The sequence below is a fragment of the Chionomys nivalis genome, chromosome 1 (genome assembly GCF_950005125.1).
Source record: "Chionomys nivalis chromosome 1, mChiNiv1.1, whole genome shotgun sequence".
Lineage (NCBI taxonomy): Eukaryota > Metazoa > Chordata > Mammalia > Rodentia > Cricetidae > Chionomys > Chionomys nivalis.
In genome coordinates this window covers 626101-914458 of record NC_080086.1, presented here as the reverse complement: position 1 = coordinate 914458, position 288358 = coordinate 626101, and the positions used below count along the sequence as shown (strand labels likewise).

The 288358-nt window shown below is 38.5% G+C and overlaps 1 protein-coding gene across 5 annotated transcripts; it reads left to right on the top strand.

The window, feature by feature from the left end:
- The first annotated feature begins 54449 nt into the window (after nt 1–54449).
- Nucleotides 54450–223193, top strand: Bicd1 (BICD cargo adaptor 1). Of its 5 annotated transcripts, XM_057764168.1 has the most exons (10): nt 54450–55040; nt 130889–131101; nt 143744–143896; nt 147595–148020; nt 161476–162570; nt 167206–167357; nt 169476–169793; nt 170721–170914; nt 209487–209562; nt 215885–223193. In XM_057764168.1, the coding sequence occupies exons 1-10, from the start codon at nt 54828–54830 to the stop codon at nt 215970–215972; spliced, it is 2928 nt and encodes a 975-aa protein (XP_057620151.1). In that variant the 5' UTR covers nt 54450–54827; the 3' UTR covers nt 215973–223193. The 5 variants fall into 5 exon arrangements, with proteins under 5 accessions (XP_057620151.1, XP_057620112.1, XP_057620121.1 ...); XM_057764129.1 differs by lacking the exon at nt 170721–170914 and having other exon boundaries at nt 215885–216043; XM_057764138.1 differs by lacking the exon at nt 170721–170914 and having other exon boundaries at nt 169476–169683; nt 215885–216021.
- Nucleotides 223194–288358: the final 65165 nt, after the last annotated feature.

The window sequence follows — 288358 nt, the reverse complement described above, 5'->3', positions numbered from 1 at the left end:
AGACAAAGATCTGGTTCTTCGAGGGAGTCACAAAATAGGCGAACTTTTATCCAAACTAACCAAAAGGCAGAGAGAATATCCAAATTAACAAAATCAGAAATGAAAAGAGGGACATAACAACAGACATGGAGGAAATACAGAGAATCATCAGGTCATATTTCGAAAACCTGTACTCCACAAAATTGGAAAACTTAAAGGAAATGGACAACTTTCTGAATAAATATCACATACCAAAATTAAATCAAGGCCAGATAAGCAAATTAAACAGACCTATATCTGCTGAAGGAATAGAAACAGTCATCATAAGTCTCCCCTCCAAAACAAAACAAAACAAAAACAACAACAACAACAAACAGGACCAGATGGTTTTAGCTCAGAATTCTACAAGATTTTCAAAAAAGAATTAATACCAATACTCCTCAAATTATTTCACACAATAGAAACAGAAGGAACATTGCCATTCTTTGTATGAGGCTACAATTACCCTGATACCCAAACCACAGAAAGACCTTATTAAGAGAGAGAATTACAGACCAATCTCACTCATGAACATTGATGCTTTTTACACCAAATAAAATGCTGGCAAATTGAATCCAAGAACACATCAGAACCATCATTCACCATGATCAAGTCAGCTTCATCCCAGACATGCAAGGATGGCTCAACGTATGAAAATCTCTGTCAATGTAACCCACCATATAAACAAACTCTAAAATAAACACCATGTGATCATCTCATTGGATGCCAAAAAAGCTTTTGACAAAATACAATATTTCTTCATGATAAAGTCTTGAAGGGGTACAAAGAACATAATAATGGCAATATACAGCAAGCCAACAGCCAACATCAAACTAATTGGAGAGAAACTCCTAGCGATTTTACTAAAATCAGGAACAAGACAAGGTTGTCCACTCTCTCCATATCTATTCAATATACTTCTTGTTGTCCTAGCTAGAGCAACAACACACCAAAAGGAGATAAAGGGGACACAAATTGGAAAAGAAGTCAAACTCTCATTGTTTGCTGATGATATGCTAGTTTTCATAAGCAATCCCAAAAATTCTACCAAGGAACTTCTATAACTCATAAACACTTTCAGTAATGTAGCAGGATACAAGATTAATTAAAAAAATCAATAGCCCTTTTGTACACAGATGATAAAAGGGCTGGGGAAGAAATCAGAGAAACAACACCCTTTACAATAGCCACAAATATCATAAAATACCTAGGAGTAACTCTAACCAAACAAAAGGAAGACTTATATGACAAGAACTTTAAATCTTTGAAGAAAGAAATTGAAGAAGACACTAGAAAGTGAAAAGATCTCCCATGCTCTTGGGTAGGCAGAATTAACATAGTTAAAATGGCAATCTTACCAAAAGCAATCTATACATTCAATGCAATACCTAGCAAAATCCCAGCAAAATTCTTCAGAGACCTCAAAAGAATGGTACTCAACTTCATATGGAAAAACAAAAAACCCAGGATAGCCCAAACAATCCTGTACAATAAAAGAACTTCTGGAGGCATCACAATCCCTGACCTTAAACTCTACTACAGAGCTACAGTACTGAAAGCAGCCTGATATTGGCATAAAAACACACAGGAGGACCAATGACACTGAATAGAAGACCTGGATATCAATCCACACACCTTCAAACACCTGATTTTTGACAAAGAAGCAAAAAATATCAAGTGGAAAAAAAGAAAACATATTTAACAAATGGTGCTTGCATAACTGGATATCAACATGTAGAAGAATGAAAATAGACCCATATTTATCACTATGCACAAAACTCAAGTCCAAATGGACCTCAACATAATCCAGCCACACTGAACCTTATAGAAGAGAAAGTGGCACAGGGAACCATTTCCTAAATATAACCCCAGACACTGAGAGAAACAATTAATAAATGGGACCTCCTGAAACTGAAAAGCTGTAAAGCAAAGGACATAGTCAACTAGACAAAACGACAGCCTACAGAATGGGAAAAGATCTTCACTAACCCCACATCAAACAGAGGTCTGATCTCCAAAATATACAAAGAACTCAAGAAATTGGTCATCAAAAGAACACATAATCTAATAAAAAAAAAATGGAGTACAAACCTAACAGAGAACTCTCAACAGAGGAGTCTAAAATGGCTGAAGGACACTTAAGGAAATGTTCAACATCCTTAGTCATCAGAGAAATGCAAATCAAAACAACTCAGATTCTACCTTACATCTGTAAAAATGGCCAAGATCAAAAACACTTATGACAACTCATGCTGGAGAGGTTGTGGAAAAAAGGGAACACTTCTCCATTGCTGGTGGGAATGCAAGTTGGTACAGCCCCTTTGGATGTCAGTGTGGTGATTTCTCAGGAAATTAGGAAACAACCTTCCTCAAGACCCAATAATACCACTTTTGGGTATATATCCAAAGGATGCTCAATCATGCCACAAGGACATGTGCTCAGCTATGTTCATAGCAGCTTTGTTTGTTATAGCTAGAACCTAGAAACAACCTAAATGCCCTTCAACCGAAGATTGGATAAAGGAGATGCAGTACCTTTACACAATGGAGTACTACAGAGCAGAAAAAATAGCAACTTGAATTTTGCAGGAAATTGGATAGAGCTAGAAAACATTATTTTGACTGAGGTAACCCAGACACAGAAAGACAATTATCACATGTACTCACTCATAGGTGTTTTTTAAACATAAAGCAAAGAAAGACCAGCCTATGAACCACAATCCCAGAGAACTTAGACAACAATGTGGACACTAAGTGAGACTTACATAGATCTAAAATGTAAAATGTAAAAAAATCTACATGGGAAGTAGAAAAGACAAGATCTCCTGAGTAAATTGGGAGCATGAGGACCTTGGGGGAGGATTGAAGGGGGAGGGAAGAGTCAGAGAGGGAAGCAGAGAAAAATCTAGAGCTCAATAAAAATCAATTAAAAGAAATTTATGGTTGGTTTGGCATGGTGGTGTATACCTTTAATCCTTGCACTTGGGAGGCAGAAGCTTATATTAAGAGACCCTGTCTCACAAAAGAAAAAAAGAATAAAAGTTAAAAAAAATGGTATCAGCAAGACCATGTTCATAAAATATAGGAACTTAGGGTAAAGGAAGACTTTCAACTTCATGATTCTTATAAATATTTTATTATTACCACCTATCTCCCCTGTATTGGCTATAATAGAAAATGAACCTCAAGAAGGAAGGGCATTTAGAAAAAATAAGACATACCCAAATACAAGTATAGGTGTCTCACTATTTTCTTTGCTAGGGCTGTACATATGTGGTCATATATATATATATATATATATATATATATATATATATATATATATGATTCTATGGCTTTGTACGTTAGTTTACTTAATGTAGTTTACAAGTTTGAATGTTAAGCCTGAGAATTGTGAAGAGAAAAGACTCAATTCATAATTGTCCAATAAAAGCAAGTTGTGTTTTGGGGTGTACGCAGGTTGTCTCTCCCTAAATCAGGATTTTAGAGATCAGCCCCTGATGGCCTCTTGAAGTCCCTTTTATAGGAGAGAAAGGTGTTCACAGGGGTGATATCGTTGGCTATTATACATTGTTACAAAAATACAATGAAAGGGTAAGGATATCATGTGAATGGGGTTGCAACAAGTTTATATCGGGTAAAAGAAGCAGGAAATTATTCATAATTACAAATAGAAATCTTAACTTGCAAGGACTTAACAGCCAATAAACAGGAACCTATTTAAACTACAAATAGAAATCTTAATGTGCACAGGACAAATGGGAACTTCTTACAAATATACAAATAGAAACTTTAACTTTCAAGGACGTAATATAGGACAAACAGGAACTTATACTTAATAGTCTTAACTGCAAACAGAACCCTTTAACTTGCAAGGTATATTTTTCCTGTTGTGGTCACCCATTACCTTGCAAGGTTAATTGTACCTGTTTTGGTCTTACATTAAGGAGTAAATCATTTCCTTTTTGGAATGAAGTTGTAAAGTTTACTTATGGGGAGGGTGGCAGTTTAAATGTAATTGGCATCCATAAACTCATAGGAAGTGACACTATGTTGGAGAAGGTAAGTGTGTCACTGCGGGATAGGCTTTGAGGCCAGCAGGATGTGGTCTGTGACACCAGGTGGTATCTTGAACACACAGGAGACCTTAAAGGCCACCCCCACTGTGGTGTACTTCTGACAGTGCCACACCTACCTCAACAAAGCCACATCTTCTAATAGTGCCACTCCTTATGAGATTATTATGGCCAATTACGTTCAAACTACCACAGTGGGCGAGGACAGATGGACTAAATTCAGGGCCTTGTTCATGACAGGCACGTGCTGTTCTACTATTGAGCTACATTTCCAGGCCACTCTTAACTTTTTCTTTTAAAATTCTCTTTATAGATTTATTTATTTTACAGGGTATGGTGGTGCTTTTGTATCCCCATGTTTATATCGAAGAAATATTAGAGGCAGCAGTGTTGCAAATTAAAATCTTTATCATGGTGCTGGGCCTATTCACTCCACACTGAAAACTGAAATAGGAGAACAGTCATGATATTGGACACACAGACAATGTATAGGGATGTGGAGATGTTGGATTCAACCATAGGTCAACCAATCAGAACAGACAAAATATCCACAAAAATCACAAAAGCAGGACTGCATGTTTACAAAAGAATTTAACCAAGGGTCAGTTAACTGGAACAGGCAACTCTTTTACAATCTTAAGATTAGGACACATTTGGTGTCCTTTGTTAATGATGATTGTGATAGGTTTTTCAACCTCATTCTTTACCAGTTCTAAGGTTACACTGTAACAGGCTTTACAATCCCTAAGGCAAAAGTTTTATCTCAACTACTACTCTAGCACCATATCTGCCTGTATGCCATCATACTCCTCATCATGATGATAATAGACTGAATATCTGAAACAATAACCAAGCCACTACAATTAAATGTTTTTCTTTATAAATGTTGTATGGTCATGGTGTCTCTTCACAACAATAAAAACCCTAAGACAGAAGTTGGTTCTGGGAACTAGGGTATTGCTGTGATAGGCATGGCCATGCTTTTGTTTGAAGGAATATGGTCCAGAGCCATGGGATACCTGATGAGGGAAGCTGTTAACAGGGAGTAGAGCAAGCCCACAAGAAAGAAGTGTATTGGAGTCAGTAAAGCTGAAAGGAGTTGGAGATCTGGAGTGTTTTGACACCAGACACCGAGATTCAGAGTTTGGAGTTTCTCCAGCTGGTTTTCAGTCTCGATTTGGTCCAACATTTCTTCCCTATGCTCTCTTCCCTGCATTTTGGAATAGTAATGTATATCCTGTGCTATCAAATGTTGGAAGTATGTGATCTGATTTTTTATTTTGATTTTTACAGGTGACTACAGTTAAAGAGATTACATGAGTCTCAGAAGAGACTTTCAACTTTGAACTTTAAAATATTTTTGAGACTGCGATAGACTATGGGGACTTTTGAGGTTAGACTAAATGCATTGCTTTATGATGCTGTTACAAGTTTATGGGGGCCAGAGAGTGAATGTGGTAGTTTGACCTTGTAATCTCATACAAGTAGCACTTTTAGGAGGTGTGGTTTGTTGGAGTGGGTATGGCTGTGTTGGAGGAAGTGTGTCATTGTGAGGGCAGGCTTTGAGGTTTCCTATTCTCAGGACACTGCCAAATGTCTCAGTCAATTTCCTGTTGTCCATTTTCTTTCAAACTACCCCAGATATTTAAAGCATGATATTATCCTGTTGTGTGATATTTGATTTCACTATGAACCCTGAGATTATGTTATTTAAATAAAATCAACCATAGGTCAAGAGGTGGAACAAACAACCAGTTGACTGGAAGCAACCATAGAGATTGGTCATCAGGAGGTTGGAGAGAGAGAGGTACAGAGAGAAGAAGGGAGGGAGATCTGGACCTGTGTCTGATGATTTGTTAGAGCATATTCTGCAGGACACAGAAGAAAGCAACTGATGGACTTTGCCATTACAAGGCAGAACAGATCTTCAAATTTCCTGCTTTATGGAAAAGTCTGCTGGATACTATGGGCCTGTAGACTTAAGATGGATGCCTCAACAGTGCAGAAGAACTTTGAGTGACTGTTTGCTGCGCCAGCATGGGCTGGAACCAAGAATCTCGGCAGAGGGTGTCCAGGTTGAATGAATGCACAGAGCACGAAGTTGAGGTGGAACAGCTTTTTTTATTGTCTTGCTGGTGCTGGCTTTATACCATAGCACCAAATGAGGAGGGGGCTGCCAAGGGACTGTAACCTGACCCTGGCAGGGATCAAGGAACGGTCACCATGCACTCAAAATTCCTTCCTTCCCTGCTCCAGGAGCAGAGGGAATTTATTATGTTTTCCTTGCAGATAAGCACCTCAAATGGGGACAGGGATATCAACTCGGGGCTGCAGTTCCCACAACTGTTCAGGCAGTGAGGTATCTCTGTCAATTCTAGAGTTTTGGAAGTTGCTTACAATGCACTTCCTATTTACTTAGGTAATATTACATCCTTCTGTAATCTTTGATGGAGTCGAAGAATTGATAGTTATAGTTTTCCTTAGTTATGATAAAAAATAAAGTAGATATAACTATTATAAATATAATTCTAGCTTTGTATCTGTTTTGTTATATGTAATTTTACTATGATAAAGTTAAAACCTTCCCTTTTATTTAAACAGAAAAGGAGAGGTGATATGGGATTCCCCTCTGTATACTGTGATTACCATTAATGAATAAAGAAAACTGACTTGGCCTGATTTGGTAGAACAGAGCTAGGTGGGGAAAACTAAACTGAATTCTGGGAGAAAAAGGTGGAGTCAGAGAGAATTCATGGAGCTGCTGCCAGAGATATTTACATGGAAACCTTGCCAGTAGGTCACAAGCCTCATGATAAAATATAAAATAATGGAGATGGGTTAATTCTAGATGTACTAGCTAGCAATATGCTTAAGTAATTGGCCGAGCAGTGATTTAATTAATACAGTTTCCGTGTGCTTATTTCGGGAGTCAGGCAGCTGGGAATAAAACAATCAGCCTCTCTACTACCTTACTATTCTTCCAGAGGATAGTTCAGACCCCAGTTTCCAAGTCATATGACTTACAACTGCCTACAATTTCTGCTTAAGTATCCAATGCCCTCTTCTGGCTTTAATGGACACCCACATGTGTATGAGTGCACAGTCATATACATGTATACACATACACACATACACACACAAATGTAAAAAACAAAACAAAAAGAACGAAGTTGGGATTTTCATAATACTTTATTTTGAGAGTCATAGTAACCAAAACAGTATTTGCTGTAGGGGACCTACCAGAGAAGGCTACTTGGACATGGGTTTAAGCCAATAGAAAGTCTTTATTATCCAGCTGGTGACTACACTGGGTGTTCAGGATCCAGATGTAGCACTGAGTCTTTCTCAGGATGCCATGTTTCAATTAACAAAAACAGTTAGCCACAAATAGAACTACAGAAGTCAAAATGCAAGGTTAGCATTCAGAATGAGAGAAAATGTTTACAAACTATTAATCTAAGAGAGAATAATATTTAGAATATGTCAGGGACTCAAAAAATCAACAACAACAAGATAAATAATCCAATTTAAAATGGACAAATGATCGAGATAGATACCTCTTAAAAACAGAAATACAGATATGAGAAAATATTCAACACAATTAGACATCAAAGAAATACAGCTAAAACCACAATGGGTACAGTAACAGAACACATGCTTAGCAAGTGTAGGGATATAGGTTAGTTCCTAACACTAAACCAAACCATAGTGAGATACCATCTCACCCAGTATAATGGCTGTTACTAGAACAAAAACAAAAGCTTGTTGGTGAGAATGTTGATAAAATGAAATTCTCATACCTTGTTGATGTAAGTAGAAATAATCATAGCCACTGCAGAGAACAGTATGGAGATTACTCAAACTAAAAATAAGTGGTATGACTCAGTTGTCTCACCTCACCATACCTTTACTCCTCCCCATACCTACTTTTGTCTCTATGATACCTTTTGTTAAATATATTTCTATGTCAATAATGTTTAAGCTTTCCACAATAAGCAATACATTTTCCTACAGTAATCTTTGAATTTTCCAAGAAGAAGATGCAGCCCCACAACAATGATTCCACCTGGTTGATATGGTGTAATTATACTGAAAACACCACTTTAAGATTGGATTTCAAGCTGTTCAAGATGATTCCAACTTGGTTCACTGAGATGGTGGACCTTCTTCCAATGTTCTGGCCAGAACTTCAACTAAGAACTTCAGAAAAACCCAGCTGACTACTCAGAGACTATCTGCAATTATACCAGACAGTAATCTTGAAGTTTAAATGTTGCAGGGAGTTGCTTGTTTGGTCCCAGCTAGCTAGACTCAAAATAACCACACAGAAACTGTATTAATTAAATCACTGCTTGGCCACTAGCTCTAGCTTCTTATTGGTTAACTCTTATGTTAATTTAACCCATTTTTATTAATCTGTGTATTGCCATGTGGCAGTGGCTTACCACATAAAATTCCCAGTGTCTGTCTCTGGTGACTCCATGGCGTTCCTCTCTCCGCCTTCTTTCTCCTAGCATTCAGCCTAGCTTTCCCCGCCTACCTAAGTTCTGCCCTATCAACAGGCCAAAGCAGTTTCTTTATTAATTAACCAAGAAAAGCAACATGCAGAGGGGATTCCCACATCATTTAACCATAATTCTAGGTTTTACAGGATCCCATAGAAATAATATCTCCCCCATAACAACTGGAAGTAATTCTAAAAGGTGACATTCCCTTTCCCAACAAGTTTGTCCTCAGGGTTAAAGCCATCTATTAGGGGTTGGTTATAAGTGGTATAGAGTAGAGGGTAAAAATTAAGTAGGCTCAAGATCTCTTTTAAAAAGGGGGGGAATTGGATGGAATAATAGGTAATTAGTGTGAGCTTACTCACACTAATAATAGTGAGTAATAGTGAAAATACTTGAGAGCTATTATTTATAGACAATTTACATTGGCATAGATTCTTTTATATTGGTACAAATTCAAAATCTATTTGTCATATTAAATGTGTTTTTATTTCTGTTTACAACATTTATGCACCTATGCAAAGTTATTTTGACATATTGTATGCATGCATGTTTCTACCTCTGCTTTAGATATTTTGTATATTGATGCAATTTTAGGATATAATTATAATTTTGCTCTATACATTTCTACCTCTGATCAAGATACTTATATATTGTTTATATTTTGAGGCCATTGTCCTCATTTACTGCACATTTGTTTAAAGATTACTTAATCTTCTAATATGAAACCTTAGTCTTTAAGCTATATAGGTCAACAATCATTCATGTTTGTCATACTTATAGTTAGACTAATCAGGTTCTTTAGATGCATAGAGATTGTATTCCACATAGACAGGTAATCTTCAACCACTTCAAAGAACTGTAGAATATAGCATTTAAATAACTTGGGATTCTGTTGACATGAGACACAATTGCTCCTGACAACACCAATCTATTCCCAAGAAAATGTTGGGCACCAGAGACACTTCACTTGGAGCTTGTTTTCTTTTTGGCAAAACTGGCCTTTGGACAAAGAACTGCCCCTGCCTGAACCACTGACAAAATGCATGGTGTCCAGAACGGACAGGTAAACTACACACACACACACACACACACACACACACAAACACACACAAAGGACTGCCAAACCTTGGCAAGACAGGGTAAGATTATTTTTAAAAATTCCCTGCCTCTTAAAAAATAGCCTGTCAGTTACTCTAGGCCTTAACTAAAGTTGGTTGCCCCAATATTGCAAATGAGACTTTGGTGATTGCCCAGGTATCAGGTTGTCTCTGTCATTTTTTCTGCACCTTTTGGAAGTTGCTTGATTGAACTTCCTAATTACTCAAGTAATATTATTTCCCTTCTTAGGTCTTTCTGGGGTTAAAGAGTAGATAGTCATAGTTACTTTCCTCTCATGACTTAGCCAAGACATTTCTAATATAAGACTTAGACTCCTTCAAATAAAATAACTATTAAAAAACATTTATCACATGTTTCTTGCTTAATGTCATTCATGCAGGTTGTAATTCTAATTTTTATACTTGATATTTGCTCTTATTGTATATAGGTTTTTTTTTTTTTTTTTTTTTTCGAGACAGGGTTTCTCTGTAGCTTTGGGCCTGTCCTGGAACTAGCTCTTGTAGACCAGGCTGGCCTTGAACTCATAGAGATCTGCCTGCCTCTGCCTCCCGAGTGCTGGGATTAAAGGCATGTGCCACCACTGCCTGGCTGTACATAGCTTTGTATTACCCTTAAAACTTTCTTATTTAGAAAAAAGAGGGAGGTGCTGTGGAAACTTCTTCAGTCAACAGCCTTTAAGACTTCGAGCATGGTCTCACCATGTACGGTAATTACAAACATAAGAGTGTGTGTGGGCCCCTTGACTGCTGGATTTGATTCCAGTTCCCCTGAGTATGCAGAGGACTGTGAATCATTACTCTTTCTGTGAATTTACTCCTTAATAAACAAACCTTTTTAAATACTCTATTCTGTACTGCAGCATTGTATATCATATATTTGCAGTTTTTGACTTTAAAAGCTTGAGCAAATTTGAGGTTGTGCTGCTCCCCACTACTCTGTATGGGACAGCCCTGCTAGTGGAGAACAAAGGCTCCTCTCACGTGGTTTCTTTTTGGGTATCCCATAACAGTGAAAGAAGTCAGAAGACCCCCAAAGAAAAATGTTTTATGTTTGTTTGTTTTATGGATATAAGCTTTTCAAAAGTGAATTTGGATGTGGAATAGTGATTTCTTAATTTGGGAAAGATGAAAAGGGGCTTAGAGGAAGGGGCTGACAATTGTCTACTCAACAGAGATGAAAGTTAGAAGTTCTAATATTCTATAGCACAGTGAGTGATGTGATTTCTGTTACTAGATTGATATTTGGCTTCTTACTCCCATAGGAGGCCAATTATGTCAAAAGACAGAATGTTGAGGCAAGGAAAGTGATTTTATTCAGAAAAGAGTGGATCAGTAAGATGGTTCAGTGCATAAATGTGGTTCCTGCCAAAACAAACCCAATGACCTAAGTATAATCCCATAAACCCACATAGTAGAAGGAGAGATAACTTCCTGGAATGCTGGGGGCTGTGGTTCTCAGTAATTAACAAGCCATGTGTTTTTGCTTTCCTAAACAAGCTTGCACCGGAAGTTCTTATTGGACGTAGGCAGGAGTTGCTTAGGCAGGAAATAGTCCAGGATGTATGTTTGCCCCTGATTTAACCTGATGGGAAATGCAATGTTCTGTAAAACATGACTAGTGGCCATTTCCTGGGAATGGCCAGAGTCCATCATCCTGGCCAGTATTTAATTAAAACTTGCTTCAAATTGGCCTCAAAATTGTGGATTTGGTCTTCCTTAATTTTCAGGATTAACAGGCCAATTCCTGCAAGTTGTCTTCTGGCATTCACACAATTTTTTTCTTTTAAAATTTTATTATTTTATGTGTATGGGTGTTTACTTGTATGCATGTCTGCGTACCATGTTTGAGTCTGGTGCCCACAGAGGCCAGAAAAGGACATCAGAGCCCCTGTAAGTAAGTCAAGTTACAGATAGTTGTGAGTTACAATACAGTACTGTGAATCAAACCTGAGTCCTCTGGAAGGGTAGCCAGTGCTCCCCACCACTATCCCTTTAGTCCCTGACATCCACACTGTTGCCCACCTGCAAGCCCTAAAGTGTTGGGCATGTGCCACCATGAACTTCTTACAAAGCCTGTCTTGTAGGAAGGCTGATTAGAGGGTGGTTTACATAGATAGTTTATGGGTGTTTCCAGACTGGTATAGTCTCTTTAAAATGAGGGTCATCAGATCACACAAATGATACCCAGTCTCAAAACATTGCAATGTAAATCTCAAGAAATGTAATTTTGGGGGGCTATTCTTACAACTAGTTACAAGTTACAGTAGACTTAAGTTGCATGAGACTCTGCTGAGTTCCAGACTCCCAGTACAAAATGAACACAAATTCCTCACAAGAACTTTCACAAGGCTTGATTTCAATATTTCTCAATAACTTATTATATGTTTTAGGATAAACTAGAAGAGAAAATCTTGAAGACTGTAGGCAGATTTTTTCTGTTCTGCCAGACAACTTCCAAATAACCACAGAGACTTTTTATTAATTATAAAAGCTCAGCCAATAACTGAGGCTTGTTTCTAGCTAGCTCTTATAACTTAAATTAACACATTTCTATTTATCTAATGTTACCACATGACTCATGACTTTTACCTCTTTTCTTGAACATCTGTTCTTTCTTGTCTGCTGGCAACTCTACATTCTCTCTGCTCCAAAAATCCTGCCTAGCTATCGATTCTTTAGCTTTTTTTAAAAAAAAAGATTTTATTAACATTATATATACAGTGTTCTGCCTGCATGTATGCCTGAAGGCCAGAAGAGGGTACCAGATCTCATTATGGATGGTTGTGAGCCACCATCTGGTTGTTGGGAATAGAAATCAGTACCTCTAGAAGAGCAAGCAGTGCTCTTAACCGCTGAGCCATCTCTCCAGTTTCCATTTAGTTTTTTATCAAATCAGTCTGAGTGACACTTCTTCACAGTGTACACAAAGATTATTTCATAACAGAAGGATTTAAACATAAAGAAGTAATAAGTTGTTGGGCCTCATGAGGTCTGGGCTTGAGGCCCAGTGTGACTTCCTGAGCCTAATTGAGTTTGTGTGAGGCCTAGTGTAACTTCCTGAGCCTAGCTCAAGTTTGGAGGCCTTTCTCTGGCTATAACTTCTACACAGGAAGTGACTCAGCACAACCTGGCCTGGGCCTGCCTCTGCCCAGCCACCACTAACGTGGCAGAATATTATTGGCCCTTGTTCCTTGCTCTGCCTTGGCCCATCCCAGGCTTCCCACCCCATCTCAGCCTATATAAGTTCCTGCCTAAAACAATTAAAGAGATCCTGCTTCCACAGACTCCTGACTCATTGTGTGTGCTTCTCCCCAGTTCTGAGTCATCAACATGCACTATCCTGCTCAGCCCCAGAGAAAGTCTGGCAGGTCTAGCTCTGCCTCCACCCTCTCTGCCAGAGGATCTGGCAATAAGCCAGTAAAAATATTAATTACTTTGATGGATCTGTACAGAATGTGAGCCTATAGAGAGATACCATGATGTACTTTGTAAGTATGTATAATTATTAAAAATAGAGGATTTAAGACTAGAAAGATTTGTGCTGACAGAGATCTTTTTTTGCTGTTGCTTTCCATGAAGACAGGGCTCAATAAAGGTCAATATGACTCAGTGGTCAGGAGGTGTTAGGATCTGCATGTCTTTTTGTGCATACTGTCATAGTTAAAGGAATTCTTTTTCCAAGAGGATCTCTCAGTTGTGGGACACTACTGCCATCAGGTGGTACTCAATGACTTTTGATCCACAAAAACAAACCCTTTGTCAGACCCTAGAGACTAAATGCCATTGAGAGGTGTGCACAAAAAGCCACAGAGGTCAGGTGTAGTGTCTAATGCCTTTAATTCCAGCACTTGGGAGATAGACACAGCTGGATTTCTGAGGCCAGCCTTGTCTACATAGAGAGTTCCAGAACAGTCACAGCTACATAGTGAGACTCTGTCACAAATAAACAAAGCAAAACCCAACCAACCAACCAACCAACCAACCAACCAACCAACCAACCAACCAACCAATCAGCCAGCAAAAAACATGGAGATGCAGAAGAAAACACCAGAATTCATACTTCCTTTCATTTTTATAAAAAAATCAAGAATTTAAACTGTGTTGATATTGAATTTATCTGTTGTATTCAGAGTTCCTCATCCTGAATGTATTAGTTAATGAATAAAGATATTTTGGCCAGTGGCTTAGCAGAATAGAACAAGGCAGGAATTCCAAGCAGATAGAGGAGAAAAGAAGGCGGAGTCAGAGAGATGCCTTGTAGCTGCAGCCAAAGGAGACAGATGCCCGGCAACTTTACCGCTAAACCACGAGTCACGTGATGACGCACAGATTAACAGAATTGGGTTAATTTCAGATATAAGTACTAGCTAGAAAGACACCTAAGCTATTGACCAAGCAGTGATTTAATTAATACACTTTCTGTGTAATTATTTGTGGCCTGGGCAGCTGGGAACGAACTAGTAGCCTCCATATACAACCTTTTTCTTTTCATTTAGATAAAAAGGAGGAAAATTTGTTGGATAATCTTTTTGTACACTGTGAAGACATGTTTCTGCCAAGGCACCTTCTGTTTAGTTTAATAAAGAGCTTAATGACCAATAGTTAGAGAGGAAAGGATAGGCAGAGCTTCTGTGTAGAGAGAGGAACTGGGAAAAGAATCAGAGAGGCAGAGATTCACCAGTCAGACATGGAGGAAGTGGGACACAAGGTACTGAGCTAGGTAATGAGTCACGTGACAGAATGTAGAGTAATATAAATGGGTTGATTTAAGTTTTAAGAGCTAGTTGGTAACAAGTCTAAGCTAAGTTCAAGCTTTCATAATTAATAAAAAGTTTCTGTGTCATCATTTGGTAGCTGGTGATCTAAAGAAAGACCATTTTACACACAGAGACATAGACACACAGACACACACACATACACACAGAGAATTTACTAAAATAACTTAATAGGCTGCAGTCAAACTAATTCAGCAATTACTAGCTGTGAATGGAAAGTCCAAGAATCTAGTAGTTGCTCAGACCCACAAGGCTGTGTTTCTCAGATGGTTGTCTGTGTATACTACAATCCTGAAGAAAAGGGCTCTCATAGATGTTCTAGCAAGGTGAAGGCAAACAGGCAAAAAAGAATGAACCCTTTCTTCTTCAATTGTCCTTATATAAGCTTCCAGCAGAAGTTGTAGCCCAGAGTAAAGGAACATCTTCTGGCCTCAAGATTCTGATCAAAAGCCTGTCTTCTAGCCTCAAGATCCAGATCACAGGTATGCCCTACATTTTTGGACTGTAGTTCATTCCAGATATAGTCAAGCTGATAACCAACAATATCTGTCAGAAGTCCATCCCTTGCCAGCTTGATACACAATAGTATCTCCGTATGTCATGATTAATTTCCAAATGAAAACAATAACAAGGTCATAGTAATGCCTAAACACAATATAGCTATCCCACCTACAATAGCAAATGTATTGTATAGTTAAACAGGGCATAGTTATACTTAACATGATGTAACTATCCCTAGCACAATCACAAACACATTATAAATTTAGAATAGGTGGCAATGTCCATTGGGGGACATCCTATTAATAGTCTCTAATTCCTCTACTACCCATTCTGTATTTCCTCCATCATATGTAAGCACCTTAGCAACTCTTGGCCCTTTTCCTGGAGGAGTGACCCATGTCATCATTCCTGATGGGTCTGTGCCTTTTATCATCCTGCCTGGTTTAGATTGTTATAGTTTCCAATTGACTTTAATAACAGAACATGGTAGCACCAAGAGATGCCCAAAAGGATCTTCTGTGCTCCAGACATACTATTACCTCCATTGTGGAGAAGTAATGTGGGATTCCCCTCTGTATGCTTTGAATATGTTTTATTACCATTGGTTATTAAAGAAGCTGTTTAGGCCTATGGTTTAGTAGAGTAAAGCCAGGCAGAAAAAATTGAACAGAGATACAGAGAGAAAGTAGGTGGAGTCAAGGAGACATCATGTAGCTGCCAAAGGAGAAAGATGTAAGCCAACAGCCAGAAACTTAACAGTAGGCCACAACCTCATGGTGATTCACAGATTAATAGAAATATGTTAACTTAAGATGTAAGAGTTAGTTAATAAGAAGCATGAACCATTGGCCAAACAGTGCTGTAATTAATATATTTTCTATGTGATCATTCATGTCTGGGCGGCTGGGAAATGAATGAGTAGTTTCTACCCACAGAGAAGCAATCCTCTTTCCCCGTGGTAATCTGGAACAACTACCCCTCCTAATACTGTTGTTCTTAACCTGTTGGTTTAATGACATTAGAAGTCCAAAGTGACCAGGGACGTGACTGAGCTTTCAGTTCAATGGAATGTTTATTGTGGCTCCTGGCAGGAAGACTCCCTGTTTGAGAACAAAACTTCTAGGCCAACAGAACTTGGGGTTGCAGGAATGGGAAGCAAAAATTTCCCTACTGGGTTACTAGGGATGATGTTGTGAGTGCAACTATTCTCTTTTCCACCCCTTGATTCCTGGACCCTGAATCCTGGCTATTGGATGCTGATTCAAAGCATACATATACTGCTTTCTGGAGAACCCTGCCCTAGTCCTCCAGGCTGTTGCCACCTAATTGGTGTTATAATAGTGTCTTCAAGAGGCCATTCCATTTTTCTATCAGGCCAGCTGCTTCAGGACAGTGGGAAATATTCTAAGACCAGTGAAGTCCATGACAGTGGGATCACTGTCACATTTTTTTTTCACTGTTAAAAGAGTATCTTGGTCAGAAGCTGCTGGGAGCCAGCCCTGGCAATAGACAGTTCCCCAGAGGATGTAAGGAGTAGGCAAGGGATGGAGTGAGCCAGGTATGATGGTCAAGAGAAATTTGTAGCCTGACTGACTAGTAGTCAGAGTGCTTCTTTATTTATACAGAATTCAGTAAGCAGAGGTACATTCATGTTGTTCCAAAAACATAGATCGTATCATTTTTGTTTTTGGACATGTGTTTATCATTTTCTCTTACACATCTGGGGTCACAAGCTTAGTCACCAATGATAAATCATGACAGAACAGAGTTATTTTTTACAATCATTTTCCCTCAAGTTTAGTCATCATTGATAAACAGTTATCTTTCATAAGCAATTTTACTCATCAATGTCATAACTCAATATTTAAGATCTACAGCCATATGATAGCCTGTAGTAGCCTGGTAACTTTCGTAGTTACAAGGACACTAGAAAAAAACAAAATCTCCAAGCCAGCCCAAGCAGATTGGCATGTCACAAGCAGTATATTATTAACTCTAATGGTCAGAGTACCCAAGAAAAACTCCTCAGGTCAAAGCTGCTGCAGTTATTATTCAAATTATGGTGTAATACAATGTTCATATTTTATATATTTATAAAAATTTTTTATTTGTCTAATCCTGCCGTTCTTTTGTTCCTTGGTCAAATGACGCCATAGTGGCTCTGTATGTGTTAACTTTTCTAAGAAAAGGAGGCCCTGACATCTCATTTTTAATCATCTTTCTATATCATTCTAACCAATAATATGAATCTCTGTGTAGGGCAGAGGTATCTTCAAATAATCTAACTTTGTTGTTGTATATGTCACCTAGTCACCTGAGTGTATAGTGGGAAGAGGCTTGTGGTCTGATCTATGGCTAACTCCTCTAACCCACTGAATCTTGTTGACATTTTTAAGTTTATTTTCTTTTTCAATTATCTTGTTCCTGAGTAAGGACAGGGACAGATGTTTCAAGAATATCTTATAGCTGCATAAAGAGATCTCTGGCTTCTTATATGTCACAGCCTCTAAGGCATAAGGAAGACCTTGAAGTAGATAAGAATATCTCTCTAAAAGAAGGAGAGGTAATATGTTTAGGATTTTCTTGGGGAAGCTTAGAAGCAATATTCCTGTGAGAAGGCATAAATTATTCATAAGAAATTTTCCCTGAGTTACAGAGCTGGCCCAATGGGTAAAAGCACTTGATACTCTTACAGAAGTGTTGCATGGGGGCTGCTTGGTTGTTCCCAGCTGCCCGGACTCAAAATAATAACATAGAAACTGTATTAAACAAATCACTGCTTGGCCCATTACCTCTAGCTTCTTATTGGCTAACTCTTATATTAATTTAACCCATTTCTATTCATCTGTGTATCACTATGTGACAGTGGCTTACTGGATAAAATTCCTAGTATCTGTCTTCGGCAGACCCATGGCATCTCTCTAACTCTGCCTCCTTTCTCCCAGCATGCCATTTAGTTTTTTTCCATCTACCTACATTCTGCCCTATCAGCAGGCCAAGGCAGTTTCTTTATTCATTAACCAGTGAAAGCAGCACATAGACAGAAGGAGCCCCCATACTACAGAGGATGTGGGTTCAGTTCTCAGCACCCACATTAACACCCTGAAACTCCAAGTCCATGGGACTTGATCCCCTTTTCTATATTCTGTAAGCACCAGGCACATGTATGATATGCATAACGCATGTTGGTATTCACATAAAACAAAAAAACTTAAAAAAAAGAAAAATAAGAAAATTTTCATCAATCCAATATCCCCAAACTGTGCAAGTATTAAAAGTTCCCCAAGTATGCAACAGGTGTAGATGAAAACCAAAGGGTCTTTGTCCAGCTACTGTGCTGATTTTATGACTTTTGCTGTTACCATCAGATATGGCTGTCCCAAGAAGCAACATGACTGTGCATAAGGCATTCTGTAAGCCCAAAGATGGTGGTTTTGGCAGAAGCATTACATGCAGGAAAGGCAAATCTATAGCCAAAATAAATACCTACTCTAGTAAGGACAAAGTGTCCTTTTGTTGGAGGAAGTGGTCCAATGTAGTCGACCTGCCACCAGGTTGTGACTGGTCCCCCCAGGGAATGGTGCCATACCTGGGATTCAGTGTTAGTCTCTGCTGTTGTAAGATCTGGCATTCAGCAACAGCTGTAGCCAGTGTTGGAACCTGCTCTGATAGAAATCAGCAGGGGAATACCTGGGAGGGGGTGCAAGGTTGGAGAAATGACAGCTTTAGAGAAACAGAGACAGAAAGACAGGATAGATCTGGGAGGACTGAAGGGGAATATCAAACATCCCCGAGTTTTAGAACTTGCTTTTATACAGATTAAAGGCAGAAGTCAAAACAGAGCAGCACAGTGCCTTTGAGGAAGTACAAGCAGGTGCATTATCTCTCACAACAATTCAACTAGCAGCAAGCAGTGTTTATCTCCAACTGGATGTGCCTCTCACTAGCATACACCAGCCCAAATCTGAACAGATATTGTGCTCTTTCTCATGAGCAAAAATGCTCTTTCCCATGGGTTTACTCAGACATTTCTCACAGCCCTCAAGTTTACTGGAAAAAGCAGAGCAAGCAAGCTTAAATTCAAATGACTTATAAGGCAAAACTGACTCCAGATGGAAATTGAGTCATATGTGGGCTCCCATAAGTCAGGTCAGCCTGGGTGAATAGAATTTGATGTTGTTGAGCCCATCCATAACCTCCATCTCTGCTATCCTGGCCATTTTGTTCACGAGTCCATTGGGCAATGACAGGAATGACTGGAGAAAGAAGCTTACTGTCCACAAAACAGGTCCAATCAATCTCCTTGATTATTAAACTCCTCTTCAGCTGAAGTTACCTTTTGATGAGCATTTAAATGGGACACAAGTATTTTCACATCCTTTGCCCATTTGGAGAGATCTATCCACATACTTCTTTCACAGATATCTTCCTCACTAATTTTCCAATCATTCTCTTTCCAAGTTCCTGATCATCTAGTCAATCCACCGGCTACAACTCATGAATCAGTGAACAATCACACATCTGACCATTTCTTCTTCCAAACAAACTGTAATACCATGTGTATCACCTAAAGTTCTGCCCACTGTAAAGATTTCCCTTTGTCAGTATCTTACAGGTTTGCCCTGGAAAGAGGTTGTAATGTTGCATCTGTCCACTTCTGGGTGGTGCCTGTATAATGTGCAGAATCACAAATAAACCAGGCCCTAGCTAGTTTCCCTTCCTCAGTCAACTATCGTAGGGAACATCCATGAAGCTATGTGTGAACACTTGACAACAGATAGCATTGTATCAGGAGTAGAAACAACAGACATTTGGGCAGTTTCTTCACGTAACTCTCTTGTGCCTTCTGGACTTGCTTGGGCCCAATCACATATATACCACTTCCATTTGATAATAGATCCAATCACATATATATCACTTCCACTTGATAATAGATCACTGCTGTGCAGTCCTACTTTTTGACCTGTTGGGTCCAATAACACCCAACTCATTATGGGCAGCTCAGGTCATGTTGTAACTTGGTGGCCCATTGTTAAACATCCAGTTTCTACCAAGGCCCAATAGCATGTCAAGAACTGTCTTTCAAAGTTCTTTCAAAGGGAGGATAGTTGTCTGAAGATGATGTTAGAGCCTTGCTCCAAAATCCCAAAGGTCTTTCCTGTGATTCAGGGGTCTACCAAAGACTCCAAATATCATTCCTATCTGTTCCTGACTTCTCAAGTACCATTAAGTCTGCTGGATCATATGGTCTAAGGTAGAGCATCCGGGTCAGCACCTGGAACCTGTTGAAGAACCTTCTCCTATTCCAGGCCAAACACAAAGCTAGCAGCTTTTTGAGTCACTTGGTAAATTACCAGAGTAACACATCCAAGTGGGGAATGTGCTGTCTCTAAAACCCAAATAATACCACTAAATATTATGCTTCTTTCTTAGTGGGAGGAGGGACCATAACTTATGCATTCCCCTTAGAAGAAATATCTCTTCATGACTCACACCACTGAACTCCTAAGAATTTCATAGAGGTGGAAGGTCCTTGAACTGTGGTTGTTTTTTTTCCCCATCCTCTGATACGCATATGTGTTACCAATGAGTTCAAAGTGGTTGGTACATCCTTCTCATTTGGTCCAATTATCATAATGTGATCAATAAGGTGCACCAGTGTGATATTTTGTGGAAGAGGCAGGAGAATTAATATATCCCCGAGACAAAACTGTAAAGATATACTGCTGGCCTTGCCAACTGAAAGCAAATTGATCTGGTGCTCCTTACGGACAAATACTGGGAAAAAGGCATTTACTACATCAGTATCTGCAAGCTGTGTGCCCAGATGTGTGTTAATTTGCTCAAGTAAGGACACTACATCTGGTATAGCAGCTGCAATCAGAGTTACTACCTGTTGAGTTTTCAATAGTTAACTGCTATTCTCCATGATCCATCTGTCTTCTACATTGAAAGATAGGGGAGTTAAAGGGAGATGTGGTGGGAACCACCACTTCTGCATCTTTCACGTCCTTGATGGTAACACTAATTTCTGCAATTCTTCCAGGGATGCGGTACTGTTTTTGGTTCACTATTTTCTTTGGCAGAGACAACTCTGAAGGCTTCCATATAGTCATTCTAACCACAATAGCCCTTATTCCACAGTCAGGGAAATCAATATGAGAATTTTGCCAACTTCTATCTATTCCAATTATACATTTTGGAACTGGAGAAATAACCTTGTGATGAGTTTGGGAACCTACTGGACCTACTGTGAGTTGGACATCAGCCAAACTCCATTAATCACCTGGCATCCATAACCCTCTACTTTAACTGGAGGACCACAATGTTTCTTGCAATCTACTGGAATCAGCATCAATTCAGAACCAGTAGCCAACAGACTCCAAAAATCTTATTGTTTCTTTCCCTTCAGGGTTCAGCTACACTTTTAAAAGGCATAAGGTCCCTCTGGGGAAGAACTGGAGAAAGGTTAGCAGTAAAATTTTTAGGTGTCTTATTAAGGTCCTTCCTCAGGATGACCTGGCCACCCCTTCATTCAAGGGGTTCTGGGTCTGCAAACTGGCTCAAGGTTGGAAATTGATTTACTGGCCAAGATTGCCTTTTGCCATGATCCAATGTAACCTTTTTTTTTAAAAATTTGTTTGATAAATTTTCCATTTATATAGGTCAAACAAAAATATAATGATTGATTAGTCAGTACCAAAGGTCCATATGAGTTATACCACTTTAAAATTCACCTTGTATATATTGGTCATTATGGTCAGGCCATTATGAACATTGCTTTTTCTATGCTGCCCATTTTGATAACTATGATCACTTTGCCTCTGGCAATTCAATGCTGCCACTTGGCCTCTGCTACCTTGGGGCCCAATTATACTCATTGCATTTAATTTTTCCAGTTGAACAACTTCATCTCCAATCCTAATGCCTGTTACAAGCAAACAGGCTACAACAAAACTCTTCAAATGTGCTGGTGCCCCTCTTATCATTTTGTGTCTTGTAGGACTCATGAAGGGCATGCTTTCTGGGCCTTCCTATTGTGGAGGGTTAAGTTTTACACAGCACATCCACTCTAGAATTGCAACTTCTCTGAGTCTTAAAATCCCTTCATCAAAACTAAGCCAAGGGGTATCAGGCATTTCCATCTCTTTTTCAGTAGGCTGTCTCTTGATAAGCGCTTCCACCAATGATTCAAACAAACTTTTCACACCTTTTAAAACTGTATAAAGTTCCATATTAAACCTAGAATCTCGGCCGGGCGGTGGTGGCGCACGCCTTTAATCCCAGCACTCGGGAGGCAAAGGCAGGCGGATCTCTGGGAGTTCGAGGCCAGCCTGGTCTACAAGAGCTAGTTCCGGGACGGGCACCAAAGCTACAGAGAAACCCTGTCTCGAAAAACCAAAAAAAAAAAAAAAAAAAAAAAAAAAAAACCAAACAAACAAAAAAACAAACAAAAAAAAAAACCCCCTAGAATCTCTACTCGGAGGGCCTATATGAATAAACTCAGTCTGATCTAGTTTTATGTTCTTTTCATTATTATCCTACACCCTTAAAATCCAGTCCCACATTCCCTAGACTTCTGCTTGAATGAATTAGCAAAATCATTAAGTTCTTTAGCAGTGTGGCAATGTTTTAATATCTACACTTTCTCCCTCCCCTCTAGGAGCCTGCTTTGCCTTGAGTCTGGTTAGGTCTAGAGGCAACTATTGGTGGGTCTTGAGGGACATCATGTTGTCTAGCTTTTCCTTCAGAGAAAGTTACTCCTGATTTAGCAGGCACTGGAGGATTAATTTCCTCAGCGAAAGGTGAAAAGGGCAATGTTCCAAGGGGTGGGACTGAGGGTACTACTTCCTCAAACTGTCAAAAGTTTCATATACAGGGTCACCAAATCCTTTGCCATTCACAATTGATAAATCAAAATAATCAAAGGCATTTGTCTCTTTAAGTTTGTAAAGTTTGTAAGTTTTACACCATAGGCTTTCAGTACTCTCTGAGCTCCCTAGAGGGGGAGTGACTGGAGAAACTTCAGTAGTTGAAAGTACTGGTGAATTTGAAAGTGGTAGTGAATTGAAAACCTATTACAGATTAAAATATTTATCTGTATACTTCTGTTTCTATAGAACCACTCTGATACCAAAATCTGTATTAGTCAGGGTTCTCTTGAGTCACAGAACTTATGTAATATATATATATATATATATATATGCATGTATATATGTTGCATTATATATATGAATATTTATCTACTATCTATATATCTATCTGTCTATCATCTATCTATCTATCTATCTATCTATCTATCTATCTATCTATCTATCTTCTATCTATTATCTATCTATCTATCTATCTATCTATCTATCTATCTATCTATCTATCATCTATCTATCTATCATCTATCTAATGATGGAGAAAGGTCATTGGTTAAAAAATAAAGAAACTGCTTGGCCCTCATAGGTTAAAACATAGGTGGGTGGAGTAAACAGAACAAAATGCTGGGAGGAAGAGGAAGTGAGCTCAGATGCCATGCTCCCCTCTCCCGGGCAGATGCAGGGCAGCTCCTCTCAGAGCCAGACACCATGAAGCAAGCTGCCGGGTCAGACATGCTAAATCTTTCCCGGTAAGACTGGTGCTACACAGATTATTAGAGATGGGTTGATGGGGATATGAGAAGTAGCCAGTAAGGGCTAGAGCTAATGGGCCAAGCAGTGTTTAAAAGAATACAGTTTGTGTGTTGTTATTTTGGGGCATAAGCTAGCCAGGCGACCAGGAGCTGGGGCGGCAGGAACACAGCCCGCAGCTCCCAACAATCTATCTATCTACCTATCTATCTCTGTATCTGTATCTGTGTGTGTGTGTGTGTGTGTGTGTGTGTGTGTATAAAGGGAATTTACTGAAATGACTTACAGGTTGCAGTCCAACTAATCCAACAGTTACCAGCTATAAATGAAAAGTCCAAGAATCCAATAGTTGCTCAGTCCCCCAAGGCTGGGTTTCTCAGCTGGTCTTCTGTATATGCTCCAATCCTAAAGAAGTAGGTTCTGGTGGACATTCTAGCAATGTGAGAGCAGGCAGGCCAAGAAGAACAAATGCCTTCTTCTAAGATGTGTTCCAGATTAAAGGTATATTTTCCCTACCCAAGATATGGATTAAAGGCATGTTGTCTTTCTGCCTTAAGATCCCAATCATTCCAGATATAGTCAAGTTGATAATCAACAATAACCATCATTCAGAGGAACCATGTTTAGTTCCCAGCACCATGTTGGGCAGTTAATAACTGCCTGTTACTCCAGCTCTAGGGGGTCTGATGCCCTCTTCTGCACACATACGGCACCAGGTCAATGCACAGTAAAGATTCTTAAGCTTGGTCAAAACATGCTTTCCTGGGAAGATATGCCCATGGTGCACTGCTTACGCAAGCTGGCACATGCCCTGCCCAAGCTGTCTTGAAAGCCAGTTGTTTCTTTGAAGGAAACAACCTACTACACTTGGTGAGTTCCAGGCCAATAAGGGATCCTGCTTTAAAAAAGAAAATAGGGTGTATGGCACTTGAAGAATGGTATCTGAGATTGTCTTCTGCTCTCCACAAATGTGTACACACATGTACACATATACATGTACATACATGTGCCCCTTCATAGGAACATGCACACACAATTCTTAATGATTGTATTAATTATTTTTGAGGCTGTTGTAGGGTTCAAGTAGATCAGAAAAAAATCCAGGCACATGAGGAAGACTGACAGATGAGGGATCACAATATAGATATGGGAGCTTACTGTATCCCCAAACACTTATTCTGAGGGCATTTAAGTAAGAAAACCACAAACATCTGTGCTGACTGATAGATGATACAAGTCCTACAATTCAACCAATCAAACACATTTGTTCTTTGTGGTTAGGAACAGTAAGTATGTCTTGAGGAACTAAAGATGAATAATAGACTACTTTTAGTGCCAAGAAGGAAGTTTGTCCACGCTAGTGGAAAGTCCCAGTTCTTCTAGGATCTGGGAACTTGAAGGTTGCTTTACCTCAGTGCGTAAGAAGCTGCTTGTTTGTTCCCAGCTGCTCAGCCCTGAAATAACCACACAGAAACTGTATTAATTAAATTACTGCTTGGCCCACTAGCTCTATCTTCTTATTGGCTAACACTTATATATTAACTTAATCCATTTCTATTAATCTGTGAATTGCCACAAGACTGTGGCTTACCAGGTAAAATTCTGGCGTCTGTCTTGGGCAGGGCTAAATGGCTTCTCTCTGACTCCGCCTCCTTTCTCCCAGCATTCAGTTTAGTTTTTCCTGCCTAGCTTTACTCTGCTCTATCAATAGGCTAAAACAGTTTCTTTATTCACCAATGGTGTTCGCAGCATACAGAGGGAAATTCTACATCACTTCCCCTTTTCTGTTTAAATAAAAAGGAAGGTTTTAATTTTAACATAGTAAAATTACATATACAAAACTGGTACCAAGCAAGAATTACAGTTGCAATATTTATATCTACTTTATTTTTTTTTATCATAACTAAGCAAAACTATAACTATAAATTTTTTAACTCCATTAAAGACTTCAGAAGGATATATTACTTAGGTAAACAGGAAGTGCATTGTAAACTACTTTTAGAACTCTAGAATTGACAGGGACATCTCACTGCCTGGACAGTCACCCAAAGTTCTTCTGTACCATTGGGGCATCCATCTTCAGCCTACTGGCCAACAGTATCCAGCAGACTTTTCCATGAAGCAGAAAATTTCAAAGATAGTTCTAACTATATTGGCAGTTTGTCAGTCGCTTTCTTCTGTGTGCGGGCAGAATGTCTGACATTCTCTTTCACAAAGCAGGAACCCTGAAGGACCATCTCACTTTTAGGCAAGTTTAATAGTCATTTCTCTGTGGATCCTGTATGTCCAGTTCAGACAGGATAACATCAAGCAGTCCAGGCAAGAGCAGTTTCTTGCTCAAATGGCTAACCAATGCTATAAAGGAGTCTCTTTGGTGCCCATTATCCTCTTGAAGTAGATTGGTGCTGCCAGTAGCAGATGTGTCTCATTGTCATGAAAAGTCCTAACTTCTTAAAACATTTAAAATGCCATACTCTGAAGGTCTCTGAAAGAATTGGAGAATACCTATCTAACTGAAATATATCTCTATATATCTAGAAAAACCTAACTAAAATGACTACAAGTTTGACTATTATGGATGATTATCTATTAACCTATATTTCTTAATTATACATTACATTTCAAATGAGCTATACAAACACAATACCTTAATCAAGAGCAGAAATACACATATAACAAAATTGGCCTTAAATTTGTATCAATAAACCAAGATCCATACCAATGCAAATCTCTATAGCATATCCGCCTTTAAATATAAACAAACATTAGATATGAATAATTTACATTGGTGTGAATTTGAAGGTCAATTTTTTTATATGTATATACATATTTCTAATCTTGATTAAGGTATTGTGATTGTATAGTTCATTTAAAAATGTAATGTATATAGGTTGTTAATGGATAATCATCAATAATTGTCAAGCTTTTAGTCATGTTAGTTAGATTTTCTAGATGTGCATAGATATATTTCAGCTAGATAGGCATTCTTCATATCTTTCAAAGACTATAGAATATGGCATTTAATGTTTTAATAACTTAGGGCTTTTCATGATAATGAGACATGTCTGCTCCTGACAGCACCAATCTACTTCAAGAGGAAGATGGACACCAAAGAGGCTCCTTAAGGAGTTTGATAGCCACTTGGGCAAGAAACTGTTCTTGCCTGGACTATTACATAAACTGGACACAGAGAACCCGCAGAAAGAGGACTGCTGAACTTGCCTAAAGGTGAGATGGTTTTTCGGGGTTCCTGACTCATAAAAGAGTCTGCAAGACATTCTACAGGACACAGCAAAAAGTGACTAAACTGTCTTTGAAATTTCCTGCTTGATAAAAATGTCTGCTGGATACTATGGGCCTGAAGGCTAAAGATGGATGCCCCAACGGTACAGAGAAACTTTGGGTGACTGTCCAGGCAGCAAGATGTCTCTGTCATTTCTAGAGTTTTCTTATTTCTTGTTTACTTAGATAATATTATATCCTTCTGGAGTCTTTGATGGAGTTAAAAAATGGTTAGTTATAGTTATAGTTTTCCTTAGTTATGATAAAAGATAAAATAGATGTAAATATTGTAACTGTAATTCTTGCTTGATAACCATTTTGTTATATGTAATTTTACTATGTTAAAGTTAAAGCCTTTCTTTTTTGTTTAAACAAAAAAGGGGAAATGATGGAGGAGTTACTTTCATTTAATAAAGAAACTGCCTTGGCCCATTTATAGGCCAGCCCTTAGGTGGGTGGAGTAAACAGACAAAATGCTGGGAGAAAGAAGCCGAGTGAGGAGTCGCCATGATTCTCCCACTCCAGACAGACACAGGTTAAGATCTTTCCTGGTAAGCCAGCTCATGGTGCTACACAGAATATTAGAAATGGGTTAGATCAATATGTAAGAGCTAGCCAATAAGAGGCTGGAACTAATGGGCTAGGCAGTGTTCAAAAAAATACAGTTTTCGTGTAATTATTTTGGTTCATAAGCTAGCCATGCGGGCGGCTGGGTGCCAGAGACGCAGCCCCGCTGCTCTTATTACAAGAAACATTTATAAACAATCAGTTAGGAAATTTGGACATAGATTTTTTTTTCAAATGTTGGGTGCCAATTTGTTGTAAGAGGCTGCTTGTTTGTTCTTGGCTGCTCCCCCCTGAAATAACTACACAGAAATTGTATTAATTAAACCACTGCTCGGTCCATTAGCTCTAGCTTCTTATTGGCTAACTCTTACATATTAATTCAACCCATTTCTATTAATCTGTGTATCACCATGAAGCTGTTGCTCAGTGGGTAAAGTTCTGACATCTGTTTCAGGTGGGGCTACATGGCTTCTCTCTGACTCAGCCTCTTTTCTCTCAGCATTCAGTTTAGTTTTCCCTGCCTAGCTCTACTCTACCCTATCAATAGGCCGAGGCAGTTTCTTTATCACCAGTTGTATTCACAGCATACAGAGGGCAATCCCACATCATCTAAAATTTAAAATGGAGTCTAGAAACAAGATGACAGTACTTAGGACAAGTTCCTTTTGCTTATTCCCAACATGGCAGGGACTTGATAATACTTGAACTAAATATCCTCCTGATTCTACTTCCTGAGTTCTGGGGTCACAAATGTATACCACCATACCAAGTATTGATCTAAGGATATATTCATGACTGCTCAGGCTAGTTAAGAATCATCTCCTAGGGGCTGGAGAGATGGTTCAGTGGTTAAGAGCATTGCCTGCTCTTCCAAAGGTCCTGAGTTCAATTCCCAGCAACCACATGGTGGCTCACAACCATCTGTAAAGAGGTCTGGCGCCCTCTTCTGGCCTTCAGGCATACACACAGACAGAATATTGTATACATAATAAATAAATAAATAAATAAATAAATATTAAAAAAAGAATCATCTCCTAGTCTATAATTCTCCAATTATCTATTTACTTGGTGAATAAAGTCTGTTTTAAGAAAGTGTGCAATGTTCACTTTTCTTCTTTTTCAAATGGAGGATTACCCACTATTAAAGGTTGATTGAGTATAAACTGATTATATGTGAAATCTCTTAAGCCTACACCTGGCATGTGTGTTGTTTATTCCCTTACTTTCTTCTTAAGATTTTCTACTGTTTAGTCAAAAGATGGCAGCAGTGGCTACAGTATTCAGTAGACTTTTTTTTGCTAGTAACCCCCCTCTCATAGACTACTGCTTCTTGCTATTTTAGAGGAGCAGAGTTGATTCCCAGAACCACGTGAGACAACTCACAATTGCCTGCAGCTTCAGGTACAGAGGATCTGGATCCTGAGGCCACAGCACAGACATGGCATATGTTGACGTAAATGTACACAAATTTTTTATTGCCTCTAAATAACACTATGTTGAGGACAAAGATGTACCTTTGGGAGACATGTAAGTTCTAAACTATAGAATCTTATGAAACCATATGAGGATTCCATACATATCAATCATTTAAAAAAGAGAATGTATTTTAACCACACTTTTAAACTAAGATAGTTGTAATAAGAGCGGCGGGGCTGCATCCCCGGCACCTGGCTGCCCGCATGGCTTTACCTAAAATAATTATATGGAAACTGTATTCTTTTAATCACTGCCTGGCCCATTAGTTCCAGCCTTTTATTGGCTAGCTCTTACATATTGATCTAACCCATTTCTAATATTTTATGTAGCACCACGAGCTGGCTTATCAGAAAAGATCTTAACCTGCGTCTGTTTGGAGTGGGAGAATTATGGCGACTCACTGACTCGGCTTCTTTCTCCCAGCATTTTGTTCTGTTTACTCCACCCACCTAAGGGTTGGCCTATCAAATGGGCCTAGGCAGTTTCTTTATTAATTAACCAATGAAAGCAACAGATTAATACAAGACCCACCTCCATCAGATAGTAATAAAATAAAAATAAGTTGAAAAATTGTTTAATAATTTGACAATGTAATCACGTTTTTTTGTAGTCCCAGCATTCAGAAGGTCAAGGCAAGCTTTCTGAGAGTTTGAGATCAGCTTTTGCCACACATCAAGATTCTGCCTTAAAAAATCCCAATAATAAAATAGCAACTATAGTAATAAATTTACAATCACTTTATCAACTTATGCTACTGAATAATTCACATTTACATTCTCTGATGGGATTTGGTATAATTAATTTAATTCAGAGAAGCTAGACACGGTAAGTGCCTGCCTGTAGTTTTAGTATACAGGAGGCTGAGGCATGAGGATTATAAATTTGAGGCCAGCCTGAACTATATAGTAAGACACTATCAACACACACACACATACATACACACGCACACACGCGCGCGCACACACACAGAGACAGACGGGACACATAGACAGAGACACACACAGAGAAAAACTTTTATCTACTAGGGATCTTTGATTTTCAAAAAATATTCCACAGTTCTCTTTTGAGACAGGAGCTCATATATCCTGGGCTGGATGGAACTTGCCATGTAGCCGACAATTTGAGGATGTCTTTATTTTTTTTCTAAGTAGGTGTATATACCTTCTTTTTATTTTTAAAATTTGCCATTTACAGGCGGATCTCTGTGAGTTCGAGACCAGCCTGGTCTACAGAGCTAGTTCCAGGACAGGCTCCACAGCCACAGAGAAACCCTGTCTCGAAAAACCAAAAAAAAAAAAAAATAAAAAAAAAAAAATAAAATAAAATTTGCCATTTAAAAATCTGGTGGTGTCATTCTACAATAGCCCAACCCTGTAGATTGTAAGGGATTTCAGTACAGTGATTTTTTTATTTTATTTTATTTTTATTGAACTATACGTTTTCCCCACTCCCCTTCCTTTCCTTTCTCCTTCTACCCTCCTCCCTATCCCCCACACTCCCGATTTATTCAGGAGATCTTGCTTTTTCTCCTTCCTAGGCAGGTCTATGTATATGTCTCTTAGGGCCTTCTTTGTTGTCTAGGTTTCCTGGGATTGTGGACTGTAGGCTGGTTATCCTTTGCATCTAATATCCATGTATGAGAGAGAATATATTATATCTGTCCTTCTGGGTCTGGGTTATCTCATTCAGTATGTGTTTTTTTCCTAGTTCCATCCATTTGCCTGCAAATTTCAAGTTGTCATTTTTTTTTTTAACCACAGAGTAGTACTCCATTGTGTAATATACCACATTTTCCTCTTCCATTCTTCGATTTAGGGGCATCTAGGGTGTTTTCAGGTTATGGCTATTACAAATAATGCTGCTATAAACATAGTTAAGAAAATGTCTTTGTGGTATGATTGGGCATTATTTGGGTACATGCCCCAAAGTGGTATTGCTGGGTCTTGAGGTAGATTGATTTTTAACTTTCTGGGACCACCATACTGATTTCCAAAGTGGCTGTACAAGTTTGCACTCCCATTCCCCTTACTCCACATCCTCTCCAGCATAAGCTGTCATCAGTGTTTTTGATTTTGGCCATTCCAACAGGTGTAAGATGGTATCTCAGAGTTATTTTGATTTTCATTTCTCTGATGACTAAAAATGTTGAGTAGTTCCTTAAGAGTCTTTTGGACATTTGAAATCTCTCTGTTGAGAGTTCTCTGTTTAGGTCGGTACTCCATCTTTTTATTGGATTATTTGTTCTTTTGATGTCTAGTTTCTTGATATATATATATATATATATATATATATATATATGATCCACCACTATTGATTATGTAGTAGTATTGGAGATTAAACCCAGGATTTCATGTATACTAGGCAAGCACTAAGTCATATCTCTAGCCTCTCATTTCTTTCTTTTAAGTGATCAGTTCTCATACCAAACCATGGTATTTTGAAACCTTTACATTTTCCTTTCCATTCTAAAACAACAAATAAACGAACAAACAAAAACCTCAAACAACAACAACAAAAGCGTCTGTGGTGATATTTTGTTTTTGTATTAGCAGTAAAGCTTGCCTGAAGAGCAGAGTGCAGAGGTAAGCCACCAAAGGCCTGAACACAGCAACAAATGTCTCCTAATGACATTCTCACTGTCTAGATCAGTCATCATCAGAAAAGCTTCCTTTCCACAGTGGACAGGAACGAATACAGAGACTCACAATGGGACAATGTGCAGAAAGTGAGTGAGAAACTTTTGAACATTTAGTCCTAAATATGATGTCTTCTTCAAACCCTTCCCCTCAAGGATCAGGGAGTTACGTGGAAGAGGAAACCAAGTGCTTTACTTGCTGAGTCATCTCAGTAGCCCAATTTTTATTTTGGGGTACATGGTTTTGATACAGGATTATTGAGGTATCTTTGAGCTCAATGGAACCTTTATCATCTTTTTAGTTTATGGGACCCTACCTTCTCAATAATAAGAAGAAATGGATTACATCTAATTGCGTTAATGACAAAAGAAGGAGGTAGGGTCCCATAAACTAAAAAACTACCAAAACCAATCCAGGCCAGATGCTTCCAGGCTCTCACCTTGCAAATATGAAGAGTGAAATTCATGGACCACAGAAGGCAAATTTTAGAAAAAGAGGTTTTATTATAGGAAGTCTAGGGGAGAGAAAGAAAAAAGAAGTCCTATACAATAGGAGGGATCCCCAGAAGTGGGGCAGTGTTGAGTCTCACTGCCTCAGAGTTAATAAAGCTTTAGTGGATAGAGGAATAGGAAAGATGATGAGTAGGTCAGTCCAATTTTTATTCCAGGTACTGAGATCCTGACAATTGTACTCACAACCTCAGTATGGATATTCCTTTAGGGAAAAGATACAAGAGAAAACCAGATTCCCTTCTTGGCATCTCCAGCTTCTGGCCGTGCAAAACCAAAGATACTTTTGGCTTAAGTGCTTCTGACTTCTCTGGCCTCTGGCAAGTGCAAGGTTGTGGACATTTCCAACTTTTAACTGAGAAAGAAACTGGTCACTTTTCTTTAGGGTCTGTTGATCCTAAACAACACAGCAAATATTTACCTCCTATTCTCATAGCCAGGCTATGTAGTCAAAGATTACCTTGAGCGCCTGCTCTTCTGTCTCTACTCCCCAGGTGCGGGGATTACAAGCTTGAGCCATCATACCATGATACCTTTTATTTTTGAGAGAGAGAAAGGAGAGAGAGAGAGAGAGAGAGAGAGGCAGACACACACACACACACACACACACACACACAGAGAGACAGAGAGAGAGAGAGAGGAAATCCTTTTAACTAGCTCAGACTGGTCCCCTATTTGAGATCCTCCTGTTTCAGCCTCTTGATAGTTGGACTCATTGGAATTACAGGTATTTACTACCACACCTTACACTTCTAACAACTGTATAAGCCTGGGATTGCACTTTTTTTCACTTGCAAATGCATACATTACTATCTTGTAATTTTCTCTTTTTAGCATGCCAGCCTGGTCTTATTTCTAGCTATCATAGCATCAGGTATTTATTGTGACCTCACAATCATGTATTCCTGGTCCAAGCTTCTCTTGGACTTTTATTTCCCTATGTCTCAGATTTAAGTACAATAACCTGATATAGTCTAAGTATTAGCCTCCTCTCCCTCTGATGTGGGAGTCTTCTGTTTTGTGTTGATTTCATTGGTTAAATAAAGAAACTGCCTTGGCCCTTTAATAGGACAGAAAATTAGGTAGGCGGAGTAAACAGAACAGAATGCTGGGAGAAAGAAGCCGAGTCAAGCAGTCGCCATGATTCTCCCACTCCAGACAGACGCAGGTTAAGATCTTTCCTGGTAAGCCACCTTGTTGTGTTACACAGATTATTAGAAATGGGTTAGATCAATATGTAAGAGCTAGTCAATAAGAGGTTATAACTAATGAGCCAGGCAGTGTTTAAAAGAATACAGTTTCCATGTAATTATTTCGGGTAAAGCTAGCCGTGCGGAGCTGGGCGGGAACATAGCCCACTGCAACTCCCACTACATCCCTCCACCCTCTTTTATATGAAAGAAACTTAAGTACAGAATTTTGGGGTCTTTGGACAAGGCATTTAAGCTAACAATTGGTGGAGCCAATATTCACTTGCAGGTTTATTGATCTCCAAAATGCTTTTGCAATTTGAGAGTCAGATATATTAATTTGTCAAGATGCTCAATTGCAAATAATTTATAGATTCTAGATAATTTAGACAGAAAATGATTTATTTCAGATTTTTAGGAAAGTTTATAGAATATCTTAGAGTTCTGGGACCAGATTTGAATGTTGCACAGATTGGATAAAAATCCAGTTACAGCAGACTGTCAACACAGAAACTTCACTGCTGCATGTATACCTATAAAGACTGGACACCTAAGTCACCTGGGCTTGGATGGGAGAAGTCCCATGGTAACAGCTCTGGAGAATCAAATGCCTCTGCCACTAGAGCCCTCAACTTTTGTGTGGCTGCCTCCCACTCTGGGGTTTTCAATGGATTTTCTGGGTCTCCCAGTTGTGTTAGTAAGACTTAGGTTATATATACGTAACCATGCCTGCAAGAAGTCTACTACAAAAATATTTCCTAGGATCTAAGGATGGCAAACTGGAGTATAGGATGTAGGTGACAGCAGGTAGATTTGTATCTGATAAACCAATAGAAAGGTGGAACACAGATTTTCTTAAAATTTTAAAGTACTTTTTTTTTTTTGAGACAGGGTCTCATGTAGTCCAGGTTATCTCAAACTTACTGTGTGGTTAATCATGACTTTGAACTTGTGATCTCTCCTGTTTCAACTTCCCAAGTGGTTAGGTTATTTGTGTGTATCACCAAGCCTGTATCACAGTGTTGCTATGATCTTATTGATGTTGAATAAAGGATTTCTACCTTATTATGGGAAGTCTTGTTAGACTCAGGGTTAAGAAATGCCTCCTGCTCCCACATAGAAGACTGTAGAAATGGACAGATTTTATTATCTGTAAAAAAGTTTTTTTCATTGATTATTCTATGCTGAATTGTTAAACATTTTCCCCCTTTGATAACAAGGGTCATTAATTTGACACCACTAGTGAGCTGACAGGTTGTCCTGTGGACTGTCAAGGGCACTGACAAGTGACAAGGATATTGTTTCTCCTGAAAGATACTTGGGAGCTTTTTACCCCCACTTGCAAGGTATGGATAGTAAGAATGTCAGCTCACTGTCAGGGAGTTTCAAATAGCAGACTGAAAACTTCCTGCATTCTTTTCATTTAGCATTCTTCCTATTCAAGCATTTTCCTAGCCTGGTTTTTCTTTGACAGTTACTTCTTGCAGAGGACTGTGAAAAGACTACAGATGAATTGTTTCATTTGCAGCTGCAGTACAATGTGCTTGCTGAATTAAATCCTCAAACAGCAACTTTCTAGTCCAGTTTTTTGATGTGTTTATCATGGAGCTACATTAAGAGTTATTAAGTTGAATTTTCATGGTTGATGTATCCTCAAAGCATACATCTTTGCAATGTGTAGCTTTCCTAAAATTGATTATAAAGTTACTTTAAACTGAATATAATGTACATTATATCAGTAAATTGTCATGTGCTGTTTGTTTAAAGTGGATTATGGGTCTCCTGTCCAAGACTTCAACAAGTTCATATGTTCTCCAAAACACATTTTTCCTGGAATACTAGATCTGTAGCTGGGAATGGAAAAACCAGCAAGCATCTAAGAGTATTGAAAACAGTGTGTTCTTCTAAGCCTCAGGAATCATTGTGGAAGAAGGGTGGAAAGACTGTAAGAGCCAAGGGTGGTGGGTGACTGCAAGGAAATGTTGGTCTCCAGAGATGGCAGGGTAGTTGCACAAATGAACTTGCAGCAGTTGTGACAGCCAGCACGAAACCTGTGTAAACTCAAGACAAACAAAATCCCAGCATGGAGTGGGTGAAGTCCTATCCCTAGATGAGAAACTTATTGGTAACTTATAGCTTCTGAGAGAAGGATAGTAAGTTTTCTTTAAGGGTGTGGCTCCTAACAGGTCCACAGTGCTCCCGTGAAATGCCACATATTCAAGAGTAAACGAGCATCACTAATCTTATTGGGGTCGAATATATATATATATATATATATATATATATATATATATATACACACACTCTATGTGAGTATTTTGATTGTATATATGTATATGCATTATGTGCATGCCTGGTGCTTGAGGAAGTCAGGAGAGGGTATCTAAGGGTATATGATTTCCTGGAATTGGACAGACTATTGTGAGCCAGCATGTGGGTTCTAAGAACTGAACCTGGTTCTCTTTAAGAACAAAATGTACTCTTAACCACAAAGCCATTTTTAAGCCCAGACTTGATGGGATGTGGGTAGGGGTAGAGAAGAGGACACAAAGTTGAATTGGTAGAGAGAGGGGACTGGAGTTAAAAGAAGGCTGCTAGTGAATATGATTAAAATAAATTATTCATTGGTGTTGAAGAGTTGGCTTAGCAGTTAAGAATTTGGCTGCTCTTTCAGAGGAGTAAGCTTTGGTTCTTATCACCCACATGGTGGTTCACAACCCCCTGTAACTCCATTCCCAAAGGATTCCCTTAGTTAATCTCCATGAACACCGGGGATGCATGTGTTACATAGACATGCTGGAAAAACCTATATACAAAAATAAGTAAAAAGTATGTTACATCAAATTCTCAAGCAAAAAAAAAAAACAAAAAAAAAAAAAACAAACCAAAAAAACAACAAAAACAAAAAACAAAAAACAAACCCAACAAAACTCATAGTATTCTTGAGAATAGCTAGAAGAGAAACTATTTCCAACCGAGTGTACTTTATTATATTCCAAATATAAAGTGTTGAATGCTGACAGTGGGAACAAGAAGCTGGGAGTTCAGACATGGGGGACAGAGGGAGGGTGGGTGGGAACCTAACTGAAAACTCCAGCTGACTGCCTCAACTTCCCTAGTCTATATCTACTAGGTGTTTGTAATTTCAAAATTTTATTATATTATCTTTTTTTGATTTCTCCCTGATGACTTTGATGGATATTGCATACTCTTGACTTAACTATGTTTTGTTACCCATTGCTGATTCTATCTATTCTATGTATTTATATTGTTATTTGTTCTTTTATTTTGATTGCTATGTGCTTATTATATACCCATTTATTTGAAATGTAAAGCATAACTATTACAGATCATTTAATAATCTGGACTCTACAGAATACTGAAACATACTTTTTATTGGAGGACAGGAAGGAGAGAAAGATGTATATGTTCCTAGTATTTTCACAAGTGTATTCAAGTGTTTACACAGAGGCCAGAGGACAATGCTGGGTGTCTTGCTCAGGTGTCCTGCGCCATCACTCGCCATCTTGTTCTTTTGATACATGGTCTCTCACTGAATCTGGAACTAGGCTGATAGTCAGGGAGCCTCTGCAATCTCCTGTCTCTACCTGTCACAGAGTTGAGGTTACAATGGCACACTGTGATAACCAGTGTCTTGGGAGGATGCTAAGGATTTTAACACAGGTTCTTTTGCTTACACAGTAAGGGATCTTGCTCACTGAACGATCTTTCCAGTCCCATGCTTTTCTTTCTTTTTCAAAAATTTTGTTTTATTTTATGTGTACGGACATTTTTCCTGGATGTATAGTATGCACGACTCGTGTGTGACTATGGTGACAGAAGAAAGTGTTGGATCCCCTAGGGCTGGAGTTACAGATCCTTGTGAGCTCCCATGGTGCCCTGGAAACAACCCAGGTCCTCTGGTAGAGAAGTCAGTGCAGTAAATTGATGAGCCATCTCTCTAGCCCTCCCCCATGCTTTTCTTATCAATATTATCTTATAAAACAAGAATTTTATCCTTTCAAATTAATATGCAATTAAGCATTCACCAGAATGTGACAAATTAAGGGAAAAAAATTAAAGGAAGAAGGAATATCAGAAATAATTTTAGCACATTTCAACACAGATATTATCAGTCTTAAAGTTTGCTTGCAATAACAACAAAAAAATTATATTATCTAAAGAATATAAGGTTAGTCACTATATAACTCTTTTCAAATTACATGTTGGGAGCTGTAGGGATGGCTCAGCCTTTAAGAGCACTCTCTGTTCTTTCAGAGAGGGGAGGAGTTGAGCTTCCAGGACTCATGGTCTGGTAGCTTACAGCCAACTGTAACTTCAGTGCCAAAGAAAGCCAGTGCCCTCTTCTGGACTGTGTGGGTACTGCACTTTTACATACCTAATAATTCAAAACACATATAGTTAAAATAATAACAATAAATAAAAATAAAATTATAACTCCATTACTTTTAGGCTTTTGTTACTTTGACCAATTCATTTCATTTTTTAAAATAGATTTTTGTTTATATTTCAGACCTCTCTCTTACTTTCAGAATATGGTAGGTAAGTGTTTTATAAGGACTTTATGCCATTATTAAGACAAGATCTTTCTTGTTGGTTTTGCATTGTCAGAGATCAAAACCAAGGCTTTTGAGCACGCTAGGCATGTGCTCTACCACTTAGCAACATTCCTAACTTCTTATTTGTTTCATTAAGACATGGTCTTGTTATCTGGCTCAGGCTTACATGGAACTTGTGATCTGACTGCTTCAACCTCCTGATTGCCGGAATTACAGGTGTGTGCTACCATGCCCAGCAGTGACTAAATTTTTACCTATAGAACTATTTGTTTATCTCCTATTGCCAGAATAAATGATTTAACCTCTAATCCCCATGTGCTGTGAAATAGTCACCAACCTATCTTTTTTCTACTCTTGTAAGCTTGCATAGCAGCACATGTTATATTTATGATTCTTGAGTGGCACTGGGGAATGCCAGGCAAGTGCTGCACCACTAAACCAGATCCCCAGCCACAGGAGGTTGTATTTAATTGTGGCTAATATGTAGTAATTAACATTAAAAATGACATAACGAGGTGGAGTGTGGTAGTGTGCACTTACATAATCCCAACCCCTTGGAGGGAGGGGCAGGACACTTACAAGTTCAAAACTACAGAGTAAGAGCCTATCTTAAAAAGCAAAGCAAAGCAAAACAAACAAACAAACAAACCAAAGATGGAAAAACAATGAGGTAAAAGAAGATGGCAGGTCACTGAGAAGAAATTAAGTCATAGAAGACTGAATAATGCGAATGTGTTCTCCTCGCCGGGCGGTGGTCGCACACGCTTTTAATCCCAGCACTCAGGAGCAGAGGCAGGTGGATCTCTGTGAGTTCTAGGCCAGCTGGGTCTGCAGAGTGAGTTCCAGGACAGGCTCCAAAGCTACAGAGAAACCCTGTCTCAAAAACCAAACCCCAAACCAAAATCCAAACCAAAAGGAATGCTTTCTCAAATGATAGCTATAGTTAGAGTTAATTTAGAACGAGGGCCAACAGTTGACCAAATTTTGCCTCATGCCTCTTTCAATATAAGAAACAAATCAAAAGTCTTTAAACTTTTAAAGTTTTCCCATTTTTAAATGTTTGAAGTAAAGAGCAGAAGAGTTATATTTACCTGGCATGGTCCACACAGCTTACTTAGTTCAAGGCCACCCTAGTCTACAAATGAGTTCCAGGACAGCTGGGAATACAGAAAAGCTTTAGTTTGGAAAAACTTTAAAAACAAAACAAATATTTTATATCAAGTGAAATTGTAAGATTCAAATTTCAGTGTCCATACATAAAGTTTTATGGGAAATAGCAGCTCCATTTGTTTCAGGAGTGTCCAGACTGCAATCACTGAATCAAATATTTGTGAAATAATGTGGTTTTCAAAATCTTTATTAGCTGATCATTTTACAGTAAGAAGCTCTGAGTTTAAATTTTGATATCTTTCTCTTCCTTTCTTCTTTCCCATAACAACTATGTAACTTTAGATTTACTTATTTTTGTGTGTATGGGTATTTTGCCTGCACACATGTGTGTGCTCCGTGTACATGCAGTACCCTCTGAGGTCAGAAGTCATCTCCTAGAACTGGAGTTACAAATGGTCATGAATTGCTATGTGGGTGCTAGAAATGGAACCAAGGTCTTTTGCAATAACAGCATATGTTCTTGACTGCTGAACCACCTCTCCAGCCCCTGAAATAGGAACTTAGTGTGTATGTGGGGTTAGAAACCTTAAGAAGTATGGTCTAGAGGGAAGTATTGGCTCTTTGGTGGTGTGTCTATGAAGGAGACAATGGGGTTCTTGTCCTTTCTTTCTCTTTCTTCTGTTTGTTGGTCATGAGGTAGGTGTTTCAGCTCCACCATATACTGCTACCATGATATGATGCCACAAAGTATAGTATGAACTCAATTTTACAAAGTGACAGCTATGGATATTGTTCGGTAGATCAATAACAGTTCTTACTCAATATCCTTTGTCATAGGCTATGCTTATATATGGAAAGGTTGCTAATAAACCATTTTCTTTCCCTTTTCTAGGGAAAAGTCCAAAGTAAGTGCAGCTTGATAGAGCGATATAAGACCCAAAAGTTAACCTGTAAGCCCCACCTGTCCACTGGTAACTTCTGATGACTATATGGGTTTGTCCTTAAAGGCCTCTGCAACACCTGTCTTGGAACTACTCAGCTGGGAATTCCAGGAAGTCATCCTGATCTAAGTCCATCCTGGTTAGTATTTAATTAAAACTTGCTTCGAATTTGGTTCAAAATTGTAGAACTGGTTTTTCTCTGGTGAATCTCAGGATTAACAATGACCTCCTTTGGACTCAAATTTCTTCCACCCACTTCCTTTGTTCTCATGAGGAATTCTTAGTACATACTCTTGACCTTGCACAAGGAAGGGGCTCTGAGTTTTCTATTACCCCTGTCCCCAGCCATACTTGAAGGGTGTAACAAATAGTTCCTGCTAAGGAGAGTGCTTTTCATGACGTCAGATGCAGAAACCAGCCTTACCTCAGCCACATTTAGAGCCAGTCTGACTAACATATTCCCTCAGAATACTATCTGTTACATCCCTGCAAAGAATCAAAGGAGGCTGGGGTTCCTTTATTGTTTTACTTAGTAATGAGTAAAAGAATTTCTAGTCCTGAAATGGAAAAGTGGTTTTAAAAATTAGTTGGGGCTGTGGAGATGGCTCAGTCAGTAAATTGCCTGTAGTGAAAACACAAGGGCATATATGAATTTGGATTTCTAGAACCCATGTAAAAAGCTAGAGGCAGCAGTGTGTTTCTGTAACTGTTGGGCTGGGGTAAGGCAGATCCCTGAAGCTCACTGGCCAGCCAGTTTAGACGAATTAGAGACATTCAGTGAGATGAAAAATAAAGGTGGAAAGCTATTCAGAAAAGACTCTTGATGCCAGACTTGTGTCTCCACATCCACACTAATCTATGCTAACACACACACACACACACACACACACACCAATCCAACCAACCAATCAATTAACCCTTCCCTCCCATTATTTGTAAACATTGTGATATGATTTATGTCTTTATTTGGACCGTATCCTCACCTTAGCAATTATTGTCTTCAGAGTCCTGAATGCTCAGCCTCATTTATCCTTTCAGGGTTGCTGAGCTCACCCCTCATGCCCTCACCAGCTCTTGTTTTCTGTAGCAATTGCTTCACTTCCATTCCAGTTTTCAGTAGAAGTATTTGTTTCAAGAGTACTATTTGGAAGCATAAAATATATATATTAGTGGAACTGGGGAGATGGTTCAGTGTAATAGTACTTGCTACTCTTACAGAGGACTGGGATTCAGCTCCAAGCATCAACATTTAATGAATCACAGCCATCTGAAACTCCAGTTCTAAGGGTTCCAGTTCTCTATTATGGTCTCTCTTGGCACCAGGTTTATACACAAAGGCACAAACCCAAAACAAAACAAAAATAAATCTTAAAAAACCCTCTTCCAAAATCATCAGCAATAGTGTTTCTCTAACTTGGTTCATTTTCATTGCTTATGCCTAAAAATTTATTCATTCCTTAACCTTGGAGTTGTATATGCCTTTGCCATTGGGACTACCTTCCCTTGCCACCAAAGACAGTCTGGTTGTGAGCCTATGCTGTGGACTACACACCAACCATGCGGCCTAAACACCCTCCCTCCAAGATCAAGTGAAGGATCTCCACTCTGCCTTCTCAGAGCCCCTGCCGTGCTGTGGTCTATCTATAAGCTCATGGTGTTACTAATTTTTCTAATAAATCTCTTGCCCCAAAAGACAGTCCGCATCAATGCCCCCTTTGAATCCAGTCTGAAACCTTTCATTCATTTAGTTTGTTGTTATGTAATTAGGGGCCCTTTTGGGAGGCAGTAATTGTTTCTAGCCTCTTTATTGAGGTCTGTTTTTTTGTTGTTGTTCTGCAGCCTGAACAAATCAGAATGATTTTTAATGACATTTTTAAAAAAGCTTTTTATGTTTCCCAATTTAATTTACATGGTGCTTATGTCCCAGGTTATACCTTCTCAAAGTATGCCTCTGATCCAAGGAAATTGTTCCCACTCTGTCTTTATTGACCTTCTCTGGGCATGACTTGGGCTCCTGTATGCCACATCAGGAATGTGGATTCTGAGCAGTTTGTTCATCTACCCATGTACACTTCCTTCTTTGGGCTGTGATTGGTGGGCAGCTGCATTGTGACTAGCATTTCAGGGCAAAAGTCTAGGCTCTGGCAGTCCCAGCATGCTACTTCTGGTCAGGCATCCAATTTACCAATTAAAGAGAGATAATGATGAGGGGAGAGAGGTGATCTGATACATATACTCATTGGAAAGAGGGAGATCAAAACGGACCTAATTACTCAATGTTCATCGTCAGGGTGCTGGCATAAGCTTAGGTTTAAAAAGGAAAGAATAATTGGAGTAAGGAGTAAGAGGTATGCATAACTATGCAGTCCTGGATTTGGTTAGTCATTTTCTAAATTCTGGTTCTTCAAGATGGTTCAAGGAAGCTATTGTTTGAGAGGTCAAGGTGGTTCTGAGATGCCTACTTCTGCTCCAGATTATAGCCCCTGCCGTGGTGGATTAATGCCTATTATCTGTGTGTGTGTGTGTGTGTGTGTGTGGCCTGTCTTACAAGGCTCTGCCATTCTTTGAACTCAAGGTGATTGAAGAACTTTAGGTACTTTTGGATACTTAGAGCAAGACTTTTTTTTATTATTGCTTTATAAATACTACCATTCAAAATTTCCACTTCCTCCCCTCCTCCCACTTCCCCACAGCCTCTCATCTTGCTACTAGTAATATTAGGACCCTAGTGAGCAGTCAGCGCTTTTCAGCTAAAGTAGTTTCTGTGCCCATTACAGCACAACTAACCTATTCTTGACTCATTCTAATAAACCTTCCATTGCAGGAAGGGAAGACCCACTTAAATGAATTCATGTTTATTATTAACATTAAATGAGATAATGAATAGACCACTCTTAGCACAGAGTCCGGAACATTTTTCACTAAGTTGTTACTAAATGTAATCTGTGATTATGTTACAACGCATCCCTCCTTCACGCTTGGCTTAACCTGCCTTCTTTTGGGAAAGTTTTTGAGGAGTTGCTAGTAAAAAAGCTTTCCCTACAAAGACCTTGCATCTCCACTTTCTTTCTTGATTTTTATGACTGGATTGTATACTTATATAGGTTATTACCATTATTCTTATCAGACATAAGGCAAAACTAAAAACCAGTTAAGTGATTTTTTACCAAACCATATGAGGTACTGTTTTGTCCACAGCAACATTGGAGAAGAGAATGTGACTTGTAATTTGTAGATAATCTTTGGGAATAGAAGAGAAAGTAGAAGAAGTTGAGGCAATAGAGGAGTATTTGGTATAGGAAAGATTAGATTAACAAGTATTTAAACAAAAGAGGGAGGTGCTGTAGAAAATTCTTCAGCCAGTAGCCTTTAAGTTACCCGCCCACTTGGCCATGGCCTTATACTATAAATGTTGATGTAAAGCATGCACTCGTGCTCTCTTCCGGCTGCTGGATTTATTTGTTGTTTTCCTGTTCCAGCAGAGGACTGTAATCTGTGAGTCTACCCCTAAATAAATAACCCTTTATTGTACTCAATTCTGAACTAGCGTGGGATTTCTCTATAGCGTCCCTCTTCAGGAGACAGTCCTCAAAGGTGCTCTTGCCAGCCCATACTCACATGCTACACACAGAATTACACAAACTTTATATCAGCTTATTTAGTGTGCAGCTAGAGTTTGGATAGCTGAAGAGAACCTAGCTACAAACTCCTGTTATTTTATTTAATTAGCAGATTTAAAAGTTTGGCTCACTATACTTGTCTTCAACTTTCTTTCTTTCTTTCTTTCTTTCTTTCTTTCTTTCTTTCTTTCTTTCTTTCTTTCTTTCTTTCCTTCCTTCCTTCCTTCTTTTGTTTTTAAATGTTTTTATACAGAATTTTGCTGTATAACCCATGCTGCTCTTGAACTTGAAATCCTCTACCAAGACATGGCCCAACTATTTTTGTTGTTGCTTTAGATAGCATAAGACTTGAATAAAACTCTGTTTTAGACCCTGTCCTAAACTTTTAAAATATACTAATTAATTAACCCTTACAGCATCCCCAGAAGATCAAGAATGATGATGATGATGATAATAATAATGTTTCATTCTACAGATAAGAAAATGAAAGCAAAAAGAGGTTATATACTTGCCCAATGCTTCACAACTGAGCAGCTGAAATAATGCTTACACTTGTTAATGCAAAAAACTGAATCTCAGTATCTAATAAATGGATGTATCACAATAACCATATAAGTCTTGCAGAATAGAATCCATAGTATCAGCAAAATGGTTATTAAAATTTTGCATGTTAATGTCGTCTGCAATTATATAACTTTCAAGTTTATTGATTTATTAGTTAATCAAATAGTTACCTGTGTTATGAGATCCAGCAAATTGTTTGAGGTGTAATAATATTTATCATCCAGCAGGTGTCACGGTTGCAGAGTCACCACCGGCGGTGCAACTAACTGGTAGCGGCGCGATGATCGGTCCTGCACAGCTTCAGCCTCCTGCCTTGGTGCTGGTCAAATAAGACAAATATGCTTTGCTTGACAAACCAAAAGCAATCAAATCCACTCCATACACGGAGCAAGGAGCCCAGAACTCACGAGCAGGGAGCACAAACCAGAAGCTGCACAAGTCACCATGCTGCAGTGGTGGGGGAAAGGTGCACGAGCTTGGGAAATTTCCAAGATGCCAAGCACTTAGCTTCACTGTGGTGGGGTTTTTACAAAAAAACACTTAGTAGGTGAAATCAAGCCAGGCGGGTAGGGGTGGGAGACCTTCTTGGCTGTTGACCTTTGGGCCTTTTGGACCGGTCCATCCGGTAGGTATGGAGTTGGGATCCACGTGGGGCACCAGATGAAGATGGACGCTAAAAAAAAAAAAAAAAAAAAAAAAAAATTCAACACTAGCTCAGAATTGAGTACAATAAAGGGTTATTTATTTAGGGGTAGACTCACAGATCGCAGTCCTATGCCTGAACAGGAAAACAGCAACCGAATCTCGCAGTCAGAAGAGAGCACAGACACATGCCTTACACCAGCATTTATAGTATAAGCGGCAACCCAAGTGGGCAGGTAACTCAAAGGCTACTGGCTGAAGGATTTCCTACAGCAAAATAAGTTTCTGTACCCAGGGTATTATGAGAAGAAATTAGAAGGAAAATTTAAGATAGTTTTCTGGCATGTGCTTTATAATCGCTAAAATTATAAATAGAACAAAAGAAGCTAAAAAATAACAAAAGCTAGTAATTGAGCTAGCCATATAAGTGCCAAAGCCTTTGACTTTCCCACCATCAGTAGTTAAAGAAAGTATTTAAAAAATGACCTTAAGATAAACTGATTATTTTGACCTGGCTTACTATAAATAATCACTGTAAACTGGCCATGCAGTCATGGCGTCTGTTTGGTTTTCATGGCTAAAAACATAATTACCTTTTATATGAAAGTTTTTACAATAGAAAAAGTGTTTATATTCTTAAAAGTACTTTGTAATATAAGGAATTTTATTTTAATCAAGGATTAATGTAAGGAGAAAAGGAGAGAATCAGATTACGGTGATGTTCTATATTCAGTGCATTTTACATTTAGAAAATACATCCATTCCCACATGATTAGGTGGTTACTCACTCTGCGGGACCCACCACTGACCTGGCCATGTCTTTGTGTTACTGATGCCCTTCCTGCCCTGCTCTCAATGACAGTTACCCCTGCCACACTCCTGTACCTTCTCTCCTCTCAGTAGATGACTGGTGACAGGAAAAATAAGAGCACATTATCTTATTTAAATACGTTTAAGGAAGACACAAAGACCTCCATGATAAATTTATAAATGGAGATAATAATAATAAATACATGTTAATGGTTTTGGTTAAGAGGCCCAGTCTCCTGAGTTGTTACAGAGTGCACATAAAATGACAATGGGGCAATACTTCCTTACATTTCAGATTAGCATGGAGTTTTAAAAGTAAGAGCTGTTGACCCTGATAAAAGGTCTGGTTAAACCAGAGCTCATTTCCACTCAAATGATATGGAAATGAGTGCACAGCCTTCAACACATCCATGCTCTTTGACCTGGCAATTCTACTTGGAGTTAGCTTTATACAAGGGCAGACTCCAGCAATAGGAGAGTGATTGCAACGACATATTCATTTTAAGTATATAACGGCAAGTAAGGGAAGTAAGGGACAGATCTGAGGTCGTACATGTATTTTGTCTTTTAATCCTTATTAGCTCCACAAGAAAGATATTGCTATTTCTTTTCTTTGGGTGTTACTGCTGCTATTGTTTTTTGAGAGAAGGTCTCATTTTATAGTCTAGCTATGTAGCTTAGCCTAGCCTAGCCTTCAACTTGTGATCCTCCTGTCTCAGCTTCTTGTTTGTTTTTTTTTGTTTTTCGAGACAGGGTTTCTCTGTAGCTTTGGTCCACATCCCGGAACTAGCTCTTGTAGACCAGGCTGGCCTCGAACTCCCAGAGATCCGCCTGCCTCTGCCTCCTGAGTGCTGGGATTAAAGGTGTGCGCCACCACCGCCCAGCTTTTAAGGTGTAGTCCAGACTGGCCTTGAACTCCAGATCCACCTGCCTCTGCCTCCTTCAGCAAGTCCTACCGGTCTGCGCCACCAGAACCGGCCTGTCTCAGCTTCTTGAGTGCTGAGATTACAGGTATATAACACTATGCTTAGCATTGAAATGGTCAATTATTCAACTGTTACATGTAATACTTAAGAAGTACTTGATGTTGATGATAAAAAATGTTATTTTAAAAATTTTTATTTGCTCCTATCTTTCTTCCCCCTTCCCTTCTTTCTTTTCTTTCTGAGACAAGGTCTCACTATATAACCCTATCTAGTCTGGAACTCTTTATGTAGACCGGATGGCTTCAAACTCACAGAGATCCAGTTGCCTCTACCTCCAGCATGCTGGGATTAAAGGGGTATGTTCTGAATGGATTGGAATATCTTAAAAATAAGTATCAATATTCAGTTTTTAATTACTTGGGTTCTAGGCATGTATGACTGGTTTTCAAGAGCAAAGAAGAAATTTTATTTATTTATTTATTATGTATACAATATTCTGTCTATGTGTATGTCTGCAGGCCAGAAGAGGGCACCAGACCTCATTACAGATGGTTGTGAGCCACCAAGTGGTTGCTGGGAATTGAACTCAGAACCTTTGGAAGAGCAGGCAATGCTCTTAACCTCTGAGCCATCTCTCCAGCCCCCCTTTTTTTTAATTTGATTTGCTTGTAGGGCAAGACTGTGTGGAATCACAGAGATCTCCTTTGAGGGAGGAATGGATTGGGAAGAAAGCAATCTGTAGAATTTACTGAGAGGACTTCAGACATTTGAAAGATTATCCCTGATGTTATCTGTGAAGAAAGAGGGTCCAGAACAAAGAGTTTCATTTCCCAACAGATAGGCCCAGTATTTCAGGTCAGCACCATCTCTCCTCCCCACAGAGGTATAGAAAAAAATGACTTCACTTTTTCCTACACATGGGATGAAGTGCTACTTGTTCCCAACTGTAAGACTGTACTAGATCACATTTCCCAACTTCAAAATTGTTGCAAGGGAAGAAGCTACTTGTGAGTCCCGGATGCCCCGCTAGCTTACACCTGAAATAACCACACAGAAACTGTATTAGTTAAAACATTGATTGGCCCATTTGGTCTAACTTCTTATTGGCTAACTCTTGCATCTCAGTTTAACCATTCCTATCAATCTGTGTATCACCACATGGCAGTGGCTTACCTGGTAAAATTCCCAGTGTCAGTCTCCAGTGGGTCCATGGCGTCTCTCTCCTCCTCTGCCTTTCTTCCTCCCAGCATTCAGTTCTGTCTTCCCCGCCTATCTAAGTTCTGACCTATCAACTAGGCCAAGGTAGTTTCTCTATTAAATAATGAAAGCAACACAAAAACAGAAGGACCTCCTACACCACAAAATTACTGAAAAACAACTAATATTAAAATACTTTGGAACAAACATGAAGATTGCGTTATGGTTTGAATATTTGTGTCTACCTCCAAAATTCATTTGGACTTTAACCTTCAATGCAATAGTATAAGGAGGTGAATCTTTGGGGAAGTGATTAGGGCATGAAGATCCTGACTTTGTGGACAGCTTATCAAATAGTTGGAGAGAACTAGCTAGTTCCCCATCCTTTTCACCATATGAGGATATAATAAGGAAGTGCCACCTGGGAAGTGGACATGAAACTTCCTATTACCTTGATCAGGTATTTTGATATAGCAGTCCAAACTAAAATACACACACACACACACACACACACACCAGTAAAACAAATTCAGTAGATAAATTCATGTATATGGTTATCTAACCTCGGGGATTGAACTTAAGCCATCAGCATTTTAGGTAAGTTCTCTACCACTGAGCTACCTCCTCAGCCCTTTAAAAAGTTTAACTTGACACAAGATTTTGCTAAGTTGCTGTTGTATAACAGATTTTTTCTGGTGACACAAAACACATAAAAAGGGGCTCAGTGGTTAAGAGCACTGGCTACTCTTCCAGAGGTCTTGAGTTCAGTTCCCAGCAAACACATGGTGGCTCATAACCATCTATAATGAGATCTGGTGCCCTCCTCTGGCACGAGGGCATACATGGAGGCAAAATGTTGTATACATAATAAATAAATAAATCTTAAAAAAAAGAAAAAAGATTTCATCATCTTTCAGACCTTTAAAAACACATAAAAATATAAAAGCAGTTTCTAATTAATTTCATGTACTAAATCAAATTCTAGTATATTCAAAATGTGTGCCAATAACAACCACTTTATTTAGTCTAAAGCAGTGGTTCTCAACCTTCCTAATGCTACAACACTTTAAATACAGCTCCTCATGTTATAGTGATCCCTAAACATAAAATTATTTCATTGCTACTTCATAAGTATAATTTTGATATTGTCATGAATTATGATGTAAATATCTGGCATGCAGGTTAGCTGAAATGTGACCCCCAAAGCAGTAGTGGTCCACAGGTCAAGAACCTCTGGTGTAATGCCCATATGAACCAGATCTTTGGTTTAAAAAGATAATAATTGTAATTAGCAAAAATGTCAGTAATTATATTTCAAGAGACAGTCAAATTATTTTATATTCACTAACTTAGCATGTCTGTCTCTCTTTCTGTCTGTATATATACATATAGGCACATATTCACATGGATAAAATTTGACTTACACTAATCCAGGGACAATAAATATCAGCACTGTTTATACTTTACATTTGTGTGTTTTGGTGCTGTGGGACAATGGTCTTTTATCCTGTCACTAGCATTATTTTTAATAAAAACGCTGATTGGCCAGTTAGTCAAGCAGGAAGTATAGGCGGGGTGACCAAGCAGGAAGTAGATGTTGGACCATGAGAACGGGAGAATTCTGGGAAGAGGAAAGACACAGTCTGTAGTTGTCACCCAGACACAGAGGAAGCAAGATGAAAATGTCTCACTGATGAAGGTACCAAGCCACATGGCTAACATAGACAAGAATAATGGGCTAATTTAAGAAGTAAGAATTAATTGATAAGAAGCCTGAGTTACTAGGGCAACCAGTTTATAATTAATGAAGACCTCTGTGTATTTCTTTGGGACTGAATGGCTGCAGGACCAGGCGGGACAGAAACCTCTGCCAACATTTTGGGACAAATACATATGTGTATTTTGGGACAGTTTATGTCATCCATGGCCTCTCCACACTGAATACTAACAGTCTCCCAGCTGTGGCAATCAAACTTACACTTAGAAATGGTCAGGTATTGCCTTCAGGAATAGGGAGGTAAGGGTAAATTACCCCTATTAAAAAAACAAAAACAAAAATAAAAGTAAAACTGACAAATGCTAATTTTTGGTGACACACTTCCTCCAACAATACCACAACTACTCTAACAAGGCCACACCTCCCAATGTTGGTAGTCCCTATGGGACCATTTTCATTCAAACTACCATATCCCACTCCCTGGTCCTCATAGGCTCATAGCTATATCATAATGCAAAATGCATTTAGTTCAACTTCAAAAGTCTCATAGTCTCTAACAGTCTCAAAGTTGTTTAAAAGTCTGAAGTTCAAAGTCTCTTCTGAGACTCATGGCAATCTCTTAACTGTGCCCTATAAAAGCAAAAGCAAAAGCAAATCACAAACTTCCAACATACAATGGCACAGGATATACATTACCATTCCAAAAGTGAGGACAGGAACTTAATAAGGAAATAGTGGACCAAAGCAAGACCTAAAAACCAGCTGGGCAAACTCTAAACTCTGTTCAGCTTTGTTGACTGCAATATACTTCTTTCTCTCGAGCTGGTTCCCAGTTAGCAGCTTTCCTTGGTAGTTTTCCCACAACTCTGGTATCTCTAACATTTTGGATTCTCCAAGGCAATCCAGCCGTCACAGATCATCTACCTTCACAGCTTCATGCAATGACCTCTTTACTAGGCCTCCATTCAAGGACATCCCTGACATATGCCTGGCCCCAATGGCATTCCTTACACGTGGAGGCAATTTCCACAACTTGTTTCTTCTCTCCTTAACTCTAAAGCCAGAATCACATGGCCAAAGATGCTAAGTTTTTCTGCTTGTTGGAGTTGGAACATGGCCAATGGAATTAATTCAAAATTCTTCATTTTAGCTACAGACAAACTTTTCGGACTAGGGGAAAAAAAGCAGCCACTTCCTTCAGCAAAATATCATAAGAATGAGCTCTAGGCCACTTAAAAAAATACATCTCCTCTGAAACCTCTGTGGTGGCACCCTAAGTTCATCAAATCACACTCGGCACCACTGTCTTCCATGCTCTTACCAGTATGACCCATTAAGCAGCACTTAAAGCAGTCAACTACTTTTCTAATCCATAGTCCTATGTTCCATATCCCTTCAAACAAAAGCAAGATCAGGCCTATCACAATACCCCACTCCTGGTGCCAACTTCCGTCTTAGAGTTTCTATTATTGTGAAGAAACACCATGACTATGGCAGCTCTTACGAAGAATGACATTTAATTACGTGGCTTACAGTTCAGAGTTTCAGTTCATGATCATCATGGTGGGACATGGCAGGGTGTAGCCAGACATGGTGCTGGAGAGGTAACTGAGAGTTCTATATTTTATGCAGGCAACAGAAAGTGGTCTCACTGGATGTGGCATGAGCATATATGAGACTTCAAAGCCTACCTCTACAGTGACACACTTCCTCCAACAAGACCACACCCATTCCAACAAAGCCATCCTCCTAATAGTGCCAGTACCTTTGGGACTGTAGTCTCTCAAACCACTATAGGTTTACTATAGAAGAAAAAAAAAATCAATGAGATAGAAGATTGTCTGCTGAGAAAATAAATGAGCATAAGAATTTTAAATTGTCAATAGTGGTAGTACATGCCTGTAATCACTGCCTCAGCTTGGGCTACACAGTCTTTTCCAGGCCAACTTGGGCAAAATTCTGCTTCAAAACACACACAAAAAAGGTGGGGGCTAGAGAGATGGTTCAGCAATTAAGAGTATTTTATGTTTTTGAGAGGATCTGGGTTTGGTTACTAGTACCCACATGCTGGCTTACCATCATCCTGAACTCTAGTTTTAGGGTATTCAGCACCTTCTTATGACTTCTGCTGGCATATACATACATGCAGTCAGAAAACCCATACATAAAAATTTTTAAATATAAATCAATGTAACACATGGCTTTAGCATGGCATAGAAATCCAATTCTGACAAAAGTTTCTTCACCGTAAACTGCTGAGAAAGGCTTGCCACTGAAACTGAACCTGATAGAAGAATTTTATACGTGTAGACACATACAAGACCCTCTTTATCTTCTCTGTGGCCAACATAAGGAACAGCAAACTGAAGGACATCTGAAAGGCTTAGAATCACAACCATATTTTCTTTGGCAAAATCATGGCGATGATTTGGGTTTATGTTGAAGTAAGTGCTATCACGTCAGCAAGAAGTTGAGGGGTGGAACTGGTCTCATCACCGACTCCATGAAGGAGGAGATGGATGAGTGGTTCAAAAAGTATATGGAAATAGAGTTTGCCTGAGATGGGAACAAAGTAACTTTTACTGTGGGCCTGGATCCAGTGTGGCTAGAGCAGCGTTCCCTCCCCTCCACAAAGTCGTAGCTGAGGCAGCTGGGCCCGTCCATTGCCCTTAAGAGGGAAGTGTCAACCCTGCATCTAACTAAAAGGTATGCAAGTAGGGTGATAAAGACTCCAGGACAGTCTCCTGTCCTAATGTTTACTGGGTATGAGATGTCTTAATTCAAAGTGGCCATCAAATATAGGATGTACAGTCAGAAAGGTTCCAGCAGATAAACCATTACCTGCCACAGAGTTCACCTGAGTCTAAAGAAGATCCCAAAGAGAATGATCATAGTTGACTTGGGGACTCAGGACTGAAGTCTTCTCATTTATTCTTTGTTTTCAGTGAACCATTCAGGGCTGCTGCCACCCCTATGTAGGGAGTAGTTATTTACTTCACTGCATAGGAAGAGAAGAGAGGGTGATGGGAAATGACTGTGCTTCTATAAAAATAAAATTTTGTTTGTAGGGTGTCTCTATACAGCAAGAGGAAAAATAAAGAGAGAATTTTTGATGATATGTAGAAGACAAAATAAACAAAATGAAGAAATGCAATTCTGCATGTATAAATTTATCACACTGTACTCCATAAATACATACAAGTATTACATGTTAACAAAAAAGAAGAAATAAAAAGAAAAAACAAACAAAAAAACCCAATCCTAACTTAAACTGAGTCCTTGGATAATATAGTACCTTCCTCGTAAAGTGGTGGTAAGGATGTGTCTATGGCTAGGAAATAGCCCAGCAATCACAGAGAATGTGTGGGCCACTGATTTTGGAGACACAACTATCTTTCAGCACCAATAAGCTGGAGATAGTGTTTTCTACATCAGAGTTATTAGGATGTATGTAAAACACTTTGAAGCGTGCATGACTCACAATTTCAAAAACTTTTTTCTTATTCACATGGTGTATTTTTGCTTAGTAGAATATCCTAAATACCCACTAAAAAATTAAAGATTTGTTCCTTTTACTGAAGAATCCACATAGTGAAGCCTTTCTAGAATTATCTGGAAGAGATACAGTACCCAGAAAATTGGTCCTCAACTTTCTTAATGTCGCGATCCTTTAATTCAGTTCCTCATGTTGTGGTGACCCCACGTCATAAAATTATTTTCGCTGCTACCTCATAACTGTAATTTTTCTACTGTTATGAATAGTAATTTAAATATTTGATAGCAGGATATCTGAAAAGTGACCCTGTGAAAGGGTCGGTGACTCACAGGTTGAGAACCGCTAGCCTAGAGGCTTGCTGAACCCGTGCAGCCATCCCCTCCCAGATAAAACAGTTCTTCTTAACAGAAGCTCAAGACACAGGGAAAGAGAAGTAAAACACTGCATCCTTGGAAGCTCTTAAACTCAGGAAGTAAACAACTCAAAGGCTTTTGGAAATTCCTGAAACTGACCAGATTCACTCTCTCCCCAAGCATATATAGTCAGTAAAGCTGACTGAGAGACGGTTCAGACAGACTTAGTTGTCCAGAAGAGATACAGAGCACCTCTCAAAGAGACAATGTTCACCCAGTTGAGCTTTTTGCAAGCTGTGCAGTGTTGTCCAGGTTTTCTTCTATGAGCTGTCAACACTGCTGGGGTGGGCTTTGGTGATGTCTCTATTTTCCAGTCTTTTCTGCTCCTGTAAATAACCCAAATTTCTGTAAATATAACTCCAGTAAAATCCGTTGGTTCACCAAGTTGGATTTTGGGGGTAGCCTTACATTGGCTTCTGGGGGTGAGTAGATATTTGTTTACATCCCCACCCCCACCAGAAATAGTGTTACATCACAGCAGGCTACGGTGGTAGACAAAGCTTCTGGGATGAACTAAGTGCACAGAAGCTTGGGCTGGGTTAAGCAGTCCTTAGTGATGTTTGTACTGAGGTGAGAGGACAGTAAAGTTCTTTGGTAGAGTGTTGGGTTGATTAGACCAAATTAGAAAGAGACAAAGGAGGAAAGGCTCCTAAAATAAATCTATCAAGCTTCGGAAAAGCACGTCCCTTTAGGTATTGAGAGCTGAGAGCCCATGGCACAAGCTCTGTTTGTTTCTTTGAGTTCACTGCACTCCGGGGAACTCCGAATTCCTACCCCAGCAAAGTCAGCCTGATGCAGGCTTTCTCAGTGCTCTGCTCTCTCAGGCTCCACCCTTCCCAACTGGTCCCTCTTCATCTGCCCTGCCTTCCTCAGCCTAGCACCTTTCCTCAGCTGTGCCCCCACTCCCTACGTGCACCTCCTTCACCTCCTCAGCCTCTACTTCTCCTCAAGCCACCCCTTTCTCCTCAGCCGGTTTCCCTCTCCTCTGCCCTCATCCGTCCTTAGTCTCCCATCCTTCCTCAGCTAGTTCTGGGTTCCTCTTCCCTCACATCTCCTCAGCGGTCCTCTCTGCCAGACGCACAGGGGCTTTGGATTTGCTCCTCCCCTTCCCTACCTCCCCGCCTCCTGCGTGGCCGGGGAGGGAGCCGGCCAGCTAGAGTCCGCATCCGTGTGCACTGGTTGCGGCAGGGCCCAGCGAGCAGGTGGAGCTCAGCCTCCCGCGGAGCATTGGGCGGTGGACCGCAGTGACGAGGCCCGAGACATGGCGGCCACGCGCCTCTGAGGCCGCAGAGCCAGAGCCTGACGATGCAGCTTGGCTGCTGACTGCCCGGGCGCGTGGCCCCGAGGATCCTCGCTGCGGTCATCACTCTGCAGTCTTCATGGTGAATTCCTCCTCAGTGCTTCCGGCCGTGTAGCAGCCGCTGCCGGCCGGGCCTCGGGGCACTCTGCCTATTCATCAGGCACTTTACATCTTCACCTCCATTCCCATTTGCTTTCCTTCCCCCTTCTGCTTCACATCTGTCTCCGCCACCCCGCTATGGCCGCAGAAGAGGTGCTGCAAACGGTAGACCACTATAAGACTGAAATAGAGAGGCTGACCAAGGAGCTCTCAGAGACCACCCACGAGAAGATCCAGGCTGCTGAGTACGGACTGGTGGTGCTGGAGGAGAAACTGACTCTCAAGCAACAGTATGACGAGCTGGAGGCCGAGTATGACGGCCTCAAACAAGAGCTGGAGCAGCTCAAAGAGGTGAGCTGTCTATCTCCTATCCCCCTCTCCCGGTTTGACATTTCTCAGCGCCAAGCATTATTGTAGAGGAGTCAGAAGGGATATGGCCAGAAGGACTTCATCTTAGAGCCCTTTGTGGATAAAAGAATATTGAAAGAGTTCATTGTTTTCATCAATAGAAAAATTGCCCAAGAAATGAATGCATAAGCTGGAATGGGAAAATCCTTAGCTTGTGGGGGCTGGGGGTAGGGAGAGTCGCAAGAGTCTTCAAGTATCAGCGCTGGCAGTTAACACTGAACTGGGTTGAAATGTGTAAATCAAACTTCTAAAACTGCTGTTATTTCAAACCCAGTTATCAATGACCGTTGCATAATCCATCCAACTGACGAGGAGTTTTGTGTCTGAGAACCTACAATTTCAGGACTGTAGAATTTGGTACCTCAGCTGTCTGCTGAGTAACTGCTTCTTGGTGAAATAAGGACTAGTTATTAGGACTCACCACCCCAGTATGATGCTGGCTTTAGTTCTTATTTATCATGGGCCTGTAGGAGCAAAACAACTTTGCGAGGTGGTTTTGCTGCCCTTAATTTCACCTCTGAGCCAGGCTGAGCTATGCTTACGTTTTACGAAAGGTATATCGAGACTGAGAAAAATTAAACTCACCTCCAAATGGTGTGAAAGAAGGGTATATGTAAAATGTATGGATATCCGTGCCTTGTCTGTCAAAGATGGCCTTTCAAGCTGAAATGACTGAATTTATAAAATTCAGAATATCACCAATGTTCTTTGAATAACATTTTTCTGTTTTTCTTCTTTTAAATACTAATGTACCGAAAGAAAATAGTGAATATGTATTTATGTCCAGCCAAGCACTCATAAGGATTATCCGTATTTTAAGGCACTGGGAGTAGCAAGTAATCAAATATAAATGTTAATGCACATATACACTGCTTACCCGTGTGACAAGTCTTTAATTTTAGGTGCATACTAACGTTTTTAATGTTGGGTATATCGTAATACAGACGCAGAAATACTTTTCATATAATTTGTTTATTTTAAGGGAGAGTGGTCCTGTTTTGTGTTGTTACAATTAAAATACATGAGTTGACATTCTAATCAATTTGTCTTCTAATTCATAAATGATACAGATTTATACCTTCAATTATGCTATTTTATTCAGCTGCTTAGATACCAAAAAAGATGTAAATAGATATGGTTGAAAAATCATAGATGAAAAGATAATTTTTGTATATCAGGCTATAAATTCTAGTTCATGCTTTTCTTGCCATATTTATATTTGGTTTAAATGGTATCTGTATTTACTTATATTTTCTAAATTAAATTATGTCTTAGACTTACATGTTTAAATGTAGTGGTACTAAACCTTGGGAAGTCAGGAAACAGATGATTATTGTAATTCTCAGAGATGTTTCCATAATGTCTTATTTATCAACTGCACTTTGCCAAGGTGGAGAAATGTAAACAAATGTTAAGTCATCACTTTCTTGGTAGAAGAGGTGGACGTATGTGATAACTTAAAATATGGTCGTTAATAGACCTTTCTTCTTTAGTTAAAAAACACTTTTAAGGCTATTTCTGTGTTGTATGTACTCAACATAGTATACCTTAATATGGTTGTCTTTTGTCTATAGTAGACAAAGAATTCTTAAGGGAATAAATTTGTTTATTCATTTGAAGACGATAGATAAAATTGCATGTATTTATCACATATAATGTGTTTTGCAGTATACATGTTATGACTTAATCGAGCTAATATATTACTTCGTATAATTATTGCTTTTTGTGATAACCCAACACCCATTCTATATTTTTAAAAAGTGAATATATTGGCATTATAGTCATCATGCTGCACAATGAATTTCTTAAGCTCATTCTTCCTGTCTAACTGTAAAAATGCATCTTTTCATCAACATCTCTATTTTTAAGCAATCAACACCTCTGATAACTACCATTTACTTCTCTGATTCCTTATATGAATGAGATAATGAAATATTTGTTCTTCTGTGCCTTGCTTATTTAATTTATATAATTAAGTCTTTAAAATAGAACTTAGCACATAGGTATAGGAATAAATATTTTATAAAAATCAATTTGTATTAGAAGTCACACGTTTTCCAAGTGTTTGGAAGTCAGTATTGCTTAGTGTCAGATAAAGACTGAGAAAATTGAAGAGTGTAAGAAGTGACCACCTATATTAGTCTCATTGACAGTAAAGAGAAAAAAGGAAAATGTTTTATAAGATTAAAGAAGTTTCTTAACATACAATAATACAAATACCAACTAAATTTATTAAAATAAAATTTTAAGGAATAAAATTATAAATTTATCAAGCAACACTCATTTTCATTGTATTTTGATTAATATTTGGTATAAAGAAAACAATGAAGATTCTTAGTAAGCAGGATTATAGCTATGCAAAACTATATTTGAGATAGTAAAATAATTGTTATTATTTGATAATAAGACTTGTTTTTATCTTTTAAATATATTTTATTTTAGTTGAGAGCATTACTTAAATGAACTGAGTCAGTCTTAAATACAAATACAAAAACAAACAAAAATAATTGTGCAAACCAAGATATTCTGATGATGATGTCATCATATAGGAGCCTTTTAGTGGGTGTGTGTGTGTAGGTCAGAGGACATCCAAATATTACTCCTTAGACAACTTGTTTTTTGAGACAGTATCTCTCATTGGCCTGAAACTCACCAAGTATGCTAGGTTGGCTGGTCAGTGAACCTTACAGAACCTCTTATATTTGCCTCCCCACTGCTGAGGTTACAAGTGTTAGGTGTTCCTCTTTTAATTAATTAATCAGTTATTATTATTTTTTATTTTTTTCTTATTTTTCTTACCAATCTCTGTTTTTACTCCCTCTATTCCTCCCGCTCCCTCTACCCCCCCACTCAACTTCCCCCATCCGCTCCTCAGAGAGGGTAAGGATTCCCATGGCGAGTCTACAAAGTCTAGCACATTGCTTTGAGGCAGGACCAAGGCCCTCCCCTCCTATAACTAGGAGAATGGGTTCCAAAAAGCAAGTACAAGCAGTAGGGATAAATCCTGTCTCTGTCAGTGGCCTCACAGTCTGCCCCAGCCATACAACAGTCACCACATTCAGAGGGCCTAATTTGGTCCTATACTGGTTCTTGCCCTTCCCCTTCTCCCTCTCCTTTTCCCCACTGTTAGGCTAGAGTAGGTGAGCTCCCATTAGCTCAGGTAAGCTGTTTCAGTGGGTATCTCCATTGTGGTCTTGTTTCTTTCCAAGCTAGGTTTTTGTTTTTTGTTTTTCCTGAGACAGGCTTTCCCTGTAGCTTTGGAGTCAGTCCTGGAACTATCTCTTGTAGACTGGGGGCCTTGAACTCACTGAGCTCTGCCTACCTCTACCTCCCTCCCACTGGGATTAAAGGCACCACCATGGCCTGGCCCATGCTAGGGTTTTTAAAACATCAGATTCAGTTCCCAATGCTTATACAGTAGGTGTTTTACCAACTAAGCTGTTTCTCAATCCTGGAAACGATTGTTTTAAAACATTCTCTCTGGGGAAGGAGCAAGATGGCTCAGAAGGGAAGGGCTTTTGTTTGAATATGAGTTTGATTACTCATCCTTCACTCTGCTTCTACATGGTGGAGGAAGAGAGCCCACTCTTGCAAGCTGTCTTCTTATCTCCACATGAATGCTAAACACACACACACACACACACACACTCACACACACACACACACGATGTAATATATTTTTTTGAGTGCACTGATTATTCAAAAGGAATTTTTGTTCATTATCAGTAAAATATAGCAAACAGTACTGCTGCACTGCTAAAATGGCTTAGTGGATAAAGGCATGTTCACCAACCCTGAGGACCCATATGGTGGAAGCAGACAATCATTTCCTGCAAGTTGTCCTCTGATCTCTACACACATGTTGTAATATGTACATACACATAATGAATAAATAAATAAATAAATGAAATAAAATAATATTAATGCATTGTGACTTTGGAAAGCCAAGCATTAAAAACATCTTTGACTTATTTCTGGAATCTTGAAACAAATATGGTTGGTTCATTGAAAAGTACCTGGGGTGGGAATGTCAACAGAAAAGTACAGTATTAAGTCCAAGTGGGGCAGTAGTAAATTTTGGTTGAGCAAAGGGGCTCAGTTTCTGCAGACTATCTTCCTTTCCAGGCTAGGTGCTGGTGTGATGATAATGCAAGGAAGCAACACACACATGCACACACAGAAAAGAAAAAAAAAACTACTAATATAAATGTACATTCTCGAAATTACTTACAAGTAGCCTAAAAAACAATCACTTTCAATTACATCTCTGTTTTGACACAGTTGCTCAAATATGCAGCAACTATTTTTATTTCAACTCAAGATTTCATCTCTGGAAAAGCTAATTTCTCAATTTCATTTAGACAAGATTTTATATTTTATTATCATGTTTTATAAACATGTATACAATCATAGTTTTGAAGACTTTCACCTCCAAATTTCTTGATTATGTTTTTTACCCTAATATACCTTAAATACATGCTGTTATTATGTTAGAATATAGTAATTGCTTGAGTGTTGAAATATGTGATAAAAGTCTTTCTCACACATTAAGTTGTGATTTTGAAGGAGATGGAATGTTAAAGGATAGAGAGCCTTACTATTAGAGCAGTTTATGATTTGGCCGGTGTTTTGGAGGCAGAGACAGGTGGATCCCTGTGAGTTTGAGGTCAGTCTGGCCTACATAGCAAGTTCCAGAACAGTCAGGGCTACATAGAGAGACCATGACTCAAAAACATAACAAAACAAATCAACCCCCCAAACAAAACAGTACTACAACAAAACCAGTTGATTATGTTAAAGGAGAAGATATGTGAAGTCATGTTCAGAAGATACAACAGGGAAAAGTAAGTAGGCACAACATGTCATAGGGATGGGGAGCTATGAAAAGTAAAAATAGTATTTAAGTATGTATGCTGTCTTACATCTTATCTCATTTAATCTCCACAGTAATTTAGAAGCTTCTTGCTGATTTTTACAAATAAAAAAATAATAGAAAAAAAAGCATTGATCTGTATAAAACTCTGTTTAAGGATAAATACATTGCACATCTTGTTTCTAATTCTTTTACAATGCTTGTAGTGTACAAGACAGATACTACTCACATTGAATCTTAGATTAAGGGCCTTTAGAAGTCTACAAAACTAGTTTAGAAAGAAACCTACTTTCTTGGAAGGTAAAATGTATTGGCTAGAGTCACACATGCAATTTAGAGGGTTGTTGTAGTAGTTATAGAAGGTGTATTGAGACAGTACAGTGAGGCAGACAGTGGTAGAGGGATTCACTTTATAAACTGACACGACTGCTCCGTGGTATTGAGAAGGTTTTATTGTAGGTATGAAAGAGAGGACAGTAGAACCATCTGGAAGAGTCCGGAGCAGAGAGGCTGAACATGACAAGCAGACTGGACATGGCCAGGACTATCTGAGATGAGAGAGAGAGAGAGAGAGGGAGAGAGAGAGAGAGAGAGAGAGAGAGAGAGAGAGAGAGAGAGAGAGAGAACAGCAGGGCGTAGGGGATCCAGACAGCATAGTGAGATTAGCAGTAGCCTAGGATAAGAACAGCTGGGTCATAAGAAGGGTGAGTAGCTGGGAGCAGGGAAAGATCAGGAGACTGGTGTGGGGACATTTGAAATACGTAGTAAGTACTTGTGAGTAGGGACTGAGGGAGCCTAGAGGTTAGAATGGACCTTGATTATGGTGACAGGTGCCATATGTCCCTTTTGCCAGAGGTAAAGAAAATGACTCCTTTTGGTAGACTGAATGGGTTTCACAATCTCCTGAGGGATGTTGGCTTTTATCTAACCCAGAAATCCTCCTGTAATTCAGATTGAGCTCATTCCTATTTATTTGGTCTGCTGTTTGGTGTTTGGGTAATTGCAGTTTCCTTTGGACCTGACACACAACTAAGAGCTATTTAGGAGGTAGGAGGAATGCAATGTTGACTTTAGCAAGAGAGTAGAGGAGAATATTAAGGATGAATGGAGGCTGGTTCCGTTTACAAAGCAAAGTACTGTGGGGAATGCAGTTTTAGAGGGTCGAGTTTCAACCCACATTTCATGAGTTTTATTAATTCATGTTATTTTGTGAGTGGGTATTAACTGTGTAACAGATTTAGTTATTCAACACTCAACTGAATGAGTCGTGATTTTGGTTGTCATTTAATTTAAATCTAATATCTAGGATATGGAATACACGAACAATTTAATAATGTTTTACTGGTTATATACATTTTGAATTAGAAGAAATTTAAATAAGACATATGGGCAAAAAATCTGACCAGGCTTAGTGAAACCATCATCCTAACTGAAAACTACTCCTCATTGCCCTCTTAGGGCACTGGGGGTAGGAACAACTGACTGATTCTTGGAATTCATCAATGTGTTGTTTTTGATACAAAGTCTCATGTAACCTAAGGTGGGTTAGACCTATGTAACTGAAGCTGGCTTTGTATATTTCATTCTCTTCTCTCTACCTCCAAAATGCTGGGAACACAACCTATCCCCAGGTGCATTAGTACTGTTAATGTGCTTTTTCCTTTTTGATCATAAGAGATTGATATTTTTTAAAAGAGCTGATATGGCAATGGTTTAGATAAAAGCAAACACAACTTTGTTGACTCCTTCTTGTCAACTTGACTGAGGTCACCTATAAAGAGAGGGAACCTTAGTTGAGGAATTGCCTCATCAGATTGCCCTCTGGGAATATTTGTGGGACGTTTTTGATTTCTTTTTGATTGATGTGGGAGGGCCCAGCTCACTGTTGGTGGTTATCCCTCCTGTATAGGTGGCCCTGGTCTGTATAGGAAAGGAGGTTGAGCAAACCAGTAAGCAACATTCCTCCATGGTCTCTGCTTCAGTTACTGTCTCCCAGTTTTCTCCTTGGCTTCCTTGGATGATGAACTGTAACCTGTAAGCCAAATAAGCCATTTCTTCCCCAAATTGCTTTTGGTTATGGTGTTTATCACAGCAATAAAAAGTATACTAGGTTAACAATGTAGTACATTTTCTTTTACGTGTTCTCCCTTCTTATTGTCTTGCTCCTTTGGTAAATATTCTTTTGTATTTATTTTAAATGTCTTTGAATATATGATTCTATCTGTAGGATTATGTTTTGTTCTTTGTTTTTCTGAAATCAAGTGTAAAGAATGTAGTACTAACTAGGGAAGACTGATAAGATGGCTTAAGTTCTGTCCTGATAGTTTGGATGGTAGTGAGAGAGGAAAGAAGTGCAGTTGTGTATGGAAGAAACTGGGGGGATTTGTTGGATGACCCCATAGTAGTCCTGTGTGTTGATATCAAGGGACTAGATGGATGGTTTTGTAGGTGAATTATTGGCGACTTTGCTTCTTTATTTCTTCAGCCGGTGATAGGAGTATGTGCATCAGTATAATGCCTGGCTGTTTTCCACAGCTGGAGAAGCCAGTTCTGCAGTGTGACCACATCCTGCTCACTCTGGATCTTGGTGTGAAGCCAGGATGATTCAGGTAGTTGGGCATTAGTACATTACCCCTTATTTGTTCTCTGGCAGTTTAGTTTTGAGGTAGACAACTGGAATCTTAACAAGCACTTCAGATCTTGTACAGCATCTCATAGGAGATAGGGAGAAGAGAGTAGAAAACATGAAAATTTTAGCAAGTGTCTTAATGAAAGAACGACCATTGGTATTTTTTCCTCCTGGGATCTAATTTCTTTATAAAATCCAGGTGATTGAAAAATTTCAAAATATTTACCAGCATTAAATTTCTGACGTGCTGTTTTTAGAGCTATCCAGTTTGCTTATTTGTCTGCCTAAACTTTCTTTTTAAAATTCATTCCACTTTTTCCAAAATATGAAAAATCTAACTTATTTGCATTTTCTTTCACCCAGACATCTTGGATTTGTTCTCAACTGTTTTCTAATTTTCTTCCTGTCCATTTCAGCTCTGTGCATTCAGTTCTAGCCATGATATTGCACTGTTTGATCATTTGTACTCTTTCACCATTGTTTTTTCCTAAAGTAAGAAATATCTCTTATATCAACACCTGGCCCATACACAGTGCCCTCTAAACTCAATTTACTTTTCTAATCTTCCCTATCTTATTTTGGAACTGATTTATGGAATTTGTTATCATTAATACCTGCACCTGGCTTCATAGAAGGAAGCATTTAGTTGGTGACTTGTTCGTAGTTTCAGAATGTTGGTCCATGATCATCATGTTGGGGAGCATGTTGGTTGGCAGGGAGGCATAGCAATGGTGCAGTAATTAGGGGTTTGCATGCTGATCCATGGAGAGAGAGAGAGAGAGAGAGAGAGAGAGAGAGAGAGAGGACTGGATCTAGCCTGGGCTTTTGAAACTTCAAAGCCTCTTCCCCACCAGTGACACAGTTCCTCCAATAAGGCTACATTTTCTAATCCTTCCCAAACAGTTCTACTAACTGGTGAAAAATGCATTCAAACACACGAGCCTAGGGGGGGTCATTTTCATTCAACCACCACAGGCCTCAAAACCATAATTAGAGTAGTCATGGTAAGTTATTTCAGAAAAACACAATGAAAGCAAAAGCAAATTTAGACAGATGTTTTAGTTACTACTACCAATTCCAATTTTAAAAAAAATGTGATGCTAATGTGACTCAGAAATTTGAAAAATGGGCATAAAAGAAGTGCTCTGATTAGATAGGTTATTACATAAAAATAAATGATAGTTTGCTCATTCATTCCTGCAATAACATTAATATATTTAGTGTCTCTGCTGTGTGGGAGTTATAGATCTGGGTGTTGAAGATACAGTATAGAACAGTGAGAAAGCTCTGTGTTCATGGAGCTTGTTCTCGCTGTGTGAAGAAAGATGTCTTAGTTTGGGTTTTTATTGCTGTAAAGAGACACCATGACCATGGAAACGCTTATAAATGAAAACATTTAATTGGAGTGATTTGCTTACAGTTTCAGAGTATCAGTCCATTATCAAGGTAGGGAGCATTGTGGCATGCAGGCAGATGTGGTGCTGGAGAAGTGGAGGGAGTCCTACATCTTGCAGGCAACAGGAAGCCAACTGAAAATCATGCTGAAGGAAGCTTGAGCAAGAGACCTCAAAGCCCTCCCTCACGGTGACACAATTCAATAAGACCACACCTCCTAATTGTAGATGAAATTTTCTATCCCATCCCGTCCCACAGCTGTTCATTCCCAAAGAAACACACAGAGTCTTATAGTCATTATAAATTGTTTGGCCTATTGTTCAGGCTTATTAGTAACTACCTCTTACAACTTAAATTAACCCATAATTCTTGTTTATGTTTAACCACATGACTTGGTACCTTTTCTCAGTAAGGCATTCTTATCTTGCTTCCTCTTCTTCTTGTTGGTGACTGCCTCTCTGCCTTCCCTCGTCCCAGAATTCTCTTAATCTGGTCACCCTGCTTATACTTCCTGCCTAGCTACTGGCCAATCAGAATTTTATTAAAATAATGTGAGAGACAAATCTTTACAGTTTACAAGAGCATTATCCCACAGCACCTAATAATGCCACTCCTTTTGGGGGCCATTTTCTTTCAAACTACCACAAAAGACAATAATAAAAATGAACAAGAAAAATAGATAATAAATGGTCCTTAATGTTGTAGAGAAATAACAAAACAAGAATATGGCATGTATAGTGGGAAAGGTTATTATGCCAGAGAAAGCTTCATTGAAAAAAAAAATGGCAAGGGAGTACATGTTGGAGTTAGGGGTAAAAAGTAGATGAGGCCAGAAAGGGAATCAGGGTCAAATTATGTAGCAGTGTTTTACGATACTGTGATTTTGACTTTTGTTCTGAGTGAGACAGAGAACTTTTAGAGGATTTGGCCAGAGTTTAATTGTTCTGCACATTCTTATTCGCCACAGTGAGACAACCTTGCTATATATATTTAAGAAAGATTATAAACTCTTCTGAGAAACGAAGGATTTGGACTTTTTTGGTTTCTTTTTTCTCTCCTTCCTTACCTTTCTCCTTCCCTCCCTCTCTCCCTTCCTATCTTTTTTCCTTTCTTCCTCTTTCTCTTTTTCTTTCTTATCTTTTTTTTTTTGAAACAGAAGTCTCACCGAGTTGTTTATGTTAGTCTTGAACTACTAAGCTTAAGTAATCCTCTTGCCTTAGCTTCTCAAGTAGCTGGGTTATAGTCATTTCCCAAGTGCAGGCTATCACGCTTGGCTTAAAAATGAGTTTTAATAAAGCCAGTAGTCCATGAAGTATGCTCTTTCTCTTCTTCATCCACAATGCAACTGTTTATTAAGTATTTATGATATTGCATTGAATTAGACTTGGAAAACTGGATAAAGTTTTTAAAATAACAAGTTATTTTTAAAAAGAGTTTGTTTTTTAAAATACTCACTGTATTAGGTTAAACCAACTGACTAGAAAGCCATTGTGCTGACTTATCTGGTTCCTTGTACCTAAATTTACCCCCAGTCTCTGCCCTTTTATTCTGAATAATAAAACCCTAGGCTAGTGAAAAGTTCAAAGACAGTCTCAGCATGTATCACTGGTTCTGTGATTGATATAACTGGTATTCTAGAATGCTGGCCATTCATTCTTTTACTCTTTCATTTGCCTGTTAAGTATTTTGAGAGCATAGCTCTATGTTAAGCATTTTTCTATGTATAAGAAAATAAAGTCTTGGATGGCTCATCAGTTAAAAGTTCTTGCTGCTCTTGTGGAGAGCCTGGGTTTGTTTTCCAACACCCACATGGCAACTCACAATTGCCTGTAACTCTAGTTTATAGGAATCTGATACCGTCTGACATCTGCAGGTTCCTACATGCACATGGTACACACACACACACACACACACACACACACACACACACACACACACTAAATATTCTTTTCAAAGAGAAGACAAGGTCTTTATTTTTAAGTTATTTATTCCTGGTAGCTATAGAGAGAGAGAAAAAAAACCCTGATAATAACATTCACAGGAAAGATCATGGAACTTTTTTATCTCAGCAAACTGTATTTGAATTCCTTTGGTAGCTCTGTGATTCCAAAGTAATACTTCAAACTCTGTGACCTATCCCATCCTCAAATGTAAGGAAGATAGTGACTGGGTGGTAGAGAAAAGTTCATGTGAAGCACCCGATAAATGATGAATATGATGATATAATAATAATAATTCATGGTAAGATAATAGAATAACTGGGCTTGAAAGGATAGAGGTCAACCCAGAGGAATCAGAGAAACGGTTTTAAGGTAACTTTGAAGAGTGAGTAGGGATTTTTCTGAGAGAAGAGTGCACTCTTCCAGGAATAGGAAATAGCCTACAAAGGAAGAGAGCCTGGGGCAATTGCACCTTGTCACCATCTGTGTTGTTGCAGGGGACAGTGGATTAAAAAAATGGAGAGGTGAGACATGGCACTGGAGAGATGATTATGGCCAGTGGTAAAAGCCCCTTCAGCCAGTTCTTGCTAGCTAATGCCTCATCATAGCTGATTTATAAGGAAGTTGGCCACAGGAAGGCTCCCTTAGTGGTAGCAGATCTGGGGACAACAGCAGAAGGATCTCCCCTGTGGTAGTTTGAATATTAACTGGCTACCATAATCTCAGAGGGAACGGCACTGCTAGGAGGTGTGGCCTTGTTTGTTGGAGTGGGTATAGTATTGTTGGAGGAAGTGTGTCTCTGTGGAGGCAGGCTTTGGGGTCTCATATATGCTTGATACTGTCCATCGTCTCAGTCACTTCCTGTTGCCTGTAAGAGGTAGGACTTTCAGCTACTTCTTCAGCACCATGTCTTGCGGAATGCCATCATGTCCCACCATGATGATAATGGACTGAACCTCTGAACTGTGAGTGAGCCATTCCAATTAAATGTTTTCCATTATAAGAGTTGCTGTGATCATGGTGTCTCTTCACAGCAATAGAAACCCTAATTAAGACATCCCCCTAAGAAGGAGTCTGGACATAGCTGCTACACTAATTCTTCTGATGTATTTAAGTATATATATATATATATATATATATATATATATATATATATATGTATGTATATTAGGGCATTTTGAATTTTTCATTACTTCTTTGTGCTAAGTAAATGTGAACATTTTATAATGTAAAACTAACTTCTGTGTCTGTGGATATACAGCTCAGTAGCAGTGCTTGCCTAGCATATGTGAGACGCTGGGTTCTATTTTCAGTATAAGAATAAGCAAACCAAACCAAAACAGAGAAGTTAAAGCAATGCCATTGCAAAAATGGCAACTTGACATAGGAAAGAGCAACCAGAGATAATGGTTACTTGAAGATTAAAGAAATCTCCTTAATCTTAAATAAGAAAAATTATTCTAGATATTTGTTCATTCCACACTTGGTGACTAACCATTATATCCTAGATACTGTTAGGTACTGTGGGAACATTATTTCTTGTCTTTGGAAAGTTGATTAAACAAATTATTTGATCCTGTGGAAGAGCAGTTCATACCCTTCACTGCTGAGCTGTCTCTCCAGCCTCACCAGACAGAGCAACAAAAGTAACAAAAGAGTAGGCAATAAATAATTTTGAATAGGGATATGCACTAAAAACAAAGGAAAGCAGGATTATGGAGTAATATATAGTAGAAGCTAGTAGAGGAGGTAACACTAGAAATGAGAGTCAGTCAAAACTTTCTTGAAGAATGACATTTACGATGAGTCTGAGGTGATGAGAATTAACAAGCCAGAAAGGAATGGTCCTGGACTGAAAGTACCAGCAAATGTAGAAATCATTAGGTGGGAACAAGCTTTGTATTTGTGAACATAGCACAGCTTTATTAGCATTTGAGATGCAATGTAACGATATTTTGTTTGTGATCTAACAAATAAAGCTTGACCTGAAGGTCAAAGAAGCAGAGCAGCCAACCACTAGAGAGTTCTTACCTCTACAAATGCTCAGACTAAATAGGCAAGATCCTGTTTCTACGAATCCTCAGACTGAATGCCCAGAATGCATCTCAGACTGAATCCTCAGACTGCATCTGAGCTCCTCTCTCTTCCTGCCTTATATTCTTCTCTCCATCCAGCCATATCACTCCTGTCTCCACCTCCCTAGTGCTGTGATTAAAGACTTGTGATCCCAAGCGCTGGGATCACCTTTGTGTGAGTTCTGGTTTTCTTTTAGACAGGTTCAATCTCGTGTAGTCCAGAGTGGCCTTGAACTCAGAGATCCGTCTGCCTCTGTCTCCTGAGTGCTGGGATTAAAGATGTGTGCCACCACTCTCTGGCCTCTATGGCTTACAAGTGACTTAGCTCTGCACTCTGATCTTCAGGAAAGCTTTATTTGTTAGATACAAACAAAATATCACTAAAATGCAATGATTCAGTATAGTATAGAATTGAACTGTGCATTTTGATTCTCTGTGGGATGGTTATGTATCCCAATTTTGATATTTTGTTTTTAAAAGGAATTTAAAAATGAGTCTTCCAAAACACATAATTAGAAAGGGTTCATCAATTTCATAGAAAAATAAGCATCCACCGTACAAGACTGTACCCATCAACATTTCATCATGAATAGAGGAGGAGCTCATAAGCAAGCCCCCATCTATGTCTCAGGAGTTATAGGCAGTTAATGGGTACTGAGGCAGGGGAAGTCTTATTCCTCAGTGGTGTAGTCACTGATAAATTGCCCTTGTTCAAGTAAATAGTTTCCTACCCATGCAGGTAGGTATTCAAACACATACACATATACCACATGAGTGTAGGAAAGAAAGTAAGGAGACTTGCTGGGAAGAAGGCCTTTGATGGGAGGGGAAATAAGAGAGGATAATGGGAGGAGACTATGATCGGTACATTCTATGTGTGTGTGTGTGTGTGTGTGTGTGTATGATCTTGTGAAAGAATGAGTTTTAAAAAGCATCATTATATAGTTGTAGTATCTCTCATGAAATTTATTGACTACCTATCATGAAATACTTTGAGTGTGAAACAATAGTTTTTGTTCCTATCACAAAGCCCAAATGTTGTCGTTTTTCTTTCTATAAAGTCAAACAAACTAACCACTCATATTCTTTTAACATTCTCTGAAAATAGTCCCATCATGATACTAAAGTGGATGTCAGAATTTTTTTTTAAAACAAAAGGTTATTATGTATAGGATGTAATGGGTACACTCTAGATTAGGAATATGTAGACTAGAACATAAATATATCCTGAAGCTAGAGTTAAAGTAAAACACGAGCCTAATAGAAACAATACTTTAAAGTTGGGTGTGGTGGTATGTGCCTTTAATTCTAGCAGAGGTGGGTGGAGTTCAGTGAGTTCAAGGACCTGGTTTACCTACTGAGTTTCAGGTCAGCAAGGGCTAGGTAGAGAGACCTTGTCTCAGAAACAAACAAACAAAATAACAAGACAAAACAACAACAGGAATAAAAGAACACTTTACTCTTTCTTTCCTGTAGAAAGATTTTAATCACTTGCTTGCATTGCTAGATCCTGTGGTAATCTTTGGAGGCTAAGGGAACAGATATTTTGGTCTGGTAAGAACTCAATGTTTTGTTTTCATTAGCAGAAACATCGATTATTAATGTATTATAAATATTGGCTTATTGATTCTGGAATATTATGTTCTGGTGTCCTCATCCTGGGACCAATGGGTTGTGGATTTAAGGATAAGGGACCGAATATGAAGAAGAACCATCCACAGAGACTTAAAAGCAAGAGTGAGTTAGAAGCTGCATGATCAGAGCCTTCCCTGTTGACTCATTGTAACATTGAGACAGAAGCCAAAGTGCCACTTGTTAAAAAGTGAAGGAAGTGAGTCAGAAACTTGATAGATTTTGGGAAAGATGATGTCTAAATTACTTTCAGCACTATGACTGTCATTAAGTGCATTTATTTCTTTTATAACTTAGAATAAATATCTGATAACAACATGTGCATCAATTTTATAGTTTCCTGTTAAACTTCACAAATGAAGTATCACAGTAATAAATGGCCGCTCCAGCAAGCTTCAGATCACAGACTGCAGACTGATGTCACAGGGCCAGAATGGTGATTGAGAAACACATGATTTGAATTCGGGAGTTCACATTCAGTGTTGCTTAGGAAGTATATTGTTATCATTCTAGTTGCTGTGACAAAAGTAACTTGAAGAAGTATATGTTTTGTTTTTTGGCTCATAGTTTGAGGGAACACAGTCCATGGTGATAGGAAAAGTAAAGAGGTAAGGCCTTAGCCAAAGTTGGTTGCTCCAATGTTGCAAATGAGACTTTGGGTGATTGCCCAAGTAACCAGTTGCCTCTGTCATTTATTGCATATTTTGGAAGCTGCTTGATTGCACTTCCTGCCTACTCAAGTAATATTATCTCCCTTCTCAGGCCTTTGGTGGGGTTGAAGACTAGATAGTTGTAGTTACTTTCTTCTTATGATTTAGCCAAGCCAGTTCTAATACAAGACTTAGACTCCTTAGGATAGAATAATTATTGAAACATTTAGCATATGTTTCTTGCTTAATATTATTTATGCTGGTTGTAATTCTAATTTTTATACTTGATATCTGTTCTTACTGCATATAGCTTTGTATTGGGTTTGGAACACTCTTATTTAGACAAAAGCGAGAGGTGATGGGGAATCTCCTTCAGCCAATGGCTTTTGAGATGCTGACCAGGTTGGGTGTGGCCATGGGTACCAAAAACACGTGGACTTGCCCATGCACCCCTCCCCCCAACCTGGATGCTGAATTCCATTCCTGTTCTCCGTTATGATCTGTGAATTCCCCTTTAAATAAAGAACCCCTTATTATACCCTATTTGGAACTAGTGTGTGATTATTTTATTCACATTCCCCCATCTGGTGTGTTTCCCTTCAGAGGTGGGAGTGTGAGGATGTTGGTCACATTGCATCTGCAGTTAGGAGGCAGAGAAAGATGTGCGGGTGCTCAGCTCACTCTCTCTTTTTTCTTCTTTTTATTACAGTCAGATTCCCCAGCCCATGGCATGGTGTTGTCCATATATTCAGGGTGGACACACCCTCTTCAGTTAGTTAAACCTCTCTGGAAACTTCACAGACATGCCCAGAGATGTGTCTCCTAGGTTACTACAAATCCAGTCAAGTTGGCATGAATATTAAACATTATAGGAGGTGACCCTCTGTGGTCTCCTTGGAGCCCAAAGCAATTGTAATGTTCCACTATTCTGTGATTACTGAATTTTATGTGTTTTTTATCCTATTCAACTTTGCATTATTAAGTATGTGTATAACATCCTGATTAATAATGAATTGCTAGACAAAGAGAAAAGGGAGATGTTTGGGCATTTCTTGTCTTCTCTTTTCACAGGTCCTCAATCTCCTTATATAACCTTTCTAGAAGGACATCTGTCTATACCACTTTTGGGCTAGGCCTGATTGTTTTTAAGAAATAAGGAGGTAGTTCTTTGCTAAGCACTGAGTTTTTTTTTTTTGAACATTTAATTAGCTTTGTGTATATCTCCTTAAATAGCTATTAGAACCTGGAGCTAAAACATTGGATCCACATGAATCTGGTTTTCACCAACTTTGTGTTTTTTGAAGTGAATATTGCTATTTATTTACTATTTATTTATTTATTTATTTATTGACAGGGTTTCTCTGTGTAGCCCTGGCTGACCTAGAACTCACTCTGTAACTCAGGCTGGCCTCGAACTCAGAGCTCCACCTTCCTTTGCCTCTGGAGTACTGGGATTAAAGTGTGTGTCACAACTGCCTGAGTATTTTTATAATTCAGTGTACTATACTCAGCTATTTCTTGTCACAATTCATTACTCAAAGCATAGTTTTTCAAGAAGAAAAAAGACAGAATGAATAGAATAGCTGTGGGTAGCTCATTTTTATAATTTTAGTTTTCAAAAGACGGAGGCAGGAGGTCAAGAATTTGAGGCTAGCCTGGGCTGCATAGTTGTATTCTACCTTAAGCAAACAAATATCTGTGATAAGAAGATCTCTTTCCTCTTAAATTAGCCAACCAATAAAAGGAATAACACGGTAAGTCATAAGCATAACAAATGTTCTACTGGAAGACCTGATTTTGTTATCTGCAGCACACAAGCCTTTGACATTCAGTATCAGTATGTGACTTTTATGAATCAACAACAGCAATAAAATGAGACTTAACTGTACGTGTTGATTGTATAGGCTCCCCCCCTTTTTTTAGACAAGATATTCCTATATAGCCAAGGCTGGCCTCAAACTTTTGCCTCAACTTTTTAAGCACTGGGGTGTATTATTATGATACCACCCTGACTTAATTTTTAAAAAATGTTTCCTTGCAGTCTGGCTATAGAAAGTACTCTTTAACTTTTAACAAGAGCTGGGTTTTAGTTCAGATTTCCTGTTTACTGGGTAGGAGAACAAGCCAGACATCAAAATTGTAGAACAGCTAAATTGTGTTCTCCACTTAGGACATATCAGCTATTGGGCTGAGTGCGTGCTATGCCCTAAGGCACCACCCCTAGCAGCATATGAAAACAGGTATTACTATCCCCTCCCCAACACATATGTTAAGACAGGGACTCACTATGTAGATCTGGCTGTCTTGGAACTCACTATGTAGTACTGGCTGGCCTTGAACTCACAGAGGTCTGTTTGCTTCTGTCCCCCAAGTGTTGGGATTAAAGGCATATACCACTACAGTTTGAAAGTAGGTATTTTATTATTTACATTATATGAATGGAAAAATTGAAGCACAGATAGATCATTTAATCTGACTAGTTAGTGAGAAAACCAAAATTTGAGTCAAGCAGTGGTAAGTTAAAAACTTGGTGTTTTTATTCTTTCTTGAGACAAACTTTCACTGTGTAGCCTTCCCTGGCTTGTCCTGGAACTTGTTATATAGATCAACTCACAGAGATCTGTCAGTCTCTTTCCATGAGGAAAATAAAAACATCATTAACAACAATAATTGATTCAGGGGTAGGGTGGGATGAGGGTGGGTCAGGGGAGCAGAGAGGAGTGGGGTGGGGTGACTTGCTGGGTTTTAAAAAGAGGATTGTATTGCTGTGGAAGGGAGGGAGGGAGTGGATCTGGGACTGTCTGAAAGTTTAGGACAGAAAGGAGGAGATTTGTTGGTGGCTTTGATATGCATTACAGGTATGATAGTGGGGACCAAAGGAGCCTGGGGGTTCATGTGGGCCTTTGCTATGTATTATAGGTATATGCTGATGGAGAACCGTATTCCTCATTTGCAGTAGTTGGCTGTAGGGAGAGATAAGAAGCAAAGGCTTTATCTGGGTTTCTGAGGAATGTTTCATGAAGGCTTTTATCTCTCTGCTAGCAATACATTTGTTAAACCTGTGAGAATTCATCCTGAGCTGAGTCCAGACTGTCATTTTGGGCCATAATCAGTAAATGGCACTGTCTTTTTTGGGCGGGGGGTAAGTGGGTTGGGAACTAACAAAATTATGTGTATGTGTGTGTTTCTTGTGTACATGTGTAAGGGTACACATGGAAGTCAGAAGTATTGGAGCTTCTAGAACTAGAATTACAAGGGGTTGTGAACAAGCTGTCATGGATTTGATTCCTTGTTGGTTTGAGTCCTATGAGAGCACTAAGTAGTTTTAACTGCTGAACCTACATCCAGCCTTCATTTTCTTTAAATTGTTTCACAAGATGGAATTTCCAATATTACCTAATAACTGTATAATCACTTTGTAATTCGTGATCCTGATTGTCCATTTATGCCGTGGTCCATGTGGTTGTTACAGTAACTGCTTTAAAAAGATACTTTGTTGGTGTATTAGATTTCAGTGTAGTGTTCCTGTGTCTAAGGCCATTTTTTCAAATGAGTTTGTTTTGTTGTTTGTTATTGTCTCTGAGTATTTTCAAGGCCCTGGTTTTGTTTATTTATTTCAAGGTACCATAACATGTTGAAAAATACAACAGTTCTTAAATCATTTTAGTTCTTGCTTCTAGCCTAGATGACAAGCTAGTTTAAACTTTTCTCTTGTCCCTTGTTCAGTCAAGGCTCAGTAAATACTTGGTGATTGGCTCTCCCCTTAAGGATAACTTTCACAGTAGCATGTGATGCCATAGAGCTTCTAAAAATAGTGGTACCAGAAAACTTCTTGGGATGTGTCTATTTTCAGACTTCTCTGGAAGGTGTCATACTGCAGGAGAAGCTGCAGAGCCATCTGTGCCTGTATCTAGTCTGCAGCCTTGAGCACTGCCATTGAGATTCCCTGGCTGTGCTGTAATTAAGTCAGCCACAGAAGCCCCTGTACTGAAGGCGGCCTCTTCCTGCTGGATAGTGTTGCTGGCTTTGTATTATAGGCCATGTTATTGTGGCCTGGGTAATTATTTTCCTGCATGGGTCTGGATTTAACAGACCGATCCCTGGGCTTCCAGGAAGTATTGTGTTTCCTTGAAAATAAGCAGAGGAGGAATTCTTTCTTGAGATTATGAAAATATCTTAGACAAAAGGTTTTCCTTTTCTCATGTTCAAAACAATGCTAACACTTACAAGTACACTTCCAATGAGTGACTTGTTTTTCCAACTTCCTTTGCTCTGACAAAGATGGATTTTGTTTTCATAGCAGAGAAACTATAAGTGAAATGTTTCAGAATACATCTTGTGCTTGCTAAGGTGGCACTTGTGCTAATGTCGGAATGAGACTCTCTTCCTATACCTGACCTTTTGAAGTCTGTTATTACTTCTAGAATGTATAAGAAGCAGCATAGGATTAGAAATGTAAATTAAGGGACTGGGGAGATGACTCAGTGGTTAAGAGCACTGGCTGAGCTTCCAGGGTACCCAGGTTTAATTCCTATCCACAAGCTGCTCACAACTGCCTACAATTCTGTCTCAGGGTATTCATATCTTCTGGCCTCTTTGGTCACTAGGCATGCATATGGTGCTCAAACACACATCCAGACAAAACATTTATACACATAAGATAAAAAGAAAGATAAATTAAGGAAAATGCTGTAATTTACTTGTAGCATTCAATATTGTTGATCTGTATACAGAATATAGAAATCTATTATCTTTTAATTCAAAATGTCTTTTTGATTCAGTAGATAAAACATAGTATATCATAACTTTTAAATATGCCCAGTAAGTGAAAGGTCCTACGTTCATCCCCAGTACTGGAAAGATGTGTTGTAGTATGAGAAGATTCTTTTTTTTTCTAAGTAAGCTATTGAGTAATGTTTACAAGAATGAGTATATCTGCAAACAAAAAAACAAAACATTGAGTTTTAGTTTCAGGGTTAGGGTGAGAGTGAATAAGATGTTAAGCATATTTTCTCATTCTCCTGGTGTGCATGTTAGTTTAACTGTGTGCAGTTTGGGGATTTAGAGAAGCAGAAGTTAAGATATTAGTAACTGCACCAGCCGCTTGATGTATGCCAGAGGAAATAAAATGCTTTTAAGTTTATGATTACAAAAAGTCTTTCCACATAATTGAAATCATCCTGAGAACATGCATAATTCCTTAACCCAGAGAGGAAAACATCCTGGAGAATGTTACACTGAATATCTTACAGTTTTCTAGAAGCCTTTCAAATTCAGTTATCTGCTAACCTTTCAGTTCAGAGCCCTTTCTTTTGACTTTCCCTCTTTACTGTGGCTGAGTAGTTACTTTTGGCTTCCTGCCTGTTAACATAAGGTGCGCCATCTGTCAGTTATCATGGAGGTTTAAAATGGAAACCAGACTAGTTTAACTACTGCTGTATGCCCACTTAATAAAATACCAGCTTAAAGTGAAGAGAATAAAATTATTTAAGACTTTATTATTTAGCTTATTCACGATTTATTTTTATTTTGATGTCTGATCTTGAATAATACTGTGTTTTTTTTCCAGTTTAATTATTTTATTCTAAATTTTGTTTTTTTTTTATTTGAACTTTTTTTTTATTCTTTTTTACTTAAAATTTCCAACTGCTCCCCGTTTCCCATTTCCCTCCCCCTCCTCCCACATATTGCCCCCTCCCCCTGTTCCCCTCCCCCTATCCCCACTCCACTTCTCCTCCCCCTAGTCCACTCCCCCTCCCTCTCGATACTGAAGAGCAGTCCAAATTCCCTGCTTTACATGAAGACCAAGGTCCTCCCACTTCTATCTAGGTCCAGGAAGGTGAGCATCCAAACAGGCTACGCTCCCACAAAGCCAGTTCATGTATTAGGATCGAAACCTAGTGCCATTGTCCTTGGCTTCTCATCAGCCTTCATTGTCCATCTTGTTCAGAGAGTCCAGTTTCAACCCATGCTTATTCAGTCCCAGTCCAGCTGGCCTTGGAGAGCTCCCAATAGATCAGTTCCACTGTCACAGTGGGTGGGTGCACGCCTCGTGGTCCTGATTTCCTTGCTCATGTTCTCCCTCCTTCTGCTCCTCATTTGGACCTTAAGAGCTCAGACGGTTGATCCAAATTGGGTCTCTGTCTCTCTCTCGATCTATCGCCAGATGAAAGTTCCTGTGCCATTCTCCTTGGCCTCTCGTCAGCTCTCATTGCCCACCACATTAAGAGAGTCCGGTTTTATCCCATGTTTTTTTCAGTAGCAGTCCAGCTGGCCTTGGTGAGCTCCCAATAGATCTGCCCCCCTGTCTCAGTGGTTGGGTGCACCCCTCATGGTCCTGACTTCCTTGTTCTCTCTCCTTCTGCTCCTCATTATAACCTTGGGAGCTCAGTCCGGTGCTCCAGTGTGGGTCTCTGTCTCTATCTCCATCCATCGCTAGATGAAGGTTCTATGGCGATATGCAAGATATTCATCAGTATGATTATAGGATAGGTTCATTTCAGGTTCCCTATCCTCAGGTGCCCCAATGAGCTAACTGGGGACATTGCCCTGGGCTTCTGGTAGCCATTCCAGGTTCAAGTCTCTTGCCAACCCTTAGGTGGCTCCCTTAACTAAGGTATGAGTTTCCCTGCTCCCCCATCCAACCTTCCTTTACCCCCAATCACCCCGATTCCCCCAGTTCCCCTCATCCTCTCCTTCACACTTTTCTCTCCCCATCTCCCCTCATCCCCATCCCACCCCACCCCCCAAGATTCCCATTTTTTGCCCATCAATCTTGTCTATTTCCCATAGCTGGGAGGATATCTATATGTTTTTCCTTGGGTTTACCCTCTTGTTTAGCTTCTTTAGGATCACAAATTATAGACTCAGTGGCCCCTATCCATGGCTAGAAACCAATTATGAGTGAGTACATCCCATGATCTTCTTTTTGGGTCTGGGTTACCTCACTCAGGATCGTATTTTCTATTTCCATCCATTTGCATGCAAAATTCGAGAAGTCATTGTTTTTTACCGCAGAGTAGTACTCTAATGTATATATATTCCACACTTTCTTCATCCATTCTTCTATTGAAGGGCATCTAGGTTGCTTCCAGGTTCTGGCTATTACAAATAATGCTGCTATGAACATAGTTGGACAAATGCTTTTGTCATATGCTAGGGCATCTCTTGGGTATATTCCCAAGAGTGGTATTGCTGGGTCCAGGGGTAGGTTGATCCCAATTTTTCTGAGAAACCGCCACACTGATTTCCAAAGTGGTTGCACAAGTTTGCAGTCCCACCAGCAATGGATGAGGGTACCCCTTTCTCCACAACCTCTCCAGCAAAGGCTATCCTTGGTGTTTTTGATTTTAGCCATTCTGACAGGTGTAAAATGATATCTCAAAGTTGTTTTGATTTGCATTTCTCTGATCGCTAAGGAGGTTGAGCATGACCTTAAGTATCTTTTGGCCATTTTAACTTCTGATGAGAATTCTCTGTTCAGTTCAGTGCCCCATTTTTTAATTGGGTTAATTATCCTTTTAAAGTCTAGTTTCTTGAGTTCTTTATATATTTTGGAGATCAGACCTTTGTCTGTAGCGGGGTTGGTGAAGATCTTCTCCCAGTCAGTAGGCTGCCTTTTTGTCTTAATGACAGTGTCCTTTGCTTTACAGAAGCTTCCCAGTTTCAGGAGGTCCCATTTATTCAATGTTGCCCTTAATGTCTGTGCTGCTGGGGTTATACATAGGAAGCGATCTCCTGTGCCCATATGTTGTAGGGTACTTCCCATTTTCTCTTCTATCAGGTTCAGTGTGTTCAGATTGATATTGAGGTCTTTGATCCATTTGGACTTGAGTTTTGTGCATGGTGATAGATATGGGTCTATTTTCATTCTTCTACAGGTTGACATCCAATTGTGCCAGCACCATTTGTTGAAGATGCTTTCTTTCTTCCATTGTATACTTTTAGCTCCTTTATCGAAAATTAGTTGTTCATAGGTTTGTGGGTTAAAATCCGGGTCTTCTATACGATTCCAATGGTCGACTGCTCTGTTTTTATGCCAGTACCACGCTGTTTTCATTACTGTAGCTCTGTAATAGAGTTTGAAGTCAGGGATGGTAATGCCTCCAGAAGTTCCTTTATTATATAAGATTGTTTTGGCTATCCTGGGTTTTTTGTTTCTCCATATAAAGTTGATTATTGTCCTTTCAAGATCTGTGAAGAATTTTGATGGGATTTTAATGGGGATTGCATTGAATCTATAGATTGCCCTTGGTAGAATTGCCATTTTTACTATGTTGATCCTCCCAATCCAGGAGCAAGGGAGATCCTTCCATTTTCTGGTATCCTCTTCAATTTCTTTCTTCAATGCCTTAAAGTTCTTGTCAAATAGATCTTTCACTTCCTTGGTTAGAGTTACCCCAAGATAGTTTATGCTTTTTGTGGCTATCGTGAAAGGTGATGATTCTCTTATTTCCCTCTCTGCTTCCATATCCTTTGTGTATAAGAGGGCGACTGATTTTTTGGAGTTGATCTTGTATCCTGCCACATTACTAAAGGTGTTTATCAGCTGTAGGAGTTCTTTGGTGGAGTTTTTGGGGTCGCTCATGTACACTATCATATCATCTGCAAATAATGCAAGTTTAACTTCTTCCTTTCCAATTTGAATCCCATTTATCCCCTTATGTTGTCTTATTGCTATTGCTAAAACTTTGAGAACTATATTGAAGAGGTATGGAGAGAGTGGACAGCCTTGGCGTGTTCCTGATTTTAGTGGGATGGCTTTAAGTTTCTCTCCATTTAATTTGATATTAGCTGTCGGCTTGCTGTATATAGCTTTAATTAAATTTAGGTATGACCCTTGTATCCCTAATCTCTCCAAGACTTTTATCATAAAGGGATGTTGAATTTTGTCAAATGCTTTTTCAGCGTCTAATGAAACGATCATATGGTTTTTTTCTTTCAGTTTATTTATATGATGGATTACATTGATAGACTTGCGTATGTTAAACCAGCCCTGCATCTCTGGTATGAAGCCTACTTGATCATAATGGATAATTTTTCTAATGTGTTCTTGGATTCGGTTTGCCAGAATTTTGTTGAGGATTTTTGCATCGATGTTCATGAGTGAGATTGGCCTGTAATTTTCTTTCTTGGTTGGGTCTTTGTGTGGTTTTGGTATCAGAGTTACTGTAGCTTCATAAAAGGAATTTGGCAATGACTCTTCTGTTTCTATATTGTGAAATACCTTAAGGAGTATAGGTATTAGGTCTTCTTGGAAGTTCTGGTAGAATTCCGCATTGAAACCATCTGGTCCTGGACTTTTTTTGGAAGGGAGGTTTTTGATAACTGCTTCTAATTCTTCACGACTAACAGGTCTATTTAGGTTGTTCACCTGGTCCTGGTTTAACTTTGGTATATGGTATTTATCTAAAAAAGTGTCCATTTCTTTTACATTTTCCAGTTTTGTGGCATACAGGCTTTTGTAGTAAGATCTAATGATTCTCTGAATTTCCTCTGTGTCTGTGGTTATGTCTCCCTTTTCATTTCTGATCTTATTAATTTGCAAATTCTCTCTCTGCCGTTTGATTAGTTTGGATAGGGGTTTATCAATCTTGTTGATTTTCTCCAGGAACCAGCTTTTTGATTTATTGATTCTTTCAATTGTTTTCTGTGTCTCTATTTTGTTGATTTCAGCCCTCAGTTTGATTATTTCCAGTCTTCTACCCCTTCTAGGTGAGTCTGCTTCTTTTTTTTCTAGAGCTTTCAGGTGGGCTGTTAAGTCTACAATGTGTGCTTTCTCTGTTTTCTTTAAGTGGGCAGTTAGTGCTATGAACTTTCCTCTCAGGACTGCTTTCATAGTGTCCCATAGGTTTGAGTATGTTGTTTCTTTATTTTCATTGTCTTCAAGGAAGACTTTAATTTTTTTCTTTATTTCTTCCTTAATCCAGGTATGGTTCAGTAGTTGACTATTCAGTTTCCATGAGTTTGTAGGCTTTCTGGGGGTAGCATTGTTGCTGAATTCTAGCTTTAATCCATGGTGATCTGATAAGATACAGGTGGTTATTAATATTTTTTTGTAACTGTGAATGTTTGCTTTGTTACCGAGTATGTGGTCGATTTTTGAGAAGGTTCCATGAGCTGCAGAGAAGGTATATTCTTTCCTATTTGGGTGGAATATTCTATAGATGTCTGTTAAGTCCATTTGATTCATTACCTCCATTAATTCTCTTATTTCTCTGTTAGGTTTCTGTCTGATTGACCTGTCCATTGGTGAGAGAGGAGTATTAAAGTCTCCTACTATTAATGTGTGCGGTTTGATGGCTGCCTTGAGTTTTAACAATGTTTCTTTTACGTACGTGGGTGCTTTTATATTAGGGGCATAGATATTCAGGATTGAGATTTCATCCTGATGAATTGTTCCTGTTATGAGTAGAAAATGTCCCTCTCCATCTCTTCTGATTGATTTAAGTTTGAAGTCAACTTTGTTAGAAATTAGTATGGCCACACCTGCTTGTTTCCTAGGTCCATTTACTTGATAAGCCTTATCCCAGCCCTTTACTCTGAGTAGGTGCCTGTCTTTGTGGTTGAGGTGTGTTTCTTGTAAACAGCAGAATGTTGGATCCTGTTTTCGTATCCAATCTCTTAGTCTGTGCCTTTTTATAGGTGAGTTGAGTCCATTGACATTAAGTGATATTAATGACCAGTGGTTGTTAACTCCGGTCATTTTTTTTTAGTAGTAGATTTTGTGTGTTTCCCTTCTTTGAGATGTGCTGGTAAAGGGTTTCTAGATGTCTGAGTTACTGTGGTCATTGTTGGACTCCTTGATTAGTGATTTTCCTTCTATTACTTTCTGTAAGGCTGGATTTGTGGCTACGTATTGTTTAAATTTGTTTTTATCCTGGAAAATTTTGTTTTCTCCATTTATAGTGAACGAAAGCTTGGCTGGGTATAGTAGTCTGGGCTTGCATCCATGGTCTCTTAGTTTCTGCAGTACATCTATCCAGGACCTTCTGGCTTTCATGGTTTCCACCGAGAAGTCAGGCGTAAGTCTGATAGGTTTACCTTTATAAGTAACTTGGCCTTTTTCCTTTGCTGCTCTTAGTATTCTTTCTTTATTCTGTATGCTTTGTGTTTTGATTATTATATGGCGAGAGGATGTTTTTTTTTGATCCAGCCTATTTGGTGTTCTGTATGCTTCTTGAACCTTCATAGGTATATCTTTCTTTAGGTTGGGAAAGTTTTCTTCTATAATTTTATTAAATATATTTTCTGGACCGTTGAGCTGCGCTTCTTCTCCTTCTTCTATTCCTATTATTCTTAGGTTTGGTCTTTTTATTGTGTCCCATATTTCCTGAATGTTTTGTGATGAGAATTTGTTGGCCTTGCTGTTTTCTTTGATCAGCGTGTTTATTTTCTCTATGGTATCTTCAGAATCTGAGATTCTTTCTTCTATCTCTTGTATTCTGTTGGTTATGCTTGTTTCTGTAGTCTCTATTCGTTTACCTAGATTTTCCCTGTCCAGCTGGCCTTCTGTTTGTGTTTTCTTCTTTGCCTCCATTTCAGTTTTTAAGTCTTGAACTGTTTCCATTATTTGTTTGATTGTTTTTCCTTGGTTTCCTAGGGTATCATTCACTGATTTACTCAATTCTTCAAACTTTCTGTTATACTTCTCATCCATTTCTATAAGGGCATTTTTTTTTCTTTTTTTTTTATTCTTTTTTAATTAAAATTTCCAACTGCTCCCCGTTTCCCATTTCCCTCCCCTCCTCCCACACATTGCCCCCTCCCCCCACTCCCCTCCCCCATCCCCACTCCTCTTCTCCTCCCCCCAGTCCATTCCCCCTCCCTCTCGATACTGAAGAGCAGTCCAAATTCCCTGCCCTACAGGAAGACCAAGGTCCTCCCACTTCCATCCAGGCCCAGGAAGGTGAGCATCCAAACAGGCTAAGCTCCCACAAAGCCAGTTCATGTATTAGGATCGAAACCTAGTGCCATTGTCCTTGGCTTCTCATCAGCCTTCATTGTCCGCCATGTTCAGAGAGTCCAGTTTCAACCCATGCTTATTCAGTCCCAGTCCAGCTGGCCTTGAAGAGCTCCCAATAGATCAGTTCCACTGTCACAGTGGGTGGGTGCACGCCTCGTGGTCCTGATTTCCTTGCTCATGTTCTCCCTCCTTCTGCTCCTCATTTGGACCTTAAGAGCTCAGACCATTGCTCCAATTTGGGTCTCTGTCTCTCTCTCGATCTATCGCCAGTTGAAAGTTCCTGTGCCATTTTCCTTGGCCTCTCGTCAGCTCTCATTGTCCGCCACATTCTGAGAGTCCGGTTTTATCCCATGTTTTTTCAGTAGCAGTCCAGCTGACCTTGGTGAGCTCCCAATAGATCGGCCCCACTGTCTCAGTGGTTGGGTGCACCCCTCATGGTCCTGACTTCCTTGTTCATGTTCTCTCTCCTTCTGCTCCTCATTATAACCTTGGGAGCTCAGTCCGGTGCTCCAGTGTGGGTCTCTGTCTCTATCTCCATCCATCGCTAGATGAAGGTTCTATGGCGATATGCAAGATATTCATCAGTATGATTATAGGATAGGTTCATTTCAGGTTCCCTATCCTCAGGTGTATAAGGGCATTTTTTACATGCTGTTTAAGGGCGTCAATCACTTTCATAAAGTCAATTTTATCTACTTCTTCATGATTAAGGTGTTCATGTCCTCCTGTTGTGAGGTCGCTGGGTTCTGGTGGCTTCATATAGTTTTTCAGATTGTTGGGTGAATTCTTGCATTGGCGCCTGCCCATCTCTTTCTCCGAATGCTCCCCTATGGATCTTCTTTTACCGGATCAGGTCTCCTTGCCTACTGATGTACTTTCCCAGTGATGGCACCCTGCAATGATAGCTCTCCTGGTGCTCCAGTGATGTCTCTCCTGGTACCAATATCAGATCTCCGTGCCCAAAGACGGCAATCCTGGTACCCAGATTAGCTCTACCACTGATGGCTCTCCTGGTGCCAAGATCAGATCTCCGTGCAGGTTGGGTAGTTCGTAAACAAAGGCCTTACCTTGTTTGGTGCAGGCAGGCCAGTGAACCAAAGGAAGTCTCGCCTGCCTACTTGCCCTGAGGATTTGCCCCCAGCGCCAGACAGACTGAGCTGGATGGTGTTATGTGCCCAAAGAGGAAAGGGGGCAGAAGGAAGAAGGGTTCTGGATGCAAGCTGGGTGGGACAAGAAGAGAGAGGCAGTATGCAGGGTGTAGAGCCCCTGCAGGGAGCCCAGGGAGTATAGGGTGGGAGATGAGGAACTTCAGAGTTCCCTGTCCAGGGCTGCTTCCGCTGCCGCCAGTCAGGTCACAAACTCTCCCCGCTGCTGTCTCTCCTGGTGCCTAGATCAGATCTCCCTGCAGGTTGGGTAGTTTGTAAACAAAGGCCTTACCTTGCTTGATGCAGGCTGGCTGGAGAGACAAAGGAAGTCTTGTCTGCCTACTTGCCCTGAGGATTTGCCCCCAGCGCCAGACAGACTGAGCTGGATGGTGTTATGTGCCCAAAGAGGAAAGGGCAATACTGTGTTTTATTATTAAGTTAAAGTATGAAAATGTGGCAAAAATGAAATCTTGTAATTGAATGCCTGTGAAAAATTCAGCTTAAAGGCAGCTGCTCTGATTGTACTTTCTGAATTGTACTTTTCTCTGTAACCTGCATATATTAGTTTTCTTCCCTCTTTTATTCACCCTTGTAAATTTCAAATGCCAGGATTCTTGTCTTGATTTTTTTCCTAGAGCCTAGCAATGTTAAGTATCAACACATGTCTATTGAATTTATGAACTAAGTATAATTTAATACATCTATACATTTCATCAGTGTTTTACGGTTTGTAGTTCAGAAAGAACGGAAATTCCACACAGTTTATCCTAAGATATTAAGTAGTTAGGGTAATGTGAGGGCATAAAGCCCAATTTTTTATTATGTGGGAACAACAATGACATATAGAAAAAGTCAAAGCAAAATGAATTAACTTAAAATGAGGATTAACATTGACTAGTAAGTAGGAAAAAAGTGCTGACGAGGACAATTTGTTAAAATATATACACATAAAATATCATTGGTAAAAATGCTAGGCAACTAATGTTCACATTAAAATGTTTGATTGTTGTTTGTGGCATGATTTTCTTTTTTTTTTTGTTTGAAAGGACTCATTATAATAATAGCCTTCATTTTATGTCTGATTTCTAATCATATTAGATAATTTTTTTTCAGTTCTTTAGGAAGGTACTTTGTTACTGAATTTGAAGGAATTGTACTATAGACAATCTTTCTTTTTTTTTTTCCCTTCAACTGTTAACTTTTTCAACTGCTAGCATATATTTTAGGGACTTTGAATGTTACTGGAGTTATTTTGAAGGTTTTATAAAATCATGCTCGTAGGACAGTTTGAATTTCAGTGCACATTCAATTTTCATTGGCTTTGCTGTGTGCATCTAATACTCCATGAATCTATGGAGATATGATTGTACAGGCTTCAAATAGTTTTCTCTCTTAAACCATTTTCCTTTGTCCTGTTTTATTTTTCACAGCACTTACTACTTCCAAATTATAGTTTTATTTTTTCCATTTTATGCCTTTTTTATGCTGTTTCCAGAATATCTAGACTTATATGTCTGTGTAATGTTTCTAACAAATATCTGATATACCATCCATACAGAGAAAAGTACAAAAAGTGAATGCACAATTCATCAAATAATATAAAACTACCATCTATGAGAAGGAAAGAAAAGTAATGGGTATCTCAGAACCATGCTTTTTGCCTTATCCGTTGTAGCTCCTTGGCAATTACTACACATACTTTTGTCATAATAATTTTTCTTCATAGTCTTTTCATCCATAGCTTAATTTTTAATATCTATTTTTAAGCTTTAAATGGTAGAATAATAGTCTATACTTTTTTCACGACTGACTTGGTATTTTTGTTTTGTTTTATTTTTTTGGTGAGATGTTCCTGGTTGTCACATTAGTAATAGTGATGGAGGAAGGTCATTGGTTAATTAAAAAAGAAATTGCTTGGCCCTCATAGGTTAGAACATAGGTGGGTGGAGTAAACAGAACAGAATGCTGGGAGGAAGAGGAAGTGAGCTCAGACTCGATAGCTCTCCTCTCTGGGGCAGATGCGATGAAGCTCCGACCCAGGATGGACGTAGGCTAGAATCTTCCTGGTAAGGGCACTTTGGGGTGCTCCACACATTATTAGAAATGGACTAGTCCAGGTGCGAGAGTTAGCTGAGAAGAGGCTAGATATAATGGGCCAAGCAGTGTTTAAAAGAATACAGTTTGTGTGTTGTTATTTCGGGGCATAAGCTAGCCAGGTGACCAGGAGCTGGGGTGGCAGCAACACAGCCCGCAGCTCCTACTACATAATAGTAACTTCATTTTGTTATTACATAATGTGTTATTCTATCATACCACAATTCATCCTTTATTTGGTTGATGGAGATTTCTATTGTTTCCATTATAGAGTTATGAATAGTGGGGCTATGGACATTTCATATATGTGATCTGGTTGGCATACATGTTCATGAGTTTCGGTGAATATAATCACCATGTGTAAAATATGCATGCTCTAAAAAATTGCTTGATACCTGTTTTGTTATATGTAATTTTACTATGTTAAAGTTAAAATCTTCCTTTTTATTTAGACAGGAAAGAGGAAGTGATGTGAGATTCCCCTCTGTATGCTGTGAATACTATTGGTTAATAAAGAATCTGTCTTGGGTCTGGCAAGGCAAAATAGAGGTAGGTGGGGAAAGCTAATCTGACTGCTGGGAGAAAGAAGGCGGAGTCAAAGAGACGCCATCTAGCCACCATCGGGAACAGGCAAGCCGGAAACTTGCCAGTAAACCATAGCCATGTGGAAAAATACAGATTAATAGAAATGGGTTAAATTAAGAAATAAGAGCTAGCCAATAAGAAGCTAGAGCTAATAGACCAAACAATGATTTAATTAATACAGTTTCTGTGTGTTTATTTCGGGAGTCTGGGCGTCCAGGAAGGAACGAGCAGGCTTATACAACAGCTCTCAACCTTTTTCTAGACTCCAAAGTGATTGTATTTGTCTGCTTTCCATTACTCTTAACAAATATTTGAGGTAATCAACTTTAAGAGGAGAAAAGGTTGGATTTGGCTTATGACTTTAAAGATTTCTATCCAAGACCAATATCTTCATTGTTTTGTGTCTATAAGGACACTTCATGAATAGAGTATGTAGCAGAGCAGAACTGCTCAATGTACAGACAGAAAGCAAAAGGGAGGAAAGCAGAAAGACTCCACTCTCACCGTCCCAATGATGGTGTAACCCCAGTGGCCTGAAGTCTCTTCACTAGGCCACACTTCCTGATAACTTGTGTTAAGTTGACAGAAAACAATAACAGCAATAGCAAAAACCTAGCCAGCTCAGTTAGTTACAGAGATTGGTAATAAATGGCTATCTAGGGGACTAAAGATATCCCAAGATAATCTTTGCTGTAGATCTGTAATATTCCCACTGACCACAATTATGACGTTCTAACCATTCAGTCAGTCTCTAAAATCTTCAACATAGGTGTGGCTTTTTGAAAAAGAGAACTCCAGTTTACATTTTTTTTAGTGTTGACACAATCCTTTAAAATATTTAATGATAGGACATCCATTTATATGTGTTTTTGATCAAATATACCCTCCTGTTTTCTCCCTTTGAACTTTTTTTCCTCACCCCTGCATCAGAACATCAGTTTATATATTCATTTTCTCTTGCTCTTTTATTTCTTAATTATACCACCAAGTTAACAGTTACTTCTCAGGCTTAACAATAAGCCTTACATTTTTCTTGTACATTACTTACAATAACTGTTTGTTGGGGGAGGCTGTTTGTTCATTTCCCACCACCCCAAAATAATTATATAGAAATCTGTATTATTTGCAATACTGTTTGGCCAATAGCTTAAGAGTATTTCTAGCTAGGTCTTATATCCTAAACTAACCCATCTCCATTAATCTGTTCATCACCATGAGGTTGTGGCCTACAGACAAAGTTTTGGCGGTCTCCAGAGGAGGCCTCTGTCTCCTTTGGTGGCTATATGGCTTCTCTCTGATTCTGCCTACTCTCTCTATATATATTTCTTCCAGCCTGGCTATATTCTGTTAAGCCATTGGCTGAAAGCAGCTTCTTTATTAACCAATGGTAATAAAACATATTCACAGCTACATCACCTTCCACATCAAGTGTTACATAATGAATCTTATAAATTGATCAACAATACCTCATATTCATAATGGTTTCCAAATTCTCAATGTGGGAACACAAATGGATGGTGTTACCATGAACTCAAATAAAGATCACGGAAAAAAATATTTGAGAGAAATATGTGTGTGTGTGAATGTATGTATGTATGTATGTATGTATATGTGTGTAGAGAGAGAGAAGAGAAAGAGAAAGAAAAAGGCATGAACATGAGCAAAGGTCTTCATGCGTGCTATACAAACACAGTCTCAGTAATTTACACTCTTAGTGTAAATTTGAGATTGCTTTTAAGAAATACTTTAGCCACGTGGAGTTGATGAAAGTGAAGATAGTGAATAGGTAATTCACTTCTCAAAGTGAAGATAGTGAGTAGGTAATTTCAGTTATACGTCTCAATCTCAGGACTGATAGAGAAAAAGCAGGAAAACTTATATGGAACCATTGATACCTGACTTGCTCTAGTTATACACTCGATCTGGTTCAAATAATTGTATGTGAATAAGAGGTGTGTAAGAACTCTTCTTCACCAGTCCTTCAGTGCAGGCAGAGGAAGAAGACCAGGTGAAAGCTGAGACGTGCAGTTAAAAATATTCTAAAGGATAAGAGGTAATCATGTATAGAAATCAGTGCTGGAACTGTTCAGAGTAAGGTGAGGCTTAGAAAATATCTGTATTGAGAGATCGACTAGCATCACAGTAGAAAACTCAGGGTCTTGACATCTGTAACGTATTTCACTAGAAGGTCATTTGGGTCTTACCTTTCTCTTAGCTGCCAGACAGTTAACATTTCCTTCTTGGTAGTTAAGATTTAGCAAAAAGAATTTCTATGCTATTTAAGGACAAATGATATGTGATTATAAAATCATTTAAATTGGGCCAACTGGGAGGTAGGTTATTTCCCTGAAGGTCATTTTCTTCTGAGAAAGTCATTCATAAATATCACTTCCTCCTCAGCTTTATCTGGAGTAAAGGCATAACACACTGAGGTGGAGGAAAGAGAATGTTGAGATTGTAGCTAGTCTGAGCTACATATTGAGACCCTGACTCAGAACAAAACAAAAGAGAACAAGAGGTAGAAGAAAAGAAGTCTTTGTTTGACCAATTAATGAAGAAATATGAAAAATGATTCTGAAATATACCTTAATATAAATGTAATTCTATACAAAGGATTCAAATCTTCGAAGTCTTTTTTGACCCAAAGTTTGTGAAAGAATAACAAATTTTACAGGAAAAGCTCTTCCCTAGAATCTCTGAGCATGGTCAGGACTTTGAGTGGTAGATGTTCTGTGAGGAGACTGAGAATATGGTTTATATTCTTCATGGAGATGCTACTGTGATCATGATTGGTGATTCTGTTGATGTACATATGAAAGAGGCTTAGAAGGGGAATTGTTATGATTGCTGAGATGAACAGTGACTTTTTTTTTTATTTTGAGTTTTTCCTTTCTAGTTTTATTTCAGTTTGGATTTTCTTTAGTGATTTTTTTCTTTGTTAAATTCCATGTCTGTGTCTTGAATTGTTTTTATTATTTTATTCTACTGTTTATGTTTTTATGGTCTTTGTTAAGGCATTTATTCATACCCTCTTTAATGTTCTTGAACATATTCATAATTGTTATTTTGAAGTCCTTGTCTTATGCTTAAGCTAAATTACTTTCTCCAAGTCTATTGCAAATAGGGTTGCTGGCTTCTGGAGGAGACATATTGTCTTAGTTGTTAAGGTTTGTGTTTTGTGCTGGGACCTTGGCATTTGGAGTTATGACAGTTGAAGTGTTTCTTGGCATAGATATCTGGTCTCATTTTTTGTTGGGTGTGTGTTCTGTTCTTTGGTTGGTGTTGGCTACTCTGGGTCCTAACCTAATGTGGTGGCTGTGGGGTCACTGGTAGAGAGTGTTTTTGTGGGGCAGTGGGTGTCACAAAGAGATGGAGAAGGGCTAGAGGGAAAGGCTGAAAGGGACAGTGAGAAAGAACTGGGTGGGGGGACCCTGGAGGCCTAGATCAAGAGTCCCCATGGGATGGAGGTAGGATGGGAGGAGGAACTCTTGTGGGTCTTCTGCAGCAGGACAAAATAGTGAGTCTAGACAGGGAATAGAGAACAGGAAGGAGATGGGTTAGATGGAAAGGCTGAAAGGGGCAGCAGGAAAGAATTAAGGGAACTCTCAACAGTGATTTTTGATAATCTGACTCTATTTTATTGTGATGAACAGCTAACTTCATAAAAGCAAAGGGAGAAAACTTTGTTTCCTTTAATGTTCCACATGTTGATGAGAAGATCTTTGACCAAGAGCATGCTTATTTATCAAAGCTGTATCCTGATAAAATTTGACATCAAAGAGTTTCTGGTCAATTTCACATGATACTGTAGAAGACTGTTTCTCCTCTAGAGGAGTTGTTCCTACTCTTCAGTGTTCACTCTGACTGCCTTCCCACTAGGGAAACCTGCTTCTGTGACCTTTCTCAACCTTTGGAACTCATCTCCCATTGTCTCACTTTACTACTGCAGAAACTCTTTGAGTGGTAGGTGGGAACCTGAGGCCAGAGGATTTCCCTCCCTCCGTTCCTCCCTCCGTCCCTCTCTCCGTTCCTCCCTCCGTCCCTCTCTCCGTCCCCTCCTCTGTCCCTCCCTTCCTCCGTCCCTCCCTTCGTCCCTCCCTCTGTCCCTCCCTTCCTTCTTCCCTCCCTCTCTCCCTCTCTCCTCCCTTTCTTGTTAAATGTTAGATAATTGTATTGCTGCTTTTAGCACGTACTTGAAAATGCCAGAAGACGCCGGGCGGTGGTGGCGCACGCCTTTAATCCCAGCACTCGAGAGGCAGAGACAGGCGGATCTTTGTGAGTTCGAGGCCAGCCTGGTCTACAAGAGCTAGTTCCAGGACAGGCTCCGTAGCTACAGAGAAACCCTGTCTCGAAAAACAAAAACAAACAAACAAACAAACAAACAAAAATGCCAGAAGACAAGGAATAAAGATGAAAAACATTCGTTTCATGTTCCTTATTTTAGTATTCACCTTACTGTTCACTCAGTTCTTTTGTGTGTGTGTGTGTGTGTTTGTATGTTTGCATGTGTGCTTGCTTGTGCGTTTGCATGTGTGCTTATTTGTGCATGTATATGTGTATATGTGTGCTATTAGTCTCTTTTCAGGTTCTTATTGTTGTTGTCTGAGACTTTTGAGACAGGGTCTCTCTAATCCTAGCTATCCTGGAGTGTGCTGTGTACACCAGGCTGACCTAAAATTCACAGAGATTCTTCTGTTTATGCTTCCCAAGTGCTGAGATTAAAGGAGAATGCCACCATACCTGGCCGGTTTTAAAGTTTTATTTTATGCCTATGAGTGCTTTGCCTGCATGTATATATGTGTACAACATGCATACCTGGTGCCCATGGAGGACGTAGGAAGGCATCAGTCCCCCTGAAACTGGAGTTGTAGACGGTTATGAGCCATTATGTGGGTTCTGGGAATCAAAACTGGGTTCTCTGCGAGAGTGACCATCACCGTCACGCCATCCCTCCAGCCTATCTTGATAATGTAAACGTTTTTCTTATGTTTTCTGGAAGCATGGATAACTCTTCTATAACTTAGTAAATGCAGTTGTGACAATGAAATATTTCTGGTGGATTTAGGATTAGGGTTAGAATAAAATTACGAAGGGCCAGAGTTAATTAAATTAACGAAGGAAACTATTAGGGAGATAGCGTGCAGCTTAGCTAGCTTTGGTAATCTTAAGAAAACCATTAGTATCTATGCCAAGATTGTAGGAGTAACAAGAATAAGGAATTTGAGGAACAGAAGTGGCTATGCTCATCTGAGCACTGAGCAAGAATAGACACCCTACATGGCACTGTGGTGCCTACTTCTCCACCACCGCCTGGCTGCAATTCTTAATATTAAACAAAATGTGCATTCTGTTTAAAAATCACCTATGAGTGAGTACGTGTAATAATTGTCTTTCTTTGTCTGGGTTACTTCACTCAAAATAATGTTTTCTAGCTCCACCTATTTTCCTGCAAAATTCAAGATGTAGCTGGGCGGTGGTGGCGCACACCTTTAATTCCAGCACTGGGGAAGCAGAGGCAGGTGGATCTGTGTGAGTTCAAGGTCAGCTCTGGTCTACAAGAGCTGGTTCCAGGACAGGCTTCAAAGCTACAGAGAAACCTTGTCTCAAAAAACAAACAAACAAAATAAACAAACAAACAAACAAAAATTCAAGATGTCATTATTTTTTTTTCTGCTATGTAGTACTCCATTGTGTAAATGTACCACATTTTCTTTATTCATTCTTCGGTCAAGGGGCATTTAGGTTGTTTCCAGGTTCTGGCTATGACAAGCAATGCTGTTACGAACATAGTTGAGCACATGTCCTTGTGGCACAATTAAGCATCCTTTGGATATATACCCAAAAGTGGTATTACTGGGTCTTGAGGAAAGTTGTTTCTTAACAGCCTACAAACCACAATCCCAGAGAACTTAGACAACAATGAGGACCCTAAGAGAGACATAGATCTAACCTACATGGGAAGTAGAAAAAGACAAGATCTCCTGAGTAAATTGGGAGCATAGGGACCTTGGGAGAGGGTTGAAAGGGGGTGGGGAGGCAGGAAGGGGAGCAGAGAAAAATGTAGAGCTCAATGAAAATCAATAAAAAAATTAAAAAAAATGTGCATTCTGGTATTATGCACCAGTCCCTGGATCATGGCTTGAATACTACCAAATACTACCAAATGTTATGCTTCCTGTTGGAGTCCTTAGGGTGGGCAGAGTGATAAGAGCTGTCTTGGTGAAACAACCTTATGAGAGTAGGAGGCACTCCTTTGGAAACTTTTACAGGTTACTGTTATTTTCTTAAAAACAACAACAAAATTTAATGTGGTAAGAAATCTGTAATGCTGAAAAAGGTGCCATTTAATGAAAACTTGTCATTTCTAAGTATTATTCATCATTCCTGTACTTTATTAGATCTCTTTGATGCAAAGTTTAAGGAATAGGCCATTTCTACATAGCTTAATCCTACAAATAAAGGCCCACGAATATTTCTAAATATATGTTCAATATATATCTTGGGTAATATGGAGCCAGTGTTAGTTATCAATAAAAGTATTTTTCTGTGATGATGAACTAAACTATGAATGATAATATTAATATAACTGATTTTTGATCTTTTGTTTGTAGACCTGAGGCTATCCTAGTGTTTAGGCCTCCCAAATGCTGGGATTATAAGCATGTGTCACCATATCTAGATAAATGTATGTTCTTGGATGTTATGCATAATGTAACTATTCTGTAATAAGTTACTTAAGCTAGACAACTTAATATTCCAACTGTAACGCCTGCGTTACTCTCTACAGTACGGTTTGTGTTACTGTACTGTTTGCGAGCTGGGCAAGGGACTGGAGATTAAAGGAACACACAAGAAATGTGGGTCATCTGTGAAGAGAGAATGCCAAATGCCATTTATTCAAGCTTAGAAAAACCTTATGTACCTAGCTACTGCACAATGAAATCCCCCCAGGCAGGTAGGAAATTACCAGGCTCAAGAGTAAACAAAACCCCTAAGCTAACCACCAGTGGGGACAGAGGGAGCACAGGAATAAACAGGAGGTTTAGCCTGAAATTGCAATAAGATGTTTGGCCAGAAACTGCAAGATATCCTCAGTATGAACCCCGGGAGGAGGGGTAGATCTGTGGGCCCTACATCCAACCTACCATTTTCTGTTTCTATATGTATTGCAGGAAAAACTATTCTTTTCTAAGGTAAAACAGATATTTTTTTTGTATTGTGTCATGGTGCTAAGTTTGTAAGTTTTATCAAAGATCAAGGCATGACCAGATTTAGTGTTTGATGAGTTCTTGTTTTCAAATTCGATGCTGCTGCTTCTTTTTGATATATCCTCAAGGTAGAATTGGGTAGACAACTTTCCTCTAGCAAGGGCACTAAGTCTCACTCATGAGGGTAGAGGCTACAGACACAGAAACTACAAAAAGTCAGATTTATTGCAGTGAGGGAAAACAAAAATACAATGTAAAGATACAGGAGCAGGCTAAACTGAGAAACTGGCTTCAGTGAGAGATCTTAGGGTTATCTATTTATTTACTTATTTATATACTATCTTAAAGTTAAAACGCAGTTACATTACGTCCCTTCCCGCTTCCCTCCAACCACTTTCATGCTTCTCCCTCCCCTACTCTCTTTCAAATGGATGGCTTCTTATTCCCTCATTATTATCATTACATATATATGTGTGTATATATATTTATATGAATAAATATATAAATATAACCTGCTGAGTCAGTTTAGTGTTACTTCTATTATTTGTTTTTAGGGCTGACCATTTGGTATTGGATAGCAAATTAGGATTTTTTTTTATTTTTATTATTTTAGGTGTTATGGTGTTTTGCCTGCATGTATGTCTATACCCCATTGTGTGCATAGTTCACACTAAGGCTAGAAGAGGGCATGGGATTTATTGTAACTGGAGTTACAGATTGTTGTGGAGTTAGTATGTGGGTGCTGGAACTCAGGTTCTCTGGAAGAACAGACAGTACTCTTAGCTTCTGAATCTTCTCTCCAATACCATAGGGCTTACAAGATAGGGCAAATCTATCCATGCTTTTGAGCATTTTCTTGTCATTTCCATTATAGTTATTCCTTGTAACAATAATAGAAACTTACAACACTTCTGGGAAATTCTGGCAAATCTTTGTATTTTAGTCAGCTATTGTAAAAATACAGGATCTGCTGGGTGGTGGTGGCGCACACCTTTAATCCCAGCACTCAGGAGGCAGAGGCATTTGGATCTCTGTGAGTTAGAGGCCAGCCTGGCTTACAGAGCTAGTTCCAGGACAGCCAAGGTTACACAAAAAAACAAAAGCAAAACAAAATAAAAAAAAGAAAAGAAGGAAAAATATATAGAATCTACTGCTTTGACTTCTATGAAAGCATAGAAACAAATGGGAAATCTGGGAAAGGTGATGGTACACATTTTCTGGAATATAGGACTTCATTGATATCAAAGAGTATTGAAATTTATATGACCCAAATTTCAGTATAAAGCAGCAGACTATACATGTTCCCAGACTTAAGTGCAGGTTCTCAGTTCCCTTCTGAAGAACTGCAAGCTGGTGACAGAGCTCAGGCAGATGCCATCAGTAAGTAGACAGGTACTTGGACCATCTATGTCCTGAAAACCCTTGTGGCTAATCAGAGCCTCTGGCTGAGTATCCATTGCTCATAAGATGCAGCTCATTCAATATTTGTAGACTAAGTCTATTGGATTTTGGCACAGCTTTGTCCAAGATCCTAAATTTTCCATTCTTATTAATTTGGAGATATTTTCATGACACCCCAAGCACAATAAATCACACAGCATTTATTGCAAGATTAGATGAATTAAAGATTAGGCTCCCAGATACCCCTAGGCTTTCTATTGGGCATGTGGTGATGGCTGAACAAACTTTGAATCTCTCTCTGGGAGTTTGTGAGACACCCAGAGAGTGGATAATAGAGGATCCAAAATCTCAGGATTGGTTGTAAAAACAGCAGAAAGAAAAGTATTAGATACAAGAGTTACTGAGGGCAGCCCAATTCACAGAGCAGTATGTGTGCATACCATAGGGTGAGTGTGAAGGTTAGAGGGAAACTTTCGGGAGTTTGTTCTCTCTTTCCACCACAGGGGTTCCAGGAACTGAACTCAGTTTATCAGACTTCACTGCACATGCCTTTGTCTTCTGAGCCACCTAGTGGCCCACGTAATGCTTTCAAAAAATTATTATTATTACCAACTGAGTAATTTAACATTCTATAATGAGTAACCTTCCCACAAAATTACCGGTGTCAGCAGTATTTCTTGTTTACCTGGGCTTGATATAATGAACTTTTTGACACTTCCTTCACTGAGTCCCTGACCAAATGGAGAGTTTTTCCTTGTGGAGACTCTAGAAGTATTTATTTATTTTTTCTATTCTCATTATCATGACTATGTACCAGGCCCTCACTGGAATAGCTTCTTCAGCAATCTATTTAGAGAATTTTAGTGTGTTTTTTTAAACTGTTTTTATTGAGCTATATATTTTTCTCTGCTCACTTTTATTGAAGTTTTTTAAGCCTTTGAACCAGTGCTTTACAGCCAGGATTCATACCAGAAGTGTAAATGCTGTAGGCTCCATTAAAATTGGAATCTCAGCAGTTGTGTGAAATCTTGAAGAATAAAAGCAAGGTCTGTTGTAGAACAGCTCTTAGTGATTAGGAGGTGTGTGTTCAGTTAGGACCACTGCTCTGGTGTTATTCCTAGGATACTTTATCACCATTAAATCTGTGTATTATTTACTTTCCTGTTTCTGTGAAGAAAACACCATGGCCAAGGGACAACTTATAGAAGGAAGAGTTTATTTGGGCTTGCAGTTCCAGAAGGTTAAAATTCATGATAGAGTGAAGATCTGGTGACAGGAGCAGGAAGCTCCTGTCTTGAGCCATAAGCACAAAGCAGAGAGAGAACTTGGAAAGATTCATGATTTTGAAACCTTCAAACTCACCTTCAGTGACCTGCTTTCTTCACAAGGCCACACCTAAATCTATCCAAACAGCTCCACCAATGGAGTACCATCTGAACCTATGGGGGATATTTAAATAGTACTTAAATCTTTGGTTTTCCAGAAATCTTGTCCTGCATGGCAGACCCTGCTCTGTTCCCACTGGCCATTCCTTTATGTGAGCGCCCCTAACACTAGACAGGCAGGTGAATGAGATGAGGACATGACTTGCTCCTAGGTATGGTTGAAGAGAAGGTTTTTATTGTAGATATGAGGAAAAGTATGTCCAGAGGCATCTGGAAGAGTCCAGAGCAGGGAGAAAATGTGGGAGACTGAACAGGGCCAGCAAACTTGAACTGAAAGTTGGGACAGGATGGCAGGTGGGGGTGCTATTTGAGGGTGGAGGTTAAGGTGAAGGGGGGCCTGGGAAAAGCAAGAATGCTAGAGAGCAGTGAGAGTGAGGTCAAGAAAAGAGGACCAAGGGACCACATGGGCTATACAGGAGAGAGAAGCTGGGGGAAGGGAAGCCCCTGGACTGGAGAGGTTTAGGGTTGGGGTGGAGCTGAGTGGAGCCACAGGTACTGAGTGAGCTAAAGGCCTGCGTGTACTTTGTTATGCTAAGCTAATATGCGTCACATTCATTTGTTCTGAGTTTCTTTGGAACCTAACACCAGTGTTTCCTTTATGTGCGACATTCATGATGTGTAACATCTCACTCTACCCTCCCCTCCTCCCGCTACACCTTTTTAAGTCAGTGTCTCCTTATGTGACCCTGGTTGGCTTATAATGCATTATGTAGACCAGGCTCACCTGTAACTCACGTAGATTAACCTGCCTCCCAAGGGCCAGGATTAAAGGTGTATGCCACCATACCTGAGGGGCTCCCTGCAGGTGTCACACAGGGAAGCTAACCACATGAAGAGATAAGACTGCAATTCTGTGCAGACTGACTTCATCAACCTAATCAGACCTCAGGGAGTCTAATGCCAGGTGGTTTGTTCCCAATGTATTTAAACCCAGTATAATTTGGAGAAAAGTTTCCTGGTGTAATAAAATCCCCATTGTACAAAGAATCGTAGTTACACTGAAACTCAACTTAGGATACATGTCATTTCTTCCAAGAAGATGAATTCTAGAGATATGCTATCTGTACTATAGGGTTGTTTAGATGACTAGCCACCCCTGGTCTTATTTTTAGAGCTTGATATGGTGGTGGTGTTTGTTTTTAACTCTTTCCTTGTTTTTTCCTTTTTGCTCTTTGGGGGGCCCGCCACGCAGCACCCAAATAAATCACACACAGAGACTTAGTCTTACTTATTTATGCCCAGCCTTAGCTTGGCTTGTTTCTTGCCAGCTTTTCTTAAATTATCCCGTCTACCTTTTGCCGCTGGGCTTTTTCCTTTCTCTTACTTCTGTGTATCTTACTTTCACTGTGTGGCTGGGTGGATGACCCCTGACGTCCTCCTCTCCTTGTTCTACCTTGCTCCTTCCTCTCTCTCCCCAGATTTCTCCTCCTATTTATTCTCTCTGTCTGCCAGCTCTGCCTAGCCTTTCTCCTGCCTCGTTCTTTATTAGACCAACAGGTGCTTTAGACAGGCAACGAATCACAGCTTCACAGAGCTAAACAAGTGCAGCATAAACAAAAGCAACACATATTTATATCACTAAGACAAATGTTCCCCAGCATAAACAAATGTAACATGCCTTAAAATAATATTCCATAGCAATATGGCCTGGCCCAACAGATAACCAGATCATCCGGCTAATCACTTCCAGTTTTCAGCTTTCTTGATGGAAGAGCAGGTTTTTCATCTTTCCCATTGGAAAGACAATACTGTGTGCTTAGCATTCCTTGTTTCTCTGGAGATCTGTGGTCTCAAGGACCTTCCTGCTATGCTCTCAAAACATACCCAGCCATGCATGTTCATTTTTGTGATGTTGCCGGTTTCTTTAAAATAGGTCTTATTTAACACTCCCCCAAAACCACTTTCTCAAGCATTCTCAACATATGTGGCATATGTTCTTTCTGCTCCAAATTTCTTTACTCTTATCATTAATATTGCTTGAGTTATTTCTAATGTTTGATTATGCACTATTTAAAGTGCTTTGATTAGCATTTATTAATTATGCATAATGGTGGATTTTATTATGCCATTTTTATAGATGTATATAGGGTACTGATTATGTATTATCTTATAAGAATTAAATATTTTTCATGAGTAGATTTTCAATATATTGAGAGTAAGAAAAACTGAATATGGTAACATATGCCTGTAATTTTAGCAATTGAGAGATGGGGAACGAGGATTAGGATAGGGAGTTTAAGGCCAGTCTAATCAATGTGAGATGTTGTCTCAAAAAGCAAACTAAACAAAATGAAACTGTAGGAAAGACTTGGGTGTCTTACATATGTATGGTGTAGTCTGATATTTCAAATAAACTTAGCCATACTGTTTTGGCCAGCTTTAAGTTTTCTTCCTATTCACATATTCTACCCTACATTATTTCTGCACTGAGGCAAGAAAATGAGCATTTGTGAAGTCAGTGTTTTTGTTTTTCTTTCTCTGAAACTCTGCTACATTCTTAAAGGTATAGTTTGTTAAGAAATAAGGAAAAATAAAAGAAAAAAAATCACTAACTTCAATGACACATTTTAAGTTAAGCAGCAAACTTTAAACTTTCATTAATCCATAGTACAAATAAGGCCCTAAAATCAAATGCTCGCTTTGTTCCCAGCTGTACTTCATCAGCCAAGGGCAGCTTCCCTGCATTGTTTGAAAGGCACAGCCATCATTTACACTCTTTATTACCCAGGGGCATTGCAAACTGTTACTGAGAGGCATCCATCCCTGGAGTAACCATCTGGCAACAGTAACACCATAAGGTAGAGAGAATGGATCTAATTGATATGCAAAAAGGAGAACATCAGCTGTCCAGCAATGGAGATTAAAATTGAACCTCACTGGCTTAGGACTTTAGATAATTTTAAAAATCATTATATTTAGCTTGAGAACTCATTGTTTTGGGATTTTGAAGACAGAAACATAGTCCTCTTCTCCACTGATATACGAACATCTCAAAATTAAAGGACTATATATAATATGTTTATGTTAAAACATTGTACTGTAGGGAAAGGCGAGTTCTTACAAAATGCAAGGAACTTATAGTTTGTGCTATAGCACCATGAATCAGTAGTATGTTTTGTTTGTGTGTACATTTACATGCTTCTCAAATTCCCTGAGATAAAAGGGAATATCTTGTTTTAATATTTCTTCTTCTAGAGCCTGGGGCCAAATCCAGGATCTTGAGCATGCTAAGTAAGTACTATACAACTAAACTACATTCCCAATTTCAGTAATGTCTTATTTTAACATCTCAGCTACATTAGAATAAAATGAATAGTATTGGGAGCAATGTTTATTAATATATTAAGATTTATTCAATATGTGAAGTATATTTTATAACAGTGACATAAAAATAAAAACAATGGGGAACCCTGACTGCTCTTAGGGCTGATGAGAGAGGGGGAGTTGACTGGGGGACGGGGAGGAATATGGGAGGCGGTGGCGGGGAAGAGACAGAAATCTTTAATAAATAAATAAATTATAAAAAATAAAAACAATGTCTCCACTTTTATTATGATATCCAACCTCGAAACCACCATTTGTATGCACTGCCTAGCGAGATGTGTGACTCCTCAGTGATCCTAGCCTATCTGGAAACATCTAGTAGTCCTTTAGGTAAACACTATCTCCCTCTAACATCAGTTTTAGAATGTATTTTTTAATGGGATAGGTTAATGTTATGGATTACACCTGCAGCTGTAATGTCAGAAACATGTCTAATACAATTACCTTTTAATATCTAGAAAATGCAATTTAAAAGTCATTTATGCCACCAGAATCACCTAATTGCAATCTTTAATGGATCTTTCACCCTATGTGAAAGATTTAAGGCTGAAATCCCCTTTCCAAGTCCTTACATATCATAATGCTGATCAGTAATCCCACCTAGCCGGAATTTGACATAATGTAATAACAAATAAAAGGGAGTTGACAATAGAAAGAACATTAGTGAAATCAATATGTTTCAACCAGAGACATTATCGTCAACACTGACATCATGATTGTATTTTTTTCCTTCATAGTTGCTCTTACCGTAATTGTTGGCTGGTAATTGGCCAGAGGCCTTCTTGATATTTTGCATTGTCATCATTACTGGTCTAAATGTACCTTTATTTGATTTTTTAAACTTCTGATACTAAGTTACTTTAGTTTGAGGAAGCAAGTCAATATATTGTACTACAAATTCAGTAAGGAGTGGATTATAAAAATTCTGAATTGACTTAGAAAGTCCTTCTGTATGTGTGTTGTTTTTATTGGTTAATGAATAAAGAATCTGCCTTGGCCTGTGATAAGGTAGAATAGAGCTAGGCAGGAAAGAACTAAACTGAATGCTGGGAGAAAGAAGGCAGAGTTGAGGAGATGCTAAGGAGACACTATAGAGCTACCAGAGGAGAAAGACACAAGCCACCAGCCAGAATCTTACCAGTAGTCCACGAGCCTCGAGGTAAAATATAAAATAATGGAAATGGGTTAACCAGAGATATAAAAGATATAAATTGAATATTTATAATTGTTAATTTCTGTTTATCCAATTAGACCGTAGATTCCTGTCATGAGAGGATACACACACACACACACACACACACAAACACACACACACACACACACATATATAGTAGTGTGTTTACCCTTTGGCAGCCTATAAAACGGGAAAAGATTTTCATCAAGTCCATATCCGATAGAAGGCTAATACCCCAAACATATAAAGAACTCAAGAGGCCGGGCGGTGGTGGCGCATGCCTTTAATCCCAGCACTTGGGAGGCAGAGGCAGGCAGATCTCTGTGAGTTCGAGACCAGCCTGGTCTACAAGAGCTAGTTCCAGGACAGGCTCCAAAACCACAGAGAAACCCTGTCTTGAAAAACCAAAAAAAAAAAAAAAAAAAAAAACCCCTCAAGAAACTAGATATCAAAAAACCAGATAATCTGATTACAAACTGGACTACAGATCTAAACAGAGAATTCTCATTAGAGGAATCTCAAATGGCCGAGAAACACTTAAAGGAATGTTCAACATTCTCAGCTATTAGTGAAACACAAATCAAAATGACATCGAGATTCCATCTTACATCTGTCAGAATGGCTAAAACCAATAAAACAAGTGGCAGCTCATGCTGGCGAGGTTGTGGAACAAGCGGAATCAGCATGGTGGTTCCTCAGAAAATTGGGAATTGATCTACTTCAAGACCCAGCTATACTATTCGCATATTCCCCAAAAGATGCTCCTTTCTACCACAAGGATACTTGTTCAACCATGTTTGTGGCGGTTTATTCATAATAGCCAGAAAGTGAAAATAACTAATGCCCCTCAACCAGAGTTTGGATAAAGAAAATGTGGTACATTTCCACAATGGAGTATTACTCAGCTGTTAGATAAATAACATCATGAAATTTGCAGGTAAATTGATGGAACTAGAAAAAATTCATCCTGAGTGAAGTAACCCAGACCCAGAAAGACAAAAATAATTAATATGTATTCATTTATAAGTGGGTATTAGCTATTAAGTAAAGGATTATGCAGTTTTTAAAATACTCTACTCTGCTGGAAAGAAGGACCATTTTAAAGAAGTTGAAATGGGTGTCAGTGAGATAATTCTCTCTGTAAAATCACCTGCTACCAAGCCTGACAACCTGAGTTTGATCCCTGAGACCTACACAGTGGAAAACAGGCCTTCCAGTTATCCTCTGTCCTTTGTGTTTAGGCCATGGCACTCAGGCATACATGCTTGTGCATGCATATTTGTATACACACATACACACAAATAAATGTAGTAAAAATTGGTTTTTCATGTTTTAAAATATTATTGGTAATGTCTTTTGAACATGAATTTTAGTGCCCTTGAAATATTTCATGTTTCTTTTAATTTGCTTTCTGTTGAAGTAGAATGAGCATTCTAATGTCAGGCGGTAGTCCAGAAACATAACTCACTAGTTCCCCTTCCAGGTAAGGTGTTGTAATACGAGCGGTGGGGCTGCGTCCCCGGCACCCAGCCGCCCGCATGGCTACCTTATGCCCTGAAATAATTACACGGAAACTGTATTCTTTTAATCACTGCCTGGCCCATTAGTTCCAGCCTCTTATTGGCTAGCTCTTACATATTGATCTAACCCATTTCTAATATTCCATGTAGCACCATGAGCTGGCTTACCAGGGAAGATCTTTTTTTTTTTTTTTTTTATTTTTATTTTTTAATTTTATTTTTATTTTTATTCTTTTTTAATTAAAATTTCCACCTGCTCCCCGTTTCCCATTTCCCTCCCCTCCTCCCAAGTATTGCCCCCTCCCCCCACTTCCCTCCCCCTATCCCCTCTCCTATTCTCCTCCCCCCACACCATTCCCCCTCCCTCTCGATACTGAAGAGCAGTCCAAATTCTCTGCCCTGCGGGAAGACGAAGGTCTTCTATCTACGTCCAGGAAGGTGAGCGTCTAAACAGGCTAAGCTCCCACAAAGCCGGTTCATGTATTAGGATCGAAACCTAGTGCGATTGTCCTTGGCTTCTCATCTGCCTTCATTGTCCGCCATGCTCAGAGAGTCCGGAATCAACCCATGCTTATTCAGTCCCAGACCAGCTGGCCTTGGTGGGCTCCCAATAAATCAGTTCCACTGTCACAGTGGGTGGGTGCATCCCTCGTGGTCCTGAAGTTTTGCTCATGTTCTCCCTCCTTCTACTCCTCATTTGGACCTTAAGAGCTCAGACCGTTGCTCCAAATTGAGACTCTGTCTCTACCTCGATCCATCGCCAGATGAAGGTTCTAAGGTGATATGCAAGATATTCATCAGTATAGGATAGGGTCATTTCAGGTTCCCTCTCCTTAGTTGCCCAAGGTACCAGCTGGGGACATATTCCTGGACACCTGCGAACCCCTCAAGAGTCAAGTCTCTTGCCAACCCTAAGATGGCTCCCTTAGATAGGATATATACTTCGCTGCTCCCGTATCAATCCTTCCTATATCCCAACCATCCCAATCCCCCGAGCTCCTCCCATCCTCCCCTTCTCATGTTTCTCATCCCATTTCCCCTTTGCCCCATGCCACCTCACCCGCAAGTTCCCAGTTTTTGCCCTGCAATCTTGTCTACTTCCCCCTCTCCATGCGGATGACTATATGATTTTCTTTGGGTTCACTTTCTTATTTAACTTCTCTAGGATCACAAATTATATGCTTAATGTCTTTTATTTATGGCTAGAAACCGATTATGAGTGAGTACATCCCATGTTCCTCTTTTTGGGTCTGGGATACCTCACTCAGGATAGTGTTTTCTATTTCCATCCATTTGCACGCAAAATTCGAGAAGTCATTGTTTTTTACTGCTGAGTAGTACTCTAATATGTATATATTCCACATTTTCTTCATCCATTCCTCCATTGAAGGGCATCTAGGTTGTTTCCAGGTTTTGGCTATTACAAACAATGCTGCTATGAACATAGTTGAACAGATACTTTTGTCATTTGATGGGGCATCTCTTGGGTATATTCCCAATAGTGGTATTACTGGATCTTGGGGTAGGTTGATCCCACATTTCCTGAGAAATCGCCACACTGATTTCCAAAGTGGTTGCACAAGTTTGCATTCCCACCAGCAATGAATGAGTGTGCCTCTTTCTCCACAACCTCTCCAGCAAAGGCTATCATTGGTGTTTTTGATTTTAGCCATTCTGACAGGTGTAAGATGGTATCTCAAAGTTGTTTTAATTTGCATTTCCCTTATCGCTAAGGAGGTTGAGCATGACCTTAAGTGTCTTTTGGCCATTTGAATTTCTTCTGTTGAGAATTCTCTGTTCAGATCAGTGCCCCATTTTTTTATTGGGTTCATTAGCATTTTAAAGTTTAGTTTCTTGAGTTCTTTATATATTTTGGTGATCAGACCTTTGTCTGTTGCAGGGTTGGTGAAGATCTTCTCCCAGTCAGTGGGTTGCCTTTTTGTCTTAGTGACAGTGTCCTTTGCTTTACAGAAGCTACTCAGTTTCAGGAGGTCCCATTTATTCAATGTTGTCCTTAATGTCTGTGCTGCTGGGGATAAACGTAGGAAGTGATCTCCTGTACCCATATGTTGTAGAGTACTTCCCACTTTTTCTTCTATCAGGTTCAGTGTGTTCAGACTAATATTGAGGTCTTTAATCCATTTGGACTTGAGTTTTGTGCATGGTGATAGATATGGATCTATTTTCATTCTTCTACACGTTGACAACCAGTTCTGCCAGCACCATTTGTTGAAGATGCTCTCTTTTTTCCATTGAATACTTTTAGCTCCTTTATCAAAAATTAGGTGTTCATAAGTTTGTGGGTTAAAATCAGGGTCTTCTACTCGGTTCCATTGATCGACTTCTCTGTTTTTATGCCAATACCAAGCTGTTTTCAATACTGCGGCTCTGTAATAGAGTTTGAGGTCAGGGATGGTAATGCCTCCAGACGATCCTTTATTATATAAGATTGTTTTGGCTATCCTGGGTTTTTTGTTTCTCCATATAAAGTTGATTATTGTCCTCTCAAGATCTGTGAAGAATTTTGATGGGATTTTAATGGGGATTGCATTGAATGTATAAATTGCCCTTGGTAGAATTGCCATTTTTACTATGTTGATCCTCCCTATCCAAGAGCAAGGGAGATCCTTCCATTTTCTGGTATCCTCCTCAATTTCTTTCTTCATTGACTTAAAGTTCTTGTCAAATAGATCCTTTACTTCCTTGGTTAGGGTTACCCCAAGATATTTTATGCTATTTGTGGCTATCGTGAAGGGTGATGCTTCTCTGATTTCCATCTCTGCTTCCTTATCCTTTGTGTATAGGAGGGCAACTGATTTTTTGGAATTGATCTTGTATCCTGCAACGCTACTAAAGGTGTTTATCAGCTGAAGGAGTTCTTTGCTGGAGTTTTTGGGGTCGCTTATGTACACTATCATATCGTCTGCAAATAATGAAAGTTTAACTTCTTCCTTTCCTATTTGAATCCCTTTGATCCCCTTATGTTGTCTTATTGCTATTGCTAGAATTTCAAGCACTATATTAAAGAGGTATGGAGAGAGTGGACAACCTTGTCGTGTTCCTGATTTTAGAGGAATAGCTTTGAGTTTCTCTCCATTTAATTTGATGTTAGCTGACGGCTTGCTATAAATAGCTTTTATTATACTTAGGAACGACCCTTGTATTCCTAATCTCTCTAAGACCTTTATCATAAAGGGATGTTGAATTTTGTCAAATGCTTTTTCAGCATCTAATGAAATGATCATATGGTTTTTTACTTTCAGTTTATTTATATGATGGATTACATTGATAGATTTTCGTATGTTGAACCAGCCCTGCATCTCTGGGATGAAGCCTACTTGATCATAATGGATAATTTTTCTAATGTGTTCTTGGATTCGGTTTGCCAGTATTTTATTGAGTATTTTTGCGTCGATGTTCATGAGTGAGATTGGCCTGTAGTTCTCTTTCTTGGTTGTGTCTTTGTGTGGTTTTGGTATCAGAGTAACTTCAGCTTCATAAAAGGAATTTGGCAATGACTTCTCTGTTTCAATATTGTGAAATACATTAAGGAGTATAGGTATTAGGTCTTCTTTGAAGTTCTGGTAGAATTCTGCATTGAAGCCGTCTGGACCTGGGCTTTTTTTGGTGGGGAGGTTGTTTATAACAACTTCTAATTCTTCGCGACTAACAGGTCTATTTAGATTGTTCACCTGGTCCTGGTTTAACTTTGGTATATGGTACTTATCTAAAAAAGTGTCCATTTCTATAACATTTTCCAATTTTGTGGCATACAGGTTTTTGTAGTAAGATCTAATGATTCTCTGAATTTCCTCTGAGTCTGTGGTTATGTCTCCCTTTTCGTTTCTGATTTTGTTAATTTGCATATTCTCTCTCCGCCGTTTGATTAGTTTGGATAGGGGTTTATCAATCTTATTGATTTTCTCCAGGAACCAGCTTTTTGTTTCATTGATTCTTTGGGTTGTTTTCTGTGTTTCTATTTTGTTGATTTCAGCCCTCAATTTGATTATTTCCAGTCTTCTACTTCTCCTGGGTGAGTCTGCTTCTTTTTTTTCTAAAGCTTTCAGGTGGGCTATTAAGTCTCCAATGTGTGCTTTCTCCGTTTTCTTTAAGTGGGCACTTAATGCTATGAACTTTCCTCTTAGCACTGCTTTCATAGTGTCCCATAGGTTTGAGTATGTTGAGTCTTCGTTTTCATTGAATTCAAGAAAGACTTTAATTTCTTTCTTTATTTCTTCTTTGATCCAGGTGTGGTTCAGTAGTTGACTGTCCAGTTTCCATGAGTTCATAGGCTTTCTGGGGATAGCATTGTTGTTGAATTCTAACTTTAATCCATGGTGATCTGATAAGACACAGGTGGTTACCGATATTTTTTTGTAACTGTGTAAGTTTGCTTTGTTACCGAGTATGTGGTCTATTTTCGAGAAGGTTCCATGAGCTGCAGAGAAGAAGGTATATTCTTTCCTATTTGGGTGGAATGTTCTATAGATGTCTGTTAAGTCCATTTGATTCATTACCTCCCTTAATCCTCTTATTTCTCTGTTAGGTTTCTGTCTGATTGACCTGTCCATTGGTGAGAGAGGAGTGTTGAAATCTCCTACTATTAGTGTGTGTGGTTTGATGACTGCCTTGAGTTTTAGTAACGTTTCTTTTACATAAGTGGGTGCTTTTATATTAGGGGCATATATATTCAGGATTGAGATTTCATCCTGATGAATTGTTCCTGTTATGAGTAAAAAATGTCCATCTCCATCTCTTTTGATTGATTTTAGTTTGAAGTCAACTTTCTTAGAAATTAGTATGGCCACACCTGCTTGTTTCTTAGGTCCGTTTGCTTGATAAACCTTTTCCCAGCCCTTTACTCTGAGTAGATGTCTGTCTTTGTGGTTGAGGTGTGTTTCTTGTAAGCAGCAGAATGTTGGATCCTGTTTTCGTATCCAATCTCTTAGCCTGTGCCTCTTTATAGGTGAGTTGAGTCCATTGATATTAAGTGATATTAATGACCAGTGGTTGTTAATTCCGGTCATATTTCCTTTCTTTCTTTCTTTCCTTTGGTAGTAGAGTTTGTGTGTTTCCCTTCTTCAAGTTGTGCTGGTGAAGGGTCATTAGATGTCTGAGTTATTGTGGGCATTGTTGGACTCCTTGGTTTGTGATTTTCCTTCAATTACTTTCTGAAGGGCTGGAATTGTGGCTACGTATTGTTTAAATTTGTTTTTATCCTGGAAAACTTTGTTTTCTCCATTTATAGTGAATGAAAGCTTGGCTGGGTATAGTAGTCTGGGCTTGCATCCATGGTCTCGTAGTTTCTGCAGTATATCTATCCAGGACCTTCTGGCTTTCATGGTTTCCCTAGAGAAATCAGGTGTAAGTCTGATAGGTTTACCTTTATAGGTAACTTGACCTTTTTCCTTTGCGGCTCTTAATATTCTTTCTTTATTCTGTATGTTTTGTGTTTTGATTATTATATGACGAGGAGATGTTTTTTTTTGATCCAGTCGATTTGGTGTTCTGTATGCTTCTTGGACCTTCAAAGGAATATCTTTCTTAAGGTTGGGAAAGTTTTCTTCTATAATTTTATTAAATATATTTTCTGGACCATTGAGCTGTACTTCTTCTCCTTCTTCTATCCCTATTATTCTTAGGTTTGGTCTTTTTATTGTGTCCCAGATTTCCTGAATGTTTTGTGATGAGAATTTGTTGGTTATGCTGTTTTCTTTGATGAGAGCGTTTATTTTCTCTATGGTATCTTCAGTGTCTGAGATTCTTTCTTCTATCTCTTGTAATCTGTTGGTGGTACTTGTCTCTGTAGTTCCTGTTCGTTTATTCAAATTTTCCATCTCCATCCTTCCCTCGGTTTGTGTTTTCTTTATTACTTCCACTTCATTCTTCAAGTCTTGAACCGTTTCCCTTACCTGTTTGATTACTTTTTCTTGTTTCTCTTGGTTTTCTTGGGTATCTTTGAGATATTTATTCATTTCCTCTACCTTTTTGTTTGTAATCTCTAATTGGTTGTGGCAGTTTTTCACCTCCTGTTTAAGGTCCTCTATTATTTTCATAAAATTCACTTTTGAGTCGAATTCTTCTAATTCTTCTGGATTAGGGTGTAGACTTCTCATTTCGGGATTCCTAGATCCTGGTGATGTCACGTTGCCTTTCAAGTTGTTGGGGGAATTCTTGCATTGGCGCCTGCCCATCTTTTCCTTCAAATGGAGCCAGGAGAGGCCTGATGTCTTGGACCAGTCTTTGCTGTGACTAACTCTCTAGGTGTATCTCCTCAGTGTAGGGGCAGGAACCATTCCCTTCCAGATGAACTCCTCAACACCAAAACATGGATGTGTGGTGTTCCAATGACCCGCGTAAAGAAGGCCGAATGCAAGGGGTCGGGCGGGGTCCAGTAGAACACAGGCGACACTGCAGTACAAGCTGGAGGTGCCTGCGCTCCCTTCGGGGGTTGCTGAGGCCTGCCCGTTAGGCAGGCACTCACTGCTCTGGTTGGGTAGCCTTAGTGTAGGGGCGTTTGTGCTCTCTACCGGGACCTTCCGCCCCAGGATAGTACACACTCACCCGTCCCGATGAAACTTCTCGGCACCTACACAGGAACTCCTGGATGCCCCAATGAGCCAGGGACTAAGGGAAGTAGGGCGCAGGCAGAGCAGGTCCAGCAGATCACAGCAGAGACTGCAGCCCCAGCAGCGGGGACCCGCTTTCCCTGGCGGGGACCTTGAGGCCTGCCCTCTAGTCAGGGACTCACTGCTCTGGGTTGGTAGCCTTAGTGAAATGGCAGGAAACTGTTCCACAGCTAAGGACCTTGCAGACAAGGCAGGCTTGGGGGTGCGGGTGGGGGCCCAGGGAAGATCTTAACCTGCGTCTGTCTGGAGAGGGAGAATCATGGCGACTCCTGACTCGGCTTCTTTCTCCCAGCCTTCTGTTCTGTTTACTCCACCCACCTAAGGGCTGGCCTATAAATGGGCCAAGGCAGTTTCTTTATTAAATGAAAGAAACGCCTCCATCAGTAAGGGACCCTTTATTAAAAAGAACTTGGAGGTTGAATATTCCAGATGACATGATTGGAAGGTGAAGGAAGTATGTCGGGCTGCTTTCAATTTTATCTGAGTGAAAGAAAGCATCACCAAAGTTTGCAGATTTATCTTTGTTTCTTTTGTCTCTTTATTGACATCCAACGCATCAGTATTTTAGACTGCAAAATTTTCTGAGGAAAGTAAATGGAGTGGGAGAACTCACTGCTATTAAATAAAATATGGTATTTGTTAAAGAGACAAAATTGGGATGATCAGAAAAAAAATCAAATAGAACCTGTGCCTCTGTCCTTTCCTTAGTGATGAGGCTTAGAGGAGAACTTTGCAGCCTGGATTCAGAAAATCCTTTTACTAACATTCTCAATAATGAAAGAGAAAGACAGATGGTTCTTTAAGGACCTCCCAAGACAAAAAAAATGAATTGATTAACACTTTAGGAAACAATCTGACTACAGGAGGAAAATCAAAGAAGCAAAGTCAATTTTAGGTCACAGGTGTCAATATGTTCATTACAAAAAATGGTTTTAATTTTCAAGATTGGGATCTTTAATTTTTCTGTTATTCCTTTTCTATTTCATTGTTTATATATGCCTCTTTGAAAGCTGTCTCAAATGCTTTCTGGAATAGTGCAAGATATAAATTTAGTAAATAAAAATGTCTAAACCACTTATTTATAAATAAGATCTTCTTGAGACAGAGCCTAAATATTACTTATAGAAAGAAATTTGGTTCTTTACTTTCTGTAGTATGATTTCTATAGTATGATTTTCATGTTCTTTAGCGGTTATAGAATTTTTATGCAATGCATGGATTTATATTTATAGGAGATGAAGTCTTATTTACCAAGGACCACTTTGTGAATTATAGTGCTTTGACTTACTTGGGCTGTCTTAATAATGTGTGAGTAAATTTCTGCAAACAGTCTTATCAATTTGAGTGACATCACTGGAATTTAGAATTTGATATGATATCAGTGTTTCTCTCTCCTTTTTATTTTATTTATTTATTTATTTTTGGTTTTTCGAGACAGGGTTTCTCTGTAGCTTTGGTGCCTGTCCCGGAACTAGCTCTTGTAGACCAGGCTGGCCTCGAACTCCCAGAGATCCGCCTGCCTCTGCCTCCCAAGTGCTGGGATTAAAGGCGTGCGCCACCACTGCCCGGTGTCTCTCTCCTTTTTAAAGTTTTTATTTATTTTTAGTATATAACAGAATAAAATATAATAAGATAGAACAAAAGCTATCATATCTGAGTCACAAGACAAACAAAAGAAAAAGAGGCCAAGAGAAGGTGCATGAATCAGAGAACCACTTGTTCACACAGGAATCCCATAAAGACACTAATCTAGAAGCCATAATATATTCATAAAGGATTTGGTGCAGACTTGTGTAGGCCCCATGCACTCTGCCTCAGTCTCTGTGAGTTCATATGAGTTTTCTCACATTGACTTAGATGGACTTGTTCTCCTGATGTCCACATCTTAAACTCTTTCTGTTTCCTCTTTGGCAGGCTTCTCAGAGCCCTAAAGGAAGGGATTTGATGGAGACATCTCATTTAGGACTGAATGGTCCAAGGTCTCTCTCTGTCTCCCACTGTCTTTGTCACTCTCTCTCTGTGTCTCTGTCTCTGTAAAATGTCAGGCTGGTGGTCTTTGTTTTTGTTCCCCCTGCTATAGGAGGAAGCTTCTCTGATGGTGACTGAATGGGGCACTGATTTATGAATGTAGCAAAATATCCTTAGGAGTCATTTTATCACTACTTTTGCTGTTGTTGTAGTAAGATCAGTAGCATGTGGTTTTTATCCTGTGTCTCTGGTTCTTGGTCATCTGAGTAGTGTTGGATATGGGTTCCTGTAGTAGGGAGCTGCAGGCCTCTTCCCACAGCTCGGCTCCCGCATGGTTAGCTTTATACCAGAAATAACAACACACGCATTGTATTCTTTTAAACACTGCTTGACCCATTAGCTCTAGCCCTTACTGGCTAATTCTCATATCCCGATCAACCCATCTCTAATAATCTGTGTAGCATCAGTCTTACCAGGAAAGATTCAGCATGTCTGACCTGGTGGCTTGCTTCATCGCTTCTGGCCCTGAGAGGAGCTGCCCTGCATCTGAGCTCACTTCCTCTTCCTCCCAGCATTCTATTCTGTTTACTCCACCCACCTATGTTTTAACCTATGAGGGCCAAGCAGTTTCTTTATTACTTAACCAATGAAATCAACAGATTGATATATGACACTCCCACATCAGGTTCCATCTTGTGGAGTGGGTCTCAAGTCAAATCAGACATTGGTTGGTTACTTCCACAAGCTTTGTGCCACCATTGCACTAGTATATTTTGGAGGGAGAAAAACATTGTGGATCAAAGGGTTTTGTTTATGTGTTTTTTGGTAGGGCTGAAGGCTCTATGTAGGCACCAGCTCAACTTCTCCATGTCCCCCAAATACCTAATCTCTCTAGAACTTTTATCATGAAGGAGTGCTGGATTTTGTCAATGGTCTTTTATGCATCTAATAAGATGATCATGTGACTTTTTTTTAGCTTTTTTATATGGTGGATTATGCTTATTGATTTATGTATGTTGGATCATCTCTGCTTCTGGGATGAAACCTACTTGATCATGATAGATGGTCTTTTTGACATGTTCTTGCATTCAGTTTGCAAGTATTTTATTGAGTATTTTTGCATCTGTGTTTGTAAGGGAAATTGGTCTATAATTCTCTTTCTTTGTTAAGTTTTTATGTGGTTTGGCTATCAGGGTAACTATGACCTCATTAAATGAGTTGGGCAATGCTCTTTCTCTTTCAATTTTGTGGAATAATTTGAAGATTGTCAGTAACTTTTCTTTGAAAGTCTAGTTGAATTTTTTGGTAAAACCACCTGTCCCTAGACTTTTTTTTTTGATTGGGAGACTTTAATGACTGTGTTTATTTTACTAAGGGTTAAAGGTCTGTTTAAATTGCTTATCTTATCTTTATTTAACTTTGGTAAGTGGTATGCATTAAAATTATTCATTTATTTTAGATTTTTCAATTTGGTGGAACACAGTTTTTAAAAAATATCTCGTTATTATTTTCTGGATTTACTCAGTGCCTGTTGTTATGTCCCTTCTTTGTTTCCAATTTTGCTAATTTAGATCTTCTATCTTTGTCTTTTATTTTTGGATAAGGGTTTATGTTTCCATTTCCTCCATCATCTCTTCAATGCCTGAAATTCACTCTTCCATCTCTTGTATTCTGTTGGCAAAGCTTGCCTCTGTGGTTTCTGGTTTCTGTTCCAGTTCCTGAATTTTTTGTTCCAGAATTTCCTCAATTTGAGTTTTCTTTATTGATTCTATTTCCAGTTTCAGATCTTGAGTGGTTTTATTCATTTCCTTTCACTGTTTGTTTTTTCATAGAGTTTTAAAAAAGTTATTTATTAAATTTCTTTTTAAGGATCTCCATCATATACATAAAGGCTCTTTTAAGCTCTTTTTCTATGTTGGAATGCTCAGGGCTTGACGATGTAAGGTTGTTGGACTTTTTGTAGAGATATTGTCCTGGCTGTTAGTGATTGCATTTTTAAATTGGCTTTAGGCATCTGGGATTGGGAAAATTGTAACTCTAGAGCTGTATATCAGATCTTGTCTTTGTTGGGAGCTGTATATCAGATCTTGTCTTTGTTGGGTGGGTATTTTATTCCTTGGTTTCTGTTTCTTCTCTAGTTCTTAGGGGAGTGTGGTTGCTGTGTATTGTTTGGTAGGACATTCTTCTGGGGTCCTGATGGGTGTAGCTACTGGGGGCTCCAGGTAAAATGTGTTTCTGGGTAATGGGAGCTGAAATTTAATAATGGAGATTGACTAGGCGCAGGGACTTCAGGGATCCACGGGAGGAAGGAAAGCAGAGTGTTCCTTCCACCAGGCTACAGCAGAAGGTCTGCTACAGAGCTGGGGTTGAGACTGGGGAATTGGATTTATAAGATAGAGGGAGAGGTAAAGATCTAAAATTAACCTGCTTGCTTCCCTGACCAGAGTGGCCTGTGGTTTTCCAGAGCTAGTTCAATGATTAATAACCAGAAAAATATTTGCTAATATCTGGAGACACTTTTGTTTGTCACAACTGGTCTTTAGGGATGGAGTCCAGGTATGATGTTATATCTACAACACATTAAGCAGTCCCCACATCAACAATATCAAGAAGTTCTGATCTAGAAAATTCAATGGTTTTTCAGACAAACTGGAGTCTAGAGAGTTAAGTTTTAAAATATAGTTACCTAGTTGGGCATGGTGGTACATGCCTATAATCCTAGATTTGGGGAGGTTGAAGTAATTCAGGCCATCTTGAAACGTAAGACCCCATAATAGAAAAGAACTCTCATCTCCCTTTATATATAAATGTCAACATTTATTCCTAAAATAGTTAAATGATGAGAAATTTCCTTTTAATGCAAAAATCAAGATAAACATGTCTTTTTACTGATCTGATGCCCAAAATTTAGTGTTGTTTCTGGGTAGGGGAAACTTCAATATATTGCAGTTCTGTTGATGTCAGGTATGGCTACTTGTTTGGAACTCTGAAATGTGAGCAAAATCAACATATGTCTCTTAGGTAGAAGCTTTAGTAGCTTGTTGTTGTCATTTGTGAGTATGGTCGGCAGTGTTTTAGGGAGAAGCAGCCTTGTCAAGTTGGGTCTCAGAGACAGAGCTGTACCATAGTGAGCATGTGGTGGGAACTGGAAGTATGCCATTGCTGTAGCTTTGAAACTATAATATTATAACGTAGGATCTTAAGCAGTGACTCACAAGATTTTCATGCTTTTCTTTGTCACTTCAGATTTCCATTCACAGACCAGTACTCTCTTCTTTTATGATGCTTCCGTCAGGAGCTCCTTGTTCACACTCATCCGGAGTGTACAATAAGCCTTATCCAAAGTTCCTCTGATTGGGATAGCAATATGACCATTTTAAACTTGTGATTTATGTGTTTATATTTTAAATATTATAATATTAAAAATTCTGTGCTAGATAGAAAGACAATGTTTTTTTTTCCCTTCCCCTTCTTTGTGTTATTTCTCCTCCTTTTTACTTGCTACTACTCAGCAATGTACACATTGCTAGCTGGCTTTTATCTCCATATATATGGTGTGGTAAGTTTAGAATGATCAGTTACCCAAAAAGAAAGAAGCACATGACTAGTGAGGTATCCTAGTTAGTTGAATCTGCAACAGTTGGATTTGTGAGAGGGAGTGGCTAGTTTTCTTTTATACCACCCTTTCCTATAACTTTTCATCTTCTAAAGGTGTAACAGATTTCTCTTATTCTTGCTGGGAAATCTGACACGTTCATCCTCCAAGGCTTTGGCTAATGATTGGTGGTGCTTACCAAGACTCTGAGGTGGGTAGGACCCAGTCATTTCTTTTTGTGCTTACCCTGTGCCAGGCACAGCTCCAGGACCAAAATTCAATTATAAATAGGATAGAGGACATCTTTGCTCTTGAGGTACTTACATTCTCAACATTAATTACATTGATTTCTATTCTTTACTGTGCCTTAACCAAGTCATCCTCTATTCAGTTTCTCATCTTTGAGTAGGTGCTTGTCAGGTTGTTAAACTACCTCCATGTTGACAGCATACATCACAAAAAGAACAGTATAGAATGCTTGAGTCCACCCTGTGCAGTTCTCAGCCAGCCATCCAGGGGCCCTGCTCTGGATAGGTTAAGCTTTAGTTGACTATTATCTACTATGACTCCTAGTTATAAATAAAGTTCTACTTGGATTCCTTAAAACTCTTCCCAGACAACCTGGTAAGCTATCTCTGTATGTCTCCTGAGGCTGAGCTAATCTTTTGATCACTAACTCTTACCTGATAGCTATAATTTAAGTTTTCATATGTAACCTAGTAAATGGTTCTTGGAAGTTGGGGAAGAAGTGAAAAATCCTTGCTAGTTATGTTCACATAAGGTTTGACTTTTCTTGAATTTTGCTTGTTTTTCCACAAATGCAGTAGCTCAAAGACAGATAAGTCCCTAAAAAGAGAGAGGAAATCAAGTTTGGGGTGAAGCAGTGGCCCAAACATGATTAGGGAGTATCAGACTTGGACTACCCTGTAATTTTTCTCCTGGAAAAATTATTCATATATATATATATGCATATATATATACAGTTATCAGATGTATTTATTTAAATTTTCCTAAGAACATGCATAGTTTTACATATTGACTTGCAATAAATATTGATTGGATAAATATTGATTGAGTAAATCATTCTTCTGGAATTATTTTTCAAACAAATGGTCTCTTAACCAATAATTCCAGAGACTATTTTCATATGAAAATGGAAAACAAAAGTCCAGTCTACTTGGCCTTCACATTCTGAACATATTTTAATCTTGTTTATGGTATAAATAAAAGAATATCATCACATTTTTTCTCTGGATTGTTCATTGTTTCCCATTTGCTGTCACAGAAGTTCTTTGTCTGTTATAGGCTTCACTGTAGTTTTCCTCTCAGAAAAGTTATTTAAATATGTATAGTTATGAGATATATTTACTTAAAATTTCCTGAGAACTTGCAGGGTTTTGTATTTACTTGTAATAAATATTAATTGGATAAATAAACTCTTCAGAAATTATTTATTTTACAAATTTTCTCACATCAAGAGACCATTATCCCCATGTCTGTCGCCTTCCTTCTTATTGGCTAACTCGTACATTCTAGTTTAACCCATTTCTAGTAATCTGTACATCACCACGAGGTCGTGGCCTACCAGCAAAGTTTCTGCACATCTGTTTCCAGCAGCGGTGGCTTCATGCCGTCTCTGACTCTGCCTCCTTTCTCCCAGCATGCCATTTAGTTTTCTCTTTCTACTTCCTGCCCTAATAACAAGCCAAGGCAGTTTCTTTATTCATTAACCAATAAGAGCAACACGTAGACAGAAGGACCTCTCACATTACTGGTAGGTGTTACTGTTTTTCTGTGTTTTACGGCCTAAAGACACTTTCATCACGGAGTCAACTGTGCTAAGGTCTGGGCCTACTAAGATCTGAGGACCTGTTATACTCATCCCCCTTTCTTTACATTTTCATATATCATATTATATTTGTTGTTACTTATCCTCCTTCCAAGATTGATGAGTTTTAAATAATGTTTTTAATTTTTGAAAATCTCATATACAATGTATTTTGATCATTGATGGAGGTGGTTCTTGTATTTTATCTGTTGTTTTTATTGGTTAACTAATAAAGAAAACTGCCTTGGCCCATTTATAGGCCAGCCCTTAGGTGGGTGGAGTAAACAGACAAAATGCTGGGAGAAAGAAGCCGAGTCAGAGAGTCGCCATGATTCTCCCACTCCAGACAGACGCAGGTTAAGATCGTCCTTGGTAAGCCAGCTCATGGTGCTACACAGAATATTAGAAATGGGTTAGATCAATATGTAAGAGCTAGCCAATAAGAGGCTAAAACTAATGGGCCAGGCAGTGTTTAAAAGAATACAGTTTCCATGTAATTATTTCGGGGCATAAGCTAGTCATGCTGGCGGCTGGGTGCCGGGGACGCAGCCCTGCCGCTCTTATTACTACAGATCATATTTTCCCACCACTCCTCACCCCAATTTTTTCTAGACCTACCTCCTGTCTTCTCCCTCATCTTTGTGTCCTTTTAAAAACATATTCACCAAGTTTGATCTGTGTTGTCCATGTATTCATGACTGCGGCGCCATCTATTGGAGCATGGCTACACCCTTCAAGAAAACTGACTCTCGCTCCCCTAGAAACTACCCAGTATTAATAATTCCTTAGCTGGGGATTGGGACTTGTGAGCCTGTCCCCTCCAAAACCCAGGTGCTGCTTGCTCAGGAGTGTAGCAGCTCTGTCATGTCTAGAAGATACTGTTTAACTCCAGTCCTTAAATCTTACTGTTCCCTCTTCTCTGATGGTCCTAAGCCTTAGGGTGTGTGCTTGTGTGTGTGCTTCTTTTCTTTGCATTTTCTTCATCCCCCACCTCTCTCTTAGACAGAGTCTCACTGTGTAGCCCTGATTGGCCTGGGACCTGATATGTAGATCAGGCTGACATTGAACTCACAAAGATCTACCGGCTTCTGCCTCCTGAGTGCTAGGATTAAAAGGCCACCACACCTGGCTTTTTTTTCTATGTAATGTAGGACATATTTGGGAGATGTAAAATAGTAACAAAAAGGACACAACGTTTTTCATAATTTTGTAAAGGTCCTTGAAACATAAATAAATCTGCAAGGATATACTTTTTCATAGAGGGGTTGTTCCCTGCAATGAAGATTTCACTTCGCAGTTTTCTGTGTAAATCCATCTGTAGAGAGCAAAAAGGTCTTGTGCATATAAATAAGCACCCCAGAAGCCAGGAAAGTTAAACACACAGCTTATTTCTTTAATGAAATGAGATGTGTAGCTGGTCTTGTTCTTCCTGGAATGCCAAGAATGATATAGTTTTACAACATGGTAATCCTCTACTGTTAAAATATAGTGATTCCCTCTTAAAGTAGACAGAGTACACTCGAGGTAAATAGTTTTTCTTTCTATCCAGTGCTTAAAATCTGATGATATGATTAGGTTGAATAATTAAATAATTTAGACTTTTGTTTTCTTGTTTCCCAGTGTGTTAATTTTATTAAAACTGGGATGATAAACAAAATACTTTTCAGAATGATAATACTACTGGGTGAGGTAATTAATATCTCTGGAATACAATGGAGAGTGTTTATTTTACTTTTGTTTTTGAGACAGTTTCACTATGCTCTTAACTCAGTTTTCCAAATGCTGAGATAACAGGTATGGGCCTCCACACCTAGTTCTGAGGAGCCTTTAAAGTGGAGAACTTCTTTTTACACTAGGTAAAGAAGCACAGCTTTCCTTATTTACAGCTCACACCCAGGCTTGAGTCTCATTTACTCATTCATGTCGTTTATGAGGTGGCAAAGTCTGTTAAGTATAGATGCAGACTTCTGTGTCTGAATCTTTATTGTCCCCTCCAGGAACTGAGTGGATTTCCTGTCTGGACTTTGAAATTACATACATAAGGTGTTTTTTTGTTTCTGCTTCTCTGCCATGCTCATGATGGATGTCTTCCTCTTAGGCCTCCGAGGAATCTTAACTGCATGCAACCCTAAAGGGTAACAAATGCCTACAGTAGGTACCAGGTATATAGCCTACTTACAATTATGTCTTTTGACTTTTTGCTTCATGTTTTTACTTTGTTAGATTTCTAAAAATGCTCTTCCTTGGGTGTCTTCATGTCTTCTGCAGAGGATTTTCTAGGCAAGTTATTCTAGCTCTGGAAGCACATGGTTCCCTAGAAGAGTCTGAAATAGAGCCTGCCTTTTTCCTTTAGGTAGTTGTCCGTCATTCAAAGATTACATATTTGTAAATATTTTATCAATAACAAAACAAATGTTAATTGATAATGAACTTATTTCATTTGCTCTTACAGTAGTCTAATTAAGTGAGGAACTTTACTTCCTCAGGTTACTTTCTGTTCTGACTTTTAACAGTTTGTTGCAATTGGTCTCTAAACTTTCCTTGTTGGCATTAAAGTTTTATTTCTCAATTCTGCTATAACTCTAGAGGAGAGAGTAAAAGTAAAGATATTTCAGCCCATTTTACCCTTAGATTAGATTACTGTTTTTTACAGTAGAACAAATGAACTTTAGGAATACTCTTATCATTTTAAAAAATGTACAAAGTTACTAAAGAGTTATTTATAAAACATTCTACTTAAATTTCTTTTTAGATTTATTTCTTTTTTTAAAATTTATTTATTTATTTATTAAAGATTTCTGCCTCCTCCCCACCACCACTTCCCATTTCCCTCCCACTCCCCCAATCGTCAGCCCGAAGAGCAATCAGGGTTCCCTGCCCTGTGGGAAGTTCAAGGACCACCCACCTCCATCCCGGTCTAGTGGTCTAGTAAGGTGAACATCCAAACTGCCTAGGCTCCCACAAAGCCAGTACGTGCAGTAGGATCAAAAACCCATTGCCATTGTTCTTGAGTTCTCAGTAGTCCTCATTGTCCGCTATGTTCAGCGAGTCCGGTTTTATCCCATGCTTTTTCAGACCCAGGCCAGCTGGCCTTGGTGAGTTCCTGATAGAACATCCCCATTGTCTCAGTGTGTGGGTGCACCCCTCGCGGTCCTGAGTTTCTTGCTCGTGCTCTCTCTCCTTCTGCCCACACTGAGAGCAGATCGCCCCACTACAATTAGATTTATTTCTTTTGTTTCATGTGTATGATGTTTTGCTTGCTTATATGTCTGCGCACCTTATGCTTAACTGATGCCCATGTCAGAAGAGGGTATTGGATCCCCTGGAGTTGGAGTTATCAGTGGTTGTGAGCCACCAACCCACCAAGAGAACCAACTTTCCTCAGGTCAGAGAAACTGGAGAGGAAGCATGCAGTTGCTGACCTACTAGACAGAAAGACGCACATGGGGACTTTATCTGAGGGGCAAAGCTTAATTCTTCATTTTATTATTCTCTTTCTGTTGCTTGTTCTACTATGTTCTGTTCTTCTACCCTCTTCTCTTTCTTTTCTTATTTTTCTCTTATCCCTTTTATACCTCCTAAGAGAAAAATTTCTATGTAAGAAAAGATTACCTCATAACCACAAGTTACATATTTTGCAAAAAAATTAAAATCTTTACACAGGAGAAATTACATTGTGATCAAAAGTTACATGCTTCTCTTAAAAACCCACAAATAGTTAAATATTTTCGTTTGTACTAATTTTCCCACCATGACATCTTCACCCCAAAACAATGGTTATTTTATAATTGATCAACAAGGTTTTAAGCAATCTAAGTATATTTTAGCCAGTTATTTTTGTACTAACAGGCAACTGTTTGGAGTTTCAGTGTAGTAGATTCCTATAAAACTTTACTCAAGTGGTCTAGCTAACAGTCAGTTTTTCTTTACACACAATTGTTGTAATATGAGCGCGGCGGGCTGTTTTTCGCCATTTGGTTAGCTTTACCCGAAATAATTACACGAAAACTGTATTTTTTTAAACACTGTTTGGCCCATTAGCTCTAGCCTCTTATTGGCTAGCTCTTACATATTGATCTAACCCATTTTTAATATTTTGTGTAGCACTACGAGCTGGCTTACCAAGAAAGATCTTAACCTGAGTCTGTCTGGAGTGAGAGAATCATGGCGACTCCTGACTCAGCTTTTTCTTTCACAACTTTGTTTTTTCAAGGTGCATACTGAGACCTATGATAAATTCTGTAAGCTACATGACAAAGGAACTCAGGCCTAACCTTAGGTGTAGGGACATAATTGCTTTCTTTAATCATCTGCCTGTTTTTCCACAACAGACTTCATGGGTCTATAATGCATGAAACTTCCTTGTTCTTATTTTCCATCCTCTGCAAATCTCACCTCTAACAAAGGGGAAGGTGACTTCTAGTTTATTTTTGCCTTTTTTATATTTCTTTTTGGAGCAATTGGCAGAATAACCTAAACCATTTTGCTAATCTTTACTAACTGTCCTAACCACCTGTATCTGTTAGGCCAACTCACAAAGTCCAATTAAATCACAGGGCTAACTAATCACCATTGCTCTTATAAGAATCATCTTCAGTATGACCTGTAAGTAAATTGCCCTGTGAGCACTGGAATTTTCCCATGAAACAATCACACTATATTAGATAAAATGGAATCCTTTCACATAGTAATCATACCAGGCCAAATACCAGGAACACGGCAGCAGCAAGCAGGAAGAGGCACAGCAAAAGCAAGGGGGGCATTTCAGAGACAATCCTGCTAGAGCTTTGTTTATTCTTTGCAGATTTGCTATTTGGTGGATTGGACTCCATAAAGTCTATTGCTGATTGCTACTTCTCTGACATGACCACCTGTAGGAATTGAACCTGGGTCCTCTGTAAAAACAAATGTCCTTAACTGCTGAGCCAGCTCTCAAGTCTCCAGACCTTCTCCTATTTTTTAATACAAAAATTAGCAGCCTTATTTCTATAGAAATGTTAAACGAAATTTTTCCATTTGTGTAGGGTAACATGTTCTATTAAATATATACGATTTGATGTATATGATTTTGATTACAGAAAGCAATATACTTCAAATAAATTGTTACTTTGTACTAATTTGTTGTGTTTAATGTCATGGTGTATACTAATTCTGACAAAATATAAATAGCTTAATCTTGATATTGATTTTTGTCTTATTAACATATATAACCATTGGAAATTATCAAAAGACATTTATTTTTATGTATATTAATACAATAAGGCAGGCGATTATCATAACAGTATATATGAAAGATTGCATTTTCAGTGCATTTTAAAATTTAGCTAAGTTATAGATTCTGTCAAAATATAATTTTTCATAACAAGATTTGAAAATATAATTAGATTTTCTTAGCAACTGTTGTTTTTAAGTAGAATTTACTTGTTCTAACAGGAAAACACTGATTTATTTTATTTTAGTGCAATTAAAATTTCTTCATATTTATATACAACTCATAAATTCATTAACAAAACACTATTGAGTAGTGTCTGTACATCTGATTATTGAGAAGTAATCTGCTGACCTGTATGTACATCTTTAATGTGCAATGTGATTGCTCTAATATGCAGTCTATTTACCAAGTCTCTCAATGCAGTTGCTTTTTATTATTTACCAATGTGAAAACTGAATTAATGCCAAATTATCAGACAGGAAAGTAGTGGTAAAGGCTGAATGTGCCCTTTTGATTTTTTTTTTGTGTGTGGCACACTTGATATTGTTCCTTTTGTAAGATTAAAATTTTATAGATCTTGCTATGATGCTCATTCTAGGTTACACTCTTTGACTCAAGGGATTTTCCTCCCTCAATGTTTGAGTAAGTGGAACTTTGGGTCTGTGTTACTGTGTGTAAATTGTGTGGTAGTTTTATTTATTTTTCTTATATGTAAGTTTATGTTCTGAGCAGATAATTCTCTTGTAAGGATGAGGCTCCTTGCAAGAAGTCCCCACTGTCTGGTACTATGTATAAAAAAATTTATTGACATAGGAGACTTGTAGTATACAGACTCATAAAAGTTTTAGAAATTGATTTGAGGAAATAAAAAAGCTAAAACTACAGAATTAAAGGCATTTTTATAATTATTCATAGCTTTCGGTCAATATTTTTTCTTTTTTTTCCTTTTTATTTATTTTTTATTCTTTTTTAATTAAAATTTCCACCTGCTCCCCGTTTCCCATTTCCCTCCCCTCCTCCCAAATATTGCCCCCTCCCCCCACTCCCCTCCCCCTATCCCCACTCCTCTTCTCCTCCCCCCACACCATTCCCCCTCCCTCTCGATACTGAAGAGCAGTCCAAATTCTCTGCCCTGCGGGAAGACGAAGGTCTTCTATCTACGTCCAGGAAGGTGAGCGTCTAAACAGGCTAAGCTCCCACAAAGCCAGTTCATGTATTAGGATCGAAACCTAGTGCCATTGTCCTTGGCTTCTCATCTGCCTTCATTGTCCGCCATGCTCAGAGAGTCCAGAATCAACCCATGCTTATTCAGTCCCAGACCAGCTGGCCTTGGTGGGCTCCCAATAAATCAGTTCCACTGTCACAGTGGGTGGGTGCATCCCTCGTGGTCCTGATTTCCTTGCTCATGTTCTCCCTCCTTCTGCTCCTCATTTGGACCTTAAGAGCTCAGACCGTTGCTCCAAATTGAGACTCTGTCTCTACCTCGATCCATCGCCAGATGAAGGTTCTAAGGTGATATGCAAGATATTCATCAGTATAGGATAGGGTCATTTCAGGTTCCCTCTCCTTAGTTGCCCAAGGTACCAGCTGGGGACATATTCCTGGACACCTGCGAACCCCTCAAGAGTCAAGTCTCTTGCCAACCCTAAGATGGCTCCCTTAGATAGGATATATACTTCGCTGCTCCCGTATCCTCCCTTCCTATATCCCAACCATCCCAATCCCCCGAGCTCCTCCCATCCTCCCCTTCTCATGTTTCTCATCCCATTTCCCCTTTGCCCCATGCCACCTCACCCGCAAGTTCCCAGTTTTTGCCCTGCAATCTTGTCTACTTCCCCTCTCCATGCGGATGACTATATGATTTTCTTTGGGTTCACTTTCTTATTTAACTTCTCTAGGATCACAAATTATATGCTTAATGTCTTTTATTTATGGCTAGAAACCGATTATGAGTGAGTACATCCCATGTTCCTCTTTTTGGGTCTGGGATACCTCACTCAGGATAGTGTTTTCTATTTCCATCCATTTGCACGCAAAATTCAAGAAGTCATTGTTTTTTACTGCTGAGTAGTACTCTAATATGTATATATTCCACATTTTCTTCATCCATTCCTCCATTGAAGGGCATCTAGGTTGTTTCCAGGTTTTGGCTATTACAAACAATGCTGCTATGAACATAGTTGAACAGATACTTTTGTCATTTGATGGGGTATCTCTTGGGTATATTCCCAATAGTGGTATTACTGGATCTTGGGGTAGGCTGATCCCAAATTTCCTGAGAAATCGCCACACTGATTTCCAAAGTGGTTGCACAAGTTTGCATTCCCACCAGCAATGAATGAGTGTGCCTCTTTCTCCACAACCTCTCCAGCAAAGGCTATCATTGGTGTTTTTGATTTTAGCCATTCTGACAGGTGTAAGATGGTATCTCAAAGTTGTTTTAATTTGCATTTCCCTTATCGCTAAGGAGGTTGAGCATGACCTTAAGTGTCTTTTGGCCATTTGAATTTCTTCTGTTGAGAATTCTCTGTTCAGATCAGTGCCCCATTTTTTTTATTGGGTTCATTAGCATTTTAAGGTCTAGTTTCTTGAGTTCTTTATATATTTTGGAGATCAGACCTTTGTCTGTTGCAGGGTTGGTGAAGATCTTCTCCCAGTCAGTGGGTTGCCTTTTTGTCTTAGTGACAGTGTCCTTTGCTTTACAGAAGCTACTCATTTTCAGGAGGTCCCATTTATTCAATGTTGTCCTTAATGTCTGTGCTGCTGGGGATAAACGTAGGAAGTGATCTCCTGTACCCATATGTTGTAGAGTACTTCCCACTTTTTCTTCTATCAGGTTCAGTGTGTTCAGACTAATATTGAGGTCTTTAATCCATTTGGACTTGAGTTTTGTGCATGGTGATAGATATGGATCTATTTTCATTCTTCTACACGTTGACAACCAGTTTTGCCAGCACCATTTGTTGAAGATGCTCTCTTTTTTCCATTGAATACTTTTAGCTCCTTTATCAAAAATTAGGTGTTCATAAGTTTGTGGGTTAAAATCAGGGTCTTCTACTCGGTTCCATTGATCGACTTCTCTGTTTTTATGCCAATACCAAGCTGTTTTCAATACTGAGGCTCTGTAATAGAGTTTGAGGTCAGGGATGGTAATGCCTCCAGACGATCCTTTATTATATAAGATTGTTTTGGCTATCCTGGGTTTTTTGTTTCTCCATATAAAGTTGATTATTGTCCTCTCAAGATCTGTGAAGAATTTTGATGGGATTTTAATGGGGTCAATATTTTTTCTTTTTTCCTTACACTTTTATTTTATTTTTAAAAGAAAACAAACATTTTACACTTAACATACCAATCACAGTTCCCCCTCCCTCCTGTACTCCCATTCCCTCCATCTTTTCCCCACCCCACTCCCTATCCACTCCCCAGAGAGGGCAAGACACATTGCTCTGAGGAAGGACAAAGTTCCTCCCCACAATATCCAGGCTGAGCAAGGTATCCATCCAAAGAGAATGGGTTCCAAAAAGCCAGTACCAGCAGCAGGGAGAAGTTCCTGGTGCCATTGCCAGTGGCCCTTGCAGTCTGCTCCAGCCATACAACTGTCACCTATATTCAGAGGGTCTAGCTTGGTTCTATGCTGGTTCTGCCCCGTCCTGTTGGAGTTGGTGAGTTCCCATTAGCCCAGGTAAACTGTTGTGGTGGGTGTCCTCATCATAGTCTTGACCTCTTTGCTCATAGTCTCACTCCTCCCACTCTTCATCTGGACTTTGGGAGCTCAACCCAGTGTTCCACTATGGGTCTCTTTCTCTGCCTCTATCAGTTACTGGATGAAAGTTCTATGGTGACATTTAAGATAGTCATCAATCTGACTACAGGGCAAGGCCATCAAAATTCCAAATGATCCAATTAAAAAATGGGGTACAGATCTAAACAGAAAATTATCAACAGAAGAATCTCAAATGGCTGAAAGACACTTAAGGAAATGTTCAACATGCTTAGCCATTAGGGAAATACAAGTCAAAATGACTGAGAGACCATCTTATACCAGTCAGAATGACTAAGATCAAAAACACCAATATTGGAAATTAATTAACTAATGGCACAAGGTTTTGCTCTGTGGCCCAGGCTGGGCCCAAACTTATTAACAATTCTTATACATTGTTAACATTGTGCTGCATGATGGCTAATTTTATTTTTCTGTTTTATACGTCCTTTAACGTTTTGATAGTAGTTTAAAAATCATAGTATTGATGCTGTTGTAGGACTGCTGAAGAAAGCTAACATTTTAGTATGCTGTGAAATGTGTGTCTTTGATGAACTTTAATACAATGCTTTGCAAGGAGAAAACATGTATTTGTTTTAGTTCATGATACCCTGATTTCTTGCTACTGTATGACTTTGAATACTGATGATAAATAAGATGTCATATGGAAGGTAATCGCCTTCCATCCTTTCTAAAGACCTAGTGACAATTTGTTTAAAAATAGCAAAGGACCTTAGACCTTCCAGAGGAGCAAGGCGAAGAAGCTAGGACTTTGTGTGTGTGTGTGAAATTTTACAAATAAGTGAATTGTGGGAAAAGTTGTCTTTCAAATTTTGATTTTCATTGTTATATATAAAGTTTAGGATACAATCTTCAAGTCATGAAATGTGTTTAGTGTTTGCAATAGTTACTTTCTTCATAAATGTGAAAAATACCCAATGGAAACAACTTAAAAAAGGAAGGGTTTATTCTATCTTGCAGTTTGAGGAGATGTCCTTCAAGTGAAAGAAGGCATGGTGGTGCCTTTTGGTTTTGACCAGAACTTGAGGCTATTGCTTGTTATATCTCTGCAGAATCAGGAAGCAGAGAAGACTCAGGCAATAGAAAACTTGATGCTTCAGAGATGACATTTGCACTAATGAGATTCTACTTACTAAAAGTTTCATAAGCTTCTCAAACAATGCCACTCACTAGGGACCAAGTTTTCAAACACATGAGCCAATTGTGAACATTCTGCATTAAAACCATAAAGTGGTTTTAATATAAAGCTTTAAACATAGATTAGATAAGTTTTTGTTAGCTACATGCCTGTGGCCTATGTGTCTATGTCCTGGAAACCCAACTGGGATTGATGGGAGATTAAAGCAAACACACCAAAGACCTAATTGAGAAACCCTAAACACTGAAACAGCTATAATAAAATATAGGCAATATCCTACATGATAAAGGTATAGGAAAAACTTTCTAAATTGGAGTCCATTTTCCCAAGAATTAAGACCAACAGTTGACAAAGTTCTACTTCATAAAACTAAAAAGCTTCTGCACAGTTAAAGAAACAGTCAGTGAAGTGAAGAGGAAGCCCAAGAATGGGAAAAGATCTTTGTCAGCTATATGTCTGAGAACATACAGAATATGTAAAGAACTAAAAAAACCCAAAGGACTAAATTACAATAACAAAAGCAAGCAAGCAAACAAACAAAAAACACCTTTAAATAAAGAAAACAAATGACCCATTAAAAAAAATTAGCCTGAGACCGGAATAGATGGTTCAAAAAAAAATAAAGAAAAATTAAACGCTAAGAAATGCCTCAGATGAAGGTTCTCACTCAGGATAGTATTTTCTATTTCCATCCATTTGCATGCAAAATTCGAGAAGTCATTGTTTTTTACCGCAGAGTAGTACTCTAATGTGTATATATTCCACACTTTCTTCATCCATTCTTCCATTGAAGGACATCTAGGTTGCTTCCAGGTTCTGGCTATTACAAATAATGCTGCTATGAACATAGTTGAACAAATGCTTTTGTCATATGATAGGGCATCTCTTGGGTATATTCCCAAGAGTGGCATTGCTGGGTCCAGGGGTAGGTTGATCCCAAATTTCCTGAGAAACCGCCACACTGATTTCCAGAGTGGTTGCACAAGTTTGCATTCCTTCATCCAGCGATGGATGGAGATAGAGACAGAGACCCACAGTGGAGTACCGGACTGAGCTCCCAAGGTCCTAACGAGGAGCAGAAGGAGGGAAAACATGAGCAAGGAAGTCAGGACCACGAGGGGTGCACCCACCCACTGAGACAGTGGGTCTGATCTATTGGGAGCTTACCAAGGCCAGCTGGACTGTGACTGAAAAAGCATGGGATAAAACCGGACTCTCTGAACATGGCAGACAATGAGTGCTGACGAGAGGCCAAGGACAATGGCACGGGGTTTTGATCCTACTACATGTTCTGGCTTTGTGGGAGCCTAGACAGTTTGGATGTTCACCTTCCTAGACCTGGATGGAGGGGGAGGACCTTGGACTTTCCACAGAGCAGGGAACCCTGACTGCTCTTCGGACTGGAGAGGGAGGAGAAGAGGAGTGGGGGAAGGGGGAGAGGGGCAGGAGGAGGGGGAGGGAAATGGGAGGCGGGGAGGAGGCTGAAAAAAATTTTTTTTCAATAAAAGAAAAAAGAAATGCCTCAGAAATTGTTCATCTCTAACAATTAGTGAAATACAAATCAGAACAACTTTAAGATTTCATCTTATCCCTGTCAGAATAACAAATACCAACAAAAGACAACAGATGCTGCAAGGGATGCATAGAAAAGAGAACCCTTATTCCTTGTTGCCAGAATTACAAAGTGGCCCAGCCACTCTGGAGCATTATCAAAAAGCTAAAAATAAACTTAACATTTGACTCACCTATACCTCTCCCTGGTTTATGCCCAAAGAACTTGATATTCTGCTTCACAGATACTTGCTCAACCATGTTCTATTGACAATAACTAGGAAATGGAAACAACTTAAATGTCCTTCAGCTGAAGAATGGGCAATGAAAATATGTTACATATACACTATGAAATACTATTCAGCTGTAAGAAAAAATGAAAACATGACCTTTTCAGGTAAATGGATGGAATTAGGAAAGATCATACTGTGAGAGGTAACCCATACTCAGAAAGACAAATGTCACATGTTCTCTAGCTCCAAATCTTCAGATATAAGTACATATCTTGGAGTAACTGAAGACACCATTGCGAAGGTACAGAGTGGGGTAACCGTAGAAAGAGGACAAGTGATCAGACAGAGGAAACGGAAAACGTGGGAGACTCTAATTAGGCAGTGGGAAGGATGATAACAAAAGAAAGGTAAAATAACAGTAAGATTGTCTGAAAAAGTCATAAGGACTCATGCTTTTAACTAGTTAACTAAACGTTTCTGTAATATGGTAAGTGTTTGTATAAATATGCATACATAGTTTAAGTGAAAATTTCCCATCTGGGCTGACAATACTTTCTCCAGGAAACAAGGCACTTCAGACACAGATCCCAGAGACCTCTGATTTGGAACTTATTTGAAATCCTCCTCCCTGAGGACTAGATTTCATGGTACCAGAAAACACCATGCAATCTTCCAAAGGCAGGAAGCAACTAACAGTGCTACCCAGCTATGATGCTCATGAATGACCCCGGTCACCATGGCATGGTAATCCTAGGGATGCAATAGTGACATACGTTTCTTGTCAGTAAGGGAACTTTATTATTTTATTTTTTGTACCTAGAAGTATTTCAGAGTAGCCTTTCTTTTTTAAAATGTCTTTTAAATTGATTTTTATTGAGCTCTACATTTTTCTCTGCTCCCCTCCCTTCCACTCCCCTCCCCTTCAACCCTCTCCCATGGTCCCCACGCTCCCATTTTACTCAGAAGATCTCGTCTTTTTCTACTTCCCATGCAGATTAGATCCATGTATGTCTCTCTTAGTGTCCTCATTGTTGTCTAAGTCCTCTGGGATTATGATTTGTAGGCTGGTTTCCTTTGTTTTATGTTTAAAAAAACACTTATGAGTGAGTACATGTGATAATTGTCTTTCTGTGTCTGGGTTACCTCACTCAAAATGATGTTTTCTAGCTCCATCTATTTGCCTGCAAAATTCAAGATGTTGCTATTTTTTTCTGCTGTGTAGTACTCCATTGTGTAAATGTACCACATTTTCCTTATTAATTCTTTGGTCAAGGGGCATTTAGGTTGTTTCCAGGTTCTGGCTATGACAAACAAAGTTGCTATGAATATAGTTGAGCACATATATATATACTTGTGGCACAATTGAACATCCTTTGGATATATACCCAAAAGTGGTATTACTGGGTCTTGAAGAAGGTTGTTTCCTAATTTTCTGAGAAATCAACACACTGACATCTAAAGGGGTTGTACCAGCTTGCATTCCCACCAGCAATGCAGGAGTGTTCCTTTTACCCCACAGCCTCTCCAGCGTAAGTTGTCATCAGCGTTTTTGATCTTAGCCATTCTTACAGGTGTAAGATGGAATCTCAGAGTTGTTTTGATTTGTATTTCTCTGATGACTAAGGATGTTGAACATTTCCTTAAGTGTCTTTCAGACATTTCAGATTCCTCTGTTGAGAGTTCTCTGTTTAGGTCTGCACTCAATTTTTTTATTGGATTATTTGTTCTTTTGATGACCAATTTCTTAAGTTGTTTGTATGTTTTGGAGATCAGACCTCTGTCTGATGTGGGGTTAGTGAAGATCTTTTCCCATTCTGTAGGCTGTTGTTTTGTCTTGTTGACCATATCCTTTGCCTTACAGAAGCTTTTCAGTTTCAGGAGGTCCCGTTTATTAATTGTTCCTCTCAGTGTCTGTGCTGCTGGTGTTATATTTAGGAAGTGGTCTCCTGTGCCAATGCATTCAAGTGTACTTTCTACTTTCTCTTCTATAAGATTCAGTGTGGCTGGCTTTATGTTGAGGTCTTTGATCCATTTGGACTTGAGTATTGTGCATGGTGATAGATATGGGTCTATTTTCATTCTTCTACATGTTGATATCCAGTTATGCCAACAGCATTTGTTAAATATGCTTTCTTTTTTTTCCTTGGACATTTTTTTGCTTTTTTGTCAAAAATCAGGTGTTCAAAGGTGTGTGGATTATTATCTGGGTCTTCAATTTGGTTCCATTGGTCCTCCTGTGTGTTCTTATGCCAATACCAGGCTGTTTTCAGTACTGTAGCTCTGTAGTAGAGTTTGAAGTCAGGGATTGTGATGTCTCCAGGAGTTCTTTTATTGTACAGGATTGTTTTGGCTATCCTGCTTTTTTTTGCTCTTCCATATGAAGTTGAGTACCATTCTTTCGAAGTCTATGAAGAATTTTTCTGGGATTTTGATGGGCATTGTGTTGAATCTGTAGACTGCTTTTGGTAAGATTGCCATTTTTACTATGTTAATTCTACCTACCCAAGAGTATGGGAGATCTTTCCACTTTCTCGTGTCTTCTTTAATTTCTTTCTTCAAAGATTTAAAGTTCTTGTCATACAAGTCTTACACTTGTTTGTTTAGAGTTACTCTGAGATATTTTATGATAATTGTGGCTATTGTGAAGGGTGATGTTTCTCTGATTTCTTTCTCAGCCCTTTTATCATCAGAATAGCTTTTCTTATACACAAAGCCAAATAAAGCATCTGCCTAATGCTGTTCAACAATCTTGAGGTGTTTTTCATTTTTTACTCTTTCTCTTTCGAAATTCTCTGCAGGCATTTGGGCAATCCTTCTCTATCCATCGTAAAGTGGCTGAGGACGGAGAGACTCGGGAGGAAACACTTCTACAGGAGTCTGCATCCAAGGAAGCTTATTATGTAAACAAAATCTTGGAGATGCAGAATGAACTGAAGCAGAGCCGGGCTGTGGTCACAAATGTCCAGGCAGAAAATGAGAGGCTCACAGCTGTTGTGCAGGAACTGAAGGAGGTAAACAAACCATTCCCTTTAAGAGTTGTCTTTCAGGATCTGTTTGTCTTTAGAAATTTCCCCATAGAGACACTCCCCTATGTGTTTTTACTACAATTAAGTTAACAATCAAAATCAACCATCACAGATAAGGATAAACAAAATTTGGCAAGTCCTTAGTTTGATAGATGCTGTGTGAATGTAACAATTGAACTAACAGTATTGTATTTATTTAATAAAATGATTAATCTTGTTTCCATAGTATTACTTATACTGATAAAGGCATATACACTTAGGTGTTGTGTGTGAACTGTGACCTTATGTATACATGCATGTGTTACAAACCTCATCTAAATATAATTGTAGGGTACCATAATGGGAAAATTGTTGAATTAAGTTTTAGGAAAACAGTATTCTGGTCTCAACTCTGCTACTAGTTTTAGTATTATGTTCATTTATGTGTAAGATTTTTTTTAAAGTTATATTGCTATATTCCTGGCCCATAATAAACAAATGCTGTTATCATTAGTAACTTTGCACATCATTCATAAAATATTGTTGAAGTTATTATTCATCATATAGGTCTGTATTCGTACATTAAAAAACATTAGCTAGCCATGTGTGATGGTGTGCACCCGTGATAACTGCCTCTGGGGAGCTTCCCAGACCAGCCTGGGGTGTGTCGTAAGACTTTGCTTCAAACACAAACCAAAAGAAAGAAACAAACCCCAAATAAAACAGCACAAATAAATAAAAAAACACATATATCTTCAGTTTATCATCTTGAAAACCTCTTGGTTGCGAATTAAGGTAGACAGAAGGAATCACTGTATATTTCTATTTCCGTTTTGATCATTAAAAATCTTCTTATGCTTAACTGTAAAAAGTCTCAATTTTCATATAATTCCCTTTACACTTTAAACAAGTTTTTATTTTTATTAACCTTTAGTGTTTATTTATGCTGTGCGTGTGTGTTTGTGCACACACACTTGTTCTACAATGGAGGTCAGAGGAAACTTGCAGGAATAGGTTCTCTCTTTCTACCACGTGAGTGACCTAGGTATCAACTCAGATTTTCAGGCCTGGTGTCAAGTATACCTGCCATCCCACTGACCCCATTTTTTATTAGCCTTAATGTATATGTATCTTTAATGTTAAATTATTTAAAATATTTTTGAAAGTAAAGGGAATATAAAGAAAAAAATTATCGCTTGAATCCAGAAACCAATTAGGAGATAACAGATAATCCTGTTTTTTTTGTTTTTTGTTTTTTGTTTTTTCGAGACAGGGTTTCTTTGTGTAACAGCCCTGGCTGTCATGGAACCCTCTGTGTAGACCAGGCTGGCTTTGAGCTCAGAAAGATCCACCTGCCTCTGGGATCCAAGCGCTGGGATTAAAGACATGTGTTACTACCACCTGGCTTGGGAGTGGATAATTTTAATCAAATTACAGGTAATGCTACATAATGAGTGATATAAATCAAATTCCCATTTTTTTTTCAAATTCCCATTTTATTTTGACCAGCATCACTTTGATAAAAACATAGAGGTGGGTAAATTTATATAGTATCTAAGTAGAACATTGGTAAATAAGTTTGAATTTCATGTTTTTATCTTCTCTTTTAGGTCTAACATATTGAGTATAACCTAAGTAGATTCATTTAAAGATTATTATGAAACACTTGTTTTGTAATAAATTAACCCCACATCTACATTGCTTAAACTATAAAATTAGATAATTAAACTTTTGGGCTAGTAAGATGTCTCAGTGTGTAAAAGTGCTTACTACACAAGCCTTACAATCTGAGTTCAATTTCTGAAACCATGTAAAGGTGGAAGAAGAGAATTGACGGAAAAGTTGCCCTTTGACCTCTACATGCGTGTCACAGCTTCTCTCGGTTGCCTCTTTAAACTCGTGCACATTTCTTTCACAAACCATTTCCAGAAGCCTAAGAACCACATGGTCAGATTTAGCAAGAGCCCCAGTACTTTGTACTAATTTTATGTATTAGTTACTTTTCTTGCTACTGTAACAAAATACCTGTCAAATCAATTTAAGAAGAGAGGATTTGGCTAAGAGCTTGAAGGTTAAGTCTATCATGGGAAGGTGCCTGGCCACATTGTATCTACATAAGGAAGAGGGTGGGGCTGGCTTTATTCATTTGTGGATGTTGTTACCCACATTCAGGGCGGGTCTTCCTACTTTATTTTAATTTCTTTGGAAATGCCTTTATTGTAACATCATGACTTTTTTTTCTCCTAAGATATTCAGAATTCTGATAAGTTGACATTCAAGAGAAACCATTACAGTACCATAGCTGTTAAGGTCTGAATGTGTCTCCCTCAAATTCATATATTAAAATTTAATCATTAATGTCATTGTATTAAGAGGAGGGTCCTTGAAGAGCTGATGAAGTCTTGAGTAAAGAAGAGCTCAAGAATGGGATAAAAGGAACTTGATAAGATGTTTTAATCTCCTTATCTATATTAAAGCAGCAGACAACACGGCAAGAAGGTTGCATCTTGGTCAAGGACACACATCAGTCTTGGAGATAACTCACATTTGATTCCCAGAATCCACTTCAGGTGGCACTCCAGATTCAACCCTCTCACATGTGCATATCCATATACAGACCAACACGCATAAACATAACTAAAAATAAAGTAAATCTGTTTAGAAAAGGGCTCCCCCTTGGAAGCAGAAAGTAGCTCTTACTAGATATCATCCATGGTGGTGCCTTAATTTTATTTAGACTTCCTCCAGAACTATGAAATTTTTTTTACAACCTTTCAGATCTATGGTATTCTGATGTAACAGTAGGGCTAGGATTAGATAATAGCTAAATTTGTAGTTTGTTGGGACTTTATGATGGTTTTAATAGGATATGACAGTTGTATTTCAAATGCTGCCTTATCCCTATGTTTTTAAAGCCACATTAGAATTTCATTTTCCCTTCTCTAGAATATATAATTAAGTTTTATAATATATTAGAGCCTCAGCTTCCAGAAATATATTATATCTACATCTGTTTCAATGCAAGGAGTCCATACCCATAGAGCCATAGGTCGAGAAGGCACCTTAGTAGTAATTTGGTAATGACTCTTTCCAGGACAATAATTCTTTGACATCGCTAAAGGATGTATCTCTATTAGATACTTATGACATTCTACAGAATATATAATAAATTAACAAGTTTTTTCAAGTAAAAGAGTATGATTTTTTTGCATGTCTATGTTTGTTCATTTACATGTATATGTAACAACAATGGTTAAAGAAAGAAAGTCATGTATGAGGGAGAGGAGCACAGAAGTAGGATGTGAAGGGGTTAATAATTTGATCATATTTTAATTAAAAATTTAAAAAGGGATTTGAACTGAAGTACCCAATGTTAGTGAACAATACTGCTCCTAGAACATATCAGTGAGTAAGTGAAAATATCCATGCCTACCTAAACTAGACAGTAAAACCATATTACGGATGATGTCACATACTTTGGATGCAAAACATATATAAATAAATTTTAAACTGAAGAGATATTGGCAGTTGATGACGGCTGGGGAATGGGAAGTCACTTTTATTTAGAGGTATGACTTTTACCAAAGAAAAAGCAAACGAACCCTCCCAGAGCTATTTCGGAAAAAAAATTATCCACTCAAAAATAAATAAAAAGAACTAGCCAATAAGAAACTAGAGCTAATAGGTCAAACAGTGATTTAATTAATACATTTTCTGTGTGAGTATTTCAGTTCTGGACAGCTGGGAATGAGCAAATGGCCTTGTATTAAAAAAAAAAACAAACCTTGCATGCTTATGAAGTCAGATGGCCAGATGCCTAAAGCCTTAATATTTCTTACTAAAATTATCCATTCTTCACTCCTCCCCTCTTCTTTCTTTATCAGCATCTTAATGCTACAAACTGTGTTCTGGGCCCTGGTCTTGAAAGTCTGAAAATGATAGACACAAACTTAAGACAAATGGTAAAAGGCTACTGAGGAGCTTCCTCACAGAGGACAAGAAGCTGTGAAGAGGAAACTGAGAGGCTGAGCTCCTTTTCTTAATTTCATTTATTTTTAAGAGTATGTTTTATTTGTTACCTATTTTGGTATTTACAGCTTTAGGACAGTACTTGACATAAACAGATTATTTTAGAAATAATTTTTATTGAATCTTAATTAAATTAAGCTAAGCTGGGCAGTGGTGGCGCACGCCTTTAATCCCAGCACTCGGGAGGCAGAGGCAGGCGGATCTCTGTGAGTTCGAGGCCAGCCTGGTCTACAAGAGCTAGTTCCAGGACAGGCTCCAAAGCTACAGAGAAACCCTGTCTCGAAAAACCAAAAACGAAATAAAAAATTAAGTAGAACTAAAAAAACATGTTTTAGGAATTGTCCATCTCTGGACTCAAATATTTGCTGTACCACCTACCAACAATGTAATCTGAGCAAGTTGTGTTTGTTCCCTTTGTCATCAGCTTTCCAGTTGCTGTAATAAACACTTGAGAGAGTCAACTTACAAAGATAAAGGATTTATTTTGACTTGAATTTTGGGGATTTTAGTTCATAATCAAAAGGTCCTGTTGTTTTTGGGTGAGACAGCACATCATGGTAGAGAATGCATGTCAGAACAAACTAGAACTCACTACAATCTTTATACAAAAAGAGAACAAGAGAGAAAGAGGCTGGGGCTCCACTGTTCCATTTAAGGCAGGCTTCTCGGACTGGAAATATCCCACAATAGCCTACTTCTTAAAGTTTCTGCTACCTCCCAGTAGTGCCAAGCTATAGACCAACTCTTTAACACATGGCTCATCGTATTGGGTAAGGTCTTTCTTTTCAGCAAGGAGATGATAATACTAACATATAGACCCTTTTTAAATGCCTGGCGCACGCCTTTAATCCCAGCACTTGGGAGGCAGAGGCAGGCGGATCTCTGTGAGTTCGAGACCAGCCTGGTCTAGAAGAGCTAGTTCCAGGACAGGTTCCAAAACCACAGAGAAACCCTGTCTCGAAAAACAAACAAACAACAAACAACAAAACAAAACAAAAAAACCAAAAAACAAAAACAAATAAAGGTTTGAAAGTCGTTCTCATTTTCTATCTCTTGCCTCCCTCCCAAGGCTCTTGCTAGTGTCTGGCCACTCTAATTGTTACTCTGTGGTTAAATGAAGAAGGTTCTCTGTGTTTTACCAGCTGTATTTATAGTTTCTGACTCTACAGCAAATAACTTTTCTAGTTTTATATTTGTGTGGACAGATTTAGCCTATTCCCAAGAACTGTTTTGGCAAAACTGTCTTAAAATCTCCTCAGAATGTGCATATCTAGAGCCATTGGCACTCTCTCACATGATGTGGTCTTGGGTCAGCACCCTGGCCATTCTTTTTAGCATTGATTTGTGACATCTGTTTACAATGTGTTTAAAAAAAAGTTTTCAATGATTATATTTACCTTTGTTGACGATCCTTAAAAATACAAACCATTGGGCCTATGTATTCTCCTTGTACATTCAATTCAGTTTTAATCCTTTGGTTTCAATTTTTCATTTGTTTATCCATTCAATATCTTTAATGTCTGTAGTAAGCTAGGCAGATGCCTTTAAAAACAATAATCGTCCTCTTTGACTATAGTTTTTTTCTTTTCAAGAAGGTCATTTAGTTTGCACTTTTTGAGATTGAATCCTTTTTTTGTATAATTTTTTATAATGCCTTTGAGATTCATCTAAATGGAATATATCAACATCAAGTTTGTTCCTTTTTATAGCTGGTATTATTCTACTGTATTGACATATTACAGTTTGTTTAATTACTTGCCATATTTGTGAGCTTTTTGTTTCTCCAGGGTTTGGTGGCTATGAATAAAGGTATTGTACATATTCATGTACATTTATATTTTTCATGAGCATAAATGATATTTAATTATAATTGCCAATTTGACCTCTAGAACAGATTGTGTGATGGGCACATTGCAGACTATCTTGACTGAATTGACTGAGATGAGAAGACTCATCCATAAGGGTAGCACCTTGCTTTAGATTGGAAGTCTGCTGTATAAATAGACAAAATACGCTGAACACAAGGTTCATCATTCTCTGCTTCCTGATTGTGTATGTGATGTGACTAGCTGCTCCAAGCTCTTGCCACATGATGGATTGTACCTTTGAACTACAAGTAAAAACAAACTTTTCTTCCCGTATGTTCCTTTTGTCACAGCAGTAGGAAAAGAAAATAAGTCAGCACATGCTTTTATTTCGCTCAGAAGAGTGAGAGCTCATCTGAATAACAGTGACTACATTTTATATTATTATTAAAGTTTTATATAAGAGATTCTGTTTCTCTCTATTCTTTCCAGTATTCAATATTGTCAGTATTTTTCATTATATATATTCTAATAGGTAGTGATATACTAGTTTTTGTGATTTTAATTTTCTCAATGGATGATAACATTGGATATTTTTCTTGTGCTTATTTGCCCTTCATGTATACTATTTAGTGTCTGTTCAAGACTCTTACCTAGTTTATTTGATTTTTTCTTTAAGTTAAAGTTGAAAATTCTGTATGTATTTTGGGTATATGTTCTTCATCAGATATATGATTTGCAAACATTTTCACCCACTATGCAACTTGTCTTTTCATTTACTTAAAAAACATCTTTTTGGGGGCTGGGCATATGGCTCAGAGTTTGATAGCTTGGCTACTCTTCTAGAGGACCTGGCTTTGATTCCCAGAACCCACATGGTGACTAGCAAGTGTAGTAGAAGGGAGCAGCCGGCTGTGTTCCCGGCGTCCGGCTGCTTAACCCCCGAAATAACCACATGGAAATCGTATTAATTAAATTACTGCCTGGCCTATTAGTTTTAACCTCTTATTGGCTAACTCTTACATATTCATTTAACCCATCTCCATTAATGTGTATTGCCACTTGACTGTGACTTACCGGCATAAGTCTAACCAGCGTCCATCTTGGAGAGGAGAGTCATGGCGTCTGCCACACTGTCTTCTTCCTCCAAGCATCCAGTCCTGCCTTCCCCGCCTATCTTAAGTTCTGCCCTATAAAAGGCCTAGGCAGATTCTTTATTTGACCAATGAAAGCAGCACATAGAAAGAAGACCTTCCTACACCAAGCAAGCAAGCATCTGTAACTTCAGTTCCAGTACCCTCTTCTGGCCTCTGTGGTACCAGGCATATTAGTGGTACGCATACATACATGCAGGCAAAACATACATGAATATAAAAAATTAAATAAAGCAATCATTTTCCAGCATGAGATACTGTGTTTTGATACTATAATGAAGTACCCTAGATAGGTTATTTTGTAAAAAAAGGAAAATCAGTTTACAGTTCTGGAGATTCAAGGGCATGTCAGCTCAGCTCTGGTAAGGATCCTATGGTGGTGATAGGAATTTCTATAAGAGAGAGGGTTTACATCTTCAAACAGGAAGCCAGAAGTATTTTGTTCCCACAATCCTTTCTGAGGGCACACCTCCAACTAACCTAAGTATCTCCTTCTATGCCTATCACTTAAGTGTTTCCCCCTTGTCACATGGAGGACGAGTGTCTCAACACATGTCCTTGAGAAACAAACCATATCCAAACTATAGTACAGAGCGAAATAATTTTCATTGTGATGAAGTCTAATGTATATAAAAAACAATTTATTATGTGGTATGGGTACCATACAGCTCAGTGGTACAACGCTTGCTTAGCATGTGCAATGCCTTAGATCCAATTCTGAGGGAGAGGAGGAAAAAGAGAGAGGGAAAGAGAGAGATAAAGGAGAGATAAAGACAGACAGAGAAAGAGATAGAGATAGAGAGACAAAGAAAAAAAGAATGCTTTTGGTGTCTGGTTTAAGAACATTTAAAAAGGTTTATTTTATTAAATTATGTGTATGTGTTTGCTTGCATGAATTATGTGTACCATGTATGTGCAAGTACCTGTGAAGTCTAGAAGACAATGTTGGATGCTGTGGAGCTGGATTCACAGGTGTTTGCATTAGCTGGAGAGTCACTGGAAGTGAGCAAAAGAGTGACATAAATTTGTTGGAGTGAATCCTCAAGTTTAAAGTGATAAATAGCTTATCCAGATGTGAGAAGATTGTGGTTAAACCAGCATGACAAGTGAAGGTAGTGAAAGTGGCTATATTTTCAATACATATTGAAGTTGGAGCTACCATGTCCTTCCTTCCTCCCTCCCTCCTTCATTCCTTCCCTCCTTTTCTCCCTCTTTCCTTCTACCTTTGTGTGTGTGTGCGCATGTGCACACGTGTGTGTTACTGGAATTGAACCTAAGACCCTGCAAATGCTAGGAAATTATTCTACATTGTCACTGAGAGATAGGTGTAGCACAAATAACAAAACCCAGAGTTAGGGGTTAAAGCTGAAGACCAGAGAAATAGTGCAGTAAGCCACTAGAGAGACCTTTTAACTCTGCTAATGCTCAGACTGAAGGAACAATCTTCAGACTGACTAGACTGTACTGTGTTTCCATCAAAACTCAGACTACACACTCCATTGAGTTTCTGTCTCTTCCCCTTTATATTCCTCTCTCTATCCAGCCATTTTGCTCCTGTTTCCACCTCCCCATGCTGGGATTCAAGATGTAAATATGGCATGTCCTGAACTCCTTCACAGGACCTGATTATCTTGTCTAAACTTTTTACATTTTAATTTTATGTCATTATTTAAATCATGGTTGGCTAGCTTTGTGGTTTACCTTATCCACCCTGTTTTTAAGTAGGTCAAGAAGAGGAGGGAGGGAGAGGAAGAGGGAAGGGGGGGCTAAGTCACTTTGGGCAAGAGGTTTATTAGCCTCAATGACATGCACACAAAGAAGCACAGCTCTCTTCTTAAAGAGAATAAAAGATAATTTATTCTGGAGCCATTTTGAGTGATCATGGTCTGTTAACACAGATAAAGGTTACCCCAAATTTTATGTGTCAAGAGATAAATCTCAAAAGATAATAAATCAAAATATTTTGAAGACAAAACCAAGACAAAACAAAAACAAACAGCCTTTAAAGTTCCAATCTTGAACAAAATTCAAAATGCCTTTCGAGATTTGAATGAAACAAACAAACCAAACCTAACTAAGTTTCTAGACCAAAGCAAATGAATGAACTAAATACCTTAAACCAAGAGCTTTGAAAGTAGACTCAAAAGGCATATGTCTTATTAGGATCCTTAATTTACTAGCTCAGAATAAACAAGTAGATTGTTAACCAAAGCAAGAGAGGTCCAAGGGCCGCAGGAGGAAATAACACCAAGAAGCCTGTACTCAATAGTTTTTGGCAGATTACTGACTCTCATTCAGGTCATTCCTTTGGTGAAAAATGGATCATTTTCAGAGTTCCACATTGTGTCATCAGACACTTTTGAAATACTAAACACAGTTTTCATCTTAAAGGGAATACGAGATAGTTTATTCTGGAGCCATTGTGAATAATCATGACTTAGGTTATTCCAAATTCCATGTTTCAATGTGGAAGTGGTTTTATGAAGTTTTATAGTTTTGCAGACCAAAGAAAGTCATCTATCATGACATGTTTAAATTACATTGGTGGGGACATCAGAAAGGTGGTTGCAGCAAGATGGAGGAATCTTTCTTAGACCTCAAATGATATCTGATGACATTCTTAGCTTTTGGGTTTGTGAATGCTATTGGTCTGCCTAGTTAATAGATTTCAAAGGTTTCCTTCCTTCCTTCCTTCCTTCCTTCCTTCCTTCCTTCCTTCCTTCCTTCCTTCCTTCCTTCCTTCCTTCCTTCCTTCCTTTTTTAATCTATTAGCCACAGGGTGTTAGTTCTACCACTCTCCATGTGGGCAAGGAATGGGTACTGATGGTCTTGAAGGTAGCCCAAGATAAGGTGGTTAGTTAGCCTCTGCACTTGCAGCATTCCGAACTCTCAACATCAGTGCGGTTTCAAGCAGCCAGTCTTTGCAGACACAGCTTCTTTCCAGAAATTCTCCTTCACAACCCTAACTTCATGGCCAAAGTCCGAAGTCTGAAGTTAAGCCTCAGTGCCTCACTAACACTACCCCAACTCCCCAGAAGGCAAGGTTTGTTTTGTTTTGTTGTTTTGTTTTTAGGGTTCCTTAGGAGGATGGGCAGGAAGGTGCTACACTACAGGGGAGTAAGTAAAGTTACCTTTGTATTACGAAGTTTGGTTGAAAGACTATTTGCTCTGCGGTTTGGGCTGGGAGAAAGGTGCTTGGAAAAGTCCAGCGTATGCTTTTAGAAAAATGTTCATATGGAGACTTTCATAAAAGAGTGGGTGGGCCTAGTTAATATGTGATCGGTGAATTGTGACACGTGTCATTTGTAGGACTTGTGAGATGTGGTAATGATCTGGCTGCCTCTGTGTAGGGCCTCACTAGCTGGAAGTCATGCTTCTCTGCTTATGTGGTGCTCTCATTTCCAATGTTTTAGTCTATAAATTGTTTAAAATATTCCTTGAAAAAGGTAAAGATCTTATGGTCAAATACATTTAGGAAGTGGTATGTATTGTATTTTGCTATAACAGAGTGTTAATATACACAAGCTCAATGAACATTGATATTTTAAAGGCATAGGAGAAAAAAAAGTGTAGTTTTAACATGATTTCCTAAACCTCCTTTTATTTGAGGATTCCTGTTTATCTCTCAAGCTATGAACACAAAGATGTGTTTCTCCCTCACTCATTATCTGTATCATACTTAAGTGATATGTCTTATCAGTCATAAATTAGCATGGTTAAATATTTAATGCATTTTTTTTCTACAGAGATGGAAAGGGAATAAAGTACAAATATACATGGAGTGGAAGTCACCAAAAGGGTTTTTAAACAATGGAGAATTTTGTAGAGAACTTTTGCTTTGTTATAAGTTATAAAATTAAAGTAATAGACTCTTTGCTTATTGTGATGATCTGCCTAACCTTAACCCTGCTAAATAATCACTATTGACAGTTTGGGGAAAATTTTCACAAATATATTTATATCATGAAAGTGAAGTTTGCTTGTGTGTGCATGTACACATGTATTCATTTTTTAATTTTATTCATTTTTATTGTTTTGGTTTTTGAGAGAGGGTCTTGTATAACCAATCTGTCCATGAGCCCCTGATCTTCCTTGCTCTACACTCCAAGTTCTGGAAATCCAGATGTGCATCACAATACCAAGTCCTATTTATTTATTTATTTATTTATTTATTTATTTATTTATTTAGAAATGCTTTATGAAGCATGGTTAATAAAAACTAAGAGAGAGAAATTGGGATTCAACCTAAAGATACAAAAAGCAAAACAGCCAGCCACTGGCTCTTACTTCAACTTCAGTCAAAAAATGGCAATCCTGCCTTCAGGAATCTCAGGAGACTGTGTCTGAGAGCTGTCGGTCGTCTCCCTCCCCCTATTTTATATTCCTCTCTAGGGCTGGGATTAAAGGTGTGGACCGCTGGGATTAAAGGCATGCACCACCCGATTTCTTTGGCAACTAGTGTGGCTCTTGGGATTAAAGGTGCATGTCAATCATTGTGGGTACTGGGATTAAAGGTGTGTGTTACCAAAACCTGGTCTGTAACATTGACCAGTGGAATTGTTTTACTCTCTGATCTTCAAGCAGTCTTTATTTATTAAAATACAGTTGAAATGCCACTACATCTTTAAAAATACTTGTTTTTATTTTATGTGTGTGAGTATTTTCTCTGTATGTATGCAAGTGCACTGAGTTCATGGCTGGTGCCTGTGGCGGTGGAAGGAGGGATGGGATGCTCTGAACTGCGGACACAGATGCTTGTAAGCTGCCATGTGGACCCTGGGAATCCAATCAGGTCCTCACAAGAACAGCAAGTGCTCTCAACCCCTGAGCCATTTCTTCAGTCCACTCTCTTAATTTTGACACATAATGAGATTCTACTGTGCATACTAGTCCACAGCTTATTTTTACATTTAATAATACATTGTAGCTAGATTTCCATTTTAACACTTCAAAGTTCCCTCTGATTGTATTTATCATCATTTCAAATGATTTTGTAATTCAGAGTAAAATAATTTATTTCACTGTGACTCCAAATAGCAAAAATTTAGTCTATTTTCCATTCTTTGTGTGAATAAATAGGAATTTACTTAGATTTTTATTTCTTTGAAAATGTTTTTAAGAATGATTTTCAGTCCACAACACCAGAGAGTCTAGGAAGCAAAGAGGACCTTAAGAGAGACATACATGGATTTACATAGGAAGGAAAAAAAAAACAAGATCTCCTGAGTAATTTGGGAGCGTGGTGGTCATGGGAGAGGATAGAAAGAGGGAGGGAAGGAATGGAGGGGAGTGGAAAAATATATAGCTCAATAAAAAGAATGATTTTTAAATGTCAGTTTTTCAAGACAGGGTTTCTCTGTAGTTTTTGGTGCCTGTCCTGGAACTAGCTCTTGTAGACCAGGCTGGCCTCGAACTCACGGAGATCCGCTTGCCTCTGCCTCCCAAGTGCTGGATTAAAGGCGTGCGCCACCACCACCCGGCTAAATGTCAGATTTCTTTAGAAATTTTGATAGATATTATTAAATTGTCATCTAAAAAGGAAGTGCCAATTTAAATACAGGAAATCTTTTCTGTTATCTAACAACCAGGGTTTCTTTTCTACATTTTCTGAAACCTAGAGTAAGAAAGTTTTATACTGATTGCTTATATTGTTGTTTCAGAACAATGAGATGGTGGAGCTACAGAGAATACGAATGAAAGATGAAATTCGAGAATATAAATTCCGGGAGACCAGACTCCTTCAGGACTATACAGAACTGGAAGAAGAAAATATTACATTGCAAAAACTGGTGTCCACATTAAAACAGAACCAGGTGAGGATTAAGAAGATTTTTTTCAAAAGTTATACCATAGATAGATCTACATTTTCTAATAAATGAAGTTTATTCTTCCCTTTCTTTCAAAATGTTTATTTTTATGTGTGTGTATGAGCACATACAGGAGTGCAGGTGCTTGCAGGAGCCACAGACTCTGAATCTCCCTGGAACCTGAGTTAGAGGTACTTGTGAGACCCTTGATGTGGGTGCTGGAATCAGGTGCTGAAGACAGTTGAAATCAGGTCCTCTGGAAGAGCAGAGCATGCTCTTTGACTGCTGAGCCATCTTTTTAGCCCTATACTTTGTTTCTTAAGAAAGAATTTGTCATGTTTTCTATACTCCTTTAATTTGTATGCTGGAATTTCTCTGTCTTACTATGTCAGCTAAAACGTATAAGAAAAAATGTAAGTAGTATAGTTTGCAATGCAGTTTTATCAAGTAAGCAAAATTTTAATTTATTTTAACTTAGTCATCATTTGTTTTAGTAGTAAGTCAAATATAATAAATTATAATAAATTTAACTTAGCAACTTCCTATTGCTGCTGGTGTACTACCTTATTTTATACAGATAACACCCTTAAGATCTTTCTATAAAACTTGTCTGTCTTCCTCCCCTTTTTCTGTTCCCCCCCTTCTCTTCTCTTCTTTTCCCTTCCCTTCCCTTCCTTTTCCTTTCCTTCTCTTTCCTTTCCTTCCTCTATCTTCTCTTCCCTTTCCTTTTTTCCTTCCTTCCCCAATGTCCCTTCCTTTACCCAATTTCTTCTTTTTCCCTTTCCTTCCTTTCTATCTTCCCTTCTTTCCTAACTGACCCTCTCTGTCCCTCCCCATTTCTCCCATCTGTTTTCATCTCTCCTCTCTTCTCTTTCCTTCCTTTTTTCTTCCCCTTTCTTTCATCTCTCCTCCTCCCCTTTGTCTCTCTGTCTGTCTCTTCTTTCATTGTAAATGCTTGATTTCTTTTTCAGCTGTAACCTTATTATAAAAGCCCCTTATAATTTACATTTTCTTCCTATAATAAAGCTTAGATGATGTTTTAGTTCCTTTTTATTGCTGCAATAAAACACCATGACAAAAACAACTTAGGGAAGAAAGGGTCTATTTTGGTTTAGCAAGCAAGAAAGATATGGTGACAGGAACAAGAAGTGGGATGGTCATATTACATTTGCTCCTGGAAAGTAGAGAGTGATCAGGTAATGGAGCTGGGCTATAAGTCCTCAAGGCATATCCCGCAGTTACCAACTTCCACCAGCAAGACTCTACCTCCTAAAATTTCCACAGCCTTTCTAAACAGCACCACTGGTGTGAGTCATGTATTCAAACATGTGAGCCTATAGGGGACATTTCACATTCAAACCACAACATTCTGATTCTGGCTACCCCACCCGCCCCAGGCTAATGGACATTACTTAGTGCAAAATGTATTTAGTCTAACTGAATCCTACAGCTTCATGTCTGCCATCTGGGGCTTGTGATGAAAGTGACTGTACCCCATTCCTCTAGCTCTGTCTTCTGGTATATATAGACTCTGTCTTAGGTAGGCTTCATACCATACCTACAGCTTTCCTTGGCAGATGGTTCATGATTCTGGTATCTCCAATATTTTAAATCTCCACTACAATTTAGGGTTCACCCTCACAGCTTCACTCTACGGTTTCTCAGGACCTTCTTTCAGGAACTTTATCCATGCCACATGCTGGTTGGTCCCTAAGGTCTTTGAAACTGTGCAAGACAACTTCATGATCTTTTAAATATTACACCTCTCGTGCCTGCAAAACCAGTACCACATGGTACTAGCAGACACTAGTAAGTTCTACTGACACCTTGTATTGGAACATGGTTCCATCTTATCACAACTAGGTAATTCATTTCCAGGAGCTGGATATCACATGGACATTGGAGCTTAGGTTCTCCGCTTTTAAAGAGATATATTTTTACTAGCCTTCTGTTATAGGGAGGCTGTTAGTTTGTTTCCTGGCTGCCCGGCAGCTCAGACCTGAAATAATCACACAGAATTTGTATTAGTTAAATCACTGCTTGGCCCATTATCTTTAACTTCTTATTGGCTAACTCTTACATCTTAATTTAACCCATCTCTATTAATCTGTGCATCACACGAGGTCGTGGCCTACCAACAAAATTTCAGCGTGTCTGTTTCCAGTGGCAGCTCCATGGCTTCTCCTTTACTCTGCCTCCTTCCTCCCAGCATGCCGTTTAGTTTTTCCCACCCACCTAAGCTCTGCCCTATCAACAGGCCAAGGCAGTTTCTTTGTTCACCAGTGGTATTCACAACATACAGAGGGGAATCACACATCACCCTTCTGCTCCAATTATTACTCTTTATAACTGCTGATCTACTTGGGCAGAATGTTGCTAGATGTTTTGCTAGAATATCACTTGAATTGCCTCTGGCATAGATTCTTTGTGTGGACTGTAGTAGGAAGTTATATAGCAAGAGAGAAGTCTGGTTCACAGAGGATCTTATGGAGCTGAGATTCCAAGCTTGACTTGGCTGTCTATTCCCATTCTGTTTCACAGGGTAAAGCCCTTCTAACTTAACTAAGGCATTTTCAATTAGGTCTTATTTATTTCACTCAAATCTATATCCCAACTAAACTGGTACCTCAACATTTTCAAAATAAATAATTCCATTAATATAAAAGGAAAGAGGAGGAAGAATAAAATATATATGAAAGCAATAATGGTCTATGATTCCTGTTTCAATTTAAACAATAAAAATACAAACTAAATGTACAGTTTATATTAGTATCTAGTAGTATAATGTTTATTACTTGTTTTAGTTTTTTTCAGAATAGTTATTTACTAAGCAAATGCTTATTGAAGAGCAGAATTTGGTTTTAAACATTGTGGAGGAGCATTGACATACTAAGGGATACCTAGCAGAATCAAAAGGTACTTAAAATTTTTTTATTGAGAAAGAGTATCAATATGTAACCTGGACTGGCCCCAGAAAACATGTTTTTAAAAGGTGACATAGTATCATGGAAGAGTCTCCAGGAATGCATACAAGCTCAGAGACGCTGTCATCTATGGTGCCTGTGGTCAAAGGTTATTCGAGCAGGTTCTTTATTATAATTAGAGAGGATGTTACATTACTCACAGTATAGATTATTTATTATTTGGGGTTAAATTTTTGGCTTTTTAAAAATCTTATTCTCAAAAATGTTTTATTGAAATTTTGGTCTTGTGATCTTTTAAACAAATGTTTGTCTGCATACTAAAGCTGTATTTTTAATTGATGAAATAAAACAGTGGTGATAAAGATTTTTTCCTTGGGTGCTGCATATTAAAAAAATTGAAAAAAGTTATCAAAATATTTTATTGTTACTTATTAGGAAAACAATGGATCCTAATAAATAATGGATCCTTTTGTCTACTATGTCCTGAAAAAAAAATCCTAGTATAATAAATACTTTTCATTTCTGCTGTGTGTTAAATATATATTTTTATACTTTAAAATATAGCTAGTTGTATATATATATACATATGTGTGTGTGTGTGTTTGTATCTATGTAACTGTTGTGTGTTATCCTAAGAATGTAGTATGCACTTTTTATTTTTTATTTTGTAGACTGTTTATATTTTACTTAAATGATTAAATCCATTAGAGTGTTTAATGGAAATTTTTATTAAGGTCAAAATTTTATCTTTATGAATATTCTTTAACTTGTCTAATTTAGGTTGAATACGAAGGCTTAAAACATGAAATTAAGCGATTTGAAGAAGAAACAGTGTTACTGAACAGCCAACTGGAAGATGCCATCCGACTAAAAGAGATTGCAGAGCATCAGTTGGAAGAAGCCCTTGAGACATTGAAAAATGAAAGAGAGCAAAAAAACAACCTGAGGAAGGAGCTGTCCCAGTACATCAACCTCAGTGATAACCACATCAGCATCTCGGTAGATGGGCTCAAGTTTTCTGAGGATGGGAGCGAGCCAAACAACGACGACAAGATGAATGGGCATATCCATGGGCCTCTTGGGAAACTTAATGGGGACTATCGTACTCCCACATCACGGAAAGGAGAATCCCTACACCCTGTGTCTGACTTATTCAGTGAGCTGAACATTTCAGAAATTCAGAAATTGAAGCAGCAGCTCATGCAGGTAAGAACTTTACTTATATCTACAGTAATGAATTTCATGTTGATTGATGTTGTGTGCTATGGGAATTATGATTCTCGGATTTTTCTTCCTGCTTAATTTTTTTTCACATATTGATTCTTCAACTAGAAGATTTGGAAATAGGATATTTTAGAAAGACATGACAGAAAGAATGGTGAAAATAAATTTCTTTTTTGAAGCACTTGAGAAATGAGTTGGGCATAGCTCAGTAGTAGAGAGCTTGCCTAGCAATTGCTGGGTCCTGGATTCAATCTGCAGCACCATAATAAAAGAGCTTCTTTAATTTATGATTTGGAGTACAGTGTGGTCTGTGAAAAGACAAATCATTCATATATTTATGAATGATAAGAGAATTCAGAAATATTATATGCAAGTAAAATGACAGAAAATACTGCTTTTAAGATAATGGTTATATTCCTCAGAAACACAAAGATACAAAGGACTTTAAAGACACAAAGGACTTCCTAAATAAAAAGCAGTCAAGATTCCATATGGTTACAAACACAAAACAAGTGTAAGTAAGAAAACATGTAATTCTCTTTCTTGGTTGAGTCTTTGTTTGGTTTCAGTATCAGAGTAACTGTAGCCTCATAAAAAGAGTTTGGCAATGTTCCTTCTGTTTTTATTATGTGGAACTCTTTGAAGAGTACAGGTATTACCACTTCTTGGAAGTTCTGGTAGAATTCTGCACTGAAACCATCCAGTCCTGGGCTTCTTTTAGTTGGGAGGCTTTTGATGACTGCTTTTATTTCCTTGCAGGTTGTAAGTCTATTTAATTTGTTTACCTGGTCTTGATTTAATTTTGGTATGTGGTACCTATACAGAAAACTGTCCATTTCTTTTATATTTTCCAATTTTGTGGAAGACAGGTTTTCAAAGTATGACCTAATGATTCTCTGGATTTCCTCAGTGTCTGTTGTTAAATCCCCCTTTTCATTTCTGATTTTGTTAATTTTGATGTTCTATCCCTGCCTTTTGATTAGTTTGGATAAAGGTTTATCTATCTTTTTTTTAAATATTTATTTATTATGTATACAATATTCTGTCTGTGTGCATATCTGCAGGCCAGAAGAGGGCACCAGACCTCTTTACAGATGGTTGTGAGCCACCATGTGGTTGCCGGGAATTGAACTCAGGACCTTTGGAAGAGCAGGCAATGCTCTTAACCTCTGAGCCATCTCTCCAGCCCAAGGTTTATCTATCTTGTTGATTTTCTCAAAGAACCAGCTCTTTGTCTCATTCTTTGTATTGTTTTCTTTGTTTTTATTTTATTGATTTCAGCCCTTAATTGATTATTTCCTGTCTTTTACTCCTCCTGGGTAAGTTTGCTTCCTTTTGTTCTAGAGCTTTCAGGTGTGCTGTTAAGTCACTAGTGTGAGATTTTTTTTCCTTTCTTTATGTAGGCACTTAGTGCAATGAACTTTCCTCTTAGCACCGCTTTCATAGTGTTCCACAGGTTTAAGTATCTTGTGCCTTCACTTTTGTTGAATTCTATGAAGTCTTTAATTTCTTTATTTCTTCCATGACTAAGGGGTGGTTCAATTGGGCACTGTTCAATTTCCATGAGTTTGTAGGCTTTATCAATGAGTGTTGTTAAATTCTAACTTTAAACCATCATGATCCCTTAAGATACAGGGTTTTTTTTTCTTACAATTATTTTTTGTATCAGTTGAGGTCTGCTGTGTTACTGAGTATGTGGTCAATTTTAGAGAAGCTTCCATGAGGTGCTGAGAAGAAGATATATTTTTTTTGTGTGTGTTTGGTTGAAATGTTCTGTAGATGTCTGCAAATTCCATTTGATTCCTGACATCTGTTTGTTCTCTTATTTCTCTGTTAAGTTTCTGTCTGGTTGACCTGTCCATTGGGGTGTTGAAGTTTACTTCTTTCAGTGGGTGGGGTTTGATGTGCCATTTTAGCTTTAGGAATGTGGGTTTTTTTTTTTTTTTTTTTTTTTTTTTTTTTTTTTTTTTTTTTTTTTTTTTTACATATGTAGGTGCTCTTGCATTTGGGGCATAGATGTTCAGGATTGAGACTTCATTTGATGGATTTTTCCTGTTAAGAGTATAAAGTGTCCTCCATCTCTTCTGATTGATTTTAGTTTGAAGCATGTTTTGTGAGATATTTGGATAGTTACACCTGCTTGTTTCTTAAGTCCATTTGATTGGAAAACCTTTTCCCAACTTTTTACTCTGAAGTAATGTCTGTCTTTGAGATTGAGGTGTGTTTCTTGTATACATTAGAAGCCTGGATCTTGTTTTTGTATCCATTCTCTTAGCCTGTGTCTTTTTATAGGTGAATTGAGTCCATTGATATTGAGATATTAATGACCAGTGATTGTTAAATCCTCTTATTGTTCAGTGGTAGTGTTTGTGTGTTTCCCTTTTTTAGGTTTTGCTGATTTATTTTTCTGTTGCCTGTGTTTCTTTGGGTGCAGTTTGGCTTCCTTGAGTTGAAGTTTTTTTTCTAGTACTTTTATTAGGGCTGGATTTGTGGATAGGTATTGTTGAAATCTTGTTTTATCATCAAATATCTTGTTTTCTCCATCTATGGTGATGGAAAGATCTGTGGTCTCTTAGTGTCTGCAGCACATCTTTCCAGGACCTTCTGGCTTTCATGATTTTCATTGAGAAGTTGAGTGTAATTCTTATAGGTCTGTCTTTATATGCTAATTGGCCTTTTGCCTTTGCAGCTCTTAATATTGTCTCTTTATTCTGTATGTTTTGTGTTTTAATTCTTATATGGCGAGGCACTTTTTTTTTGGTCCAGTCTACTTGGTGTTCTATGAGATTTTTGTACCTTCCCAGGAATATCCTTCTTAATATTGGGAAAGTTTTCTTCTAAGATTTTGTTGAATATATTTTCTGTGCATTTGAGCTGGAGTTCTCTTTCTATTCCTATTATTCTTAGGTTTGGTATTTTCATAGTGTCCCAGATTTCCTGTTATATGTTAAGAATTTGTTGGATTTCACATTTTCTTTGGCCAATGGATCTATTTCCTCTATCATATCTTCAATGTCTGAGATTCTCTCTTTCATCACTTGTATTTTCTTGTTTATGCTTGCCTCTATAGTTCCCGTTTGTTTACCCAGATTTTCCATATCTAGAATTCTCTCAGTTTGTATTTTCTTTTTCTTTTCTTTTTTTTTTTTAATTTTTCAAGACAGGGTTTCTCCATAGCTTTTTTGGTTCCTGTCCTGGAACTAGCTCTTGTAGACCAGGCTGGCCTCGAACTCACAGAGATCCACCTGCCTCTGCCTCCTGAGTGCTGGGATTAAAGGCGTGTGCCACCACCGCCCAGTGAGTTTGTATTTTCTTTATTGCCTCTAAGTCTTCAAGTCTTTAACTGCTTGCTTTACTTGTTTGATTGTTTTTTCTTGGTTTTCTTTGAGAAATTTATTGATTTCCATTTTTTTTTGGTTTGTCTTTTCCTCCAGTTTTTCATGGAAATTTTCATTTCCTCTTTAAAGGTCTCCCTCATCCTCATAAAGTTACTTTTTAAATCATTTTCTTCTGCTTCTTCTTGGTTAGGACGATCAAGTCTTCCTGTTGTATGACCAGTGGGTTCTGGTATTGCTTTGCTGCTTTTTAGGTTGTTGGGTGAATTCTTGCATTGGCACCTATTCATCTCTTCCTCCAACTGGTGCTGGCAGTGTCTTTGCCTCTTAGTCCAATCCTTGCAGTGGCTGTCAGTGTCTTTGGTAACTGTTCTTGGTCTATTCTGTACTGTCACTGTTTGTATCTGAGGGAGCCACTGAGATCTCTCTTGGTGCTCTCTCTTGATCCACTCTGTGCAGTCACAACTTGTGCTTCAGAGTTTCTCTCTTCTTGGGGACCAGCCTTGATTAAAAATATAGTAAGGAATATGAAGATACAAATGAAAATAATAAAATGGAGAAATATATAGTATAGTATTGGGAGGGATTTCCAGTGAGTATTAAAAATTCATCCACATTTAATTTTCAATTGTTTTAAATACCCCTGACTCCAAAAGGTAGGAATAAGACAAAAAATGAATTAACAGATACAAGGAAATGAACATACCAATTGAAAGTCACAGGCTACATTCATAGTTAAACATTCTGTTGTTAGAACAAAACAAGTCACATTCATACCCTAGACCAAAGCATTCTGTAGGCAAACCACTCTCTGGGTGGAATCCAGTTATCTCCTTAAGGGAATTGGAACTTAGACTTTTGTTTGAGGTAGGAACACATCTACTTTTCTATTCTTGGAGTACAAAGTCTGGCTATTAGCTATACCTGTTGACAATAACCCTGAGAGAGCAGAATTCTCTGATCTACATCTATGTGGGACCTTTGCTTGAGGTAGAGGCACAATAACCTTAAAGAATTAGAGGTAAGTTCCAACTCTCTGACCTTTGGTCTACATGGAAATATGCTCATATTTTTGGGCTTTCACAATTCCTCCCTTTTTATTTATTTTAATAATGCCTCTGCTTCTGCATCAGGCAGATGGTTGCTTCTGCCTTAGGTGAACACTTTTCCATTTCCCAGACTTACCCATCTTCTGAACATGCCGTCCAAATATGCAAGTCCATGTCTTAGGCACCTGGGGGAAAAGATCAAACCTGTCATTGACTGTCAGCCTCTGTAAATAAAGGGTTAAAGGAGACAGTACTGGACTCTGTGTCTCTGAGCCAAGTTTCTAACAAGAGAGTTCATCCGCATTTAGCTAATGGTAAGCAAGCAGATAATACTTTGTGCTATGCATACTTCTATGGCTATAATATCTCCTAATTAAAGGAGTGAAGGATCACCAGGGTTGGAAATGCCCAAGTTTGAATTGGTCTAGAGTATTCAGCAGTATTAAAATATAAATGTGTCTTATCAAACATGTAAAATTCAAGAATTCATTGCTAATGTCAAACTTTTCTTAGACAAGTTCTAATCATTAACATCTTATAGTAAACTAAAGCATTAGCAGGTCAATACCATAACACAATTTAACAGGTCAATACTATAGCACAATTTGTCAAAACACAGTTCTCTTCAATTCATCCTAACCAACATACAGGAGAAGGTTTTTGTAATGGGCGAGAGTACAAATGCAATGCTGCTCTTAAGGAAATTGTCCCAGTATCTGAACAGCAGCAAAACCCCTTAGACTCCCCCTCCTCATATCTAAAGAGGGCCTCCAGTCACTCCTTGTAATGAGTCTTTTTTCCTCTGATGGGGAAATTGAGGTCTCAGTTCTCACGTCCTATATTTCAACAGAAGACTGACTACCTCACTGTCAGTCTGAGTTCTGTGTCCCAAAGCATAAAATAGTCAAATGTTCAGTCTGGCTCTAAATTGAACAAGATTCACTAGGTCTGGAAGTTTTCATGGCAAGTCCATCAAAAAAATTCTTAGGTTTGGTCATTTCAGGGTGTCTCAGAGTTTCTGGATGTTTTGCGTTAAGAATTTGTTGGATTTAACATTTTCTTTGACCAATAAATCTATTTCCTCTATCATATCTTCAATGCCTGAGATTCTCTCTTCCATTCTGTTGGTTATGCTTGCATCTGTAGTTCCTGTAGTTTACTCAGATTTTTTTCCATTTACAGAACTTCTTTGGTTTGGGTTTTCTTTATTGTCCCTATTTCAGTTTTCAAGCCTCCAACTGTTTGAACCATTTGCCTCACCTCTTTGATTCTTTTTTTCCTTGAGTTTCTTTAAGTGATTTATTGATTTCTTCCAATATATTTATTTGCCTTTTTTTTCCATTTCTTTAAGGGAATTTTTCATTTCCCCTTTATGGGTCGCTATCATCTTCATAAAATTATATTTAAGGTCATTTTCTTCTGCTTCTTTTTAGAATGATCAGGTCTTCCTGTTGTATGACCATTGGGTTCTGGTTTTACCATGTTGCTTTTTAGGTTGTTGAATGAATTATTGCATTGGCACCTACCCATCTCTTCCTCCCATTGGTGCAAGCAGTGTCTTTGCCTCTTTTTCCTTACACTTGGTGTCTCTGTATCAAGGATCCTCTCTTGGACCAATTGTTGCAATTTCTGTCTGTGTCTTACGGAACCACTCTTGGTTTTCTCTGTGCAGTCACTGTCTGTGTCTCAGGGAGCTGCTGAGGTCTCCAGGGATGGCTGGGGTTGGTGGTGGGGATAGAGTGGAACTTGTGAGTTACAGGGTCTGATCAATGGGAGAGTGTTGGAGCAGCCTGACTGCAGGTGGCTTGCCTGTTGACCAGCTAGTGAAGCTGAGACAGTAGGGGAAGGGTCTGAGTTTTTTCACTGGGACCTATGACCTAGAAACTGGACTTTCCCTTCTGGGGGCTGATCATTCACCTCTTGGTTTGCTCTGTGCAGTCATAGTCTGTGTCAGAGATCCTCTAAGGTTATAGGAGATGGGTGGATTTTGGGGCAGAGTGGGACTTGTAGCTTACAAATTCTGATCTATGGGGAGATGTTGGAGCAGTCTACCTGTAGGAGGCTTGCCTGCTGGCTGGCTAGTGCAGCTGATGCGGGGGTGGGGGGGTTGGGGTGGGGGCTGGGGTTTTGCCCCGGGGGCCTAGGGCCTAGAGACTGGGGTGTCTAGCTTGGGAGCTGATCACTCACCTCTTGGTCTGCTCTCTGCAGTTGCCTAAAGATGATTTCATATTCTGTATTTGACCAGGTAAAAGGCATAGATCAATGATATAAGTCTGTTTGGACTGTATAGGCAAACCTTTATCCATGCCACATGGAAGGATGGCATGTAGTTATAAGTCATGAGGACTTTGTAGCCAACAAAATTTATTGTGCTTCACCCAGTCTCAGAGCTGTTCCCATGTAGAGGGATCAGTATACATCACCTATCTTGTAGTCTTTCTCCATCTCTTTTTTTATATCTGTAGCCAACATTTTCAGGAGGTCTCCCCCAAGCAAATCTGATCTTCATTAATTTTGAAGAAAACCATAACTTTTTGTTTCCTGTGGAAACAAAGGCATAACCTCTCCCACAATACAACATATTTTCTGACTTCCATTCTGAAGTTAAAACACTTTTAAAAATATGTATATTGGTTTAATTTAGCAGTTTCCATAATCCATGTCTCTCAGCAGCTAATTTTTATACATTAGCATATAAAACATTCAAAATAAACAAAGCACCTTACAGATTCCGCATGTCTTGTGTATTTCCCACGCTTACATGACTTATTTTTTTATATTACTTTCCTCTTTCTTTAAAGACTTTACTATTGTTTTTAAACTATTTAATTTTTAATGACTGTCTACACCCATTTTCTTTTTCTTTATTTATCATCTAAGTACATCTTTAAACACACTGTAACCTGTTCAGAAATTTTGTTAACCATGGACCTAACTCCCCCCCTGCCCATGCCACCATCTACAGCCTCCACTGATTGCATGAGCCAAATCTCAAAAGTACTAAGTTATGGTCGTATGGCTCTGCTTAGCATATGAGTCACTGGCAGCTGGTTCTGCCCCTTTTGGTTCTGTGAGTGCCTAGTCTCATGTTGGCAAGTACTCGCTCCATCTCTGGAAATTTGTTGTATCTACCTGAAGCAGGAGCTGGTACCAGTGTTGGCTGCTCAAGTGCTTAGCTGTACAGCAGGACCTTTTAAAGGGGCCATGACTCTATATGCTGAACCCATCCAAAAGACTGCTTTCTTAGGCTCTATGTGGATGTTTGAGCCCCATGTTGGCTGCCATATGTAATTTAACTTTTCTTTAGGCTACCAGTTCCCAAACAATGACATGGAGACTTCGTATTAATTATTAAAACTCAGCCTATAGCTTAGTTGTTCCAAACCAACTCTTATAACTTAAATTAAAAATTAAACCATTTATATTAATCGACATTCTATCAGTTGGCATTATCTTGCTTTCATCTTGCACCTCTTGTTCCTTTTTTGTGACTCCTGGCATCTCTCACACACCTAGATTCTTCCTCCTTTTCCTTTCCCCAGAAATCCCACTTATCCCTCCTGCCTAGCTATTGGCCTTTCAGATTTTTATTACACCAATCACAACAAATACATCTTCACCCAGTGTACAAATATCCCACAACACTGAGCCATATCTCCAATCCTGGTATACAGCGTTGATGTATGGGACAGGTGTGGTGGTAAGCTCTTGTAACCCTAGCACCCTGGAGGCTGAGGCAGAGGGATCACAAGGTCAAGGGTAAACTCATCTACGTAGGGAGATCAAATCTAGCTTGGGCTACAAAGTGACCCTGTCTCAAAACAAACATACAGAAAGATAAACATACAGCCACACACAGAGAAAAAGTATGGTATCTATATGAGGGAATAATACTTAGTCTTAAAACATAATGAAATTGTATCATTTAGAACAATACTGGTCAATGTAAAGTATATCATGCCAAGTGAAATAAGTCAGGCACAGTAATATAAATACTGTGTCATCTCATTTATATATAAAATATTAAAAGATGGTAGTTGACAGAGTCTGAGTTACCAGAGATAGTTGATGGGGGAAATTAAAGACAACCAAAATTTCAGCTATACCGTAGAAATAAATTATATGGACACCTTGAGCAATGTGGTGATTATATTAATAGCAATGTGTTATAAATTTTTAAATTGCAGTGACAAATATCTAGGATCAATGAACTTATATGATAGTTCATTGGGGGTTTTGTTTTAAGAGTCACAATTGCTCACAATTGCTTGACTCCATCACTTTTGGGTTTGTATTGGGGCAGAGATCATGTTTTTTGATTCTTTGTGCTAAAAGTCACCATAAACAAAATATGGTGAGATATACTGGGGAATAGAACTACTTACTCCATGAAATCCAGGAAGAAAAAGAAGGGAAATGGGAGCCAGAGTTCCAGTGCCTCTGTAAGGGCCTGTCTGCAGTGATCTAGCTCCCTCCTACTTTCTGAAGATTCTGTACTCTCTCAGTTCTGATATAGGCTGGACACCAAACTTTTAACACATGGGTTTTGGGAGACAAATAAGACAGGATAACTGTATAAGATAGTAGATATGTTAAATAGTTTGCTTTAGTCTATAAAGGACTAAAATGTACATGTACCATAACATCATATCATAGCCCTCAAAATATATAAGTATGATTTAACATTTTTTTTTTTTAAAAATAACAGGATTGATTTGAACTTAATGGAACATAGGAGTCTGATGCTGGAAGATCATTTGAACTCATGAATTTGGGGCCAGTCTTGGCAATATAGTGAAACTTCATGTTGCAAATTACTTACTTGATTAATTGAAATATATATTGGTATATAATTTACATTTAATAAATTCATCTTTTCAGCACTTTATTTAAAAAATGAACATAGATATCAATGACTAATAAAATAACTTTGGCTCTTTGTGTTCAAAGTCCTAATATGAAATGAAATATGGTGAGACATGCCTTTAATTCCAGCACTCAAGAGGCTGAGGCAGGAGGATCACTAATTTGAGAACAACCTGGATTACATAGTAACAAGATCTTATCTCAAAAAATCCTAATGTGAATTATTTTTGTCATTTAGTTTTAAAGAAGCTTAAAATACTCCATCTTTGTTAAAGTTTTTTAAAGCTCAAAATAAAGTCTCTTGCAGAATACATTTATAATCTACAATTTTATTTTAAGAATATAACCATTTAGTAATTAAGTGCCAGAGAAAAATAACACTTTATTGGTTGTAAGATTTATTTATTTATGCTATGTGTATGCATGCGTGTATGTTTGCATCACTTGCATGCCGTGCCTTGTGATAACAGAAGAGGATTTCCTTGAACTAATGTTATATGCAGCTGTAAACCATCATGTGGGTAATGGAAACCAAACCTTTATCTTCTGAAAGAGAAGCAAGTGTTCTTAACCCCTAAATGCAGATGTCCCTTTGGTACTCCTGGATGGGTTTCTCTCCATCCACCATGTCCCACTTGCTAGTTCCTGCAGCTGCTTATGAAATAATCACTCTGAGGCTTTTTATCAGTTATTATTATTTGGCCAATGTCTTAGGCCTCTTACTGGATAGCTCTAACTATAAATTAAATTATTTCTAATAGTTTATATTTTATCATGAGTCTCGTGATCTGCCTGGTTGGATCTCTGTTTCCTTTGATGATGATGTGGCATATTCTTGATTCTGCCTACTCTTTCTATCTCTGTTCAGATTTCCACCTGACTTTACTTTGCTAAACCATTGGTCAAAACAGCTTTATTCGTCAACCAATAAAAGCAACACACATACAGGAGGACCTCCCACACCACTTGAACTATCTTCTCCAGTTCTAATAATACTTTAAATATAACTTTAAGATATATCAGTAACCAGATTAAACAACATTTAGTGATCAACAAATTTCACTGTCCTTTTATTTTTATCAATCTCTTGCAGATTTAGTCTGTAGGTTTTGAGTAAGTCAGTTTTAGTTTCTTTGTAGTTCTTCATCTGTCTAATAGCATGACACTCATTCACTTGTTGAACATACATGGTAATATTTCGCTCATCCTTCTCCATATTTTCTCTAACCCTCCCTAAAATTATTGTCTTCTTCTGAAAACCATGCTTATATTTCCCCATGTCTGTCTGTCTGTCTGTCTGTCTGTCTGTCTGTCTGTCTCTCTTATCAGTATCTGGCTACTTCTGTGAGATGCATAATCCCTTACCTTCAGTGGTTCTTCTATTTGTTTTTGTTTGTTTTCTTTCTTGTTGTTCTTGTGTATTTTTTTCTTTATCCTTCTGTTTTACTATTGTAACACTTGATTCTGTGTTACCCTCTCAGTACAGCTCATGCGCCACTGTACCGTAAGCGAGCCGGGCAAGGGCCTGGAGATTGAAAGAACACACAAGAGACTTGGGTCAATTGAATGGAGATCAGCCAAATGCCATTTATTCAACCTTGGGGAAATCCTTATATACCTAGCTGCTGCACAAGGAATTCCCCCCAGGCAGGTGGGAAATTGCCATACCCCAAGATGAAGTAAAACAATGCCCTATAGCTAATCACCAGGCAGGGCAGAGAGAGCACAGGAACAAACAGAATGTTTAGCTGGCTGACCAGAAACTGTCCTCAACATGAACACCAGGAGCAGGGGTAGACCCAGGCCCTACAACTATCATTACCTTTGGGGTTATCTTGAGACTTTTTTTCATTTTTCATCACTTTTGCTTCTGCTTTAATTAGAAAAGTTGATGTATTTATTTAGCACATAATTTACACAGCTCTTAATTTTTCCCTATCATGTAGTTATAATTTAAATGATAAAAAGGAGTTGTTCGGAGAGATTAATCTAAACCATTTCCCTTATAAAGTCATGAGAGAATTTGGACAACCAAATATTCTTGCAAATATTTCTTCTTCTTCCTTATATTTTCCCATATAAACAGCTGTGGCCTGAATTTTAATCCAGTTCTGTATTTTTTTATAAACTTGGTCATGCTCCTTTTCAACTGAAGCCCAAATCATCAGCGCTGATTTCAAGGGTAACATATGTTTATCCATTAAATATATGTACAGTTATCAGTTGTGGATAATCCTTGAAAAACAGCTTTGGCACTATAATTTGTAAGGAGGGGAGTCATCAGTAGCAGAAGGTGGAACAAAGAGAAAGGCAGAAGAATTTGAGCAGCTAGTCTTCAGCTACAGCCTCAGCCTCCACCAGCAATCAACATCACCATCTTTCTTGTAGACCCCTACCTGCATGTAGCACCCCAGTTGTTGGCATTCAGACCTTCAGATTCTGGCTCTGCGTACTTCTGTAGCTGCCATTCTATCACACTTGGATTTGTGTGCCATCCATCAGCTTAGGAGACATAAGAGTTATGATTATTTTTCCTTTGTTCTTTCAAGCAAGAGTCATATGTTTTCATTAAATGTAAATGTATTCATTTAAAAAAAAGCCATCGGCAAAATAAAAACTAACACTACTGATAGTTATCATATGCGATATAAATTAGTAAATATTTTACAAATACAGTATTGAAGAAAATATTCCCCAACTCCCAACATAAGATAGAACAGTAGGGGAAAATTTTTTTTAATAAAAAAAAATGTTAAAAAAAGATAGAACAGTAGGAAGAGAATCAGTGGATATTGTTAGTTATTAAAGAAGAATACCATCAACAAGTCTTTTTTTTTCTACACAGGTAGAGTTTAACAGCAACACTCAAAATATATAGCCAGTTTAAGCTTTGAAGTATTTCGCATTTACTTTAAAGATCAATAACTCTTAAATTGTTTAAGCAGAGCAAATGTTCATTGAAATCCAAATACAGTTTAAGATACTCTAAGTTCTAATAGCTGAGTGATAATATAATGCTGAAGTTTTATGAAATTATCTGTAATATAACATACTCATTCTATTAGAACAACATTGTCTAGGAACAAATAGTAAAATATATGCATACCTACCTATCTATATACAAATATGTGTAAAATATACGAAATTTGGGTGCCATTCCTTATTTAATTTACTTAAAACTACATCAAACACACAGGGGAGAGCCCATGTTCTGTTGAATGTTTTCTATAGTTGCTATAATGACAGATTTTAGAAAATGTTATATTAAATACGAACAAAATATAAAACAGACCCAAAGCTGTTCAAAATACATTACCTGATTTATCAAGACATTTTACCCTACAGTAAGCTTGAAACATATCTTGTACATTTTGTTTTGATTCAATTTGTAAATAGATTTTTCCAAAAGGAAAGGCTGTTGCAAGGAGAGGTGGCTTGTTTGTCCCGGCCACTCAGATAGCTTAACCCCCAAAATAACCACACAGAAACTATGTTTATTAAAACACTGCTTGGCCATTAGCTCTAGCTTCTTATTGTCTAACTCTTACATATCAGTTTAACCCATCTCCATTAATCCGTGTATCACCATGTGCCAGTGGCTTACCGGAGATTCTAACCAGCATCTGTCTAGGCAGAAGATCCATGGCTTCACTGACTCTGCCTTTCTTCCCCCCAGCATTCAATTCTGTTTCCCCTGCCTACCTAAGTCCTGCCCTATCAGGCCCAAAGCAGTTTCTTTATTCATTAACCAATAAAAGCAACACATGAACAAAAAAAATCTCCTATACCAAAAGGCTATTTGGAAAAAGCTTCAGTTTATTTAGATAATGCTTAAATTTTAGAGGGAATTCACTTAGTTTTCAAGGAAAAAAAGAACACAGAATCCCCAAGTCCATTTTTTAAAACAAGATCATAATGCCAACAATAGACTATTTAGAAGATTTTTCTATTTCTTTTATAAAAAATTCAAATGACATCATTTATATCAACTCCCATATTATGAATTAGGTATTTTTGGATTGACTTACCAGAATCGGAAATAAAGAGCCATTTGAATTTAATTTGAAATAATGGGAGCATTGGTTCTACTATGGGCATTTTAAATATATGCATGTCTGTCTAACTGCATTGAGTTCATTATTGGCTTTGCACTGAAGTTATTCAGACATTGTCTTGTGTCATTGCAGGTAGAACGAGAAAAAGCTATTCTTCTGGCAAACCTCCAGGAGTCACAAACCCAGCTAGAACACACCAAGGGGGCACTGACAGAGCAGCATGAGCGAGTGCATCGGCTCACAGAGCATGTAAATGCCATGAGGGGCCTGCAGAACAGCAAGGAGCTCAAGGCTGAGCTAGATTGTGAGAAGAGCCGCAACTCAGCAGAGGAAGCCCACGACTATGAGGTGGATATCAATGGCTTAGAGATCCTTGAATGTAAATATAGAGTGGCTGTCACTGAGGTCATTGATTTGAAAGCAGAAATTAAGGCCTTAAAGGAGAAATATAATAAATCTGTAGAAAATTATACAGAAGAAAAGACAAAATATGAGAGTAAGATCCAAATGTATGATGAGCAAGTGACAAACCTTGAGAAGACATCTAAGGAGAGTGGCGAGAAGATGGCCCACATGGAGAAGGAGTTACAAAAGATGACTGGTATAGCCAATGAAAATCACAACACTCTCAATACAGCCCAGGATGAGTTGGTGACATTTAGTGAGGAACTAGCACAGCTTTATCACCATGTGTGTTTATGCAATAATGAAACTCCCAACAGGGTCATGTTGGACTACTATAGGCAAAGTAGAGTTACCCGAAGTGGCAGCCTCAAGGGGCCTGATGATCCTAGGGGGCTTTTGTCTCCAAGATTATCCAGGAGGGGTATTTCATCCCCAGGAGAATCAAGGACATCACCTGAACCAGTTTCAAAAGAAAACACAGAGACTATTAAAGAGCCAAGTCCAACCAAGACTCCCACAATCTCTCCTGTTATTACTGCCCCACCTTCATCTCCAGTTTTGGATACAAGTGATATCCGCAAAGAGCCAATGAATATCTACAACCTCAATGCCATAATCCGGGACCAAATCAAGCATCTGCAAAAAGCAGTGGACAGATCCTTACAGCTGTCTCGTCAAAGGGCAGCAGCGCGAGAGTTGGCTCCCATGATCGATAAGGACAAAGAAGCCTTAATGGAAGAGATTCTCAAGCTGAAGTCCTTGCTAAGCACCAAGCGGGAGCAGATCGCCACACTGAGGGCAGTGTTGAAAGCCAATAAGCAGGTAATACAATTTTGATGATGAAAACATACTAATAAAAGCTTTCTTATTTATTCCCTTAATTTTTGTTGAATTTGTAGTGCCAAGATAGGTGTTCAAATTCCTGGCCAACAAAGCAACAAAGCAAAGTACATCCCAGTGCCAAATCAGAAGGTAGTCTAGTTCTAAAGTGTTTAATGAATCAATGAGATGACTTAGTAATAAGCATGCTTGCTGCCAAGCCTAATGACCCAAGTTTAATCCTCAGAACACATATAGTGGAAGAAAATAATCAAATCACACAAGTTGTCCTCTTTCTGTAACAGTTGGACCATGACACTAATATTATCTCTCTGTCTTTTTCTAAGAAAGTAAATAAATAGATAGATAAATAAAAATAAAATAAAACAAGAGTTTGAATTGGATGGGATAGAAGAGTGGCTGTGGACAGGTGGGCAATGCAAGCAGTGAGGAAGGTAAAGCAGTAACAGAGACCCAGCTGCAGATAAAGCCCAAAGACCCAGGCAGTGATAAGCAGAAACCTGGTGGTCAATAAGTACGGAAACAGCCCATGGAGGGTCATGGGGGAGGCTTGCCTAACATCTTATGCCAACCAGGGAGATAGGGAGACTGCAAATTGGAGTTTGGCACAGACATGATGAAAAAGGTCTGACAGGCAATAGCTAGACCCAACTTTAGAGATGGGGATTTAGAGATTTAGAGATGGGGATCCAAGACTCAATTTTTACGGCTGTTACAAGATAGAAACTTAATATATTGCCTTTCATTTCAAACTTAAACAAATAAGACTTAGTAACCAAATGATCAAGCAATGGCATCTAGGATGAAGGACAATACAGCTGTGGGGATATGAGTAAAGAGAAGCAGACTTTTACCAAAAAAATGAAATAGTTTTGAACTATGAGTGAGAGAGGGGATAAGGAGGGAGGGAGGAAGAGAGAAAGAGACAGACAGACTTTATATACAGTTAATTGTTAGTTTACTTGTGTCAGAACTGAAGCATTAGGGAATTTTTCTTAAATATAGGTTATATCCTTCTGGAATAAGTAGGATGCTTCAATATGAACCTACCTGACAATTCTTTATTGACTGATTTGTTTTCCATTATTGAGTTTTACCTAGGTGTGAATGTCCTGATATATAGACTGGAGGATAATACTGTTTATCTGAAAAGATAGCCTCAAAAGATACATATTTGAGAGGAATACTGAACAAATATTGATGTTGATGAAAAGCATCAGCAACACATGAAATCCTTCCTTGCAAACACAGGCAATGCTGGTGAATAGTGGAGTATGGGAGTGTATGCTCTTTAGAGAATGAAGACTTATTTCCTTTCAAGAATGTCTTCTTTTACTTATATCTTACTGAAACCACACCAATGTGTTATCTGCTTTCTATTCTTCCTCTGTTTCCAAGAATTCTGTGATACCAACTGAATGTCTGTACCATAGGCAGGAATATTGTTCACAATATAAACAAGCTTTATTTAAACTTAAGGGGATGATAGAACTTTCTTTTACATCATCACTTACAGAAGTAGAAAATGTTAGTGCATGAAAAAATTAAAAGAAACCTGATTTCACTTTGAAATCAGTAAAAAGAAGATTTTTTTAAAAGATTTATTTATTTATTGTGTATACAGTGTTCTGTCTGTCTGTATGCTTGCTGGCCAGAAGAGGGCACCAGATCTGATTACAGATGACTGTGAGCCACCATGTGGTTGCTGGGAATTGAACTCAGGACCTCTGGAAGAGCAGCCAGTGCTCTTAACCTCTGAGCCATCTCTCCAGCCCCCTAAAAAGAAGATTATTGATGTAACCGCTGAATTTCAAAACCCTACAATATAGAGTGGTCATGAGTAACTTATATGTTAGGCCTGACTCATATAACTTCTTTCAAGGACATAATTTTTTGAGTGTTCTCAACCAGGCACTCAGATACCTTTCTTGATCTCTTTCTGAAGGTTAAATACCAGCAACATAGAAATATAGATTTTTTTTTAAAGTGAAGATACTTAATTGAAAAGATAAGACCTAACTTGTGAATGAACATTCATATGGGGGTACAAAATAGAACATAAAAATAAGTTACTAGTAATCCATTGTAAATTCAGTACATTCCTTTAAGTACTTACAAGACAAAATATATAAAGTCTTTTAGAGTGCCATAAGAATTCAAAAGAGAACAGAACATTCTTAGCTGAGTTTATATTTTCAAAATGAGCTACATTAGAGCCATAGCTTTAATGGCTTAGTAAATTATGTGAAAACATTTCTTGATATGTGTTTGGTACTCATCTAAATACTGTTGAACAATTGCTGTAGATTATTGTAGTACTTATGTGCCATTAATTGTTTCAAGTATCAATTGGTGACATCAGTTAGACATAGACATTGTGGAATGTTAATTATTAAAGTTGATGTGAAAATTTTGTGGTTTAGGAGGAAAGGGAAACATCTTGTTTTAAAACAAATATGATGTATTCTCTATGAATTTTATGTTATAATTTGGTATTTTCCCCAGAAGCGTGATGTCTTTTGATAGAATAAGATAGTTGTTATAAAGTACCGGCTATGTATTTACTTGTGTCAGATGTGAAGACTCAACAACAAATACATGGTCTCTACTTTTCAGAAGGGGATTCATAGCCCTTGAAACCCACAGATAAATTAGTGTAATGTTACATATTTTATATTCAAGTTATGGAATATTGCAGCAGAACAACTAACATCTATGGGCATTAATAAAAACTTTCCAGAGCAAATATAATTGGAATTGTTCTTAGAGGGATAAGAGGTTCTTCATCCCATGGGAAGAAGAAATAATTTCAGACAAAAGAATGTGATGTAGAGAGGGACAAAAGTATAGAAACAGGATGTTATATTTAGGAAATGCTTACAAAGGTCTCTATAGTTGGAAATAAGGGTTAGTAGGGCTTTTTTTTTTTTTTTTGAGTTGATAAATTTTATTCCATTGTTTAGTCAAGCACCAGTCTAGACTTTTGCAGGTGTGTTTATCTGTGATTAACATTTCAATCAACAATATTTTAGTAAAGCAGATTACTTTCCATAAGTGGGATAAATGTAATCCCATCAATTGAGTATCTTAAGAGAAAAGATTTAAGTCGCCAGAACTGAAAATAATTCTGCCTCCAGATTTCCAGCGAACTCCAGCATCAACAATTCCCATGCTTTTTGCCTCTCCAGCTTGTCCCAAGTTTGTGAAATTGTCTACTCCTAAAATTCTGTAAATCAAAGCTTTAAGTTTTTTCCTTGTCTACCTCTCTCCCCACTCACCTACCTCTCTGCTCTCTCTCTCTCTCTTGCTCTCTCTCTCTCTCTCTCTGTCTACCTCTCTCTACCCACTCACCTACCTCTCTTCTCTCTCTCTCTCTCTCTCTCTCTCTCTCTCTCTCTCTCTCTCTCTCTTTCTCTCTCTCTTTCACACACACACACACACACACACACACACACACACACACACACACACACACCAAGGACAATGGCACTGGGTTTTGATCCTACTGCATGTACTGGCTTTGTGGGAACCTAGTCTGTTTGGATGTTCACCTTCCTAGACCTGGATGGAGGAGGGGGGAGGACCTTGGACTTCCCACAGGGCAGGGAACCCTGACTGCTCTTTGGACTGGAGAGGGAGGGGAAGGGGAATGGGAGGAGGGGGAGGGAAATAGGAGGAGGTGGAAATTTTTAAGTAAAAATAAAAAAAAAGATTCAATGAACTTCCTAATCTTATGAAAGTAACAATGTGAAGCAGTTTAAAGTTTACAAAACTAGAGTGCTTCCTGTTTGACTTCAGTGTGCCTATCTTGTGCTGTGCATAAAACAGGAAGTTTTTAAACATTTGCCAGTGGCACAAGTTGATTCAGATGATGTGGTTTTTATCTCCTACTGTACTAGGCTAGCTATTGTTTTAAAACATTGTTCATTCAAGGAGCTTCAGAAATGCCCCAATCACAAATTCGGAAAACTCATTCAACATTTTGTACAAACTCTCTTTTTTTTCTCTCTCTCACATACAGAGACACACAAAGAAATAATTTGATGGTAATTCTTTGTTTTGAGCAAGTTTTTTATTTAAAAATTTAGGAAATGCTTGATTTCTAGTCACTTCTATGACTTGAATATGTAGCTCATTATATACTCATGTTGTAAGTCACAGTAGCTTACATCTTTTATTCTGTGTTTTAGACCCACAAGAACAGTGACAAAAAGTATTTGATTTCTCACATTTCATTTGGAATCAGTGGTTCTTTAATAACTTCTTGATAAACATCATTCATGTTTAAAATTTTGTTTTGTCTCTCTAAATCTCTGAAAATCATACACCTTCAACAACCAGCATGAAGTATTTACTGAACTACTCTCATCACCTTGGCTTCTAATCCTAAGTCACTCATAGCAGGCTTTAAGGACAATTTAACATTATTGAATTATGACATGATTTGACATTAAAGAGAAATATCTCTGTATTCAATGCATATAGATACTTTTGCAAAAATCCAGCCTAAACAATTTCTGTTTCCATTTATAAGAGCAAAGAATAGATTTGGCATAAAGAAATGTGTGAGGCAGGTTTTTCCTGTGTGTTAGTAAGCGCTGTGATTTTGTGCTTCAGACAGCTGAAGTGGCTCTAGCTAATCTGAAGAACAAATATGAAAATGAAAAGGCAATGGTGACTGAAACAATGACAAAACTGAGGAATGAACTGAAGGCTTTGAAAGAAGATGCTGCAACCTTCTCATCCCTAAGAGCAATGTTTGCAACAAGGTACTTTTTTCTCCCCAAAATTGAGTATTGCAGATGGAAAAACACTGACAATATTTATGAATAAATGTATTTGGTTTTCATGAAGAAAATGATGAGACACCCACACGGACAAATCTAAGTTTGGACATGTGACTGAATGTCATGGATATAACAAAGAGAATCCTTAGACCACAGGACAACAGAGGCTCTTGCAGGAATTGGCTTCTGAGTTTCTCACAAAATTCAGTCGTGTTTAGAATATGTATATTTATGGTAAATATAGTGACAGGACAAAGAAAGAATGGAAAGGGAGACAAGGTCGCCTTTTTGATGAAAAAATCAGCATAACATTCAGGATTAAGAGGAGACATATTTCCTCGTTGAGAAAGAAATTTTAAAAATTTAAAGGGATATTTAAATGCTCAATTTGGCTAATATTTTAATTATTGCCCCCTTTCTGTCCATTTTCACAGACATTTGTTTCTTTCAGGGATAGTAATTGCCTTATTTTATGTTTAAAAATATTTTCAAGTTATAAAAAAATTAATCCAAGGTCCTAGAATTCATTTTTTTTCCAATAAGTTCTGATTTTTCTCTTGATCTACATAGATCCATAGACTTGATATTAAAGGCTACCCCTTGAACCTAATACATTTTAAACATAGTTCCTGGTTTGTTTTTTCTGTGTAATACCTCAAACTGTGCTAATTTCAGTTTGTACAACATATTTCGTATAATTGTATGAGCTCATTAACTATCTACTAGTACAGAATAACTGTTATTAATACTTAAACTAAGCAAAACTCCATTGTGAGTTTACTTCTCACTCTACTTTTCCCAAATATATGTGGCTTATTTGGAAATATATGTGGCTTAGTGGGGAAATAACACTGAGCTTGTCTTTGTGCTTCAGTATAATGTGAAGTGGGATGAAGTTGTTCACAATGGCCTGCTGTGCCTGAACCAAACTTTTAAAAATCTTTTTTGACAAATCATGGCTTTATTATTTGGCTGGAAACTCATTGAAACTTTAATTTTTTAATTTGGGGAAATCTGCCATATTGAAAACAGTTTCTGCTCTAATCTAAAATGAAGCCTGTAAGTACAGCCAAAGGAAGAAGTGTTCTTTTTTATTAACATTGCCATTCTTTTGACTACTGTAGGTATAGCATACAACAGATATTTTGCAATGGATACAGTATTATACAATACAGACAGCAGTTGTAATATCCCTAAAGTAGGGGTGGATAATATGTGAAATTATATTATCACCACAAAGCAGCTTCCATAATAACTATTCTTGAGGCTTATCCTGCTTAATTAGAATGTTCCCTTGCGAACCACCAATTACTGAACATGGTCTACTGTTTCCAATTGTCTATTATTGTAGCTAGACTTTCTTGATGGACTTTCTTTGGACCACTAACCCCCCAAAATGACATGGAGACATTAATTATGAAATCTTGGCCTTTAGCTTACATTTGTTTCCAACTAGCTCTTATAGCTTAAATTAACCTGCTTCTATTAATCTTATTCTGCTACATGACTTTTTACCTCTTCTTTATTCTGTATGTCCAACTCCCTTCATGTCTTTCTGGAGTCTGCTCTTGCACCATATTCTAACCCTGAGTTCCTCTCTATGCTTGGAAGTCCCGCCTATTCTGTCCTGCCTAGTTATTGGCCATTCAGCTCTTTATTAAGCCAATCAGGTGCCTTAGGCAGGTGAGGCAAAACATAGACACATTTTCACACAGTGTAAACAAATATTCTACAACATATTATTATAGAGTATCTCCATTTTATTGCTAGTAAGATCAGTGCTCTAAATTCCAGTCAAATTTATTATGCTATGTGGGATTATAACTCAAGACTCCCAGGGGATGCCTGAAACCACTAGTACCAAGCCCTATAGATTATTGTTTCCCTTATATGTAGATGCCTCTAATAAAGCTTAGATTATATTATTAAATATAATAACATAACATTGGTATATATTCTATCAGTATTGCATGATAAACGTTTTGATACTACAATGGACATCAATATCCGGGCTGAGGGTAAGAGAGGAGTACTTTTTAAATCAAGCTCCAGTTTAGCTTCACAGGATTGCTTCCTCACCCCTTTTTGCTTGGGTTCCAGATGTGATGAATATGTCACACAGTTGGATGAGATGCAGAGACAGTTAGCAGCTGCAGAAGATGAGAAGAAGACTCTAAATACTTTATTGCGAATGGCTATCCAGCAAAAGCTCGCCCTGACACAGCGGCTGGAGGACTTAGAGTTTGACCATGAGCAGTCCAGACGCAGCAAAGGCAAACTTGGAAAGAGCAAGATCGGCAGCCCTAAAGTAAGTGGGGAGACGCCAGCCACTGTGCCTACCATAGACACTTCCCTCCTGCATAGTCAGGGTCCACAGACACCCACCATTCGGGTCAGCAGTGGCACTCAGAGGAAAAGGTATGCATGCAGCTATTGTCGTAGTGTGGTACAGTGGACGGATTTTAGTTGACTGCAAACATTTCTGTACTTTTGTTATGTAGGATAGAGAAAGGGAAAAAAAGAAAAAAGTGAAAGCTACTAATGGGCATTGCTAATGTTGGTCTTTCTGGCACCCATTCACACATACTGATTAAGATAACGTGATTTTTAAGTATCTGTTAATGGTTTTGCTGCTATTTATGTACATAAATATGTCTCTCCCTATCCTCCAACTTAAAAATGGGTAGATAAAGGTTGATATTAAAAGTGAAGCTCTGTGAACATGGGCTATAATTTTGAATGCCATGTCTCTGGAAATGATGCTGTTTGTTATTTTTTTCTGTCATGGGGCAAAGATATGAGCTAGTTCTCTAGGAGAAACTAGAGTGTCCATAAGACTATAACTGATGAAAGTTGTTGTTATATTTGATAAAATGGAATAGAATATATATATATATATAATCTTTTTTTAAAATCAAGTTTTTGTGACTTTTTTTTATTAGTCATGTTAATATTGCTGAGAATCTACCTTTAAGGATTTTAGTGTCTTGATTTTGTAACCTTTTACCAAATTCTGGTTGCTGGCTTACTTGCCCTGTTTTCAGTTAATATAATTTTTTTTGTTTGAGAATCTTTTGTTTAAGAATCAAAAATAATACATATATTTTCTATTTGTAGTTCAAAATGTCTAACTATAATAAATTTCTATTCCAATATTCAGAATAGTTTTCAAAAAAAGGTTGTATCCTGATATGGAAACTAATAAATTACAAAAAATCTTGATTTCATTTTTAAAAGAAAATTAAATGCCAATATGAATAATGTTGTCACTGGTGAGGTGTTGAAAGGTAATTAAAGTAAAACTTTTTTGTTTCCTATATGTATTTTTCTTGGATCTCCTGCAAGACAATTTTCACCTTCCCTTTGTGATCAGAGCCGTCCCAGGACTTCAGGGGCTTCCTACCTACAGAATTTATTAAGAGTTCCCCCTGATCCCACCTCCACAGAGTCATTTCTTCTGAAAGGTTCCCCTTCCATGAGTGAACTCATCCAAGGGCATCGGCTCAGCAAGGAAAAAAGGTTAACCGTGGCTCCACCAGGTAAACACTTTTTCCTTGGGTGCATGCGATGCAAATGACAGTTACGTAGATAGCTCTCTTCTTACTTAGCCCACCTTGCAAGTTGAACTGTGACAACAAGGAACTTCTGTCGCTGAAGTGAAAGCTTATTTACAGCTAGTTTTCTCTTTCCACAGCCAGATGCCAGGCATGTCTTAGGATTCGCCAAGAATTTTTTACCATTAGCCTAGGAAAGAGAAGGAAGGTTGGAAGAATGGGATAGGCAAAGAGAAGTGAGCAGTAGGTACAACCCAGGACATGTACATCCTCTCTACAGGTCTGTAGCTCATTGCTGTCCCACCTTGGTTAGTGTTTGTTTTCTCTTAACATTGTCAATGTAATTTCAGCAAAAGGAGCCATATTTATAACAAGCTTTTAAGGATAATTTCTTTTTGTAGTGACTCAGAATGTCCAGATCCTTGACAGTTTTACTACTTAGGATCATTCAGGTTCTCATAGCATGCTCTGTAGTGACACTTGATTGATGCCTACCCGTGTTCCACAGTTTACTTTAGTTTCATTGTTTTGTACCTTTTCTTGTTTTCACCCCCGTACGAAAAGGTCTAAATGAAAATGTTTATGCCTTAGCCAGTAAATACAGACAATCTCTTGTGAAGTCCCTGCATAGTTCAAAGGTAGAAAACAAGTCCATGAAACAAAATAAACACAAGGACAGCCATTACCTGTCTGTTACAGGGAACATAAAATTAAAATAAGCTAAAATATTTGATAGCAGTTACAGGACCCGGAATTTCCCGTGAACATCTTTATTTTTGGCCTTTTGAAAGATTTTTGGGTATGTGGCAGCTGTAGACTGAGTCTGTATTCATGACTGTCAGCGGTGCTGTTAGACGGTAGGTCCTACTCTTTGCCGTAATCCCTACCACTTCCTACTGATTGTACCCAGTTTTTTGTACTTGTTCCTGTATCTTCTTCCCTCCACCTAGCAACTAAAGAGCTACCTTTGCCAAATTTTATTTTTAAAAAATTTAAACTTCAAATATTTTTAAATTCCATTTTGGAAACCCCAGCCTTTGGATTTCTATTTTCTTATCTGTTTTATGCTATCAGCACACTGATTGGGATTAGAATATGTGGTCTAGGAGGTTGCAGAGATGGTTTAGTGGTAAAGAGCACTTGTTCGTCTTGCAGAGAACCTGAGTTTGTTTCCTAGCACCCACAGAGTTGGTGACTTATAATCATCTGTAACTTCAGATCCAGGGGATCAGACACCCTCTTCTGACCTTCGTGGACACCAAGCATGCACATGGTTCACATACATATATGCAGGCAAATCATATATAAAAATAAAATGAATAAACTGGATACCCAGTTTTAAAAAATGTGATCTTAGAATGTACAGCAGTTGTTTACTATTCTAAGAATTTTTGAGGAAATCAGTAATACTAATGATTTAAAATGGCATAATAGCTAGAATTCATGCACTCATACATAAACATGTGCACACATGTACACATGTAAACATCTATGTACATATACACATCTATACACACACACATATATATATATATACATATACACACCTATGCACAAACACGCATATTCGCATTTATCTATATACATATAAGTAATTAATATCCTGGGTATTTCTTATTTCATAACTCACTTCCTATTGTTTGTACCCTTTAAGAAAGTACCCAAAGAAAGAAAGAAAAGAAAGCACCTGAAGTATTCTGTGATCCACCAAAGTGGTGATGACTTATTGGGGTAACTGGTGTAGGTAAAAGTCATTAAAATCTTTCTAGGTTTCAAATAAATTTAGTAGTGCTGCCTCCCTAGAAAATAACTGATATAATTAATAAGTAACTCTTTTGTATTTAAATATAAGGAAACATATTAATAATATTAAAAGTTAATGAATATTAGTAGTAATTGTTTTCATCATTGTATGGCTGTTTGGTCCTTATGTCCATTAATATGTATTTACATCATTATCATTACATTATAAAAGCTATTAATATAAACATTTTCATGTTGCTACTTAGTTTTACTTTTAAGATTAATTATTGTATCTTTAAAGATTTATTTTATTAAACAAATATACTTATTTTTTATTAGTAAATAAAATATTATTTTACTAAAATTATGTATATATGCACATGTACACATGGGTGTAGATGCCCTTGGAAGTCAGAGGAGGGCATTGGATCCCCTGGAGCTAGAACTTCTGATGGTTATGAACCTTCCAACAAGGATGCTTGGAACAGAACTTAGGTTCTCTAAAAGAGCAGTATGAACTCTTAACTGCTGAGCCATCTCTTCTTTCCTTTTAATTTTATTTTTATTTCGTATATTATTTTTACATCAATCTTTCTTTCCATGCTTATCCATTGTTTTGTATATATGTAGGATGCTGCTTGACATAGTATCTTGCTTTCAACTTCTCATCTTTTTGGTCTTGGGCTCGTAAAATGATGGGTTAAAAGTTAAATATCTTTATGGTTTTTGCTCCATTTTAGTGTTGCTTTGTAAAAGTTGTATTACTATACAATCTGCCGTAAGAAACTTTTTACACATTCTAAATAGTTCTAATTCTTTACATACTCTATAATATCTTCAGCTTTAAAACCCCTAGCATACTGGAGTGAAAGTACCATTAAATTGTCTTAAATTCTTTAGTTTTAAGAAACTAGAAAAAGTCATTAGATATGAGTACTATACACAAAATCAAAACTATAAATCTTTGAAATTCAGAATATCAATAGATCTAAAAGTTCCTCTCACAAAACAGCTTGTTGATCAACTTTGTATTTCTAGTCATTTATTTATAGTTAAAATAATGATTGAGGAAAGAAAGTAAATGTTATTGCCCAAGGAATATTTTTTTTATTACATACTATTAAACCAACCACCTTATTTGTTTATTTATTAATAATTTCTTATTTATGTGTTGAGTGTTTCACCTGCATATATGTCGTGTTCTATATGCATACCTAATGTAGGGCTTGAAACTAGAGGAGGGGATCAGATTCCCTGTTACCAGAGTTACAGATGACTGTAAGATGACATGTGGATGCAGGGTATTAAAACCTGACCTATGGTAAATCAGCCGTCTACATGTCCCCAAAATTAACCAGTTTAAGCCTTAATAAATTCTTATCATAAATATTTTCAAAAAGATTCTAGTAATGGAATTATTATAAAAATTGATTAATCATACACACCAACAATAGTTTCTAGAAATATCCATGTTATTGTCAATATATATTAATTTTATTAACAATGAAATATTGTTTTAGATAATTTTTTTAGGTTTTATTCATAGTTTTATTATAAATTATTGAATACTCTAAAAATTTCTGTCAGATAACAATGTATATTAATTATTTTTAAAGGGAAAGTCCCTTATTTTAGAATTTTTGATAATCATTTTATAAAATATACATGTAACATTTTATTTTAATAAACAGATAAGAACATTTATTTTTCTATTGAGCATTCTTGATGCAATTATATCAATAAAAGTGAAATTAATCTTTTTTATCCTTAGGTTGAGGAATTGAGACATAGATCTCACTTAAAAATTTAAGATAGAGAACACGAAATGTTTTTGTCTTCTATAATAAATATATAAAAGCATACTTAATTTGGTTCATTTTTATGAGATTGTCAGCATACAGTCCCACCTTTTTAAAATTTTTTTCCAGCCCCATCACAGTTTTCCCTCCCCTTTTCCTCTCCTCCAAATCACTCCCCAACCTCCCCTCGTCCTCCACCCCCAATTCACTCCTCTTCCTTTCTCTTCAGAAAGGGGCAGACCTCCCATGTATTTTAGCTAGCCATGGCATATCAAGAAAGACGTGGCACCTTGCAGTAAGACTAGGCATCTCCTCTTCTATTTAGGCTGGATAAGGCAATTCACTAGGGGAAAGAATCCCAAAAGCAGGTAACAGAGTCAGAGACAGCCACTGTTCCCACTGTTAGGATTCCCACAAGAAGACCAAGCTACACAACTTTAACGTATGTGCAGATGACCTAGGTCAGTCCTATGTAAGCTCTCTGGTAGGCAATTAAGTCTCTGTGAGCTCCTATGAGCCCAAGTTAGTTGATTCTGTGGATTTTCTTGTGGTATGCTTGGTCCCACTGGCCCCCTCAGCTCTTCCACAGGATTCCCTGAGGTCTGCCTAATGTTTGGCTGTGGATTTCTTTATTTCCATCAGTTGCTGAGTGAAGACTCTCTGGTGACAGGCTAGGCAACAACCTATGAGTATAACAGAATATCACTAGAAATCATTTCATTGATTTTTTCCAGTCATGTTTGGTTCTATCCTAGGCTGGGTCCTGGCCCTCTTGGCAGTGTCAGGGGTGGTCTCAAGCTGGATCAGTCATTGGTTGGTCACGACCTTAATTTTTGTGCCACCTTTCCCATAGCATATCTTGTAGGCAGGGCAAATTGTAGGTCAAAGGTTATATGACTGGGTCGGGGTCCCAATCTGTCCACTAGAAGTCTTGCCTGGTTACAGGAAATGGCCAGTTTAGGTTCTATATCCCTCACTGCTAGAAGTCTTATCTAGGGTCACCCTGGGAATTGCCATTGCCCTAGGTTTCTATCTCATCCCAGAGATTCCCCTGATTCCAGTTGTCTTTGCCAGTACTCCTTCCTTCCCTCTTCCTCCCAACAGATCCCTCCTTTTCCTATGTCCACCTCCACATCCAACCCCACCCCTGTTGACCTGTTATGTCTATTCTATTTCCTCTTCACAGTAGGATTCATGTGTGCCCCCCTTAAACTCTCCTTGTTGCTTAGCTTCTTTGGGTCTTTGGATTGTGGCATGATTATCCTTCACTATACAGCTGATATTCCTTATAAGTGAGTACATGCCATGTGTGTCTTTCTGGGTCTGGGTTACCTTACTCAGGATGATCTTTCCTAGTTCCATGCATTTCCCAGCAAATTTCATGATGTCGCTTTTTATAACAGCTGAGTAATACTCTTTTGTGCAAATGGACCATGTGTTCTTTATCCATTCTTCAGTTGATGGACATCTAGGTTTTTTTTTTTCCAGTTTCTGAATAAAGCTACTATTAACATGATTGAACAGGGGTCCTGGTGGTATGGTAGAGTGTCCGTTGGGTATATGCCCAGGAGTGGTATAGCTGAGTTTTGAGATAGGTTGATTCCCAATATTCTGAGAAACTGTCATTTAGATTTCCAAAGTGGCTGTACAAATTTGCATTCCCACCAGCAACAGAAGAGTGTTCCTCTTATTCCACATCCTCGCCATCATGAGCTGTCACTTGTGCTTTTAATCTTAGTCATTCTGACAGGCGTAAGATGGAATCTCAGAGTCATTTTGATTTGCATTCCCCTGATGGGTAAAGATGTTGAACATTTCTCTAAGTTCTTCTTGACTGTTTGAGATCCCTGTTCAGAATTCTCAATTTAGATCTGTACCACATTTTTAATTAGATTATTTGATTTGTTATCTATTTTCTTGAGTTCTTTATAGATTTTGGAAATCAGCCCTCTCTCAGATGTGGGGTTGAAGATATTTTCCCATTCTGAAGGCCGCCATTTTGTCCTTTTGATGGTGTCCCTGATTTACAGAAATTTTCAGTTTCATGAGGTCCCATTTATTACTTGTTGATCTTAGAGCCTGCATGACCAGAGTTCTGTTCAGAATGTTGTCTTCTGTGCCAGTATGGTCAAGGCTATTCACCACTTTCTCTTCTATCAAGTTCATTTTTATGGTTTTATGTTGAGGTCTTTGATCCACTTGGACTTGAGTTTTGGGTCTGATCCTTTTGGGAGGAATTTCTACACACACACACACACACACACACACACACACACACACACACACACACACCCTGAAGTTTTGGGAAGAATTCTGGCCTTTTCTGTGTCTCTGGTTCAACCTTTACTGAGTAAGTCCTTCAAGTCTCATAGCATCACATAGTGGCAGTTGACTTTCCAATTTTTTAATATTTATTTATATTTTATATATGTGTGTGTGTATGTGTGTGTGTGTTTTGCTTGCATATATGTAAGTGCACCATATGCATTCAGTGTCTGAGAGGCCAGAATAGGGTGTCATATCCCCTGGAATAGGAGTTACAGACTATTGTGAGATGCCATATGATTGCTGAGAACCAGACCCAGATCCTCTTGAAAGAACAACCACTAGTATTCACTGCTGATCCCTTCTTTCCAGCCCCTTAGCTTCTTACTTGTTCTTGATATTACAAATCTCCTGGCACACACTCTAATTTGCTGCCTCCTACCTCATGCTCTATTACCAGCTAAGCTGAGAACTGATTATCAATTCAGGTGTGATTGAATCAAAATGGATTCTGTTGTGAAAGAAGTTTATAATCAAACAGCAGGTGTAAATCTCCATAAATTACCAGCTATTGCATATTGATGTTGTAAGTACTAATTAGGTCTAAATAGTAATAATAGCAACTATCTTACCATTTAATCATTAATTAAAACCAGCTCACCAGAATATATAAGGAATTAACATATTTCACAAGTAAGAGATAGTTTGTATTAAGTACCTTTTGCTGTACTTTTACAAGATGAATAACAAATTTCAAACTCAAAAAGCAATTTTTCACTCTGTTCTTGAATTAATATTTTAAGCAGTTTTGTGTTTATATTGTGTTTTCCATAGAGTAATTTTTTTCCTTAGCTGCTTTTTTACATTATTTTGATTGCCGTCGTTGCTCTGTCCCTCCCTCTCTCTGTCCTGTCTTTCTCTTGCTTCTTTAACAGCATTTATGGGCTAGTGTGAGAGAATGGTATTGTTCTGAAACCTGATTTTTGTTTTGTAACATTTTGTACTTTGATGATTTGAAAAATTAACTCACCAAAGCATATTACCCTTAGACATGCAACCACTGCTTTAGATCTGCAGCTAACATATGCACATTTTTACAGTGAATATTGCCTTTTACATTTCACTATGTTCAAACAACTAGCCTATTTTTCAGTTATGTTACAAACTTTTATGTTGTTAACCTTGTGCCAAAACCACGTTTCTTTTATTAATCATTTATTTACTCATTCTTCAAAGTGTCGCAAAATTCTTTGATATGTGTCAGGCACTTTTCTTGACTTTTGATATATGGTAGTATTTAAAACAGTCACCACAGTTGCTCTTCATGAAAATCAAAATACAGTAAGGGAGATAGACAGACAAACAAATAGTGATGGTGCAAAAAGATATTTTTTAATAAAAAAGAAAATTAGAAATATTAGGGATATTTTCTCACAAGAGACACAATATATATTTAAAAGTCTATATACGGTTCCTAGACTTTCATAGGGAGAGACTAGGGATACAGTAGCAAGAAGGGAAGGATGCAGATGTGGGTAATGAGAAAGTAGAGTTGCAGATATTGGCAGTGAGAAGGTAGGAGTGCAGGTGTGGGTAATGGAAAAATAGGCAGCAAGTAGGCATGAGTTTAGAAGATCAATAAGAATGGAAAGGGAATTGTAGTATGGAAGCTGCTTGTTCTTACTGGCTGCCCGGCTAGCTTAGTTCCTAAATAATCACACAGAAACTATTAAATAAATCACTCCTTGGCCCATTAGCTCTAGCTTCTTATTGGCTAACTTACATATTAATTTAACTCATTTCTATTAATCTGTATATCACCCTGAGGTCGTGGCCTACCAGCAAAGTATCAGCACGTATATCTCCAGTGACAGTTCCATGGCATCTTCACGAATCTGCCTTCTTCCTCCCAGCATTCAGTCCAGTTTTCTCTGTCTACCTAAGTTATGCCCTATCAATAGGCCAAGCCAGTTTCTTTATTCATTATCCAATAAAAGCAACACATAGACAGAAGGACCTCCCACACCATTTCCCCTTTTCTGTTTAAATAATAAAGGAAGGTTTTAACTTTAACATAGTAAAATTACATATAACAAAACAGTTATCAAGCAAGTTACTATATATATTATCTTTTATCATAACTAAAAAAAACTATAATAATAACTATCTATTTTGCAACTCCATAAAAGATTCCAGAAGGATATAATATTACCTAAGTAAACAGGAAGTACATTGTAAGCAACTTCCAAAACTCTAGAATTGACAGAGATATCTCACTGCCTGGACAGTCACCCAAAGTTCTTCTGTACCATTGGGGCATCCATCTTCAGCCTACAGTCCCATAGTGTCCAGCAGACTTTTCATGAAACAGGAAAACTCAAAGACAGTTGCACCTAAATTGGCAGTTTTGCCAGTCACTTTCTTTTGTATCCTTGCAGAATGTCTAGTAGAGTCTTTTATGAATAAGGACCATCTAACCTTCAGGAAAGTTCAGCAGTCATTTCTCTGTGGGTCCTGTATGTCCAGTTAAGTAGTCCAGGCAATAGCAGTTTCTTGCTCAAATGGCTAACCAACTCCATAAGATGCCTCTTTGATGCTCATTGTCCTCTTGAAGTAATTGGTGCTGCCAAGAGCAGATGTGTCTCATTGTCATGAAAAGTCCTAAGTTATCAAAACATTTTAAAAGCCTTATTATGTAGTCTTTGAAAGGTTTATAGAATACCTACCTATCTGAAATACATCTCTGTACATCTAGAAAATCTAACATGACTACAATCTTGACTATTATTGATGATTATCTATTAACCTATATTTTTTAATTATACACTTCATTTTAAAATGAACTACACAAAGTCAATACCTTAATCAAGATCAGAAATACACATAACAAAATTGACCTTAAATTTGTATCAATAAACCAAGATCCATCCGAATGAAAATTATTCATATCTGTATTATATCCATCTTTAAATGTAAAGAAACATTTATAAACAATATTTGGGAATATGGACATAGTTTCTCCAAACTGCTTCCTGCTGTTTATTGGACAAAGTAATTTTTGGGGGTGTTCATGGTAAACTTCAGGGGAATCTTGTTCCATCAAACCATACCAGTCTTGAAGCAACCTGCAGATTCTCATCCTCTGTGGAAACAAGAGAAGAACCTCTTTTCCAAAGCAACATATCCTTAGACCCAAATTTGGAAGTCATGATAACTTTATAATATACATGATGGTTTAGCTTAGCAGCCCATACAATTAAATCTCTCTCTATACTTAGCTCATTCACAGTCAAAAAAATTCAAAGAAGACACAATAATATACATAATACAGACTCTCTGTGAATTTTCCATTTTTATGTGGCTTATTTCTCTTTAATTGTTTTAATCTATGACTATCTGTACTCTGTCTCTTTAAAGACTTTACCCTTTTTTTAAAAATCATTTACTTTTTTTCCAACTCTCTATACTCTTTTTCTTCTCTCTTACAAGCCTGTGTACATCTATCCAACACTATGACTCATCTGGATTTGTCTTTATTACATATCTGTAATTCTTTACTGTCCAGGAGCACTTTTTAAAATGCTAAGCACCTCTTAAAACTTAAACTACATCATTACTATGTTATATATGGTATTTCCTGCCTGCCCGCCCAGTCTAAAACTTAAGCTGCATCATTACTATAATCATTACTATAATATATATATATATATATATATATATATATATATATATATATATATATATGGTACTTCCAGCATGGTGGAGCCTCTTGTGCTTCTGAGAGACATGCACACTGCCCCATTCTCAGGGACACATACAGCATTAAGCAAGCTGCAATAGTCTGCTCACAAACCCCATCCAAATGCTCTGTAGCTGGACCTCCTGCCTGAAAGAGTCAGAGTTCACGCTGGAGCAAGACCCAGAAAGCTGACATTTCAAAACAGTATGACTTTTTTCTTTTACTACACCTGAATCAGGAAACCTCTTTTTTTTTTTATTTATTTATTGAAAAAAAAAATTTTCCGCCTCCTCCCCACCTCCCATTTCCCTCCCCCTCCTCCCGACCCTCTCCCCCTCCCCCCACTCCTCTTCTCCTCCCTCTCCAGTCCCAGGAGCAGTCAGGGTTCCCTTGCCCTGTGGAAAGTCCAAGGTCCTCCCCCCTCCATCCAGACCTAGGAAGGTGAACATCCAAACTGTCTAGGCTCCCACAAAGCCAGAACATGTAGTAGGATCAAAACCCCGTGCCATTGTCCTTGGCCTCTCGTCAGCTCTCATTGTCCGCCATGTTCAGAGAGTCTGGTTTTATCCCATGCTTTTTCAGTCACAGTCCAGCTGGCCTTGGTGAGCTCCCAATAGATCGGCCCCACTGTCTCAGTGGGTGGGTGCACCCCTCGTGGTCCTGACTTCGTTGTACATGTTCTCCCTCCTTCTGCTCCTCATTAGGACCTTGGGAGCTCAGTCCAGTGCTCCAGTGTGGGTCTCTGTCTCTATCTCCATCCATCGCTAGATGAAGGTTCTATGGTGATATGCAAGATATTCATCAGTATGGCTATAGGATAGGTTCATTTCAGGTTCCCTATCCTCAGGTGCCCAAGGAACTAACTGGGGACATTGCCCTGGGCATCTGGTAGCCACTCCAAGTTCAAGTCTCTTGCCAACCCTTAGGTGGCTCCCTTAACTAAGATATGAGTTTCCCTGCTCCCCTATCCAACCTTCCTATATCCCCAATCATCCCATTTCCCCAAGTTCCCCTCATCCTCTCCTTCACACTTTTCTCTCTCCATCTCCCCTTATCCCCATCCCACCCTACCACCAAGATTCCAATTTTTTGCCCGGAAATCTTGTCTATTTCCCATAGCCAGGAGGATAACTATATGTTTTTCCTTGGGTTTGCCCTCTTGTTTAGCTTCTTTAGGACCACAAATTATAGACTCAGTGGCACCCTATCCATGGCTAGAAACCAATTATGACTGAGTACATCCCATGATCTTCTTTTTGGGTCTGGGTTACCTCACTCAGGATAGTATTTTCTATTTCCATCCATTTGCATGCAAAATTTGAGAAGTCATTGTTTTTTTACCGCAGAGTAGTACTCTAATGTGTATATATTCCACACTTTCTTCATCCATTCTTCCATTGAAGGACACCTAGGATGCTTCCAGGTTCTGGCTATTACAAATAATGCTGCTATGAACATAGTTGAACAAATGCTTTTGTCATATGATAAGGGATCTCTTGGGTATATTCCCAAGAGTGCTATTGCTGGGTCCAGGGGTAGGTTGATCCCAATTTTTCTGAGAAACCGCCACACTGATTTCCAAAGTGGTTGCACAAGTTTGCAGTCCCACCAGCAATGGATGAGGGTACCCCTTTCTCCACAACCTCTCCAGCAAAGGCTATCCTTGGTGTTTTTGATTTTAGCCATTCTGACAGGTGTAAGATGATATCTCAAAGTTGTTTTGATTTGCATTTCTCTGATTGCTAAGGAGGTTGAGCATGACCTTAAGTATCTTTTGGCCATTTGAACTTCTTCTGTTGAGAATTCTCTGTTCAGTTCAGTGCCCCATTTTTTTAATTGGGTTAATTATCATTTTAAAGTCTAGTTTCTTGAGTTCTTTATATATTTTGGAGATCAGACCTTTGTCTGTCGCGGGATTGGTGAAGATCTTCTCCCAGTCAGTAGGGTGCCTTTTTGTCTTAGTGGCAGTGTCCTTTGCTTTACAGAAGCTTCTCAGTTTCAGGAGGTCCCATTTATTCAATGTTGCCCTTAATGTCTGTGCTGCTGGGGTTATACATAGGAAGCGATCTCCTGTGCCCATATCTTATAGGGTACTTCCCATTTTCTCTTCTATCAGGTTGAGTGTGTTTAGATTGATATTGAGGTCTTTGATCCATTTGGACTTGAGTTTTGTACATGGTGATAGATATGGGTCTATTTTCAGTCTTCTACAGGTTAACATCCAGTTGTGCCAGCACCATTTGTTGAAGATGCTTTCTTTCTTCCATTGTACACTTTTAGCTCCTTTATCGAAAATGAGGTGTTCATAGGTTTGCGGGTTAAAATCCGGGTCTTCTATACGATTCCATTGGTCGACTTCTCTGTTTTTATGCCAGTACCATGCTGTTTTCATTACTGTAGTTCTGTAATAGAGTTTGAAGTCAGGGATGGTAATGCCTCCAGAAGTTCCTTTATTGTATAAGATTGTTTTGGCTATCCTGGGTTTTTTGTTTTTCCATATAAAGTTGATTATTGTCCTCTCAAGATCTGTGAAGAATTTTGATGGGACCTTGATGGGGATTGCATTGAATCTATAGATTGCCTTTGGTAGAATTGCCATTTTTACTATGTTGATCCTCCCAATACAAGAGCAAGGGAGATCCTTCCATTTTCTGGTATCCTCTTCAATTTCTTTCTTCAAAGACTTAAAGTTCTTGTCAAATAAATCTTTCACTTCCTTGGTTAGAGTTACCCCAAGATATTTTATGCTGTTTGTGGCTATCGTGAAAGGTGATGATTCTCTTATTTCCCTCTCTGCTTCCATATCCTTTGTGTGTAAGAGGGCGACTGATTTTTTGGAGTTGATCTTGTATCCTGCCACATTACTAAAGGTATTTATCAGCTGTAGAAGTTCTTTGGTGGAGTTTTTGGGGTCGCTTAAGTACACTATCATATCATCTGCAAATAACGCAAGTTTAACTTCTTCCTTTCCAATTTGAATCCCCTTGATCCCCTTATGTTGTCTTATTGCTATTGCTAAGACTTCAAGAACTATATTGAAGAGGTATGGGGAGAGTGGACAGCTTTGGCGTGTTCCTGATTTTAGTGGGATGGCTTTAAGTTTCTCTCCATTTAATTTGATGTTAGCTGTCGGCTTGCTGTAAATAGCTTTAATTATATTTAGGTATGACCCTTGTATCCCTAATCTTTCCAAGACTTTTATCATAAAGGGATGTTGAATTTTGTCAAATGCTTTTTCAGCATCTAATGAAACTCTCATATGGTTTTTTTCTTTCAGTTTATTTATATGATGGATTACATTGATAGATTTGCGTATGTTAAACCAGCCCTGCATCTCTGGGATGAAGCCTACTTGATCATAATGGATAATTTTTCTAATGTGTTCTTGGATTCGGTTTGCCAGTATTTTGTTGAGGATTTTTGCGTCGATGTTCATGAGTGAGATTGGCCTGTAATTCTCTTTCTTGGTTGAGTCTTTGTGTGGTTTTGGTATCAGAGTTACTGTAGCTTCATAAAAGGAATTTGGCAATGACTCTTCTGTTTCTATATTGTGAAATACATTTAGGAGTATAGGTATTAGGTCTTCTTGGAAGTTCTGGTAGAATTCCGCATTGAAACCATCTGGTCCTGGACTTTTTTTGGAAGGGAGGTTTTTGATAACAGCTTCTAATTCTTCGCGACTCACAGGTCTATTTAGGTTGTTTACCTGGTCCTGGTTTAACTTTGGTATATGGTATTCATCTAAAAAAGTGTCCATTTCTTTAACATTTTCCAGTTTTGTGGCATACAGGCTTTTGTCGTAAGATCTAATGATTCTCTGAATTTCCTCTGTGTCTGTGGTTATGTCCCCCTTTTCATTTCTGATTTTATTAATTTGCAAATTTTCTCTCTGCCGTTTGATTAGTTTGGATAGGGGTTTATCAATCTTGTTGATTTTCTCCAGGAACCAGCTTTTTGTTTCATTGATTCTTTCAATTGTTTTCTGTGTTTCTATTTTGTTGATTTCAGCCCTTAGTTTGATTATTTCCAGTCTTCTACTCCTTCTAGATGAGTCTGCTTCTTTTTTTCTAGAGCTTTCAGGTGGGCTGTTAAGTCTCCAATGTGTGCTTTCTCTGTTTTCTTTAAGTGGGCACTTAGTGCTATGAACTTTCCTCTCAGAACTGCTTTCATAGTGTCCCATAGGTTTGAGTATGTTGTTTCTTTATTTTCATTGTATTCAAGGAAGACTTTAACTTCTTTCTTTATTTCTTCCCTAATCCAGGTATGGTTCAGTAGTTGACTGTTCAGTTTCCATGAGTTTGTAGGCTTTCTGGGGGTAGCATTGTTGTTGAATTCTAGCTTTAATCCATGGTGATCTGATAAGATACAGGTGGTTACAGATATTTTTTTGTAACTATGGATGTTTGCTTTGTTACCGAGTATGCGGTCAATTTTCGAGAAGGTTCCATGAGCTGCAGAGTAGAAGGTATATTCTTTCCTATTTGGGTGGAATATTCTATAGATGTCTGTTAAGTCCATTTGATTCATTACCTCCATTATATTTCTCTGTTAGGTTTCTGTCTAATTGACCTGTTCATTGGTGAGAGAGGAGTGTTAAAGTCTCCTACTATTAATGTGTGCGGTTTGATTGCTGCCTTGAGTTTTAGCAATGTTTCTTTTATGTACGTGGGTGCTTTTATATTAGGGGCATAGATATTCAGGATTGAGACTTCATCCTGATGAATTGTTCCTGTTATGAGTAGAAAATGTCCCTCTCCATCTCTTCTGATTGATTTAAGTTTGAAGACAACTTTGTTAGAAATTAGTATGGCCACACCTGCTTGTTTCCTAGGTCCATTTACTTGATAAGCCTTATCCAAACCCTTTATTCTGAGTAGGTGTCTGTCTTTGTAATTGAGGTGTGTTTCTTGTAAACAGCAGAATGTTGGATCCTGTTTTCGTATCCAATCTCTTAGTCTGTGCCTTTTTATAGGTGAGTTGAGTCCATTGACATTAAGTGATATTAATGACCAGTGGTTGTTAACTCTGGTCATTTTTTTAGTATTAAATTTTGTGTGTTTCCCTTCTTTGAGTTGCGCTGGGGAAGGATCTCTAGTTGTCTGGGATATTGTGGTCATTGTTGGACTCCTTGGTTAGTGATTTTCCTTCTATTACTTTCTGTAAGGCTGGATTTGTGGCTACGTATTGTTTAAATTTTTTTTTATCCTGGAAAATTTTGTTTTCTCCATTTATAGTGAATGAAAGTTTGGCTGAGTATAGTAGTCTGGGCTTGCATCCACAGTCTCTTAGTTTCTGCAGTACATCTATCCAGGACCTTCTGGCTTTCATGGTTTCCATAGAGAAGTCAGGTGTAAGTCTGATAGGTTTACCTTTATAACTTGGCCTTTTTCCTTTGCAGCTTTTAATATTCTTTCTTTGTTCTGGATGCTTTGTGTTTTGATTATTATATGGCGAGGGGATTTTTTTTTGATCCAGCCTATTCAGTGTTCTGTATGCTTCTTGAACCTTTGTAGGTATATCTTTCTTTAGGTTGGGAAAGTTTTCTTCTATAATTTTATTAAATATATTTTCTGGACCGTTGAGCTGCGCTTCTTCCCCTTCTTCTACTCCTATTATTCTTAGGTTTGGTCTTTTTATTGTGTCCCATATTTCCTGAATGTTTTGTGATGAGAGTTTGTTGGTCTTGCTGTTTTCTTTGATCAGCGTGTTTATTTTCTCTATGGTATCTTCAGAATCTGAGATTCTTTCTTCTATCTCTTGTATTCTGTTGGTTATGCTTGTTTCTGTAGACTCTATTTGTTTACCTAGCTTTTCCATGTTCAGCCAGCCTTCTGTTTGTGTTTTCTTCTTTGCCTCCATTTCAGTTTTCAAGACTTGAACTCTTTCCATTATCTGTTTGATTGTTTTTCCTTGGTTTCCTAGGGTATCATTCACTGATTTACTCAATTCTTCAAACTTTTTGTTATACTTTTCATCCATTTCTATAAGGGCATTTTTTACATGCTGTTTAAGGGCATCAATCACTTTCATAAAGTCATTTTTTTTCTACTTCTTCATGATTAAAGTGTTCGTGTCCTCCTGTTGTGAGGTCGCTGGGTTCTGGTGGTTTCATATTATTTTTCAGATTGTTGGGTGAATTCTTGCATTGGTGCCTGCCCATCTCTTCCTCCGAATGCTCTCCTATGGATCTTCTTTTACAGGATCAGGTCTCCTTGCCTACTGTTGTACCTTCTCAGTGATCGTACTCCCCAGTGATGGTTCTCCTGGAGCTCCAGTGATGTCTCTCCTGGTGACAATATCAGATCTCCGTGCCCAATGATGGCTCTCCTAGTGCCAAGATTAGCTCTTCATGCCCAATGATGGCTCTCCTGGTGCCGAGATCAGATCTCCGTGCTGGTTGGGTAGTTCGTAAACAAAGCGCCTACCTTGCTTGGTGCAGGTAGGCCAGTGAAACAAAGGAGCTCCCGCCCGCCTGTTTGCCCTGAGGATTCGCCCCCAGCACCCAGACAGGCTGAGCTAGGTGGTGTTATGTGCCCAAAGAAGGAAGGGGGCAGAAGGAAGAAGGGTTCTGGATGCAAGCTGGATGGGATAGGAAGAGAGAGGCAGTCTGCAGGGAGTAGAGTCTCTGCAGGGAGCCCAGGAAGGATGGGGTGTGTGTGTGTGAGGAACTTCTGAGTTCCCTGTCCCGGGCTGCTGCCACGGGTCCCAAACTCCCCCCAATGATGGCTCTCGTGGTACTGAGCTCAGATCTCCGTGCTGGTTGGGTAGTTCATAAACAAAAGCGCCTACCTTGCTTGGTGCAGACAGGCCAGTGAAACAAAGAACTCCCGCCTGCCTGTTTGCCCTGAGGATTCGTCCCCAGCGCCCAGACAGGCTGAGCTAGGTGGTGTTATGTCAGGAAACCTCTTTTAAAGGAACTACAGGGCGCCGTAAGCAAACAGCAAGAAGCTGTGTTAAGCTCTGTATTTTTGTGTCTAGAATTCCTTTTCAAGCTCTTTCAGGTTTTATGTGGATTTAGTCCATCACGTTGGCCCGTCAATTTGTAGTATTGAGGCTGCTTGTTCTTCTTGGCTGCCTGGCTAGCTTAGACCTGAAATAATCATACAGAAACTGTATTAATTAAATCACTGCTTGGCCCATTAGCTCCACCTTCTTATTGGCTAACTCTTACATATTAGTTTAATTTAATTTGCCTACCAGCAAAGTTTCAGCATGTCTATCTCTTGAAGTGACCCCAACCCATTTCTATTAGTTTGTATATCACCATAAAGTCGTGGCCTACCAGCAAAGTTTCAGCACATCTCTCTCTGGTGGCAGCTTCATAGCATCTCCCCAACTCTGCCTTCCTTCTCCCAGCATTCAGTCCAGTTTTCCCCGCCTACCTAAGTTATGCACTATCAACAGGCCAAGTCAGTTTCTTTATTCATTGTCTAATAAAAGCAACACATAGACAGAAGGACCTCCCAAACCAACGGATCAATTTTACAAAGTCATGAGCATTTGGTTAGAACTTGGTCAGGAGTTGAACTAATAGAAAGACTGGAAGGGATCAGAAAACAGAGGTCTTGATGAATATAATCAGACTATATGCCTTGGGTTCAACTAACAGGCTTATTTTTATTTTTAGGGTTTTTAAACCTGTAGTTTTATTTTATATGTGTGGGTGTTCTGCCTAATTATATATCTGTATCTCAAATGCATGACATAGAAGCCAGGAGAAATCTTTGACTTGCCTAGGGCTGGAGTTACAGACAGTTGTGAACTGTCTTGTGGGAATCAAATCTGGGTCCTCTGGAAGAGCAACCAGTGCTCTTAACCACTGAGTCATCTCTCCAGTACCACAGTTAAGAGTTTTAAAAATAGGATCATGTACTTGTTACACAAAGCAATCAGGGTATCATCTGGGTGATGAGTAGGTTGAATGTGTGTAACACCTGAGTAAAGAAACAAATTTGGTTGCAAATGAAAAATAAGGTCAAGGTGTTAGAGATATATAAAAGTGAAATTTAGTGAGCCCTTTGTGCCTGTTTTTATTGCCTCTTCATCCTTCTTATTTTGTATGTGGGACAACCGTGGTGAATGTTACTTAAATCTATTTCCTCAACTAACAGTCTCAGTAGTTTGTTCTCCTTCACACATTTTTATAGAGCTTTTCCTATTGATGTGTATTCTTCTTATTCATATCACTGCCCTGCATTTTCTTGACATAGTGGAAATAGTATTTTGTTCAAATTTGAGGTCTTTTCCCATAGTTTTTTTCTGGAGGAGAGAACTCGGCCTAGTGCATGTAAAATGCATATTCTACCATTAAACTATACTCTCAGCATGAAGTTGTAATCTTTTAGGCTGTGTTTTCCTTTAGCTTGCACAGAGTTCTTTCTGTATGTGATGGCTTAGGCATTGCATGTCTAAGGTTTGGCATCTACCACCATGAAAGTTAATTCAAAATACTAATTCACTCATGGTATAACACAGCTGTGGAACACTTGTCTATCATTCTCAAGGCATCAGATTTGATTTCCACAAAATTATCAACTGTATTTTGAAAAGCGTATTTCTTTTCATATTATACTAACATAGTACGTACTTAGAAATCAATTCAGATTTTAAATTGTAGTGAATCACAAATAGTGCATGTGATATTTTTTTCCACTTTGAGGGCTAATGATGAGTAATTGTAGGAGAGTATAATATTTTCAAATGTCTCTTTTAAAAAGTATTTCTTTGGAAATTTTGCTTCTATAAAATATCTTTTAGCATAGAATGATTTTGAATTGGAATATACAATATTAAATAAGATTATTGTCTGACAGATTCTATTTCTTATTCTAATGGTAGACAACTAATTAAATATTGACAAATTTAGTGACAAAACGTTAATTTGTTTTTTCTAGGTATTTCCATATTTTCACTGTTTAGATGAATATCAAATATCCTCAGATTTAGCCCACTGTTTTTAACAATTTGCTTCGTAAAAATACTTTCAAACTTTGGGGCTTAGTGAGCAAAGTGTGTGCAGTATAAGAATGAAAACCTAAGTTAGAATTCCCAGAGCACATAGAATTCCTCAGTGCTATAGGGAAGGACGAGGCAGGTGAATCCTGAGGACTGTCTGCCAGCCAGCTTAGCAAAAATGAAGGGCTCCACAATCAATGAGCAACCTGTATCCTTCTCTATTCCCCTAAAATGTGAAACATGATTGAGGAAGAAACACACCTAATGTTAACTTCTGCACATACACATGTATTGTCAAATGTACCTACACACATATATGAATACCACAGTTGTCCAAGTAAACAAGTTGACAATCCAGTATAAAGATAGGAAATCCCACAAATCCCTATCTCTAGATGAAGAGCTACAGATAATAAACAAATGTTGGGAGAAGGATGATTACTCTTCTCTGGGAATAACCCCCTTGGAAGGTTTTTCAGTGCCAGGTGGTCAGCCCTAGAAACACACATCCATTCAAAACTAAGAGGATTTGGTAGGTTGAATTTGTGTATTGATTGTACGCATATGAAACAACAATGGGGAAAGATGAGGAGTTAATGAATTTGGGTGGGGAACAGTATGCTGTGAAAAGAGTAGGAAGAGAGAAAGTGAGAAATAGTGTAATTATATTCAAATTGTATTTTAAAACTTTGGATAGGAAAGTCAAATTCTGAGGCCTTTAGTGGTAGAATGTCAGCAGAGAGAGGTTGTGGGCCTCACAGCTCTGTGCTTTCAGCAGGCTTTGGAATGTCAGGCAAGACTATTAGCAAATGTCGTAGCTCGAAAGTACCTCCAGATGCTAGCCAGCAGAAGTCCCTTCAGAGAAAGTCTGCAGAAGGAAAGTCACAAATGGGAGTAGGGTGGGAGGATTCTGTCTTTGGCAGGTCTTAAAGGTCAGAGACAGCTGAAGGACTGAACTCTTCTATGTAGCCAAAGCATGAAGCCTTGGAGGCTGATGTCAGCCTGATTATCCCTACCTGTATCCTCAGGTCAAGTTCTGGAGACTAGAGCAGAGGGAGTCTGATCATTTTCTGCCCAAGACAGAGGTCTCAGGTGTGGAACACTCCTAGGAGTCTGTCTTCCTTCTCGAACTGGCTGACAGTAGCACTGAGGCTGACTAGGAGCAGGGCTCTGTTGTCTTATTTCTCTTGCTCCTCTGACTCCAGGAATCTGAATCACCACAGTTCACCCACTCTGTTATATAGAAGCAGCTGGGGCCCTTGTTAGATAATGTGCCTGCATGCAAATAAGGTTTGAAATGAGACCTACCAGAGAATAGCCATCGAACTTGGATGAAGAGGCAAGAACACTGAGTCCTTTGACCTTCTAAATTGGGTTATTAATCTAACTTCACCTGCAGTGACAGGGAAGCTGACACTTAGTTGTTAAAAGGAGTTTCTTACTACTTTGTGGTTGCTGTGTTGACAAATGACCACCTTTGCACTTGTAGCTACTCTCCACTAGAGATCTTGTCACCATAATCATCCTTGATCATCGTTAGGGCAGCAGGCTGATTTTCCAGCTCTTCCATTCGCTCTTCTATTCTGCAGCTGGATTCCACACCCTGATTACACTCAGGGCTTTTCATATCACTTTCCACTAGCCAGAATTTGAGGGTGTTTTTGCTTCATCCCAGCCTCTGTTTCACCAACAGCTGAGGTTATCCACTAGACCATGGTGGCAGACTGGCAGATTCGGTCCACTTTAAGCTCCTTCTGGGTTCTTGGGGTTCTTCTGATTCTTAACGGAACCTAAAATACTTTCAGGAAACAGACTTTGTCTTGTAAAAAAAAGTAAGCCTTGATATTCCTTCTTGGGATTTCTTACTTGCACACTGAGCATCAGAGTATTCCACAAATAGAACTGGTATTCCTAACCAAGGATCACTGGAATACAGGTGTGTCTCTGAGAACAGGAAGTACTTAAACTGTGCTATCATGGTTAACCCCTGGATCTGGAGGAGCAGATATATTTTGACAGGATGTTATGAGCAGACCCTGACATCTTGTACCACAGCCAATTGCAAAATCTTTGTTTCATGAGACCATGCTTACTACAAAGAATCCTTTTCCAAAATACCTTTTATTGTTTGGCACACGATTATTATTACTTGGGGACCTCATGGGGAAGTTGTCAATGACCCAGCTTGTTTCATATTAAATTAATGTATAATATAATATGATCCCTAGAGAAGCTGAAGATGAAGCATCATGCATGTGGATAAAAGTGTCAAAGTCAAGGCAAGTAGTCACCTTCCAAATAGCTTTCAATAGCTCATGATAGCTGTGATTACTGAGAAAGAGGAAATTGTGGTCTCAACCAGTGTCTCGTCTATTAGGTCAGCCTTTCTCTACAATTTTTGTATTTCCCATTCTTTTCACTGAACTTGACATTTCAGTCACTGGAAACAAAATTTCCCCTGTATTAGTTGTGAGACTTTCAACCAGTTACCTAGCCATATCAGTGCCTGAATATCCTTATCTTAAAAATGCATAAAATAAGAGCATCCATGATAGGAGACAGTAGGGTACAATAGTCAGATAGTTACTAGTAGTATTTATGATATGATTTTTAAGAAGAAATAATGTAGGAAGTCCTTCTGTATATGTGTTGCTTTTATTAGATAATGAATAAAGAATCTAGAGTGGCCAGCAATAGAGCAGAGTAGAGCTAGGTGTGGAAAACTAAACTGAATGCTGGGAGAAAGAAAGCAAAATCAGAGAAACCATGGAGCCCCACGTTGGGTGCCAGATGAAGATGGACACTTAAAAGGAATCCCACACTAGCTCAGAATTGAGAATAATAGAAGGTTATTTATTTAGGAGTAGACTCATCAATCAGTGTCCTCTGCTGGAATGGAGAACAGCAACCAGCCGTGCTTTACATGGGCATAAATAGTATAAGAGGTCATGCCCAAGTGGGCGGGATTTCCTATAGCACATAAACAGTAAATAAAGAATATTTTTGTATTCTAAGATTTCTATACCTTTATTTTCTTATAAATGGTGTAAACTATGTGTATCATATGTATCAGTTTTACCATCATAAACATAAGAGTAAACATTATGAAGTTTTTTTCTGATATCTTCTACTGGAGTGAATTAGCAGCTTTGTCATTTGTGCCAAGCCTGATTTCTCTTGTTTGCTCCTTGTGGGTTCAAATCTCTTTAATCTTTGAGTCTCTCTGTTGCACCTGTACAGGGAATACATGAGGTACCTGAAACTCAGGGTTGCACAAGTACCTTCAGTTGCCCAGTAGGTACTCACTCTGTTGATTTTATGGGTATTAATTGTGTACAGTATCTCAAGATAATCAGTTTATTATTCTTCATTAGCTATTGTTAGCTATTGTTTTTTCTCCTGTTATATAATATAGTGTTTTTCAGATGGGGCTTAATGTAGATAATTAATTAAAAAACTATTTGGCAATTTTCCAAAGTAAATAAATAAATTTCTAAAATAAAATAAAGAAATTTTATTTCTTTATGTAGGCTATAAATATACCCACCCAACTTTTTTTTTTTTTACTTATTTATTTATTTTTATTCTTTTTTAATTAAAATTTCCACCTGCTCCCCATTTCCCATTTCCCTCCCCTCCTCCCAAATATTGCCCTCCCCCCACTTCCCTCCCCCTATCCCCACTCCTCTTCTCCTCCCCCCACTCCATTCCCCCTCCCTCTCGATACTGAAGAGCAGTCCAAATTCCCTGCCCTGCGGGAAGACCAAGGTCCTTCTATCTACGTCCAGAAAGGTGAGCGTCCAAACAGGCTAAGCTCCCACAAAGCCAGTTCATGTATTAGGATCGAAACCTAGTGCCATTGTCCTTGGCTTCTCATCAGTCTTCATTGACCGCCATGCTCAGAGAGTCCGGAATCAACCCATGCTTATTCAGTCCCAGACCAGCTGGCCTTGGTGGGCTCCCAATAAATCAGTTCCACTGTCACAGTGGGTGGGTGCATCCCTCGTGGTCCTGATTTTTTGCTCATGTTCTCCCTCCTTCTGCTCCTCATTTGGACCTTAAGAGCTCAGACCGTTGCTCCAAATTGAGACTCTGTCTCTACCTCGATCCATCGCCAGATGAAGGGTCTAAGGTGATATGCAAAATATTCATCAGTATAGGATAGGGTCATTTCAGGTTCCCTCTCCTTAGTTGCCCAAGGTACCAGCTGGGGACATATTCCTGGACACCTGCGAACCCCTCAAGAGTCAAGTCTCTTGCCAACCCTAAGATGGCTCCCTTAGATAGGATATATACTTCGCTGCTCCCGTATCCATCCTTCCTATATCCCAACCATCCCAATCCTCCGAGCTCCTCCCATCTTCCCCTTCTCATATTTCTCATCCCATTTCCCCTTTACCCCATGCCACCTCACCCGCAAGTTCCCAGTTTTTGCCCTGGAATCTTGTCTACTTCCCCCTCTCCATGCGGATGACTGTATGATTTTCTTTGGGTTCACTTTCTTATTTAGCTTCTATAGGATCACACATTATATGCTTAATGTCTTTTATTTTATGGCTAGAAACCGATTATGAGTGAGTACATCCCGTGTTCCTCTTTTTGAGTCTGGGATACCTCACTCAGGATAGTGTTTTCTATTTCCATCCATTTGCACGCAAAATTCTAGAAGACATTGTTTTTTACTGCTGAGTAGTACTCTAATATGTATATATTCCACACTTTCTTCATCCATTCCTCCATTGAAGGGCATCTAGGTTGTTTCCAGGTTTTGGCTATTACAAACAATGCTGCTATGAACATAGTTGAACAGATACTTTTGTCATTTGATGTGGCATCTCTTGGGTATATTCCCAATAGTGGTATTACTGGATCTTGGGGTAGGTTGATCCCAAATTTCCTGAGAAATCGCCACACTGATTTCCAAAGATACCCACCCAACTTTTGTGTCTTTCTAGAAGCATTCTATATACATATATAATCAATTACATATAAATATCTGCATATATAAATACACATTTGAATATTTGTATATGTATTTTAGCAGCATTAGTACAACCATAAACATGTTTATTCATGCTGTTTTATATTATATCTCCCTCTTTTCATATCAGCTCATTTTTTGTTTATTTTTAACCATAAGAAAATATCAAAGAGAAGAAACATCTTGAAGAAAGCTTTGACTATTTTCCTGTGTGATATTGGAGTATCTCTTCCCAAATAACAAAAATTATAGCTGTCAGACTGTGCAACCTTTAGACTAGAGCTGTTGGGTGAGACTGCTTGTTTGTTTCCCGACTGCCCAGACTCCCGAAATTATCACACAGAAATCTGTGTTAATTGCAATACTGTTTGGCCAATAGCTTAAGTGTATTTCTAGCCACCTCTTACATCTTAAATCAACCCATCTCTATTACTCTGTCCATCACCATGAGGTCATGGCCTACTGGCAAGGTTCTAGTATCTGTCTCTTCTGGTGGTTGCAGCTACATGGTGTCTCACTAACTCCACCTACTTCTCTATCTCTGCTTGGAATTCCCACCTGGCTTTTCTCTGTTAAGCCATTGGCTGAAAGCAGCTTTATTCATTAACCAATAAAAGCAACACATATACATAAGGACTTCCCACACCATTACTCAAGTAATATTATCTCCCTTCTCAGGCCTTTGATGGGATTTCAGATTAGATAGTCATAGTTACTTTCCTTTTATGATTTAGCCAAGCCATTTCTAATACAAGACTTAGACTCCTTAGGATAGAATAATTATTGAAATATTTAGCATATGTTTCTTGCTTAATATTGTTTATACTGTTTGTAATTTTGATTTTAATAATTGATAGCTGTTCTTATTGTATATAGTTTTGTATTGGGTTTAAAACTCTCTTATTTAGTCAAAAGGAGGAGGTGATGGGGAACTTACTTCAGTCAATGGCCTCTGAAAGGCTGGACCAGGTGGGGCATGGGTTTTGGATACCAAAAAGTCTGCAGGAGCGACTAGATATGCCACACTAGATATGTTCCCGTTTTCTCATTGTGATCCATGAGATTTCTCTTTTAATAAAGAACACTTTAATATACCCTATTCTGAGCTAGTGTGGGATTCCCTTATTCTCATTCCCCTCATCTGATGTGTTCTGCTTCATAGAGCTATCAATATTAGCAACATGTATACTTTTATATTCTATAGTAGGCACATTAAAAAAGTAATTCATCTTAACTTTAACAGACTATTTCATTTACCATAGTCATAATAGCATTTCAATAAGAGATTCCACTGTTTCTGTTTCTCAGTCTTTGAAACTTAGTGTCTACTGTGTATTTATAGCACATCTTGGTTTGAACCAGCCGTGTGCCAACTCTCCAATAGCATTGTGTACAGTTTGAAACTTTATTTCCAGTAGTTTTGATTAATAGAATTTCTAAATGTAAATGTAACTGGCTAATAACAGCATACCCTGGACCTGCTCAGTTAGAGGCCTCGGTGTCCTCTTTGTTTCTACCACTTAGAGCAATAATTGTAAACTCCAGAGCTAGGCCCAAAGAAATTGCAGCATCTGGTGAATGTACTAATAAGATCAGAAAACATTAGCTTCTGCCTGTTTATGTAGGTTGCCTGGTTACCTGATATCCTCTATGCATGCAGGGAGAGAAAAAAAGTGGTGCACTGATTTCAAAAACAATTCATGCCCTATTCATAATTTTACTGAAAATAAACCTTTTAGTTCTTTATCTAATCACCTAAAAATGTAGCAAAGTGCACTAGCTTTCCCTCTAGAATTTCCTGATGACTTAATTCCTTTCTTAACTAACTTTCTCTATTAAGGAGTTTACAGGACATGCACTAAGCCACTCCTACACCTACCTTTGAGCTGAGAGCCATGGATCTCTCTCTCTCTCTCTCTCTCTCCATCTGACCAATGCCTGCTGATAAAGAGAATTGCAGGAAGGAAGGCAGATCTCTGTGTTTACCTAGGAGAGATGAGTGAAGGCCTGGCAGTGGGAAACTGTTTTCACAGATAGCTAGGGGAATGTGATCAGTAAACCCCAAAAGCATAGGAAATAGTTCTGAACTGTGCAAATTAATTCCCAAATATGTAACAGAAGAGGAATCAGCTATAGTGAAAACGTACAGCAAAAATACAGCCACTTTATTCACAAAGCAATAATACCAAAAAAACCCTGCCTTTTAGTTTAACCGTCAGTAAAGCCCTTGGATCTGATAAGTCACTTGTGAAAAGATGACTGAGCAATTACTATATAATGTTGCAGCTTGTAACAATTCCTATTATTTCATTTAAAAATGAAGTGTGTAAATTTCTCTCTAAGTAACTCATATAGCTGACCCTAATTTTTTGACGATGTCTGGCATAAAGAATAAAAGTAAAAGGATTAATGCTCCTATAATCACCAAGTTAATAAAAAGGTTACACAATAAATTGCTATTAACAAAATCTTTGACTGAGTTAATGAAGTAATTGGCTATCTGCTATGTAGAAGTTTGGAGTCTGGAATGACTGATAGCACTAATTTGAGAATGTAATGTGCCTATGTTTATACGTAGCTGGGAATTATTCCAGACACCCCTTAGGTGGGCTATACTTGATTCCAGGACATTTCTGATCCATTAAAGGGCAGGGGTGTAATAAAATCTACTTATAATTAGCATGACATAATGCTGTTAAGCATGTATTAAAATTGTAGGTTTGAGTTATAAGAAAGGAGTGTTAGTTATGAATATTAATTTTATTTATTAGTCTTTGACTAATAGACTGTATTTTGATGAAATTAATTGTAACATTTGATAGTGAATATCTATATTGCGTGTGTGTGTGTGTGTGTGTGTGTGTGTGCGTGGTTTTTCAAGATGTGGTTTCTCTGTGTAACAGCTCTAACTGCCCTGGAACTCACTTTGTAGACCAGGCTAGCCTCAAACTCAAAGAGATCAACCTGATTCTGCTTATGGGGGTGCATCACCACGGCCTGGCTTAATATTTAATTTTTAAAATAAGAATTAAGATGGTATATAATTATCCTTTAAAATTGAACTATTGGATCAGTTATTTGCTGCTGCATATTGATTCTTCATTGTTTTTCTCTGGTTTAAGTGTTGCTCTTCTATATACATTAAATGTTTATATATCCTTTTCTACCGTTTTGTTACTAAATCTCATGTGTATTTTAGGAACTTAATTTCTGATGATTGCATAAATGCTAAAAAGATACATTCTTTCATGATTTTTAGAATATTAAAATTGGTGTAATCATCAAATTGTGGAAAGGCTGTATTTATTATTTTAGGCAGGGAGCAACTTGAAAATATTTAAAGTACATCTTGTCATTTTAAAATGACACTATATGTAGACTGAAAGTATACCAAGCTCTTGTAAGGTGAGTTCTTAGTGTGTTCCTTTTTCCCCAGAATTAAAGAAAAGATAAGGATAATACAGAGTAAACCATTTCTTACTATAAAACCAACCCAGTTAACAAATAATGCAATGATGGAACATCTGATGACCATGGTTCTATCATTCTTCATATTTCAATTTGTTTTTATTTACTACTACTTCTGTCAGATATCCCTGTCCAGAGCTTGCATTTTCTTAAATATTCTATATTCAGAACATGAGCTTTTTAAGTAAAATTAGCTTTGATAGAAGGAAATGATTCCTTAATTACTGGAGAGACCAATATGTTAATTAACTCTACATCAGGAACCTATACTATTAAGAATTACCATACAATTTAAAACTTAAAGTTTAAAATTGTATTAAAATTTTGTTAAACTCATGAAAATTGAAATTTTCTTATTTAAATCTTTAAAGAAAAAGGTGAAATTTGTCCACTAAAAATGAAAGAAAACAGATTTTTAATATTCTTAATTGCTTTGTGTTTAGAGAGCAAATGAGTGATTATGATGTTCTTATATTCACCAAAGTCTACCCACGTGGTGTTGAAAATCAAGGTCCCTAGAATGAGATTGTGTCTATGGAGACAATATCTAAAAGAATAGATATCCTATGACATATATAAAATTCAGGAAATCTCAGGCAGTAACTCCTGTTATCTCCATTCTCTCGTTCACCAAAACAAAACAAAACAAAACAGATAACAAAACAAAACAAAAACCTATCAACCAGGAGATGCAAAGCCCCAAATAGTCACTTTTAGAGTTTGCTTCAGGTCACAGATTCTGTTTTAGATTTACTGAAGTGGCCTATCTAGTAATAATAAACTAGCCAAAATAAAGTTTGAAACTGTTAAATATTTTATACTACTACCTTTTTTCTGTTTGTATTCACCACCTGCAGGTCTTTATTCGAAATGGCAGTTAATTGCTTACCTATAGCTCCTGACCTTTAGTTTTTCTAGTATCTTTTGTGTTGGGTGGAGGGGTTGAAACTACAATGGCTTGCCCTTGGCATTGCTTTCATTCCAAAGGCCTGCATGCAAAGAAAAATTCTGGTGACCAGCTATACCATTCCCTACTATATTTCATTGGGAAATGACCATTAGTATCTCCCATGCTGTTATATTATTATTATACTATTCAGTTTAATCTGATGGTACTTGTTACTTGTAGTCTGCTATTTTGATGTGGGATTCTCCTCTGTATGATATAAATATGTTTTATTACCATTGGTTATTAAAGAACCTATTTTGGCAATGGCTTAGCAGAGTAAAGTCAGGTAACAAATCTGAACAGAGATAAAGTAAACAGAGTTAGTGAGATGCCATGTAGCTGCCAAAGGGGAAAGACTCCAGCCACCAGCCAGAACTTACCAATAGGCTACAGCCTTGTGGTGATTCACAGATTAATAGAAATGGGTTAATTTAAGATGTAAGAGTTAACTGGAAATATGTATAAGTTATTGGCCAAACAGTGTTGTAATTAATATACTTTCTGTGTTATTATTTTGGTCTGGGCAGCCAGGAAAAAAGGAGCAGTCTCTGCCTACCAAATGGCATGCCAATGTGAACCAACTACGACCACATAAAACCTGAGAGAGCTTAGAAAGTAATTCTACACACACACACACAGACAAATAAAAACAGTTTTAGGCACAACATCTTGGTAGTTATATTTTTTCTTTCAGATTCCTTTAAGAGGTTTCCTGACTTAGCGGTAGCAGCAAAAACTGTGTGGCTCCTCTAAGAAAGTTTCCTGATTTGTGTTAGTTGCACAAACGGCTCCGGCTCTTTCAGGAGGCTGTGCAGTTGAATGGGATTTGTGGGCAGTGTGCTGCAAGTTGCTCTGCACAGTGGTGGGCTCAGTCAGTAGAGCATGAGACTCTTAACCTCTGGGTCTTGGATTCAGTCCCCACATTGGATGCCATTTTGTAGTCAGAGACTGCTCCTTTGTTTCTTGGTCACCCAGACCCAAATAATAACACAGAAACTATATTAATTACAACACTGTTTGACCAATAACTTATGCATATTTCCAGTTAACTCTTACATCTTAAATTAACCCATTTCTATTAATCTGTGAATTTGGCCTACTGGTAAGGTTCTGGCTTGCATCTGGAGTCTTTCTCCTTCAGCAGCTACATGGCATCTCTCTGGTCTGCCTACTTTATCTCTGTTTGAATTTCCCGCCTGGCTTTACTCTACTAAGCCATTGGCTGAAACAGCTTCTTTAATAACCAATGGTAATAAAACACATTCATAGCATTGAGAGGGGAATGCCACATCACTATTTGTTCTTATGTCATGTTGTAACACTATTTATTGAAACAAACCCTTAGGCTATATGGCTTTATCTGAGATTTTATATCCAACATGGATCTTGCAAAGAAGTCCTTTTCTATCTGAGAAAACATATCAAGAGAAAGCCATGTCTCTAGTATAACCAGTTGTTTCCCCTGTCTATCTAGGCCCACATACATAAAAGAGATCCCCTACTGGTGTTGAGGTTATCATTATGAAAATTTATGTTATTTTCTCCATTATTGGATCTGGGATCATTATAAAAAACTGTATTTTTCTTTTCTTATTTTCTTTCCCATCTGCTCTATTTTTTTTAGGGTCTTATATACTACAGGGTGGCCTCAAAATTACCAAAAAGCCAAGAAGGATGACCTTGAACTTCTGATCCTCCTGCCTCCACCTCCTTAGTTATGAAATTACAGGTGTATGCCATCATGCCTTGTTTATGCTGTGCGGGGGATCAAACCAAAGACTTGTGCATAGTAGACAAACTTTCTACCAATTAAACTTCATCATGTTTCTAAAAATATATGTAAAATATTTCAATATTTCAGTACTTTTTAAGCATAATTCCCAAGAAAATGTATTATTTTAATAGAAAAAGAAATACGTTAATTTCCTAGTATATAAAACAAATTCCTTTTTTGAAATTTTAAAATATATGCCAGGTATGGTGATGTATGTCTATAATTCTAGTACTTGGGAAAAAGGAAAGAGTTAAAGTTCAAGGCCAACATGGACGACATAGTGAGTTAAAATGAAGCCTAAGTTATAACAAATCTCTGTTTCAATAAACTAATTAATTTTAACTGAATACATAGGCAAAACTAGCAAACAAAGCAGTGTTCCTGGATTCACTATTCTTACAGTGTGTCATATTTTTACATCTATTATTTAAAAATGTAACTACATTTTAAATAGATACTTAATATTAGAGAATCTAGTAAATAAAAAATAGTAAATAAGAAAAAAGTATGCAAAAGCTTAAAATCTAATTCATTAATGCTTTTTAGTATTTATCAACACAGCAGGCACCTAAAGTCTTCTGAACCATTATAGTGAATAATGGACCTTTCTACATACTAATTCTGGATTTATGGTCCCTTCTGAGTTCAGAATGAGTTTGGTAGAGGCTACAAGAACAGTCTGAGCTCCTATGTGAGCATGGTCCAAATTATGTATAGTTGTGATGCCCATGGAAGACCTGTTCTGACCACTTTCTATTCTTTAGTTTTCAATGATATAATGAAATTATAGCCATATAGCATTTTTAGCTATACTATTTAAGGTTACCGAGGATTTCAACTTGTATAACTAGTCAACTAGAAAAGATTGATAGTATGCTATAGTTAGTAGTCATTAAAGGGCTTTTTAGCACCCCTGCAACCCTGCGATATTCCTCTAGTATAGCTGTATGTTCCTCTTTCACACACTATGTCTTTAATCATCTATTGATCTTGTTTAGACTTTTGTGACTTAATGTGTTATTGTCTAAAAGGTATAAGATGAAAATGAAAAGTCTGTCTCAAATGATTGATTTTATTTTCTTTGCTGGCTTTAAAAGGTTTAAAGAAGGGCTTTGGAAATGGCTCAGTTGATAAAGAATCTATCATGCAAACATGAGTATCTGAATTTTGGTCCCTGGAACAAGTCATGCTCATGTGTGTCTTTAATATTAGCCTCAGGATGAGAGAGGGGTAGAGACAGGTAGATTGGTCCCTGGCACTAATTGATCAACCAACCTATTCAGATCCATAAGCTGCAGATTCAGTGAGAGAACTACCCCCTCCCCACCACAAAACCACAAACTCATAAAGATAGGATATAGTCAAATCATTGCCTCTTAGTAATATAACCTTTTAGCTAAAATGTCAGTGATACACAGATTTTTAATGTAATGATTTTGTGAAAAATACCTATACAAGTCAAGTTTTTCTTGGATTTATTCATTACTGGAGTCCAGAAATTTTCTTAGTCATTTTTGAATTTAGATTATTTATACTTGGCTGCCTCTAGAGCTGTTCTCATGTGATCACATCACTTAGCAAATCTCTAAAAATGGGGTAGATTCTCTGTTTCTCTTAAACAGTCATCAAAAATTTTCATCTAAATATTTACGTAAAATATCTACAAAATATATTTTGTAGGATAGTGACTCAGAAAAGGACTGCCATTTTAACTGAATTCATTTTTAGAGAATGTAAAAATTAAAGGAATTTTGTCAGTTTTTTTTAGTTGAAAGGGGCTTTTCTCACTCTAAAGACTTGTTTGCTGTTCTATTGCTCATAGTTTTCCAATTTTTAAATTCTAAACTGACCCCCAGTTTTAAATCTCATTTAAGATTATACCTTACTATTAATACACTCAGTCTCTGACCAGTTTGGTCATAATAACTGAAAATATATATATAGGATAGAAACAAGTACCATTTCCTTCTGGTCCTGTGTTAACAAGGTCCTTGGTATAGACAGTGAGTACACTGTTTAGTTCATTTTATATACCTGTTTTTGACTGTTCGAGCAGCCTGTTCTTTATCGCTATTCATAGGATACTTTGAAAAACAGTATAGTCCTTTACTCTGGGTTGTTATTTATAGACTAAGCCATGCACAATATTAGAATAAGTTAAACATAATTTTTTCTCTTTTAATGCTCTACTTGACATCAAAAGCAAAAAGAGGTAAGTTGGTTATAAACATGTAGGCTAACCATATTTTCCTTGATAGATTTATTCCTGACTATCCTTGCCTGACTTAAATTTCCACAAAGCAGTGCTTTTACATCAAGAAACTTATCATTGTAAATCCTTTTTAAAAATATTTAAGTACACTTCTTTAAATTGGATTTTTAAATATACTATTTAAGCATATTGCTGTTCCTGTAAATTTTGATTTAGTTTGAGTCTTAGGACATTTGGAAACACTTCATCTAGTTTGGATTCCTGTTTGTCTGATAATGTGTATTACACATTATAAGAACTCCTTTCTTAATATAAGAAAAAAACAGAACTAAAAAACCCCACAACAAACCAAACCAAGAAACAGCTGATATTGCAAAAGTCTTTAATTTTGAGATACATTGAATTGCAGAAAAGGATGTCCAAACTTCTCAGAATGTTCTCCAGTTTTATTTTTCTGCAATGATTAAAAACTGAAGAAAATTATTAAATAAGAAAATCAAACACATTTCATTGAGTGTTATCTCATGAATTTTTTTCATCTGAGATCTATTTTTATAACTGAACTTTTTAGTGAATTCCTGGGTATAATTTGTTTAACTTATTTCTCTCTTTGTCATTAATGATGAATTAGGACATAAAATGATGGTCTAGATTTGATGCATGTTAATTAACTTTCTTTACTAATGATTATCTGCCTTATTATCTTGAATTAACTCTGCTAGCTTGCCTGACTTTTGAGAAATTTATTTCTAAACAAAGGGTGATGTGCTTAATTGGTGTGAGAATCTGACAACACAGTGTCCTTTTACCTCTTGGTGCCACTGTAGATAATACTCTCTCTCCCTTTGTCACCCATCTCTGTCATTCTCATGATTTATTCCTAAGTTGTTCAGGAGAAAAAAGGTGCAGACAATTTATTTCTCTTTTATAAGATTTGTATAGAATTAATTTTTTATAAGCATTGTTTTGTTTTATTGACTAACCATATGACATCATATGTGACAAGTCTCATGATAGTTTTTGACTAATCTATAAACAGCAATTCTTCTATACTTAGCAAACAGTTTTAATACTTAATAGACTGTGATAAGCTTGTATGCCATTGTCGTTGGGAAGGCAAAACCAGATGCTTTTTAAAAGTTTGTTATTTTTGCCTGAAATTTATCAGAATTTTTGAATATTTCAACAGTTGTATAGTTTTGTCCTTTGAAGAGTTTTAATGCTTAATAACTTTTAGATTGCCAAGGATATTAAGATATAATGGAGTTTACTGTGTTGAACACTGAATGTCCGGTGCTATAAATTAGCAGATTATACCCCAGAGAAATTGGAAATTATACTATCATTTTATCAGTGACTACTTTCAGGGAAACTAAAGTGTTTCTAGGACATGTGATATAACTGGCAAAAAGGGTTGAGATAGCCAGCTCTATGTGTTTGATTTTTCATAACATCAAATGTGGCTCACAGTTACCTCTTTTTATTGGTATTGATGTAACATTAACTCATTACTGTAAATATTTTACTGACTACAATTAGTGTTTATGTGTTTCTATCGAGTCCTATTATTTTTCCTTCTGTAATATTTCTGTCTCAAGTGTTTTCATGTTTGCCTATTATTTCAGTTGATGTACTTGGGAGTCCTTAAGACTACTTAAGTAGTGTACTTGATGTTTCTTTCTGTTAGTGCACAAATATACTATTAATAACTTTATAGATTTAGTGAGGAATAATTTAGAATTGCTGTTATCGATAAATCTTAAATTATAATTTAAAAATTATTTTCCTGATTTAAAGTCTCTTTGGTAATTAACAAAAGAAAAATTAATATTACTACATTACTTTAAATCTTTATTAGCTAGTATTCCCTCTTTCTTATTCCTTTTGTTAGAAACATATTTTGGTGACAGGAATGAGTGATTCATAAACTCTTTCCCAAATGAATCTGTCAAATATTTACAAAGTACACACAGGAAAAATTTTCACAGATCCTTTAAGGGAAATGAAGTCAGTACATTAGTAAATATTTTACATCATATTGAAAATTCCCTCTGTAAACTATTGTGGAAAAATAAGTAATTTAAGGCAGTGTCCTTTGACTAGAAGGGGATTAGACATTCTGCAAGGAAAGTCACCAACAAAGGCTGACTGGGATGAACATTGATGGAGCTTAAAGAAGTCAGGTATTTCCTTCTAGGATGCTGAGAATTCTGTCACAAACTGGGTGGCTCTGAACAGTCTGAGAAAGAAGAAACGTATCAGGTGAACATATATAGGAGCAAAGCCTTTTGGAAATAACTTCTTTGTATTATTTATTTATTTTTTACCTTTCTTGTTTCACCATAGTTAGTCCCTTTACTTATTTCTTGAAGTGGAAAACCTCAGTCATGACCAGACCTTTCTTTCCTTTGTCATGTTGTCTAATCAATGAGTTCTGGGTTGCATGTTTTCACAAACATTTCTTTGCTTGATTTTCATAGGAATCCTGCAAGAGTATTGTTTAATGTTTAATGTTTAATTTACTTAGCGAGTAAATAAGGCTTAAAATTTGATGCTCAGAATAGTCAAATTACTTCTTTTGCCTCTTGGCTACTGATCCACAGAGCATGAAACCAAACACAGTGTCTCTAAGTGTGTGGCTCTGCGCAGAAGCAAAAACAAACAAAAAAACTTTAGTTTTTTATAAAAGTCACACAGAAAGTGACCAGGCATAAACTCTCTACCTTTCCACTCTTATTTCTAAGTAAAATTAAATCTATCTGGATGTATTCATATTACTTGGGAGGCGGAGACAGGAAAATGCCAGCTTAAGACCATCATGGGACCCTGTTTCAAAAGTTAAAATCTATTTGACTTTTTTATAAGGATCAGAGATCCTTGTGTGCAAGACATTTAGTTCATGTTTATGTATATAGAGCATGTTCTAAACATCTCAAGTCACTATTATGTCTCATCTTTCTTGTTTATTTACTTTCATTTTGTGTGTTTGTTTCTGTCAACAAAATCAGGTCCAGGTTTGCAGAAAAAAGAAAACAAAAAGAGCTTGTCTCTATGCTTTGATCACTGACTGTGGAGTATCAAAAATAATTAATAACTCTATTGAATTTTATCAAGTAGCTCTCATATACCTATATCTCATATGTATTCTTGTTTTATACTATTATTTAATCCTCTGTTACTGAGTGTTGACTATCTGCTGAAATATTCATATTATTTCAGTAAAGTGATATCTATTTGAAAATTGCAACAGTGTCATTCTATGATAGAAATTGTTCAGATGTATTTATTTAAATTATTATTACAATGGTCTTAAAAATATTATACCAGTTTAAGAAGGGCAATAGCCAAATGTATTATCAACGGCATGCATGTTCTTTGAACCATGAACTCCTATTTCTCTTGCCTATTTTTCTATCATGTCTATTTTTGATAATATGAATTGCTATTTTTAAAACTTGAAAAGAGAAGCCAGACATAGAGGCAATATCTATAATCCCAGCATTTAGGAGACTGAGACAGACGGATCATGAGTTAAGGCCTATTGGGCCACAGTGCAAGTTACTGTCTTGAAAGGAATGAGAAGAGTAGTGAAAAGAAGGGTACCTATCTTTGTTCTACTTAAATTTTATTGCTGAAGGAAAGACATTGTCCAACAGTCTCCATCATAAAGTTAATAATTTTATTATTGAATAATTGAGACTATCTTGATTAATAAATGACAACATCAACTGTGGGTCCTCTGCAAGCCACATCATTGTCATCTTTCATGCTTTAAAAATAATGAAATTCAGCTACAGTTCCCTCAAGAGTCTGTCTGGGCTAGATTATAGTCAGAGCTGGGAGATCAGGAACTGGAGCCTCAGAAGGATTGTTTTTTTCTATCTCCCAGCACACATGCTTTGCTTTGCAGAGTGTATGCTAAAATGCTGTGGTTCAGTTAGGCTTGAAGTGGGCATAATTAGAGGGGTGTGGACCCAGGGGACTCAGAGGGGAGATTTTAGAGACAGTTGAGTCAGAGAAATGTAGCTTTTAAAGTTTTATTCACATCATTACATTATGTTTGTACATTTGGAATTTGTTGTTTTTGCTCTTAAAACATGGAATATTAACAATAACCAGAGGTGATGCCTATACTTATTTTTATTTACTTACTATTATGTTTTAGACAGAATTTCATTATATAACATTGGCTGGCCTGGAACTCACTGTGTAGAACAGGCTGACCTTGAACACTGAGATCTGCTTTCCTCTGCCTCCCAAGTGCTAGGATTAAAGACATATACCACCATGCCCAGCAAGGTGATTTATTTTTAAAAGAGAATATAGGACTGGAGAGGTGGCTCAGTTGCTTCTTAATCTATTGCTCTTGGAGAGGACCTAAATTCAGTTGTATCACATGGTTTACAGTTACCTGTAACTACAGTTCCAGGGTATCTGGCACGCTCTTCTGACCTGTTGCTACCAGCACTAATATGATACATATACAAACATGTAGGCAAACACTCATGCACATAAAATAAAAATAAAAATAAAAAATCTTTTAAAAGGAAAGAGAACATAATGTTCATTATAAATGTAAAGAGTTACCAAATCAGGCAGCTTAGTAGGGGAGTGCACTGTGGTCTTGATCCTCTATTTCTAAATATTAGCAGAAAGGGTATTTTCAGTGCATGCTAAGTCATAACTGTATTGCAAAACAATTATTTCTGGTATACGGAAGATTTGAAAAAGTAAGAATTTTGATACTTTAGTTGATTCTAAGGATTGCCATTCAACAAAGGCTAAGGCTCTATTTTAGAAGTGTTTTATTTATCCCTTGCTGACAATATAAAGTGTAAAGATTACAGAATATATGTCCAGGCCATTTTCCCATCCATCATACTTACTTAATGGAGGGCAGCATGCACCTAGTTAACTTAAAAATTGAATATCTGATGGCTCAATTAAAATTCAATTAGCTATCTAAATTTGTCCAAATTATAATACAGATAAAAAAGTTTTTGGAAGAGACAAAAGGGGCAGACAGAGATTTTAAATATAAAAGGAATTAATTTCTAGAGACTTGAGTTTTTGTAAAAGAGAACCATTGGAGCTGGTCAAACTGAAAAGGGCTAAAACAACAAAAAGGGGACCCCTCTGGTTCTGAGAGAATGGGGGAAAATCCAAATATGATAGTCTAAATATCAGTTAATACAGATTCAGATTTCCTCATTTCTATTAATAATAAATAGTTAAGCTGTAACAAAGATAATAGTGTAAAAGAGACCCTTCAATAATGATGCTATAGAGAACTCAAATCAAGCTTACTTTGTGTTGCTTTCTGCAGTGCATTAGAAAGTTTGTGTGTTTCTAATGTCTTACATAAGAACACTTTTATGAATCTTGATATTCTAAATTACCAAATTCTGATATGTTTTGTTATAACATAGAATATAGTGGTTTTAGAATAGCCGAAACTTAGATATGAGCTTTTTTTTTCCAGACAGGGTTTCTCTGTGTAACAGCTCTGGCTGACCTTGAACTAGCTCTTGTTTATCAGGCTGGCCTTGAACTCACAAAGATCCACCTGTCTCTGCCTCTTTAGTGCTGGGATTAAAAGCAGGCACCATCACGCTCTACTTAGATATGAGCTTTTAAACATAAATCTCAGTAGAGTTTTAACTAATTCCTATAAATCCAGAATTTGAGGTGACTTGGCTTTAATATTTTCTACATGTCTAAACTGTTCGCCAAAAAAAGCTTCAAGAATAATTTTGAAGTTCAACTCTCATTTTTGATTTTTTTCAGATTTTTTTGCAAAAATATTATGCATGCATTTTCAACTAGCCTTTTGTATTATTTCTAATATTGTGAACCCAGTGCCAGAAAGCAGACTGATTTTTGATGGTTTAGATACCTATTTTCTTGGAGTTTATGATTAACACATTAACAACTTATAACATGTAGTTAATCTAGTATGAATTATAGTATGTGGCTTTAAAGTAACAAAAACAAAACAAAGTGAGTACCATTAATAAGGTTGTTTTCCTTCATCAGTCCATGTTACTAAAAATTTTCTTATATAGTGAACCACCTAAGACTTCTGCTAACAATTATTTTCAATGCAATCAAGTTTCAGAAAACCGTAAAGATAATTATCTCGGTCAATATCCTGTTAATAAAGTATTGTTTGACGTTCTCAAAATATCTGTGAGTTTAACAATATTTCTTTTTTTAAACATTTCTTTAATTAAAAAAGATTTTTCTATATGCCCTGACAGTAAAATCTGTTACCTGAATATATTCCATATTTGAACAGCAGATTTATGTGCTGATCAAGTAATCAGCATCATGTTCAAGTTCACAAGCTGAAGATTTTTTATATTGATCGACTCTTTGACTTTAGAGGCATCAAATCATCAAGTATGAGTGAATACAGGTCATAGTACTTTTAAAATCTTACTACTAATTTTATGTCATTAGTTCTTTTCTAATATTTTATTTAATTAAGGAAAATCTGTCTTTTCTATTGCCATTAGTCAAGGAAAACCCATACCCAAAGAAAACATACTTAACCTAGATGTTTCTAAGTGCACATTCCTCACTAAATCTCAAGCAACTATTTTAGTTACTGTTGCTAACACCTGTATGTCATCTCTTTGTATACATGTCTAATTTATTAGTTTCTTGTAGATTGTCAGCAGCCTGCTGCCTCCGTACCGCCACAGTGCTCACAACTAGCTGGGAGGCAAGACTACCCAACTGTCAGGTAAATTCTTAGGTCCTTCCTTTTCCCACCAGCTGCATGTCAGCTCCCCTTCCCAAGGCCATAGCTACCTATGCATCTTTATGTTATTGCATGTTTTTTTCATGAATTGACTACATGACTATACCCTTGTTACTTGAAGTCCATATTACCTATGAGCATGCACAGGAGTTAGTGCTATGCCATCAACCACTAGCTGGTAGAATAAAGGCTGCTTCATTTCCTCCTTGTGAGCAAATATGTGGGTTATTCCAGTACTTCATTGCCTCCAATCTCAAACCTGTAATTGTTAAGCTTTTATCTTTTTGTCCTTCAAATATACATCTCAGACAAACAAACAGTGAAAATGTATGCAATTATATATGAAAATATCTAATGTCCATTATAGGACACTTTATAAAAGGATTTCCATTTTCTCTCTACTTAGTCCCATTTTTAAAACTGAACTGAAAAGATAAAGAATGCTATTTGTGATAGTACATACCTGTAACCCAAAGACTTTGTAGGCTGTGTTAAAAGGCTTAGTTTGAGATCAGCATAAGTTATATATTGAATTCAGTGCCAGCTTGTGATACAGAATAACACTGTCTCCAAAATCTATAAAAGAAAGGAAGTGGAAAAAGGAGGGGAAAAGGGAGAGAAAAATTCAAATCTGAATTCCAAAAAAAATTGCGGTGATTATTTTTCCTTTCTCTGAAATGAAGTGTTTTCAAGTCATGTTTGTAGACAGACACTGAACTGGAGAGTTTATTGACAATTCATATTCCAGTTTAAAGTACTCCAAGACAGTTACTAGTTACCTCCATCGTGAGTGACTCCCACAGCCTAGCAGCATCTCATAACCTCCTCATCGCCCTAGTGTCCTTCATGCTCACTTCTGTTGGACTAAACTTTTGAATCTGAAGTCTATTTATTTATTTTAGAGCCCGCTTATTAGTATACATAATGTATCTCTTGTTCTCCTACCAGAAGGCTTGTATGTATCAAGCAAGGACCAGCCCAAACATAGGCCCATGTGTGTGTCTGAGATAAGTAGCTGTCAGTAGCAGACATGCATGGTCATACCTTAGGGTAGTTGGGTAATGACCAACACAGAATCCATACATCCAAAGCTAGTATGTAATGTGGTTTATTGCCTAGGTTAGTGTAACATTGCCCCCAGTATTGTGGATTGAACCTAGGGTCTCACATGTGCTATGCTAAGGGCTCTACTGCTGAGCTGCATTGCCAGCCCCCAAAGTACATTGTTAAGTGGTAACTAGACAGTGTCTTCTGATTGATCTCTCTTAGAGAAGACTGATTATACATTTATCTTAGAAATGTTCTGTATTTTGTAGATTTATTTAGTTTATTTCATGTGTGAATGTTTTCCTTGCATGTATGTATGTGCACCACATACATGTTTGGTGTTTGGAGAGCTTAGAAGAGGGCATTGGGTCTCCTGGAAGTAGAGTTACAGATTGCTGTGAATCACTATGTGGGTGCTGGTTATTGAGCCCAGGTCCTCCGCAAGAGTAACATGCTCTTAATTATTGAACCATCTCTCCAGCTCTTCATGATGAACAACAGTTTACTAACGTATTGATGACATTTATAACAATAGCCAATTGTGGATAATTTCAATTATGTAACTGAATATTAGTATAAATATTAGTATAAATGTACAAGTTGATCTGAGAGGGATTCTATAGTATAGTGATTGGGAACATGGGGTCTGAGCCTATTATAGTGTACACTCTTCAAAGCAACCTCCTTTATTTGGGGCTCCAGGGTAGTGTCGACACAGTACAGATGCTCCATAAATGTTGACTACATGAGTGAGTGGATGAACTTTAGAGTCAAACTTTTGGCTTGTAATCCTATCTCTTACATGCCTGCATGTGTAATTTGAAAAGCTGTTTCTGTTGCTATATATTTTCTTTACTTATGAGGTAAGGATGAAAACAGACATTGGGAAAAGTCAGTGATAAAGGGCCTGGCATGTCTGTCCAGTCTGCTGTTGTAATATGAGCGGAGGGGCTGCGTCCCCGGCACCCGGCCGCCCACATGGCTAGCTTATGTCCCCAAATAATTACAAGGAAACTGTATTCTTTTAATAACTGCCTGGCCCATTAGTTCCGGCCTCTTATTGGCTAGCTCTTACATATTGATCTAACCCATTTCTAATATTCTGTGTAGTACCACGAGCTGGCTTACCAGGGAGAATCTTAACCTACGTCTGTCTGGAGTGGGAGAATCATGGCGACTCACTGACTTAGCTTCTTTCTCCCAGCATTTTGTCTGTTTACTCCACCCACCTAAGGGCTGGCCTATAAATGGGCCAAGGCAGTTTCTTTATTAAATGAAAGTAACTCCTCCATCAGTCTGCTGTTAGAATTCACACTTCTGTACACTACCATCCCTGGACCAAAATCTTATTTGTTTTGTGACAATTCTGTTAGCTTGAGAAGAGTTGGAACACTATCGCTTTAAGAATTTCCATGAGACAGGAATGCAAATGTATTCCTTCTCTTCTGAGGTTACTGAATGTTGGTGCTTCTTGTCTGTGGGGGTGATTTACGGAAAGAAAAGCAATATAGTGAATTGCAGACGTTCCTAGTTTCTGTTCAAATAGATGTAGCATGTCTAGAACAGACTTCTTCTCTTCCTCACTATAGTACACACAGAGAAATGATTACTATATAGAGATTTGGAAGGACCCCCCCCCCCTTCAGAGTGACTTCTGCTACAGGAGGATATGAGCCAGTCCCGCACTGCCATCTTACTCCTTCTGGGCAGAAAAGGTGACACACAACCAACATTAGAACTCATACTGGGTTCTTCATGTTTGTTAGTTTGATTCCCCACAGGCTAAGCAGTTATTATACTCTTCTAAATGGGAAAAATCAGGGTTAGGCAGACAGAACAACTGAGCCAAGTGATTTAACATCCATCCCTGTCCACCATGGAGCATAGCTGCACCTCAATAAGGAATCAGTCATATTCCTATAGTTGACAGAACAAAGAAAGCTTGTTTAAGTCACCTATGCTGGCTCAGTTTCTTTGAATTGAAAAGTGGATATTCAATGAAACATGGGAAAAATTTCTAAGGAATGTTGAGTGATTTCTAATCAGGTATTCTCTTTGTTTCTCAATTTGAAAAACAAAGTTTTATTTTTTACTTCTCTCCAGTTTATGTGTATATACTTATATAACTGTAACCTTTTTTTTAAGTTCTGGGGGGTCAAATTCAGGACTGGGCACATGTTCTACTCACATAACATTTAAAGTATATGATTTCTTTATGATTTCTTAATAAAGTGTTCTTACACTGAAAATGTAGAACTTTTCCATATATAGTTTCTTTGTTTTGTTTTGAGAAATAGTCTTGCTATGTTGTCTAGGTTTATCCTGAATTCCATGAACTCCTGGGCTTCAAGTGATCCTCTTGTCCCAGCTTCCCCGAAAGCTTTAATTGCAGGTTTATGCCACCATGCTCAACATCTATATACTTTGCGTTTTGGTATTAATTAAAGTTTTTATTTGGAGTCTGATCCACAATCTATATAAGTCATGAAAATGGAAAACACCTCAAATAATATTTAAATATATGGTAAGAACCAGTATGTCATGTTTCAATAAATATAATTCAATTTTTGAACTATTTGCAGGCTGATTCTATTCTAAGTTATTAAAAAATGATATGTGTAATTATGCAATGGGAAATGATGTTATAGCCTTGGATATAATATTTAAATATATAAAAATGTGCAATATTTATCATGTCTTCACATCTACTAAGTTGTGTTTACCTGGGAAAAAAACAAAGAAAAATAATAACCTTTTTGAAGATATGCCAAGCTTCCTGAAGATATGTCCAATTTAAAGTCTTAGTAATGAGTTGTTAGGCTTTCTGTTACCATGTTCTTCCAGTGAAAAGTTATTTATGGTAAAGGTTGAATAACAAGTGGTCTTCTAAAGATATTTAGCAATCAAAATGGAAACTGAATTCATGCTATTCCCTAAGTAATAGTATGTCAAATGTTTATGTTAAAATAATTTAACTTTTCAGTTAATAACGTTTTCTATAGGTTAGTGTATATATATATATATATATATATATATATATATGTTAGTAACACATGATGCTACTACATTTTATGCAAGCTTAAAATACTGATACTAGCTTTCACTTTATAACAAATTTGAAATAGGAATAAAGTCATCATGAATGACACATCAAGGTGTTGGGCCAACTGAACTATAACCCCTGCTTGGGCTTTGTTATCCTTAGCTAGCCATGCAAAAAAAAATTCTAGAAAGAAGAGTACTGTATCATACAAGGTCTTCCTACATAACATGATTACCATAATACTACTTGCTATAACTTATGCTGTACTTCAAGTTTAATTTCATAGAAAGAAATTATTTCTAACTTACAAAAGACCACAAGGTCTGAGGAAAGTCTCTCTGATTTAGTTTTAATCTGTTATTTCCTTAACCATTGACTACTGGGAAGCTTAAGGATAACCTTACCCAGCATTGACTTTTTCCTTATATCATTATCTGATTAACCATACACTATCTTCTTGGATCTTGTTCCACCATTTTGTATTTGCTGCATTTGATACACATGGACTAGAGCTGTGGCTTAATCACAGACTGCTTTCCTAAACTGTATGAAGTCTTGTGTTCCTTCCCAAGCATCATCAAAAAGAAAAAAATAGGAAAAATTGTAGTGCTATATTATTTGTATTTTTGATAAATAAATTTTGCCTGAAGACCAGAGGCAAAGCTAAAGCCACTAGAGGTCAGGCAATGGTGACCTGCACCTTTAATCCCAGGATTTGGGAGACAGTCAGATGGATCTCTGTGAGTTCAAGGTCACCCTGGGCTACACAAGATCATTGCAGAAACAGATCCAGGTGGTGGTGGCCTACTCCTTTAATCCCAGTATTAGGGAGTCATACACCCTTAATTCCAGCACTAAAAGGAATATCAAATGAGAGAGAGAGAGGCTTTGTCTCTTTCATCTGTGGTCACACAGCCTTGGTAGAGGTAAGATTTCTCTAGTGGTTGGCTGCTTTGTTTTTCTGGTTTTCGCTTTGAACCCCAATTTCAGTCTCTGGATTTTTATTATTTGTGCTATGAAAACTAATTTGTACCATTGGTCATCATAATCAGTATAGGACATCAGTTTCCTTTTAAACTAATTTACATTGGTTCAAAGAGTTCAGGAAGGAAGTAACTTCTCACTAAATATTTCCTAATTATGATTTTATATGAATGTTCAACAGATACATCTGATTGACAATTTCAATATCAAAGCTTCAAAATATCTGTTTAATCCAATTTTTAATTAATCCATCAATAATATTGTTTTTAAAATTATTTAATCAAATAAATTATAAACTTTGAATAGTTATGACCAACATAGAAATGAGTTATGATACTAAAATTCATAATATATGGGGAAGTAGAACTTGTTTTCTAATTTTAAAAAATCCCCATGGTGCCCTCTCTTTGTTGATAGTTACATTTTAGAAAATATCCACCCAAATATATTTTGTAGTTTTACCCTTGGAAACCTAATGGTTTTACTCTTTATTCTTCAAGATTATTCAACAAGACATTAAGGAGTCTGAGATCAGGTTCATTACAGGTGGAGGCTTTCAGAGATGGCCTGTCGTTTGAAGACTCCATCATTCACTTAACAAATGTAAAATGTCATAAAAGTCGTGTTTTTTTTTTCAGACCACCAAACCAAAGTTGAAGAACCCTAAGAACAATTTAAGCTTCACAATCAAATTGATTGTCTTTTGGAGTCTCTATAGTTAACTCTAGATACTTATAAATGTTAGTATTTAGTGTCTTTGTCCATTGGCTAGCACCATCTGAACCACAGAAAGCACATTGCAAATACAGAATCCAGAGTCCGTTACTGGCCCTGGCCCTACTAACTCAGTGTCTCCTTTACCAAGATCTTTGGGTGACTTGTACCTATAATAAAGTTAGAAAGGGACTGATCTAATGACACTTTACTGCCACCTAGAGATCTTGTAGTTGGAGACTGTGCAAAAATTGAATACGTGAGTTGGGGGACAAGTTCATGTATCATTTCCTAAAGTTACTCTTTACATTTTTACTTTTCTCTCTTTTCTTTTTTTTTTCAAGCTTTGCTTTAAAACATGAATTTTTCTTGGCATGCTTTGAATTTAAACAATTTTCTTCACAAAATTTTTGTTCATGTGTTTAAATATATAGTGCAATAATTTGTCTGACCATCATAGTACATGTGGCTGTTTACCAGTATGTTTTTGCTAACTGCCTTCTTTCTCATTTTCAGTCTGGACATTGCCCTCCCTGAGGAGCAGCCACATTCCAGCTCACAGTGTGCTCCTCTCCATTGTCTCACCAAGCCTCCTTATCCCTAGTCTTCATCTCTCATGGATGAGTATCTGGGCTGAAGGTTTTATAGCCACACTGAGGACACTGCCCGCGATCTAGCAAGTGTCTTCTTGGAGATTAGATGTACATATGTATTACAATCCATCATTTTTGAAGAGGAGAGAGAGTTCATAAGAATAAAATGATGCATTGAACCTCATGTGATTAAACAATTTATGACTTCTCTGAGTCATAGATGACCTGCAATCAAATGGCAACAGTTCTCTTGAAATTTGTAAGAAATATGTATCTCAGACAGCTGGCTTTACCTCCATAGCATAAAAGAGATCCAAGAGAGTGTAAAATAAATATATTGTAAAAATCATCTTTCCCTATCTTTCATAGTCGGCCATAGAAGTTGATTTCAATATTTTTCATTGATACTTTATATTTTATTTGCTATATGGTTTTGTTTATAAAGATAATTTTTGTAAGCAGAATTCCTTTGTTTTTAAATAATCATAGTTCGCTTGGTTTAATTTAGTTTAAAATATGGAACTGGCAAGATTACGATTCTTCTTGCAAAGAATTGCAAATGAGGTGCATTAGAATGTTGACAATAACTGTTTTGCTGCTACATGAATATTAGAAAATAACATATAGTTTATTTTCTAATTCATACTCCATTAATGGCTTTTTTAAAACTAGAGTTCTTCACTGGACATTTATTAACAAAATCTACGGAAGAGGCAAAGATATGATTCATTGGTTTAATCAAGTTTTGTTGGTATCTTTAATTTTTTAAAATTGCAGTTGAGTAGATATATTGGTGCTGCTCCTGTGTGATTGTGTGTATGTATGTGTGTATGGTCGTGTTAAAGAAGGGCAAATTGCTTGGAGGAAAGAAACGGTGTGTTTATTTAATAACCACAAAGTTTTTAAACTTTTTCCAAATTTAGGGTCTTACTATGGGTTTCCCACTAAAAGGGATCACAATAAATGAAAAAATATATACATAAATAGCTGAAAGGTAGCCTTTGGTTGTTAATTTATGCCGAAAGTATATGTTTTTGTTATTTGTTTCTTTCACAATGAATCTTTTTTGCCAAAAAAAAGACAATGAACCTTAGCTTATTGTCTACTTTTGACAAACACTCAGGTGCCTACAGTCATATTATATTGAGATAAGACATGTTCCTATTTAATTTACAGATTCTGCTAAGTAACTTTTATGACTTTATTTAATGCAATAGAATTTCATAGAAAAATTTAATTTTGCATTATTGAGAAAACAAGGACAACAGCTAATTGAGCTGCAAGGTCTAACTTGGATTCCTCAGTTTTCAAGTGCTGCCCACATAATTGCGCCTAACCCTGACTTCTTGTCCTGTCAGGTAGCCTTAACTTACACAAAACCATAAAGGTTTTACTTTTTCATGTAACAATATCTCTAACTTCTCTTCAAAACAAAACTGGTCCTCCCTGTCAGAAAAATAATGACTAGCGCTGTAGGAAGACAACAGAGATTTCAGAGCTGCCCAACTTGTGGAGCTGAAGGGGTGGCACATTTGTGAAGGACTCCAAAGATCAGCAGTCAGCCACAAGTTTCTTATATTCCTGTTGAGTAGCAGTCATGGTTACCAAAGCAACCCAACAATTTTATATTCCTTATCTAAATGATGTTTTCATGTCATTTCTTATGCAACTTGGAGTAATAGTTGAAAAAGTTGTAAAAATAAGGATGCAGGTTAAAGTACAGCAACACACAACAAAGATCCTGATGGAAGTCCTGCTCAGTCAGATCCCCACATAGTTGCTCCTGCCTATGTTGCTTTGTTGTTCCAGCACATTCTCCTCATTTATGGTGTTAAATCTGCCTGGTGCCAATATTAGTGAGATAGTATGGATTTTCATTAGAGTTCAGTTAAAGACAACTTCCTCTGTTTTCTTTTTCTTTTTCTTGTTACCCTTCCCTAAGCATGAGTGGTAATCCAAGATGTGTCATAGTTGCTAAGTTGACCTTGACCTGAGGGATAACATACCTTTTAAATAAATACCCCAGAATAAGTTCTGTCTTTGAATTGGGAACCCAACGATGGATCTCTTCTCTGTGTAACCACTGTTGACTTAGCTGCACTGTATTTGTGTACAAAGTTGATTTCTTCGAATATGAAATTTAATAATAAGTCTTTTATAAACTAGGTTTATTTTAGTTGTTTATTTTAATAAAGTAGGAAATGTATGTTTTGAAATATTAATTCTATAAAATATTATTTTTAGCAGAACTTTGCCAAGAAGATATAGAAACTTTGAAACAAATTTTTTTATTTTCAGCACAAAAGTAGGTGGTAATCTCTAAGTAGTAAGAGACTAACGTTTATTTATGTTTTACAACATCATTTAGTATAGTTTAAACTGAGCCATATTTATATTTATTTATTTATTTACAGACCTTTTCAATGAATAAATGCATAGTACTGATAAAAATAAATACCTGTAAAGATATCAGGATGTCAAAAGAAAGTGAAAATTTGATGAAACAAAAAACATGAGTCTCAGTAGGAATAACTGAAGGTGCATTTGATATTAAAATAAAAACTTCAAAAACACTACAAATGCTAATTGTGGTAAACATGTTAAAAAGATCAAGATTACTTAGCAAAGTAACCAACTACTGTAAAATTTTCATTACATTTTACTCTGTGTGTGTGTGTGTGTGTGTGTATGTTTGCACAAGCATGCATGTACACACATGCATGTCCACAGCACAGGTGAGAAAGTTAGAGGAAAACCTGCAGAAGTTGCTTCTCTCCCACCTATGTGGATCCCAAGGATTGAACTCAGATTATCAGGCCTAGTGGAAAGCATCTTTATCTGCTGAGCCATCTTACTGGTCTCCACATTTTTTTTTTAAATGAAAGCACAATTACAAAACTGAATAGAAGAATTAGTGCAGAAATGGTTTCCCACTGAGGATTTTTCATTAACACATAAGAATAAAATATAAAGAAGCAATAAATTGTGTTTGGCCTAAGTGCTTAGCAGCATATAAAACTTTGGATGCATAAATTTTTTAAATATCTAATTCTGGATTAAAAATAGAGAGGAGGAGGAAAAAGGAATTTTGAAAACTTCTAGAAAATATGAATTTAGTAAGGAATGAAAAAAGATTTATTTGGAAGTTATACTTTATATATACCTAAAGAAGAGGAGGTACAATAATGAGGTCAAACAAAAAGAACTTAACAAGTGTCAGAGAGCAGCTAAGATCCCATAAGACTAAATGTGAAGGGTTGGTAGTACCTGTAGGAAAGAGATTTTTAATGGTAGAAAATTAATAATTGGATTATAAGGATTTGTTTTTAAAAATGGGATGTTACTGGTAGTATTGTAAGTAGATGATTTACAATAACATATCATTATAGGAACCCACAATTCTATGATTTTTTTGTTTTAAAATCTAAAATATATTTAATTTTTACTGATTGGTCATGAAATATTTTTACTTTTGGACTAGGATAGGAATCTTAATTTTCTAAGGTTTTTCTTTTTTAAAGGAGTTCTTCAAAATTGTCTGGAATATAGCAACTTCAGTTTAAAGAATTTCAGTGTCAGAGTCTTAAAAATCAAATAACCTCAAGAAAATTTCCTAAGTAGAAGGTATGCAATCAGTTAGGTTAGAGGAGACAAAATTTCTGTCTTTAACATTTGCTTTATCTATGCTGTAGAACATGTTCTTGTACATATAAGTCCTTCTTTATTAAATAAGCATGAACAATTGGTTATTAAACTAGCTAAGATATGGGCATTCCCTTATACACTATATTGAATAAAATCCTCCTCAATAACCAAGCACAGATTACAAATAATGGTATGAATAAATCAAATATATTTTCTACTATGATAAATGTCAAGTTTTATTATATTAGTCAATCAAAAGATTTAACCTTTCTTATGAAGAAATCGGTGAGCAGGAATAGGGTGTGACTCAGCAATGGGGTGTTTGCTGGACCTGTGTGAGACCCTGGGTAGCATCCACTGCACTGCAAAGTATTTCCCCACATAGAATGCTGTTCATTCCATTTAAGAATGTCACAAATGCATTGATACTGTACATATAACTAAATTTCTAAAGTTTACAGTGCTTAAAAGTTTTGTTGATTTAAATTAAATCAGATTGATTTAAAATAATCTTTGCACAAAGGCTGCAAAAATAATGTTTTCAAATAAAGCAGAAAGCTGCTGAACTGAAGTCATGCTAGTCAGTATGGCCAATGCAAATGTTGAGAAATAAGTATGTACTTCAAAATCAGTGTCTAGCTCCTGACTGACAATTTCTGTTATCTGTTATAATAACCCAAAATGGGTTGTCTGAAATTAAATTCATCTTTATGTAAATGGAATTTAGCTACCACAGTCCCTGATACATTGTAGCATGGTTCTTTTATTTAAACACCTGAAAGACTTCAACTGAGACACCTCTTTCTTCTTGTTACTCAAGGTACAAATTAATGAGATAATTTGTATTAAAATATGCTCTTTGATTTAGGATTTTTTTCAGAAATGACTATGAGGAGGCAGAAGCAATTAACCTCTGTTATTGTAAGACAAAAGTGTAAGATGTTTGCATGAAATATTTCACATCATGTAAGCTTTCCCATATTCATAACATGTATTCTACTTGTCTTGTGATCTCTTAATTAGGAATGCAAGGAGTCTGTTACATGTACTGGGTCTCTTTTCCATACTGAAATGCATGGCTTTATTCCTCAAGTATATTTTTATACCTCTCAGCTGGAGTTGTTTTAAGAATCTGCCACATCTGAACTGAAGCTTAAATGACCCACTAAACCAGATAATTTCTGAGATTGGAATTTAATTGCTCTACAACATTTGCTGGGAATTTATTTTTATTTTAGCTATATTTCATAATCAGCCTGTGCTCATAACTCTGAGAGCACTGAGAAGTAAATTTGATGCTTATTAGTGTGAATATATGCTTTTCATTTAAAAACTCATTTTAAATATCAGAAAGGTATGAAGTTAAGGGAAATGACACCACTGTGTTGATAAATCTTTTTCTTGTAATGGAGAAACAGAAAGAATCATTGGGGCACTGGTGGCACACATCTTTAATCCCAGCACTCGGGAAGCATAGGCAGACAGATCTCTGAGTTTGGGGACAGCCTGGTCTACAGAAGGAATCATTGGGTTCATAACTATTATTATGTAGTAAATTGGAGGAAATATTTTTTAATGTTATTGCCACAGAACTTTTAAGCTCAATGGTTTGACTGTTAGAGTCAATCAAACAATTTTTAAAAAATATTTTATGACATTTTTGTAATGTAACTCATGTTTTTATTTGCATGGCTGTGCATATATGAAGACATGATTCTGATGCTGTGTTTTTTTCCCATTTAAATTTGTGTTGTGTGTGATCAAACCTGATTTCTACACTGTATGATTATTCTTGTAATGATTCAGTTATTCCTACCTTTATTATTATGCTTTGGGGGCATAAATGATGTGAAGTGTTTCTATCTAGTAATAATAATACCTTGTGAAAACGTGACTAAAACACTAATTTAAGAAATGCCTTTCTTGCTAATTATTTAAAAATCCAAACATTAGAGACACTATCAAAGACACATGCATTTTTTTAAGTTTAGAAAGTTCTTATGAATTTATTGTTTAATGATCTTTTTACTTTTTTATTGTAGATAATCCCAAGTGAATTTCACAAGGGAGAATATGTATGGCATATCCTTGTTTCTACGATCTGATCATGCACTCGGTAGTTGTGACAGGCATTCCATTGCTAAAGAAATAACAGAATACTAAAACTATTATCTTGGTTTATCTTACCTACTGACCATATTGTAATGCAAAACTTTTTCCAGTAAATAAACTGATGGTCTTTTATTCATTTCATCATTGCTGAATTTTTATTAGTTTAGGATTTTTCTGTATGCCATTTTTAGTTATATTTACAACAAATAAAAAGTATAGGAACCTCTATATGATATATATTTTTATCCACAATAATACCTTTTTTAAGTTAAAAATGGAATGGTTTGCCTTAACATTTCTGCATACTCCTGTTTAATGATATGTATAATCAACTTTCTTTTCCCCTTTTCCTACTCATAATATTTCCTTAAAGAGTATTTTGGCAGAAAGATGCACTTAGCTGAATTCAATAAAAATGTTTTGATTCAGGAAACACTGTTTTAATGAAAGGAGAATGAAGCTTTTTATTTAGAGGTAACCCTTTTTTCTTTTACATAGGAAAGAGTTCAGTCATCAAATTAGAGGGAGTTCACTTTTATTTGGTATGATATATATGATAGTGAGCCAGTTGCTCTGGGAATCATCTATTTTGATTCTGTTTTAATTTACAGTGGTGCAGGGGAAAAACAGTCAAGCATGGGTTTATGTGAGGGTGCTAATGGATAAAAATGAAATCCTTCATATAATTGATCAAATTTATGGGCCCAGCTAAGGTTTCCTCTTCACTTTTTGAAAATAAAACATAAAAATAAAATGTCTTTAAAAGTCTCTTCCTCTTCTAAAAACTACTGTTTTTGCTTTTGTTTTCATAGGTTGAACCTACAAGTGTATTTGATACTTGGCCTTTTCTTATGTAGTAACAACAATAGTTTGTTACATTCCTAAAATGTAAATAATTGGACCACCACCCATAAACAACAATAAAGTCTCTTTTAGTCTAGGTAAACTGACACATCCCTGTCACAGTTATTGGAGAGGTGGAGGCAGAAGGAGCAGAAAATCACTTGAGCTCATGATTTTAATGCCAGGAAGACCATGTCTCAAAAAGAAAAAAGAAAAATTCTTTTTTTTTTAACCTCTGCATTTTCAGACAACTTGTAAGATGGAGTATCCCTGGAATCCCAAAATGCTTAGGAAAGTCCAAAATGTATTAGAACTTGGGTACACTTTTCTCAATATTTGGTGCTCCACATGTACAGTGATTATCATTATAGGGATTATCATCTGAGAAATGGGTCCTTTGTCTCTATGCTCTCCAGCTTTTCTTACAGGACTAATAGACACTCATGTCCCATTGTTATAATCATCAGACACTAAGAATTTAAGTTAATGAGTAGTTATTCTTATACCTTTCTGGTGAGTCAAAATACTAGATCTCTAACATATTATAATTTGCCCTCATGTGTGCGTGAATTTCTCTGATAGAATTTCTTCTTAAACAGTTTATGGATCAGTTATACTTGAATGGCTAACAGAACCTCAGATATTTTATTCACAATATAACTGTTGAAGAAGATAAATCTCACTGGCAGAAGTTTAAGTATCAAAAGTAAATATGATGTGTAATATAACTAAATTGTAGAGGAAAATATAAAAATAAAATAAATCAACCATGATAACAGTGTGTTGTAATAAAAGTAGCAACAAAAATACTTAATTCTCTTTAATAGCCATGTTTGTAGGGCATACAAGCAGGATACTTTTATAACCTCACTTCTGTTAGTATAAAAGTCAGTTGGGAGTGACTTATAAAACAGAAGTCTGTTTCACATCACACAACAGTACTGTCAGTATAACATGGGAAAGCAAGTATGAAAGGAAAATGTAGAATTTCTTGTTCAAAGATTAAGAGTTCTGGGCAGTGGGTGGCACATGCCTTTAATCCCAGCACTGGGGAGGCAGAGGGAAGAATATTTCTTGAGTTCAAGGCCAGCCTGGTCTACAAATTGAGCTCCAGGACAGGCTCCAAAGCTACACAGAGAAACCCTGTCTCAAAAAACCAAAAAAAAAAAAAAAAAAAAAAAGGGGGGGTATATTAAAAGTTTCATGGGAAAAAAAAGAAGGAAAAAGGTTTCAGGGCAGTGACAGCAGGTCATTAGAGCAAGCACGAAGTCCTAATGAATTCAGAATGTTGTGTGGCAGTATCCACAGCATGCCAAAATAGTGATTTGGAAATGCAACACTGATTTTCAATTTCTGTGGCTGAATAAAATATTCTAGAGAAAATGTAATGAAAGCACATCAAGCACTAGGTCTCATGTAAAGTCCCTGAGCCCCAGCCTACCTATGGCAAAAAAAAGTTTAAGATACCTTCTTATAATGCTTCATTTTTCCATACAACTGTAACATTTCAACTCAGAAATTTATAAATTCTGATACATATACCATAGTATGTTGAAATTATAGAAAATTCTGAAGGAAAATAGAAATCTTCAGAGGCAGTACACATTTTAATAACTGCTGCTATTTTTGTATTGAATTCTTAATATATCTCCCCCCATTTTCGGTTTTTAGAGACGGGGTTTTTCTGTGTAGCTTTGGGGCCTGTCCTGGAGCTCACAAAATGTGACTTTTTCATTTTTGCTGGTTATTAGTATTTATTAATATCACAGGAAATTTTACTTAAACTATTAACTGAAGATAGATGAGTTTATACTTCAAAGTCACAAAGAGAAGGAAAAAAACATTTATACTGAGTGTGCTGTAATCTAATGGATGGCAAATAAGAGGGAAATTTTAAAAACGATGTAAATGAATAAAGGCCCAGAGACCTTTTGGGAGTTCAACATGAAGGTCAGAAAAACAAAACAGCCAGCCACTGGCTCTTACCACTACCTCAGTCCAAAATGGTAATTCTACCTCCAGGATTCCTCAGAATGACATTATCTGAGAGCTGTCTCTTTCCATCTTATATTCTTCTCTAAGGCTGGGATTAAAGGTGTGCACCACTACTGCCTGGTTTCTATTTATCTAGTGTAGCTACTGGAATTAAAGGTGTGTGTCACCACTGCCTAGTCTATAAGCCTGACCAGTGGGGCTGTCTGATCTTCAGGCAAGCTTTATTTATTAAAATAAAAATGAAATATCACTACAGACATTTATTCAGAACCCCATAGGAAAAGTCACTGTAACTATATCACAAATCTTAGAGAATACTTAGCTTGTTATTCAATGTGGAAATAATGTATAAAGTTTCCTGGAAGATAGGAAGTATTCGGATTTTCTTGGTGTATACAAGATCTTCAATAAGATCATAGGAGAAAACGTCCCCCAAACTATGGAAAGACACACTCATACAAATATGAGAAGCATACAGAACACCAAAAACATGAGACCCACTTAGACTAATAAAGTCAACAGAACTACTAATAAGTCAACAGAACTATCTGCCATGATTCAATCTAAAAGAAGAACTATAGGTAGATGGATGGCTGGACAGACAGATGAGCGGATGGATGGGTGGATGGATGGACAGATATCTCCAATAAGCCAAACCTAAAAAGAATACAGAAAACATTATTTCAGGTTTAAGGGGAAATGATTTTAACAGCCTGTGGAAAGAAATGAGAAGCCACAATTATTAAAACACAAAATACCACTGAGAACACAAACATCAGCATCAAAAATCAACAACATGATAAGCAGAGCTAATACATACATTTTCATAAAAAATTTAAGTATCTGTTACCTCAATTCTTCAATCAAAAGACGTTATAGGGAGCTGCGGGCTGCGTTCCTGCCACCCAGCTCCTGGCCGCCTGGCTAGATTATTTCCTGAAATAACACAGAAACTGTATTCTTTTAAACACTGCTTGGCCCATTAGCTCTAGCCTCTTCTTGGCTTTCATATCTTGCCTAACCCATATTTAGTATTCTGTGTAGCACCAGTCTTACTGGGAAAGATTCAGCATGTCTGACCTGGCGGCTTGCTTCATCGCGTCTGCCCTGGAGAGGAGCAGCATGGCGTCTGCCTCATTTCCTCTTCCTCCCAGCATTCTGTTCTGTTTACTCCACCCACCTATGTTCTAACCTATGAGGGCCAAGTAGTTTCTTTATTGATTAACCAATGAAATCAACAGATTGATATATGACACTTCCACATCATTTCCCCTTTTTTCTGTTTAAATAAAAAAAGAAGGCTTTAACTTTAACATAGCAAAATTACATATAACAAAACAGTTATCAAGCAAGAATTACAGTTACAATATTTATATCTATTTTATCTTTTATCATAACAAAGGAAAACTAAAACCATGAATATCCATTCTTCAGCTCCATCAAAGACTCCAGAAGAATATACTATTACCTAATTAAACAAGAAATAAGCAACTTTCAAAACTCTAGAAATGACAGAGACAACTCACTGCCTGGACAGTCACCCAAAGTTCCTCTTTACCATTGGGGCATCCATCTTCGGCCTTCAGGCCCGTAGTATCCAGCAGACATTTCAATGAAGCAGGAAATTTCAAAGGCAGTTCAGTCACTATCTGTTGTGTCCTGCAGAATGTCTCACAGACTCTTTCATGAATCAGGAACCCTGAAAGATCATCTCACCTTTAGGCAAGTTCAGCAGTCCTCTCTCTGAGGGTTCTCTGTGTCCCGTTTATGCAATAGTCCAGGCAAGAGCAGTTTCTTGCCCAAATGGCTATCAAACTCCATAAGAATCCTCTTTGATGCCCATCTTCTTCTTGAAGTAGATTGGTGCTGCCAGGAGCAGATGTGTCTCATTGTCATGAAAAGTCCTAAGTCATTAAAACATTAAATGCCATATTCTGTAGTCTTTGAAAGATATAAGGAGTGCCCCTCTGAAATATATCTATGCACATCTAGAAAATCTAACACATGACTACAAGCTTGATTATTATTAATGATTATCCATTAACAACCTATATACATTACATTTTTACATGAACTACACAATCACAATACCTTAATCAATATCAGAAATACATATGCATATAACAAAATTGACCTTAAATTTCTATCAATAGAGCAAAATTCATACAAATGCAAATTATTCATATCTATATCATATCCCCCTTTAAATGTAAAAGAACATTTATAAACAATATTTGGGAATATGGACGTAGTTATTTCTCTCCAAACTTCTTCCTGCTGTATAGGGGCGCAGTTAATCAAATCTTTCATGGTGTAACCTGTGTGCCAGGGTCATCTCAGTCGGCAGTTGAGTGAAGTAATTTTTTTAAAGGTGTTCACAGCAACCTTTCAGGAGGGCATGGCCCATCATACCATATTGGAATAGAAGCAATTCACAGGGTCCAATCCTCTGTGAAAACAAAAGAAGAAACTCCTTTCCAAAGCATCATGTCCTTAGATCCAAATTTTAAAGTCAAGGTATTTTCAAAATATCTATGTTGGATTAGTTCAGCAGCATTTATAAACAAATATCTTTTAGCAGCTGTTGCTCCTTCCTCGGCATACAAACAATTCAAAGAGAGCATAATAGCATATAGTATCAAGATTCTCTGTGTATTTTCCATCTTTGTGCAGCTTTATTTTAACCTCTATTTCTTTTACTTTTATTTTTTTAGACAAGTTTTCTGTATATCTTTGTCCTGGAATAACTCTGTAGACCAGGCTGTCCTTGAACTCTCAGAGATCCTTCTGTCTCTGCCTCCCAGGCAGAGGGATTAAAGGCGTGTGCTACCACACCTTGAAGTCACAGAAGTCAACTCCGAGGTCAATCTACCTCTGCCTCCCAAGTGTTGGGATTAAAGGTGTGTACCACCACACTCAACTACTCTGTTTCTTTATTTCTTTTTTACTTTTAAGAACTTTAACTTTTAGCCTGCATATATTTTTAACATACTGTTAAACATTTAGAGGTTTTTTTTTTCAACTTTGAATCTTTCTTTACTGTATATCTCTCCTTTTCTGACCACACGAGTCTTTAATTTACCAAGCAATATCAGTAGGACTAAAGCTGTGGCTTTGGCGGCTGGATCCAGCCCATTCCTTAGCTTTCCAGCCTCATGGCTGGAGCCATTTTTATTGCCACAACTCTGTGGCGTTTCAAGGTCCCTGCCAGCAAGCAAGCTTCAGCAGCATGTGCTTGCAAACCACAAGAACCTCCTGTGTGAAAGAGTCAGAGTTTGCCCTGGCAGGACAGCCCAGAAAACTGGCATTTTAAAACAGCACAACTTTTTTCCTGCTGTGACTGAAAACAAACAAGCATGCAGTCAGCTTTTATCAACACCATTTAAATGTTTCGTGGCAGGACCTCTTAATGAGCTGCAGGGTTTTGCAGCTAAAGCTGAGTCAGGAAGCCTCTCTTAGATGAGAGCGCTTGCTTGCCTCTAGCAAGCAGAGTAGACCTGAGAAATTGCTACTACCAAGAAAATATGCTTTACTCTATTCTTTCCCAAGCTTTCTCAGACTTTCTGTGGATTCAGTTATCCATCTCTGGGTGCCATTCTATTGTAGGGAGCTGCAGGCTGCGTTCCTGCCACCCAGCTCCCAGCTACCTGGCTAGCTTATGCCCCAAAATAACAACACAGAAACTGTATTCTTTTAAACACTGCTTGGCCCATTAGCTCTAGCCTCTTCTTGGCTCTCATATCTTGCCTAACCCATATTTAGTATTCTGTGTAGCATCAGTCTTACCAAGAAAGATTCAGCATGTCTGACCTAGCGGCTTGCTTCATCGCGTCTGCCCTGGAGAGGAGAAGCATGGCGTCTGCCTCACTTCCTCTTCCTCCCAGCATTCTGTTGTGTTTACTCCACTCACCTATGTTCCAATCTATCAGGCCAAGTAGTTTCTTTATTGATTAACCAATGAAATCAACAGATTGATATATGACACTCCCTCATCAAAAAGACACAGGTTGACTGAATGGATAAAGATACAGAAATACTTGATCAATTTTCTAAAAAAAATACAACACACACATTTTAGTTTTAAGTATAGGCACTGACTTAAAATAAAAGGATGGACTAAAGTATTCAAATGAACTATGAAGGAAGCAGGAGTCATTATACTAATATCTGACAATATAGGCATCAAACTAAAACTCATCATAAAATATAAGAGAGACATTTCATTCATTAGTGAACAGCTAACCAAGAGGACATTACTATTCTAACACATATGCACCCAACACTGAGGTGCCAATTTATTAAAAAAAAATCTATCACTGGATTTAAAGACAGAGTAACATTAATCCATTAATACTAGGTAATTTTGATATACTACTTTCTACAATAGACAGGTTACCTGAAGAAAATAGAGAATCACAATTAATTGATATCATACATCAAACTGCTATAATAGATATTGACAGAATATTCTATCCAAACAGTAAAGAACACATCCTACTCAGAAGGACGTGAAAGTTATTCTTAAATAGACCACATCCTGGGACACAAACCAAATTTTTACAGATTTGAAAAAAGATTGAAATCCCTCTTTGTAACCTATCTAAACACAACACAATAAATCTTACAGCAATCAAATGTCTAAATACAAAAACTCATGGAGATTAAATAACTCATTACTGATAAATGAATGGGCCAAAGTAGAAATCAAGTAAGAAATGTAAAAAATTCCTGGAAATAAATTAAAATGGAAACACAAAAAAACCTCTGGAATACATTGAAAGCAGTACTACGAAGGAGATTTGCAGCATCTAATGCCTTCATTAAAAAGTCAGAAAGACCCAAAAGTCTGGGAGTGGGATGCTATCTCTGTCCACCACCAATTCAGGCTCAGGTGGGACTGTGAGTTCCTGGCCATGGTGTCTTCCAGGACAGGGCTGCTACAGAGGGCTATGTCTGGGTCCATGGCTCTAGAACAACCAGGATTTGAGTTGATGTCTGGGGCTCCTGTTGTCACCGAGGGGCACGTGGATGATCAGGGTTGGTAGGTCACCTGGGACTATGTTAATCTGTGTGGCCTGTGCCGCCTCTTGGTGTCATGGAGACATCCAGACACAAGCACAAGCTGCTGCCTAGAGCCGTGTCTGGGTCTGTGGCCCCGTAGAGGCCAGAGTCTTGTGTGGTGTCTATGGCGCCAGTGGCCACCAAGGGCTCTATAGATGCCCGGGGTCTGGCGAGCCCCCTGAAACTATGTTGGTGCACAGAGGCCATGCTGCTTCCAGGGCTGTGAATGACCTGTGATGTCACCAGGCCGTGGCGGCATCTGGCCCTGAGCTTCTGCTAAGGGCCATGTCTGGGTCCATGATCCTACTGCAGCTGGGGTCTGTGGCGATGTCTGTGCCCCATGTTATCATGGGGGTCATTGGAATCATGTTGTGCCCTGCTCTTCACTGGCCCTGAGATAACTGGTCCAGCCCCTTGATGGCTATTGCAGCAGACTAGCTGGCCCTACCCCTCAGGAGAGAACTCATTCCTGCACTCACACTCAGGAAAGATGACCCCACCCCTCATAATAGATGTGCACTTCACCTAGGAAGTACACTAGAGCTGACCCTGTTGTGGGGGGTCACAGTTGAAACAGCCCTGAGGGCATGACAGCAGAGGCTAACCCACCTCTTCTGCCCCCTACAGCAATCAGGAGCCAGGGTCCTGTACCTTTCCTGTACACCCTAGTGATATGAGTCAGGGAAATCCAGATCTGAATGGTCCAAGAGCAGAACTGCCTCCGCTCCTTGCTGTATACTGCATTGGTTGATCTAGTTGAAGCAGGACCAGAGAGCTCATGCAGGTAGTGATGATCAGGAAAAGTTAGCAAGCTGACCAATAAATCTATCAGCCAGGCTCAGAACCACAACTATGAGTTGGCCCATTCCAACATCCACCATATCTATGAACTACTAGAGCATGTGAAAGGGATGAACATACAGATCCAAAACTGCAAGATCTCCATGACACAGGACAATAGGATATCCAAGAGGATTGCAAGTAAAGATGAATGGGTTTACCTTTATGCTAAACTCTGTGTCTCAATGGTACACACTATAGCTTCTGCAACAGGATTCTTCTTCTTCTTCTTCTTCTTCTTCTTCTTCTTCTTCTTCTTCTTCTTCTTCTTCTTCTTCTTCTTCTTTTCTCCTCCTTCTCCTCCTCCCCCTTGTCCTCCTTTTTCTTTGTTTCTGTTTTGGTTATTTTCTTTGGTTTGGGGGTTTTCTTTTAAATTTGGTTTTGATTTAGGGGGAGGTCGCAAGGACAGAGGATAAATTCAAGGATATGAAAAGATAAGTGGGATTTGAATGTATGATGTGACATTCAAAAAAACAATAAAAGAGTCTACATAAATGGCTTTATGATGGAATTTATAAAGTTGGAAAAACAAACACAAACAAAATCTAGACTCAGTGAACAGCAAAAAAATAATAAAAATTAGAACATTAATAATGAAACAGAAACAACAGCAAAACAATCAGGAAAAATCAATGATTTTTAAAGCTTGTCGTGGGTTGGTTTTTTTTTTTTTTGACAATATAGACAAGATTGACAGACCCTTGGCCCAACTAGCAAAAAGAAAGAGAGGACCCAAATTAACAGAATCAGAAATTAACAGGGGAATATTCAATAGATAACAAAGAAATCCAGAGTACACTAAGGAAAAATCTTATACTCCATTAAGCAAGAAACCTAAAAGAAATGGATGAATTTATAGATTTAGTCAGAGCACTAAAATTAAACCAAGAAGAAATAAACATTTCTAACAGGCTTATAACAAAGGAAGATATTGAAATATAATAAGAAAATTTGCAGCTTAAATAAATCCAGGGACAAATGGCTTCACAAGATAATTGTACCAGATTTTCAAAGAAGTTCTGTAGCCAAAATTTCTTAAACTTTCAAAAATTAAAAACAGAAGAACTCAAGCTAATATTACTCCAATACCTAATACACAACACACACACACTCACACACACTCACTCTATGGACCAATATTGTTGATGAACAGAGACTAAAACATACCCAATAAAACAGTTACAAACAGTATAGACACATCAAAAAGACTATACAGCATGACAAAGTTGGCTTTATCTTTGAAATGCATGAATGTTCAACATACACAAGTTAATAAATATAAAAAATCACATAAATGTGTTTGAAGACTGAAAAACGCATGAATATTTCAATATATAAATAAAAAGACTGATAAAAAAGTAACCAACATTCCTTCATGATGAATGTCCTATAGAATGTAAAGATAGAGAGGACATCCCTCAACACAATGAAAGCTCATGTGAGAACCCACAGTAAACATCACCCTCAATGGATAAAAGCTGAAAACAACCTTACTGAAGTAAGGAATGAGACAGGAATATCTACTATTCTCACTCGTTTTCAATAATTTTCTCAAAAGATAAGGGAAGAGAAGGAAATTAAAGGTATACAAATAATGAAATGAGCAGTCAAACAATCCCTATTTGAAGAAAAGATGGATAGTATACAGTAGATATTCCCAAAATTCTTACAGAAAACCCCTTGAGATAAAAACAGTATGTAGCAGGATACAGAACAAACTTTCAAAAATCAGTAGCCTTTCCATACACTGACAACAAACATACACAGAAGATCATGTGCACAAAACCATTCACAATAACCTCAGAGAAAATAAGATATCTAGGGATAAACATACTATGGGAATAAAATACTTATATGATGAAAACTCTACATTTATGAATAGATAAAAGTGATGGAGGAAGGTCATTGGTCAATAAACAAACTGCCTTGGCCCATTTGATAGGCCATCCTTTAGGTGGGTGGAATAGACAGAATAGAATGCTGTGAGGAAGAGGAAGTGAGCTCAGATGCAGGGCAGCTCCTCTCAGAGCCAGATGCAATGAAGTTCCAACCCAGGATGGACGTAGGCTAGAATCTTCCCGGTAAGCACACCTTGGTGCTACACACATTAATAGAAATGGGCCAGGCAGTGTTTAAAAGAATATAGTTTGTGTGTCTTTATTTTGGGGCATAAGCTAGCCAGGCAGCCAGGAACTGGGTGGCAGGAACCCAGCCCGCAGCTCCCCACAACAGAATGGCTGCCCAACGTGTGGACAACTGAGTCCACAGAAAGCCTGAGAAAGCTTGGGGAAGAATAGAGTAAAGCATGCTTTCTTGGTAGCAGCAATTTTTTAGGTCTGCTCTGCTTGCTAGAGGCAAGCAAGCACTCTCATCTAAGAGAGGCTTCCTGACTCAGCTTTAGCCGCAAAACCCTGCAGCTCATTAAGAGGTCCTGCCACGAAACACTTAAATGGTATTGATAAAAGCTGACTGCATGCTTGTTTGTTTTCAGCTGTAGCAGGAAAAAAGTTGTGCTGTTTTATTTAAAATGCTGGCTTTATGGTCTGTCCTGCCAGGGCAAACTCTGACTCTTTCAGGCAGTCAGTCTGAATGAGTGTGATCTGTGAGCAGAATGCTGCAACTTGCTTGCTGGCAGGGACTTTGAAATGCCACAGAGTTGTGGCAATAAAAATGGCTCCAGCAGTACCTCTGCCATGATGCTGGAAAGCTAAGGAATGGGCTGGATCTAGCTGGCAAAGCCATGGCTTTAATCCTACCTATATTGCTCATTAATTTCAAGGCTTGTGTGGTCAGAAAAAGAGAGAGAGAGATAGAGTAACAAGAGATTTAAAAACAAAAACAAAAAAAACTTTAAATGATTTACAGTGTGTTAAAAAATATATGCAGGCTAAAAGTTAAAGTTCTTAAAAGTAAAAAAAGGAAGAAAGAAAGTAGTTGGGTGTGGTAGTACACACCTTTAATCCCAACACTTGGGGGGCAGAGGGAGATTGACCTCTGTGACTTCAAGGTGTGGTAGCACACTCCTTTAATCCCAATGTCTGGGAGGCAGAGACAGAAGGATCTCTGAGAGTTCAAGGACAGCCTGGTCTACAGAGTTATTCCAGGACAAAGATATACAGAGAACCTGTCTCAAAAAGCAAAAAAATAAGTAAAAATAAACGAAGTAGAGGTTAAAATAAAGCTGCACAAAGATGGAAAATACACAGAGAATCTTGATACTATATGCTAGTATGCTCTGTTTGAATTGTTTGAATGCTGAGGAAGGAGCACAGATGCTAAAAGATATTTGTTTATAAATGCTGCTGAACTAATCCAATATAGATATTTTGAAAATACCTTGACTTTAAAATTTGGATCTAAGGACATGATGCTTTGGAAAGGAGTTTCTTTTGTTTTCACAAAGGATGAGACTCTTTGGATTGCTTCTATTCTAATATGGTATGATGGACCACACCCTCCTGAAAGGTTGCTGTGAACACCTTCAAAAAATCACTTCACTCAGCTACTTACTGAGATGAATATAGCACACAGGTCATACCATGAAAGACCTAAATAATAGCGCCCCCATACAGCAGGAAGCAGTTTGGAGAAAAAAATCTGTGCCCATGTTCCCAAATATTGTTTATAAATGTTCTTTTACATTTAAAGGGGGATATGATATAGATATGAATAATTTGCATTGATATGGATTTTGCTTTAGTGATTTAAATTTAAGGTCAATTTTGTTATATATATATGTATTTCTGATATTGATTAAGGTATTTTGATTGTGTAGCTCATGTAAAAATGTTATGTATATAAGTTGTTAATGAATAGTTACCTATAATAGTCAAGTTTGTAGTCATGTTAGATTTTCTAGATATAAATAGATATATTTTAGACAGACATTCTTCATATCTTTCAAAGACTATGGAATATGCTATTTAATGTTTTAATAACTTAGCATTTTTCATGACAATGAGACACTCTGCTCCTAGCAGCACCAATCTACTTCAAGAAGAAGATGGGCATCGAAGAGGATCCTTATGGAGTTTGATAGCCATTTGGGCAAGAAACTGCTCTTGCCTGGACTATTGCATAAACTGGACACAAAGAACCCACAGAGAGAGGACTGCTGAACTTACCTTAAGGTGAGATGATCTTTTGGGGTTCCTGATTTATGAAAGAGTCTGCAAGACATTCTGCAGGACACAGCAGATAGTGACTGAACTGCCTTTGAAATTTCCTGCTTCATGGAAATGTCTGCTGGAAACTATGGGCCTGTAGGCTGAAGATGGATGCCCCAACGGTACAGAGAAACTTTGGGTGACTATCAAGGCAGCAAGATGTCTCTGTCATTTCTAGAGTTTAAAACTTGCTTATTTCTTGTTTGCCTAGGTAATATTGTATCTTTCTGGAGTCTTTGATGGAGTTGAAGAATAGTTAGTTATAGTTATAGTTTTCCTTTGTTATGATAAAAGATAAAGTAGATGTAAATATTGTAACTGTAATTCTTGCTTTCTAACTGTTTTGTTATATGTAATTTTGTTATGTTAAAGTTAAAGCTTTCCTTTTTTGTTTAAACAGAAAAAGGGGAAATGATGGAGGAAGGTCATTGGTTAAATAATAAAGAAACTGCTTGGCCCTCATAGGTTAGAACATAGGTGGGTGGAGTAAACAGAACAGAATGCTGGGAGGAAGAGGAAGTGAGCAGATGCAGGGCAGCTCCTCTCAGAGCCAGACACGATGAAGCTCCAACCCAGGATGGATGTAGGCTAGAATCTTCCCGGTAAGTGCACCTCGGTGCCACACACATTAATAGAAATGGGCCAGGCAGTGTTTAAATGAATACAGTTTGTGTGTCTTTATTTTGGGGCATAAGCTAGCCAGGCGCCCGGGAGCTGGGTGGCAGCAACCCAGCCCACAGCTCCGCACAACATAAAAGTAAGACATTCTAGACTTATGAATTGGTAGAATTAATATTGTGGAAATGACCATTTGTCAAAAGCTACGTACAGATTCCATGAAATCCCAATGCAGTGCCTCTTCTCATTCTTTAAAGATATATTAAAAAAAGTGTCCTAAAATTCACAAGAAACCAAAAAAGACCTTAGATAACCAAAGTAATACTGAACAAAAAGAATAATGCTGAGGAACTACAATTCCAGATCTTAAATATGTGAAAAACTGTAGTAATAAAAACAATGTGGTACTGGTAAAAAAAAAAATACATGTAGTCCAATTGAACAAGTGGATGACCCAAACATAGGTAAAGGGAATGTCAGACACTTACTATTTGACAATGCCACAAAAAATATAAGCTGGTAAAAGAAAGTATCTACTGAAGACACAAAACAATCCCATGCCAACAAAACAATTCCACGCCAGTTAAGAATTATGGATATTTATATGAGGGAAAAAACTTACAGATCGCCATTCCAAACAAACAGGAAACAGAGAGTCTAGCAACCAGAATGGGAGCTGGAAGCAAGAGAGAGCGTGCCCAGTTCCCACTACATTTTAAAATATAAGAGACCACACCCCAATGGGCTGGTATCTTAAAGGCTATTGGCTGAAGGAGCGGAAGGAGCACCCACAGCAGTCTACAACAAATGTTGCTCAGAAAACTGGACAATCACATGCAAAAATGTAAAACTAGATCTTTATCTTTCACCTTGCACAAAAACTGATGTTCAATAAATCAAAGAACTACCCATGAAACCCAAATCATTCAAGCTGCTAGAAGAAAGCATAGGCAGTACCCCACATGGTATAAATGTAAGAGAGTCCTGGACAGGACATCATTTGCCAAGAATTAAGGCTAAGAATTGATAAGTGGAACTTAATGAAACAAAAAACATTCTCCACAGCAAAAGAATCAATAAAAAAAATATAAGCCAAAAAATGGGAAATGATCTTTTCTAGTTAGATATCTGACAGAGGATGTATATCTAGAATATATAAAGAACTTTAAAAAAGCAATAAAAAGAGAAAGGGCTGGAGAGATGTCTTAGAGATTAAGGGCACTGCTGCTCTTCCAGAGGTCCTGAGTTCACTTCCCCAGCAACCATATGGTGACTCATAACCATCTATTGTGGGATCTGTTGCCCTCTTCTGGCCTGCAGGTATACATGCAGGTAGAATACTGTATCCAAAATAAGTAAATGTAAAAAATAAAAGAACAAATAATTCATTGCTTTTCTAATGGGCCTTGCACCTAAACAGAGAACTATCAAAAGAAAAAAATAGTGGCTAAGCAATACCTCACAAAATATTTATTATCTTTAGGATCTAGGAAAATGAAAATCAGAACAACTTTTAGATTGTATTTTACCATAGACAGAATGACAAATATTAATAAAACAACCAGCAAAAAATTAATGGGATTCAGAGAAACTGAACACTTGTTCAGTATTGATCAGTGTGATGGTCTGAATAAGAATGGCCCCCATAGGGCCATTGAGTGCTTAGTCATCAGGTAATCTCGATTCAATTTCCCTGGTCATGTTCACTCATATTTGGCCCCATAATATACTATCTCATATCCCCTTTAAAAGAACTGCATTGTTTAATGTTGAGATGTTGTAATTTTACTAAGATTAGCAAGAAGTCAATCTGTATATTTAGATATGGATCTGCATGAAGAACTCATGAAATAATACCAAATAAACTCCCCTCAGATGCTGAGGTCTTTGACTCACCTTCTCTCAGGTACAAAGACACTCTTCATCTAATAAAATCTTGCTCATAATCATTGTACCAAAACTCTCTATTTTTGCATTTTTCTTCTATGGGTACATTTGTTTATAGCTTACATATAATCAGCCTGTTATCAATGCCTATAAATAGCAAGAGATAGATGTCATCTTTGAAGACCCTGTAAGAGAGAAAAATAACCAGTATTTGGTGTGCCACCTGATACCTTAAAGATATATTGAGATTATTTTTCATCTTGAAAGATTCATCTATATAAATAGAAAAATACTTTTCCTCCTTAGGGTTCAGGAGTCAGCAAGTGTTTTGTCATGTGAGAAAAGATAATTTGTGAGGTATGTGTTCTGTCACAACTATCCAATATTACTAATATAGGGCAACCATGGGCAAAAGTAAGCAAATGAGCATGACTTTGTTTTAACAAACTTCCTTTGAGGCTCAAGGCATGGATCAATGCCCTGTGGTGATATCTTGTTTGTACTCTAACAAATAAAGCCTGCCTGAAAATCAGAGGGCAGAGCTAACCACTAGTTAACCATAGAGTTCTGGAGGTTTGTACAGACAAGGAGTGATATGCTGGGCAGAGAGAAGAATGGAAGGAAACAGGCTCGGCCTCTTTTCAATCTGGAGATTTAGTAGCAGTAAGAATGCTAGTGACTGGCTGCTCTGCTTCTCTGATCTTTCACCTTTCATCCCCTAATATCTGACTTTGTTTTTTTATTATTAAGACAAATTAGAACCCACTCATTAATGGACTCTAGCCATAAACAAAGGACGTTGAGCCTATAGTTCATGATCCTAGAGAAGCTAAGTAATAAGGTGAACCCAAAGAAAAACATATATAGATACTCCTGGAAATTGGAAGCAGACAAGATTGCCAGAGAAAAGTTGGAAGCGTGGGGCTGGGGGTGGAGGGAAGGGTAGAGGGGGAGAGAGGGGGAGAAGAGGAGGGTTGGGTAGAGCTTGGGGGAGTGGGATAGTTGAGAGGGAGGAAAGATGGATATGAGAGCCGGGAAGGAGATATCTTAATTGAGGGAGCCATTTTGGGGTTGGCAAGAGGCTTGGCTCTGGAGGGGTTCCTAGGAGTCCACAGGGATGGCCCCAGCTAGGACCCTGGGCAGTAGAGGAGAGGGTGCCTGAACTGGCTTTGTCCCATAGTCAACCTAATGACCATCTTGACTATCACCATAGAACCTTCTTCTGGCAACGGATGGAGATAGAGACAGAGACCCACATTGGAGCACTGGACTGAGCTCCCAAGTTGAAGGGCAGAAGGAGGGAGAATATGAGCAAGGAAGTCAGGACAACGAGGGGTTGGTTCACCCACTGAGACTGTGTGCCTGAGCTAATGGGAGCTCACCAAATCCAGCTGGACTGGGACTGAACAAGCATGGGCTCAAACTGGACCCTCTGAATGTGGCTGACAATAGGGGCAGATTGATAATGATATCAATGATAATGGCACTGGGATTTGTCTCTACTGCATGTACTGGCTTTTTGGGATCCTAGTCTCTTTGGATGCATACCTTCCTAAGCCTGGATGTAGGGGGTGGTCCTTGGACTTCCCACAGGGCAGGGTACCTTGCCCTCTCTTTGGACTGGAGCAGGGTGGGGGGAGGGGTGAGAGGGAGGGAAGAGGGAGGAGGGGAAGAAGTGGAAAATTTGATTAGTATTATTTATAAAGTAATAAAAAAGAAATTTAAAAAATAAAAAAAGAACTTTTGATACAGTACTCATCGTCCACTTTTGTGGTATGTAAACAAGAGTGCTCTTTAGCAAATTTACTTTGTCAGGGTCTTAGTGATGAAAATGACAGAATTTATTCACCTGTATATTTTGAGAAATACAGTGCTAAAGTTGGTACTGAAGTTCACTTAACTTTCCATTTGCTCCCTATTTCAGTGTGAAACACAATAACAAGGAAAAAGAGATAATGGAAGAGATGAATGGATTGACATAGAGAAATAGAAATGAAGGCAGAATGCATGTCAAGGAAGAAGCAGAGCAAGGTAAGAAAAGAATAGTGATGTTGTGTATTCGATTTATGAACTTACAGCCTTATTTTATTCATAGTTTCTGTTTGATGGTAGTTTCCCTAAAGCGTAAATGGATCTTAAAGTCCAAATTATATAAAGAGAATCAAATAAAAAGGAAGGGAAGCATTCCTTTCAAATGGTAGATAAATTTCTATACCAAGTTATTAATTTTGTTTTTATTTATTTTTATTTTTATTTTTTTGGTTTTTCGAGACAGGGTTTCTCTGTGGCTTTGGAGCCTGTCCTGGAACTAGCTCTGTAGACCAGGCTGGTCTTGAACTCACAGAGATCCGCCTGCCTCTGCCTCCCGAGCGCTGGGATTAAAGGCGTGCGCCACCATCGCCCGGCACAAGTTATTAATTTTGTAACTTTAAAGTTTATACTAAAGAAGCAGTACTCACAAATGATCCCCAAAACAACCTACATCTAGTTGGTTGTTGCTCAGGGTCTATATACTTTCTCCTCTGTTTTGTTTTGTTTTAATTAAGACTATGCTTTTCCAACTTAGGTAAATAATAAAAGGGTCAGTGTCACAAACTGTAGAGTGCTTCTCCCTGTATAGTTTAGGGGTTATTACTCAGACACATTCCAGTATAAGCAACAGGTTAACCTATAGGCTGTGGCCAATCAGGAAAGTATGTCAGGACTTGGAGACCCTGTTTTCAACCTGCTTAGCAATTTAGGATTACAGTGTCAACATTAGGTACCCTAAGTGCTCCTATGTAGGCCTCCTTACAGGTGTACCAAAGCGAAATATCTGGTAGACATCTGTGAAAGTGAGCAGAGACTCATCCATCTGGAATAAGGACAGTCATGGGTAAAATCAAAGTTCAGCCCTCATATCACACAGGTGGAGCATTGTACTCAAATTTACAAAACTTCTTAGTGCACACTATGTCCTCCCCTTCCTTTTTCTTTCTGGGAGTTCTACCATATTTGGGAAACTTTAGGAGAGCTACCAGCTGTAATGTTTTAAAAGGTTTCCCAGTTTAGATTCCATGAAGGTAGGGTTTTCCTGTCCTGCAGCTGCTTTCAAATAATCAACATGGAGACTTAAAATTACTTATAAGTGCTTGGCCAATAGCTCAGGCTTATTACTAATTAGCTCTTACAACTTAAATTAACCCATTTCTATTAATTTATGTATTTCCAGGTGGCTTGTGGCTTTACCTGTCCTCCAGTATATCTTTTTCCCTCTGCATCCTCTTCTGACCTCCAAGGGCACCACATACACATGCTGTATTTACATAAATTCAGGAAAAACATGCATATACATAAAAAACACCCTTCAAAATGTCTGCATCTCTAGGAAGTATATATCAGAAAGATATACTTTCTGTAGAGAGTGAAAGTGTCAGAACAATTAACATTAGAGCAGAGAGATTAACCCTTGCCTTCAAATCATTGCTTTTTAGTTGCTAGAGGCTCTTCTGTGCATTCAGATGAATATTTAATTGTCATATCCTTCTTTTTGTTTGTTTAAGTTTTATTCTTTGAGCGTAAGAATATTCTTTGACATAAGAAACAGTCACTCACAAACTTGTGCTAACATTATTCTAACTAGATTCAAGTTTCAGCTTTGTATTTATTAGCTGTTCCTAAGATGATGGTATGAGAATATGATTAATGAAATGAGTTAAATATCTAATCTTTACCTGATCTGTAGTGGCATATCTGTATATGACTGTTTTCTATTTCCTAAATAACTAAATAGATTCTGTTTTACAGTAACTGTGGAAAGCTGATTCTTCTAGTTGCACTGGATATTTTTAAATAAGATATGCTTGGTGTCTGTGAAATTTTAAAGAGTTAAAAAGCACATTAGAATAGTTGCCCAGGCACTGTTACTTAATATCTTATCTCTAAAATTTGTCAGTTTAACAATTTCTGAGTATATATAGTTGAGAAGGCTTAAATGTATTAACAACACTGTGTGACCAGTCTTTTCAGTGTTGGCTTTGCATGCAGGAGACACTATGCCTGGCTTTTTTTTTTCTTTATTTTTTTTTTCATTTTGCATACTAGCCTCAGTTTCCCTTCCTGCACCTTCTCCTGCCTCCTACCTCCCTCATCCCACCCCCAATCTACTACTCAAAGGGGGTAAGGTCTCCCTTGGGAAGTCAACAAAGTCTGTATACCAAGTTGAGGCAGAACCAAGCTCCCCCACCTCCCCCGTATCAAGGCTGAGGATGGTGTCCCACCATAGGGAATGAGCTCCACAAATTCCGTTTATGTACCCAGGATGAGTCCTGGTCTCACTGCCAGGGTCCCTCAACAGATCAAGCCATATAATTATCACCCACATTCAGAGGTTCTAGCTTTGTCCCATGCAGGATTTCCAGCTGTCAGTCCAGAGTCCGTGAGCTATTACTAGCTCAGGCCTGCTGTCTCTGTGATTTTCCAAATCAGGATCTTGACATCCCTTGCTCATATGATCCCTCCTCCCTCTCTTTAACTAAGCTCCAGGAACTCAGTCCAGTGCTTGGTTGTGGATCATTGTATCTGCTTCCATCAGTTACTGGATGTAGGTTCTATGACAACAGTTAGGGTAGTTTTTTTAGTTCCATCTATTTGCCTGAAAAATTCAAGATGTCATTGTCTTTTACCACTGAGTAATACTCCATTATGTAAATATACCATATTTTCTTTATCTCTTCTTCAGTTGCAGGGCATTCAGGTTCTGCATACCTGTTTTTTTTGGGGGGGGGGTTCTGGGAATGAATACAGGTTGTGATGATCTTGTGTCAGGTACTATATTTCTCAATCTCTATGATACATGCCATTTCACTGGAAAAAAAGTATTTTTCCAGTTTCAAATGAGTGCACATAGGTATTCTTTAATATCACAAAACTGCACTTATCTTTCATGGTAGCTAGAGCTTATCATGCTCATTTTCAATTGATGGTTTTCTCATCGTCACAACAGAATACTTAATTTTATTGCTAAAGATGGTACATTTGAACTCTGTTTTCACAGGAGGTCAGAATACCAGTTATCTATAGTGCTTTTCAGATTTTTAGAGTGGAGGAATCATGCTGTTTTTATATCAAGGAGTTTTCTGTAAGAATTTTTGGGATTTCTAATGTATACTATCCATTGTGTCTGCAAGTAGGGATTGTTTGATTATTGCTTATTTCATTATTTGTATCCCTTTAATTTCCTTCTCTTGTCTTATCTTTCCAGCTAGTATTTTGAGAAAATTATCGAAAATGTGTGGGGATAGTGAGCATCCCTGTTTTATTCCTTACTTCAGTAGAGTTGTTTCCTGCTTTTATCCATTTAGGGTGATGTTTGTGGTGGGTTTCTCATATGTAACTTTCATTATGTTGAGGGATGTCCCCTCTATCTAGATTCTATAGGACATTCATCATGAAGGAATGTTGGCTGCATTTTGTCAATGAAATGTTTGTGTTTTTCAGTCTTCAAGTATTTGTAGGTCAAGCTGCAGGAGTCTACTGTCTCTGCCTTGGAGACTCCTTGGACAAGCTTTCATATGCTAATCCAAGACTAACTTGCATACCCCCCACAGGAGTGTGTTGTAGGAGACCCCTTGTTTGTTTCCTGGCTGCCCAGACTCCCAAAATAGCCACACAGAAACTGTATTAATTATATCACCGCTTGGCCCATTAGCTCTAGCTTCTTATTGGTTAACTCTTACACCATAATTTAACCCATTTCTAGCAATCTGTGTATTGTCACATGGCTGTGGCTTACATCATTTCCATCTGGCTCTGGTGGGGCTACATGGCTTCTTACTGACTCCGCCTCCCTTCTTTCAGCATTCAGTTTCATTTTTCCCTGCCTAGCTCTGTTCTACCCTATCAGGCCAGGCCATTTTCTTTATTCATTTAACCAATAAAAGCAACACATAGACAGAAGGTCCTCCTACACCAGGAGTGGGCAACCTGCTCTGCACAGAAGGACCTGAGAGTCACTGTAGACCTCTTGATCTGTAATGGGCCAGTCTGATGATACCCTGACATAGAATGAACAACTACTGTTCACATACTTACCTTCTAGTCTGTGTGTGCCCTTCATGTTCAGTAACAGGAAGGTCCACTGACCTCTGAATAAGTTGATCGTTCCCTTTAATGCAACAGTTGTGAGTAGGTTAGTGTTTTGGTCTGTAAATGGCTGGTGAAATCCTGAGCTCAAGGAGAGGTGATGGAGAAAGGTCATTGGTTAAAAAATAAAGAAACTGCTTGACCCCTCATAGGTTAGAACATAGGTGGGTGGAGTAAACAGAACAGAATGCTGGGAGGAAGAGGAAGTGAGCTCAGACTCGATAGCTCTCCTCTCCAGGGCAGATGCGATGAAGCTCCGACCCAGGATGGACATAGGCTAGAATCTTCCCGGTAAGCACACCTTGGGGTGCTACACACATGATTAGAAATGGGCTAGTCCAGGTGCAAGAGTTAGCTGAGAAGAGGCTAGATATAATGGGCCAAGCAGTGTTTAAAAGAATACAGTTTGTGTGGTGTTATTTCGGGGCATAAGCTAGCCAGGCGACCAGGAGCTGGGACGGCAGGAACACATCCCACAGCTCCCACAACAGAGAGGCTTACACATGAATGGGTACATCTGCTAAGCCAGGAGTGGAGTTGCTGCCCCACTGATCAGTGAGTGGCCTGGTTTGGGGGCACCTGCAAGGGTTACACTGAGGCTGCATGTGGGATTCTTAGGTAGCTGGTGGCACACTGAAGGTACTCAGGAGGAATACTGAAGCAGCCATGAGGGGACACTGAGGCAGCCCTGGGGGAAACTGTAGCAGCCATGGAAGACACTAAGGTATAGAAGAACTTCTTTTCTAAGAAGCCTGGATTCAGTCTGTAAAGAGTGCACCATTTCTAAATATGCCTCATTCTTAGCCCTATTGTCAAACCATATTTTTAAGAAAAAAATATTGAGGACAAGACTAAGCACTAGAAATAAAAATAGTGATGTAGAATAAGCATCATATACATTTTGTAAAACCTCACACATGGTGTAAGTGAAGAAGGTATTGAAACCTTGGATGGTTAGATTGTCGACATATTGCTGTTGTGATCTAGCTGCCCTCACTTCCCCTGACCGACAGGGGAACTTCCTTGTGGTCTGTAATTGACAAGGATGTTTGTGTTCTTTCTGGCCAGTGGTTTTCCACAGAAGCAGTAAAGGTATAAAAGGCTTTTAGCTCAGGGCAAAATAAAGGTTGCTATTCTTCCACCCGAAAAGAAGCCCCCGTGTCTCAATCCTGGCACCCCACCAGGCTGCGCCACCAGTGGGGCAATTGCCCTTTTAAATCAGTAACTCATGAATTATATTTAGAATAATAAATCTCACCTGTGATTTAATTAGCTGGAGTAGGTGCAATAACCATTACCTGCCACTAGGTGTCACTGTGCACGTGGAGCCACATGCTTGGTTTAAATCTGATTTTAGGTTAAATGCTGAAAGATATGCTTAAATTAAGAAGTTGTTTAGTATAAATCACAGACTGTGTGCTCTGTGAAGTTCCTTGACTGTTCAACAGCCCCACAAGACAGTTGGCAGAGGGAGACAGTGCTCCTGCTCAGGATAGAGGGCACATTGTCCAAAGCACTGGAGGAGATGGGCTGGGTGCGAGCTCCTCAGCTTTTTCTGCCCTGGCCTCCCGCATCTCTCTGCCCACACTGCCTGAGCTTCCGCTAGCGCAGAAAAAAACCAGACCCCAAAGTCAACCAATAGTGGCTAATCAGGGCCACTGTGCGGAATTCTATGCCCAAATCAGTACAGCCCTGTGGCTGACCAGAGCCACCAGAGACTCAAGTGGCCTCACAAACCAGGCGCTAGCTGTAGAAGTTAACTCAATTTGGGAAATAACCAGGCCTGCTTAAAAATAAACAATTATATTTTTACTTATTACAAGGGGAAACTCATACCACAAGAATGGGAAACCCAAGTTTCACTGTGTCCTACAGGAAACACCCAGAGAGAGCGAGCACCTGATCTGCCCCAGTTTTTCTTCCTGGGCTCCAGGTAGCCATGCCTTAACTAGGTTCCACTTCTTAAAGATGATTGGTTAACAAAGCTTCCCCCGTCACAGTGGGGGAAACACGAAGGCAACTGAGGGGTAGGATAGGTGGTACTGAGGCATTTGGTATGGAACACTGGCATCTGGTGAGACGTGGAGGTTCCCAGGAGGCACTGAGGCAGCATCAGGGACTCAGGAATCCTGCAGTACACTGAGGGACTTGGGAGAAATGCCAAAGTAGCCTGTGGTCTGCAAAAGAGGGTCACTGGGGCACACAAAGGCAGCCTGGAGGAAAATATGGCAATTAGGGAAGACACCAAGTCAGTGGAGTGTAACACCAAGACAACCTGGGAGACACTGAGGTAGCCAGGAGAATACCAGGGTAGATGACAGGCAGTGAGGTAGTCTCAGGGACACTAAGGCAGCTGGGAGAGACAAGAGGGAGCTGGGGGGCACCAAGGTGGCTGGGGTGGGGGAAACTGAGGTAGCTGGGGGAGGCACTAGGCAGCCTGGGGGACTACAAGGGGGACACCAAAGCAGCATGGTGCTTACTGAGGCACTCAGGGGTGGGACATTTTTTCATCAAGGGGAGTACCATAGCAGCATTGGGGAACAGTTAGGCAGCCAGAGGGGACTCCCATGCAGCCTGAGGTAGACTGTTGCAGGTGGAGGGGTGCTGAGGCAAGGGTGGGAATGGGCTTGGGGGCACCGAGGCAGACAGGGGAGGGAAACTGAGGCAGCCTGAAGGACATTGAGGTAGCCATGGGGAAGGTAATGTGGTAGGAGTCTAGCAGAGCCACTGTATAAAGGGTAAACATAAGACCAGTTTGGAGCAGGGAGTTTTGGCACACACTTTTAATGTCAGCACTCTGGAGAAAAGAAGATCCTGAATTGGTGATCAGCCTGGTCTTCAAATTGAGTGCCAGTACAGTCAGGGCTGCAAAGAGAAAACCTGTCTTGAAAAACTAAAAACAAGGAGGAGAGCCTTGGAGAAAGGGCCAGAGCAGTGAATGTCCAGGGGCCCAGTCATTACATCAATGACCTCTGTTGAATGACCAGTTTACCATGAAAAGACACCTTCCACTGTTGAATGAGCTGCCGGGCTGCATTCCTGCCACCCAGCTCCCAGCCGCCTGGCTAGCTTATGCCCCAAAATAACACACAAACTGTATTCATATAAACACTGCTTGGCCCATTTCTATTAATGTGTGTAGCACCACGAGTTGGTGACTTATCTTGCCTAACTCATATTTAGTAATCTGTGTAGCACCAGTCTTACCGGGAAAGATTCAGCATGTCTGACCTGGTGGCTTGCTTCATCGCATCTGCCCTGGAGAGAGCAGAGGCATGGCATCTGAGCTCACTTCCCTTCTTCTTCCCAGCATTCTGTTCTGTTTACTGATGGAGGAAGGTCATTGGCTAATAAAGAAACTGCCTTGGCCCATTTGATTGGCCAGCCTTTAGGTGGGTGGAGTAAACAAAACGGAATGCTGGGAGAAAGAAGCTGAGCCAGGGAGTCGCCATGATTCTCCCACTCCAGACAGACGCAGGTTAAGATCTTCCCTGGTAAGCCAACTCGTTGGTACTACACAGAATATTAGAAATGGGTTAGATCAATATGTAAGAGCTAGCCAATAAGAGGCCAAAACTAATGGGCCAGACAGTGATTAAAAAAATACAGTTTCCGTGTAATTATTTCGGGGCATAAGCTAGCCATGCGGGCGGCCGGGTGCCGGGGACGCAGCCCTGCCGCTTCTTAGTACAACAGAGTGGCGCCCAACCCACCTATGTTCTAACCTATCAGGCCAAGCAGTTTCTTTATTAATTAACCAATGACCTTCCTTCATCATTCAACCTTGGTGAAGCCAATGTACAATAAAGGTAACAGAACAAGTTATTTAAACAAACAAACAAACAAACAAACAAACATACATATAAGCACAAAACCTTCCTGGGGTTAAAGAAAAAAAGAAAGTCTGGCAAAGCAGTGGATATTTGTTTCATTCCAAGACAATTTTATTTTTGTGTGTTTATGTCTAATTATTTAATTTTACTTTTACATTTCCTCTCCTATTTTATTTTTTGTTTTTTTGTGACAGGGTTTCACTCTGTAGTCCTGGCTGTCCTAGAACTTGCTCTGTAGATCAGGTTGGCCTGTAACTCACAGAGACCCACCTACCTCTGCCTTCCAAGTGCTGGGATTAAAAGTATACATCACAACCACCTAGCTACATTTACTTTTCCTATCTGTCTGTCTGTCTGTCTGTCCATCCATTCATCTATTTATCCATCCACCTATCTCTATCATCTATATCTCTGATTGTATGTCTGTCTGTCTATCTACATCTATCTGCCTATCTCTATCTATTATCTATCTATCTATCTATCTATCTATCTATCTATCTATCTATCTATCATCTATCTATCTATCTATCTCTCTCCTTCCATCTATCTATCCACCTATCTGTCTGTCTATTTATCTATCATCTATCTATTTATCATCTATCTGTCTGTCTATCTATCCATCTATCTATCTATCATCTATCTGTTTGTCTATCTATTCATCTATCTATCTATCATCTATCTATCTACTTATTTATTTATTTATTCATTCATTCATTCATTCATTCATTCATCTATTATTTCCTCCAAACTCTGGCCTCCCTACACAATTAAAAACATTAACCTGACATTAAAAATAATAGATAGATAGATGATAGATAGATGATAGATGGATAGATAGATGAGAGAGAGAGAGACAGAGAGACAAAGAGATACAAGCAAAGGGGCTGGGGATGGAATGAAGCTTCAGGTGTTGGGTTGAGAAACTGAGCTAATTTAGAGTTCTGTTCTCAGCAGTGTGTGTGTACACTGGGAGCACACTTTTATTTCCAGTACACAGAACAAAGCAAGTTCTGGTGGCTTTTGGGACTTGGGGCAGCATGAGAAGAAGCCTAGATGCTGATTGCAAAGTGAGTATTTCTTTTTTAATAAATAAAATTTAAAAAGAGACTTGAATGGCATGAAGCTGCCTAGATCCCAGGGCTTGGGGGTACCCTAGACTAGGGCCTATCCCTTTCTTCATAAGTGAGATCCCCAGCACGGCTGTCTCTTGTTTTATTCCAAGTTAATTATATTCATGTGTGTACTTATCTATTTTATTTTAACTGTATTATTTATCTTTATTTATCTATGCCTGTCCACTCCAATGTCTCTGGCCTCTCTCAAGGTACCTACCCTATTTTTGTGTTACAGAGAGATATTTACTTATTTATTTCTTGAACCTAGACTTGTGTGGGTTCTTGGATACCATACCTGAACAAACCTTTTTGGGGTGTGTGTCAGAGAAATGAGCATTAGAAACACTGGATTCAGTACAGTAGAGCACATATTGAATGCTGGGGTCATCTTCCAACAACTGCTGTGGAGTGGGGTGGGAAGCTAGTCCTCCATTTTCTAGCTCCTGAATGCTGGGATGACAGGCATGGGTCAGCACATCCAGTTTTTGCAGAACTGAGAGGATAGAATCCAGGGCTCCAGACACCCTAGGTTATATGCCAGATTCATAGGACTGCTGTCTCTCATTTGTTATTTTTATTCCAAGTCAATTAAATTTATGGTTTTTTTAGATTAATTTCTTTTCATGTGCATTGCTGTTTTGACTGTATGTATATCTGTGTGGTGTCAGGTCCCTTGGAATTGGAGAACAATCCATAGGGCTTGCTGGCTACTAGATAAGATGAAATCTAATTAAAAAGTGAAGTAAAATCAGTAAGCTAAAAAGACACATGAGCATGGAGTTCCCTCAGAAAGCTAAAAAGAACTGACTTTGGAAAGCAGCATGGAAGGAAGCAGCTTCTCCACACCCCATCTGTTTATTTCCAGTGCCTGAGTGTTGGGGGTTGCAGATATTGACCAGCACACCAAGTTTTATGCAGTACAGATGACAGAACCAAGAACTTTGGGCACTTAGGCCAGGGCTCCCTCCTTCCCAATAAGCCAGGCCCCCAGTACTGCCTTCCTTTGTTTGATTCCATGTTTATAGATTTTTTTATTCAGTGAATTAGTTAGGACCAGGATCTATCTACATGGCCTGGGAAATTACTAGCTGGATCAGACCAGCCTCCAATTCATAGAGGTCCACCTGCCTCTGTCTCCTGAATGATGGGATTCAAGGTGTGTACCACCACATCAGGCTTCCTTTTATTTCTGTAACTCCGGAAGGTTTTCCACTCTGTTTTTAATTTCTTGTTCTGTTACTTTATTATACATTTAGTTAGTTGTTTGTTTTTGTTTGTATTTTGATTTTTCAAGACAGGGTCTCTCTGTGTCACCCTGACTGTTTTGGAATTCACTCAACACCAGGCTGGCCTGGAGTTCACAGAGATCCCCTTGGCTCTGTCTCCCAAGTGCTGGGATTAAAGGAACACAACACTGCCACCTGGCAAGAAATGTGGATTTACAGACAGGAAAAAAACAGCAGAACACAAAACAAAACCAAACAAAAAAATAGGAGGTCATGGAGACCGTATGGCAGAGCACCAACTGATTCCTGAGTTTAGCCACTGGTGATCACGCAGACCTGTGTTCTCCACATTCTGGAGGCTGAGGCTGAGTGTTGGAGGGCTACAGAGTGAGTTCTAGGACAGCCAGGGCTACATAGAGAAATCCTGAGAAAAGAAGAAAGACAGACAGACAGACTTTCATTCAGTACCTAGGCTTCTTCTCATTCTACCCTACCCCCAAGGCTTTGTTCTGTGTGCTGTGGCAACACCACAGTTTATGCACTGCTGAGGATAGAAGCTCTAGGGTCGCCCTAGACAAACTCAGTTCCGGACCCAACACCACTGGACGCCTCATAACACTCCCAGTAGTTTTCCTTTGCTTTTATTTACTTTTTAAATGCCACGTTAACTGATCGTTTTAATTTTTATTATTTTTAATTCGGTGTGTAGCTTCACTCACATAAGTACAGGGGCCCAGAGAGGCAGAGCCATTGGGTTTTCTATAGTGGGCAGCCATAAAAGAGAAAGAAAGAAAGGAAGGAAGAAAGAAAGAAAGAAAGAAAGAAAGAAAGAAAGAAAGAAAGGAAAGAAAGAGAAGTAGAATAAAAAAAACAAATATAATTAATTTGGAATAAAACAAACAAACAAACAAACAAACAAAAAACAAGGTACAGCAGTACTGGATACCTGACTTATGAGGGTGAGGGGAAGCCCTGGGTTACATTTTTAGTGCTGCATAATGGGGGTGTGCTGCTCCATCCCTGTAATCCTAGAACTCAGAAGCTGTGAGGAGAACCCAACGTTTTCCATAGTGATAACTGTGGTTATCAGTACCAACGCCAATGGGGACCTTGATGATAATGTTCTTGAGGTACCCTGTGCTCTCTGTGCAACATTGTCTGATTAGCCTCCTTCTAAATTTGTATTCTTCCTTTTAAAACTGAATTCAGTTATTTACATTAGCCAGAGACCTACTGTTGAATTTGGCACAGATCTCCAGCCAATCTGGGACAGAGGGAAACCCCTGCATTGTGTTCCTTCAGCTCACTGGGTCCAGGCATTCATACTTCACTAGCCAATCAGAACCTCCCATGGACTCGACTGTCGGAAAGGAGGATTCTTCAGGGCTCCAGGCTCTAATCCTCTGCTGAGGGAGTCGGAAGTTGTCTGGTGTGCTAAACTGTGGGCTTCCCTGTGGGAGAGTGCGGGCAAGCTTGGCAACCGCGCCACGGTGAGTGAGCCACAGCTGTCCCCAGACTGGAAGGAGTGGGAAGAGTGGCCGGCCGTGGTGAATGAGTGGCCGCTTCCCCCAGAGTGGATAGAGTGGCCGGCTGGACCGCGGGAGCCGGTTTGATGGGTCCTTCCCCACCTGGGTGGGAATAAGTGGCCAGGCGCAGAATTCGGCATGTTTCTGCGTGGTCCGTCCCAGGGACTGGCCAGCAGCCTGTTTTCCTTCACTCCACGGGCTGCATCTGTGCAGGGCATTGGGAGCGGGACTGCACTTAGGAAAAGTTTTGTTGATGTCACTGAAATGCCGGTGCCTGTGGTACTTGTATTGTTCCTAAGGGAGGCAGATTCGCCAAACTCGGAGAGCCCTGGTCTCTCTAGTATCTTCCAGAAGCTCTAAATTTTTAACATTTAGGTTTAGGATCTGTCTGGAGTTAATTCTATGGAACTTGTAAACAGTGTCTCCTGTGTAGAGTAGCACTCCACTGCTAAACTGTGATGTGGAACAGTAGAATTGATGGTACTAAAATTAATGGTATAAGAATTCACCAATTCTTGGGAGCCAGAAAGTCAAAACTAGAAGTAAATTAAGGGAGTGCTGCATCCCAAATACCCCAAAGTAGTGTGCTAACCATGTCTGTTAGAGTTTATTATGATAAGATGTGTTTGTTCACCAGAATTAGCTGGCCATTAAGAAATGATTCCCATAACAACAAGATAAACCGGATTTACAACCAGCTAAAAAGCCCACCTCTCCATCAAAGGCTTCTAACATGGTGCTTAAAGGGCCATTAAACAGTCACAACCAACCTTAAGTCCCATGTGCCATGAAGATATATTAATTCTAGAACAGCTGCGATTCCAAATGTTTTCTTGAAAAGTGGTTTTGAGTCAGTTTCCTATGTAGATTGAGGTGGACTTGAACCCTTTCTGGAACCCTTTAAATTCTTGGTCTGTAGCACCACAGAGTTCTAAAATTACCAGTTTGAGTCACATAGGGGACTGTTCATTGTAGTAACAGGGAAAGGATTTGCATGTGGAGCATGGCTTCTCCCTTCAGACCAGAAGAGGAGGTACAGTGTACTGTGTACACTACAAGGGGAAACAGACTAGGTGATAGCTAGCTAGCTCACAGACTGCAGTTTAAGGCAGTGAGCTAAAGAGGTCTCCATCATAAAGAAGGGTCTGATAGGGCAGGGTGAGTGACTTTCTGTGTACTTTAATTCTTTGTATTAATTGCTTCCATGTTCATGAAGACAGACAAAATTGGTAGGTGTACAATTTAGGGGGGATAGCTTGCTTGAACTACTGAGTATTCACTTTTCAGTTAGGGAACTCTTCTACGCAGATATGTGCAGTCCTGGTTGACACAGATAAGTCAGCTCAAGGTTGAGACTCAGGTCATTGGTGTGTCAGTTTACAGCAGGAAGCAGCTGACAGTTCCATACAGGACAAAGTCGTATAATGTCTTACTAATAGCATTTTCTCTACCAAAGAAGTGCTTAGTCTTTTTCAAAGTCAGTATAGGTAAGTGTACTTCTCGTTATTTTATTATTTTAAAAAGTCAATTATTAGTATCATTTTTAAAATTTCATTTTCTTTAATGCATTACTGCTCTAATTTCTGTTTCCCAATGTTTCCTGGTCATTAAGAATTTTATTCCATTTTTTTAGTGCTATTTATTTATTTATTTGTATCACTTTAGAGCAGTGGTTCTTAACATGGAGGGGCTAAGGCTCCCTTTGAGGTATCAAATGACCTATCAAATGAGTTACTTAAGACTATTGAAAAGCATAGATATTTATATTACAATTCATAACAGTAGCAAAATTACAGTTATAAAGTAACAGTGAAAATAATTTTATAGTTGGGGTATGGTCACCACAACATGAGGAATGATATTAAAGGGTCAAAGCATTCAGAAGGTTGAGAACAACTGGTTTAGACCATTGTCTCCTATATCTCAGGTTTGCCTTACACTTATTGAGAATTGCTTTGAACATTTAATCCTTCCTCTACTGCACAAGACTGGAAAGACAGTCCTGCATCTCCTTCCAGTCTGGGCCTTGACTGGTCTGTACAAAGGAAATATAGACCAATGAATGAGTGTCCTCCAATTTCTCTGGCTTTTTGGGGAAGCTTAACAAATGAAAAGAGACATGTGTAAAATCGAGTTCACTGACAAACTATAAAGCAGGTATAGTCATAGCACAGAAAGGGAGAGGCAAGAAGGAGGGTGAAAGTTTTCCTTCTTTGAAAGTAGTTGATATTAGCTGTAGTAATATTTCATTTGTATTTCAATAAATAAATAAAGCTTGTCTGAAGATCAGAAAGTAAAACAGCCCCACTGGCCTACCTTACAGACTAAGCAGTGGTAACACACCTTTAATCCTAGTAGCCACACTAGTTGCCATAGAAACAGGCTGGTGCATGCCTTTAATCCCAGTGGTGCACACCTTTAATCCCAGAACTAGAGAGGAATATAAAATGGGAGGAAATAGCTCCCACACAGTCTCATTCTGAGATTCATGGAGACAGGATTTCCATTTTGAACTGAAGTAGAGGTAAGAGCTAGTAGCTGCCTATTTTACTTTTCTGATCTTCTGGTTGAGCCCCACTTTCTGTCTCTGGGTTTTTATTAACCATACTACAATTAGCAATGAGAAGTGAGGTAATCAATTTTAGATGATCAATAAAAGTCCTGACTGGCCATTTCTCAGGTTCACAGAACAGACAATCAAGAATCTAGATAAAAAACTGAACTTTTGTGAAAATGAATAACTGTAGTTACGCTAGTTCAATCAAAATAGAACTGGATAAAATGGTGTGCATTGCCTACCATGACTGTTTTCCCAGTTTAAGATGTATAACCTGAGAGAAATGGTGTGAGTGTTACTTGATGTGCTTTAATACAAATCCATTGTCTCTGGAGCACGTGGCTGTAAAGCCCGATTCAACTTTTTATCGTAATTTTTGGGATTATAGTTACATCATTTCTACTACTTTTCCTGCATCCAAGCCTTCCCATGGGCACTTCATTGTTTTCTAATCCATGGCCTCCTTTTGTTTAACAACAGTAGCTGTTTGGATGTGACTTGTGTTTGGCTGTAGGACCTCCCAGCTATGAAGCAAAGGGTTGACTGGTCTGGACACTGAGTGTGTAATTAGATGTGAACACAAAGGACCCTGTGTCTTAAAAAAGGAACAGGATGTGCTCTGGGAGAATGGAAGATTCTACTAAGCTACACATTTCTCAGACTAGATCCCTGTGTGACTTCAGGTAGAAGGGAAGAGTTGTGATGGCATGTACTGTCTGAGGCATTTGATTCCTGTTCACCCAGTGTGGTAAATGCTTAATGTCTGTAGGCCCAGTTGGGTAGTCCTAACTCTGGGAAGGCTGAGCAATCAGGAGCACCAGTGGGAGGTAGCTTGAAGGTTCTTTCCAGGATTCTCCTTTATAAGATTCAACTGTTCTGCTGTAGAGAGCCTTAAGGAAAACCACAATCCATGCCATGGTGAGTATGGGGGCCTTTGACCTCAGATCAGGACCACTGACCCCAGAGCAAGTCTGCTGAGCTGTTAGAGCTGCTGGGAATGGAATGAACCATGGGCCAGACTGTGGTTCTCTTGGTCCATGTGTTGACCTGGGCAGTGACCCTTGACTTATGAGCCTTGCTGAGTGTAAATTATCTGAGTAGTGGGAGGCTCTGTTGTCCTGGCATGAGAGGCTAAGATGCTGGTAATATCACTGTCCAATGTGCATATCCAGGCACTGATTTTGGAGTGCAGTGGGAAGACAGATTGGAAAGTTGAAGGTCTGGTTTCTACAAATCTTGAACATTGCAGTTGTCTTATAAATGTTACAGATAGTTTAGAAAGTGGTAGTAAGGAGCACATCCTTCAGCAATATATGATTAGAATGCTCTTAACTTTCTGCTACGACAGCCACAAATGGTGTGATTCAGGAAGTTCAGTTCCAGTGCCCAAAGGGAGTTTCTGAGCTGCAGAGGTTTCTCAGGTTAGCATGGTGATGGGCAGGTGGTTAGGGCAGATGCCACATTTTGTGCCATAAACCATGTGGCAGAAAGCAGACATTAAATTATTTTCTATATTGTTTTGTGACTGGGTTTCATTGGGGCTGTGATGGAGGAATTACTTTCATTTAATAAAGAAACTGCCTTGGCCCATTTATAGGCCAGCCCTTAGGTGGGTGGAGTAAACAGACAGAATGCGGGGAGAAAGAAGCTGAGTCAAGGAGTCGCCATGATTCTCCCACTCCAGACAGACGCAGGTTAAGATCTTTCCTGGTAAGCCAGCTCATGGTACTACACAGAATATTAGAAATGGGTTAGATCAATATGTAAGAGCTAGCCAATAAGAGGCCGGAACTAATGGGCCAGGCAGTGATTAAAAGAATACAGTTTCCGTGTAATTATTTCGGGGCATAAGCTAGCCATGAGGGCGGCTGGGTGCCGGGGACACAGCCCCGCTCTTATTACTACAGGGCTGGGTTTTCCTGAAACCATGGAACATAAGGGGCTGTAGAGCTATAGTAGGCTCTAGGGAAAATCACTTCCATTTGCAGAGAGGACTCTAGAGGTCGGGCCTTTCTGTTTGGAAGAAATATCAATAACTGGAGGGTAAGAAATATAATAGTCTAAAGGTCACTTTGAGTTAATTTTGTGGGAGTTGTGAAGTGTGTGCTTCTTAAATTTCTATACACATAGTATCATAGGTAGCTGGGTAACATTGATTAAGATCACAGTTTTCCTGGGCGGGTTTCTGTAGAAGGGAGCTGTGGGCTCCTGGTCGCCTGGCTAGCTTATGCCCCAAAATAACAACACACAAATTGTATTCATTTAATCACTGCCTGGCCCATTATATCTAACCTCTTCTTAGCTAACTCTCAGATCTTGCTTTTACCCATATCTAGTAATCTGTGTAGCACCATGAGGTGATGTCTTACCAGGAAGATTCTAGCCTATGTCCATCTTGGGTTGGAGCTTCATCACGTCTGCTTCAGAGAGGAGAGGAGAGGCATGGCGATTGCCTCATTTCCTCCCAGCATTCTGTTCTGTTTACTCCCCCTACCTAATTTTCTGTCCTATCAAGGGCCAAGGCAGTTTCTTTACTAACCAATGATATCAACTCAAAACAGAAGGCTCCCACATCAAGTTTCCTTTAATCTTTTGATTAAAAGTGGACTGTATTTTTCTGCTTTTGTTCTTGGCTTGTTCTCTCCACCCCCTTAATTCTTTTATAAATATTGTACACATTCTTAACTATTATAGCTTTTGTGGTAAATATAGAAATCACATTTTGTCAATGTGTATACTATTTTTAAACAATCCCTTTGAGCATCCTAAGTGTTTTCACTTTACATGCAGCTTTGGAATCAGATTTTCTGGTATAAGTTGCATATATTCAATTTATGGTCCAAATTGAACATATATATTCATCATGTTCCCAAGGATCATTCAATTAGTTTACTTATTTAGGTTCTGTTGTTAGCCTGTGAAGGAATTTTAGATAATTGGAAAAAAAGTATTATGGGACTTGGTAATTTGCTCAGCACATCTTCTTCTTAGGGATGATAATCTGAGTTCTGATTCTAACACCCATGTTGGGAGGCTTTACATGGATGCAGTTGTCCATGTAAGCACCATTCTGTTGTCTGAGTTTTCTGTCCTGTCCAGTTCCTGCTTGGCTACTGACCAATCAGCATTTATTTAAGACATAATTGACAAAATATAGACAATTGTCCTGCACCAGATTACAGTGAGGTAAAACTGGAAGGGGATTTCTGGGACCCAAAGTAAGCCCTTTAAAGGGCCCCTGCTAGCTCCATTTGGCCACTGATTGCTTGTAGGTCCTGTAACATTCTCACAAACACAAGGCTTATGTATCACAAACACAAGGCTGTTCCAGGGGCTTATTGGGGGCCTTACCTGTCCTTCTTTAAGCAGATTTCGGGTGATTTCCTTGAGCATCTTAAGTTTAAGTTCAGGTAATGGCCACTGCTCCACCCATATCAGCTTACCAGGTGCCTACCTAATGGGGGGACCCTGGGGACAGTGGCCTCTACTTTTGGGGGTGAATCCCAGTATCAGCCTGATGACACCTTGCTCAGTTTTATCATCACAAGAGGCCAGGTGGTCAGTGGTAATAATGACATCCATTTGTCTTAAGAAATCTCGTCCCAGGAGGTTCGCAGACAACCTCCAGAGGATCAGAGGCCTGAACTTTCCTTTGTCTCTGTCTGGCCCCACCCAAGTTATGGGACTGGCCATTTTGTGGGAAGGGGGCAGGGTCACAGTTCAAAACATTTTAGTGAAGGCCCTTTGCAGACAGCATGGGTGTTGACTTTGCCAAGATGGAAGCTTTTAGGAGGCTGCCTCTGGTAACCACCTTGATGAGTGCTGACGTCAGCAGGATGATAGACACCACAAGCCATATTTTCAAGGTCCATTTTGTTCTCAAACTCCTAGCCTCTAAAAGACCACGATTCGAAATCAGTGTCTCCAGATTCTCCACATTGACACAATACACTAATGTGTAAAGAAAAATGCCATAAACCTTTACCTTTCTGTCTAGGGTGACAGGAGAGGCAGGGGAAGAAATGTGGAAGACAGACTGAGTAAAAAAAAATCAAAGAAAACAGAGATGTTCCTATGAGGAATAGGACAAAATAGAGATCTAGAATGAGAGGGGGGTGGAGAGGGAGAGAGAGAGAAGCAGAGTATTCCCTCAAGCAAAGGAAAACATAACCCTACAGAATACCAGGCACACAGTGAATTCAGTCCTTTAAGGGAATTTATAGGTCTCATTGCCCACCATTAAAAAAAAAAACCTATCTAGCTGGATGGTGGTGGTTGTGCAATCATTTTTTCCCAGTTCTAGGGGACAGACTCCAAAGTGAGAGAGAAACCCTGTCTTGAAAAAGAAAAAAATAAATAAGTAAAGTATTAAATGAATAGACAGGTACATGTATAGATAGATAGATACATTGATAAATAGATAGATGAATAGATAGGTAGTTAGACAGATACACAGATAGATAGAGATGATAAAAAACCTCAGAGGTCAGGGGAGGGAGAGGCAGGCAGATTGCTGTGGAAGCTACCTTCTTCTGCAGTGTGAGTTTCATGACAGGCAAGGTGACATGGAGAAACCCTGTTTTGAAAAAAAAAGTGTGTTTAGTACATGCCTTTAATCCTAGCACTAGGAGGCAGAGGCAGCTGGATCTCTGTGAGTCCAAGATCCCATCTTCTTTACAAAGTGAGTTCCAGGGCATAAAAAGATACACAGGGAAACCCTGTGTTGAAAAACCAAAACCCAACAAATAATAATAATAATAATTCTAAGAGTCCAAATAATTGACTTTGCCCATAATTCAAAAATGAAAAAATAAAACAAGGAATGTGTCTGACTGTTCAGCAAAAGGACTATGTGCACCAAGAGGCTGCCACAATTATGGCATTGATGGAGGAAGGTCATTGGTTAACTAATAAAGAAACTGCCTTGGCCCATTTGATTGGCCAACCCTTAGGTGGGTGGAGTAGACAGAAGAGAATGCTGGGAGAAAGAAGCCGAGTGAGGAGTCGCCATGATTCTCTCTCTCCAGACAGACGCAGGTTAAGATCTTTCCTGGTAAGTCAGCTCGTGGGCTACACAGAATATTAGAAATGGGTTAGATCAATATGTAAGAGCTAGCCAATAAGAGGCTGGAACTAATGGGCCAGGCAGTGATTAAAAGAATACAGTTTCCGTGTAATCATTTCAGGGCATAAGCTAGCCATGCGGGCGGCTGGGTGCCGGGGACGCAGCCCTGCTGCTCTTATTACAACATGGCATGGTGAGAGGGAAAGACCGAGGTACTGAGGGAGAGAGGGAGGAAAGATGGTGGTAAAGGCAGTTCCCTGCCATCTAAGTCTCCTTTCAAAGACATTTCACCATGGTCACCACTTGCTTGCTTGGGGTTCTCTTTCTGTTATTCTGTTTGTATAAACTTGCCCCCCTTTTCAGACTAAATACTGAGTCAGAGAAAATTAAAACAGCTGTAGAATAATTTAAAAAATTCCCAACTGGATATAATTTTCAGGAATAATACTGACATAGTGATTTGTTTTGAATGTTTTTACTTAAGACAGAAAAAGTAAAAATGTCATTTTATTGATTTTTTTAGAGGGTCTGTTTCCCACCAGGATGGTTCACATTTGCTGTGTTGCTGAAGATGATCTCCTGATCCTTGTATTTCCAGTTCCTGAGTGCTGCTGGTATGACAGACAAGGGCTGCACACTGAAGTTTTTCATGCAGTACTGAGAGCATGGAGCCCATAAGACCAAGATGAAAGCATTGGAGGGGCCTGGCTCCATATCTGGCAGACACAAGCGAATCTCCAGGAGCTTGAGGCCAGCCTGGTCTACAAGAGCCAGTTCCAAGAACAGGCTCCAAAGAAACAAAGAAAAGCAACACAAAAAACAAACAAAAAATACATAAATTAAACAAAAGTGAAAGAAAAGAAATGTCGATTTACAGATAGAAAATAAGAAAAAAACCTAGAATGTTACCAAGAAGACAGCCTGGTCTATAAAGTGAGTTCCAGAATGGTTATGGCTATTACCCAGAGAAACTGTTCCTCAAAAAATAATAAAGAAAGAAAATAAAAAAGAAAGAAAGAAAATTCTGCTTTCCCCCCTTCTTTTCTTTGTTAATCCCAGATTATTTATTTTAAGTTTAGTTTTCCTTTTTAAATTGTATTTGCAGCAGCAGTGTTCAGAAGGAAGTCCTGGGCCATGTAGTGAAATAATTTGTCTGAAGCACAAATAAAAAGACAGGTCCTGTCTCAAAAAAATCAAGTTAAAATGTGAAATAAAACAAATAATGCAAATAAAGGGTTTTTTTTTGTTTTTGTTTTTTGTTTTTGTAAGAAGCCTGAAAATGACTGAATTCAGCAATTTCCCAACTTTAACAAGAAGGTAATGTTTCCCAACTTCAATAAGAAGGCAGCAAATATGTATATCTATCTAGGCTGGGTGGTGGCGGCATGTGCCTTTAATCCCAACACTCAGAAGGCAAAGGCAGGTGAATCCCTGTGAGTTCAAGGCCAGCCTGGTCTATAAGAGCTAGGTCCTAGACAGCTAGGACTGTTAGGCAGGGAAACGCTACCTCGAGAAACAAAAACAAAACAAAACAAAACAAAACAAAAATGCATATCTGAGCAGACCAGTCAAGTTGTAGCCTCACTCTTTAATGGGTCAGCCAGTAGTTTAAGGTGTTAGCAAGGGGTGGTGACCTTGAACTTTACTAGTCTGTGGAGTCAGTGAGTCTCACTTCTACCAGGTGCCCTCAGGAAACAGGTGTGGAGGTGTAGGGCCCATGGAACAGGTGATCTAAAAACTCAAAACAGCAATCAAACACAAACCAAGTAGGAAGAAATGCCTTTGGTAGTTACACCATTCAAGAATTAGGAAAAATTGAGCTGGGCGCCTTTAGTCCCAGCACTCAGGAGACAGAGGAAGGCAGATCTCTGTGAGTTTAAGGTCAGCCTGGTCTACAAGAGCTAGATCCAGGACAGGCTCCAAAGCTACAGAGAAACCCTGTCTCCAAAAACAAAACAAAACAAAACAAAACAAAACAAAACAAAACAAAACAAAACAAAAACCCACACCACCACCACCAACAACAAAAAAGGATTAGGAAAAGCTGAGCAGTGGTGACATAATACTTGTAATCCTAGCACTTGGGATGCTGAGGCAGGAGGATATCAGTGAGTTCAAGGCCTGCCTCATCTACCAAGCAAGTTTCAAGACTGTTACATAGAGAAATCCTGCCTCAAAAAATAAAACGAAACACAAAAAACAAAAGAATTTGAAAAGTGCTCGTGAAACACCACAAACCAACTAGATGGCACTTAATAACAATCAAAGATGAAATATAAAATGCAGAGAAATTCTTTGATAAAACCCAACCTGCTTTTATGGTCAAAGCTGTACAGCTAAGAGAACTAGAGGGAGCATGTGTCCATCTATCAATTAAAAAAAAGCTAGAATCTCACATGGTCATAAAAGATGAAAATCTTAAAGTTGACACTAATCAACCTCGTGAGAAAAACTTGACACAATGCAGCATGAACTCTTGCTATTCTCCAGTACACCATATAAGGGGAAATTTAGTCCCTGAGGATTTTGGAACAACTATCTTCTTTTCTTTTCCATCATCCATTCATTCCCTAAGAGGACATCTGGATGTTTGAAAGGATTAGGGTTTGTTTCATTTAAGTAGAAGGTTCCTCAGACATAACTCCGAAAACACTAAAACAAAATAGCCAGTTTCTACTCAGTTCAGTTTTCTTTCTTTTCTTTTTCTTTCTTTTTTCTTTTTTGGGCTTTTTTTTCTGAGACAGGTTTTCCCTGTGTAACAGTCCTAGGTGTCCTGGAACTAGCTCTTGTAGACCAGGCTGGCTTCAAACTCACAGGGATTCACCAACCTCTGCCTCCTGAGTGCTGGAAGTAAAGGCCTGTACCACCATGGCCTGGCTCAGTTCAGTTTACTACCAAAAACTCCTGTCTGGCATGTCTCTGTCTTTGGTGAGTTCCTGTCCCACCATCCTCACAGCAGCCAAAAAAGATTTGGCAGCCATCCATAACTCTAATTTCAGCAGAACCCCTCCCCCCGATCTTTTGTCTTCTGAAGGTACCAGGCATTCTCACAGGGTTCACAGAGGCAGGCAGCCAGGCAGACACATAGGCAGTGTATATGTGTGATATCAAGCATGCATGTATGTGCCCTACCATCTTTTATGATAGGGCAATGGCACTATTAAATTGGGGTAGGCCTCAGGAGCAGACAAATCTGAATCTCTGCCTGGTGGTGTGCACAGGAAACCAGACTCTATGCTATAGCCTTGGAACTGGTTCTGGAACTCCCAAGTGCTAATATTAAAGGAATGTGCCACCACCATACTGCCCAGCAGGATCTCTCCTCTTCTCTGTAGGTGTACATCAGCTTGACTGACTGACATGGCACTACCCAAGACAGGAACAAATGTGCAAATACCACTGTGGGCATCCCAACTCCTCTGTGCCCACCACATACAACATAGGTGCCCTTCCTCCCCCTTCTCTGCTTTACAAAAAGGGGCTAGGTAGGCCTCCACTGAGAATCTCCAGGAGGTGCCCCATTTTCTACCTCACTGTGTCTGATGGCTGTTTGAACCTTGTTAAGACCAAAGAAGGTTTCCTGTGCAGCCTGTGAAGGATGAGACATTCATATTTAATCCCATGAAACCCCTCCTGTATAAGTCATGTACACCTCCCCCACCAGCCAGCAATGTCCTTCCATGTTTCTTAGTTTGTTTGTATATTGACGTGGGGCATCTCTTTCCATAGCCCTGCCTGGAAAACATGACTTTCAGAGTTCACAGAGCTCACTCTGCCTCCTGAGTGAAGGGATGATGATAATAAAGGTGTTTTGTTTCCTTTTTTGTATATTTAGTTTAATTTTAAATTTTATCCAAGTGTTTCCGTGTGTGTTTGTGTGTGTGTATGTGTGTGTGTGTGTGTGTGAGAGAGAGAGAGAGAGAGAGAGAGAGAGAGAGCAAGCGAGGGAGCAAGGGAGAGAGAGAGAGAGAGAGAGAGAGAGAGAGAGAGAGAGAGAGAGAGAGAGAGAGTTTGAGTATAAAGTTATGCTCCATACACTTTCTAGGTCACATGTCAAAAGTTTTCATTATGCACTTTCTAGGTCACATGTCAAAAGTTTTCATTATGGGTGTTGGAGAGATGGCTTAGAGGTTAAGAGTATTGCCTGCTCTTCCAAAGGTTCTGAGTTCAATTCGCAGAAACCTCATGGTGGCTCAATCCATCTGTAATGGACTCTGGTGCCCTCTTCTGGCCTGCAGGCATACACACAGACAGAATATTGTATACATAATAAATAAATATTTTTAAAAAGTTTTAATTATGAAATTAAAAGTCAATAAACAACTGTGAACTTTTTATTTGTTTGTTTGTTCGTTCATTCATCTGTTCACATATTTGCTTACTTTATTTACAGTGGAAAAATTCAGTTAGGGTTAGGAATCAGTACAGAACAATCCATCAGAATGGTAGGTATGAAGGTATCATGGGAAAAGAGTAAGAAGTCATGACCTTCCCTTTTGGGAGGGAGCATTCTGAAGGGAAGAGGTCCCTACAGAATAAGAGTAAGACAAGAAACAAGAAAGTACTTACAAGAGTAAAAAAGTAAAACAAGAAAGTTTCAAGTGCCAACAAGTCTTTTTCCCAAAGTCAGGCATTTAGATAAGCAAGGGTCTCCATTCATTCCTTTTTGAGGAAATTCAGGCCCTCAACACACAACTGGGGCCTATTGGCAAGGTCAAAGCTAGCTACACTTCTCAGCCAGTGACATGAAGCCACACCCCAGTTCACTTCTGCTGGCAGCCATTGGAATTCATCTCAGATCCTGCAGCCTCTTCAGGCCACAGACCATTTCTTTTAGAAATTCCTTCCCCACCACCCACATATGTCAGATAAATAAATACTCAGCAATAGAAGCTTGAAAGCAGCTTCTCACAATTTTATTGATTTTTTTTTCTCAAGACAGGGTCTCTCTGTGTATCATTCCTAGCTGTCTGGCCTTGAACACACAGAGACCTGCCTGCCTTTGTGGAGTTTTGGGGTTATAGCCTTGTGCCTCTACCAACCAGTTCATTTCTTTTTTTATGCCAGTTTTTTTAGTTTAATTTTAGTTAATTTTTTGAATTTATATACTTCCTTTTAAAACCGAACCCATTGATTTACATTAGCAAGAGACCTGATGTGTAATCTGGCATAAATCTCCAGCTCATCAGGGAAAGGTCTCTCTTTAAATTAGAAGCCAGTGCTGGACAGTGGTGCTGAGTCCCTTCTGCTCACCTGGTCCCATCACTCAGACCTCACCAGCCAATCAGACCCGCCAGTCAGATGGGAGGGTTCTTCCGGTTCAGCTCTCACCACTGCGTCCTCGGGCTCCCTTGTGGGCAGATAGCGTGTCAGCTTGGAGGGTGAACCATGGTGAGTGAGGGGTTGCTCTCCACAGATGGGAGGAGTGCTGGGCTTGGCGAGTGAGGGGCCATTGCCCCAAACTAGGTGGAGTGGCCCGCTGTGGCTCATGGCCGGTGTTGGGTCCTCCACTGGCAGGGTGGGAGCCAGCGGACAGACACAGAGTTTAGCGTCTTCCTGTCTCAGTAGTCCTAAACTTGCAGCTTTCTGCTGGCAGCCTCTGAATCATTTCACTGCCCGGGCTGTGTCTTCATGGAGCAGAGTGTCGGGACCCACAGATGGTGGTGTCTGTTGTGCTTATATCGTTGCATGTGGAGAGATATCACCACATTTGCTGGCGGAGACTCCTGGTCTCTTCTGGGTCTTCAGAAGTTCTGCACTTTTAACATTTAGGTTTGGGATCCGTCTGTAGTTAATTTCCTGTGGCTTGTAAATGGTTTCTCCCATGTAGAGTAGCACTCCACTGCTAAACTGTGAAGTAGGAGGGCATAATTGATAATAGAATTAATAGTATATGGATTTACCAGTTCTTAGGAGACATTAAGTTACACAAAGTAGAATTTAAGTGAGGGAGGGCTACACCCCAAATATCCAAAGATGAGTAGCACGCATACCATGTTTGCTAGAGATTAGTATCATGAGATGCAAATGTTTGTTCACCAGGATTAATCAGTCATTAAGGTACATTCCTATAACAAATCAGACAAACCAGCCAGAAGACCCACTTCCCCATCAAAGGCCTCTGCCCTGTTGCTCAAGGGCTGTTATGGGATCACAACCTTGTGTGCCTGGAGATTATAATAATTCTAGAACAGTGGCATTTTTCAGCTCTTAGGAAAGCAATTGTGACTCAGTGTCCCCTGTGCTGATTGAGGTGGACTTGAATCCTGTCTGCAGCCCCACAGGGCATTGCCCTTGCTATCCTCTTGGCTAACCATCATAAATTTTTGGATTACAAGTATGCTTCCCCACAGAGCTCTAAAATTACCAGTTTGAGTCATGCAGTATGACTGTCCATTGCAGTAAAAGGATTTGCATGTGGAGCATGACTTCTCCCTTCAGACCAGAAAAGTAGGAACCATGTACTGTGTACACTGGAGGGGGTACACTGGACAATAGCTAGATCTTAGACTAAAATTTAAGGCTGTGGGCTGCAGAGTGGGGGAGGCTCTGCCATCCTGGCATGGGAGACTATGAGCTTATAATATTGTTGCCTCACACTATGTAATTGAGAATTGCTTTGAAAACCTAATCCTGCCTCTGCTGCCCAGTGCTGGGTAGATAGTCTGTCAACTTCTTCAGGACTGGACCTTGACTGGTCAGTGGGAAGGAAAAATAAACCAGCTAATAAGTGGTCTCCAGTCTCTCCTACTTTCAGTGTATGATTATAGATGAAGAGGGTAAGTACATAGGTCAAGCTTGAAGCTGATAGATTCCCAGTGCAGAAAGGGAGAGACAGGACAGTGGTTGAGAAGTTTCCTACTTCAACAGTAGTTGAGATTAGCAATGCGGAACTAGATAATCAATTTTAGGTGCTCCATAAATGTCCTGATCATCATTTCTTTATGTCTACAGACCAGGCAATCAAGAATCTGGATAAAGAACTGAACGTATCATGAATCCAAATTGCTATAGTTACAGTAGTTCAATCAAAATAGATCAGAGTAAAATGTGGCCCTAACAGGACTGTTATTTTACTGGTTTTAAATATACACCTTGAGATAAAAGGTTTGAGAAATCTTTGATGTGCTCTAATATAAATCCCTTGTTTCTAAAGAACATGGCCATAAATCCTGCTTCAAGTTTTCAAAATAAGTTTTTTGAGATTATAACTATATCATATCCACATTCTCTTTCTTGTTCCCAAGCTTTACCATGACCCCTTATTATCTTCTAATTCATGGCCCATTTTTCTTTAACAACAGTTGTGAATGTGACCTGTATTTGGCCACAGGATTTCCCAGATATGAGGTGATAGGTTGGCTGCACTGCATTTTGAGTGTGTAATGGAAGGTGAACACAAAGGACCCTGTGCTTTGGATGAGGAATGGAGTATGCTCTATGAAAGTAAATGAATGTCTTCTAGAATACATTTGTTTTTGGACTAAGACCCTTTCTACTGGGCTGGAAGGGCAGATCAGGAAGTACTGTACTGTCTGAGTCATTTGATCTCTGATCACCCACTAGGGGAGCTGATAATATTCTGAGGCCCAGTAGGGTGGCCTTAGTCAATGAGGGACTCTGGAAAGTCTTAGCAATCAGGAATAATAGTGGCAGGTAGCTTGCAGGTTCTTTCCAGAATTCTTCTCTACTTTTGTTTTGATAAGTTGCAAGGAAGACCACAAGTTATGCCATAGTGGGTGTAGGGTGTTCAGAGAAGGTCTGTTGAGCTGTCATTTCTGCTGGAATTTGGATGGACCATGAGCCAGGCTGTGGTTCTGTTGCTCTATGTAATGACCTGGGCAGTGCTCCTTGTCCTCTGAGCCTCCCTGTGTATGGATTTCCTGGGAAGTGGGAGACTCTGCAGCCCTTCCATGGTAGATACTATGCTTGTAATACCACTGTCCAGTAGACAAACAGAATCATGCTTTTGGTATGCAGCGAGAAGACAGATTTGAAAACTGATAATCTGGTTTCTAGAAGTTCTGAATATTGCAGTCTTCTTTCAAGTTTGATTTATAAATGTTTCAAATGGTTTAAAAGCTGGTAGAACTACAGTGATGTTGATTTAGCAATGCATTGATTAAAATGTTTCTAACTTTTTGCTACCACCAGCTGCAATGGTGTGGTTCATTGATGTTTAGTTCCAGGGGACAAAGGGAGTTTCTGAGCTGCAGAGGTTTATTAGGTGTGTATGGTGTTGGGCAGGTAGATAGAGCAGAATCTGTGCTTTAATCCATATGAGAGGAAGCAGAAATTATTCTATATTGTTTTGGTATTGGGCATCAATGGGGCTGGGGTTTACCTGAAAACAAAGGAGGTCTAAGGGACTGCAGAACCATAGCAGTAGATTATCTCTTTTTTCAGAGAGGGCTCTAGAGCATGGGGTCTCTCTGGAAGAAATGCCAGTATCTGGAGTTTAAGGGTCACTTTGAGGTAGTTTTGTGAAAATTGTGAAGTCTTTATTTAATTTCTATACACATAGGTAGGTAACTTTGGTCAAGATCACACATTTTCTGACTAAGTTTCTTTGGTCTTTTGATTAATAGCTGACTATATTTTCCTGCCTTTGTTCTTGGCTTTTTCTCTCCATCCTCTTTATTCTTTCCCAAATACCAACACACATTATTGATTGATCGGCTTTGTGGTAATTTTTTCCCCCAAGACAGAGTTTCTCTGTGACTTTGGAGCCTATTCTGGAACTCATTCTGTAGATCAGGCTGTAGATCCTCCTGTCTCTTCCTCCTGAGTGCTGGGATTAAAGTTGTGTACCACCACCACCCAGAAAGAAGTTATATTATGTCAGTCTGTGTTCTATTTTTTCATAATCCCATTGATTACTCTGTGTGCTTCCAGTATGACTGTAGCTTTGTAATCAGCTTTCCTGTTATAAATTGTTGGGAATTGTCATTGTACTATATTCATTTATGGTCCAAATTTATGAGACACATCTTCTTAATTTTGATGCATCATGTTTCCAAGGATCATTTATTTACTTTTTTATTTATTTAGGTTTTGTTGCCCTTGTTGTTAATCTGTGAGAGACTTTGATTTATTGGATAAAAGGTATTATGGATGTTGGCAGGTGGCTCAGCACATCTTCATTTTGGAGTTGACCTGAGTTCAGAAACCAGCGCTCAAGTTGCCAGGCTCATAACTGTACCTTTTCAGATCCAGGGCATTTGAACCCTTCTTTTTTGTATTACTTGTATACATATGGAAGACATTCTCACTCTTGCACAAACATATGCAAAGTATTGCAATAAACTTGTTTTCAAAAGTGCTTGTGACTTATAAAGCAATTAGAGTAAAACAAGTTTCTTTAGGTGTCTATTGATTCTTTAAAAATCAGTTATCTTGCATTTTGTTTTAAAATGTTTTCATTTCCTCACTGATTGCAGACTTCCAGGCAATCATCAATTAGGGGGAGCAAAATGGTGTCTAAGTGATCCTAACAGACATCCTTTTCTTTATTATAAGATTGTTGTGGGAGCTGCGGGCAGTGTTCCTGCCACCCAGCTCCCGGCCGCCTGGCTAGCTTATGCCCCAAAATAACAACACACAAACTGTAATCTTTTAAACACTGCTTGGCCCATTATATCTAGCCTATTCTAGGCTAGTTCTCATGTATTAATTTAGCCCATTTCTAATAATCTGTGTAGCACCACTAGGTGCGCTTACCGGGAAAGATTCAGCATGTCTGACCTGGTGGCTTGCTGCATCACATCTGGCTCTGAGAGGAGCTGCCCTGCATCCTGAGCTCACTTCCTCTTCCTCCCAGCATTCTGTTCTGTTTACTCCACCCACCTATGTTCTAACCTATGAGGCCAAGCAGTTTCTTTATTATTTAACCAATGACCTTCCTCCATCATTTCCCCTTTTTCTGTTTAAGCAAAAAAGGAAGGCTTTAACTTTAACATAGCAAAATTACATATAACAAAACAGTTATCAAGTAAGAATTACAGTTACAATATTTACATCTATTTTATCTTTGTCATAACTAAGGAAAACTATAACTATCTATTCTTCAACTTCATCAAAGACTTCAGAAGGATAAAATATTACCCAAGTAAATGAGAAGTAAGCAACTTACAAAATTCTAGAAATCACAGAGACATCTCGCTGCCTGGACAGTCACCCAAAGTTCCTCTGTACCATTGGGGCATCTATCTTTGGCCTACAGGCCCATAGTTTCCAGCAGACATTTCCATGAAGCAGGAAATTTCAAAGGCAGTTCAGTCACTATCTGCTGTGTCCTGCAGAATGTCTTGCAGACTCTTTCATGAATCAGGAACCCCGAAAGATCATCTTACCTTTAGGCAAGTTCAGCAGTTCTCTCTCTGAGGGTTCTCTGTGTCCAGTTTATGCAATAGTCCAGGCAAGAGCAGTTTCTTGCCCAAATGGCTATCAAACTCCATAAGGATCCTCTTCGATGCCCATCTTCCTCTTGAAGTAGATTGGTGCTGCCAGGAGCAGACGTGTCTCATTGTCATGAAAAACCCTAAGTTATTAAAACACTAAATATGCCATATTCTGTAGTTTTTGAAAGATATGAAGAATGCCTATTTAATTGAAATATATCTCTATATATCTAGAAAATCTAACTAACATGACTACAAGCTTGACTATTATCAATAATTATCCATTAACAACCTATATACATTACATTTTTAAATGAACTACACAATCACAATACCTTAATCAAGATCAGAAATACATATACATATAACAAAATTGACCTTAAATTTCTATCAATAAGGCAAAATTTCTACAAATGCAAATTATTCATATCTATATCATATCCCCCTTTAAATGTAAAAGAACATTTATAAACAATATTTGGGAACATGGGCACAGTTTTTTCTCTCCAGACTGCTTCATGCTGAATGGGGGTGCTGTTATTCAGGCCTTTCATGGTATAACCTGTGTGCTAGATTCATCTCAGTCGCCAGATGAGCAAAGTAATTTTTTGAGGGTGTTCATAGCAACCTTTCAAGAGGGTGTGGTCTATCATACCATATTGGGATAAAAGCAATCCACAGTGTCTCATCCTCTGTGAAAACAAAAGAAGAAACTCCTTTCCAAAGCATCATGTCCTTAGACCCAAATTCTGAAGTCGGTATTTTCAAAATATCTGTCTTGTATTAGTTCAGCAGCATTTATAAACAAATATCTTTTAGCAGCTGTTGCTCTTTCCTCAGCATTCAAACAATTCAAAAAGAGCATAATAGCATACAGTATCAATATTCTCTGTGTATATTCCATCTTTGTGCAGCTTTATTTTAACTCTATTTCATTTATTTTTACTTTTATTTTATATTCTCTGTATATCTTTGTCCTGGAATAACTCTGTAGACCAGGTTGTCCTTGAATTCTCAGAAATCCTTCTGTCTCTGCCTCCCAGACAATGGGATTAAAGGCGTGTGCTACCACACCCAACTACTCTCTTTCTTCCTTTTTTTTGTTTTGTTTTTTACTTTAAGAACTTTAACTTTTAGCCTGCATATATTTTTAATACACTGTAAACCACTTAGAAGTTTTCTTTGTCTTTGAATCTCTCTTTACTGTATCTCTCTCTCTTTTTCTGACCACATGAGCCCTTAAATTACTGAGCAATATGGGTAGGATTAAAGCCATGGCTTTGCCGGCTAGATCCAGCCCATTTCTTAGCTTTCCAGCCTCATGGCAGAGGTAACAGCTGTAGCCATTTTTATTGCCACAACTCTATGGCGTTTCAAGGTCCCTGTCAGCAAGCAAGTTGCAGCATTCTGCTCACAGATCACACTCATTTGGACTGACTGCCTGAAAGAGTCAGAGTTTGCCCTGGCAGTACAGACCAGAAAGCCGGCATTTTAAAACAGCACAACTTTTTTCTGCTACTGCTGAAAACAAGCAAGCATGCAGTCAGCTTTTATCCATACCATTTAAGTGTTTCGTGGCAGGACCTCTTAATGAGCTGCAGGGTTTTGCAGCTAAAGCTGAGTCAGGAAGCCTCTCTTAGATGAGAGTGCTTGCTTGCCTCTAGCAAGCAGAGCAGACCCCAGAAATCGTTTCTACCAAGAAGACATGCTTTACTCTATTCTTTCCCAAGCTTTCTCAGGCTTTCTGTGGACTCAGTTGTCCACACGTTGGGCAGCCATTCTGTTGAAGGGAGCTGCAGGCAGCGTTCCTGCTACCCAGCTCCCGGCCGCCTGACTAGTTTATGCCTGAAATAACAACACACAAGCTGTATTCTTTTAAACACTGCTTGGCACATTATATCTAGCCTATTCTAGACTAATTCTCATGTATTAATTTAGCCCATTTCTAATAATCTGCATAGCACCACTAGGTGTGCTTACCGGGAAAGATTCAGCATGTCTAATCTGGTGGCTGGTTGCATCGCATCTGGCTCTGAGAGGAGCTGCCCTGCATCTGAGCTCACTTCCTCTTCCTCCCAGCATTCTGTTCTGTTTACTCCACCCACCTATGTTCTAACCTATGAGGCCAAGCAGTTTCTTTATTATTTAACCAATGACCTTCCTCCATCATAAGATAATGAGATTTTTTTTAGTAGTCAAAACTATTTTCTACAAAGTTAAGGCATGAGAAGGTTTCAAGTGAATCTCTCCAATTTTGGTGGAACAGCTCTCCTCACCCAAGCCATTTCCCATTATTAGTAAAGGATAAAGAACTGAAGTCTATAAGATGAGTGCTGGTCAGTGATTTCTTACAGTTTGATTTTTTTGGTTAGAATCTTATAGTTCTTTTTCTTTTTCTTTTTTTTTTGTCTTTCGAGACAGGGTGCCTTTGTGGCTTTGGAGCATGCCTTGGAACTAGCTCTTGTAGACCAGGATGGCCTCAAACTCACAGAGATCCACCTGCCTTTGCCTCCTGAGTGCTAGGATTAAAGGCGTGCTCCACCACCGCCTCGCAGAATCTTGTAGTCTTTATTTAAAGGTGCATAATATGTCTTTTTTTTTGTCAGTGCTACCCTTTTATGTTGTTGATTTTATTCATTGTTATCTAAGTATAATGTTTATTTTCTGGAAAATAATGGCCTCACCAATTTTGTATTCAGATTTCTCATGTTATGAGTTCCTTGAGTTTTTGTTTGTTTGGGAAGTTTTTGTGGAGAGACAGTTTTAGTTTTCTCTTCTTTATCTTAGATGTTTGCCTCTTTCCATTTCCTGGCATATCTATCTTCGTTTGTGTTTTTCCTGCTTAAGTGATTGTTATGATTAGTATGTTGCCTTTGGAGCTTTAAAAGCTTCTTGTATATTGTCTTTTTCTTCTAATTAGCCTCAGCTATCAGCATGACATAGCTTAGAGTGATCTGAGAAAATACCAATTGAGAGTGTGCCTAGATCAAAGTAACTGATTAAGATATCTGACAGAGATTGTGTTGATTTTGATTGATATAGGAAGATTCTTCCACTGTGATGGAGGAGTTACTTTCATTTAATAAAGAAACTGCCTTGGCCCATTTATAGGCCAGCCCTTAGGTGGGTGGAGTAAACAGAGAGAATGCTGGGAGAAAGAAGCTGAGTGGGGAGTCGCCATGATTCTCCCACTCCAGACAGACGCAGGTTAAGATCTTTCCTGGTAAGCCAGCTCATGGTACTACACAGAATATTAGAAATGGGTTAGATCAATATGTAAGAGCTAGCCAATAAGAGGCTGGAACTAATGGGCCAGGCAGTGATTAAAAGAATACAGTTTCCGTGTAATTATTTCGGGGCATAAGCTAGCCATGCGGGCGGCCGGGTGCCGGGGACGCAGCCCTGCCGCTCCTATTACAACACCACTGAGTTGGCAATATCTCTGAACAAGCAAGCCTGGGATAGGAGTGCTAGCTGAGCACAAGACAGTGACAAAGCTAGAAAACATGGTTCCACATATTTCGCCTTTAGTTATTAGCTTGAGTATCTATCCTAAGTTCTCATAAGGAGGAATTATGAAATAGGATTAACAAACCAAATAAACATGTTCATTACCTGAGTTGCTTTTAATTGCATAATTTAATAACAGCAACAGAAGAAAGGTGGAACAAAAATGGGATTCAAAGGGGATTTTGTTGCTGCAAAGGACCTGGGAATGTTGACTCTTATAAGAATGCTTAAGATATGAGAAAACTGGACAAAGAGCTTAAACAGCTGTTTTTGTAGGACCTAGGATATGGAAATATTGAGAGTAATGGCAGACAGTGGAGGTCAAGGTCATATGATTTTAGTGGGCAGTAGGCTCTTCAGGGAACCATGGAGTTTACCCAACCTAACTGCCTTGAGAGACTTTTGTCATAGGTTTTTTAGGTTAAAGTCTGTGGTTTTTGGGTCACAATATACCTCTCAGTTCCTGACACTGTTGCATTTCCTCAGGCAGTGAAGTATTCAGGCTGATTTGTGCTTCTTTTTATGATCCCTTAGTAGTCAAGGAATCATGAAGGCTTAACAGGACAATTGAACTTAGATGATATTCTTGTGTATGCTGTATAGCTTGCAAACTTCATTATATCCTTGTATAGACAGAGGGTGCTTGGTCATTTCCCCATTGCCCAGACTTGAAATAGTTAATAATTATACAGAAATTGTATTAATTATAAGACTGCATATGCAATAGCTTAGGCTTCTTATTAAGTAACTTTTACATTTCAAATTAACTCATTTTTTAAATCTGTGTATCACCATATGGCTGTGACCTACTGGTAAGGTTCCATCCAGCATCTGTTTTCTTTAGTGGCTACATGGCATCTCCTTGACTCTGCCTTCTTTTCTCCTCTATCTCTGCCTGGAATTCCCACCTTGTTCCATTCTGTGCTGCCACAGGCCCAAAGCAGCTTCTTTATTAACCAATGGGAATAAAACATATTCACAGCACAGAGGGGAATAGCACAACACCTCTCCTTTCTGTCTAAATAAAAAGGAAGGTTTTTAACTTTGATATAGCAAGATTACATATAACAAAACAATTATCAAGCAAGAATTATAGTTACAATATTTAGTCCATTTAATTTGGCAAATAAGGAAAATACTCTATCATCTATTCTATCTTTGTGACTAAAGTTTTATATCTAATCTATCTTTTATAATTATAAAACTGTCTTTCTTCAACTCCAGCAAAGACTTCAGAAGGGGATATATATATTACCTAAGTAATTTTAAGCACTTCCAAAACTCAAGAATTGATAAAGACATCTTGCTGCCTGGACAGTCACCCAAAGTTCTTCTGTAACATTGGGGCATTCATCTTCAGTTTACAGGTCCATAGTGTCTGGCAGACTTTTCCATGCAGAAAATTTTAAAGACAGTTCCACTTATATTGGCAGTTTCTCAGTCACCTTTTTTTTCTGTGTCTTGCAGAATGTCTGGCAGACTCTTTCATGAAGAAGGAACTATCTCACCTTCTTTAGGCAACTTTAGCAGTCAATTTTGTGTATGTCCTTCATGTTCAGTTTATACAACATACCATCAAGCAATCCAGGCAAGAGCAGTTTCTTGCCCCAATGACTAGCCTTGTCACATTGAAGACAAATTCTATAATGAGTTTCTTCAATGCCCATCAACCTCTCTGAAATAATTGATGCTACCAGAAGGAGACATGTCTCACTGTCATGAAAAGGCCTAAGTTTTTAAAACATTTAAAATGCCATATTCTGTATGTCTTTGAAAGATTTGGAGAATACCTATTCATATGAAATCTCTGTACATTTAGAAAGCCTAACATAACTACAAGTTTAACTATTATAAATAACTATCTATTAATTTATATTTAACTATAAATTGCATCTTTCACAAATTATATGCTCAATATCCTTTATTTATGGCTAGAAACCAATTATGAGTGAGTACATCCCATGTTCCTCTTTTTGGGTCTGGGATACCTCACTCAGGATAGTGTTTTCTATTTCCATCCATTTGCATGCAAAATTCACGATGTCATTGTTTTTTACCACTGAGTAGTACTCTAATATGTATATATTCCATACTTTCTTCATCCATTCTTCCATTGAAGGGCATCTAGGTTGTTTCTAGGTTCTGGCTATTACAAACAATCCTGCTATGAACATAGTTGAACAAATGCTTTTGTCATATGATAGGGCATCTCTTGGGTATATTCCCAAGAGTGGTATTACTGGATCTTGGGGTAGGTTGATCCCAAATTTCCTGAGAAATCGCCTCACTGATTTCCAAAGTGGTTCCACAAGTTTGCATTCCCACCAGCAATGGATGAGTGTTCCCCTTCCTCCACAACCTCTCCAGAAAAGGCTATCATTGGTGTTTTTGAAGCATTGGATGAAACCGGACTCTCTGAACATGGCAGACAATGAAGGCTGATGAGAAGCCAAGGACAATGGAACTAGGTTTCGATCCTAATACATGAACTGGCTTTGTGGGAGCCTAGCCTATTTGGATGCTCACCTTCCTGGACCTAGATAGAAGTGGGAGGACCTTGGACTTCCCGCAGGGTAGGGAATTTGGACTGCTGTTCAGTACCTAGAGGGAGGGAGAATGGAGTGGGGGAGGGGGAGAGGGGGAGGGGAGTGGGGGGAGGGGGCGATGTGTGGGAGGAGGGGGAGGGAAATGGGAAACGGGGAGGAGGCAGAAATTTTAATTTAAAAAGAATAAAATAAAAAAAAAACACATACTGGAGAGAAACCCTATGAATGTAATCAGTGTGGTAAAGCCTTCACACGGCACAGTCATCTTCAAAGTCACGAAAAAACCCATACTGGAGAGAAACCCTATGAATGTAATCAGTGTGGTAAAGCCTTCACTAGGCACAGTCATCTTCTAGGTCATGAAAGAACCCATACTGGAGAGAAGCCCTATGAATGTAGTAAGTGTGGAAAAGCCTTTGCATGTTGCAGTGGTTTCCGAAAACATAAAAGAACTCATACTGGAGAAAAGCCCTATGAATGTAATCAATGTGGTAAAGGCTTTGCACAGCACATTCATCTACGAAGTCATGAAAGAACCCATACTGGAGAGAAACCTTATGAATGTAATCAGTGTGGTAAAGCCTTTGTGTGTAAGAGTAATCTCTAAAGTCATGAAAGAACCCATACTGGAGAGAAACCCTATGAATGTCGTCAGTGTGGTAAAACATTTGTATATCACAGTAGCCTTCAAACACATGAAAGAACCCACACAGGAGAGAAACCCTATGAATGTAATCAGTGTGGTAAAGCCTTCACTGGGCGCAGTCTTTTTCAAAGTCATGAAAGAACTCATACTGGAGAGAAATCCTATGAATGTAATCAGTGTGGTAAAGCCTTTACATATCTTAGTAATCTCCGAAAACATAAAAGAACCCATACTGGAGTGAAACCATATGAATGTAATCAGTGTGGTAAAGCCTTCACACAGCACTGTCATCTTCACCATCATGAAGGAACCCATACTGGAGAGAAACCCTATGAATGTAATCAGTGTGGTAAAGCCTTTATGACTCAGAGTTATATCCTAATGCATGAAAAAACCCATACTGGAGAGAAACCCTATGAATGTAATCGGTGTGGTAAAGCCTTTGTGTCTCAATGTTATCTCTGAAAACATAAAAAAAAACCCATACTGGAGTGAAACCCTATGAATGTAATCAGTGTGTGAAAGCCTTTGTGTCTCAGTGTTATCTCTGAAAACATAAAGACACCCATACTGGAGAGAAACCCTATGAATGTAATCAGTGTGGTAAAGCTTTTGTGTCTCAGAGTCATCTCCGAATGCATGAAAGAAGCCATACTGGAGAGAAGCCCTATGAATGTAATCAGTGTGGTAAAGCCTTCACATGGCACAGTCATCTTCAACGTCATGAAAGAACCCATACTGGACAGAAAACCCTATAAATGTAATCAGTGTGATAAAGCCTTTGTATGTCACAACAGTCTCTAAGCACATGAAAAAAAACACACGCTGGAGAGAAACCCCATGAATATAATCAATGTGGTAAAGCCTTTGCATGTCACAATATTCTCTAAAATCATAAAAGAACCCATACTGGAGAGAGTGGAACATTATGTATATAATTAGTGTGGTAAAGGGTTTGTTTATCATAGTTATCTTTAAAGACATGAACTAACACATGCTGGACAGGAACCCTATGCTTGTAATGAGTGTGGTGAAACCTTTGCACTTCACAGTACTCTTCAAATGCATAAAAGATCACACATGGGAGATAAACTCTGTAATCAGTGTGGTAAAGCATTTGCATGTATGAATAATCTAAATCATGAGAAAAGATCATACTGCAGAGAAACCCTATAAATGTATTCAGTGTGATAAAGTTTTGTACTTTATATAGGAATAAAACTTTTTTTTTTGTTTTTTTTTTGAGAGTTTCTCTTTGGCTTTGGAGTCTGTCCTGGAACTAGCTTTTGCAGATCAGGCTGGTCTTGAACTCACAGAGATCCGCCTGCCTCTGCCTCCCAAATGCTGGGATTAAAGGCGTGCACCACCACTGCTTGGCATGAGGAGTAAAACTTTTTGTGTGCAACATTCTATTAAAATCTTTGTATATTACAGTAGATATTGACTACCAAAAAAGTTACTGAGGACTTCTTATTATAAAGTATTTGGTAAGATCTTTAGCCAAAAGATATATAATCAGCTACACAATGATTTGGGATTCCCCTCTGTATGCTGTGATTGTATTTTGTTACCATTGTGTAATAAAGAAGCTGCTTTGGGCCTATGGCAGGCCAGAATAGAGCAAGGCAGGAATTCCAAGCAGAGATGGAGGAGAAAAGAAAGTGGGGTCAGACTCCATGTATTTGCTGAAGAAGACAGATGTCTTGGAACCTTACTGGTAAATCACAAGTCTTGTGGTAAAATACAAAATAATAGGAATGGGTTAATTTAAGATGTTAGAGTTAGTTAATATGAATCCTTTGCTAATAGGCCAAGCAGTATATTAATTAATATAGTTTCTGTGTGATTATTTCAGGTCTTGGCAGCCAGAAATGAACAAGATTCTTCCACCTACAAGAGAAGACTATTTCTTCTCTAGAAAAAATTTGACAGTGTTAACAATCTTTTCAAGCATTATGATGTCCTTTTTATACTGTTTGTACTTACAAACTCATGTTCTTCAAGAGGAAATACCAAATATTTAACTATGGGGACAGGAAGAAGCATGGAACATCAAGATATGTATATATCCTAATATACACAAACACACAAATAAATATGTAATATATGGATATTTATAATGAGTTTGTATCCAATGTGGTAAATAGGCATCTATTGGAATCTGTAAGCTCATATGTCCGATGCACCCCAGGTTGAGTTTTTACCTCCTGTGAAGGAGAGAAAAGGAACTTGCAGGCATGAAGTCTGACTTATCTGAATTGAATCACTTTGTGGTTTCCTGATGTCTACAAAGTCTCTACTTAGGAGTTTTGAATGGTGGTGACCAGATGACATTCAGGTTCTGGGGAGATCCTGAGACTTGAACTGAAGTCACTGTAAGGCTAAGTTAATCAGATACTTACACGGAGCTGTGGTTGAAAGATTTGTTAGGGAGGGAGCTTTGCAAAAGCCCAAGGATCAAATGCCAAAGAGCAGGGCATAGGGTGCACTTAAGTAAGTTGGCACCATCTGTACTCTGTATCCACTCTACTAATGTGGTTCAGCCTCCTCCAGATCTTCCACTGTTTACTTTTTTGGCAACTCATATTAGAGTCAGTGACAGTATCCTACAGCCCCCATTCTGCATTCTCCATGAGGACATAAAGCTCTTTAGTCTCTCCTCATCAATCCCCAATACTTGTCTGCCTGGCAGGAATAAGGATATTCTAAGATACATTTAAATTTATCCCTTTGGCTAACAACTAGTGAAATAATAGACACTATGAAATTTGAGTTTCCTTGGGAATTTCACTTGGGAAAAAAACTGACTCCTCCAGGTCAGACTGTGTCTACTGAAGAAACAATTACTCCTTACCTGACCACCTAATATGAGAGACAGGAGCTGAGGTTTGGGGGAGGGTTTTAGAGATGGGAAAGCTTTCATTATATGTTGCGGGAGGTCCTTCCGCTCCTCCAGTTAATAGCCGCTGAGATACCAGCCCATTGGGGCATGGTCTCTTTCCCTTTAAAAAAGCGGCTACTTCCCTCCTCGCTGGCTTTACTTCCTGCCCCGGTTCCGGCGACTAGACTTCTTCCTAATTGTGCAGAGGGCTGTTGTCTGGGACGGTGATCTGTAAGTTTTTTCCCCTTTAAATAAATACCACCCTATTAATCATAATTCCAAACTGGTGTGGGATTGTTTATGACTTACGCCTTCAATTATATGACTTAATTATATTAACTTAGTTGTGTATATCCCTTGTCATCTATCTAAACCTGTTAGGACTCCAAGGATATATCTTCATCACTGTTCCAAATTGTCACACCAAAAATATCATGTTTATTACTTTTATTAATAATTTGTTCTTTTTTCTTTTCTATTTTTTAATCTTAAGTAATAGCCTCATTATGAATTTCTGGCTGTCTTGGAACTCAGTGTATAGACTAGGATCTTGTAGAAAATCAGAGTGATTTGGCCACTGTTGTAATATGGCGGTAGGGCTGCGTCCCCGGCACCCAGCCGCCCGCATGGCTAGCTTATTCCCCGAAATAATTACACAGAAACTGTATTCTTTTAATCACTGCCTGGCCCATTAGTTCCAGCCTCTTACTGGCTAGCTCTTACAATTGATCTAACCCATTTCTAATATTCTGTGTAGTACCACGAGCTGGCTTACCAGGAAAGATCTTAACCTGCTTCTGTCTGGAGTGGGAGCATCATGGTGACTCCTTACTCAGCTTCTTTCTCCCAGCATTCTGTCTGTTTTCTCCACCCACCTAAGGGCTGGCCTATAAATGGGCCAAGGCAGTTTCTTTATTAAATGAAAGTTACTCCTCCATCATTTCCCCTTTTTTTGTTTAAACAAAAAAGAAAGGCTTTAACTTTAACATAGTAAAATTACATATAACAAAACGGTTATCAAGCAAGAATTACAGTTACAATATTTATATCTATTTTATCTTTTATCATAACTAATGAAAATTATAACTATAACTAACCATTCTTCAACTCCATCAAAGACTCCAGAAGGATATAATATTACCTAAGTAAACAAGAAATAAGAAAACTCTAGAAATGACAGAGACATCTTGCTGCCTGGACAGTCACCCAAAGTTCTTTTGTACTGTTGGGGCATCCATATTCAGCCTTCAGGCCCATAGTATCCAGCAGACATTTTCATCAAGCAGGAAATTCCAAAGACAGTTCAGTCACTTTTTGCTGTGTCCTGCAGAATGTCTTGCAGACTCTTTCATGAGTCAGGAACCCCGAAAGACCATCTCACCTTTAGGCAAGTTCAGCAGTCCTCTCTCTGCGGGTTCTTTGTGTCCAGTTTATGCATCAGTCCATGCAAGAGCAGTTTCTTGTCCAAATGGCTATCAAACTCCATAAGGAGCCTCTTCGGTGCCCATCTTCCTCTTGAAGTAGATTGGTGCTGCCAGGAGCAGATGTGTCTCATTATCATGAAAAGCCCTAAGTTATTAAAACATTAAATGCCATATTCTGCAGTCTTTGGAAATATGGCGGCAGGGCTGCGTCCCCGGCACCCAGCTGCCCGCATGGCTAGCTTATTCCCTGAAATAATTACACAGAAACTGTATTCTTTTAATCACTGCCTGGCCCATTAGTTCCAGCCTCTTATTGGCTAGCTCTTACAATTGATCTAACCCATTTCTAATATTCTGTGTAGTACCACGAGCTGGCTTACCAGGAAAGATCTTAACCTGCTTCTGTCTGGAGTGGGAGCATCATGGTGACTCCTTACTCAGCTTCTTTCTCCCAGCATTCTGTCTGTTTTCTCCACCCACCTAAGGGTTGGCCTATAAATGGGCCAAGGCAGTTTCTTTATTAAATGAAAGTTACTCCTCCATCAGGCCACCTTATTGCCAATGTACCTGAATTATAGTTGGGCACATCACAGACAATTAAATCAATACATTTTTGTTGTTCAAGACAGGGTTCCTATGTGTAGCTTTGGCTGTTCTGCAACTAGCTTTGTAGAACAGGCTGACCTTGAGTTTATAGAGACCTGCCTTTCTCACAATTATGTAGTTTAGAATTGTTTTGAACACCCAATCCTGCTTCTGTTGCTCAGTGCTTGAAAGAAAGTCTTGCAACTGCTTCAATGTTGGGCTTTAAGTGGTCAGTGAGAAGGAAAATAGATGAGTGTCCTCCAACTGATCTGTATTTTATTGTGAACTTGCAAATAAAGAGGGACTCATGGAAGAATTGAGTTCACTGACAAACTTTAGATCAGGTATACCCCAGAGAGGTATGGGCAAGAAGGAGCATGAAAGCTTTCCCCCTTAGACCATAGCTCACATAAGAAATAGGTAGTGAGTCAATCAATTTTAGATGATTGCTAAATGTTCTGACTGGAAATTTCTTGCATTCACAGAGTAAGGAATCAAGAATTGGGATAAAGAACCAAACTTATGAAACCAAATTACAGTAGTTGCACTAGTCTGACAAAAATAGAACTGGATAAAATGGTATGGCCCTGCCTAAAAGAACTGTTATTTTACATTTTTAAGATGTACAGCCGGAGATAAAATGTGTTACTAATAGTTGGTGTGCTATAATATAAATCACTAAACCTTGGAGCATATGACCATAAACCTGTTTCACCTTTTTAGATTAATTTTTGTGGATTATAATTACATCATTTATATCATCACTTTCTTGTCTCTAAGACTTTCCAGAAAATAGAAAAATCATAAATTTTGCTTTATCAAGAGTTGCTGTTTTACTGTGACCTAGGATTGGCTTCAGAATATCTGAGCTATGAGGGAAAGGATTGATTACACTGGTCAGTGACTCTGTAATGGAACACACATGCAAGGGATGTCATATTTTGGAAGGGGAACAGGAAGTGCTCTGAGAGACTGGAAGAGTTTCTACTAAAATACCAATTTTCCAGACTAGAGCCCTGTGTTCCCCTAGGGCGGAATGGCAGAGCTGGAAAGGGCTGTGCTGGCTTAGTAATTTGAATTCTGCTTATCTAGTAGGGGAACTGCTACTGCCTTGAGGCTCAGTTGGGCAGTTCTAGCTATTGAGGGACTCTGGGCAAGCCTAGCAATCAGGAACACCAGTGGGAAGTATATTGTGATCCATGCGGGAGCCAATAGGGAGCCATGCGAGTTGTTAGTTTTCCTAAATTGTATAGTTGATTTCTACCTCCAGATCTTATCCCACCTTCCTCTGAAGAGGTAACACTACCTACCATTATGGCATTGGGGCAATGACTGCTCTGGTTTGTTTCAGCTGAATTTGGGGCAGCAGGTGGCAGTATTAAGATACCCTTCCATAGAGCCTCTTGTAAAGACCAAAGTCTGAGATGTAGACATAGTTGTCTGGGAAGATGTAATGTTGTCTGGGAAGCAATAACATATCCAAAGTCCATAAGACATTCTTGATGGGCTCACAATAGCTTCCATCTGTTAGAGGTTTCCATTTAACTTCTACAGTTGGTCTCTAGAGTGATGAGCCCACAACCAACTGTCACAGCCTTTTACACCTGTTTCATCAGCCAAAAGTCAGCATGATGCCCTTCCCATGTGACTTCTGGATAGGGAGAGGAGAGGTATTTAGCATCATTTAATTTGGAGGTTAAAACAACAGTGGGCTTGTCCTTTGCTGTGTGTGGGTATTCAAGGAGCTAATGTCTGATGTCTCACATCTGTACAGAATTTTTTATCAAGAAAATATTAATGATGGGGCTGGAGAGATGGCTCAGTGGTTAAGAGCACTGTCTGTTCTTCCAGAGGTCCTGAATTCAATTCCCAGCAACCACATGGTGGCTCCAAACTATCTGTAATGAGATCTGGCACCTCTTCTGGCATGTGGGTATACATGGAGGCAGAAACTTGTATACATAATAAATCTAAAAAAAAAAAGAAAATATTACTGAGATTTGCTATCTAACCAACATCTCATGTAGACTTACATCTAATGTTTGTGGAGTGTGAACCATTGTGTTGTTAGCAATCCTCTTATCCTTTGATTAAAATTTCTTCTTGAGTACTGAAGACCAATGCAGGTGTCAAAAATTAATCTTTCTTTCTGTGTTGTCAATGCCAGTTGAGCATCTAGTCTTTAGAGGTCACTTGTGCTTGGAAGGAACCTCAGATTCTTCATGTCTCTCTGTTATCAGTTGTCCACCAATGTGAGGATAAGTCAAAAGCTTTGCTTTATGTACTGTGGCTTCCTTTGAAGCCTTGAAGAAATCTTTCCCACATTGATTCTCCTTTTGTACACTTGATAATGATTCCAATTCATTGATTGGGTTCTCCACGGCCTCCATGAACAGGACAATAAATGATCAATAAATAGCCTTTATTCCTATGGACCTCATTGATCTTGTATAGAAATGAGAGAAATATTCCACCTTTTGGTCCCTGTAATGACATTAGAATAGCTTCTAAGAATGATTATTAAACACCTAGAAGATCAGTTTTATACTAGTTTTGTACTTTTAACTACTTTATAATACTTCAAGAGTCAGACACAACTCAATAAACTTTCTTTGGCATACCTTTCAACCAGTCTTTGAAATAGTTGGAATCTGACCTTGCAAACTTTAATAAATATATGATCCCTAAGTCTCATCCTTATGTACCTTAAACAACTTACTCAGACCTTCATAGCTTGTAAAACCTTTCCAGTCTTCTTTATCCTGGAGCTATCTAGTCATAATCATGTTCATAATCTAAGTCCTCTTTTTACTATGGTCATTTACATATTTATATTCTTCTAACATGTTCTTTTATGTACTGCTTCCTTTTTGCTAATATCATAATAAGTAGGAACATTAACAAATATGTTTATGATCTGTTGTGAGAATTTTCTCCCTCATGGAAGGGGTGGAAGCAATTTCTATTCCATAACCATAAGTCCCAATGAAGGTACAAAGTACAATTTCACCAAAGTCCATCCTGGGGAACCAACCAGTGAGGTTACTGAGCTTACTTATTGAGCATGGTTGTAAAGGTACTTACAAGGGTTTTGATTCTGTGGTTGTTTGAATCAAAATGGCCCCAAAGTCTCATGGAGAGTGGCACTATTAGGAGGTGTGGCCTTGTTGAAATATTTCATAGTCACTTTCTGCTGCCTGCTGATCTGGATGTAGACTCTCAGCTTTTTCTCCAGCACCATTTCTGCTTGCATCCACCATGCTTTCTGCCATGATGATAATGAACTAAATCCTCTGAAACTGTAAGCTAGCCTCAGTCAAATGTTTTCCTTTATAAGTATTGCTGTGGTCATGGTGTCTCTTCACAGCAATAGAAGCTCTAACTAAGATACCCAAAAGCAGTCACACAGGCTCCTCTCCATCCAGTATGTACAATGGCTCTCCCCTAGCTGCATATGTGGAGTTTACCTTCTCTCTACTCTTCCACTGTCCATATACTCTCCATTACAATACATTTCTCAGTGAACATAGGAAGTAAGCCTGATAGCACTCAAGGTAAATTCCCACTTTTAAAGATGGCTTTCTCATAGGTGCATACACAGAATGTACATCCTCCCAAGTCTTTCCCAGGCTATGTACTCTAGTTCATCCCTAAAACCAGAAGGGCACATGTCATTAGGGATGAATTGCATATAGTTGCCTGGAAAAGAGGCTGTGTACTCAGATGGAGGGGATACTTTCTTTCATGATGGAATATTAACAATCAGCGAACCCAGTGGTGGTCATCCTTTGTAAGCAGTCACAGGTGATCACAGGAAGGTACCAATTGTTTGTCTTCAGATAGTGCTGAGTAACAACAAAAGAAAACTGAATAGAAACTGTATATGATAGGGTAATAAATTAGTATTTCCTAGGTATAAACTGTTCAACTAAACCTTAGATAAAACACAGTACATTATTCATATGATACATGGCATCACTACTGAAAGACCCCCAGTGCTGGGGAGACTCTCACTCAAGTCTCGGGATAACATGACCACCCCCACCCAGTAACTCACGAGGGACCATCCTTGCTGCAATCACAGGAGGCTTTAATCGATGAGATGGGAACCAGTGCATTGGGGCCGAGACTCATAACGCATGCAGGGGAAGAGTTAGACCCTGATTAACCGGGAGAAGGAATTTTTAAGGGAAGAAACCACAGCCCAGTAATCCAAAATGTTCATAGAAAATTTCGAAAATCCAGAGATGGTCACAAGGGGGCAACTCCCTGCCTCTCAAGATCATTCTCAAGATTACAATCTAACTTTATCTTCAGCTAGTTCCTGAAACAGTCACTGAACGGTGTTGTGAGGAGCGGCCGGCGGGCTGCTTCCCGCCACCCGGCTAGCTTTACCTGAAATAATTACATGGAAACTGTATTCTTTTAAACACTGCTTGGTCCATTAGTTTTAACCTCTTATTGGCTAGCTCTTACATATTGATCTAACCCATTTCTAATATTTTGTGTAGCACCACGAGCTGGCTTACCAGGAAAGATCTTAACCTGCGTCTGTCTGAAGTGGGAGAATCATGGCGACTCCTGACTCGGCTTCTTTCTCCCAGCATTTTGTTTAGTCTACTCCGCCTACCTAATTTTTGTCCTATTAAAGGGCCAAGGCAGTTTCTTTATTTAACCAATAAAATTAACACAAAACAAAAGACTCTCCTCCATCAAACTGGCTAATCCTAGATTCCTGATTCTTCTCTTCCTGCTTAGATTTTTGGTTATTTTCTTCCTGCTGGGAGGGTCTGAATTTATCCAGGTATTTCACTACTATATCCATGCTTTTGGGTTTTAATGTATGTAGTTGATACCAAGAAACAGCAAATACATAACAAAATCATGGAATTGATTCAGTCCAACACAACTAAGAAATCCCTGTTAAAGCTGTGATGCTCCAGCTTACTCTAGATAGTTACACAGGCAGACTCTCTATCCTTTCTATGGGTGAGCATCTCATTTGCTTTTTTTCACTACAGACATGTATACACAAAAGGTAAATAAACATTTACATCTTTGTATCAAAATCTCTAATAGTCCTGATTAATATACTACTTGTTTTTGGGTGTATTTCAGAGCCAGCCCTCCCTCAGTTAAATTCTATATTGTGTGGCTTACTCTCTAAGGATTGGTCAATCCTTTATATCACCAATTCTACTCTTCTGCATTGTGACTGAGTAGTGAAGTACTACACAGTACATGAGAGCCCATTTACAACTTCCACAAATTAACTCCAAATGGACCTTACACCTAAATGTCAAATGCTAAGTGCAAAACTTCTAGAAAATACTTGAAATTAGGCCTCTCTGACTTTGGCAACCTGCCTAGGCTTTGGGAGGTTTCTCTAAGGCAATGATGTATAGAGCAACAACAGAGCTCTGTCTGTAATATCAGGAATATGCTTGGGAGAACTGGTAAAGATGTGGGGCCAGGGCCTTTGGAAAAGGGTTGTTTCAGATCCTCAGAACCCAAGACTTTTCACAGAAGGGTGGAAACTGTGGTTATCAGTTCCAACACCACTGTGGACTTTGTTTATAATGTTCTTGGTTTACCCAATGTTCTTCTTGTGCAACATTGTCTGATTGTATACTTCCTTTTAAAACCAAACCCATTGATTTAGATTAGCAAGACACTTGATGTTGAATTTGATTTAGATCTCCAGCCAATCTGGGATTTGTCTTTCTGTAGATTAGCAGCCAGTGCTGGGAATGCTGTACTGTGTCCCTTCTGCTCGCCTGGTTCTGTCACTTAGACCTCACTAGCCAATCAGAGCCTCCACCAGTCAAATGGGAGGCTTCTTCTGGGAGCCAGGCTTCTGGTTTAGTGCTTCCTGAAGAAATCACAGTCTCTCTCATGCACTGTGCCTTGTAATCCCTTGTGGGGATAAAGTTTGTCAGCTAGGCAGCTGCACTATGGTGAGTGAGTGGTTGCTCTCCAGAATGGGAGGAGAGGTGGGCCAAGGAGAGTAAGGGGCCAATGTCTTCAGGTTGGGAGGATATGCCAGCCTTGGTGCACCTGGCTGCTCTTCCCACGTGCGGAGAAGTGGCTGGACTTGGTGGGTGAGGGGCTGCTGTCCCCAATCTAGGTGGAGCCGCCTGCTGAGGCTTGTGACCAATGTGGTGCATCTTCCCCTGGCTGGGTGGGAGCCAGTGGACAAACACAGAGTTTAGTGTGTTCCTGTCTCATCCTAAGTTGTCCTAAGTGATCCTTGCAACTCCCCGCAGCAGCCTCTAAATAACTTCACTGCCTGGGTCGTGTCTGCACAGAGCAGAGCTTTGGGAGCTGCAAATTGTGGTGCCTGTAGTGCTTATGCTGTCACATGTGGAGAGATATCACCAAATTTTCCAAACTCAGAGCCCACTGGTCTCTCTAGTATCTTCAGAAGTTCTGCACTTTTAGCATTTAGGTTTAGGATCAATCTGTAGTTAATTTTGTGGAGCTTGTAAATGGTTTCTCCTGTGTAGAGTAGCACTCCACTGCTAAACTGTGAAGTAGGAGGGCATAATTGATAATAGAATTAATGGTTTAAGGATTTGCCAGTTCTTAGGAGACATTAAGTCACACAAAGTAGAATTTAAGTGAGGGAGGGTTGCATCCCAAATTCCCCAAAGATAAGTAGTATGCTAACCATGCCTGTTAGAGATTAGTATCATGAGATGCAAACGTTTGTTCACCATGATTAATAAGCCATTAAGGTACATTCCTATAACAAATGAGACAACCATGATTTACAACCAGCCAAAAGACCCACTTACCCATCAAAGACCTCTAACATGCTGCCCAAGGGGCCATTACAGGGTCACAACCTGTGTGCCATGAAAGTATAATAATTCTAGAACAGCTGCATTTTTCAGCTTTTAGAAAAGCAGTGTACAGTCAATGTCTCCTATACAGATTGAGCTGGACTTGAATTCTGTCTGTAGCCCCACAGGACATTACCCTTGCTACCCTCTTGACTAACCACCATAAAATTTTGCATTACAAGTATGCTGCACCACAGAGTTCTAAAATTACCAATTTGAGTCATATCTTGTAGCATCCATTGCAATAACAGTGAAAGGATTTTTGAGGAACATGGCTTCTCCCTTCAGACCAGAAGTGTAGGAACAGTATACTGTGTACCCTGGAAGGGGGAAAAATCTGGACAATAACTAGATCACAGAATGAAGTTTAAGGGAGTGAGCTTCAAGGGTATCCATTACAAAGCAGGACCTGATTGACACAGTGTCTGATTTTCTGTGTGATTTCTCATCATAAATTAATTCCTTGCATGTGAATGAAGACAGACACAAGTGGGTGTACAGTTTAGGGAGGATAGCTTGAACTACTACATATTTAGTTTCCAATTAGTGAACTCTCCCATGCAGATATGTTCAATCCTGGTTGACACAGTTAAGTCAGCTCAGATGCTTGAGACACAGGCCATTGACCGTAACTCCATGTGTCAGCTTACAACATTCAGCAGCTAACATTTTACATGGGACAAAGTCATGTTTTCTTTTACTCATGGCATTCTCCCTACCAGGGAAGTGCCTACTCTGTTTCAAAGCCAGTATAACTAAGTGTTCAATTATTTTTTTTATCATTTTAAGAAGTCAATTATTGGTTGTCATATTTTAGATTTCATTTTCTTCAAAGGCATTACTGTTATAATCTCTTTGTTTGTATTTTCAAATGTTTCCCGGGGTTTGAATTTCATTCCATTTTTAAGTGCTGTTTATTTATTCATCTTTTTATTAATATCAGTTTAG

Excerpts from the sequence above, each read along its gene's own strand:
- Bicd1 (XM_057764168.1), top strand. The coding sequence starts at position 54,828 with ATGGCCGCAGAAGAGGTGCTGCAAACGGTAGACCACTATAAGACTGAA. Across the intron at positions 162,571-167,205 it reads TGTTGAAAGCCAATAAGCAG|ACAGCTGAAGTGGCTCTAGC; the intron begins GTAATACAATTT and ends TTTGTGCTTCAG. Across the intron at positions 167,358-169,475 it reads AGAGCAATGTTTGCAACAAG|ATGTGATGAATATGTCACAC; the intron begins GTACTTTTTTCT and ends CTTGGGTTCCAG.